General features: G+C 37.9%; 1 protein-coding gene and 1 long non-coding RNA gene across 4 annotated transcripts in view; one reads left to right on the top strand and one right to left on the bottom strand.

Annotated features, from left to right (window-relative positions):
* LOC115611591 overlaps positions 1-4,194 on the bottom strand; it is an 8,633-nt gene extending 4,439 nt beyond the window's left edge. The window contains exons 1-2 of the long non-coding RNA XR_003992638.2: positions 4,004-4,194; positions 3,237-3,300 (exon numbers count right to left, since the gene is read on the bottom strand). This is a non-coding gene — a long non-coding RNA (uncharacterized LOC115611591). The remainder of the gene's footprint in view (positions 1-3,236; positions 3,301-4,003) is intronic.
* Positions 4,195-52,983: 48,789 nt separating this feature from the next.
* Positions 52,984-253,114, top strand: BRINP3 (BMP/retinoic acid inducible neural specific 3). Of its 3 annotated transcripts, none has more exons than XM_030494740.1 (8): positions 52,984-53,687; positions 70,583-70,868; positions 160,518-160,708; positions 168,349-168,539; positions 193,395-193,500; positions 196,042-196,278; positions 215,613-215,835; positions 251,648-253,114. In XM_030494740.1, exons 2-8 carry the CDS (start codon positions 70,633-70,635, stop codon positions 252,762-252,764), a joined length of 2,301 nt encoding a protein of 766 aa, XP_030350600.1. In that variant the 5' UTR covers positions 52,984-53,687; positions 70,583-70,632; the 3' UTR covers positions 252,765-253,114. The 3 variants fall into 3 exon arrangements, with proteins under 3 accessions (XP_030350600.1, XP_030350602.1, XP_030350601.1); XM_030494741.1 differs by lacking the exon at positions 52,984-53,687 and adding an exon at positions 55,338-55,427; XM_030494742.1 differs by lacking the exon at positions 70,583-70,868 and having other exon boundaries at positions 53,041-53,687.
* The last annotated feature ends 35,244 nt before the right edge of the window (positions 253,115-288,358 follow it).

The raw sequence follows: 288,358 nt of genomic DNA, 5'->3' as shown, positions 1-288,358 counted from the left end.
AAGGCAAAAGCACTGTAGCAGTAGGTCTGGGAATGCTATCAACTTATATGCACATATACAAGGAGTAAGGACAGTTAAAAGTAAGAGACCATAGGTCTTCATATACACTTCAAAAATCTCATTTTTGGTGTCTAATAATTTTTCAACATTTTGCCTGGAAATTGTGATTTACATACCCCCAACCTCTCTGTAGGTTTTCTGTGCCCATGTCTCCATAATCCTGCTCTCCTGCAGCTGAAATGCAGTAGTCAGGGTCTTTTCAAAACCTTTCATTAAATGCATAAATGTTGTAATATTTTCAAAGGGAAAAGCAGTTTAAAGATGTACATTTTTGAACTATAGGGATGTTCTCTGCAGCATAGAAAAGGTAGATAAAGGTGAAGTTTAAGCAAAACAGAAATGGAGGAATACATCTTTGATGTCTTTAATCCTATCCTCCTGCAAATTGTTTATGATAGTCCAGTACCAGAAACAAAATAAAGTACTAGAGAAATCTCAAGACATGAAATACTAGGTGTAAACAAGACTAGTCTGACTTTTTTGTAAATCACAAGGAATAAGACACTAGATGCCTAAATTAGCTACAGCTACTCAAAGCATCTGCTAATTCCAGTCAGCTATGGGCAATTTTTAATTTACAGCATATCTAAATCTAACTGACAAATTCTTGGAAAGCCCTAATACTTCAGTTATTCTTCAATTTTCTTTTTGGAAAACCAAACTCTAAAGTTCGTATAGAAGATGCCAGCTTACAAAAATCCAAAGTTTAAAATGAAGCATTTTTTAATTTTTAGTTCTTCATAATTAATTGGTGTTTTCAAGTTCTGTATAATTTATAATAACAGCAATCAGAAGCAGCTGAAATGCAGTTTTGTGATTAGGAAAACAATGATATATTGACAGATCTGCATGTTTATTTATGGCTTTGTTTGTAACAGTCAGACGCACCCAAAAATATCTACCAAAATTAAACACTGGGGTTTTTTTCAAGAGAAAAATAAGTAATGAAGTGTCATACTCTAGGTAAACATTAAAAATGGCAGCCTATTTCCATTAAAGACTAAGTTCATACAAATTATAGATATCATTTGATTTTTCTGAGTACAGAAAAATATACTTCTTTTCCATTTGAGTAAGGATTTTTAGTAAAATACAAGACAACACAGTGAGAAATGAGTACTTCCTTTAGACACTTTTAAAATGCTTCTGTCTGCTTCTTTCACAATCTATATATTTTCATCTGAGTGCAGAAAAAATAAAAACCATGCTAATTAAATCCTTTTATGTAAAGAAAACAGAAGTCAAAATTAATAAAAGGTTTCTCACAGAAACAGAAATGTTATCATATTTTAGAATTAGTTCGAACACAGCTGAAGGTCACAGCTAACTACTGATCAGTATTGTTTAATGAATATAGTCTATATAGGCTTTGATGCAGAAAGATGAAGCCAAGAAGCATGATAATCTGTGAGTTCTGATCTCACCTAGAACAAATAGTCCATATCCTGAGGTGTGATCTCTGGCTCTGGCCAAATCTCTTTTGGTGTGCTTTGGATATAGAAACCACAGATCTCCACCATTTGTTGTGGCCTTGGACACAGCTCAACTCACATCACCAAATTACCCTCAGAGCTAGTGTTCTCTTTTCCTTTCCTGTTGTTACTATGTCAGGCTCTGTTTTAATTTTGAGTAGCAAAAAGAAGTGACCTCAAGTAAACAGCAGACCCTAGATATTGGCGAGCAGGAGATTGATGAAAAATATGTATTACTATTAGATAGAAATTCTTAATGTTTTAGTACTTGGCTACTTTTCCAAAAGATTTCTGTGAGGCGTGAAAGGCTGAACAGGCCTAGAAATCCAGCAGACCCATTATACTTGAAGAAGTAGAGTCTTTGGTTTAAATCTGAATTGCAGTGTCATGTGTTGCCAGGCTTACTTTGAGGATTCACTGAATTGCCTTGGGGTCTTTTCTCCTTTTAAGAATATATAGAGAGAAATTCTATAATCAGTTTCTGCTGCATTTGAACCACTTAACAGATGCACAGACTGTGCTGGCTCCAGATTTTATCATTAATTCCCCCTCTCCCTGAAAGAGAGGACAAGCACCTTATTTCAGATTGCATTAGTGACCAAGCCACTGTCATTACTTGTCCCAGTTTGTCAGCAATCCAGATTCCCTTCTGACTTGCTACTCTTCCCATTTAGTTTTTGGATGAGTTTCCTTCACTTTTCTAATTCATAATGAATTATGCTGACAGTAGTATATATATGTTAACAAAATAATGCATACGGGAATTAGAGGCAATCTATATGCCAAATTATGGCTATAATTCTTCAGTGCTGCATGCTAGATGATATTCAGTCTCTTCTCCAGCCATTTAATGTACTGTTTGATTTAGTTTTATTCACTGTTTTGGGTACAGGAAAAAGCATCTTAAATGGAAGGAGGATAGAAAAGGCAATTACAAATGTTCTATAATTTAAATAATGTACGATTCAGCCTCTAACACATCTGTTGTGATAAAGAATTAATTTCTATTTTTTTTCTAAAGGTAATTTTAGCTCCTGCAGGTTTATTTTCATGTGGTTATATACTGTGTTTTATAAGATGGCATTCATTTAGGGAACTCAGGACATGTAAGCTAGAGATGACTGCAATAAGGATTCTACAAGTGATAAAAATACAAGATTTATCAAAATCACAAATATGCACTCTCTAGCAACAACAAACGTGTCAATGATGAGCATCACTGCCATATACTGATCTGCAAAAAATATTTGCACCTTAGTTCTCTATGGGAGCTAACAACTGATAAAGTCCGTCCATGGCAAGATGAAAAGAAGCCATCATACATACATGTTGTACTCAGCATGCAACACTCATATCCCTTTAATTAGATCAAATTATTTTCAGAAAAATCATTTTTCTGCACAGAATTTACATAAACTCATTAGAGTGGTAGTGCTAATACTCTAGCTCTGAATCTTTTTGTGGTCACACTTCAAAAGCTAAAAAAACTCTGTCAGAGAGAAAAGCTCGATAAGGAGAGGCAAATGAAACCCTAAAGGGCCATGGTTCAATCTCAATTGTTTCCAGCCACAAATACTTAAACTTAATACCTAATGGGTGACTAAAGGTCTGATTCAGCTCTTGCACTGGGAGAGAACAGAATTAGCAATAAGGGATAAAAAGTCATTTGACCATTTATTCCCTCTTGCATGGACACATACATACCATTAGAGATTTTCAGGCAATCAGGCAGCAATTCCTTGAATACTTTTAATCTCTGTCTCTAATCCTGAAATGGAACACCAGATCAATTTTAAAAAGTCAAATATGGATCTAAACTTTGTATTTCAAGTATATTATTAGGTTAACATTCTCATATTTTAAAAATTCCTTAAAAAACCCATCAGACTGATCTATCTAAAGTAAAGTAATCCAAACAGATCTAAAAGAACTGTTATATTGCACCACAGGTTGACATATTCTTATTAAAAGCAGCTACAATTTTCTCAAAGGGAAATTTATATTTTAAGCAATGGAATAGGGAAATACCATAAAGTTTTAAATAGAATTACTGTATGTCTTGTGACTTGGAGTTTTTTAAAGCTACAATGAAAACGACAAATATTGATTTATCTAAAAATAAATCAATATTCCAATCTCTCTGTCATTTTCCATAATCTTTAATATAGTTAACTGAAATCATAACTTATGTAAAAATTTAGAAATAGGATAGATAATGAAATATATCTTCCAACTGAATAAAGGCCTAAACTATAAACACAGCATCTACATTGGGATCTTCGTGCAGCTGTTGAAAACTATGCTAGTTTTTATTTTATTTTTGAAGTCAAAGACAGCTACAAAGTCCTCAGCTTTATATATCATATAAGCACATCTAACCTGCCAAATGTGAAAAATCTTGTAATTTTAATTAGACCACTGGTAAGATAGCTGTTAAACAACAAGTAATTATTTACTAGATCAAAGTCTACCTTCAGTTTAAAAGCATAATCCCAGGCTTGGAAAACATTAGGATCCATACATCTGGTCTTGAGCCATTCTTTTTTTAACAGAGTTCGAAACTTGATCCAACAACATCCAGTTGCTGGTTTTAGCGGATTCCACCTAAAGTACAACAATAAACAAAGGTTAAAAAAAAAGTTCAAAAGTGCATGTCCACAACACAAATGATCACAAAATTGCTTGTGACAATAATTACTTGTGATAATTAGCAGGCACAGCGGTAATCCTGAGCAAAGTAATCTGATTTGCCTTACAATCTCACAATCCTTCCAGTTTAATCTTATTACAGGTTTGGGTTTTTTCAATATTAATATCTGTTATTTTATGATCATATATTGTTAAGCTACATTTGAGGATTCAGTAAATTATTTCTGTTTAGAACAAGACTAACTTCTCTGCTGTAACTTGTTTTATTAATGTGTTTTTTGGTATTGCGTCAGTCTCATGATCACTGCATATTTTTGTCTCAGAACTTTTCTTATCAAAGGAAATGATAGCAAAGATATTGAACCGACTTAGTAATTAATCCTCTTCATCATTATATTGTGGAAATGATCTCTAGTGCTCTGTTTCTTAAATTCAACTTAGATAGAAATTGTAGACCTTTGTAGCACATCTGAGTGTGAGAAAAATGGGAAATAATTTTAAAAGCATAAATATATATTTAAATACACCTCAGGCTGAGGAAGTTCTGGCCTATACATTTCAAAGAATTCTTCATGAGCTAACAAGTCAATGAAATTTTCCAAAGGAGTGCCTTCATGTGTCTCATATAAAGGCTTTGGAAGTCACGATATCTTGTGCATTGTAAAAAGTGTTCTATGTTCAATCTAAACTCTCTTTCAGTTTAAAACCACTGCCCCATATCCTGTCACTACAGACCTTGGTAAAAAGTTTCTCACTATCTTTCTTGTAAGGATGCTTTATGTGTAGAAAGACCACATTAACGGCTCCCTGGAGCTTTCTGTTCTCCAGGCTGAACAACCCAAATTTTTCAGCCTTTCTTCCTAAGAACCCCCTGGACCATATTCATGGCCTTTCTCTGGACCAGTTCCAACAGGTCCATGTCTTTCTTGTACTGGAGACCCCAGAGCTGGATGCAATTCTACAGGTGGGGTCTCAGGAGAGTGGAATAGAGGGGAAGAATCACCTCCCTCAACCTGCTGGCCATGTTTCTTCTGATGCAGGACAGGATGTGATTTGCTTTTTGGGCTGGAAGTGCAGATTGCTGGCTCATTTTCAGTTTTTCATCCACCATTATCCCCAAGTCCTTCTCCTTAAGGCAATGGATTGATTAATTTACTAAAGAACAAAATCACAAAAAAAATTGGAGTCTTTCAGGATCAGATGATTTATTTCCCAGGTGTTGAAGTGTTGGAGAAGTTGGTAGAAGTTATTTCCCAGCAGGTTTGTCAAGTTAACAATAAGTTAGTACAAAGCAACTGCAGTTACCTTTTCTTATACTTTTGGTATATCAGTTACATAGCCATTGATTATGATAGTATCAAACTGGCCTTCCTTAGTACATCATTTGGAAAAATCTGCAGTTCATCTGTACTTTAAGAATTAGTGTTAGCTTTAACAAGAGACCAAATCAAACATGGACAGCTTCCAGGAATGCTATTTCCTGTTTCCATATAGTGGACATTATCACAGAATCATAGAATGGTTTGGGCTGGAAGGGGCCTTAAAGACCATCTATTTCCAACCTCCCTAACATGGGTAGGAACACCTTCCACTAGATAGGTTACTCAAAGCCCCATCCAGCCTGCATTGCATCCCTTCACTCCAGCATGTTGTCTACATTACACAGCTTGGTGTCATCAGCAAACTTGCCGAGAGTACACTCAATCCCACTGTGCATGTCACCAACAAAGATGTTAAACAGCACTGGTCCCAGTACTGGACCCTGAGGAATGCCACTCGTCCTGACCCCTGAGGATCTTCACTTGGACATCAAGCTCTTGACCACAACTCTTTGAGCATGACCATCCAGCCAATTCCTTATCCACTAAGTGGCTTGCCTATCAATTCCATGTCTTTCCAGTTTAGAGATAAGGATGTCATGTGGGACGGTGTCAAATGCCTTGTGTGTCATCGTTAAAAAAAAAAAAAGTTGTCTGAAGATTAAGTGTAATAAAGTTGATTTTCCACAAAATAACACACAATACATTCATTATATATCTTTTGTGACAGAAGAAGCTGTTATCCTTTTTGTTCCAAACACTTCTGACTGTTCTTGCTTAATTTTAACTTTAATAATCAGGTATCCCATAATGACTTTTTTTACAGTTTAGAGTTACAATTCCTTCAAACAGAAGAAAATCTACCTGACAACCTCTAAGGTTTCTTTCTAACAGACCGGGGAAAAAAAAAAAAAAAAAAAAAAAAAAAAAAGGAGAAAAGATTTCTTTTAAAGCAGAAAACATTCCACTTTATGTAATCTTTAAGGAAAGGTTACAAAAATAATTTGGCTGTCCCTAATCAAAGCACAGCTTCAATGCCAAACTGAGTAGTTCTATTTGTTCTTGAGCAGCTGCCCGCTTTCTGCTTGTTCTCCCCCTAGTCACTTTCTACATTTTAGGAATCCTATTTACTAATAACATTCTCTGAGCTAGACCTGTATATCCAAGAATGAGGAAGGATTGGTATGAGTTGTTCTTATCCATACCCTTCCACTGAGGTTTTACACAGGGAGCTATGCATAAAAGTGCTGGATGATGATCCCTCATTTTAGATTAAGTGACTGACTGCTGATGAACCATAATAGTCTACTGTGCCATTATAGAAAAGCAGATGTAGGAAAGCACAAGATGTCCTTGGGATAAATACAGAATTGAAATACATGATGGTATAAATTGGTCTTCATTTTAAATGAAATAAAACCAAACCAGTTCTGATGCAATTGTTTGGATTGCTTTACCTTTTCAGTTTAACTTCAAAAAAAGTAAATCATACTTAAAAGGACATCAACTTCTGTGTTTTGACAGTGAATCTTCACAGATATTTGTTATTTAAAATTTTCACAAGCAACAACTCTCTATAGATTTCAGGAGTTGCAATCAGCATACGTGACCACAAAGCCTACTATTAGCTGTTAACTTCTAGTGTAAAGTTAATGCATTTCTCCAGCACTTTTCCCTTGTAAATTTCTGAAGAAAAATAAAATTCAGCTATGAAATAAACAACAGATAATCAGGGCTAAAGCTATTTATTTCCACAGTTATCCACTACTGAAATGAGTGATTCTTTAAAAATTGTGGCAATTATACGATGCTCCCAAGGAGATTTCAACAAAAGCATCTCGCTACTGGAGATGTGTTGCAGGTAATTTAAGCTGCTATTGTTAGTACAAATATGTCAAGCATATTTATATAGCACAAAGAATCTATTTCAATAACACCCTCCCCAGTTAAAAAAAAAAAATCAAACTGTAAGTCTAATTTTATAGACCTTCAGAAAAACTAATATAACTAAACATGGCTGAAAGAAAATCACATTAGAGGAGTAAGAAATGGACCAGGGAGAGTTCTCATGAAATCACCATGCTGAATGCTTATATTAAAATATGATTTGTATACAAAATAAACAAATATATGTACCAATTTGATGTTAAGACAACGATTCTAACATCAAAAAATTGCTCAAGTAGTAAAAAGTCCTAATCAGTAGACTGTCACCCTGCTGCAGAATGTAATTTTTCATCTATTTAATAATTCAAAGCTATAATATATCAAAAACAAAGTAGCAAAAAAAAAAATCTTAAAACAGTAAGCATAATGACAAAACCACTAATGTATTCAAATTCCCAAAACCATTTTTTTTATTTTTTTTTAATATTTTGAGCACTATTTTATCAAAGGGTGAGTAGAAGACTACTTCCCAAAATCTTGCAGAACTATTGACATAATTTCCCTGACTCATTAGGACTATTTAATTTAAAAGTATGGATCTAAAGCCATGGGGTTACTGAAACTTCAATAAAATATCAGCTTCTGATATTTGTGAATTCTTAGGATGCAAAGTTAAAACCTGGAGAATTTTACAGGTAATAATTGATGCTTTCATTACAAGACTATAAGCTACCTCCGCCTTCTAAACTGTATGCGGTTTCATTCATCTAAAATGTTTAGCTGCAGAGATATCATGTCTTTCATCTTATTTCCATTGTAATGAGATTGTCAATGCACATTAAAAGTGGTTGCTCTCCAAATCTGAACAGACATAAAACTAAAGAAAAATAGTATAAACAATCTCTTTCATGTGTTCCATCATCCATCCCTTACCAGAGCATTGGATTGACTCCTGTATCTCCATCTCACCATATTGATTTAGGTTACTATTAGAGAAGGTGAATCAGTTACTCATGTTCATTCTGCCTGCTACCCTGGTGCTTCCTCAAATCTTATTTAAATACAAGCACTGACCCACAGAATACAATTGGTAGGTTTAATGACCATGGATCTTCAATCATATATAATTGCCAAACTGTAACTGCTGTGGTCTCTCCCTCTGTTTCTTCCCCACTCCTTCCTTTCCTGTAGTCCCACTCTCTCCTTGCTCCTGAAGTGTTATTTTAATGACATAAAAACCAGTTAAATTTTGGGCAAAAAGAGATGTTAGCAAACTTCTGTCACATATCTAGATTGCATCTAGAAAATGCATACAAATGACTAACTTCTAGGGGAAATACATCTTCACAACGTAACATTACACGTGCAACATTTTTAATCTGTTCTGTTTACCTGTCACAGAGCAAGCAAAACCACAAGATTATATTGTAGTAAATTTCCTTTCAATTAAGAGAAAGTGAAGCTCAAGTTTAGCTATAGTATACAAAGCTATCAGTTGGATACTAAACAAAGAGAATAATAGAACTTTGTTTAAGCTTGTGTGTCATTATTCAATCAGTAGAAAGATATTGACTCTGTAGATGGAACTCAGTTCTCCACTGATTTCACTCATCCGGAGTAACAGTTTCTTACACATCCCTAAAGAATTCCTGCCAGCTGTAGAGCAGTGAAGTATGCAAGAACGTGTTCAAAACAAATAAATTGTGAAAGAGCTGTCTAATTCCACATAACTTGCCTACAGCATTGGTTTGTTGCAGCTGAACACAACTGCAATCTGTCCTGAGCAAGCTGCTCTAGGTGGCATCCATGAGACAAGGGGTGGAGGACAACATGATCTGAAGATCATGAAGATCATCAAAAAGTCTCTTCTAACCTCAACCCTCCTATGGATCTGTGAATGTATGTATATCCATATGTCAGGGAATTAGAGATCAGTGGGATAGAAGTGTTTAAAAGACTGATAAATCAGATAAATTTAAAACTTCGGGATTTTACTAGATGTTCATTAACAATCTATGCCAATGGCTGGTTCTTAATAATAGTGTTTAGCACCACATACTTAAGCAATTAGTGATGAAGAGCCTGCATCCTACCTCTGCAAAAAGCAAAGAGGATGATGTTATTGGACCTCTATAAACCCTTTGTTCGTGTCTTATAGATTTTACAGCTGGCAGGTGATTTCCTGAACCCTGTTAAGCGAAATTGTATCTCAGTTCTTTGTTTGACCTCTTGCAGTTGCATATACATTTACATTCGGCTGTGTTGCAGAATGCTTGATGACGATCATGTTGTTAGTAAGGTTACAATGTTACCAAGCGCTGTCACTTTGTAGCATACTGTTTTGGTATACCTTGTTCTGGTTCTAAAGCAAGAAAAGAGTGATCTCATGTTGTTTAGTCTGCTTCCACTTTATGGGTGCTGTAGGCCTCCGCTTTGGCTATAGGCTGTTAATAAGAATTTTAGAACTTCTAAAATGATATGCTAGAGTATATTATTAACCTTTTCATAGTTGGATGCATGTCCTAAGTGGGAAGCTTGCTGTCACTGAATGAACATCATATTTATAGATAATCTATATCTAAGACTCACACATAAAACTTTTGGGACAGAAGCCAGCTACAAGTATAAGGCCTCTTTTTTTTTTTTTTTTCTCTCACATAGTTAGTCCCATTGTAATCTATCTGATTCAAGTAGATACCCTGTGTAAATATCCTTCAAGGATAAATATGCAAACAATGATGGCCCAGACTCTGCTTCCATTAGTATTTCCAAAGGTGTATCATTAACTGGGTATTAAATGTGTTAAAATTTATAGCCTACAGTATTCAAGTACAAGTAGAAATCAATTATTGCTTCCCATTAAAGTAGGAGTTACGGACTATTAAGCAATGTCTCAAATGGACCAAGGTTATTACTGAAAAAAAATAATGGAAAACATTCTAACTCAATATACTCGCAAGCTCTCATAGAAAAAGCCTTAATAGTCAGTATTTCAAAATGATGTAGCATTACTAATCAATACAGAGGTAAGAATGACTATCAGATTATATCAGACCTCTGTGTAATGGAAACTAATGAAGTTTATATTGAAGTGACACATGTTCACACACTTGGAGATAGGCTAAAATAAATGAATTTGCTTCACAATAATATGTAATTAGCTAGAAAATCCCAGACTATGTAGACTTTCACTGCACTGCTCAGCTGCTTCCGTACAATGGACTTCATATTGGCCTCTGGTGCTCTCTAACAATGGATAGAGCGTTCAGAGAAATAGCAGAATTTAGAAATGAAGATGGTCACTTAGCACATTTCCAAACCTCAAGACAGTTCATCTGAAAGCTAATTTAAATTAACTTCAATTAAGATTTGAGATCTGGTAATAAATGCATTGCTAAGATTCAAATATAATAAATATGATACACTTTCTCTATCCACTAATTAGGATTTAAAAAAAAAGAAAAAAAGGTTTGTTCATATAAATCTACTAATGCTATTCTTTTAGATTTAATCCAAATCCTACTTGAGGCAATTGAAAATCTCCCAATACCTTAGATGGAACAGGATCAGGTTCTTACTTGTGTTTTTAAATTTAGATTTACCTGGGAAAAATCATTGATATCTATAGTGGTGGAAAAATATGATTCTATGATTCTATGAATAACTATCACTCAATTTTAATATATAAAGCCTTTATAAATGTAAAATATTGCATAATACAGCTCCAGGTACAGATAATTGCAGAGAGATAGGAAAAGCTAGCATTTTCTTGCAAAATGATTGGTTAAAATGTGTTCAGAGACTTGTCTGTACTAAATAATTTTCAAAATAATTTAGTATACTGTCTAAACACCTCTTTTCATGCCTTCCATTGGTCAATGGAAGATAAAAATTCAGAAAAACACATCACTTTTGAGTTCAAAAGGTAACAAAAAGATCATGTTATTTTGGTGAGCAAATGAGAAAAAGAAATTACAAAAAAGGAATGAAAGTTATTGTAAGAAAAGGATAGTCTGTAACTGCAATATTCTAACACTAGCAAAAGGTAACCTTGGAATGACTTGCCTTAAGTTATCTGAAAATTCTGGGAGTAGCTTATTTTTATCCTAAAGTACAAGTGTTCAATTCAAAGGAGGGACAAAAGAGTATTCAGAAAGCCTATCCCCAACAGCCTATCAAAAAGTACAAGGTGGCTATATGAACTTTTGCTGCACTGATACTCATCCTTTCTGACTCTTCAGTATTCTCTTTCTAATATCATCTATCTCAAGGCACTGTAAAGGACTCTCAAATTGCAGACGTTAAGGCAATGTTAACTTCCTGAATTTTGCCAGGTCTGTAGTATAATAATATTAGATACTCATATAATGACATATTTATATAATTATACACTTTTATAAGTACATAATTATCATGTAATTGTCCACTGTTTTAAGAGTTCTGCTCACTCAGGAGAAAAGAAGATGATCGGAAACTAGATTTTCAGAACAGTTTAAAGAAATTAGGTGTTAACTCCTTCAAATCAAATAAATGGTGCCCCATGGCAGATGTGTGGGATTTTTTAGACATGCGCTCTACATGCATACTTATATGGAACCCCTTCAACACCACTAGCAAGTGTTTAAAAGTTATTTTTCTCTCATAAATGCAATGATTATGTGAGAAGAAGGAGAAACATGCATAGTAATGTTTCATGGTGTGAAATAATTGTAAGCACACTGGCTTTTTGTTCAACAGAGATGAAAAATATTCCATTTCATACATTTAGCAAAAAAAGAAAATTAAATCCACTTTGCAGTGAAATAAGTTTGAACAAAATAATTCAGTCAATCCTATTAAATATTCCAGAACTCGTCTTTACCTTATTCTCCTGAGGTCTCCATAGGCCTAACAGTTCAATGCCAAACATACAGTGCAACACAGCTTTCCTCCCTCACCAGTTTCTACTTCTGAGAAAAGAAATGAGATCTCATGTAGGTCTCTTTCCATCTGCTTTTGCACACTTATGAAACTTCATCCTGCTAACACTGATTATTCCTGTTGCTGGATTGTGGAAGTCACTGACAGATTTACTACCCAGAACAAATAGCCCTGTTTGTAACGGATTCTGAAAGAAACTTCCTTTCTTTTAAGAAAGTGAGCTATCCCTTTCCAAAAAAACAAAAGGCTGATCAAATGAAACATTCAAAGAAAATATGTATGAAACCCCCTTCATCTGTACCTTTAATTTTTTTTAAATGTGGTAACTATCTTTATAATACGGCATAGCCACATCCAAATAACAAGTCAATCCCACTGCAGAAACTCATGAAGGTAAAATGCAAACATTTCTTTCAAAGCTTTTAATTTAGAAATACAAAATGTCAAGAAATTTCAGAAATTGTGGAATCCCCATGTTTTGAGATACTTCTTTTTCAACAGAACAAGGGCCTGAGCAACCTGAGCTAATGTCATAGTCAGCCTTCCTTTGAGCAGAGAATTGGACTAGGAGACCTGATCTCCCTACCAGACTAAACTAATCTGTGATTTTATGATTCTGCATTTAAAGAGTCACAGAGATGACATAGTCCAGAGAAGTCACTCTAGTTTCCATCAGCTGAGTTTATTTCTTAGTAGAAGTGCAAGATCCAAAATACAAGAATATTATTGTGTGTAAGCAGATAAAACAGATTACACAAAAAGACAGAAATTGTATACTGATATAGAAGAATCAATTTATGTCCTGCCCTCATTTAATCTTATTTAATCTCATATTAAGTAATTCAGTGTTACACCATATTTTAAGATTTGTCTACATAGTACTCAAAGCTTTCTTACCTGTTGTTAGGAAGGTTTGGAAATCAAGATTAGAATTCAGAATAGCATTGATATGTGAAAACAATACTCTTAAAAACCCCAAATGAAATGCATTTTAACATGTGCATATGCAAAATGCAAGAATTACATGCACATTATAAGGCAAATATTAGAAGGGGCTGACTGAAAAGTCTAAAAAGAAGAATATGAGGTTTAGCGAGTCTTACAAACATGCATAAATCAATTGTACATTTCTACTGTAAACCAAAGAAAATGTGCAATATGTGCTAAGGAATATCACATTGGTTTATATCAAATACATAAAACAATCCTTCCACACTATCTGGCTCCACTACCCTAAGGATTAAACATTTGCTCTGGGGCAGACAGTAAATACAGCAATACAGCATCAGTGAAGTCCAATCTGTCTTTTAGGCTGTCTAAAGCTTTCACTAAATGCCTTGAGAAGCTGTAAGTTGTATCCTCTGATCTTGATAACCTGCTAATTAGGTGCCATCAGCATCTGCTGTCCATATATCTCATCCTTGCTATTCCTTCTAGTATTTTCACACACCTGAATTCTCATGAAACCTGCATTCATCTCAGTTAATACTTCTACTACAAATCTCAACTGAGGAAAGTTGTGCAGGCCTGTGCAGGATTGTTTTGTATCAGCTTGGTATAGATCTATCATACCAACAATAACGACTTAGGGTACAAAGAAACTTATACAAGCAAACTTGAACAAATAAAGATGGAACATATAACTTCTTACAGGCTATTAAAAGGGTGTATTTACACAGATGAATGAAGACAGTTGCATGTTCATCCTGCCTTAAGATTCTTATCACAAGATAGGAAACTTCCAACCTCTAAGAGGGAATAATTCAAATTTCATTAGCAATTTTCTATTGTAATGCTGAACATTTACCTTGGTTTTAAACTCCTGAGATGAATACCTTTGCTGGGGTCTTATAACAATCAATAGAAGTAATAGATGGGAACGCAAAACACTGGCTCCTTCTTATGAAAAAAAGTAATGCTTTGTTTTTTATGAGACACAAAATTGAAGATGATCTGATCTGAAATAATTTTGATTTGTGCCTGCTGAGGGTCTTAATCGTGATTCATAGGATAATTAATTGGCTAAAAATGTGCAGATTTATCAAGTCTTATATCCTGACTTACACTCCAATTGCAAAAATATAGTTTTAAATCTTAGACACATTAGTCTATAACCAGTGTAGCAATCTTACAGTTTCTACAGTGTAACTGAAAGCAGAAACTGCCCTGTTAACTTTTGTATAAATATTCACATGGCATAAGACAGCTGGCACATATTACCTTGAAACTCCCTCTGCATCAGCAAAAGGTGATCTAGTTTGAATGTTGCTTTTAGAAATTTCTAAATCAGTTGCAAATACTTGGAGATGAAATTCACAATGCAATAGGTTTACTATTCTTGCTTACAAGCTCCTTTTCCAATATATGCCAAAAAGAAAAATAATTGTAGAGTAAGTATTAGATTACTACAAATACAAGACTTAAAGGAAAATTATCTATGACTATAAAATAAATTATCAAACGCAATTTTGTAAGAAGTACACAATACGTCTCTAATGTGACAGCGAATTGTGACAATTAGTATTTTTTTTTTCATTGAACTGGGAAATATATGAGATATTTAGAATGTTTTCTCAGAACAAAACTTAGAGCTCAGATTTCTTGTTTTCAAGAACCGATTGGTACAGGATGTGAATTTGAGATATAGTATTCTTATACTTTAATTTGAAAATGCATTTCACTAATTCTTGGAACTAATCAAAAACAAGGTCAAATTACTTATGTCACCCTATACAAAGCAGACAAACATGTCACATGTGAAGAATTCTGTTTAAGAAACTATGCACTCAGGTTCAAATGCAACAATGCACATGCAGCTTTTGTTTTTCATACATATTTACGATTTCTGTAAAGTGTGTTTAAGGAGCATGAAGATAGATAACAAAGTGTTCTCTTGTTTAAAATCAGGTTCTAGATTTAGTGTCAAGACTTTGGACTCAGGATGAGGAAAGTAGTTTTGACTCAGGATGCAGAGACTATTGTTATTTGTGTTGTTGCATTGTGGCATGTGGTGGAAAGCACATTTTGCTTCTTACTAGAACCTATGTATGTAAATTATAATTTACAGGGGGTTGGTGGGTCAGGTGGAGGTTGCAATTTCGGTAGAACAGCACGGGACATTTTTCAGACTTGTCATGTTAGTGCCGCTTGTCTTTCAAACTTCTTTAAAATGCAAGTGCTAAAAGGTCCAGTACACTGTCCTTTGCACTGAAAACCGAGACATGAACGATTATGAAAAAATTTGAGCTGCATCTAGGCAAGAGAAAGGGAAAGTCATTTTACAGTCAATATGAACTAAACAGCATGCAAATTTAAGTTTAGTTGGTTTATTCTCCTCTAGATGAAGATACATGGAACAAAATCTAGGAAGCATCCATGCATGCCATTACTTATGTAGGAAACTTTTCAGCTTCCAGAAGTATTTGGGAACAGTGTAGTTCGTGTCTTCAGACACATGGTGATTCAGTAGAATAATCTATTTCAGACAATTAAGTTCTTCTTCTTCTTACTGATGTTCTGATGAACTGAAGTTCTTCTTCTTCTTCTTCCCCCTGTTCCTGAACTGCAGGACCTGTCATGGTCACAAGCTCAGTCACTTGTGTTAAGCAACTGAGCCAGAGGCACGAAGGTTCCTAACATCTTGTATGACAAGAACTAGGGAATTCATGTTATAAATGTGTTAACAGGATGAAATTCAGGTTTGTGTAATAGCTGCAATCATGGTGTAGCTGGACATGAGGATTGTGCTTGTGTCCACATTGATGGCACTTAGTCATTAACTCCCTTGTTGATTGAGGAACTCCCCACCAAGTGATCCAGGCTGAAGCTGGAGATTCTGGTGCTATGGCATGACAGGACTGGTTTTGCTGCTACAACTGTTTGAAGTAATAAAACCAGTACAAGTCAAACACAGTTATTAAATAACTAAGTTGAAGTATACATCCTAACAGAAAGAATGGGGCTGCTTCTAGCCTGTGGAAGAGTCTTATCAAGCTTACTTCCTGTACCTGAAGAAAGGAAATGACTTTTGAGCAGTGTTCCCAAAACAGCCCAGGTCTTTCCCGTCTGTGTCATCACCCAGAAAACCACTCAGATCTGCACCAAGCAGAGTGTAGGTGAGTGGTGGAGAACGGTTGCCAACAGTTGTTTTTACAAGACAGGGGGTCATAAACCCTTTTCAAAAACTTTTTATTCTGGCTGGCCTAAAAAGAGAACACTCCTTCAGTCTGCCTCCAAATATTATTGCATCCCTCCTTATTCACTTCTAGTGCTCTGAACACCAGAAATGTCCCCTCTTTAAACAATATATGGATTTTTTAAAATATTTTTCTCCAGCAGGCAGTAGTTCAGTAGTAATTTCTGCAAACTAATTGAAGGAAACTTGGGAATCTGCTTGTCATCATTGCTTCACACTGAAGAAATTAAGTCAGAGACAGAAGTTATGGTCATATTATATAAACAGAAGTGCCAAGAAATAAATTAAATGATCCCTCACTGAACTTTCTGTAATGCTACCAGAATATAATTGGTACCTATACCAGCCACGTAGACACTCATGATATGGAAGTTATAGAACGGCATGAAAAAAACCTGCTCTGCTTATGTAGTGTAAGTCAAATCAGGATCAAAATTGCAGAATTTTTTTGAAGAACGCATAATTACATGGCAATCACAGAGCTATACATTCAGAATCAGTATCAGCAATATGACATATAAATAACATTACATTCAATAAAGTAATAAAATAAACCCTACAAATTTCTAAAGACCCTTTTATAAGTATTTCCAAAAGATTCTAAGAACACAGACAAAGAGTCATTCGTGTGCTCACACAGATCCACTCCCCCTGCTGTATGTGCTACCAACAAACATTCCCTCTCCTGGCACTGCAGGTTCCCCTCCTTGCACACCCTCTGTGGGAGGTGCGGGTGCCCCAGCTTCGTGTGCACCCCAGCCATCCCACACAACCCATTGACCCACATGCTGGTGACAAATACCTACAAGAGTCACAGCCGCGCACCCAAAGTAGGTCCCTGTGTGCTTCTCCCGTGTTGTCAATCCACAAGCAGGGTACTGTTATCTCACAGTGTCTGGTGGGGAGTGTTGTTTGTCAGGCACAAACATAAGCCTGGGAGGGTTGCTGAAAGGGTGACTTCTTGTGGTGTCAGACCCAGGCTTACTGCTGTCTATTACCCTCTTCTGAATCCTAGGTATAACCCTATATGGTATATATTTCATTCTTAACTTTATGCCTTTTCAAGCTGACTCCTTCTTTCATCTAAAGTCTCTTGGTCATGCTCTGGATACTACTTTATTTGGCTGATCATCATCTTAAGCAAACTTTGTTACTGTTAATTAGCTCTTGATCATCATCAGGGTTTGAGCAAGCATTCTCTCAAAGAAGTTTTAGGTATTCTGATCCTCACACTGTTGGTACTCACATTCCTCCTTGAGTTACCCAGGTCATGTTACCAAGAAGAGGTGTATTGGTTTACGTGGCAAAATTTTGGTAATGGTGGGGGATGCAGGGGTGGCTTCTGTAAGAAGGTGCCAGAAGCTTCCCCAATGTTCAACAGAGCCAGTTCCAGTCAGCTCCAAGATGGACCTGTCCCTGGACAAGGCTGAGTGAAAGCTGTTGCTGGCCCTCACCTTCCCTTGGCAGCCCCGTCAGAGCTGCCTTGTGGAGACAAGCCCATGCTACAGCAAGCTTTCTGGCAGTGACCCACGCTGGAGCAGTCTATTCCTGAAGTACTTCACCCTGTGGAAAGGACCCTTTCTGGATCAGTTCATGAAGAACTGCAGCCTGTGGGAAGGAACCACTTGAAGGAGTTTGTGGATAACAGCAGGGGAAGAACATGAGGAGGAAAAAGCAGCAGATAATGAGTGATGAAATGATCACAACCCCCATTCCCAATGCCCTTGCACTGCTCAGGGGTAGGAGGTATAAAAGTTCAGAGTGAAGCTGAGCTTAGGAATAAGCTGGGGGGAAGGTGGGGGAAAGGTGGAGGGAAGGTGTTTTCAGATTTGATGTTTTTTCTCAATATCCCTCTCCTCTGTTAATAGGTAATAAGTTAATTCCCCTGAGTCGTCTCTTTTGCTTGTGACAATAATTGGTGAGTGCTTTCTCTGTCCCAATCTCAATCCACGAGCCTTTCATCATATTTTCTCTCCCCTGTCCATTTCAGAATGGAGAATGATAAATGAGCTTGGTGGGCAACTGACATCCAGCCAAGATCAGCTCAACACAGAATAATAGAATAGTTTGGGTTGGAAAAGACCTTAAGACCATCTAGTTCCAACCCCCCTGCCATGGGCAGGGACATCACACATTAAACCATGTCACTCAAGACTCTGTCCAACCTGGCCTTGAGCACTGCCAGGGATGGAGTATTCGCAACTTCCTTGGGCAACCAGTTCCAGTGCCTCACCACCCTCACTGTAAAGAACTTCTTCCTTATATCTAACCTAAACTTCCCCTGTTTAAGTTTGAACATGTTACCCCTTGTCCTATCTTTACAGTCCCTAATGAAGAGTCCCTCTCCAGCATCCTTGTAGTCTCCCTTCAGATACCGGTGGGCTGCTATGAGGTCTCCACGCAGCCTTCTCTCTTCCAGGCTGAACAGCCCCAACTTTCTCAGCCTGTCTTCATATGGGAGATGCTCTAGCCCCCTTATCAGCAGAATGTGTGCAGATTTCCCAAAACTAGAAGATAGAGACATATGGAAACAGTAGAGATTTTACTAATGACGTTTTCAACTTTTCACAACTAGGTAACAAAATATTTTCAAAATGTTCTTCATCTGAATGAAGAGAGTTTGGAGTTCTTGATCTGTCAGAGCTTTATCAACTTCACTTTACCCATGTGGTGCATTTTGTTAATTCTGACACCTTCTTACATCCTTAAAATCAAATAAGATGTTCCAGGTGGGTTGCAAAACAGTGGTGTAATCTGGCATTATTTCTGCCTTCCATTGTGATACATTTGAACATATGCAACATAAAAATCATCCTGGCACTTTTTATTTCATCTGGCATACTGTCTTACTGATGTAGATTTAATTTGTTGCCTTTTATGAGTTCTACTTTTCTTTCATGTCTCCCACATCAACACTGAATCTCTGAAGTTTTGAAATAATCCTTCCTTAGGTGTATTAGCTTGACATTTTCAAAGTTCAGTCTCACTGTATTACTCTTTCCTGGCTTCCAATATTGCTAAGTCTGTTTGTATTTCTTTGCCCTTAGTTTTGCTTTGCACGTGAGTGAGTGACTAAGGACCACAGTGTTCACTTAATGGAGGGATGCAACAGTTAACAGGTGCAAGTAACATCTTCATCTTCACTGAGCTGAAAACTGCCTTCTCAAAATACACTCTGAACTTATTCCTGCAAGTAATACTGTTGCATCTTAAAAACAGCTCACTCATTTGTACTAAATGTAGTCCTTTATCCACAAATTTGTTTTTTCTTACAGTATACAGTTGATATATATGAAATTATCAGAAGTTCAGAAAAAAAACCCCAAACCAAGTTTTGCTTTTTAATTATAAAATCAATTCATTTGCTAGTAAAAAACCAATTTATTATAGGTAGACGCTCTTATACCTATGCTGAACCCTTAAACTCAATCCTATCTTCTGACTGAGGCTAAGTAAAATTGATGTAAATTTTCGCAGTTTATGGTACTGAAAAGCTTATTTATCAGAAGGGAATTTTTCACTGAGGAAAAGGCAATACAACTATTATAATTGAGTTCAGCCAACAATACTATGTATTCTGTCTATTGAAAATGAAAAGATACCAAAAGCAAGTCACTTAACTGGATTATTACTGTAGAGCATGTAGGTAAACATTTCAACTGCCAGTAAGGCTAGGATTTTGTGGCTGTGCTCTTAGAAGAGATTCCAGCAAGATCATAGATGTTTTGGCAGCAGGTGGAGGAATTACCAGGCATAAAACAGAACCAGCAGCAATAGAGAGAAGCTGAGCAGATGTGCTTACGTGCTCAATACTGTTATTCCACCACAAGATTAATTCCGTGGACATCTCATTGAAATTCTTTTAGCTGGCTGGCTGGCTGGTTGTTCTCCTAGACTTGTTTGATAAGTGATTTTCCTTCCTAGGTATTTTGAGTTTATCATTGTAAATTTAGGATAATGGCTTAGTACAGACTTAAAAATCAGTAACTGTTGTTCAAGAGAAAAAGAAAAAATAGTTATATTCCTCTCCCTTTGGAGGTGCTGCAACTAGTGTAGTATAATCCAATCTTTCCAAGTTTTCTGTGTGTCTGTATAGTGCATTTTTCTTTTTCTTATACATTCCATTCCCTCTTGTTTTGAGATGCCTTCACAGAAGACTACAAAGAATCTTTTTTATTTCTGTTTCTCAGACTGTCTGATCTACTGATATATAAAAATAACCTCTCTGAAGGGTAGTCTGGTGGTTACATGGTATATCTTTTGGTTTCTGTTAATATGCACATTGTAAAACACTTGTCAGCAAAATGGATGCTAATAGAACAAAGGAAATTCCAAATGTGTGTGTCTAAATTCCTAACAAAGGCAAAGCCAGCCAGTGGACTACAGTTAACTTTGGTATGAGCTGAAGACTGAGTTTACTGTTTTTGCTAGGAACACAGATGCTAGTGGTTCATCATGAGTCCCTTTTACCCAGCGGTGAGACAGAGAGTGGGATTCTTGTAAGTAGCAGCAGATGGCATTTCTGACTATTTTAAAGCACTTGTATTAACAGATGCAATTGAGAAAAACTGTGTGCACTTTTTTAAAAAAAAAAAAGTTATGTGTGATTTTGGAGAGTTTTGTCAACTGATTTTGTCAGACTGTAAGAAACAGTAATTATGACTGTTAGTTATTTCCAGCTATAAGGTGATCCCTTCGCTCAATTCTGATGCTATGAAAACAACTACAAACAAAGGACAAAGAATTCTGGACTTCTGTAAGAAATGTTTTACTTCGCTTTGCTGTGTCAAGGAGCCCAGAACAAGGCAGGTTAAAATTTCTTACTTTGCTCCTCCCTCTGACAGCCCAAATGTATTATTTCTTAAGGTTTTCACCAGTAAATATTGTGTCAAAATGTATTAATCCAACATTTCTTTCCATCTCATGCTGAACTGTGACCACAAGTGTTTCAGAAGATGTCTTTTGTAGAGAGGAATTTAGGAAGATGGTCCACAGTTCATGAAAATGTTAACGAAAAATGGTAAAGGGTCTTACAGGAGAAGAGGCCCATAAAAGGCTGAAAAAAAGAAAGTGTTAAGGAAACGTCATGAATTCTCTGCTGTGGAGGACAGGGGGAAGAAATCGAGCCCAAATTTTCATTTCAGATTAGATAAAGCATTTTCAATCCAAAGTTCAGGTCACATTAGTATTATTTCTGTATTATTTTAATCACTCACCTGCAATATATGTTGTCGCAGGTGCAAAGCTGTACTGCCCTAAAATTAGTCTAGGGAATCTGGTGGGGCTTTAAGATGTAGTTGTTCTTGCTTCCTGTCTTGCTTAATTAAGTGTGCGAAGAAGAATTGATAACTTGTTAATACATAACTAAGAGCATGTGCTTTTCTTCTAGCTTACTCACTTCTACAGGATAACAAATGCTGTGCCCCAGAAAGCACAGGTCAGATCTTGTAATGTATGTCTATATATACTTGAGGGAGGGAAAACAATATGGAGAGCTCTCTCAGGAGTATACGCAAGCATTTAATGTTCCATGAGTCTCCTTGATTTTATTCTCACTTTTTCCAAGAGAAACAAACTTTGATACTACACCTGTACTGACTTATAGCCCATTATACAAAGAAACCTGAGAAATAAATTTGCAGGCATTCGCACATCCCTCAAACCATTCAGCTCTGAGATGCTTTACTCAGCGTAAATTCTTCTCTGCAGAATCCATTTAATTGACAAGTCTACTGAAGGCAACACCACATGAGAAATTTAAGGTGCACAGTCTGAAAGTAAGAGGGAGTGATGAAGATCTTTGGCGTCATAGTGCAGGCACACAGTCCTTCAAGCTGTGTGCCAGAGCTCTTTATCATGGGCTGCCCAGAAACAGTAGCACCGTGCAACACAATAGATGCATATACCCTAGAGCTGGCAATTTGGAAGCCCTGAGAGAACATGAAGCACCATGTGATATTTTATCTTACTGTTAACCACCTCATCATTGACATGAGCCTGATATGCTCACTTTTTCATACTATTAAGTGAGGCAGATTTTTTTTTTTTTTCCCAACAGCAGTAAAAAAATAATAATGTGTGTTTGTATTGGCAGTGGTTACATTAAGACTTCTAACTCTTCAGAAAAAGAAAATCAGGAAATGAATTGAGTGCCGCAGAAGACTGAAGATTTTTCACCTGAAATGTTTGCATGAAAAAAGGCCTTTGCTCCACACAGAAATCTGAAGTATAAAAACCTGAGAATTCGTATAAACCCTCGGCAGAAAGGCTGGGAGGAATAAGAACCTAATAAAGGAAATAAAGAATCCATGTAAAAGTTCTCACAAATGGAAAGAGTAAAAGCTTTAAAAATACATTAAAAAAACCCTATCTATTTCCTCACAGCCTCTTTTATCTATAACAGAAACAAATCAGAGCCCACATTATTTGGCAAACAAATTTAAATATGAACTATTTAAATATTTCCTCTTAAAAAAGAAAAAATAATTCTGTACCGATTCTTTATTCAGTAGTAACATTTTATTATAACATTTTATTATTATTACAGTGTGTGTAAATGTTCACCTTGAATATCTGTGTTTTTGGAAAGTTACCTCTTTTCTTTGCTATATGCGAGTGTATGGAAACATCAGCACCTTTTTACCTACACTGTAAATTGTCAAAAAATGCCTCTGTATTCTCAATACACATGTGCAAGAAAACATTAGTTCATGGCTATGGTACCACAAGCTCAGTTAAAAATCCCACAGTTTCTAGTAATTACTGTTTTTGGGTTACTCCACACAGAAGTATGGGTAGAATTGAATTAAATACTACTTTTCAAAAACTATTTCATCCTCTACTTCAGTAATCTGCCATATTCTGTTGCTCTACAAAAATGATGATATAGTGATATATTTGAAAGAACAAAGAAAGCAGTAGCTCCATTTTTATCTGGATGCTTCATATACTGAAATACTATATACTATCTGAAATACTGAGAGTAACTGAAAATTTAAAATTTCTAAATTAAACATAGCTATCTCCTGGTCTTCTGCAGAAGCTATATCTTCTGCTAAAATTTTAAGCTGTCTTGTATACAAGTGCTTGTTGTGTGCTGTTTTTCTTTAGCTCATAATATCAGTATCCAGTGAGAAGAATCAATCTAAGTGACGTCTTACAGAACATTTTGCCTGACCAAATTGCAGCTTGTACATGCAGATCAATACTCATGTTTTTTTTCCTTCATAACTTTGTTAAGATGGTAAATTTTAAAATACAACAACAGCAGTATTTTCCCATTGTTGAATCCAAACAATTATTTGCCTAAAAACTACATCCTGAAGAGACTGCACTGTCTTAAAATTCTTTTGTGTATCAATTTGCAAAGTGTAAGTAAATATTCTACCACAGTCCCTTTCTCCATCAGCAAAGAGAATCTTCTCATTAGCAAAGAGAATCTTCACATCAAAATAAGCATAAGTCTCTCAATATAGAGACTCGATTAGATGTGCCAACCAGGAAAGAGGCAATGCTGGACTAGCTATTCACAAACAAAGAAAACTTGCTTTGTAATATCTCAGTTAATGATAGCCTTGGCTACACTGATCATAATATTGTGAAGTTTGGGAGACAGCTGGGTGTGCTGAAGGTTAGTACCAAGGCAAAGGTTTTCAGGAGATTCCCGTTTATTTCATTCATAAAGGCATGCCCAAGACAAAGATGAGGAGTGCCATAACCCTGAAAACATATTGTTTAATTGGACAACTACATCAGTCTAAATTCTGTTACTGAATAAGGTCAAGCGCCAGTACATGAATAACTCTGAATAACACACACAATGTTTTTCCCAAACATAACTTTTTTCACCTTAAAGAAATGTTTTCTTCTTCCCTATTCCAGTCTTCCCACTGCCAAACTTTACATCTCAGTGGGATATGTTGCCAGTGAAAGCATTATTTTGTCTCCTAGTTCTGTGTATGTTGCAATCTTCAGGGTGACAAAAGCAGGAGACGTTTGCAGTAAGCGTTTCTAGTGACAGCCTTTCCAAACCTCTGCAGCCTTCCAGTTCAACACATGCAAACTATAACCCTACTTCTGACTGCTGAGTGGGAATACAGATGATACAGTTAGTGGAAGACTTCTCCAGTAACAACTGAGTATTTATTTAGCAGTGGAAACTACAGCTTTGGCAGGGAAACATTATTTGCCATTGATTTATGTAGAAACATAATTTCGTCTTTAAAGTGAAAAGAAAATTTGCATGCATAGTTTAATAACTGAGGGTCCTAATTTTGACCAGTGAGTAGTGCAAATCTTGAGACTTTAGTCTTCATAGTCTGTGTCTCTCCCCTACCCTGTTGGCATACATTAACATCTATTGATACATAAATAGATCTCACTTATTAAAAGACTGCTTTATGATCTTATGGCATACATTCCATTTTTGTAGCAGATGGTACTTCTTGTTACTGATGCTGATCACATATGTTTTCTAGTAGAAAGTGCAACGCTATCGACATAACAACAAATTTAATATGTGAAAATAAAATGAGTTCCTGCATTCTGCATAGGGATGTTAGAGTCCCAGGAGACCTGGCTTTGTCTGACAATGTGCAACCTCAGATACGTATTTTTCACAGTTATATTGCCAAAAATATTTTATCATGGCTTTCACCTTAAAATCTCCACTTTTTTTCTGCCACGCCTTTGCAAAGGCAAGCTGTCAGAGATCAGATATAATCACTTCGGGAGTTCAACCTTTTCTTTCTAATCTTCCCCACCACCCCCAAATGACATGTTTATTCTATAAATCTAACAAAAGACAAAGCTTTTCTTTTTCCATTTACATGGGCAGTATTTCAAGTGGACCTGAGGCTTTTCCTACCTTAACCATAAATCTGTCTTTTGTGATCTGTACCTACATTTAGGTATTTCAAACTTACATAGAAGAAAAAGGTATAAATTATAACTTCAGAAAAGCCAGAAGAAAACAGTATCTGTTTTCATGCAAGGTGGCAAGACAGATCCAGAGAGTATCAATTTAGCTGTAAAAAGTTAAGATAGATGACAGCACTCCCAGATGCCAGGGGTCAGCTGTTGCAGCTTAAACATCTCCTAACTACTACTTCCTCTGCTGGTAGATGGAGAGTGTGTTTTGGAGGGGTAGTGTTTCAAGGGGCAGTCCTACCCTGTGACTTAAGGCAAGCTCAAGAAGTGGGCAGGCACACGTGAATCTCAGGAGGTTCAACATGGCCAAGGCCCCTGTACCAGGTTGGGGCAACCCCCCCTATCAATACTGGCTGGAGGATGAAGACATTGAGATCAGACCTGTGGAGAAGGACTTGGGGAGCACTGGTAGAAGAAAAGCTACACATGAGTCAGCAATGTGTGCTCACAGTCCAGAAAGCTAGCTATATCCTTGGCTGCATCAAAGGAAGCATGGCCAGCAGTTCCAGGGAGATGATTCTGCCCCTCTACTCTGCTTTTGTGAGACCATAGCTGGTGTGCTGTGTCTAGCTCTAGACCCACAGTACAGGAAAGACATGGGCCTGTTGGAGCAGGTCTAGAGGTGGGCCACAAAAATGACCAGAGGGATGGAACATCTATGAGTACAGACTGAGAGAGTTCGGGTGGTTCAGCCTGGAGAAGGCAAAACTCTAGGGAGACTTTATTGTGGCCTTTCAATACTTCAAGGGAGCTTATAGGAAAGATGGTTCTGTTTAGTAGGGCTTGTTCCAATAGGACAAGGGATAATGGTTTTAATCTAAAAGAGAGTAGATTCAGACTAGATATGAGGAGGAGAATTTTATGATGAGGGTGGTGAATGCCAGAGAGGGACGCTTCATCAGGGACTGCAGTGATAGGACAAGGAGTAATGGGTTTAAACTTAAAAAAGAGAAGTTCAGGTTAGATATAAGGAAAAAATTCTTTACTGTGAGGGTGGTGAGGCACCGGAACAGGTTGCCCAAAGAAGTGGCAGTGTTCAAGGCCGGGTTGGACAGAGCCTTGGGAGACATGGTCTAGTGTGAGGCGTCCCTGCCCATGGCAGGGGGGTGGGAATTAGGTGATTTTAAGGTCCTTTCCAACTCTAACCATTCTATGATTCTATGGGGAAACACTGGAACAAGTTGCCTGGAGAGGCGGTAGATGCCCTACCCCTGGAAACATTCAAGGTCAGTTGGATGGGGCTCTGAGCAACCTGATCTAGTTGAGGATGTACCTGCTCATTTCAGGGAGGTTCGAATAAGTGACCTTTAGAGTTCCATTCCAAACCATTCTATGAGTCAAAGGGGCAGTTGATGTGTAAAGAATAGGGAAAGTGCTGCACTTCTACTTCTTTCATCCTTTCCAGAACTCTCTCTACTATGTCTGCAAAATCTGCCAACAGAGCTGTGAGCCAGCTTTGCCCAGATAAACTCCACCAGAGGAAGACGGCAATCTAGCATTACGCTTCCTCAAAGTGCTCTTTAATACTAAAAATAGGAAGCTTTTTTCCATCCTTTTCCTTTAATTCCTATTGCTTTATAGGAATTATCCTATTCCTATCCTAATTAGAAATATCCTAATCCAAGATCTAATCCATGATCTTGGATTAGAAATTGTAAAACCTGAGAATAAAACTAAGAAAGTACTTTATTTGAGAATTAATTCTTCTTAAAAGAGATGGCAGATATTTACCTGTTTCCCTTTCAAAATCTCTAATGGATCTGAGCTCTTCAAAAAAAAAAAAAAGGTAATTTTTTTTTTCATCAAGATAGTCTTGTTATGTGCAGCAGCAGCTAGAGAAAAGTAGTCTATATAATTAAGATGCTTTCCTTTGGGACCATCTCTGTGCCATAAATCTTTGCAGAAATTTCTTTTTGTACCCCATCCTACCAAGTTCAACTATTCTTCCCCCATCACTATCCCCTTCATTAAGTTTTACTGCAAGGGTATCTTTTTAAAATGGGTCCTAAAATTTTTGTTAAGGATGGGTTTTACCACTGAACTGCAGATTATGTCACATGCATGGTTCACATCACTAAAGCTAAATCAAATCCATTCCAAAGAAGACAAATCACTTTTTGAACCTGTCAGCATGGGTAGGTTATTTGCAAGATGAGAAGATAAATTTGTTCACCTTCCTAAAGATCTTTCATTGGCATAGATTGGCTATGATTAGTTTGCTAAGTACTCTTTTGAGATGATGCACAATCTTTTTTACTTTGCAGCATGTGACACCTATTTGTTCATGTCCTAATTCTGTCCAAATTACTTCAGGCTACCAACCTCTACCTTCATTTAAACTCTTCCATTTCCTTTGTTTCAATGGTAGTCTAAGTATCTTCTGTCCCTTTTTTTTTTTTTTTAACTTTTCCAGCTTCATATACTCTTCATATAATATCCTAAAAAGAAAAACTCAGAATATTTCAAATGAGGCTTTACTATTGCTCTGTGAGTATTTAACTTCTGATTAATACATATCACTTCTAGAGACATAATGCATGCCAAGACATGCCAAGACTTTGTTTACCTTCTTGCTGCTACCAGACATTGTGCAGATGGCTAATGCATTATCCTTAATCACTCTTGGGTCTTTCTACCGCTCTGTTTTGTAGCTGAGTATTCTTATTTGTGCTGTAAAATTTGCATCAGGTGGTTCTGGTCTCCATCTCTACTTTTCCTTACACAAGGGATAACCATATCCTATTGAATCAGACTGGAATTTAAGACCATGGCATAGAGATGCTTTGCAGGTTGGTTGCATCCTTAGAACTGCAAGAAAAAATTGCAAATGTTGTTTCTGTATTTTATATTCTCTCCCTCTTCCCCCCAGCTTTTTTTTTTTTCCATTCAGGGAAATACAGCAAGTCATTCCAGCTGAAGACTCAGAAATCAAGTGCCTAGAGATGTTTGGGAATGTATTCTATATAGATATCTTATAGCTAATAATGGGCCTTATTAGACCAAGTAGTGCCAGAGGCCAGAAGTCTGTAGCATGTTTACAAGTAGAAAAACTAGCTGACAGGATATGCTGAATAAAAAAGCCCCGCTGGAGTGCCTGTGTTTGTGCCCAATATAGCATTCTGTGTCCTATATCGTTTAATATTACATTTCTATACACAGAAGCTATCATAACATCTTTGTTCCCCTTGTCACAAAATATTTTCTTACATAGAAGGGTATCAACTATGGATTTAAGTAATACTCTGTACAAACTGAACTCTGAACTCAAGCTCCCTGAATACTGTGAGCATACTCCCTGAATATGTGAGCAACCCAGTAGCCACTGCGGCCATGACAGAATTGAGTGACTGTTTGCTATTTGTGTGACTAAAATAATTCTAAAATTCCCGTTCCCAAACTCCTTTGCTTGTCAGCATTGTTTTAGTCCCTCTGACTGAATGGGTAGACAGGAAGCAAGAGCAGCTAAAGCACAAAAAGAGAGAATAAGTGAATCTTCCTGTTTAAATTGCAGCCTGCTAATTTGTACTTCCCTTTCTGAAGCACCAACATCACCACAAGAAATCTCCATTTCCACTTGAGTTCAGAAGGAAGAAAACAAACCATTTAGGAACAGCATGTGAATTGGCTGAGCTGTTAGGTCACAAAAAGTGCTCTGTTTGCAAAACATCCATTCAGAACCTCATTACTCCAAATGAGCTCCACCTGCACTCCATTATCACAGCTTTTTTGCCTTTTTTCTTTTTTCTTTTTAAGTGTAGGAAAATTTCACCTTATCTAGAATCAAGTGTGTGAAACCGTAGGCAACAGTGTTAGATGGGCAAGTTTAAATTAAGCTTTAGCTTGGTGGATAAAACATGTAATTGAGAGTAAAAAAGCTGTACATAAAATGCTGTTTCATTATAAGTAATAGGGTTAGAGGAACATTTGTGGTCTAAGTGTGTCCTGACCTTGCTCAGGTCTCAGGCTATATGGACTCTTGTAAGTGGAATGTATTGTTCAAGTTTATGCCAGGAAACAAAAATATTTTCTCTATTTTATGAGAAACTGATTCCTTTCCTTTGATTCCTTAACTAAAGCAAAGGACAGTGAACAGGGACATTAAAGACAAACTCAGGAACCCCAAGAAGCAAATATGATTTCTCCTTTGAGCAAGTCATTTTTATCCTAGAAATTTTGAAATATAGAAGGTTGATATTTTGAACTTCAACAAATAGTTAATTAACAAAAATCGTCAGCTATCCTCTCATCCCACCTAATTTTCCAAACACTTGTCAAGATGCTTTAAACACTGTTGCGAAAGGCTGAAAGCATTTTCATTATGCCCTGTCCTCTGCTTCTGTGTTTTCCAGCCAGCTCTTCTTCCAACCAGCTACTCAAATCTAAAGAACTGTTTTAACATACTATGTGGAGAATATTCTTGTCTTTCAACTTTCCACTTATTTCTTGCCCCTAAGAACTTTGTCCTTTCATTAGGCTTTGCCTATTGCAGTGGTTTAGTCCCACTTATTCATGCCTGTTTACAAATAAGTCATGCTGTTTTCATGAGAAAGTCTAACGGTTCAGAGCAACATCTATGCACTGCAAGACTGAAGTATTGCTTCTTCTGGAGAGTTTTTTTATGCATCATAATGTTTTCTATAAGATTTTCAAGAAATGAGTTGTAGTATTTTGGTATTCCACTTAAACCATCAGAACCAATTTCTGTTTCACATCCCATGTCAGGGTCATTTATTTCCTTTGAACAATTATCCCATATATCCCTTCTAGTTAGGCATGAAGCACTGTAGCTTGAAAAAAAAAAAATAAAAATAAAAATCCTAATTTTGTTCAACACTTAGATGAAACCAAATCTCGTGGTGGTTAAAGTGAAAATAGTTAACAGGCTAGTAATCTGGTCACACAAAACGAGACCCATGTCACTGTTCTACAGGCATTGGCTAGTCAGTATACTGACTGCTTTTGATTATTAACAAAACTATTTGACTTGTTTTCCTTAAACCTGGAGTCATACCCAATTTTTAGAACCTATCAGTTCAAAAGAAATTAAATTTTTGTTCATCCAAATACAGCTTTCCCTGTACTTTATTAATAAGATTTATACCTTATTCTGTCTGAACCACTTATATTACATATGCAGAAATTCATTAATACAGGTTAGCATTCGCCCTGCTATTCAATGCAAATTATATCGAATTATATATGGTGGTTTATATATTTGGATTATTGTCACCATCTTGTGAAAAAATTTTCTACTTCAAAGCCGAGGAGACCCATGGCATATAGTAATAGAAAAAGAGCCAGAGGTTTTGTTAAATTTGACACCTAATCTTTCCATCAAGCTTATAAAAATGCAGTAGTGGCCTAGAGCATTAAAAGAAGTACCACTGCAAGATGCAGTGTTCTGAGCCACTGCTGTAAAAATATTGTTTTAATATAAATGGTGAGGAGCTAAATAGTTCTTATTTATTTTTCTATACAATCATCTCGCACTTAAGCATATGAAGCATTGTCCTAAGTCTGGGAAGATGGCTAAAGCAGGTACTTCACCAAAAAGCAAGAGGTGTGTGGTATTAAACATTGTTTTACGGATTTAAAACACTGTAACAATAAAAGATACAACCTTCCTAAGCAACAAGCTCACTAGCCTCCTAATAGTGGCTCAATTGTTTAATTGCTATACAAAGTACAAAACAAGAGTACCATGTACTCGACTCACCCACTCAAAGGTTTTAGAAATACTCTTAACATTAAGAAGACTCCATGGTTATGGATTCCTCTCTGAAATAATGTAATTGCGGAGAATAAAAATCTAACCTAGACCCTGTTACTCTTGAACCAGGTTGTCTATTATCCCTTCCAGCATGGTATTACTCTTGCATGATGAGCATAATCACAGCAGTTCCTGTTGCTTAGCTTGGATGAATTACCTCTCAGGAAAGGAAAAATGCAGGTTGGCTGGGCTGTGGTCTGTACTGCTTTTCAAAGACCTCTATTGCCCTATGGTTCCACCCCAAGAGCAGTCCTAGGGAGCATGTTCCCATCTTGGATCTCAGACTGCTGCTGAAACCTTAACAATCAAAATGTTGTTTTATGCATAAAGAAAAACTGCATAGATGACACTAAGTTCTAGGTTTAGTCACATTAATCTTTTAACTGCCTAATAGCCCAATTTTTCTACTTGCTACAGAAAACCTCATTAATAATGCAATGAAAATATTATACAGAAAATGATATTCCTAGTAACTACTGTTTTACTTTAGCGCTATGCGTAGCCTCCCAATATTCCCCTGTATCCCAAGGCTGACAGTTCCAGTCTTCCTAAAGGCTTCAGGAAAGGGAGGTTTAGCATGTGAAATTATTATGCTGAAACATTTTTTGGGAAGATTATGATGTGGTGAATATTTCATTCTCAGTCTTGGGGGTCTGCTTGAGGCTTTTACTAGTAATGGTCTTTTTTTTTTTTTTTTACTAGTAATGGTAAAAATCATAACTATTGGATTACAAACTGGTAAATAACTATCTAGTTTCAATTCATAACTTCTATGAAAAGCTGAGCTTTTGCCATACTGTTCAGCACACTTATCCCATGCTAACCTAAATGTTTTGGTCAATTTAAATCCATGTGCTTTTCAAGGTTTTTATTGTAGTACCTCAAGTGAGCCAGGTGCTTAGTTGGTTTAATCCATGTACTTCTGTCAATGTCAATTAATCTCACATAATGACAGTGCAGGATTGTATCCACTAGACTTATATCAACCTGTGATCAGGAAAAGACCTCAGCTATTTTTGCTGAGAATGGAGATAAGTAATTAAATTCAAAGATTTTTTTATTTAAACTGTGGCTCTCTTATTTTCTTCCCTCTTCATGGCTGAATTTTATGAGATGCTAGATCTGTCAGCTGAAATGACAAATTTCTAACTCAATCTCTGTTAATTCCTTGAGATAGCTGAATGTATAAAGCACTGCATGTAACTGCACAAATTACAGATTTAGTGAGTTTGATTGCTATGCTTTACCCATTTTATTTTCTTTCCTAACATTCTTGTAGCATGTATGTCCTATATATTAATTTTCATAACCTTTAACAATTATTGCATGACCTTAAATTGACATCTGTTAATCTGTTTACCTAGATTACTTACAAAATGCTTCACTTTAATTGAAAATTTGCACTCTTTATCAGTTTACAAATAAATTGGATTTTTAAAACAAACAATCAGCTGCTTTTTACATGGAACTGTGGATATCAGAGATAAAAACTTAGGTGACTTTGTCCATTGTACTCAGTGAAAGTGTCTTCCTAGTAGCAGCTGAAGTAGAAGGTTGCAACACAAAGACATGTTTTAGCCTTGATGTCATTAAGAGGTCCCATTAATTCTAAAGCTACTACTGTGAAAAGAAAGTCCAATGAATACATAGTTGTGTGAGTCAAAGATATAATTGCAGTGCCTGGAACGAAGGATTTGTTTAACTTGTGCTTCTAATACTTCCTTTGAGAAACTATAACTAATTAAATTATTGCTTTGTTATTCTCTTAATACCGATATTAATAGGTTTATACAAATATATACAGATCTACCTGGTTTAGAAAAGCAGCACAAATATTTCAGATCAGAAGGGAAATCTGAGTACACTTTTGTTGAAGATGGAGACAAAACACTTATTGCAAAAGAACTATTATTGCTTGTGACACTTTTACTTATTTTCCTTTATAGTATTTCCTGTCCAGCTGGCTCCCCATAAGAAATCTCAGTTTCTACTCTGCTGTCCCATTTCCCCCAAATCAACTAATCCTAATGAACAACCTACTTATGGCAGAAATGTTTGGACAAGAAACATGGGAAAAATTATCATAAGCTCATTCAAGATGGGCAGATGGTCCTTATAGTGTAGCACAGGGAATACTACAAGATTACTGCAGGGTATTATTTGTCAAGTTATGCCAATAAAGAGGAGAAAAAATAATTGTAATGTTGAAATATATCCAAACAGCTACTTTGAAAAATATATCCATGTTACAAACAGCACTGTGGTTTTAACCTTATTGAAGTTCTGTGTAATGTAATATACAAACTCTATTAAATGTTCTAAACTCTGGGCTCTGAAACTCTCCAAAGCAAACCCAGAAAGCTGAAGAAAATGGAAAACAGTATGCTTATATGCTTTTACTTAAGGATCACATCCTTTCTGGATGGAGATGAGAGTTGGAGTAGTTAAAACATTTCCATAACTTCCAGAAAATTTCTCTGTAACTAGAGAGATGTTATTGCTGTTAAAAAAAAAAAAAAAAAAAAAAAAAAGAAGACAAAAAAGGCTTTGGAGAACATATTTATTCAAAAAGTACAGGGAGTGAAATAAAAATGATGACTGTCATAGTAACTCCTGTCATTTTGGTTTGTTTCTTGGGGTTTTTTTCCCAAAGTCTCAGTCTCCTTACTGTCAGTGCTGCTTGCCTGCTGTTCACTGCCTGCTGTTCATTGTCTGCTGCCTTGCAGAGAGAATTCTTTTGCTAAATCCTACCAGAAGAAATCTGGATATAATTGACTCAGGTCTGAGCCAGGTGAGTTCAAACTGTACTAACCTTGTTTCCCACAATCCAGGAAGCCACCACAACAGTCACAATGAGTACACACATGTCTTTGTGCCATATTGCATTAGCTCACATACCTGCTGAGTGTCATGTTATTCAATGTCATTCTCAGTAACCGTGACATTGGACTCTTACAGTACCAGATACTTTGAAATGGGAATCCTCAAAATAATAGAACATTATAACCAAAGCTGGGACTTCAAGGAAACTCTACATAAAAGGTATGGACCATGCACTCATGAGAGGAGAAATTTTTGGCAGTGTAAATGAGACACTTAATGAATCCACAAAGACCGGTAAACAAGATACACTATTAATCTCTAGTCATATCACTATGTGGAATATCACTGAAACAGATTCTAAAAGACCAACACTTGTTCCAGAGAGGAGCTGCATTCTGGATTGTGGTTGATCCAATCCAGTGACAAAAACCCAAAACCAAACCAAAACCACAACAAAACTACAAAAAGCAGAGCAAAGAACAAAAATGACAACCATCTGATTCACAGGTTTTTCTCTCTAAAGATTTTCATATATGTTGCATATTGTATATACTCAGTAAAACATTGGAAAGCACAAAGTAGACAAACATGTAGGAACCTTTTCTGTGAACTGCAGTGTTCTTTCAGAGCATCAGGTTTTTTCTAGCCATTACATGCCCATTAGTATTAATAGACCTTTTAATGAAACAGTGTTAGTTTTAAGTTTCTTTTGTAGAAACCAGCTTAGTACATCTCTGAACAGCCCCTATAAAGTCCCTAAGGCTCTGCACCTAAGACTCTGCATTACAATTTCTGTGCAGTATACTGCTAGTCCTAAAGTAAGTCCTTCACATAATCCAAACCCAGAAGTTAGGAAGACTGCATGCCAGCTGTTATACAACGCAGAAACACAATAAAGACATTATGATTGATTGCAAAAAAGCCAGAGGTAAATCAAGCACAGACAAAACTGGCAGCGAACTGGGATTTGTCTGTCAATATAGGATTCTTACATATACAGTGCATTGAGAAAACATTTTGTAAAGAATAATACACATAAAGCTATTCTGATGAACATGCATTATTTTCCCTAGAGGAAAAAAAAAAAAAAAAAAAGGTAGCAGATGTATAGAAAACCAAAGATCTGGGAGATTTGTTATTAGTTGGTAGCACTTGTCAGAGTTCCAAAAATTAGGTTTTTCTAATCAGTCTGTGCTTACTGTGCCTCCCAGGGCTGAAATTTTAGATGGGCAGGTACTCTCAATTCATACAATTTGTGCTGACATCTAAATTCAATGAATAGGTGTTCCAGCTGCTTTTTATGCTCTAATGAAATAAAATAAGGGATTAGCTTTTGTTTAAAGTGAACCTGGTCGTCATTATCACTTACTGCACTTTTGTTTTCACCGTGGAACAATCTGGTCCTCTCAAACTGGAATCCTTATTAATAAAATTTAACCTAGAGACTCAGTGTGTTAGCTGCTGTCAGTCCACAGCTCTAACTTGTCTAAAGTAAGCTTACCCTTCTTCCTGAAACATGCATGGTGAGGCTTTTGGGTACTTCACAGTAAATAATTCTACAGATCCTCTCTGGTTGCACTACACATTTTGGCAATACAGATGGATGTAGGACCCTCCAACCCTAAATGGAGCATTAGTTTGGGATTTGGATATCTCCAATCCATAAATCCAACAATGACTACTCGAAGGATGTTGGAAGAGAGATTTAATGCCTTTGCTGGCCACTATCTGTCCGTCACCAGCATGATTTTACTTTATATAACTGAAAGCAGTATGTACTGCATCTCTAAATCTTGAGCCTCCACTTGAAGCTCAGATGTATTTGCCATTTTACTGTTCTGTTTGGATCCAAATTGCCACAGAGAATTATGGCCAAGGCCCCGCAAATGGAGCGAAGCAGCACCACATGCCATTTGAGAACTGTTGTACTGAGCAAAGCTTGTGCTCTTCTGAGTCTAAACTGTGTGTCAAGACAGTGACCATCTGGTCTTTCCCTTGGACCAACAGTTCCCAAACTAGAAGTCATGCTTCTGGAAGTGTGACTGCAAATGCTGCTATGAATCCAGCTACAAAGATAATTTGAGAACCGCTGTCTTAAATATTGTTCGATATCTTGTTTACACAAAATATGAAAGACGTGAATTAATATAGGCACTATTGCAATGGTGCTAAACTCCTCAAGGGTAGTCTTCTTACTGTAGAGGTAACTTGCTAAGGTCAAAACATATTTTTCCAATTTGTATTGCCAGTGTATACCAAAGTAAACAAGGCCACTGTGTGGGTACAAGGCTCTGTATTTTTCTCCTCTCTTTTGAAACCTTTATTTATTGCTAGTGGGGTTTTTTGTTTGTTTGCTTGTTTGTTTGTTTTGGTTGCTTGGTTTTTTGTTTGTTTGTCTGGTTTTTTTAGGTTTTTTTTTTTTTTATTTATTTTTTTTTTTTTTAAACAGAGTGGAAATTATTCTCCAGTCTGAAATTAAAAGTCTCAATTACCACCTCCCTTAAACCTCCAAACTACCCAAAGTGCTCTGATTTTCATGTCATGTACTCTGATGCACATCCCTCCCCCAAAAGAAGACTGTGAAACCAACCTGAGGCTGCCTTGTATCCTTTTCAGGATACCATGCTGCAATATGTACAGTTTGCCTTCTGAGTATTTGGTCCTTTATCCTTATATTAAATGCCTGGTTATTTCCTTGTAGTTTCACTGTACTTTGGCACTGGACAGAAATTATCTTGTACTTCTACGCTGACCTTTCTTTCATAAGGATTTCAGAATAGAGGCAAATTAACAAAGCTGATAAAGTGCTGGGGAAAATTCTGTTATGCCTCCTATAGTGATAGCTAGAAAAGCTGGCATACAAAGAAGAGGACCTCTTCTTTCTTGACTTCGTATTTAGTTCATTGTCTACCTTGAGAACTTATGGAATGTGTTTGCCAATTTTTCTTTTCCCCCAATATCATCTTTAAAATTAACTTCAGTGACTCTCATTTATGTACAGATTTTGGCCATGGCTCAGGAAAGCACTCAGGCATATTTTTATTTCTTTTCAAGACAGCATATAAGCACCTGAGCAAAGATAAACACACAGGTAAGCGTTACAAGAAGCATTAGGTAAACTCAAAATCTGAACTGAACGATGGTGCCTTCATCTAGCCCTAAGTTCATCTGGAAAGTCAATTCCCCTTCTGTTTTTAACTTTCCCCAAAGAAAAGATACAGACAAAGCTGCCTGTCAGCAATGCTGGTGATGCCTCTGTGAAAATATATTTAAAAAATTCTGGACAGGCAGAGAAGTGAGGGGAAAAGAGTGTGAGAGACAGCCTGGGAGACACCAAGGTCAGTTAAGAGGAGGGCAAGGAGATGCTCCAGGAGACAGAGCAGAGATTCCCTTGCTGTCTGTGGAGACCATTGTGGAGCAGGGAAAATGTATGAGGAGTAAGGAGCAGCAGAGAGGAACTGTTATGGACTGACCACAACTCTCATTGTCCATCCTCCTGTGCTGCTCAGGGGTGGGGAAGGAGACAAAGGAGTTGTTGGGAACGAAGGAGTGAAGTTGGGTCTGTGGAAAAGCAGGGGAAAAAAGGTGCTGTTTTAATTTTGTCTTTGTTTCCAACTTACCAAATCTATTTTAACTGGCAATAAATTAAATTAATTTCCCTCAAGTATGTTTGGTCCATGACAGTAACTGTTGTATTCCTGTCCTTATATCAACCCATGAGCTTTTTCATCTTGTCTGCCTGTCCTGTTGAGCTGGGGAGAGAGACGGTGTGTGGGTGGGCATCTGGCAGTCAGCCAAGGTCAACCTAACACAGGTATAAGTTATTTCTATCACAGGAGATAAACGGAGCACTTTGTCCATGGTTCCTGTACAACGAATACCAGCCTCGATGGTTAAAAATTACGTTACTGTGAACATACTTAGAAATCTTACCTTTGTGAGGATACATTACCAAAATAAGTTTTAAAGAAACCTTCTCAAGCTACTAATTGTCAAGAGGCAAATTTAAATATTTGTGATTACTGAGGAGAGGGAGAGCTTATGCACTTACCTCCAGGAAAGGTTTTCTGTGACCAAAATAAGAGCGTATTTAAGACTGGCCAGAGACACCAGTCATTGTAGTGACATGTTTTGGGAGAGAATTCTTTAAATAAGACTGGTGAGTGTTTGAGTAAAGTAAGAGTAACTTTGGGTGTAGAAGTAGATATTTCATGAAGAAGTTAGTAGAAGCTGCATGTCCTTTAGCTACCTTGAACGAAAACTCCTGGAGAAACTTGTTACAATAATGGTTTTAATTTTCCAGCACTGCAAGATGTTGCAGATGATGATACAGTAATTACTGTGCAACGAGCACATTAAGAAACTGCATAACTTAAAATGACTTTATTGTTCCAATTGCTGATTCGAGAAGGGAAAATACTCCCAGTACTATTATAAACAGTGGATACATTGGCAAACTTTGCAGAAGATTTCATCTTTGCTGCTTGCCAACTTTACAGCCCTACAGGAAGAGAAATTGTTTAACTAAGCCACTGTAAAGAGCACCACAATTACCTGTGACAAGCATAAAATATTGCTGTATTTATTAGGCATCTTTCTATCAAGTGTTGCATATGGTACCTTGCAAAATAAGATCATCTCATACAAACATATGAGAGCAACAAAATGCAGTGCTGAAAGAATGGGATGCTAAAAAAATATTTGAAAGATGTTTATCTTGCATTTCTAGGGAAACATTTAACATTTGGAAAAAACCCCTACGATCTGGTGGCCATCAATGCATGTTGCTAAGTTCATTTCTTCACAAGCTTCAGAAAATGAAAGGTGCTTGTTATTGTAAGAAGAATTTCACATTTTGAAAGAACTGGAAGACTTGAGTCTATGTAATTTTTTTAGTTTAATGGTAGGTTTATATTATATTCATAGTTAAAATGCAGTTCTTAAATGTATTTATGATTGAAGCTGATTGCAAGTTTTCAGTGAAATGCTAATAAATTTTGTCAGAAGTTGGCCTATAGAAAGTAGAGACAGGAAAGAGCAAATTTTCTCAGATCCAGAGTAAAACTTTTAGTTAGCAGGCTTACTTCAGTTAGCCAGCACTCTGCAAGGCAGGAATCGTTACAGAGCATCTGATCCAGCAACATGTGTCTGCTGTGATTCAGAAAAAGAATTATCCAGTAACCCAAATATCCATTGACAAAAGAAATTATCTAGTGTCTAATCTATTAGCTACTTTTGTCACAGAAATTGTTCTTATTAAAATCTTGTATGTTTTGGATTACTTCTAATTCGCAAGCACATCATGAACAATTTTGCAATCTTATTTTGTTGACATTCTAAAAAATAAGTTTCCATACCTGTTAGGCTTTTTATGTTATAATAATTTTTCAAATATAAACCAAAATAATTTCCAAGTCATAAATAATTGACCTTATAGGTACACTTGACGTCTAAGTGACAGTATTCCACAGATTAGCTGCATTTCCTCTCCTTCTTCCATGTTGTCATGATACTACAAGGCAGTATTGGAGCCCTGCAGGGGCCATGTGTGCAAAATTACAATAAGGCAGAATTCTTTAACCAAAAGAGTTCCAACCTCACTAGGATCAAAGCCTAACAAGTAAACGTAAGAGATAATTTCAGGCAATGTAGATGGAGGATTAAAGCAGTGATAAGATCCTTCATTTATACTTACCAGTTGTGTGCCTAAGTAAATGGATGGTGAAGCCATAGTCTGTCTACTATCAAAGGAAGCTGGATAGTCATATTCACTTCACACGGCATATGCATGGAGTCACACAGGCAAGAGGTACCAAAGCCTCTTAGGTTCCCAAATAAATCTCCACCTGCACTACATAAGAGTTCAGCTTCACTGTCAAACAGCAGTAAATATTATTATACCTTCATCAGTGACTCTACCTAACCCCTACTGAGTTCACTGATCCCATACATAATTTACAGCAAAACCATAGAGCAAAATGAGGCCATCATAGCCTTCATGTTTCTGTGAATAGTTTATTTTTGTATGTGTTCAGCCACGAGTAGCAGGAAAAGTATAAACCATGTTCAGATCTCAAGGAAATGAATGACCAAACAAAAGGACAAACACAAACAAAACTCAGCTAGTAGGGAAACATGATGGTGACTGACAGCTACTTTGAGAATGGAACATTGCAGCAAAAGCCAGCTTAATAATATTAGCACTATTGTTATGAGAATGTACTCCTACATTCCTAAGTTTTTGTTATTATTTTCTGTACTTTCCTACATTTTTTAGGATCACAGATAAGTATTTAGTAACAGAATTTGAGACTAGCGAAAAAGGAAACCTGCATGAAGCTATAGTGTTTATCAGACAAAACCATTCTCTGTTTCAAAAACTCCACAACTGCTAAGGCAGAACGACTTCTCCATTTCCAAAACTGGCATTGGAAGCTGTAATGGGATGAGTAATTGGGTAAGCAGCTAAGCCTCTACCCACTGCTCCCTCCGCTACAGCAGGATGGGCAAGAGAATAGGAAGGGCAAAAGTGAGAAAAACTCATGGGTTGAGACAAAGTCAGTATAATAAGCTTAGCTTGCCCCAACCAACAACAACAAATATAAAACCAAAAAACCCAACTGATGACAAGGCAATCACTCGCCACCTCCCACAAGCAGATTGATGCCTAGCTAGTCTCTGAGCAATGGTGACTTTGGAAAAGATCAGCACCCAGTTTTATTGCTAAGCATGACATTATATAGCATTGTTTATTGTGGTTTAACCCCAGCCAGCAACTAAGCACCACACAGACACTCACTCCTGACTACAGGATGAAGGAAAGAATTAGAAGAGTAAAAGTAAGAAAACTCATGGGTTGAGATAAAGACATTTTAATAGGTGAAGTAAAAACTGTGTACACAAGTAAAGAAAATGAGGAATTTATTCACTACTTGCCATCAGCAGGCAGGTGTTCAGCCATCTCCAGAAAACAGGGCTCCACCACATGTAACAGCTATTTGGGAAAAGAAATACCATTACTCCAAACATCCCCCCACTTCCTTCTTCTTCCCCACAGTTTTACATGCTGAGCACGACATCGTATGGTTGGAATACCCCATTGGTCAGTTGGGATTAGCTGTCCTGACTGTGTCCCCACCCCCCACCCCCTCAAAGCCTTATGCACTTCCAGCCTACTCACTGGTAGGGTGGTGTAGGAAGCAGAAAAGGCCTTAACTCTGCATAGGCACTGCTCAGCAATAGCTAAAACATCCCTGTATTATCAACAGTTTCCAGCACAAATCCAACCATCATCACATACTACTAGTTGCTATGAAGAAAATTAACTCTATCCCAGCCAAAACCAGCACAGGTATGGAATATCCCTTAGGTCAGTTCAGGTCAGCTGGCCTGGGTGTGTCGCTTCCCAAGCTCTTGCCCGCTCCTACCCTACTGGCCTTTCGGCTGGGAGGTTGCATGGAGAGACAGACTTGATGCTCTGTGAGCACTGCTCAGCAACGGCTAAAACATGGGTGTGTTAGCAATGCTGTTTTAGTCATGAATCTAAAACACAGCCTCATGCTCTACCACAGCCAGAGCTAGTACAGAGGCCTACAGAAAACTAAATATTCTTAAGCAACAGGTTTGACTGTTCTGTAGCAAACTAAACTACATACAGATTCAGTATATTTTTCCAATCACAATATTCAGTGGTGAGGCCACTTCTGTAGTGAGTAATTTGTTTTGAAGGTGTGGCAGAAGAGCTTTTTTTTTGTTAGACTTTACTGATCTTTTCTTCTTCTGTTGTGAAAGGAAAATTCATGTTTGAGAAGTTCTTTTATTTTTGTGAGCAAAACAAAGTAAATATCTTTGTCCTTGTTTTCTCATTTTCTTAAATTTTACAGAGAAAATTGTTTTACTCATTCAGAAATCAAGCTGTAAATGTTTTCTTCATGTACTCATAACTAGGTGGCTTGGGTTTTGTTTTTTTTTTTTATTTATGCAGTTCTTCGCACTGACAAGACGATAGTGCTGACTACTGAATTTGAAAAAAATAAAATCATGCTATGCTTATTTCTTAAAAGTAGACAATAACTGGAGCATTAACTGTAAGGTACAATTAGAAGGCAGAGATTAGTTAACTCCATACAACCATATTTGGATTAATATACACATTAAGTTTTAGCTACAAAATTATTCAGACTCTAAGAGCACATAATTGTCTCAAGAAAGTAACTGCCAGTTACTTTATATACTGACAATGAACTGTCCAATAAATTCCAGTAGTTGGTTGAAAAGACCTTTTATTGCCTTTAGACAGTCCAAAGAGTGCTCAATGAGAATAGTTACTTTAGGATTGTTTTGTTTGGGTTTGTTTTTTTTTTTTTTGGTTGGTTTTTTTGGGTTTTTTTTGTTTGGTTTTTTTGTTTTGTTTTGTTTGTTTTGTTCTTTTTTGTTGGTTTTTTGTTTTGTTTGTTGTTTGGTTTTTGTTCGGGTTTTTTTTTGCCTAACCACGTAAAGTGCGCAACTAATGGGGACACTGAGGTTGTCCTACGTTAATGTGTTTTGTCAGTGTTGCTTTTCATGTCTTTTATCTGTAAAAAAACCCCCCCAAAACCCCAAAACAAACAAGGAAACAGGTGTCTGATCTCCTAATGTTCAAAACAGGAACACAACTTAGTGTTCTGCTGTGTCAGAGATTTCTGCCGAAAAGTGAATGCTTTTTCTAAGGTTGAGCAAAATCAAGACAGTTAACTCAAAACTGGATGGACATGTTTTTTCGATCAGGTCCTAAGATTTTATTTACTTTCCCTTCAATGTCATTTAAAGAAATGCAACTGAAAATATAGCTTTCTGGTAAAGACATTTGCACCACCTGAAATGTATACATTACTGCTGCCATGTGACTCAGCAAAACACTTACTAGAGGATAATCAAAGATACAGTGCAAAAACCAAGCAGATTCCAGAGTGCTTCACAAAATACATTTGGGCTTTATGCTCTATTGTTTTGACAAATGGAGAACGTAATCAAATCGATTATGTAAGAGGCATCTATTTTGCTGCCTCCTTTCCTTTGTGACTGAGGAGAGAAGAACCTGATATCTTCCTAGTATTAGCTCCCAACCAGTTGGGAAGAAGTAAAAATGTTACAAGAGTGACAGCTGCTGCTGACAAGAATGCATACCTGTTGTGTGCCATAATGACCAAACCCAAGCTGTTGCAAAACAAGAACTGTAAAAAAAAAAAGACTTTATACATATATTACTTATTTTTCATATCATTGTGTTTGAATTGGAAATTAGGTAAATGGAGTTCATCCATCCAAATTCCTCATGCTTTTTCTATCTCATTAGCTCCATAGCCCAGGCAAATGATAAATGCTTGTAATATCACTGTATTTTAAGTACATGCTAGACACTAGAAATGCATTGAACAGACTGTTGAAGAAACTGTATTGTTCTTGTTCATTGTCATTAGTAGCCCATGTATTTTGATTCTTATGAGGTAATGACATATAATAACAAAGGTTATTTTCAAATCTTACTACAGATCTTTTGCTCAGCTCATTTCTATAGGAGATAACCACATCTACTGAGATAATGCACCAGATGTAATTCAGGGAATGATTGTCAATTTGAACCAGTATCTGTAAAATAATCTATTTTCCAAAACCAAATTGCTTTCTCTACATGACCTTTTCTTCCCAGCATAACCACCCTGTAAAACTCTGCCTTTCTAGTGTGTAATTCCTTGACACTGCAAAGCGTCAACTGAGAATTTCTCTTGTACCTGTCTCTTCTGTTTTCAGTCCATGACAATTTTCTTGTATAACTTCTTGCAAGTATATATTTTCCTTCTGCAAACATTCATAAAGTGAAAGTACATATATTCTATTCAGGATCTCTTACTCCTTGAATACAAAATCGCTTTTGTTAAAACTTATAATAAGTCTGCCTTTTGTACCAGGCATCAGATATAACAGAACTTCATTTGACTCCATCAACCTTTCAAAAACTCCTCCTGTCTCAAAGTGGGTCGTGCTCTTTTACATGCACCACAGAAAATACATTGAGGAGTCTTCTATTTCAACACTTATTCTGTCCTCCATCATTAATTCAAATGCATTGCAGACTCCGACCTCTCTGGGACAGTTTTTCTGTGTTAATACCTTGAGTTTGGAAGGGACTCAATTCTGAAGTAACACAACACTATCAATCAGCTAGATTTTATTTAAATCTGTGTGACGACACTAAGATCAAGCGGAGAATAGAAGTTTGATAGAAAAAGCATGGATTCTGTATTTAAACACAAACACACCAAAAATACACCTTCATTCCTCTACAACTCTGCTGAAGTGTTAGGCCAGTATGTCTCACACTGCTTGAAAAGTCAGTGCTTTGTTCCATTTCCATCATATCAACTACTGGAAGTATATATTGCACTTTTAGGCATTAGATGGAAAGGACTCTCCACCACAAGGCTTCTTCCTTTATCTTTTTACCTTTTTCTCTATAATTATCTTCATTTTTTCATTTTCTTGAAAGTAACAGAGAAGTTCAGCTAGCAAGAAAAAGGGAATACCTGAATATATCAGAGGTATTTTAAAAATGCTAAGCCCATATTTTTCCCTGCATGGCCATTGGTCATGGAAATATGGCCAGAATACGCCTCAACTTAAAAAAAAAAAAAAAGAAAAAAAAAGTCAGTAACAGTATTGTAGCACATTATTATTGTCATTGTCCCATGGATTTGAAGACAATTACTTCATTTTCTGTTCTAGTGTCAGGGTTGGGAACCCTTTAAAGAAGTAATCTGATTATACCTATCAAGCTTTGTAACAACAGCTGTCATTTGCTTCATATGCTAAGGAGAGTTTACAATTATAAACAATACCTACCACAGTACGGCCATTAGACCCCTCTGTTCATTCAGAGACATAGTTTCTGATTCAGGCTGCTGTGTGTATTTGTAGTGCAAGGAGAGTACCTTGTAGCACCCTACTAGCACAGTTAATAACAGCTGTGAAAATTCTGTAGAATAGACTTATATATTCCATGAAAAGGGGGCAGTAGTTTGCCAACCCCTAGAGAAGTTCATGACTCCACATCTCAAATGCTATTGTATCCCTTCTAGACATGTGTGTCTAGCTATGTCTACTGAGTTCATGTGAGCTTACAGGTCTTGAAATTAATATGTTCTGAAAGCAGTAGAGAAATACCATCTCTTCAAAGAGGTTAGCCTATCTCAGAAGACTGTTTTTTTAGTGATAGCAAGACCTTGAAAAACAAACCCTTTAAGCTTGTCCTTTGCTGCCAAAGGACAAGCAAGTATGCAATCATTGTTAATGCTCTATTTCTTTGATCTAATTTTTTTGAGAAATTAAAGAAATTCTACAGTACTAGTTCATTCCCTGAAAGTGAAATGTGGGAAAATTCTAAAAATAGTCTCCTCTGCAAGAAAATAAAAAGTCGGTGGATGTAATTTTATTCAAATGAATCATATCTCCGTTAAAGCAAAAATGCATAGGTCAAAATATGTTGCTGGTGGACAATAAGCTGAACATGAGTCAGCAGTGCCGCTGCAGCAACAGAGGCAAATTGGATCCTGGGCTGCATCTACAGGGCTGTTACTAAGAGAGATAGTGAGATAGAGATGTGATCATTCCATTCTACTCATTGTGTGCCCAGTGGAGGTCCAGTTCAGGTCCCCACAATTTGAGAAAATGGCCACACTGGAGAGGGTCCAAAGAAATGCCACAAAATGATCAAAGGCCGGAGAACCTGTCCTGAGAGAAAATACTGAAGGAGTTAGGTCTTTTCTCTGTGGAGAAGAGAAGGCTTGAGAGAACCTCGTCATAGCATCCAGTACCTACTGAGTGGCTACAAAAAATATAGAAATTCTCTTGTTGCAAGGAACTACATGGAGAAGATGTGAGAAACTATGGACTAGGATATTGTTTATTAAGATTTATGTTAAGCTCAATGTAAAGGTTAGGCAACAAAGATGTGAAATCGCTTATGCAAACAGAAACCCAGACACTGCTTGAGTAAGATAAGATAACCACAATCGCGAGATAACCGCCAGACTTCCAGGAACCGACAGAAACAGGACAAACAACCCCAGATAAGGACATGTGAATGAGGGGTCAACTATGGGATAAAGGAGAAAGACTTCTTATTTCGGCCTCAACGACCACCAGGAGGTAGAAAACGATCCCCTAACAACAACTGAAGCATGCGCAGAGTACCTCCACTACTTCATGAACACGGAAGTAAAGATGTATAAAAAGGGACTGTTTGAACTGCTCAGCACGGCAGTGGCGGAGCGCAGACTCCCCTGTCGTCCAGCGCTGTTTTTGCTCATATTCTACTTGCTATAATTAATAAAATTTTAATTGGATTATGATCCGTTGTGGTCACAATTTATGACAATTTCTGGTGCCGTGACTCGGATAAGGAACGGTGGGCTTTGGTCCTCCGGGGAGGCGCCCCGCGACATTTCGCGGCCCCGCGACCAACAGCTCACTCCAACCTTACCGACGAACCTAAATTCTAGGATATTGAGCAAAAAAGGACCGGTAAAATCCCATAAAATTCTGTGCACGGAAGTCCGGACGAAGACGCAGGACGCGTAAGTATACTGCGAAGTTGTTCGCGGGTTCGCCGTTCGGGCGGGATTGGGTATCCTGGATTATAACGAACGAGAGGTTCGATATACTGAACCAAGCGAGTGTGGACCCTTTAGTACTGCGTTTCCCACCTCCCGCGAGGGACTGGGCCAGGAATAAGGGGAGCGAGTGAGTGTGTGTTTGTGGATAATCCAGAAGATGGGGGCGAAGGGCAGCAAGCCTTCGACTCCCATGGGGAGGGTACACACTGTACCTAAGAATACCCCTCTGGCATATATCTTAGACAATTGGAGATATTCCCCTGGAACCCTAGGGAAAGATAAGCAAAAAATGATAGAATATTGTACTAAGATATGGGGAGGGAAGAAGATTTCTAAAAATGTCTTTTGGCCAGTCTATGGGTCAGAAGAAGATTGGGTAAGACAGCAATTAAACCTCTGGGTTAATAATAAAAAACCCCTTAACCCGGAGGAGAGTCAATATGCGGAAGTGTGGCTAGAAAGACCGAGAGCTAGACTTTATCCGCTGAATGAAATAAAAACTAAACAAAAGAAAAAGAAGGAAGAGTTAGACGAAACCCTTCTAACCCCCCCTCCTTACATTCCTCCTCCTGCTCCCGCAGAAGTCCCCAGAGCGCCCACTCCCCCACCAGAGTCGGAACAAGGGTCTCCCCCTCTTCCTAGACGCGTAACTAGAAGTCAAAAAGGGGCAGCTCAGATGTACCCCCTAAGGGAAATACCCATGGGGGGACCTCAACCTGTGATCGGATATATTTCCGTACCCCTAAACTCGGCTGACCTACGAGATTTTAAAAGAACCGAAATGGGAAACTTAATTGAGACCCCACTGGAAAGTAATCAGTACTCCAGGTGACACCAAGATAACCCTGAAAAGATAACGTAATGATAAAGACTTTATTTGATTATTTTGCCGCATTACCTTTCGGTATAAAGTGTGTATTGCTGTTTATATTTGCTATAATTATTTCTCTTTTTTTCTATTATATATGGAAGCGTACAAAGTGTGTTGAAGGAAATTGCTAAACTTATGCAACCTCACAATATTAAATATAGAAGATATGTTGATGTAAATAATATATGCACTCTAGATATACGAATTAGGTGGGTGTAATGATTTGAACTGCAATTGTTATCCATTTGCTTGTTTTAGGTGTAAGGTATGCCAGGATAAATGGTAGACACATTGTGAATGTGGATACCCTCCAATAGGAGTTTGCACACAGTGTTGGAAAATCCAAAGAACTCTCACTGAGTGGAAATTAAAACAATTAGAGTCTAAACAAGAAATTATTCGGGAATCCCATGAGTGGTGGGAAATTTTTGCCAAAGGAATAAACCCTCAATATTATTGCTACCACTCCAACGAACCAGTCCCCTTTGTAGCTGAAATTTTGGTTATAAAATGCAGAAGGGAAGTACTGACCGTGTCTTACTTTGCCCCATTAGTTAAAGCTGCAAAGTGGGAAGCCTATATAAACAGGCAGAAAGCCCGAAACAACTGTTCTCCTGAAGAATTCCCTTGCTGCCGAGAAGATGGTACACCCCGTGGCTCGAAGCAACCGAGTCGACGGGCGAGGCAGAGGAGGAACAAACTGTGGAGAAAAGAACCAGAACGATGGGACACAAAAGCAGCAATGGCCGAACTTCCCCAGGACTGGTAAAAATATACTTAAATTGGCAAAATTAACAGACACCCTTTTTTCTGGTATACCGTTAGTTTTGTTATTGATAATAACCCAAGCAAATGGAAACCCTCATAAACCTATGAACTAGACAATAACAAACATAAAATACACTTTATTAAAGAACGGTTTGACATAGCTAAACTGCTTATTTTAACTACGAGGTCTGGGGCAAAATGTAAGAGTGTATCTATTAATGAAGATGAAGATTGCTGTGAATACATTATGCCATGTGAGAACTATGCCTTTTGTAATTGTGAGGTATTACCTTGTGAGTGTTATGATAAATATTGGGATTGTGGAAAAAGGTTTGTTCGCAGTGCCGAAAATGAAAGTAACGTCTAATAAACAACAATAGGATAAAAAGAAAAAGGGGGGATTGTGAGAAACTATGGACTAGGATATTGTTTATTAAGATTTATGTTAAGCTCAATGTAAAGGTTAGGCAACAAAGATGTGAAATCGCTTATGCAAACAGAAACCCAGACACTGCTTGAGTAAGATAAGATAACCACAATCGCGAGATAACCGCCAGACTTCCAGGAACCGACAGAAACAGGACAAACAACCCCAGATAAGGACATGTGAATGAGGGGTCAACTATGGGATAAAGGAGAAAGACTTCTTATTTCGGCCTCAACGACCACCAGGAGGTAGAAAACGATCCCCTAACAACAACTGAAGCATGCGCAGAGTACCTCCACTACTTCATGAACACGGAAGTAAAGATGTATAAAAAGGGACTGTTTGAACTGCTCAGCACGGCAGTGGCGGAGCGCAGACTCCCCTGTCGTCCAGCGCTGTTTTTGCTCATATTCTACTTGCTATAATTAATAAAATTTTAATTGGATTATGATCCGTTGTGGTCACAATTTATGACAGAAGACAAGGGGCAATAGGTAAAAGCTGCACTAGGAGATGTTTCATCTCAGCATAAGAAATAATTTTTTTACAGTAAGAACAAACATTCACTGGACAACCTCTGCAGGGTTGTGGTAGAGTCCGCTTTGCTGGAGGTTTTCAAGATGAGATTGGACAGGGTGATAGATAATCTTATCTAGGTTCCCTTTCCCATGAAAGGTTGGACCTGATGATCTTTTGAGGCTCTTTCAATCTGGACTGTTCTGCAATTAAATGTTTCTCTGATATGTGTATAAAGCAAAATTCTAAATACAGCATATTTGTTTCTGTAATGAACAAATACAAGACTTGGTTAGATACGCAGTTCAATTTCTGGATGCGAATAGTAACTAGAAATGAAACCCAGGAATATATGACATATTGTTTTCAAACCAAAATATGAACACTGGACATAAGCAATTAAGCATTCACTGTGTTTTCTAGCAGAATATGCAAATCTGACATTCAAATCAGACTTCTAAAAAAAAACCTCACCCAAGCAAAAACACTAAGAACATAAGCAGTCCAAAGTTTAAGTCTTTTGCTCTAACTTTAATTACTTCACCACAATTACATTTAAGGGCAAGGCACTTTAGTAGGTTATCATTTTGCTCCTCCCAACTGTTTCAAAAGTCAAGTACAATTTCCCCTGACAAAACGAGTAGTGGATGGAATTTTTAGACCAAGAATTTACAGCAGAGTAGCATGCAGGGAATTCATTATAGCTGTGAGAAGGAAGGCACTTGAAGAAGGTGACAGTATTGTTTGCATGATAGGTTTGCCTGTTGCAAACTAAGGGTAACTGCTGAACTGGCCTAACAAATTACATACATTTTTCAGTAGCTGAAGAGGAGCCCGCAGCAGGTTCTGGAAGAGGGTCAAAAGGCTGATTATATGAAGTAAAAACCAAAATGTTATGGGATATGCCGTTAAAAGGCGCATGTAGCAACACAGTTATACACTGCTATTTAACTCAGATTTACAGGACAAAGGAATCTAATGACCCGTAATTCAGAGCCACAGGGCTTTTAGGATGGGAGGACTTGATGTGCCTCTTCTCTGTCACATGAGGCTGTGCAGCTCCTCCGTTAAGACTGGGTCCTAAGTTTGAATTTAGCATTTTCAGTGGGTAGTATACGTTTATACCACATTCAAATACAGTTTGTTCCATTGTTTGCATTTCAGTATTCTGCCCTATGATGAGATTTTGTAGTATTATATTCTAAGGTCGTAGATTGTTAACACCATTTAACAAAAGGCATCATCATCCCCTACAACACTTTAAGTCTGCTTCAGGACTATTTTAAGGGCTAAAATAGTGGTGACAACTAGGTCTTGGAATTGACCACGGTGGAAGATCTCCAAGGTAACTTTTTTTAATGTTTAGCGATTAGTCGAATATACACAAGCAAATAATATCAGAATACGCTTATTAGATTTAAAATGGGACAGGACCAAAACAGGTGATACTAGTCCAGGAAACAAAGTTGCACTGCTCTCTAGATTAAAGAAGTTGCCAGGGAAGGAAAGGGACCACAGTGAAATAAAGATAAAACTACGTCCACAGCACCTCTGGGTGCTATGAAATGAAAACTGAAGGTCTGAGCCAAAGTCTAGTGAAGTTGATCTCTTCTCTTTTTTTGGGAGGGTGGAGTTGGTCAGACTCAAACTTCTCCTTGGCTGATTTAAGCTACCTTTAGTGTGACGTAGCTGCAGAACAGATTCAGCCTAGGACATCATTAGAGCTAGCAAGAAACCTAAAGAAAAGAGCAGAAAAGCATTAACATATCGGAAAATTTCTTTTTATATATTCACGCACACACATATATATAAAAGTCCATTGGAGCTTGCTAGCATTTGCAGTAACAAATACTGCTATGAAGATATTGCTGCCCATGTGCACGCTAGCACTGTTGATCTATCCTATTCACACACTATGTCTCTTTGTCTTTTGTTTTTCTGGGATTCTATCAGTTCTAGAAAATGGACAGTACTCTTATTGAGTGTCTTGAATCCAAAAACTCTATTTGATAGTCATTGCAAGCTTCATGTGCAGCAGTCTTTGTCAAGAAACACAGTGATCTTTACATAAACAGGCTGACCTTTGTAACTGGCATTTTGTCAGGATCGGCTGAAGGCGGGAGGGGGAGAAAAGAGGGGAAGAGGAGCCTGTGCTACTTGTTGCTGTAAGAGAAATTGTATTTTAAGGCAAAGAGGCAAGATGGTAAGCCTTGCATGTTTATAACTGCATAATGAATCATACATATGCAACAGCTACTACACTTGAACACTGCATTTTTTTCTTTACTAACCATAATATCTTTCCATTGGTCTTTTTCTCCCCCCTGCTGCAAAGAAAAAAGACAACAAAAACCAAAACATGCCAAATCATAGGTAATATCAGATCACTCCACAATTCTTTAGTAAAAAATATATATATATGTATGTGTGCGTATACATATAAAAAAAACATGCTGACAGGCACAAACCAATGTGATGTCAGGGTAATCTCGCGTTTCTGCAGTTGCTGAACCTCTCGCAACAGATTCTGGAAACATAAAACTGACAGAATAGCAAATGTGCCTGAATGCCCCACACCAGTGCTTAGACAGATAATTGAGAGAAGACAAAAACCTTCTTGGTCAAAAAGCTCAACAGCAATTACAGTCTCTTTTAAAGACCACACGTAGCACAACGGACAAGTGCTGGTGTAATACCGATGGTCACTCCATATTGTCCAACGTATATACTTCACATAGTCTATATGGTCACTGTGATCACAGGAAGCATGGTGTGCCTTACTCACAGGCAGGGATGCCAAAGCTTCTTGTTCTGCTGGCCGTTCCCTGACACGGACTGGCTTTCAGTTTACTAGTACCAAGCTCTCAGCCAAACTGTACATAGGGAAATACGTTTTTATTAGCCATAAACGCGAGTGTCTGCTTACAGCACGTATGTAGGTGAGGGGGCACCAAGCTCCATAAATGTTGGAGCTGCCTTCCCCTCCCACACACACCTTGAGATTCAGCACACACTCTGGAGCCGCTATGCGAGGAAAAGAGAGATTTTTCCACCGAGCCATCTCGTGATTTCCATACAGAGAGCCAAGAAGCGCCGGGAAGGAGGGGATGAAGGGAGGGTGCCTCGCTTACCCAGGGCAGGGAGGGGGGCATGAGTGATTAGCAGGAACATTTCCGCCCATCCCTCTCCCCTCACTCCGCAAATGTTTATCGCCGTGATGTCCGTCTTCCCGAATAGCTCCGAGAAGCCGGTTCCCGACCCAAGGGGCCCAGCTGCCGCCTTTCCCTGTCGGGGAGGGAGAGCGGGCTCAGTCCGGGACGGGGAAGATAGAGCAGCCACAGCCGGGCGAGCGAGCACGCGCAGAGGGCGAGCAGGGAGAGCCGGGTAGGGCGAGTTTGGCTGCGGAAAAATTAATAATAATAAAAAATCTGAAACAAAGGCTTGGCCGCGGGGAAAGGGAGAGGCTGGAAGGTGGGGTCCTCTTACCCGGTCGATACCGCCGCTGTGGCTCGCTGGATTGCGGGTGGAGAAGGAGGAGGAGGAGCGGGTGCTGCGCCACACAGCAGCCGGCTCGCTACCCTGGCCCCGTGCAGTGCCCCCAAGGGCTTTGCCCCGGCCCCGTGGGCTGCCCTTGGCCGTGCCGTGCTCTTCTCAAACACCCCTCCCACCACCCCGCGGCCGTGTCGCTCCCCCCCCGGTGAAGCGGCGGAACCGGCGCCGTCCGGCCCCGCTCAGCGGCTCCCCGAGCTCCACCGCGCAGACGGCTCCCTCCCCCTCTCCCTCCTTCCTCGAGGAAGATTGGCGAAGTCCTGCAAATCCTGACCGCGGCGCGGGGAGCTCTGCGGGGCGGGCAGCCTCGGGGCTCACCCGGTGTCCCCTCCCCAGCGCCCCAGCCCTCCCCTCTGCCGCAGCTGGCGGGATGAGAGCCGCTTTCGCTCCTCTCCGGACCGCCTCGGCTCGCTACAGCCTCCCACTTCTCGGTGCTGGCTTGTCATTGCTCTACCTGGCTCGGTAAAACCCATCTCTTCCTGCCCGCTGTTGAGATCCCACAATTTGCTATCCTTTCCTTGAGGATCACTACCATCGCCACCAAAAAGCCCACCCCAACCCCAGTAAATCCTATCCCTTCCCTCAACTCTTCTTGCTATTCGGATTTCCTTCCCTTTCTCCTCCCCGCCCCCCCATTCCTCCCCCCGCCCTTGGGTCTTGAGCCTCTCTCCCCAATACACACATACACACACACATAGAGGCACACACGGTGTGAATGGTTTTGTTATACTTGCTGCTGTGCCACGCAGAACTGCTGATGGTTTCCAAAGTCCCACCACCATGCAAAGCTCTCCTTTAGCTTGAAGCCGATGATCATGGACTATATGCTTGGAGTCGGGATGCATTTTGCTCACAGCCGCTTCTCTTCCTGCAATTTCACCAGGTAAGTAGGCTTTATTTCACGTTCAGATTGCTTGTTTTCAACAAAAGGGACACTAAAAGGAAAAAAAAAAAAAAAAAAACAACCACAAACCTGAAGAGCAAAGCAAAGCAAAGCAACGTCTCAATGGCCTCGCCTTGCTTCTGAACCTTTCAGTAGCCTGGCGGGCTCCACTTTCGGAACTCGAAGAAATTACGAAGCACCAATCGTGCTTGCCTGCATCCATTCCGTACGTTACCGCTCTCGGCATTGAGTTGCAATCCGCACCGCAGCCTCACTCGCAGAGTCTTTACCATCAGCCTGCTTATTCATCACGTTTTATTAATGTTTTCATCAGGCACTGTACCTGCTACAATCTCTAGTTTAACCCTTGCAGATACAGCTGCTCTTATGGATGCTGGAGGGGCTCAGTATTTCTCCTCGTGTTGGAGGGTGGACAGAAATCGCTGGAGGTTAAGGGAGTGTCTAAAGGAGTGCCTGGAAGTCTGCGTAGGGAGATAAGGTGGAAAAGTTCATTACCCTTTCTGACTCCCTGAAGAAGCTTGGATTAGGAGTGGAGAATTATTCTCCAGAAGGGATAGGAAAGGATTTCCAGACTTAATTGAATCTGTCTTATCCCTTGTGCTCGAAGGTGACAGCGTTCCGGGCTGCGCGGGCTGCGGCTGGCAGAGGGATCAGCGGCTGCTCCTGCCCTGCCGCTCCTGCTCTCTCTTCACGCCCTTCCCGCATTCCTGAATGCCATTACACCTCCTGGTTTTATGTATCACTATTTTCTGGAATATCTGCATTTTTTCCTGGCCTGAGGAGCGCAGGAACGAACGCCTAACATATATATGTACCTGCCGCGTTTTGAAGCATAGACTATCTTTTGAATCAAGTAAGGGCTTCTGTACTTTGAAAGAAAAATAGAGAAGAACACCAAGGGAAATAAACACTTTTTTTAATTAAAAAAAAGACAAGTGCCTTCAGGGTGCTATTTGTGTTTAATACTTCCAGTATTTCTGTGTCTCTAATTAGCAGCAAAGATCCACCCACGTTCAATAGTAAAAGGTAGGCAGAGAACATGTTACTTTTGGCCGGGAGGTATTCACTGGTCTCTATTTAATTCTATCATGTAGTGTTCAGGATGGGGGGGGGTGTGTGCGTGTATACAGTCGTGTCTCCAAAGCAGTGCGTGCAGAGACCACAAGGAAGGTGCTAGAGGCTTGCGAGCAGGTAGAGATGCCAGTGAGAAATACACGAGATACGAATTTATTGCCTGTTAGCAAGCAGAGAACGGGAAAGATCAATGCCCTCTTCAATAATGTGCTCCTGAGAATGCTTCCCCGTCGCCTCGTCCCCCCTCCGCCTCCAAATTGCGGGAGTGAAGAAGCCCTTCAAGCGTGCGATCCAAAATTCATCCTTCCTCTAGCTCCTCTCTCCTCCCGGCAGCTCGAACCCCCCCTGTCCACTCCTCTTCACAGCTGAGCGTCCTTCTGCCAGTGTCTCTCCTCCAGGAGGTTTTCCCATCGCCGTCACTGCCGACCTTCTTCCCTTGCCCCCGCCTGCCCCTCTGCCGCACACACCTCCTCCTGCCCCGGGCCCCTTCGCACGGGACTCGGGTAACGAAACAAATCCCAGCCATTTCTCCTGATTTACCCGACTCTGACGCTGCTGTGGCTGGGATCCTCCTGCACCAGGCTGCTCAGGAAAGTTTACTTGCAGTCATACCCCTTCCCTTCCTAGGTATAGAGGATTACATAGGTAAGTGCGTTTCAAAAGTTCTACCTGATTTTCAATACGTTTTTGTTTTTTTTTTTTTTTTAGCCTTGGGGAAAAAACCCTAACCAAACTGTGAGTCCTGAGGAATTTACTCTCTGTGGGACTAGCTCACCCAGTGAGCATCACCTCGCCATACTAGTTAAACGGTAGCACTCTACAGAAGAGATTTATGTGCCTATCAGTAGAGTATTTCCCAGGTTTAAGAGCGCTCTATTTTCCCTCTGTGCCGACAGGCGTGAGAGATGGTAGGACACAGGATGGGGGCAGCTGAATTGCTTAGATCACAGTCACTGTAATGGATGGCAATAAAACGGTGCCTGGGCAATAAAACTGACACAGGTTGGACCGGGTGGTGTTTCTGTACGAAGCAGAAGCCAAGAGGGGGACACTCCAAATGCTTTGCATACAAACATCAAATAAATCAATACAATTAATGTGGGCTTAATGGGCGATTGCAACAAACAAGCGTGAGGTATGCTTAATAGAGAAGATTCTCATTAGCCTTGATGGGTCATTTCCAGCTTTCAGCCCTCCCAGACTAGAGGATACCCTCTACTCACGTTGGGCTGGATGACTCAGAAAAAACCCGGAATGCAGAAAAAACCCGGGCAGGAGACTGGCTGTTCTGCTTTGCTTTGGCTGGTTCTTTCTCTTTTTGTACAAAACACTGGTAGTGTGGTACCTCCCAAGCCCCATGGCCCGTTCCCGAAGGAATGGTCCCAAACAGCCCTCTTTCCTTCATTTAGGTGTCCAGACCACCTGCTTGTCTGTCTGATTTCACTGCCAAGGGTTACCTCTGCTTCCTCTGCTACCTTCGTCTCCCCTGAAGCTGTGTGGCTTTGGGTCTTCTTTTTGGCCAGGAGTTAATTTCCTAATTTCAAAAATTGCCAATGGAAGGCGGGCACCCAAGGAGGGGGCTTTGGAGAAGGAAACACCTATAAAGATGCATGTCAAAGTCCAGCCTGACTGGTCATCTGCTGGGACTTAACCCTACACTGTTCCTTCAAGTTGTGCTTGTCCCAGGGGCAAGGTACCATGGAGGGCGTGGGGGAGAGGGCTCGCTGCCTCTACTGCCACTGTGTTGGAGAAGGAGAAATCAAACCTCCAAGAAAGCGGCTGCCTGCTCCACTACAACCCAGAAAAAAACCCATCTGTGCAGGCTTGCCAAGGTTGCCGGCAGAGGGGAGGGAGTGAGACTTGACTGTAACGAGTTAACCAAGGGTTGCAGGGTGTTCCAATTGTGATCCCTGTGTCACCTCATAGATGCATTAGCCAAGTATAGGCAACAGAAGCATGAACTACATGTAGCATGGTGTAAAAAGCAAGGTAAAGAAAACAGGGCATATGCTGTATGTTGGAAGACAGGAGTTCTGCTTTTTTGGGCTACAATTTCTGTGCTATTTAGAGACCATCCTGCATTTTAAAAGGTAAGGGCTTTGTTAACAGTAATCTGTAGTGTAGTTCACATCTGAATTCAAGTGCATTTTCTGTGTACCTTTCAGTAAGTGTTAAAATTATGTAGTGCACAGAGTGGGAAGAAAGTGGAATATGGTATGATTCACTGTTTGGGAATTTTGTTGAAAGACTACATCAGTTTCAAGTCGTAATGATTTCTTTTAGAGATTAAGCAAGAGTATGCATGTGAAGTAAATACATGACTGGCAGAAAAATGTATATGATAAGTGAAGGATATTCTATTGTAGCATCAAAATCAGTCATGGATCCATATCAAATGAAGGCCAATGTGAGATAGATCTGATTTTGAAAAAAATATGTAGAGTGGTTCAGAGACATGTATCTGACAAGAAAGTCTGACAGAAGAAACAAAAATAACTTCTTTCCTAGAAAAGCCCACATCTAACTATTTAAAAATGCCATCACAAAAGAATGCTATAAAAAGAAGTGAAGTCAAAACCTTATAGTCTATTTTCAAAGATGAGTGACTCTGACACATGAAGTATGCAGAAAAAAAGATAAGATGGCCCTACCTTCATTTACAAGATAAAAGAAATAAATTCGTAGGAGTAATCCATCTAGATATCAGACTTTACAGACTACTGTCAATGCTCAACTCCAACAGTACTAGTAGTTACTCCTTTTAAATAGGTGCTCTATCAGCTTTACTGTATTCTCAGAGACCTAGCTTTGAGAATAGAAGCATTTGACTTCTATTTCTTCCTCCCTATATTTAAGTGTAGCAACAGAACTGTAGTCTTAGACGCTATGGTAGTGCTGTCTAATTATCAGAAGTCCATAAAGATGCTATCTACAAATTTTTGCCTTCAGCCGTTTTTCTCTCTAAAACATGTACATAATTTAAGGGGTAGGGAATGGCTTGGAGGCACAAAATATGTTATATTTTCAATAAACTGATCCACCTCCAGTGAGAGCTAACCTCCCCAACAGACACTGAGTTAGCCAGAGTTGTGTTTGGGGTGCTTGTTCATGAAATGCTGAAACACTGTGAGTGAAAACGTTAACTAGGAAACAAGGAAACAAGCAGCTGAATGTTCTATAGATCTTGCTGCAGAAGGCAGCATTTGTACAACAAGCCAACAAAACAACTTGGATCTTCAAGTGATATAATCACCCCCTCTCATCCTCTCCCATTTTTTCTACTATGGTTTGAATGCTATTGTGAAGAACCAGTTACAAAAGTCTACTCATTGTTTACACCAATGTGTGTCTGAAAATTTATTTTCTTAGTCACATACATTGCAGTGACTTTTCACTTCTCTCAGTCCCAGATAGAGACAATGATTTATGGGACTAAAATATTTTTACTCCATTTGGATTAATTTGAAATTGAGTAATCATATCTGATTATGATCAGTCTAAGAAATTTCTTGCTTGAGATGCAACACCTACTGAAAACAAATGAGAGCTCTTTTCATCAGCAAGCTTGGTTTTTCAGCAATTGTTGAAAATCTAAATGGAAAATTGGAAGATCAATCAATTTACATAAATTTTTGCTTAGAAGAAAAAGGGAGTGGTAGGAAGTATTAGGTGATACTTTCTGGAAACATTAAGTGTTTTCTAGCCATATTCCTAACGAAGCCCTTTCTTATTCATTCATATGAGAGCAAAATCATCGGAAATACATTTTGACAAATTGAGCTAAAATACTCTTTCGAGTAAAGAAAACTCATTAAAGAAAACTGTCATGTTAGACTGCTGCAGGTAGTCTAACTTACAGCTAGTTATCTTACTTTTCTTCTTGATCTCACCCTATACCATCTTAAGAGAGAGCGCTTTTTAAAAACAAAATTGCAGCCACATTCTCTTCATAGCATTGTTTTACTGTTGTTCAATATGACTGCTGTTCAGTGAGGGCCTGATCTTGTACAATTAAAGGAGATCTGAGCATTGCTATTAACTTTACTGAAAGCAAGATCAATTTCCAAGATAATAATTTGGAACCAAAATGAACTTCAGATTTAGAGGTAAAAAAAGCAAGCATCAGGAAGTTACATGCTGCATACTGAAGAGTGTAAGGCTTTGGATATCTTCTGTCAAATAGCATTAAAATACTAGAGAGCTGCAGGATTTTTAACCTGGTCTTATGTCAATTTAGATCTCAGTTCTCTATCATCATTGATAAATCAACGTTTTTCTATACGAAGTTGAGGAACATTGAGCTCCATTTTCTGAAGTCACCTGCCACACTGACCTGCAGGTGTTCAGTACCTTGTGACTCAAGCCATCATACTGCTGAAAACTGTAATGTGAATAATTTGGTCTCCTAGCTCTGAAATTAATCCTTTATACGTACCACAGTAAGTGTGCATACATAAACATAGTTTGCATATACATATGCACACATAGATATAAATATGTATGATTCACACTACACATATCCACCCATTCATCCCTCCACACACATGACGTGGTATAATTATTTTTTTGCCCTGACTCATACCATGTGACCAATTATTTAGCTCAGTCTTTTTCCCATCTCCTGTTGAAAGTCTCCACTTGCTCTACATGCCACAAAATAATGCACTGGCAAGAGGAAAGAAGGAGACTCTCTGCAATGTCAAAGTTTTACATGTTTAACTAATAAGCCTCTCACAAAGGCCATGGATTTTGTTCCACCTTCAAATGATTGACCAGGTATATATACTGTTAGCTAAATTAAGACTATTAAACTGCAGTGGTTTCTCTTATAAAGAGGTGAGCTCCTAAGGCTTGTCAGTCAGATGCCTTTACTGTAGCAGTGACATTAATGGTGATTAGAAAATTCTGCTAATTTGTAGTAACACCTTCACTGCCACACCTATGAGCACTTGATTAATGAGAAAAGTGGTTTCTAAGGTATTTATTATACATTGCCACTTAAAGGACTTAAATCTGGGGAATCTGAGCACTAATCTATACCTTTAGTCCCATAATATTCATGTCTACTGAGAACTCTGTAGAGCTAATTTAGCTCTTTCAGCACTCATAAATCTACTGGAAATAACAAAAACAGCTGGTTAACTGAACATGGATGACCACTCCAAAGTCAAAAGGGATTAATAAAATACATTCTAAATACATTCTTTATATATTCCCTCTCTCCCTCCCTTTTCTCTATTTGAAATCTCTATTTCCAAGAAGGCTTAACATCACTGGTGAAAAATACTGCTGCATGCTGGAAAATGGTATTGTGGATTAAGGTGGCGACCCAGGAGATTATTTTTAATTAGCTATTTTTCACTTAAAACATTACTGAACCCTGTTCATTAGCAGTTTGGAGGACAAATGGAACAAATATTTATTACAACAAATTTTATCTTACATAATTTTGTTTGTCTTGTATTTTGAACACAAAATCTTACATACATGCAGTTTATAGACAGACACATACTTTAGATTCTTGACAGTGATCATATCAGCACCTGTATTTACTTATAGTAAAGATTTAAAAACAGTGCAAGTGAAATATCAGGGTTCAACCTTTTGTTCTTCCATCCTGAACTGCTGGATGATCTACAGGGCAGGGCTTATACTCACCACTTTTCCTCTAGAATGTGTAGATGCTCAGCATTTCTTGGATTAATTCCTTAGTTTTGTACCAACATTTCTAATGAATATGGTTGTTTATGTAAAGCAGCAATATTTATGCAAGTGGAGACTCAGCCTGCTGCCAGCCTCTGGAGATTATGAATTTATTTCACATAGAGCCATTAGCTGGTGATGGCCATTAGTCAGTGATGTTCTCTTTTTTAATCACTGCTCCTGTGGGATATGAATCTGACTCATTGGTTTAAGAAGTAAAAGCTTTAGTAACTTACTAAGTACCCTTTAAGCTATCTGTTAGCACAAGTTTATTAGATTGATTCACATTAGTTGAAGAGACAATAGTGGCTTTTTTTTGAAACGTGCTCTTATTTGTAAAACAGCTTAATTTCTTCATACTGGTTTGTCTTGGACAGGCAAAGTCTAGAATGTTTTTCCCCCCCCAGTCTTCCTGGAGGAAAAAAAAAAGAGGCTATAATAAAGAAAGCCTACACTCATCATACTTAGACTGCATTGATCTGTAATCTCTAATAAACAGACTGAGTGTCTCTTACTCTGAGCTATAAAGATACTAGCTGAAGCTGAAAGTTCAAAGCTTTTCAGCACTAACACCTTTTTACAAAATCAGTATGTGTTTTACTATAGGCTACAGCAAGAAATAGTGATAATTTTGTTAGTGTACTAACGTGGTTTTAGACTATCAATCACGTAGATAATTTAAGACAGTAGGGAGGTTGTAATTTGTGATGAAACTTTAAAGCCCAGACTTTCTTTCTGTGTAACATGATCTTCACAAGAAAGACATCTTTCAGTGGACAGACTTTTTTTTTACTCTCTAATTTTGTAATTTTTTTAAATTTGTCAAAAATCAGGGCTTACAAGGAAGCTTTGGTATGATATTTATATGAGACAGCAGGCTGCCCAGTACACATTACATAATTATTATTTGTGCAATCAAGTTCTGTGTGTTACCCATCTTGAGGAACAACTAGGTTCAGACTGGCTTGCTGAAGCTTGAATCTTAGGTCAGTCAGCCAGAAAGTCCCTACTCTGACTATAAAAAATTAATAGCTACAACACGAACATTTAAGAGGATCTGGCTACTGCCCATATAGCTACAGGCTTAGAATGTTGCAGCAAAGGGACTTACGAAAAGTCACACAGCAGTTTATGGTAGGATCCGATGCAGAACTATGGTCTCTTGAATTCTCTGTAAGTCGTGTCTAAGGAGCTTGCATAACAGGAAATAAGTTGTTTCTGACAGGAGAACAGGCATGATGTAAGTTTTTTTTTTTTCCTGCTAACATAAATAACTTGAAGCTTAGGAACCTGAAAACAGTTTTAAACAGTTTTAAACCAGCTGAAAACAAGATACATTATCTATGAAATCAGATGTAAAATATGCTATGAGCTCTGGAGCACTTTTTATCTGAAAGACATAATGGAAGAGCAAGCCAAAACCATTACAATTTTACTAGATATCAATGTTAACAAATAAAATATATAAAATCATGCGTTCTTATTGCAATGTATCCAGAAAAGTGCACTGAAAGAAAAATGTCATCCCATTAGGTCTTTATGGAGATTATTTCTAACTATTGGTCTAAGCTGTAACCACTTATTTTCATGTGGAAAATAAAATCAAGAAAGGTATAAATTCTTGATCAGATATCACTTAACTAAAATTGCAGGACTATATCTCATGCCTGAGTGAGAATTCCTAAACCAAGAAGTTAATTCTTAGAAATAACCCCACGCCCAACATTATTTTTGCACTAACATTTCAAAATATAAACAGGATTATGTTTTAGGTTAAGTAATATCTGAGGGGATGGAAGGACATGAATCTAGGCTGTAAACTGGATTCTGTAAAAACGTCCATATTACAGTCAATAGAGTTCAATACTTCTTTGGCCCTCTTCTTAAGACCAGAGAACAGCTACTCAGCATTATTTTTTTCTCTTCATTATTGTACAAACAATATTAGCACTTCAACAGCTTCAAAAACCTATTTTTGTCTGAGACTGACAATTCCTTTCCTCTTCATCCGTTTCTGAACATTTGTTGCAGAATCTCCAGAAACAGAAATTTTAAGTAGCAATAAAAAGTCAGCCATTCTGTTAGTAGAATGAACAACTTCTTTTTTATTTTATGACATTTTTGTCACCCAATGTTTTGAAATTACTCTATAGACATTAATTGTTCAGGATTCACAATACTCTCCTGATTTCATGAAGAGAAACTATAATTAAAGAAGCTTAAGGGACTTATTAATGGTTTTAGAGTAAAATGACAGCTATACTTCAAGGTAACTCTGTTCCAAATACTCTTCTTCGTCTTTAAACTGAATCTTCTTCAGCTCAACAATCTGTTGGTGAGCAAAATTTCCTTTCACCCCATCTCATTTTAGTTTAATATGAGTTCTTCTGCATTAGAGAAAAACCAGTTATATTTGGATTGGTCCTCAGACTTGAAAACCTAAAAGCCTTAGTGTACAACCTGTAACTAGCTGCTGCTTCTCATTCTAGATGATAACAACTGAAACAGCCCAAGGTTTTAAAACTAGTAGTAGGAGGAAATTAAACAGGTAAAAGCTGTTTGTTACTCTAATGTGGTTCACTGGATATAGCTAACTTAGACGTGTGTTAATACGCACACTCTTTTCATAGGTAACTGATACTTAGCTAATAAATCGGGCCAGAAAACTGTCTGGGGACTAACAGTTATGAGTGAAAAGGAGATACACTACTAGAACTAGTACTTCATGACTTTCCAGTGCTAGTTTTAATTTTAGCGTGTACTTTACAAATCTTAAGGACCTACTTAATTGCTGTTGAAACACACCCAACATGATAGCAGTGAATATTGAAAATTTTAGGTTAAGCATTGAGTTTTAAAAAATTCCAGTAAGCTGGAATGTGAGCTTCTAAATATGTATCCTGTTAGGATTTTTTCCAAACTCGAATGTTCCAGTATGCAAAATTTTATGTCACAGTGACATGTGACAGCTTGCGCCTGAGGAAATACTGGACCAGGAACCCTTCCTACGCTGTTCTTTTATTTTTCTGTAGCACAAATCCCAAATGTATTCAAAGAGAGCTTGTTCTGTTTCCATTCTAACTCTTTTCATACCATGAGATGTTTTAGCTGAAAATTTTTTAATTACTTGGGAGAATGCTTAGCTTAACTCTTGCAATGAAAGAGTGATTAGAGCTGAAATGTCAAGTACATTTCTACATGTAAAGTTTTTTGCTCATGGGACAGTCCATGTGCACTCGTGTTTGGAAAGTTAAAGACTTTATCCTGTATGTACTTTTATCATTGCTAAACTACAGTGATCCAGCCTAGCGCAGGTCTCACAGGAGCATTTGTTTTTTTCCTGTGGCTTTGTGGTGTCCTGGATGTCAGTCAGCTGAAACCCAGGGCTTGGTCAGGGTTCTGCCTTAGCAGTTCCAGAAATTAATTTTATTTTGGCTCCTTATGTGCTGATGCATTTTTATCTTCCAAGGACTTAGGTACCAGCCCCTATTTAAAGATAAGGAATTGAGACACCATGAAGACTAGAGGGATTTCTTTCTCTCTGTTATGCACCTTCACAATTTACGTTTGAGGCTTTCACGTGCTTTCATAAACCATGCATTCCGTCTTTACGTGGTAGAGAAGCATGGCTCCTCATGGCTCATGGCAATGAGGGATAAAGCAGCCAGGGTCTGCAACCAAGCCGACAGCCAAGCTGTGCCACAGTGACCTCCAAGCAAAGATATGTGCAGCCAGGTCTGAGGTCCAGCCAGGGAGCCCAAGTGCTGATGAGGGGTCTGTGGCAGTCACAGCAGCACCACTCAGGCAGAGACAGAAGGGCCAGGAGACCCCAGTCAGCCCCCAGGGTGGATAGAGGTCCCAGATGAAGCTGGTCAGGATCATTGAGGCCTGTTTGTGCACTCAAAGCCCTGACAGCTAATTTCTTCCCCTCAGTGTGTTTGTTGAAGGAACAAATTGACTTGTTAAGGCAGAAAGACTGAAATTGCAATTTGGGGACACTGTCCTACGTCATCAGCTAAAGCACATAAGGATCCATTTGCACAGGAGGATAAACTTAGATTAACAGATTGAAAAAGTGCCTGAGGGAATTTATACATCATGATCTGGGCAGCAAAAGAAAAAATTAGGTCTTTTACAAATATCAGGCATTAAAACAATTACCTCGGTACACCTGACAGCCAGTATGTACTTTGAGGGCTAAAGAGATCAGCGCTAGCTGTACCGGGATGCAATAGAAATCATGCGGGTGCATCCAATTAAAGACTCACAGGCACTTGCAGGACTGAAATTCTTCAGGGACAGTGCAAACAGCTGGGCATGTTTTGTGGGCAATAGCTGTAACCTGCAGCAATCAACTCTCGTGTTCTAGACAGACCTGATGATGGCTGCAGAGGTCGATCTGACATATGCTCTCTTTTTCTGTATGTGCATTTTATTTTTCTCTTCTTCTCTGATGGCTGACATGAGGAAAAAAATTGCAGGATTGTTAAAAAAAAAAAAAATCAGACATTCTTTTTGTTCTCTGTTTCAGCTTTTGAGAACATAGTAACAGGGGTCTTGTCCTTGTTTCACATAGCAAAGAGAGAAGAAAGCTGAAATCCAGCAGTGGATGAAGCTCTATTTGAACAAAGAAAAGATGTTGCTTTAGGTAGCACATAGTCAAAGCAGATACCAGGACCTGATACAAGGACCCCACTTATTTTTAAGCGTGGAACATAAAACTTACTTAAGGATGTTAGGCATAGAATTATTTTCTCATTTCATCTTTGCCAATGTACCTGCTTTTGAGTCTCTGCTAAGGACAGTTCCTAGGTCAGGACTTATTGTTGCTCACAATAAATTACAGAGAACAAGCTGATTCAACCCCCTCACTGAGAATCATCTGTTCACAAATATATTTTGTCTATCCAGATGCCTTCTACTTCTTGCATAATGGCACAAGCTGTACCCTGCAGCTAATGCGTATCAGATCTGGTGGCAGGGAGAGCTGTCCATTGTTTAACTTCCCAAGCCCCTCTTCTGATTCTTTGCTCTACCAAGCACATGTGTTGGCAATCTTGTTACTGCACCAAGCTTCTGATGGTTCTCAAAATGTGTCAAACACACTGTCAAACAGCTGCCTATGAGCACAGGAAGGAATAGTCCACCTTGGTTCATGAGTCCTTTTGCTATCCTTTAGGAAGTTCAGTTTGGGAGAGTTTATTCTGTGGATTTGGATATCTTCCTTGGAAGAACAGAATCCAGAACCAGTGGCATCTGAGAGCAGGGCACAAGCGAGATGCTCATTTGCTCTCTGCTATACCGTTCTCCTCTGCAGCTGATACCGATTATAGCACTTTCTCCTCTTCCACAGCACATCATCAACTTCATGGCCACTTAATTTACACTGGACTATGTGAGAATTTCAAGGACAGGTCCTCCCTAGGTTTCATTCATCTAAAGATGTTGATTTGTGAAAAATAGCTTTTTGAAAAACAACAAAAAAATTCACTTGTTATAACACAGTGCTCTTATGAATAGGTCCTGTAGTGCTTTACAAAGGTAGACAACTTGATTGTCACACATCATGCGTCAGATGAGGAAGTGAAAGCAAAGAGGTGGAAAGTGATAAACTCAGGGTCTTATAGCAGATAAGAGTAATCTCTGATACTCAGACTATTGCTTTATTCTTTATACAACATTTCTTTCAATTTTTCAGTGTCGAAATACCTTCGGAAAAAATGGTTCTGATGTATCTTGTCTTTTATGAGCTTCACTGTTTTCCATTCAGCTGCAGTGAGTAAAATGTTGCTTCTTGCCATTGACTCAAAGTTGATGTCACTGGTAGCATTCCTTAGAATTTTATATAATAGTTAGAATTAACTTCATTCCTTTTTTCCATGATGTGCAATCTAAAATATCAAATGCACCCTGTTACAGCTCTTATCATTCTTCACCAAAAGTAGTAACTTTGAAAGCCCTAAGGCTTATAAGTGAGTGGAGAGATGGAATACCAAAAACCTCAGAAATGGTAAAATTATGATCTTACTGAAATCTAATTACCTACAGACAGAATTGGTTCTATTACACTATCTGTTCTCAGATCTTTTCTTTGTTTTTAAAGGGATATATGCTTATTAATTACTATATGGATTAGTTCAAAGAAAACTAGGCTTTGTGTTTTGCATAAAAGTGCACCACTTTAGAGACATTAAGGTTTCTAAATCTTGTGGAGACATGAACATGGTGTTTCCTGATAAGTTACTTATTAATTTCCTTTGAAAGGATGTATCTGAGAATAACAATCTTAAATTTTTATTTCATCATTATGAGAAGTTACAGCCAGGAGAATCCCATGTCAGCATAGAGGATTCTCAACTTGTCATGGAGAGCTTGGAAGTTTCAGCATTTTCATGGAATTCTAGTGAGCATAAAAACCAAAGTCTTCAGAGAGACCCTCATCTTCTTTATTTCCGCTGTCAGGAGGAGATCTCTGTGAGATGCAGAGGGAAAGAGGGAATGACAGATGCAAGGCTGTGATGATGAGAGACTGCAAAGGCAGTGTTTCATGTGTAACAGAGGAGAGAGCATCTCAGACCAAGGCCACCGTACCTTCCAGACTTGCATAACAGAGAGAAACATTATGTTTGTTTTGCACTTGCCAGTGCTCTATTCTTAGATGATGTAAATGCATGGATTTTACCAGCCTTCAGCACCCTTTACATGTTCATGAAAGCTAGGCCTTATGTAGCTCTGGTATTTCCAGAAGTTGCTGGGTCAAATTAATTTGCATTAATGCTTGTGAGGAAACAATAGATTTTTAACAAAGAATTTAGCCCATTATGCTTCTTGAACTCACTTGAACCTCAGAATTTACAAGAGGAAGGACTGAAAACTTATTAGAATTTAGCAGTGGTAACTGGGTGAAACCCTGGAGATAACAGAAAGTAATTGTGCTGAGCATCTATAATTGATAATTGTCCTCTAACCTAGCTCATCAAACAGGTAACATACTGACATGACAGTTTTATTTGATGATGTCTTCTCTACAGTGTCTTCTCCACTTTAAAATCTTCCAGCTCTATTACTTAACTGGTGTTCACTTATTTTTCAGTTCTCACATCCCACCCTAAAACCAGCAGGTACTCTACCACAAATTTGATTCAGATTGTTCCTCCCTGGAGTTCTGTGACGGCTGTTGTAACTACAACATTTGCATGTTCCACACGCCTAAAACAATATTTTAAAAATATTTTCAGGACATTTGCATTCATTAGAGAATTTGAATATTTAAAATTCTGAGATATTTTTCACACTGTAACCTTAGGAAAATTCTTTAGGCTGGAATTTTCTAAATGATTTTTAGTAGGAAATACACATTAAAATCTCTCTAACAGCTAAAAAAAATAATCTTAGCCTTGGTCTTTTTGTGCTTCAGTTCCTTGTTTTTTAAATTGAGGTAGAAGTTTACCTCTTGAGGGCGTTGTAAGAATTAATGCCATGCAGGCTGATTCTACAATGGCAGCACAATATAGACAAGTGGATAAATATCAGCTACAAATGCACACGTTATTTTGCTCTCCCTAAGGACTAGCTGTAAACTCGTATTCTTTTAGAAAATACCTTCATATATCTTTAAAACAAGGAGACTTTTTTCTTCTGTAACTACACAGGTTCTCTAAAAGTGTTTTGCCTTTATGAAATGACATAGGTATAGCATTAAGGCAAGCATAGGGCATGATTCTTCCCTATTCCTTTTTAAGTGCTCTTTTGATCTAGTTTAGGAGGATGGTACATATACAAAGTAATTAATTTTCCAATCCTAATATTATAATTTTGAATTCAAAAGGAACTCAACTAGTCATCATTACAGTTTAATGGCCCGAAACACTTTAGTGTTAATAAATACCCAGAGAAGTAAACTCCTACCTATTGTAATTTAAACCATTACACGATTTTTTCAATTGAAAAGATTTAGGAAAAAATAATGTTATGTCTTAGATAGTGATTTTATAACAGCAGTAGGTATGGAAATTAAAATTCTCATTATGCTCTTTGTAGCTTCATTTAATGACAAGAAAGTACGCCCAGGGTCTTCCTCATCTGTGAAAAGGATGATCGAGGGGAATGAGTATGCTGTCCAATATATTTTTCCCTGGTTGCTAAGAAAAGATACACAAGTATCTGTGGATTTTCACTCTGTTTTGATGCAAAGCAAAGGAGAAGGACTTGGGGGTGTTCATTGATGAGAAGCTAAACATGACCTGGCAGTGTGCACTTGCAGCCCAGGAAGCCAACTGTGTCCTGGGCTGCATCAAAAGGAGCATGGCCAGCAGACTAGGGGAGGTGATTCTCCTTCTCTACTCTGCTCTTGCGTCCTGGAGTCCTGCACCCAGCTTTGAGGTCCCCAACACAAGAGGGATGCAGAGATGAAGGAAGTCTAGAGGATGGGAGGCCACAAAGATGCTCTGAAGGCTGGAGCACCTCTGCTATGGAGACAGGCTGAGGGAGCTGGGCTTATTCAGCCTGGAGAAGTGAAGGCTCAGGGAAGACCTTATTACAATCTTCCAATCCTAAAGTGGGCCTACAGGAAATTTGTAGAGGGACTTTTTACAAGGGCCTGTGGTAATAGGACAAGGGAGAATGGATTTAAGCTGACAGAGGGTAGATTAAGATCCAGGTCCAGATCATGTTACAAACAAACAATTACACTTGTACCTAAAAAGACAATAAACCTTGACTATTTCTTTGGTTATATAGACAGATTATTATATTATCAGACTGTAAATTCCTGTTGGTTCATATGCTCTTCTTGAGGTAGCTAACTTCCTGCAGCTGATATGTTCATAATCTATACAAAAGACTCCTCAGAATATTCATGTCTCAAATGTGTGCACAGAGCATATTTATTCAGCTACATCATTTCCATTATGATGGACAGGTGGTACTGAGTGTGCAGAACTGTGCTATTGGAAGCATCCTTTAAATTACTGATGATAAAGAAAAATTTTTCGCCAAATAAAGAAAATCATAGCAAGGGGCACTGTAAAAATGTCATGAGTGCTGGTTTGAGTGAATGTGAATTAAAAAATGTTTTTCCCTGTACATTCATCAGCTAGAAAAACGAATGCTCTTACATTAATATATTTTAATTAATTCTGTGCTGTTTTCCCTTACATTGAAAACTAGAAGTGTTATTTTCTATATATTTAGGAATCTACATGACCTTTGTCATTTCAGTATATCTGAGAATTTCATGCTCTCACATAAATGTTTTCACAAAATCTGAGCAGGATATAGAATCGTTATTCCATTTCACAAGTATGGGACTGAGAGATAGAGAGAAACTTTGGCTTGTCTTCACAGAGTTCTTACATGAGGGCATGGTTAATACTTGGTTTTTGATTGAGCACCCAAACAATTGTTTAGGCTCCATTTAAATAGTGTTTCTGATTCATTGTTTTGGAATGAATTGGACTGAAAGTCAAGTGCTGTTGTAAGGGATACTCAAAATTGCAGTGTCTGGAGCTTGAATAACTCATTAAACTCATCATTGTGGGTAGCTCCAGTGCTACTGATCAATGCAGTCACTCTTTGTCCGGCTACAGTAGTTTGAACAGACTAATGTGTCTGTTAACTACGTTTGTAGTGAAGACAAGCCATTAAGTGACATTTCCATGGACATTAAAAAAAAAAATCAACATGGGTCTTCTGAATCTTGTCTGTTTTCTGTCCAGTATCTGAACTGCAACCTTATGCATAGATATTGATGAATGATTTTGTAGTGATGCTAACAGGCGATACTTCTTGCATTGCATATTTTTTATTAATGACTAGCACTATTGGAAAAATACCCAACAATCCCTCCCCTGACAGTATGTAAAGGTTTCCCTTCAACAGTAAATATTATCACTGATGATACTAATGAAGACATTAGTTTCACAGTATTTGAAGCACTGAAACACTCCACTGTTAACTAGCCTAGTGGGGTTTATGCTAATGTAAAATGTAATAAAGTAGAGGCCACTATCTCTTTAAGAAGAAAGAAAGGAAACTTGTTTCTACTTCCAAGGGATGCCTAGTGTGTGCTTATCTAATTGACTGTGTATTTTGTCTAGGTGTTGAGGGAAAGCTAAGAGAATGAAGGCTGTAAGTCCCCAGTGGAAGCATGATATGGCGATGCAGTGCTGGTGCTGAATTGTTCTCTCTGATGGCTCTATGGGAGTGGATAGCACTGAGTCTTCATTGCTGGGTTTTAGCTGTTGCTGCCGTTTCGGATCAGCATGCCACAAGCCCCTTCGACTGGCTCCTGTCTGATAAGGGACCCTTCCATCGCTCACAGGAATACACAGATTTTGTGGACAGAAGTCGACAGGGATTTAGCACAAGATACAAGATTTACAGGTATGAAGCAAAGGGAAAGCAATTACAGAGATATCATCAGTAGAAGTTGTAAATTATCAACAAGGGTTTCTTTAAAGGAAAGTTTCAGATGTGGGAACAAATCCATAGACACAAAATTCATTGTTGAAATATATACAAGGCTATATATGCACTGTGTACTATGGAAATGCCTGCTTGTGTTTTTTCTATTTTTTTAAAGAACTATTGGTAATTTATTACATTGCTTTGGAAAATATTGTTTACTACCTACCTCTACTCTGCCCTAGTGACATAAAAATGTTCTAAGGTATCCAAACACCATGTCTGATTGCAGAGGGCTAACATGAAACACCTTTGATCATGCAGCAAAATCCAGTTAATTGCTTTCAGTGTGCTCATCAAGACATAAGCTGAGACTTTAAGAATGAAATTGTGGCTCCACTGGTACTGCTGGCAAATCGTGGACTTCATTGCACAAATTGGGGCATTTCAAAAGTGTCTCGGAAAGTTTAATGTTAGTTTATATCAGCATTTTCAGAATCAGTTTTCTAATGCCCGAGGGACTGAGCAGTAAGGGTGACTGTGAATTTTAACAGAAGTTGCAGGTGTTTGGTCCGTCAGAAACCTCAGCATTAGGCTGGCCCAATTCAGACTGAGAAAAGAAAAAGCAAAGGAAGACTTCAAAAGTACAGGTCTGCATGAGAAAGTGTGCCTTGCTGTAGAATTGCTTTCATAACACGTAACCTCTCAGTTTCTAATCTTTTGTGACAGCAGTGGTGAAACACCTTAATAATTTGCAAGAGGTATAACTCAGTAACATTGAACAGGTTTTTCAAGGACATGGGAATGAAAAGGATAGTCCAGTCTAACAGTAGTGACCTAATGGCACATAGAAAGAAGGGGAGAAATGAGGTAGCATGGGAGGCTAAGGACCGAGAAAACAAAACTATAAACAGAGAGACCTTTTCACTTCATATTGTTACAGATCCCTCCTGTCAGCAAAGAGAAAGGGGTGGCAGCAGGCCAGTATAGGAAGATTTTTAACTTCCCTAATAACTCTTCAACCTATAAACTCAGACCATTTTGGTATGAAAACACATACTGATTTTATTTAAAACCATGAAACGTTTTGAGCAACTTTCATACTGATTTTAAAGTTCTCCAGTGGTATCCATCTATTTAGAAGAAGGTAAGAGTGATATATGTCTATATGTATATCATATTTAGTTCAATGTCCAGTGGCCTGTAACAAAACTGCTGGTCTCAGTCTGTAAAGATTTTATTTTTAAGGAACTTGTTTTATTTTTCTTTTATAAATACATGCAGTAGAGGGCACTCTGTTGCAGGTCAATTTTGCAGTGGGCTTCTTTGCCAAATATAGAGAAATTAAACGCATTTTGAAAATAAAGTGTGATTTGGAAATATGCTTGATGAAGAGGCTTGTCTTAACAGAACAGCATTTCTCAGTATTTACTGCACTTTAAAAGCCAGTTGTCAGGACCAATAATGTAAAGCCAATAATACAGAGACTGAGGCAGCATATTTTATTCTTATTATTGGTATATTAGTCAACACTGAACCAAAATTATCTTACTAAAAACATGAAAGATGGAATTGTATTTCATTTCAGCTCTTTTAATCAGGTCTTTGAGAATTTTTTCTCCTCTCAGCCATCGTTACAGAAACATTGTTAAATTTTATAGATCTCTAATCATATAACTAATATTTATTTGGGTATGTACGTAGGTTTTAATTTACTTTAATTTACAAAATCCTATGGAAAGTGTTTCTTGTGTTTATTTCTATCCTCTGCCTATTCTCTCCAAGAAATGAGCCAGGAAGTCAAAAGAGGCACAAGCTACCTGAATCAAAAGAAAAGCTGCATTTTTTTTATTTAGTCCTCCAAACGTAAACCTTACTGCTAAGTTTCCTTGTAAAATATAGTCCTATTAGCAAGTAGTGCAGAACATGGTGACCTTGTTGCGAACCTCACACTGTAAATTTAAACCCTGTTGCTTCACTATGAGCTTTCCCAGGCTAAAGATCTGGAGTCTAATCGGTCTGTTCATTCCTTCACCGATCTTTTACCTAATGAAAATGATCCCTCAGGGACACAGTTCTGATTTGAATGGGGAGGTAAGGAAGGGGAAAACACAAGCCTACATTGGCTCAGCTGAATCATATTAGCAAGAAAGAAAGGTGACACTCCAAATAGTGCTGACAGAAGGGACTTCTTTGCTCTTCACTTCAGCCCCTAACGCTCACACCTGAGACCTGACATTTTGAGTGTAAAGGAGAAGGAAAGATACCTCTATTAATTTTAATATCCATGCCAGGTCAAAATCCATGGGGCTGAAGAAGGGTGAAATGTATAGTGTAAGAGGCTCCAGCAGATTATGTCCCATTTTGAATCCTTTCTGATAGAATGTTGATGACACAGTGAGATCAGACAGAAAATGACTGAAGACATTTTTTTCCCTCTCTTTTGGGGAAGGATTTGTCTCCAAAAGAACCGATGGCACTGCTACAAGCAGCAGCTCTCTTTCCATGTATTCAGGCCAATAGCATCCAAGCCATACACAGATGACCCATTGTATCTCTCTGCCAAAACTTAACAAGCACTGCTGCCCGTGGGAACTAACTCAGGATGACCAACCTAACACTGGGACTAGGCGTTTACAATTAACAAGAATTAAATGGTCTCAATAAATATAACATAAAACCAGCAGTGAGCTGCACATACTGGATGTAGCATTTTAAAAATGCATTGGAGGATATTTCAGAGGGAGACTGTAATGATGTAGAAAAAAATAAAATCTCAATTAAATCATTAGTTTCCCTTTTTTTTTTTTTAGTTTGAAAATGGCATTCACTCTCATAATCAAGATCCTACTAAAAAGTAGAGAACATTTTATTCTGCTTTTGATTAAATCAGGTAATGCATGTTTCTGTAAATACCAAAGTGCCAGACGTGAAGACCTTTATCCTGCACCATTGTCTGACACTAATTTGAATGGGGTCAAGGTCAAGTAGTGTAGGTCTATGAAAGATATAGAACGATTAAAATCAAGATAACAGGACAAACAACTGGAAAAGCACATATTAAAGAGAACAACAACGAATATCAAAATGAAGATTACTTCAAACTTGATGGAAACATTGTAATTATTTCTTAGTTATTGAGTAAAACAATGTTGTGCTACTTGTTTTTATTCCTGTCAGTTGCATGGTAGGAGACAGACTGATTTTAAAGTTTAGTTTTACTTAGATATATATGGCAATTGTTTTCCATAATGTCCAGTAGCCTCATCTTTTTCAGCTCTTATATTACATAATCTGTTTGCATTTAAAATAGACGGAGTCCAACTTTTAGCTTAAGCCAAGAAAACATTATCACTATGTGGACTCTTGTGCTCACATTTTTATTTTTTCCCTTACTGTTTTATGTCAATGAGGCAAAAAGCAACTGCTTTGTATCCACACCCATTCGTCACTATAAACAAGTGTTCATCTGACTATGAATCTATTATAAACTGTAGAGATGAAGCCAAAGATTGGCACTGAGGAGCACACTTATTAACTGAGACCAATTTTTTATGACAGGTCTTAAGCATAATATGTTTTTTAAAGGTGAAAGTTACACTTTCCCTTACCTCCCTATCTAGACTTCAGAGCATAAAACAAGCGCGTGATAAAAACAACTGATGGATAAATTATGGGAAGGAGCAGTCGAAAAATCTACTGTCACCAATATTTTAATCTATACCTATAAGATCAGCTAAGTCCATGGACAAACAAATTGATTCTGTAGTGTGCTTAGCTCCCCAAGGAGAGGAGCTTTCAGCATCACAGCATAGAGCCAAAAGAGACAAATACATATGTAATACTGTTTTAATCATGTATTGCAGAACACTAAATGATTGCAACTGATGTTACCAACATTGTTGTAAGTTGGGAATGGTGGGCTGGTTATGTTGATTATGTGGCAATGTTGTAGTCCCTATAATTCTTTGAAGGAAATATCCTCTTACAGGAAATTTAATAATTGTCACAGTTTTTGGTTGCATTCATTGCCACCTACCTATGAAGAGAGATGCCAGGAAAGCACCTCTAAATTAGTGTGAATGCTGTGTCAATATTTTATGGAAGGTGGCTCCTGTAGTTAATATTATTAAATATTTTGGCAAGGAAAACTGAGTTTATAATTTGTTATTTTAATACATAATGGGAGTGCTGTGCCTCTTATGTAAATCAGCTACCCAGACAAAAGAATTTAAATCCAAACAGAATGAGTAGAGAGGTTACCAGGATGGAAAGAGTGATTGTGAAATTATGCAAAGAACCTACTCTGTATCAGAAGAGGTAATTTCTACTGTGATAGGGAAGTATTCATGCTATCAAATAAGGTCCCAAGGAAATCTCCTCAGGGATATTGTGTAGTTTTGTTCAAGGAAAATGATTTAAAATCTGAAAAAGATGTGAAAAATCAGGGGAAAGGAGAGCCTAATCCTTGTTTTTTCTTCTAAGGTGGAAATATTTGTCATGTTTAGGAAAAAAAAAAAGAGCTGAAAGAGGATACAGCTTCTGTCAATATACATATAATTAAGTGAGATGAACTATTTAAATCGAAAACCATCACTGTCATAAAACCAAATTGGTATAAACTGGCTATGGCAAATTTAGGCTGGCTATTTTAAAAGGGTTTCTAGTCATTGAGATAAAACAGTTCTGGGACTTATTATGTTACAAACCCTTACCAATCCTAAGAATAGGGGAGAAGGGTTATAAGATGTGGTGCTTATGACAGTGGACTAGGTTTTAATAATCGTTGAAAACCCTCTGAGGTAATTATAAAAGTATTAGAAAATAACACTATCAAAATAAAGGTTATTTTGTATTAGAACACACTGGGTTCTTCTCATATGTTCTGAATCCTCTTGTGACTGAACCTATAGGGTAAAGTGAGCAAGACTGAAGACTGTAGTAGAACACTCACTAATATGTTTTAACACTTGTGTAAAGTTAAATAGAGCCAACATTAAAGCTGGTTGTGTTTTTGTACTGTATCACAATATTTTATCCCACACTTATCACTAGACCTCTTGACGTGTACTGCTGACAAGCAGTGTTAATAAAAAAAACCTAGGGGGTTCAGCTGTAGAGGTACACATCAACATGCCTTGATTTGCAGTTTTCACCCTGATGTACATTCTGGAATGACATTTTCTTGTGCTCTTCCTGAGGTTCCTTTGAATTGATAATTTAGGGATTTCAAGGCATCGAGAAGAACTAATAAAATGTCTTCAACAATTTCTTCCAATGCGAATGTTTTTGTAGGGCTGAAAAGGGATGTCTGCCACCATACCTTTCAAAAGTCTAAGGAAAATGATGGTATGGCATTTCTTTGTGCTGTTACTTCCTGCACATTTGATCACACTCTAGAAACCATCATCATTGACAATTTTTTGGAAGGGGTCATTTGGTACTTGAAGCATCAGAGCTCTTGTATTTTTGAAATAAGACTGCTTCTTTGGAAACTAAGACAGGAGCTCATTTCTCAGACATGGACCTCAGTTTCCTTAACACGAAACTTCACATACAAAACCCAGAGAAGGTGAGTAAGGTAGTGACGGAGGAGTGGAACAGGATATATTAAAGAAAGGAATGAGGCAAATTCGTACTGTAGAAACTGAGGAAAGAAATCGACTGTAGCTAGCTAACTGTAATGGGTGAAGTAGCTTTCAACAGGTAGCCTAGCAAACTGGTCAACCATTGTCTTCAACTCTTCAGAGCATTTACTTCTTTGAGCATGCACAGTATCACTGCTGGGCAACTGAGAATTGGAATTATAAATGCATCAAAGAGCAAACATGTTTGTCTTCCACAATTGCTGTATGAATAGCAGGAACAGTTCTGTCTGACTTTTCCAGAAATTCACTGATCAGTAAATTGCTTCTGGCCTGCATTGTAATTGATCAGCTTGCTTTAGGGAATTTTCCATTCAACCTGGTCAATAAAAGATACAGTAATCAGATGGATCATCATTCTCCGAATGTTTACAAAAGGCTAAACTACTGAATACACAAATCTAGTGGCTCACAGGCTGGCAACAGAGAAAAGCAGCTCAAAGAGAGTTTCTTGAGTTGGGAGTTGATAGATTTCCTCTGAAAAAAATAATATTTGTAGTCCAGTACAATGGCCTCATTGTTACAGGCAAAAAGATGGTGACTTTGGTCCTGAGGAATCAAACAGCAGTAGTTTCCTACAGTGGAAACATTGTTCAACTAAAGAAAAAAAAAAAAAAAAAACCAAAAAAAAAAAAAACCTGGACATTTTTAAAGAATGTCTGGATCTGAAAAATATCAATGAGTTTAATTTCTGTACTTTTACACTCTCTATTAGTCTAGTTAGTTGGGTATAACAAAGACATGATGCAAGTTAAAAAACTGGCTTTGGTGAAACTGCTTGCAGAAGTATATACCTGAGCAAAAAGCCCCACTTTAAATGTCCACATTTCCAGGTCTAACTTGGACAATGTCTTATTTTCAAGACCTAAACATATACCAGGTAGTGATCAAGTAGGGGATTCTCTGGAAGGTACATGCTTGTGAAATGGTGGAAATAAAGGAGAAATTTAAACTGAGAAGCTATGTATACATAACAGAAGACTTTGAAAAATGTTTTCAAATTAATTATAACTGGAGCCTAGTTTAATTTACTAGTAATCTCAAGGGGCTGACAAGTACAGAGAATGGGTGTTCACAAAGTCAAAGGAGTCTTTCACTGGTGTTCCTATGACTATCTCCTATGTCACTGGCTGCCTAAGGAGCTCCTCTGATGGATACCAGAGATACCAGAGGTGCAGGAGAGAAGGATTGGACACCTATTTAGGTCTGACCCCTCAATCCCAGTTATGCAAGAACTCTGCCCAGGTAGGAATATATCCACAGGAAATGATAAAAGATACCGCCAAGGGCAATGATAAAAGAGTGAGCTCTTGCGGATACTTGTGGCCCAGGAAGAAGGGCAGACAGATAAGAGCGGCTCAGAGGTGGACTGGAAGGGCCAAAAGAGAGGTAGGGAATTCTGAATTCCAAAATGTCCCTCTCTTTCTAGCTCTGTTACGTATATGAGGCAGCACAGCAGAGAAGCCATCTGCTCTAGATCAAGCTCACTTGTGACATTGATCCAGAACATCAGTCCTCAATCCATTTTGAAGGTGTCGGGAAAAGCATGACCAGATCCTGATGAAACAGTATATTTTTAAGAGATACTGGATTCCTACAGAATTTTGCAGAAATCTCAGTGAACAGCAAGAAATTTGTCAGTCAGCTTAATCCTACAGCATTCCAAAGCCTCTAAGTTGTTTTGACACTGACCAGGGAATAAGTTTTGACACTTATTCCCTCACTCCATTTGGTTGTCTCAGTATTAAACTATTGGGTTTTAAAACAAGGGTAGAGTTTCTCTCAGTAAGCAAAGTGCTAATGCTGGGAAGGATACTAGGGAACAGTCCTGGCTAGGACATCAGGGTTAGTAGTGTTCTCAGGAGTCAGTTTGATGAGAACACAAGTGTGTTTCAGCTTGGCAAAAAAAGACAATATTGATGCCAAGATTGCCTTCTGTATTTTTTATTTTTCAGGAGTCTTTTTTATTTTGACAATCTCTATTTGTATTTTGTCTTACTTGCTTGGTGTATTTAATCAAAAATCCCAAAGAAACTCAAATGGAAAAGAGGAGAGTGAATCTTGCTTTTAGTAAACCTTATTATAATCTGTTTCCAGGATTTACGCACTTCTGAAATCTAATATTTTAGGGATAATTATTAGATCAAACCTCTTACTGATATTTTTCCCTAGAACAAAGAACATTTATTTAGAGAATATAGTGTGTCATCATTTCAGTTTGCAAGTTCATAAATCATTTAAGTTGCCCTAAAAAAAATTAGGATAATAGAGGCTGTAACTTAATGGTTTCATACAATCACTGAAGTAGTATAAAAACTGTTTAGCACTAATAATAGATTCATTCTTCAGTCAGCAGGATAGTCTGCCAGGATCTTGGGCATGAAATCAGATAATTTTCATTAATACTTTGAAGATTTTTGGTTAGTTGTGTCTTTGTCCTTTTTTTTGCCTTTCCTTTTCATTTTTGTTTAAATATCCCTGCTGGTACTGTCACTGATATTCAAGATGTAGAAGATTTCAAATGCTGATAACTTTCATAAAGGGTGAAAACAACTACCAAGATTTCTTTTGGTTACAAAAAGAAAGAAAAACAACCCCACTTCTCTGTGCTTTTAACCCCTATATTGTTATTTTTCCTTGCTGCTGCTAGGTCAGTAGCCAATTCCAAACCTGAAAGAATGGCTTTCAGGTTTTTCTTTTTGTTCATATGTTAAATCTGTATGAGTGGCATGTTATACCTTACATAAAGAACTGAATAGCACAGAAGCCTTTTCTGTATGAAAAGACAGTAGTATTGATTGGAATGTATGATTCTTTATATAGAAGGTTATTTGTGCCTTTTCTACAGAAAAAAGAACAACTGGCACCAAATGTGCTCACTCAAGAATTTTTGTCATTTTCTTATCATTGACTTAAGGTAATAGTCAATATCTCAGAATTCAATTCTTATTGTCTTCTAGCTCTGATTGATTGATTCTACAGGTTTTACTAGTCATTATGCTGGTTGTGAATTTTTATTGTGTAGCAACAGGCTCATTCAACAGAGACCCTTGTGAAGAAAAGCAATACTTCAAAATAATGTTTTGGTGCTTGATTCTCCCTAGAATCCCAATGTAATTGTTACGGATAATAGTGTTCTTAAGGTCATTAATGGCTCCATATCTCAGTTCATCTTCTGATGCTCTCAATTCCTGGTTTTTTTATGCAGCTTGAGAAGAAAATTTTACTGATCAGACAATTTGATATTGAGATATATATATGTATGAAAACAACACACACAAAGCCCACTAGCAATTTAGAAGGTGTATATGCAGGTCTCACATTTATAGAAGAGTTAGCATCTGGCTTTAAGTAAAGAATGTTTAATTTCTCAAGTGCAAAACACATACACAGGTTTTGACTTCTATGAGTAACCTCTTAAAATCAAAAGCATAAGGCGTATTCTACCAAATATTCTGAAAGATCAGCAGAGTCTGAGACTTGAGGAAATATAATTAATTTAAAATAAATATTTGTATTTTAGTGAATTCTGAACTATATTCATACAGTTCTTGAAATTTTAAAATAGGGATTTTTAACTTATACCCCGACTGCTAATAGTAAAATTGGAAGTTTTACTAGGAGTTTAAATGTAATATCAGCTTTGCTTATGGATAAATATGCTCTATTAATAGAAAGTAAACAGAGGCAACCCATTTTTTATCCAGTTACATATAATTGTATTTTATTTAAACCACAACTTTAGCCATTTATGTAAAATACTGGCTAGAGGTTATAATAATGAAAATAAATTGTAAAAGTTACACAGGATAACCAATGTGTTAACATGCATTAATAAACAGAATAAAGTTTTTTGTCAACATTTCAAATATTTAACCATGCAAAATAAATGAAAAAATAATAATTTTGACTGATTAAAAATGAAGGACCTGTGGTAAGGTCTCTTGTTACAAAAAGCTGTTCATTGACATTTTTATTCTATAAAATATCTAATGATGCTTCTGGTAGCAAACCACAAAATTCAAGATATTAGAATAAGTGGAAAACATGTAGTCTGTGATGCTTGTTCAGTTATGGGTTTCTAGAACCCAAATATTTGTGATTACTGTGAGGGTGAATCTGTGTGCATATGAATCCATGTGTGTTTATATATGTTTATGTATATATATATGTACACATGTATATGCATGTGTGTGCGCGTGTGTGTATATGTATATATGTACGTGTATCAAATATAGATATGGATGAGTGAAAAATCAGTTTATTAACATTTTTTCAGTAAGAAGAATATTGTTTATTAGAAAAAGAAACATATCTTCTACAGTCAGGTGTCTGAATAAGAGCCTTTGACCAATACATTAATGAAGTTTATTATGGACACTTCCTGATGAATCAGAGACCCAGAAATTCTCCATAATGCTGGCAATGTCAAAAGACCTTTCCTCATTAGCTCCTTGTATTAAAATGCCCTTGTCAGAAGCATTCTGTCAGCTCTTGCTGCATTTTCCCATGCTTTTGGTCAACTCTAGATTATACCACTTATGTTAAACTTTAGCTGTAGCTACAATAAAAGAAATATGAGAATCTGTACTGAAACATGTTATCATGAACCTCCTCTTTCATACATGGGCTGACTGATCCATTTTTTCATCTACCTTTCCATGTGATTTCGAATATAGTTAATGAAATTAGCCTTGTGTTGTGGTTTAAACCCAGTTTAAGAAGGAGAAAAATAACTTACGGCTGAACCCAGGACACCTTGACAAGATATAGTTTTTCTATGTGTGTACAGAAAAAAAAATATGCATGCATATGGCAACAGAAGCTCTATATTTAACTCCCAGTTTTCCACAGATTCCTTTCGTGATAATGCCATAGATTTTCCACCTGTATTTTCACTTGTGGATCCGATATGTGCTCATGTTTGGACAGTGAACTCTCTGGTAGGACCTGTCAATATATCTGAAAAATATAACAAGTTGTGCATAACCCCTAACTTTCAAGGAATCTGAAAGAAGTTCATGCTGAGTTCAGTGTCCAGGCTGTGTGCCCAAGTTATGACTAATAACAACACAAAACCTGCATCCTGATGAGTTCTTTCATATGCCTTTTAAAAGGCTCACTAGTCTGTGTTTTATTGGTGCTTTCATGTGTAGACACCTTTGTCTTTTCACTTTTTTTGGTGTCAGGGATTGAATAGTATCTGAAAGTTAATTTTATTTGAATTGCTTATGAAATTTGCTTTTCCTTTCAGTAAAACTATTTCTCATATGGTTGACTTTGAAGGTCCATCTGTTTATTTAAAATTTTGCCCGAAGAAGTAACAGTTATGTCTATTTTTACTGCTGTCTCTTTGGCCTGAATAAGCTCAAACAAATGTGTGCTTGTTTCTCGGTTCTGACATTGAAGTTCTGTGTGACTTGGGTATGCGTGCCCTTCTTACCAAAACCTTCAAGGAATGTTAGTTATGAGTACAATAGATTAAGTACCCTGACATTCACCCTTTCTGTTATGAGAGACAAAAACCCAAACAAAATAAACACTTCAAAAAATTAAAAAACATTAAAAAACCACATTTAAATATTTAAAAATGTCTCCATGTACCTATTCTATATTTATTGGGAAACAAAATTTTATATATGACAGTCACATTTATTTCACTCTATTTATCTTGTCTTCACAGTTGAAACATGAGAATTCCATACCACGAGTGGGTTTGCAAGAATTTATATCGTTGTTGACAACATAAACAGTCTTCATTTGGTTTTTATGTTAATACAAAATGAGATTTGCCAAGTTTCTAGACAGTAAAACTTGAGGTGACAGGACTCCAGTTTTTAATTCAGCTGAATCTTACGAAATTCCCGTGTATGGTTGACATGTATGAATCAATATTAATCTCTCCCTGGAAAGGACTGGTTCTGGTACAGTAATTGGAATAAAACAGTAGCGAAAAGTCAATTTTAGTTAAGCAGACTTGGTATCTATATCTCAGAATTTAGCCAGGGAACAGAACTTTTGAGAGAGAGGGTGGGCTGGAACAGAGAGACGTTCAGTTACATGAGATCAAATAGATTTGTGGCTGATAGCTGTGTCTGATGACAGTGTGTACCTTCTATGTGGTGGTTTTGTGAAATCTGCATTTCTAATCTGCTGAAAAAAAGGTTGTGTGTTTTTTTCTCTGTTTTGCTGTGTGATCATCCTGAAATATGTTAACAAAACAGTAATTTCAGAAGGTGCTAGTCTGACAAATAACATACCTTAAAGCAAGAAAACAAAGGAAAATGATGATAACAATCCCAGGTGTGAAAAGGCCACTGGAGTGGTTGCCTGCTAAGAATATCTGCAGAGTGCAGGGTGAGAGGAAGTAGATGCAGCTTAATACCCACAGGGTAATTACAGGGAACCAGCTGTTCTTTGAGTGCCATAGTGAATATAGATTGTTTTCCTACAGGTTTGTGTCTACTGGTTGATGGCTGGATCTGACCAAAGCTTATCTTGCAGTCAAGGCATTTAGAAGAGGGTCTCTCTTTTGCACTCGCATTCAGCTCTTTGGGGTCATTTTCAGGTGTGCCTTTCTGATCACATTATTTTGCTATTATGACTTATGGTCATAAATTGTGAAAATAATTTTAAAATTATTTATGGTTGAACATGTCTAGAAATCAGTGAAATTTGCTTGCAGTTGGACAGTGAATTCAAAAATTATTTGAAAGAAAGAGAGCCATATGGCTGTAACACCCACCTGTATCTACTACAACAACATGGTTGCATAGTCTCCAGTTTTTAAGAAACCAGTCTAAATCAAACCTAGAATCAACATAAATGAGAAAGGTTGCATTCTTGACTGATAAGGATCACTAATGCCACTGACTTGAAAAAGCACCAGCTTACTGAGGTGAGATTTTGAGCTAGTAGGGCAGGACCTTAGGCCTCAGCTGACAGCTACAAGGTTATGCAGGGTGGCTCTTCATGGCCAGATTTGTAACAGGAAACTCAGGACAAAGTCCCATCTCCAGAGTCTCATTGTGCTCCCTGCTCTTGCAAAGGATCACTGAGGGATAAGAATAGCAGCGCACACTGCAAAGTGTATTTGCTCTATGGGTTATACCTGACCTTGTTTTATAGTAGGGAATGATTAACTTCATGACAGGTGGTAAGCGTTTAATTTTTCAGGAGCTGGGACATTTATATTCTTGACAAATAGTGTCTTAGCAACATAGTCTGAACTTAATTTCTTAAAAACATAGTTCTCAATTCCTCTCCTGCCACCAGCTCTTTTGTTTCTAATTGGAGAAATGGAACATGGATTTAGTGCTTGCTCATCATTTTTGCTCTAGGGATTGTCTAATGACTTATGGTGCATAGAGATTTCTAATAGCACTATAAACACTTCATAGAAGTAGACCACAAGTACACAGGGTGTAGATGACTAAGACAATATAGAAAGAACATCTTTGTATTGGGTAAAAGTTTTCTTTTTTTTTTTTTTAATTTTTGGGTATTGGACATTACATCCAAAATCTGTATTATATTTTGCTACTTTTTTAATTGAAGGATGTCACTATTATACTCAGTCTTGCTGCTGGGACATACTACATTCATTGAATTATTGTTCTTACCAGATCAAAGCAACAGGGTGATTCTCCCCCTCTGTTCTGCTCTCATGAGAACCCACCTGCAGTACTGCACCTAGCTCTGGAGCCCTCAGCACAAGAAAGACACAGACCTGATAGAGAAGGTCCATCAGACGGTCATAAAAATGATCAGAGGGCTGGAACACCTCTCATGCAGAAAGACTCTTGAGCCTGGAGAAGAGAAGGCTCCAGGGAGACTTTATTGTGGCCTTTCAGAATATAAAGGGGCTTAAAAGAAAGATAGCAAGAGACGTTTTAACAAGGCCTCTAGGGACAGGACAAGGAACAATGGTTTTAAAGTAAAAGAGGGCAGATTTATGCTAGATATAAGGAAGAATTTTTGTTACAATGAGGGTGATGAGGGACTGTAACAGATTTCCCAGAGAAGCTGTGGCTGCCCTATCCTTGGCAGTGTTCAAGGCCAGGTGGGATGGGGCTTTGAACAACCTGGTCTAGTGGAAGGTGTCCTTGCCCATGGCAGTGGGTTTGGAACTAAATGATCTTTAAGGTCCCTTCCAACCCAAAACATTCAATGATTCTATGATTCTAAGAAAGAATGCAAGAAATTGTGTGGCTTTCATCATTCAAGCAATTAGACTACGTGAAAGGTTTTCCTCTGCACCTTAACCCTATTAATCAATATAGTTCGTGTAAGTTTATAATTTCATGAGATATGTCGCTGAATGTCTCACCTGTTGGGCCCTAGCAAAATGTTCAGTAGAAGGTGGCTCACAGCATATAACTCAGAATCACACACAGTCACTCTTTTTAATGCTTCACTGAAAAAAAAACCATTAAATTTTTCTTCTGCCACAAGGCTAAGTAATACCTTTTAATCAATGCTGAAATGCAATACTAGAGCAAAATGGAAGACTTTACATTACACATGCACTGGGCAAAGCCCCTCTATAGTTATTTACCCTTTGGTTGTTACTAGGTCCTGAAAATCAGGGACCACACTATCTCTGTAACAACAATATTACGCAAAAATGACATGGAATTACCTTTAGATTAGTCTTCTGGGATAGTAAATTTACTATCACAGATGAAGTAAATCATCTGTAGTTAAAACAGAGGGTCTGAACTAACTGACTATGGACATTCATGGGTTTAGACTAACATGAGATTGTATGTTAATCTTCACTGTAATTAGACAGGCATACACAGAGGGGAAAAAAAAAAAGGTGTCTGCTGTGGACTTGATGCTGAGACTAATCCAGAAAAAGGATTAGGATTTTGGATTTCTTTAACTCCTTTCTGGCAGAAAGAGAGATGTTTTTATCACTGATAACAAATGATGGAATTTGGAATGGTAGTATGAAGATTTAATTCTCATGCTGTGAAACAAGGAATGGTCACACTTCTCACAGGCAGAAGCAGAAGTTGGCCTTCACAACTAATGTGTTCAAGGACTACACATTTAATTTTTATGAGTTCCTCATCTACTAATAAATGCAGTACATAAACGTGATAGCTACCCTGCTAGTTACTGTCCTGTCAATAATTTTCCATCAAAATGATCTTAATGGAAAGTCAGTGGCCAATGAAATGAAAGTTTTATATTTTTAAGGATTCTTTGAAAACCTATATTCAAGACTGTCAAAAATTTGCTTGTCATTCCAAACACCACCCAAATGCCTCTGTCATCTGATTTTCTTAGATTTTTTTTCTCTAGGAACAGTTCTAAATACCAGTAACTGAGTCCTAAGTTACTCCCAAATAAACATGAATATAAAGGAAAAAAATGCTCAATGCTTTTTAATTTGATTGCTGTTCTTACCCTGGTGTTCTATGGACTATAGTTCCATAGTGTGCTGGAAACCAAGATACTGCATAGCAAACTGAAACATTGGAAAGCAATTTGTGTATAAGAAGGAAAGTTTAGTCCCAATTATGTTGGTCCAAACATAGTGTGAAATGGTAACGATGTAGCATGGAGCAGCATAATGAAGCATTCTACTGTCTACCACTAAACAGTTAAATTCTTCTGGTTTATTACATTTCTCAAAGGTCTTCCAGGTTGTTTGAACACCTTTTTCATACCAAATAATATTCTAAACCACCAGTTTCACTGAAGTAAATAATATAATTAACTTTTAACTCAAAAGAAATAAAACTTTGAGAATATGTGTGACTATGTATGTGTGTGTTTTGAAACCCATTTTGAGGCAGATAGATAGGGTGTTAGACACACACACCATATGAAGTAGTTTGTAGTAATTTCTGTTTTAAACAATTTTTTTTTTTTTTTTTTAATGCTGATAAACTTAAATTAGCAATTTCAGGAAAGAACACAACCATCTATTTTAAACACCCAAAGAAGTGATAAATGCTCCATCCCTGGCAGTGTTCAAGGTTAGGTTGGACACAGCCTAGGGTGATATGGTCCAGGGTGAGGCATCCCTGCCCATGGCAGGGGGGTTGGAACTAGATGATCTTAAGGTCCTTTACAACCCTAACTATTCTGTGATTTTCTGATTCTCTGTTTCTATGAAACACCTCCTATTTCCCGGTCTTCTCTATTGTGCTCATGTCATTTCTGCTGTGTAAATCTTGTCACATTGGTATTTGTGAAAGGATTAGCTTTATCCTGTATCTCTCTCCACTCTATTGCCAGGGGTACTTGATGGTACAAGATGAATTTTTTATTCAAAATCTGGCAAAGCATAGAGTAACACACTCCTCCTTGCTATCCAATAATACCCTGAAAAGTAAATGGAATTCACCATTACCATTTTACTACAGTGCTTGTTCCTACCTTTCTTAATTTTTCTTTCATCTCCCCCCGCCCTGAGCTGCAGACATCCCATAGCTGCAGCATGCAGCAGACTGCAGAAATAAGCTCTCTCCACCAGCTATAATTGACATTGCCTTTTCTGTTTAAAGATTCACAGTCTTGACACTATGCTAATTATAGCTGCAACGCTTTCAGTTGGTGAGGGGGCTTTTATTCATGTGTTGGTTCACTGGGAAAAGCAGCTGAAAAAGTTAGCCAGATATGTCAGATGTATAGCACATAAAATTCTAAGTGTAAATTCTATTTTTCCAGTTATATATGTAACTGATTTTGTAGGATGGGTGCTACTCAATTGTGGAATACTCTTGCATCTCACTCTTAAAGCATAAGGCATTATACATTTTCACATCTTTTGCTTTGCTTTAATTTCATGACAAAATACCAATAGAGGTAGGGGAACAAAGCTGACTGACTTTCGTATTAATCATCACTAATAAAAAGTGGCCCATGTAAGTCTTCTAAATACTAAGCCTTCTCTTGCTGTCAATATAGACACAATTCACTGATCAACAGCAATAAAGGCTCTTTAATTGCATACTTTTGTTACACATATTTCTAAGTAAGCATCTCCAAATTACAAAAAACATAATTAAAATCTATAATTCAACTGTCTAGGTCCACTGATAGAAATATAGCCATATTTTAAATGAGCTTTAACAGTTTAACAGCTCTGTGCTTCAAGAAAAGCAGATTAATACAAATAGCCTGCAGGGAAAGATAAAGGTTTAGATCTCAAAAATCTGACAAACTTGCATTTCTTTGGAATCCAATTTCAGGCTACACAAATAAAGTTAAGAGGATGAGTAAACGTGCTGCATAGAATATTTGTTATGCCATCTGTTTTTGCTCATTGAATTAAATTTGATCATTCTGCTGAAGTTCCAATTTTGCTTCATTTCTCATGATATAGTGTGGCATGTGCACCTACCCTGACAAAGCCCTGACCAAAGCCCACAAAATCTTCCCACCACAGAGCCTGGGAAAACTCCCTGCATGTGCAGCTCTTGTCCCACACACATGCTGTTGGTTGGTGGGTGCAGGGGCAGGAAGTTGGGTCCTGAGCCCATGGGGGGCTACGTGGCCATGTCTGACCACAGCTCACGTACAATCAGGGTATAAAACGAGCCATTTTGGGCAGCCATTTGGAGTTGGTCCTCCTCAGAGCAACAGGTCTGCAGCTGGGGACTCTCACTTTGGGTTGGGACGCTGTCCAAGGTAACCTTCAAGGTCGAGAGCCCTCCTTTTTGGGTGAGTGATTGTGCATTATGGACCACTGGTCAGAAAGTTTAGGGTTCAGCAGTGTGATGTCTCATAGCTGAATCCATGTGATGTCCCATAGCTGAAGTTGATGTTGGTGGAGCTTTAATAGAGTTTGAACAATAAATTTCATTTAGCCTCAATTATAAATTGGTTCTGACATAAAGGTATGTTCTGTCTTTGTTATTCTTTAAATATCATTGAAGCTAACACCATATCAATTAAATATGCTGTTCAGGTACGTTTTTTTTCTCACTAGTCAATTGTTGAAATTTTATATAGAGCTTAGCATTCAGAACCAGATTCTCAAAAGAGTCTCGTGTTTTCACAATACTTTAGTCTTTGGTGTGACATTTGTTTATTTAGGTACCTAAGAAGGGTAAGAGCTGTACTGAGGAAAAGCTTACCAGTTTTCAGATTAATAACTAGGATGATTCTACTGTCCATAGTGGTCTAATGCTTATGTCAATTTTATGTAAACAGTTAATATGTTTAACAAGATCATGCCTACTAATTTAGATTAGTAGATTCAGATCCTGATTGATTGCAAAAACTTTGGGACAGAGAATAACAGAGGAGCAAAATAAATAATGATGCAAGGCCACAAAAGTAAAAGGTACAATAGTTTGTGAGGTAGAGGAATTTTATGCATGCATATGAATTATTTACAGGAGGTGGCCTAGTAGTATGGATTTGAAGATTAGAAAGCATAAAAGAAGTTTTCAGAACAACAGCATTTGTATAGAATAATCAAATCAGAGGTCTTCAGACAGAACTGGGGAAAAATTTACAGGTGACAAGCTCAGATAAAAAAGTTGTCATTGAACTGAAAATTATTTTTAATCTCTAGTTTAATAATATGAAGTGCATTGGTGAATCATCATGTTATGGTTTATGTCATCTTGCCTTAAGTAATTTTTTGCACCTGTTGTGCCAGTGAATTGCATTAGTTCACTCAGCTAAACCAAAAAAAAACTGTTAAAAATATCTAACGTTACTTTTCAGTATTGCCATTAAATGCCTTTTGTTAATGGAATTAGGAGATAACATTTCTCTCCACCTTTCCTAGGCCCTTGAACCATTGTTTGCTTTTGACAATGGTGTTGACAGTGACCTATTTGGTTTACTTGCGAAGAGATGTCTTTACCCAATGTCAGATGTGGAAGGAAGTAGGAGGATTCCTATTAATTCTGGTTCCTAATGGCATACCCGACATTTGAACAGCTAAAACTATACATTAGTTGCTCTTGAAATATGTGAACTATAGTTTATGATGGTCTACCTGAGTAATTAGGAAAAGTAATAAAGAAATAACTTTTGATAACATTACAAGAGAAAACACAAAGCAGTTGTGACACTGTAAAGTATCTATACATGCAGCTGATAGCACTGCATTAGGCAAGACAACATTGTGTGGCGTTGTGAATGATATGTTCATTGCCTGTTTACTTTTTGTCTTGGCCTTTTCCGAAAAAGTTAACTATTGCGAAGCTGTGAGTGAGCAGGTCTCTGTCAGTAGAACATAGAGCAATCTGTTGAAATCTTCAGGATAAAGTAAACATTACTGAATGTTTGTGAACATTCAGTCAACTTATCTGCTTTGATTATTATGGTTTGTCCTTAGTTTATTAAAAAAATCCCCAAGAGAACAAACAGAAAAATCTACAACAAAACAACACTTAACAAGCTGTGTGATGGTGTGCTTGGTTGCTTGTTTTCTTTTGGGGACTAGTTTATTGGTCACATTTTCGGAACAGTTCAAGAAGTATTCCTGAGAGGAGAGAAACATTTTGGCTGAAATTTTACTGTTATCTACTCACCAAATCTGTGCATCCTTTATTTCCTGGTTTAATATGTCACGGGCACTGGTCTCATAATGCACCCTGTATCAAGGTGATAGGGGGCACTCTGCATTAGCAGTGCAGGAGCACAAAGGAAGGAGCAAGTCATACCCATCTTGCTCTGTTCTCTAGAAGGAATTGTCACATGAGAAGGAGGGATTAAAAACCCAAGAATGATGACAGCTAAAAGACAGTGTAACAGTTTTTTATCTATATGTTGGTGAATATACATTCAGATGGGGATTCTTCAAGCTTTTAGTTTCTGGAAAATTGTGACTAAGCTGGATTCAGATGAGTTAATAATAGACGGGACTGTGAATGGTAATGTCTTTCTCCCCTGTAGCCTGTTTGGAGATCCCACAGTAAAATTTCTCCATATAGTACCTTTTTCCTCTGCTGAAACCACCGATTGGGTGTAATTGTCATTAAAAAGTAGATCTTTGTTCCTATACTGAGTGAAAGTGAATTGGACTATTCCTTGTGTGGATACTCATTTGTAAATTAGGTTAGAACTGAATCCGTAGCATAGATAAATAACTGGATACATTAATGGCAAATTTGTGAATTGCCTGATACTAGAGTGTAAGCAGCTACAAGGAAACTTGTACTCCTCTGCACAGGATTTATCTCATAAGTCCAATGTGGGTAATAAAAAAGTGCTCTGCCAACCTGCTATGCCTCATTAACTGAGACAAATCAATGGAGAAGCCTTAGTTGGCAGGGAGTGAGTGACACTGTGCTTATTTGTACACTCCAACCCACTCTTCTTCTGCTCTGTCCATGAATGTAACAGTGGTGTAGATCAGGAAAATAGCCTGAGACAAGAGATATGTGGATGCAGTTAGCCTCAGCCCTGCAGTAAGGCAGGAACCCAGGCATCAACACAAGTCACTTGAAACACCAAGCTTACATGCTTACCTGGATTCAGGGTGGAAATCCTTGAGCCTGAATGCATAAGTCTGCTCATGAAATCTTATAAGATTTATCTTGACCTTTCTTAAACTGAATTTTGCAGAGAGAGCAGAACTGAGGTCTGACAGACTTTTGATTAAAAAATGTGAGGAAAACCAGTAGCTTTGTCGTTTGATTGGTGTAAGGTTGGTGCTGTGCTAGGGAGTAGCCAGATCAAACAGAAATTTTGGTCAATTCAATCAAGCTTTAGAATTTAACTTCATTTTTTTCAAGATAGTGTTATTTCACTGTTCACTGACAGCCTTTCATGATTTTCCCTGTGAGAAGCATACTGACAGCTTCCCAATCAGAATATTTTATAATGTACTTGTTCTGAAATTTGTTTGCTGCTTTAATTTGCGTGCATAAATCTGTGTGTACCTGCATAATGCAATTTTCCTTTATCCTGCTTTTGTAGGGTGCTTTATGTGGGCTTTGAGGACTTCCTGCCTTCATATTAACTGTTACAGTGTTGTGTAAATGTAAAAAAGCTCTAGACTTCTCTGAAATTAGCTGATATGCATGAAATGCCTTTGGTAGTAAGCATGCAAGCATATGTTCACATCACATATTTGTGTTCCCAGATGTGTACAAAGAGATGCAATTTTTCAGGATACTTTACATGAACCTAGACCAATAGCTTCATGCAATCATTCTGATAACACCAACAGCATTGTTAAACAAAAACAACAGAAATGTGAGCTTACTTTGGGAAGTTACTGCTCTGGAAATATTTCAGAAAACAGTGTTATTTAACATCTGTTTCATTTGTTTCTTTAAAACACACTTGTAGAAGGACAATACCTAATATAGTATCAGTAGCATAAGGCTGGAGTTCAGATGTCTCCTTTTTCTACACAGTGAACTGTCAAACTACAGATTTTCCTCATGGTGAGCTGTTCTCAATCTCTGAAACTGTTTTGAAAGGCATAGTCAGTCATTAGCCTGACTAAGGAACTCTTCAATACTAATTCGTAAATACTCTCAGCTGCTTTAAAACATTTCCTCCAAAAATTGAAAACATCTAATGTGTGCTAATGTCACAACTTTGTTGAACTTCTTTAGGTGCTGTCAGGACTGACATTTGCTTTGGAAATCTGAAAAACATAATCAGCTCCCTGACTGCTATTTCTCCCTTTTATGGAACAGAATTTAATGCAGAATGTCAAATATTAAATGCAGGTAATTCTAAGTTAAAGATCTTTCCCCCAGTGTGTTTCTGCCATTTAAAATCAAAGTTATACTGACAAAATGCTGAAATAAATGTATTAACATTTCTCTTTAGTTCACTAGGTTAATTTCAAGTAAGGAGTTGAGACTGATAATATGCAGGCAGAAATAGTTACAGAACATCCCAAAGAAACCAAGTTTATTAAAAATTTATTTCTGCCAAAATAGTCAAGATGATGTATGCCAAACATTGCATTATGCAATGTTTTAATTCTACCTGAAAGGAAAGGGAAGGGAATAGCCACTAAATAACCCCAGATTCAGAAGTGATACTGCTGTAACCTGTTATCCTCCCCCAGATCCCTAGATATAGATTCTTCTCTGTAGCCATCTGGGTACAGCTTCCTAGAGTTTTTAAAAAACACACTTTCACCTAACAGTTGAATTTAAACATAGCATCTCTGTTGCAGACTTGTGGGATAAGTGGCATTTCACTGTAACAGTTAGCATATGGTACTTGGTGCTGGGAAAAAGAAAACTGAAATTGAAGCCAAGTTGTCAGGAAGCTACTAGCATGTCTATAAGATAAACTGCAGAACTTCTTCAGTGCTTTGGGGCTCCTTTCTCACCTACTAGTGTTCTGGTATTTATAACTATATTTGACAATTTGGGAGTGGTCTCAGGGTATGCTTGGTGGGAAATTAAAAAATTATTCAAAAATTCTAGTGCGTTGGATTATGTAATTAAAAAGCTGTTGAGACTATTCTTCCAGTTAGTGAGCATCTCTGTCATAATGCAAACCTTGGGTGAAAATAAAGTATGTTGAGCAGAGGGATCCCTTTTTGCACGGATCATAGACTTGCTTGCCCATTTGGTCTTTCTCAGTTACAGACGCTACAGATCTTATGAAACCTCTTAACAAGAGGTAAAAGGCCAGGTTAGACCTTAGACAGCCTTCATTTTTCCATCTATCTTCTCTACTAGAACAATCTTTCTTCCTGTCTGCTTCTTATCACTTCAATTTTCTTACAAAAATTGGCTTTTAGCAGAGAGCACTAATCCAACTGTCTTTTTCAGAATGGAAGCTGCTCTTGTAAGGAACTTGTGTAGCATTACCAAACCATTACATTACTCAGCATCTGTTTTACTGGGTGAAAAAAGCCCCTGCATTCAGATGCAGCCACTCACCTTCTTGTCATGCATGATGAAGTTCACCGAAAGCCTCTTGCAGCCTTAAACCTGTTTTGAATGGGGAAAACTGCACTAGTAGATGAGATTTAAACATCTCCTACAATGTGCTTTGTAGGGCCTTACTGGACAAAACCTGCCACTTAACAACACAACTTGTCTTATCCACAGCTACATAGTATTTACTTATGTTTTTAATTTCAATATGCTTGCCTCTCCTGAAAGTTAGATTACTGCTTATGGAATGTATTAGATGAGCAGTCTGTAGAAATGCTGTTTTTTGAAATTTTTTGTATCTTCTCGGAAGCAGGCATACCTCTGGCAATTGCAATGCAATTTTTGCTGGTCTCATGCCATGTCAAAAAGCAGCAGTTCTGATTCAGCAGTAACCACAAAGAAAGATGGCACACCACAGTTTTTAAGCACTTTTTAAATGATCTAGATTGTGCAGCTAAATAATACTTCACCATCTGAAACACAGAAGCTCAGTTCATTTAATGTTTAGAAGATTAAATTTTGAAATCACTTAAAAATTATCTCAAAATTATTTTTGGCATTTGAATTTCATTTAGGCACACATTTAAATCAGTGAGTTGCGAGGACTGCATACTTCTACATGATTTAAACATAAATCTCTCTTAATTATTTTTTCCATAGCTCATCATGGTAGTTTCTGGAACTATCTACCTCATTATAGAAACACCAAAATGTGTAAACTTAATATGGTGTAATGTCTTGCCAAAATGAACATGGATATAAAAGATGTTTTCTGATTCCGTAGAGATTTAGATTGTGGAAAGTAGTCACAATTCTGATCAAAAAGTAATTAAAATCTTAATTTCAGCTACCTTTCAGAGAGAACAATCATCCACCTGTTTGTTTTGTTCAGATTTTAATTTTGTAAAACTCCCACAGTTTGCTTTGAGAATAAAAAAATCCTGCTAACCAAATAACCCCTTATATTAATATCTAGATAGAAAAGGAAAAATAACATTCAAGTCCTTCCCTTTTGTTTCTAAAGTTTTAGTATCAATGAAATATGAGTGATTCGAAGTGTTAAATGTTGAAAGTTTCCTTCATTTTAAGAAAACATTTTTCAACTAATTCTTTGTAATGTTGAAATATTAATACATTTTTTCTGACTGTAATTGCACAAACCAGTATTAGCACTACTCAGTGTTATAATATTTGCTGTTGTTACTGGGAATGAGGTAATTATTATAGAATAACAGAATGGTTTGTGTTGGAAGGGACCTTAAAGATCATCTAGTTCCAATCCCCCTGCCATGGGCAGGGATACCTTCCACTAGACCATATTGGCCTTGAACACTTCCAGGGGCAACCACAACTTCTCTGGGCAGCCTGTGTCAGTGTCTCAACCACTCATAGTGAAGAATTTTTTCCTAATACCTAATCTAAACCTCCCGTCTTTCAGCTTAAAGCCATTCCCCCTTGTCCTGCCAATACATGCCCCTGTAAGAAGTCCCTCTCTTAGATTTCTTGTCAGCCCTTTTAGGTATTGGAAGACTGTTTAAGGTCTCCCCCAGGCCTTCTTTTCTCCAGGCTGAACAACCCCAATTGTCTCAACCTGTCTTCACAGGAGAGGTGCTGCACCCGTTGGAACCTTGAATCTTGCCTGCCTGCTTGCCTTCCTGCCTTCCTTCCTGTCTGCCTGCCTGCCTGCCTCTTTCTCTCCCTCATGAAAAAATGCATTTAAATATGTGTTGTTTCTATTTCAAAGTAGAATGTCCCTGCCCATGGCAAGCATGATCCTTAAAGGTTCCTTCAACCCAAACCATTCTATAAAAGGGGGCTACCATGGGATCTGCCCTGTTTAACATCTGTAAAAATGATAGGGAGGATGAGACAGAGTGCAGTCTTGTCAGATTTTCAGATGACACCGGACTAGGAGGAAGTGGAACCATTTAACAGCATGAAGGCAGGGCTGCCATCCAGAAGGACTGGAAAAGCAGGCGCAGAGGAACCTAGTGAAGTTCAACAGGAACAAATGCATGAAAAGAATGCAAGAGACAACAGACATAAATTGAAACAAGAGTGGTGCATATTTGACCTAAGGAGAAACTTTTTCTCCATGAGGACAGTTAAGAATTGAAGAGGTTACCCAGAGAAATTGTGCAGTCTCCATCCTTATCTGACTTCAGGGTTGACCCTGCTTTAAGCAAGAGGTTGGACTAGAGACCTCCTGAGGGCCCTTGCAGCCCTTGAGCCTATGATTCTATGATCCTTATAATGTTGGTAAGTTACTGAGAAAGTACTGACTACCATTAGAAATGTTCAGAGAATGTTTTTGTGTGAAATGTCTACTTTTCAGTAAGAATGAAAACAAAAGCAACAAGAGGACAAAATGGTGTTTTGGGATGACAATAAGGTATGGTGTTTTTTCCCTCCATTTTCCTCTTTGGATAGATATTGCTTATCACCTGTGCCACCCGTAAGATGTTTCAGAGATATGTTTCATGATTAGTTTCATACAGTCCTATGACTGCAGCTGCATCGTGGGAGAAGTAATGTATTCATCACCAGAGAAAATAGAGTATGAGGTGGGTGGACCAAATCCTTCATGAAGTTCCGTGATACTGTTTTCAAGTGAGAGCACTTTGAAGTTTTAGCTGAATATGGTGGAACTTCTCCCCACTCCCACCTCCATCCAAAACCCAATGAACATCACTCCTCTCTTTTTGAAGACACAGCTTTTAATGAAAAAAACGAGTCCTGGGTTCAGCTGTAACAGTTATTTGTCTCCTTCTTAGTAGCTGGTGCAGTGCTGTATTTCAGCTTTAGTATGAGAACAGTGCTGATAACACACTGATGTTTTTAGTTGTTGCTCAGTAGCACTTACCCTGACCAAGGACTTTTCACTCTCTCATGCTCTGCCAGTGAGGAGGGACACAAGAAGCCAGGAGAAAGCAGAAACAGAACACCTGACCCACACTAGCCAAAGGGATATTCCATACCACAAGATGTCATGCTCAGTATATAAACTGGGGGGAGTTACCCGGAAGGGCTAGATCACAGCTTGGGTCGGGCTGGGTATCAATCGGCAGGTGGTGAGCAATTGTATTGTGCACCACTTGGGTTTATTGTTTCTTTTTTTCCCTTCCCTTTTTAGTTTCCTATTCTATCTCCTTGTTATTTCCCTTGACATTATCATTATTATCAATAGTAGTAGTTTTATATTATACTCTTGTGGGGTTTTACTTTCTTTTGATTCTCCTCCCCATCCTGCCCGGAGTGGGGGAGAATCAGGAAGTGGGTGAATGGTTGCGTTGTTCTGAGTTAGCGTCTGGGCTTAAACCATGACAAAAGAAAAAATTAAAAGACTATGAGGAAGACGCATAGTCTGTCTATACTTCTAACTAACCAAAAGCATTTTCCCATTGGCAAGTGTTTAAATGAAGAAAACCTGTTGTCTATCTTCATTGTTCATTTCTTGCCGAGAAAGGATGTTCTCTTCTATTTTCCTTACATACGGCTCAAATATATCCGCTTTATAAGCTGAGAAAAATTGGCAGTAATATATATATGTATTCTGGGACATTTAGCCCTGTGGGTTTAAATGTCTGGTATTTCCTCTTTACTTTCTAGAAAAGTGCTGATTTATACATCTCATTAAAGAACTCAGAACTGACCCTACCTGCGAAAATATGGATGACTAATCTTATAGGCTTTTGTTTGAAATAAATTAAGAGTTTAGAGCTTAGGGTGCTTTTTGCAACTTAGAAAACTTTTGCCAAAACCGCTTTTCTTTATAGATTTACTGTGTAACCATGCACAAACCCTTTAGTCTGCTTTTTCAACAGATAAAACCAATTTCCTGCCTCACAGAAATCTGTCAGAATGAATACATTCAAATGTGTCCAGGTACTAGGGCAAGGTTAGGGGGCATGGAGGTTAACTGAATACCACTTTTGCTGAATCTGAACTTGCTTGACCTTTTCTGTTTAGACCACAACATGTCTTTCTAAGCTGAACTCACTGGGTAATAATATATAACTATAACCAAAAGAATTCTTCTTACCATTCTTATTATTAATTATCTGTCCAATGATAATGCCCATAATATTTTCTCTAATATTGAGCACATGATCAATAAGCTAACAAGGGGTATGCCTTCTTATTTAATCTTTATATAGGTGTAAGGGGATTGTTTCCTGTATATGTTTATGTGTATCTCCTTAGCTGGATCCTCTAGAAATTAAAAACATAGTAAAAGGCAGTAATAGTGATTACAAGCAGGGTTTATGATTTAACAAGTTTCACTTCTGTTGGCACAGAGGGAGGATTTTAACTTTTTCAATCGTAACAACATGTTGCATGGTTTAGTTAGTATTACAGCACTGTTCCAATATTCAGTGTACTGTAGGTATGTTATAATATGTATTGTAGGTCTGATTTCTATTTTGAGGTGTTGTTTGCTTTTTGTAGAAGGAAAAACAAAGTGATGGATGGAGAATTTCAGGACTAATTTTCCAATCCTTTCACTCATGAAGAAGTCGGATCTGGCTTCCATGTGATGGCTTTGTGAAGCAGTGATGATAAGACGTGAGCTGCAGATGACTTGTAGTTAAATACAGCTCCACATAGATCTTGATAAATTTCTTGCAGCTGAAGATGATAAAGTATAGGGTCACAGAGGAACTACAAATATCAGAAAAGTCTGATTAGAGTTTTCCCTGGACTAACAGGGGAAAGAAGGAAGGTTTATCCCAGAAGCTGGAAGCTGAAAGGAACAAAGGATTACTGTGGATTATCCAATAAGCATAAATTGCCAATGCAACCCGGTCACAAAATACAGTTAAAAATCTGTAGGCATTTATAGGACTCTGTCACTGCCTTCCATAGCTGTTAGCACTGCAAGTAAGAATTAGATCTGGAGTTCTTAATTCAAGATTGGAGGTACTTAAGAGAAAGACCGCTGTTCAGCTACAGTTCCTGGGGTAATATCATTCACTTATACAGGAAGGAGGAAACTTTTGATCTAATCACAGAATCAGAGAGTCAACTAGGTTGATAATGGTCAGATTACAAGGCACATTTCACTGCCCTACACTGTAGTAGGTCAGATCAGATGAACTCAACAGTTGTTTCTGGCCTTAAAACACATGAATATATGAAATAAGGATGCATCTTGCCCATAGCTCATCACCATGTAGCTAGAAATGAGAGGACAGTCCACACAATGAGAGCATTGTCTGCACTTTCCATCTCTTTATGCAGTACATTGTACTTACACTCCCTCCAGTATTCACACTGCATTCATCACTAGAAGTACTTGAGCACATATACAGATTTTCTGATGCTCACTTGTTTTCCTCTGAATCATTGGAGACAGCTTGAGACAACTGGGAGCTGCTGTCGTGTATTTATTTTGGTGTGTTAAAATATAGGAATAAAAAAATATGTATAAAGTACTATAGTCAAGACAAATTTTAACAATTCACATCCAGTCATTTCGCTACGTTCACCTTTTAACCATTTGTTATACACAGCCAATGTGATGACAACAATAATAGTCATTCTGTGATTCAGATACCTTTCTTTGCAAATGCTGGAGTTGCAAGCTGAAATTTGTAGTGTGTTCAGAGGTTAAAAAGTGTTCTCATATGAACAAAAAGTGTTCTCATATGAATGAGAGGTGCAAAAGCAACATTGATTTCATTCATTATTCACTGGACAGAAGAACGACAGACACAGCTTTGGAGTATTACCAAAGTTTCTCTCATTGATTTTCCTGGACAACAAGGATCAGGATTTTGCAGCATGGGGACTTAGCAACTTTCGAGACAGGCAGTGAAAGGGGAAAAAAAATCCTTTGTTTATCTGTTTCCTGGCATTTATAAGTATCAAATAACTTGCTACATAGATGTGAGAAAAGGTGTTGCTTTTTTGAAAAATGATTTGCAAGCATGAAGAGTTACTATGCCTCTGACTTAGAATGTGCATGAGATGTAAGTAAAGTGGAACCTTTAAGGAAGGTGGTAAGGAAGGTGGAAAGGACTGACAAGTGAGTGTTGTAATTGCCATCATAATTGAACTTCAGCAAACCTAGCTGATGAGCAGAAATGGAGATGAATAAAAAAATATTCTTCCATGTTAAAAATAGGTTTCAAATACTGGACTAAAGAGTTCAAATATAAATAAATGTTTGTGAGCCAACAATCCAAAGAATTATTATTTGGTTCAGCTTTATTACATTTACTATTCTGTTCAGCATTATTAAATCTTTGTTATATTTTTTAAAATATTGAATTCTGACTGTTTCACCTCATTATTCACCCCATTTTTCCAGATGGCTTAGGAATATGCTGAACAAGAGAGGTACATTTGGGACACAACAATAAATTTCTCCCTTGTGCACAAAATTTTTTTTTTCCCTATTTCTGTTTCCTGTCTTTTGACAGTTTATTAATCTGCTAGCGGATCTTCTCTCTTGCCCCATTGCAACATGGCTTCTTTATGATATTTTGGCTAGGAAGCTCCTCTAATACCTTTGGAAAGCTGAATGGTCTAAGATTAAAGTGAAGCTGTTTCTATCTGGATGGGAGAAAGAACACTCTCCCTCTGGTAATCCCCTCCAGAAGACCTGTAATGGGACCATCCACAGCTAGTGTCATTACTACTGCAAAATCATCAAAACCTGACCTTATTTCTTTCCATACTGCAGTATATACCCTGGGACTAATCCTGTCACAGGCATAGCAAATATTTGTGCCTTACCAGAGACATTCTGCCTTGTATCCACATAATACTCCCTGCTGCTGTTGATCAGACCCTGTTCTTGTTTTCCTAGGACCTTTCATCATGGTTCACATCCTAATCAGTAGCAAACTTTCATCAGCCGAACCAGCCCAATTCAAATTCCTGGGTTTAGACCCTGAACCAAACTGAGGAGTCAGTGCTAGGTAAACCCGTGTCTTTGCAGCACCCTGTGATCACATCCATCTCATGCAATTTGTATCTGTACAAGATTCATGTTGTAAATGAAAAGTGAAAATTGAATTTCTAGTTTTACTCCATAGGCAAGCCAGATATTGCCTATAGGCTTAGTAGCAGATGTATAGTAAATCAGGTCTCAGTACCTCTCCAGTCTCATTTATGGTGCAGAGAAATCCACTTGACCCTTGCAATACCATGAGACAACAGTGGTACCAACAGTGAATTTAGAAAGAAATCAAAAAACTTACATAGAAAGCATATCTTTCTTTTCCAGGAAATTTGCTGGAAATAGTCTTGTATAATATAAAGAAACTACACTGAGCATCTACAAGAAAGTATAATATAAAACACTAGTACATTTTCATGTGCCCTTTTATTCTGGCTAAAAACTAGTATATGGGATTTACACAGCATTGTGAAAAACCTGCATTATGACAATTTATACAGATTGTTTATAAAGACTGAATTATTCCCATATTTTGATGCCATAGATTTTGAAATCATCTTTTAAAAATGAGTCAAATAAATCTCAATTTTGATGCCAAATTTATCTTTGGGAAATCATGTGTTTTCTCCAAAGCAATGCATTATTTATGTTGTTATCAAGATGTCAGTTGGTTACTATTTTGCATGCCATCATTCAGATTATTATTCATATGGCACACAATGATCTCACTGAATATAAACATTTTCCATCTCCTGGATTTATAAATGAAAGCTGTAGTTTTGCACAAGGTGTGCAAAAAACTCATGGTTTTGCTGTCTCATGCCTTTTGAGGCCTCCAAGGGGAATATTGTAGCATGAAGTTAGTCACGTGTGTAAGATTTCATAGTCAGGAGACAAGGCAAGGGAAAGGTAAAGAAAATATGACCCAGCAATTTCTTGGGAAATAATATTTCATCTGAAAACCAGCAGTGGTCCCCCAAATTGAAGAATGTAATGTCTCCACCTGGGAGTGGCCTTGTGACATGCTCCATTCTCTGTTTTCTCTGTTCATCGAAACTAATGAAACCATTCTGTACAATAATCTATCTGCATAGCTCTGAGGCATAGAATAGAAGACGAGAATCAGAAGGAAGACAGGAATAGCACCAGCTGGTTTGCTGAGCATGGCAAATGCTTCACGTAAAGATGCAGCCATTCTGCCCTTCTTGCTTCAGTGGGGGTATGTTGCTAAATTCACTGGGCTACTCCACAGGTTTATTCAATTAATGCATAAGTCCTGCAGTGAAACAAAGAAGACAGGGTATTTTAAAACTGCAAGTGATAGCATACAACTAAATCTGAGGAATATGCTGTCATAGGAGAAATATTTTATCTAGATTGCAAAAAAGATTGCAAAAAATTTCTATGACTAGCATTGACAGCTCCAGATTTTCTAACATGAAATTGACAAGGCTGCAAGTGTTCGTATTTTGTTTTTTAAACTGGTAACCAACTGGGCAATGAAGAAATTTGCTTCCATGGTAAAGTATCGCACAATTAAGGCTTGTTGGTTGAGTGCTGAATGCCTTCCACTTCCAGTGAAGCTGAATACCTTATAGGCTTGCATTCACTGCCAGATGCTTTGTGGATGTTAATCCACCCATCTGTGAACCATCCACTCTAGCACAGCTGGAGGTGAGATGCAGAAAACACTGAACAATAGCCTGCTAGATCATGGTCATTTCCATATACTTGCACTGAAGTGTGTGGCAGGAGACAAAGAGGATACCAGGAGGAAAGTGTAAAAAAAGTGGGAGGAGGTTTACAAGTTCATCATAGAAGCAAACTCTGAACCATATATGTTATGATCCCATTTCTCCAAAGGAAAATTCTGGACAGAGATAGATATTTAAGAGATTTCTAACACCTGAATTTTTTTTTTTTCCTGACATTAATGTGATAAATTTACTGCCCATTTATTTTATTTAGCTCATTTGAACTGTTGAAACTGACAGACTCTACTTGCAAAATCCCTCTTTACAAAAAAAAAAAAAAAAAGCTTGGGCATGCATGTAGACTTCCTCGCTCTGGGTGCTGTTGCTTTGTTTCAATGGTGCTGATGAGAGGGGCACTTTGGGGGACAAGAGAAGAGAGTGCAAGGGAAGAGTATAAAGTCATCGTCAATTCAGAAAAGGCTTCGTGTCCCTGAAAGATCCCAGCCTGAGATAATTCAAGGCACTTACTGAAAAACTGTAATTGAAGAGTCAGAAAGTAGAAATTATTTTATTTCTTAGTCAACTAGTGTTCATTTTAAAATTGTGGTCTATGTGAGGTGAGGTTCACCTTACAGTTTTAGCTCTGCCACAAAAAAAAAAAAAAGGTAAATAAAGTGACTGTCAGCCACTAATTTTCAGGAGAATATTTCACAGATAAAATATTTTGATTTTGAATCATCATCAGCTGCCAACCTTTTAAGAATATCGGATTTCATTCAGACTGCCTTATGACACAGCAGCAGGTATGTTAAAAGAGCCACTTGACCTTGAAAAAATTAATATAAAAGTAAAGCATACGACTTCCACTATTCAACTGGTAACTTTTTAATACTTTCTGCAGAAACCAGCTTTTAAGTTTTGTTTTTTTTTCATGGATTAATCTCTCCTTTCACCCTCTGCTTTCCTCAGATTCTTTATAATTCTATGTCTGTCCTTCTCTAGCCAAGTTTAACATTTTATTTGGATGGGAAGAGGAAAATGTACAGATTTTAAATGAGAAGAAAAGCTGTTTACAGGCTTTAGACTTTGGTTTCCAAGCTGTGCTGCATAAAGCAATGAAGCTTACTGAAAATATAAAACGCCATTTGTCTTGGACATCTTACCTCCAATTAAAGTATTTTTGCACCTGGCAATGAGGTCATGATTAAAAGCATATTTAAATTGGCTTTTACAGAGTACTGTCACAGTTCAGTAATATTTCTTCCTAGTCAAGCAAAGAAATTCATATGATGCTTCCCTTTTATTTCAGAGGAAATTGAGAAACGGTTACATTCTTTAATCTCTCTAAGACTCGCAGTTCATCACCACCCTCAATAACTTAATTGTTTTCCCATTATTATTCCATTCCATTTATTGCACCTTCTGAGAGTTGTGCAACAAATACATCCCTCTAAGAGTCTGTTGAATGCTTATCAGGTATCAAATAAAGTTGCTGCACTACCTTTTCTGTCTGAGAGGCCTGATCCAGGATTTTGGAAGATAGTAGGAGGAAAACATATCTAGAAATTTTACAGGTGGGACATGGTTGACAAAGGTGAAAAGAGGACCCTTAGCACTCTGACAAGACACTTTCAGCATAGCCATACCTAAACAGTCTCATTCATTTGGTGTACTTCAAATTATTGATAGACTAGAGCAAAGATCTCTCATCTTTCAGAACCGACCCCACAGTGTGAAAGGAAGAAAAGTGGTGTATCACCTCCTTCCACAAAAAAAATTGGTCTCGTAAATGAAAACAAGCATCTCTGTCTTTTTGACAGGTGAGTGCCTTTGGGTAATTACCAGTATCATCCCATAAAAAATGGAAATAAGCTGATGAATAAGGACATTTGCAGTAGAGGAATTTGAACAGGCTTTCTATTTCTGATCTTCATATCAGATAATTCCTTTTCTTTACCACAAACATGCATACACAATTTTTATCTGACCAGCACATTTTCCTTTTTTTAGCCTTCGGTAAACGTAATTGGGAGCCTATAAAATTCCTTTTTGTTCATCTTTTATGGGAATGCAGCAGTAGTTTGCAGCAGCTCCACATATTTTCAATTCAGTAAAAACAGCACTTGTTTTAATGTAATAATCTTAGAAGCTGCAGTTATTTAAGCAGTTAATGACTCTTGCTACAGTAAGTTTTCATTAGCTTGTTTTTTATTTTCACTTTATTTTCAAGTGCCCTCTGTTGTTCAAGGAATAATGAAGCTTGGTATCATGGCAGAAGTTTTTGCTTCACTTGCAAGCAGCAGCAGTTCTCTGAATCTCCATTTCTGTGAATCTTCTGCACCATACTGCCTTTTCCATAATACTGTGAATACCTCTGAGGTCAGGTAGGCACATCCAACATAAAAGAACCCTGTGGAATCACACAAAGTCACTCTCTTTGCAGTTCTCTGGGAGATGATCCCAGTCTACTACATTCATTAACTTCGCCCATTGAAGCATGCCCCTTCCGTTCATCCCAAGTTATTACACTGAAAATAAAATTTATTATTGCTCTTTGTTACACAAATTGCTTTAGCAAGAACACTTACAGATTTCAAGTGTCTTATGCAAAGGCTGTTTTCGTGACCCTCCTTTTCAGTCGTCTTCTTACACTTGACAGTGGTGCAGGCTTTAAATCAGTCATATGACAGTTGCTATATCACCTTTGTTACTAACAGTTTCAGATGACCTTGGTGTCGCTGGTTTGAAGGCATCGGTTTATCACCAGTAGGTAATGAAATACAGCAAATATATAACTAGGTAGATGTGCAACCATGGTAACAACTCTTTTGTAAGAGATTTAAAATTCAGCTGACCATGACTTTTCTGCATCTAGATTACTCTCCCATTCCTTAGGGTTATATAATGTTACTTTGCACTTTCTAGGCAGGTGTAGCTTCAGTTGCTGTTTTTTCTATATAAAACCTCATATACTTCAAGACAATCTGTCAGTACAAAGCAGGGTGTTCTTCATTAAATACTTTCTGCTTTGGAAGTATCTTCCAAGCCACTTGGATTTTGTGTCTTTCAGAAATGTTTATGCATTTCTCTGTGCCTTTGTGAAGCTAGAAAGCCTGGCTGGGGTAGGCTGCAGGATGTAAATATGTAACATTAGACTTTTAAAAACATTTATTTCGTTTCCAGATGTAAAAATTTATGAAATAGGTAATGAACAATGGACATAATAAGAACTCAAAGCCTGTTTTCTGCAACTATAGCCAGGAACCATATAAATATATCTATTGTTGGAAATAGAATGTGAGATGCAGTACAAGGTCTCGCTTTCAGTTTAAGCCATCCTGTGTTTTCTCATCAAAACAAGGAACAAGAAGTAGGTTGTGAATCAGAGACACTGTTTCCTGAATTGACCTTGCCTTCGTTGCCAGTAATAGAACTGGGTCTTTATTAAAGCACTGTGTGTCATGCGTGTTAACATGTCCAGCTGGGCCATGTCTTTTTAGGCACTTATTCTATTTGCATCACAGTGGCAGGACATAGGAATAAAGTCCTGGGGCCATGCAGCTGCCATTTCTATAAACTACTGCCACTCAAGCACACTTAAGAAATGAAACAAAATGTGTTTTAATAAGTTCCCTCTGTGTTCAGACCAAAAAAATACAAGCTGACACTCTGGATTCAAGTGCAAAAGGCCTCTCTCTATCTGCTGAGATGGAAGCATCAGGAATGGAAGGGATAAAGGAAGCATCTGACCACCCGGGCAAAACGCAGCCACAGCTGCCACTCCTGGGAAGGCCAGCAGGGAGGACCAACTCCCTGAAAGACAGAGGAAAGTTACTCTTTTTCTCGGTGAGAAAATGTAGTTTAATGGGTTAGATACTCTGAAGAGAACTGGTATCTGAGACACCAGAAATTTATAACAAAGCAGTACAATTCATCACCTCATTCAAGGTGGGCTGGTAAAAAAAGTTAACAATAAGCTAAATTACAGAGCATGTTTGATATAAATAAATAGCATTGAACTATTGCTCTAATAGTTGTCAATATTTCAGTTATTTCTTATTCTATAAAGTGTTTATATAGTTGGAAAAAATCCATCTACAGAAATAATCACACATGACTGGGAGACATACAACCCGTAATCTGTCTGTCTTGGCCAAAAGGTCAAGAAGTGTTAAATGAAAAGGATGTGAGCCCCACAGCCTAGATAATTTTCCATTCCTGAAGTTTGTTTTCCCTTCAGCTTTAGATGGAGAAGCTATTCTTCAGTTCCTTTCCTGTGCCTGACTATGCTACCACGAGCCATTAAATGCCTCTCATATTTCACTTCAGCAGTAGCTCTACTCCAGTAGTGGATGAAGTGATTCATCTATGGCGCCTGTATATACATTAAAGTTTGTCTAAGAGCATTAAAATTTAAAAGAGTTAAAAAAGGACTACATAAATGAAAATTGTTATTTTTTATTAATCAAAGTCAACATGTTTACTTTAGTTGGTTTATTCTCAGTAAAGGAAAACACAGGGTCAAACAGTGAAACTTTTTAGTAGTGTCCTTTCTGAGACAAAAAAAAAATGTGACTGTGTCAAGGTGTTCTCTTTTATTTATCTGTTTTCTTCACATTTCAATGTTCCATCCCATAATAGCATCATCACTACCTGTATCATTAAATCAGCTTGAGTCAAAACCAGGCAACCAAGTAAAGGATGGTTTGCCCTGCTTTCTAGTAACTAAAATACTAGGAAAAAAAACCCCACCAAAAAACCAAAAAAACCCAAACAAAAAAAAAAAAAAAAAACCACCCCAACAAAACCACCCCAAAAACCACCAAAAAATTTGATATTTGTTTAAAAAACAAAAATGAAAATAATTTTGGTTTATAGTATAGATTAAATAAAATAGTAACATATAAGAGGGTTATAAATTTATATTGTCCATAGTAAAGAAGGGGAAAAAAGAATCTCTTGATATTTCACATCAACAAAGCAGAGAAAGATGTGTTTTTCCTTTTACTTTTTAAGGCACTGGACTGGAGACTTTTTCTTCATTTTCATTTCCTTTCCCTTTTCCTTTTAATGTTGACACAGGAGAAAATGCAGTCTTTTGGGTGTTATTTTAGTTTTTGCAGTGTATCTTGTAGTATGCATAGAATATATCGTTATTTTATGATTCTATGATTCTATGATTCTATTCATGTTAAAGAACATCATATAAAACAAGAAATGAATGCATGACAATCAGCAATCTGCTCTGAAAGATGAACTGCATCAGTTAATATCAAATGAGAATGACAGAAGATAGAGGATGAGAGCTGTGTCTAACTCCATCTCAGTATCTCATCAGTGATGAAATGAGGGTTCTGTGGACCACCTCACGCCCCATGCTAAGCCCACCTTAGAGATCAAAGCACTAATTAACAGCAAAGAATAAAACTCTTTTAATTGTTATTATTCAAACATACATTATTCCATCAGAAAAGAGATCTGATTTATCATGTAGCCAAGCTAATGGAAGAAAATCAGTCCCAGAGGAAGAACAGCAAAAGAAGGGAAATAGGTGAGTACTCTGACACTTGGTGCCCCAGTATACGACATTCTGAGCTGCAAACGTGAGACACTGGTCTCCACTCTGGCTGTGCCAAAAGCGTTGATGAAGGATGCTGCTTAACCTGCTGAAAGAAATGTTTTTGCTCTACCTTTCTGTTCTGCAGTTGCATTTCTGCTGCTTGCTGTGTATGATCTGAGCAGTTCTGCCATGTCACACACAGTCATACTGACCAGGCAAGAGAAGACAAGGTATCCCTTCTTCCCTTTCTAGTAGCAACCCAAGCTTAACTAGCCTAAGCTACTGCAACACATCACTCAGTCTTAGTGAAGATTTCTAGATGTTCCTGCAATGAGAACAAATAAAATGTTGACATTTATCAGGGAGGAAAGAGAGTCTGTGAATGTTTGGTCTGGCTTCCTGGGTAATATAATCATTCAATAACTTCTGAACTGAGTCCTTAGCTACTTCAGGTATTTTCAGTGATGTCACACGACAGCATATGTTCAGCCAGCTGTGGAAACCAGTTTCAATGCCTGGGATCGAGGAATTTACAATAATATTTTGGAATATCTGGTTTTCAATCATCCACCTGAGGATATTCTCAGGAGTATTTTGTGTGATCCTACAGTATTTCAGATAATTTGGGATTAATCTTTAGGCAAATGAATACTTTTGGCTTATTGGTTATACTTTCAAACAGTTGGTTATTTTACCTTTTCTAAAATGAGATTCAATCTGGCACTTCTGAAATTCTTTAGGACACCATATGTTACTGTCAAGACACCAATATTTTCAATGCTTGTTAATATTTTTTTGTTCCTCCCAGTATCATCTTTCTATAACAACCACTACCAACACAGTGCAATCATAGGTAAGAGAAATGTTCATTATTTGCTTGAAATACAACATTATAAGACTGAACTTACAAAAACTGTACATGGTATTAAACCTAATGTTATTGACCAGCAGATGTATTTTCCTTCCTGGTTTTTATTTAGAAACTGGTTTTGATTTAGATGCATTTAACAAAGTAGAAAACACATCCTTCCCTCTTTACAGTTCCAGTAAAATCACAATACATTGTATATGACATTTTATTCTTCTGTAGGACAAGGTATAGCTGTGACAAAACCATATAATTGCAGAGACAGCTCTTCCTAAGAATGGAAATATTTTTTATATAAAAGAAGGTTAAAGAAAAGGTATAATATACAGCTATAATATACCATGCAAAATGTATTCCTGGTAATATAAAACAAGAGTAGAAATTTAATGGTGGACAATAGCGATGTAAAATAAAAAACCCTGGAAGGACTGTTTCACCTTTCTTCATTCAGTTGCATTATAATTTTAATTTCTTCATCCTTTGTAGACTTCAGTTATTTTCATGGTTTAATTTCTCTCCTTATAGTAACTAACGGGGGTTATTATAGAACTGGAGTATTTAACAAAAAACCCGTTAGGTTTATTAGTTAAAATGTACTGAAAATAGAAAACAATTTGTTTTGTGATGATGCAAATTCAGAGGCTTCTGGTTTTGGTGTTTATGGGTATACAGACATTCTCACTTGGAAGGAGAATTAGTAGTTAGAAAAAACACACAAAAAACCCATTATCAGCTAAAGCCAATGTTATTGAAAATAATTATTTTAATTGTATTCTCCTTAAGGAAGTAATTTTAATTTTCAGAAAATAAATGGTGTTATTTGAAGAATAATCTTTAATACCCAATATTGGTAGTAGTACAAAACAAGATTCTGACATGTTGTGATAGTTTTTGGGGCTACATTTTTGGATACAAACATCTTTCCACAGTTTCTGTGACCTTAATAATAAACTCACCGTGCTTAAAGAAATTCTGAAATCATAGTGGACACATTTCTATACGCCATGTAGTGTAACCCGTCATTTGCACAGGGTGAAAGATAACTTCTTGGTTTGGTACTTAAGACTTTTGAAAATTACCTGGATTACACCTTTGGATGTGAAGAGCCTGGGCTGGCATTTTTGGACTAATTACAGCAACACATTTCTATTCATAGGTGTCAAGGTATGTAGTAAAAATGGAAACAGATTTGTGGCTTCAGGGAAAGCAAGGCTGGAAGTGTTGACACATCAAGTCCTCTGGTCCCAGAAGCCTGAATCCTACTTTGCTAATAAATAGTTGAATCATGTTTGGTTCTCTGTGGTAGAAAGTTATGAAAAACACATGGTAGTTCTCTGTAGCAGCAAATGTCTCCTGTCACATGCTATTAGGTAGTGTTTAGCACTATGCATTAAAGTGGTACTTGATTCAGTTAGGACTGAATCCAGCTTCTAGAACCCGTACTGTAGAAGCAGCTGAATGCTCAGAGTATGAGCATTTTGCTTGAGTGAATTATACAGAATTTTGCAGGGAATAGAATAAAGTCAGAAATGCTTTCATCAGTAAAATCTATGGTAACAAATGTTCTCTTCTTCTGAAATACTAGGCTTTGGTTAGGGAGAACTAATTGACTAATTTTGAAAGGTTTTCTTTCCTTCTGTTCATCAGCACTGGTTCAATTTTTTGTGCTCTCAGGTGACAATACAAATTTTAGTGGGGTTCTCATTAATACAGAAGTCTTTCTTGAATGCATATTAAATTTCCCACGAGCCAAACATAGTACTAGTACTTATCATCCCATCTAAATTGTCAAGACTTTATTTCTATACTTTAATGTTGGACCAATTAAGCTCCATTGTTTCTTGATTTGGAAACAGAGGACTTCTTTATATACTCCTCTGCTTGTGGTTGATTACAAATTTATTTGGTGTGCCTTTATATTTCCAATATACATTGGAAATATATGTTGGAAATATATATATCCAATATACCCAGTATATCCAATATATATATTGGATATGTTCAATACATTTTGGAGGATTTATTATGAAGATTAATTCTAAAGATATTTTTTATTACTATTTTTGAGATAGATTTCAATGTTTACTTTTACTAGAGTCTACCATGTTTTATTTTTAAAGTCCAGAGTCTTTAAAGTCATATCAGTAATTACGGTCAAGAAAAATTAATATTGGTGCTATTATTTCTAGAAAGAATATTATTAGGTAAGTTTCCTACTTTTTTTTTCTTTTTTAATTAGGAATTTTTTCAATATATGACTACCATGTTTCATCCTACTGCACCTGTAAGTAGAATGACATTTGGTCTCTATAAAAGATAGCTGAGACCCAGCTCTGCTTTAATGGATCTTGAAGATGATGATGAATTTTCTTTTGTTTTATTATCCACCCCTCAGTGTCCCTCTTTTTATGCTTTTATAAAAGAAAAGTACGAGCTGAACCCTTAGAGGTGAGGAAGAGATTGAGAAAGCTAGGGCAGAGTTGCATTCAGAGGGAGCAAACAAGTGAGTAATAGTGGGAAACTAGAAGCATGAAGGAGACAGGTTGTGGAGGTGAAGGAAATCCCTTAAGGGTCCTGGGAAATCTGTTGAATTGGCAAAACTGAAGTCAGGAGCAGACAGAAAACAATGTGTATTTTTTTTTTATTTTTTATTTCTATCTTGCCTCTTCCAGTTGCTTTGAGTTTTGCATATTTTAAAAGTTGGAGGGGTTAATTTCATTTATTAATTTCTTAAATATTTTTCTGGAGCAGGACTTTTGGTCTTTTGAGGTAGTTCTTATGAAGGAGAGGTCAACACAGATCAACCTCAAAGCTCTGTTCAGCTTGGGGTCTCATGACACTCAGCTAATGCGCCCTTCAGGGCTGGGTTACCTCTGAAGGCAGGTTTGGGCTCCAGCAACTGCTTATTCTCCTGCTGGAAAGATATTATGTTTATGGACGAATTTGAATATTGCAGGGATTCCATTTTGCTGGCAAGTGTAGCTAACATCTCTTGCTGAATTTGAAAAATATCACAGTGTGTACTTGTGTAGGCTGGACCGACATGGTATTCTTCATGTTAAAATAATAAGCAGTGCAAAGCTGTCCTGTAGTAAATGCAATCAGAAGATAGATAAGCAGAATTTAACTACTTCCGAGGTTTTAAAGTAGCACCCAATCTACTTGTGTCATAATGCAATAAAAAGGAGGATTTTCAATGAGCTAACATTAGTCTCATTTAAATTAATCACCTTTTTCTGCATATATTTCTCCTGAGCTTCAGACAACAAACTAATTTTTCACAAGTAGCATTGATGGCAATAAGCTTTTATTTTGATATCAGTCCCTATAATAGCTCCTTATCACTTTTTATGCTAATTTCTGTTTTGTTAAATTAATAAGTACTAGCCCCCCACTGGCTAATTTTCCTCTAATTGAGGGAGGTATTGCAGACAACTGCAGCTTCTAAGCAGGCAGGTTCATGGACTTTCTCCCCTTTTCTGTGTCTGTAACTGCACAGCAGTACTTCCCAGTGCTTATCTTGAAAAGTTTTAATTATTTCTAGTAATGCAAGATCTGTGGACATCTATTGCCATTAAATATTTTTTAGAGAACATTCTTATCCTTTTGCCTTCTGCCTGAATGAATTGCAAATATCCTTAGTAAAGTTGAAGGTCTCTAGATCTCATTTCCCCTAAGTGTTAATTTTTTTACAGCAGCTGGTCTGCTTTTCCAACATACTTTCTACTTTTATAACTTCAGCTTATAGCTATCTAGTTCCACAAACACTTCCAAAGATTTTGCTGACCTTTGCTACTCTTGATTACAAATATTTATTTATTACAAATATTTATTTTTCACGGACTATTTTTGAAATAATTTCTTACTTTCTATCTATTTTTCACTGGATATAATTTCAGTTATTAAGATAGTATCTCTGGCTCCCCTTGAAAGCCAGATTTGATATTCTGATACAGAGTGAGTAGGACCCTGCTTCAGGCATACTCCACTGAATTCTTTCGATTCATCCTGTGACTGAAGATTTGCCTGGAAAAAATTCTTTTCTTCATAGCCTCACAGCAATTCAGGAGATTAAGGCAGATAAAACTGTTATCTCCATCCTTAATGCTGTTCACCACGCAGCTGGAAAAATCTCTGAGCTGCCCCTGCTTTGCACAGGACTTTGGACTAGCGATGTCCTGAGGTCTCTTGCAGCCTGTGATCCTATGACCCTAATGACACAATCAGTATCTGTTCATAAGATTTTTTTTTTAATATACTATTGTATCAGAAAAAATGAAATAATGAAATGCTTAGCAAGAGCTTAACTTTATGTTAGTTTTCAACAGTGAAGTGTCTGAATATTTTCACATTTATTTTCTGTTACTAAATTTTTATATTTTTTGATAGAAATGTACCTATTTTTTCCAATGCTAGTCACACCTGTGTAGAAGGAGGGAAGCCTCTCTGACTCACGTATCTGTAATGAATTTTGCATTAAGCTTTTGTGACAAACATGTTAGCAGGTGCATAGGTTGTTGCTGACCTCCCTTTAAGTCTTCATACTCAAAATCATGGCCAAGTTTTGCAAAATCCTCCCACTGAAAAAATTTACATTACATGGAGAAATGAAAACTGACTTGATTGCAAAAATAAAAAAATTATTGCAAATATCACTGTAAAGACAGTGTTGCCGTGTACTGAGCTTGTATTAATTTAGAGGTTTTGTCATCAAAAGATGCCTTGAAGTGTCCCATTCTCTTGATCAGAGTAGTCTCAGGTAGTCTGAAGTTTAGGTTAGCTAGTTGGGATTTCTTCTTTCATAGCCTGTCCACCTAAAACTGATCATTTGGAGGTAAGGTTCAGAATTAAAGTATAAATTAGCTTTTGCTTTACAAAATTTAGAAGTTTTGTACTGTGATTATCAATTACTTTTTTTTCCATTAATAGAATTGTTTTTAAAATTTACTTCTTGTATTTTATGCTTAATATTTTAGACATACGCTTTTTCATCCCGGGTTCTGGGTGTCTGGTGTCTCAGGCTGTCTTGATTCTCACCTCATGAACGGATGCTAAGGGTCCGAGCACCTGACAGCCATGTGGTGCCCTTCGTTTAGAATTGCTTTTGTATCCTGTTTTGAAATGTGTATTTTTGAGTATCATCAAGCATACAGGACATTTATCTGCATGAAATTTTAAATTTTGAAATTTTTCGCATCTTTTGAAAAACACATTCTCATCTCCACTTGCAACTGTGACACTGCCATGTCAGGATTTCCATCAGGAGACACATCTCTAGGAAAAACTGCTTTTTCTCAACTGCCTTTACCATCTTCAATGCTCAAAGCATGGCCAGTGTGTAATTTAGAGTCACAAAGTAAGTTCTATCAGATGATGGTTTGTTTCCCAGCACCTAGTTTAGTTAGACTGCTTTGGTTTTGTCTGAAGATGCCTACTTTTCACAACTGGTATAGGGAGGAAAACTACAACTTATTCAGACCTGCCTAAAAGAACTCAGATATAAGATGTGAAGTTGGGAAAAGTCACATATTGAGTTCATCGGTTTGGGATGTGACACAAACAGAATTACACCTGTGTTCTCTAGCTTCCACTGCTTGTCTTTTGTTATGGAAAAAAGACATCAGCAAATACACAAACCTTACAATAGCACCAAGCTTACACGGAAGAATGTATATTCTGATTACATTTCCTAGATAATATTGAAACCCCTTATAACTAAGTGCAATAGTGTAAAAAGTACAAAGATCACTTCCTAATGGATGAACCTGCAATAATCATGTCCTAAATATCCTAAAAAATACACTATGGTCTAGAGTGTAGTTATACACACTTTGGACACATCTTGCTGCTTCGCTTCCAAAGGGACAGATATACCATCCAACACTTTGTTCAAAATCAGGCATCTAGAGAGAACTAGAAAAATTCCAAGTCCTAAGTCATCTCTCAAAATTGTTTAAAAACTCCTGTGAACATTTTTAAAGTGTTTCATTGTTTCATTAAAGTGTTTCATACATTTTGCATTTGAATGGTTTCAAGAGTTTGTTAATTACAATATTTTTATTTGTTAAACAAAATTAATAAAGTATTAAAAATATTTTTAAGCTCTAATGTAATTAACCAATGTTATAACAATCAGCTTTTAAAAAATGCAAACTTTATAATGCAACACATAATTTAAGCTATGAAATAGATTAAATAAAAGACAGGAAGAGACGAATAGACGACAGGTAAATGCAAATCAATGGTGCAGCAGAGTCTGGATCACTGCCTTCAGTGTAGCTGTGTGAAGAAGTTCATGCAATCATGAAAGACCAAAAACTAGTCAGTCCACTTTTCTGAAACAGCTGACAAGGCAGTTAGTGAGAAACTATTTTCCCTGTTTCCCACATGTCAAAGTGGAAACAATTCTGTCAGTTAATAGTTTTTTACACTTGAATGTCCATAAAATTACTATTGCTCTCTTTTTGCTTTTGACGATGAGCTGAGAAATCAATCTTGTCTATCAATCACATGCTTTGGTAACATTGGTCACTAAAGTGACTGTATGGTTTAAGTAATCAATGCTACCTACGGACTTGCAAGCTAGACTTGTAACAACCTTTTCAAAACATGAAACACAACATTATATGTAATATATATCAATTGCTGTTAGATAGTAAAGCTGACTGGGTTTCCACATAACAAAATATGCCAAATAGAACTAATGTGTTTAAGTTAATGAAAGCTGAGGGAGCAACCAGGTGTAGTGGAAGGTGTCCCTGCCTGTGGCAGGGGAGTTGGAACTAGATGACCTTTAAGGTCACTTCCAACCCAAACCATTCTATGATTCTATGATTCTATAATATTATTAAGAGGCTGTGCTTGTAGTTTTTAGCTGATCCCTGCTTCTTAATATACTTCTAGCTGTCATGACAGATGTTTTGATGCAGGTCTGATGCAGCAGGTAAATACTGTTTTATTTCCTCTGAAATTTAAAAATTGTAACTTTAGATCCATATTTTATGAAAGCAGCAGATTGAAAATTCAGGATTTTTTTTCAACTTCAATTTTAAATACTTTCTAGTATCTGAGGTTTTGATATAGTGAGTTTGAGAATCTGTTATTATAAACACAACAAATTATCTGCAGGATAATGGATAGAAAGTGATGAATTACCAGAACATAAATTTATAACATTCACTCCTGGTTAGTAATAACAAAAGAATGGCAAGGCTGATTTATTATTTGCTAGTGTATTTATTCCTGTTCATGATTTTTAAAATTATAGTACATAGAAAAAAATTAATTCAAGTTATTGAAATGAGAAAACTATATTTGATTCTTTAACTACAAAAGATTTTCATTTTCTCATAAATTTAGGAATAAGCATAACATTTATCAAATTGTAAAGAACATTGCTGGACATACAACTCATTTTAAATCTAATATTTCAAGAATAGAAAGGATACTAAGTGTCAGAAAGTGCAAGAAGTCTTCTTGTGACAAATTCTAGAACCTCTGTCTCTACTGCGCTCTAACCTCTTCCAAAAAAAGCACTAAAAACAGCAGGTCACAGTCACATAAGTAACCACACCTGAGAGGGAACAAGATAGTAAAAGAAAAAAAATAGTCAACTTTTATTCTTACTGTCCTGCTGTTGACAGCTTTTTCTGGTTATGGAAACATATTGTTTGCTAGCCAGAAGCTAGAGACCAGTGATCTGCAACATAGAAGGGCAAACATTATTAGAATCTTGATAAGAAAATTTATATTCCCTCCTGAGTGGTTAGAAATTACTGGGAGACTATTGCTTCTTTTCCTGGATAGAGCTGGATGCTGACTCACCCTTCTGTTACTGGCTTTCACGAGTTATATGTACAAATGCAGTATCAGGTGTATATATAGCACCTGAGCTAATGGGATCTGCTTTCAGCAGGGGATTGGACTAAAAGACCCAGAGGTTCACCTCGATCAAAATTACTCTGTAAGTCTATGACAAAATAATAGGTATTTGAGAATCTTCTTTCAGAAAAACACATATGGTATTCTAAAGATTCTCTCTTTGATGCTGAAACATGATCCAGATCTTAAGAAGGAAAGACACATGCAACAAAATATTTGTAAACCCATTACAATCAATTTTCTATCAGACTATACGAAAAGATTTGGGGGGAGGAGGGGAAAAGGTTTGAAAGAGTTTGCAAATGGGTTTCTCCTTCCTTAATGGGTTTTTATTCTCTGACATTCTATTTTATTGATTTCTAGCCTTCCAGTAATTTGAATGATTTTTGCAATGGACCAATATGAAATACCACTCCAAACAGCAATTTTATTTTACTCAGGGAAGAGAAATCCAATTAGCAGTTAGATCAATTTTCAAAGCCTGAAGTAAAAGACAGGCCAGGTAAGGTTTAGGTTCTCAGACAACGCTCAGCTGTTATTTATTATCCACAGTTAAACTTCAACCCAGACTTAGGTAATATTTTGCCACTTCAAGAATTTTCAGCTCTACTTAGGTGTTGGAGCTTTTGATCTTACAGAGGGGATCTTTCTGCTGAGCCAAGGACATAAATCAGACTTTAAATTCAGAGCATTCTCAGTGCTGCCTGTCCTCCTGAAAAGATTTATTAGCTTTTAGTACTACTAGGTAGTTAGCCAAACTGCACTGGCAGAGTTACTTGAGGAAATGCAACTCTGATGGACAGCCTGCCTAGAAGAAAAATAATTAAAAGTTTCATAAATCCCGGTACGATAAGTGAGCTTAACAGAAGCAGCAAGATCCTAACAAGTAATCAAAGGGGTGTGTTAGCTCATACCTAAAGGAATGCACTTCAACAATTTGCTACATTTCCTGGAAATGAGTGTTCCCATGGTGTCCGTCTCCTAATGGGAGATCAGGGTGGCTTCCTTAAAGACACCATTTTAGCACAGCAGAAGATGAGAATTTGAATTTAGCAGGTAATTTCTCAGAGGGCACAACTCTGAGAACTGCACAAAAACTTCACATATTTTGAGAAGGAACATTTACTCAGATATGTAAAAATATGGTGTTTTTTAATGTATTTATACATATGAACATCTATATATTTCAGTAATTACTGCAGTGTGCTAGTATGCACAAAAGGTAGATACTAAAGACTGCCCATGCTTTTACGAAAACACCAGCATCTTCTGTAACACACTTATATGAAAGCTTAGTATCAGCCTCTATTCAAGACCATTCCAAAGGCTTTATAAGCATTTAAAGACACACTGAAAAGTTATCTCTGGAGTTGGAAGTCTGTGGAACTTAAAGAGCATGCTGAGTACTGTGACTACCAGTAAGCAGTAAACATCTGAAAATTGCTTTGTCGTAAAGGATTCTTAAAATGCAAATTTCAGACAGATTATTGAAGGATCCTTTTCTGAACTTGGGAGTCTTTAGCTAATCTTGAACCTGGTATTTCCTCAGTTTTTGGTTTTATATTGTGTGCACTTCATTGGATATGAACTTCATTGGACATTTCATACATTATTGGTATCTAGCAGTGAGAATAACAATCACTTTCTTTAAAAAAAATGTCTTCTCGAATGTGCCAAACAGGTTAGCCAGCATGAAAACTGTAGTTTTCTGTGCAAAAAAAAAAAGATAGCAAATTTTTACCAGTCAAAACTGTCGCCATTTTTAAATTGTGAAATTCCTCATTTCTTAAGACAAAGGTTCTGCATCTTAGTGAGAAGCAATTTTTTTTTGTCCTGAAGTGAGACATTAATAATAAAACTGGAATCATATTCATGGTTTTGAAGCTGTGTTGCATTGCTTGAGTTATATTTTTTTTCTGTTGCAGTTTTTGTATGATGTAGCTAACAGCATTTGCATTACTGCAGAACCTAATACCCCCTCTCTGTGCATGCCCAATGCTTTCTACAACAGTCTGAATGCTTAGTACCTGACTGGCTAACAGCAAAAAGGGAGTAGGAAAAAGACACATTAATCACCCCTGTTTCTTAGATGGCTGCAATAAACCACAGAGGTCTTTATCAAAGCTCCCTGGGGGACTAAAACTGTGAACTCCTGTAGGCCATATGATGAATTTAATGCTTTACCAACACAACACCTTTTCCTCAATTCAGTAAGGAAAATTATAAGCTTTAAACCAGTGACATGAATATACACTGGACAGGGAAGCATACAAACATCTCCAAGCATGACGTATATTTCTGTTAGAAATGGTGCACTGTGCCTTGCACGCAATCATCTGTTTAAATATGTTAATTGGAAGAGTACGTAAAAGTTTATATTTACAAAATGCTCTATAGTTTTGCAAGCCACAAAAGCAGTTATATTTGAAGAAAAGGTTTGCATCATTGCTTGCTAGGAATAATTCCCACTTGAATATTTGGGCACTCTTTTGTGTCATCAGATGTTTGGGGAAAATGGCTAATTTGGAGCAGTAAGATAACAGCAAATGGATATACATTTGAATCTGTAGGAATGCTGACCAAGTTTTAGCTCAGTAAGAATAGCTAAATAAAATTCAGATATTGCAACTTACACACAACTGGTTCACTAGCAACACAGAGATTAAGAAAATATATTTTTGCCACAATAAGAATTAAAAAAATCTGAGCTAAAATAACAACAAAATCAGCCATTCAAGCCTTCAGGTAACTTACTGGAAAGTGGCATGATTTCACACAAATCTGTAATTGAAGTAAAGATAAAAGGGAGAAATAATTCTTTTTTGTGTCATTTCTATTACATCAGAGTTGTCATTTTCCAAGGATTATGAGGGATAGACATGCTCTCCTAATAGGCCTGGATGGTATACCTGAAAAGGCAAGCAGAAAATGAGTCACAAGGCTTTATCAGCCAGCAGGAGCTTAAACCATGACTCCACAAGGTCATAAAATAATCTGGGAAAAATATTTATAAACTACCCTTCAGGACACAACTTACCTTTAAAACAAACTCATTAATGCAACCAAATTTCCAAAACACTAATGATACCCTAAAAGTCATCATAAAAAGGGTGTTATTTTGTGTAAGACTTCAGCAGAAGTGAGGAAGGTCAATATATACATTTGTGGGAAATCTATCCTGATTTGGAGTAAAAACAATCTGAAGTTATTGACAGCATATGAAAAGTAAATAGGTCATAGACTGGACACCATTTTATTCCCAAGAGTAAGCTTAATACAATCTATATGGATTCCAATCTTACTCTAATTGTTTTCTCTGTGGATAAGATACATTTGCTTTAGGACACATTCTTCAGTATTTTAGGATAGGCTTTTAAAAGTTCTGGCATCCTAAGTAGACCACTGCCCTCTAATAAGGTTTGTTCAGCCTCTGATTACATGGCTTTAGTGTACTGGGTCCTTGAGGATGGCCAGCTATAGTTATGACCTTACACTGCTTAAGATTGGGGGGTTGGCTGATGAAGTAATATCGTAAGTTTTGATTGCCATTTTCATCTCCTTGACTGGGAAGGAAACAGTGCTGAAATACTGCACTGAAATATTTGGAGTCTGCTTGGCTTTCAGAAGTTGTTCACACTGATGTGTTTATAATCTATTCATAAATTTTACTTGTGGGAGGAAAGTAGCTGAGAGCAGCTCTTCAGTCAGAGGATGCATGTAAATGGCTCCCTAGATAGGTTTGTCCCATTGTCTGACTTTGCTTTCTAGTTGTGCACCTGATTCCAGCAGAACTATGCTCCATCTTAAGACTGAGAGTAGTAATGCTTGGTTATGTTATACTTTTTGGTGGCTTTTTGGTATAATCAATCAAGCATGTTCTATTGCCGCAGGGGCTAATGGATTTTGCTGATACATCTGAAGCATCTAGTCCTGCTTTGGAAAATCATTGGGAATGAGTTCCTGATTAATGACTGACCAGACTGTAACTCAGGCAATGAGAATTTTATGGATAAAATTTGAGATATCTTCAAAGCTGCTGAGGATGTCATAAGGTTGGGTACATCACTATGTTGAGTACCATCAGCAGTTATATAGTTTGTGCCAGCTGGACCTTTCCAGATTGAAAAATGTCCAAATGATAATGAATTGGAGGCAGCAGATTTCATCCAGTCCAAGAGACAAAAACATAACGGATTTTCTTGAAATAATTCTTTCTTGCCTTCTCTGCTAGAGAGAACTTGCCTAAAAGCTTGGGAAGCAGATTAAGTAAAAGTTAAAAGTTCTCCTCCGTTTCTGATTGTGCCTAATTGTTGAATGTCTTTTTTGTAGGTTTTGGAACTCTGTTCAGACATACAGTTATCTGCTGACAATCCAGTAAAGACTTATACAGCTGCAATATCAGAACTCAATTATTATAGCCATTTAATGATCAATTATTGGTGAGGTTGGTCTAGTGAGTTAGAATTAGTTCCAAAGGCAACAATATGATCATATACTGCAGTTTTATTGCAGTTAAATTCAGCCTGGTTCTTGTACTTCACATTTGCACCTATTCAGTTTAAATTGCAGTGTTTGACTGTAAGAACTATGGAATGCTTGGATTAGGACCTTTTTGTGTCTCCACCTGATGCTCCTGTATCAACAGCTGAACATCCATGATATAAAGTCCATGCTTTGTGAACTCGTTTCAAAAATAGATGTCTCTTGAAATACTTGCCATACTTCTAAATAATATCCAATATGATTTTTACGATTTACTGCCTCATTAATTTTATAGTCCTTTTTTTTTTTTTCTAATTTCTTTACAATTTTTATGATCTTAGAGAGTGATATTTAATGAATAATTTTCTGTTTGGCTTTTGTTATCTGTATTTTCAAATACAATTACCCTATTAAGAGGGAGAAATATTAGTTCAGGTCTGTATATAGATGTGACTATTTTTTATTATTTATTACTGTTCAAACTCTGAAGTTGAGACTTTAACAACAAGGTCTTAAAAAAAAAAAACTCCTCCAAAAACAACAGTGTTTTCAGGAGTAGCATATCTTTCTCCATTAAACCATGTCAAGTTTTATCTCAAGTATATTTCCGAGTTTGCCACTTTCCATTCTTATTCTAGTGTGACTGAATTAACATTCTATACACATAATGATCTCAAAAATCAAACAGTTAAGATCCAGAAAGTAAAATTCTAATGTCTTCAGAGAATTATTTGTCTGAATGAAGTTGCCGTCCTTTTTTTCTTTTAAAGAAAGAGAAAAGTACATTGTAAAAATACCAAGCTTCAGCATAGTTGGGAACCCTATCATTGTTACAATGCAGAAATCAAGTGCTCAGCTGTCACGGAAAACATTGTTCTTTCATTAGTAGAAGTGTCATGTTTAGAAATGAGTTCATGTGCACTAATACTTTGAGTTAGCTTAAAGCTATGAGTCTCATTTTTACATCTTTGCCTTGTGATGGGGTATGAAAAAGAAGAGTTAGTCCCTGAAGTTCCTACACCTGGGTCGGGGCAATCTCAGGCACAGCTACAGGTTGGGTGGAGAAGAGATTCAGAGCAGCCCTACAGAAAAGGACTTGGGGGTGTTGGTTGATGAGAAACTTAACATGAGCCGACAGCATGCGCTCGCAGCCTGGAAACCAACTGTAGCCTGGGCTGCATCAAAAGAAGCGTGACCAGCAGGTCAAAGGAGGTGATCCTGCCCCTCTACTCTGCTCTTGTGAGACCTCACTTGGAGTACTGTGTGCAGTTCTGGTGTCCTCAACATAAGAAGGAGATGGAGCTGTTGGAGCAAGTCCAGAAGAGGGCCACGAGGTTGATAAGGGGGCTGGAGCACCTCCCGTATGAAGACAGGCTGAGAGAGTTGGGGCTGTTCGATCTGGAGAAGAGACAGCTGCGTGGAGACCTTATAGCAGCCTTCCAGTGTCTGAAGGGGGCCTATGAGGATGCTGGAGAGGGACTCTTCATCAGGGACTGTAGTGATAGGACAAGGGGCAATGGGTTTACATTAAACAGGAGAAACTCAGGTTAGATATAAAGAAGAAGTTCTTTATTGTGAGGGTGGTGAGGCACTGGAACAAGTTGCTCAAAGATGTGGTGAATGCTCCATCCCTGGCAGTGTTCAAGGCCAGCTTGGACAGAGCCTTGGGTGACATGGTCTAGTGTGAGGCGTCCCTGCCCATGGCATGGGAGTTGGAACTGGATGAACTTAGGATCCTTTCCAACCCTAGCTATTCTGTGATAAGTTCTGTCTGTGCCCTGCAGCATTCCCTCTGCAGCTACTAGGTTCTATACCAACTGACTTTAGGAATGACCACCTAAATCTCTTAATAATTTAAAACTAAATGTTTTATTTAGAAGTTAAAAATGTGCCCATTACTGCCTTATCTCTGTCCTTAATGCAGTCCTCATATCACTTTGGCAAATAGGGTACGACTAGGAAGTTCTTACAAAGGGATAGGCAATGGTATATATATATATATGGTATATATATATATATAGTACTGGCAGTACTATAATTGATATAAATGAAATTTTGTATTGCTCAAATTAGCTAAAAAAATACCAACAAGGAAAAAAGAACTCCATCTCACAGGGTAACTTATGGAGCATAGAGGGCTTAGCTTTCAAGACATTTTTAGGAGATGCAGATCAGTCACTTCTTTTGATTTTATTTCTATTTGAAGTATGGATCACCAGGAACTCTTTGTCAGAACTACCAGCTTTGGACTTGCATCAGTTTTATTTCTATCACTTTTTCATTCCTATTTCCCTTCCACCTTGTAACAGGAACTTTAACATTCATGGGGAAATTTAGCATGGGGTAACCACAAGACAGAACCTCATCACTCAGTGTCACAAAATCTAAAATTTTTCTACTTAGCAGGATTGGAATAGCATGTGGATAGAGATTTCTGCTCTCAGATTTCTTGGACACTCACACATTTCACACTCATGCCTGCCACAGCTACAGATTCTCCAGTCCAGTTCAAATGGTCACCTTGGGCCCAAGGGGACAGAACACTCACTCCTGCTACTTGACATGCCTGAGTCCTGGCTGGTGGTCCTGCGCCTGGCTGTAGTGGTACCACTTTGGGTTTTGACTTCAACTCAGTGCTGGATGTTCCTGCACAGAGCTCCCTACGGGTAGACTATTGTTTTCACTATTTATTGCTTTCTAAATTAGATTGACAGCATAAGCCACCAATGGCCTTGCTAATTCCATAGTCCTGGGACAATTTCTTTGTTTTCCTCCTTATCTCAAAAACAGATAGTGACATGTAACTGTTAAAACACAAAGGTTTTGTGCAGAAAGAAAGAAGCCTGCAATAACAAATTAATTAAACTTTGCTAAACTGAAGCATTCTTTATAGCACAGGTATTCTGCCACCATAGTACGCTGTAAACACAGAAGTTGCTGCCTACAACAGTATAATTTTTCAGTAACATGCATATGTTATGAATCTTGTGCTACTAATGCTACCAGTGGTATTAATCTTAATGTCTTGTTCAATAAGGTAGCGTTATGGTGCACCTTATGAAATCAAGAGGCTATTTGACTATGCAGTTATGTGTACAAGCATGTTAAGCTTTAGTGTTATGTTAGTATTTGGGAGCACTAGCTAGCATACAAACAGGTGATATTGCTGACATGCCTCTCTGAGATCAGTCCACACTGGTTTAGCAGCTCATTGACAGTACTTCCATCTTTTATTACCTCTTAGATTTTTATTTCTTAGACAGAGGTAAGAGGCTATATGATCTAACCTGTTAGTGTATTTTCTAGTGTCACCTGTGTTTGTAATGACATGAACAGTGCCTTGAAGTTTGCATATGATTTTTTCATCCTGCATGCAGGTACTGTGTTTTATGTCTCAAGAATCTAATTTCAAAGCCATGCCCTGAAAAACGTCTGCAGTTGCCCAAAATGGGGGATAACTTTTCTGTGAGTTCAAGACTGCTATAACTGCCTGGGAAACAGAAAATGAACAAACTCCAAGCATTTTTCATCTTGGCATTTCCAGATAAATGTGATTGTCATTTTGGGTCACTAAATCCAGAAAACTGGGCTGAACAAATGTTATTCTAAAGCTGTATTATTAGTCTGTTTCAAATACAGCGCTATATGCTATCATGCGCTTACTCAGAGGAGAGGAAAAACAGGAGAGGAACTCCGGCAGGAGAGACGAGATTCATGGCAGGAACCATGTGTATGAAAGGCTGTATGTAGGCAAATAATTTTTAAATTCTGCCATTTCTTTTACTATTTGCTTCATAGCTTTTTCTGGAACATCGTAAATTTTGAATGCTGATGCACAGCCAGTGAAATAAAGAAAATTTTCTGTAATACATTTGTGTAAATTCCCAGCTAATAAAAATTTCTGCCTACATAAAAAGGGAACATACAAGTAATGACAAATAATGACCATTAATATAAGTACCATCACTCACGGAAGACATACTCCAGGGTAGTGAAGGCACAAGTTTAGAACAAGTTCTCTTTAAAAGGGCATTTCAATGTGCAACTTTGCTGTTGATGTTATACTATGATTGAATGTTCGCAGCGTAGTATTAAAAGATTATCAAAAGGTCTCAGAAGTGCTATCAAATCTCCTGGTGAATACATGTCTTTCAATTTTGGACCTCTTTCAAACAGATGTCCAGCAAACCAATCACAATGTTGACTGCTATGGCTAAGGCAACTGCAGAACTTTGAATTGGAATGGAAGGATTATGGGTTTTCATGCCCTGTGATATGCACAGGGGATGACATAAAGTGCAACAACAGCCTTTTTTTCCCTGCATTTTGCCATCCTTGAATTCCTACAGTGAGCCATCAGCATTTGTCATATCTTATTCTAGACCTTGGCACCTCCATTCCAGTGTTCGGTCCATCTCCAAAAGCACACAACTCACCTCTTGAAGCTGAAGGTTACTTTTGTAAAAAAATCAATTTATATATTGAGATCTTGAATCCATGGTATAGGCTGGTCACAAGAAAAGGAAAAATCCAGTTTTAATACTCAAGTTGGCTGAAGTATGATCCACGTTCCTGAGGTATCATATCATTAAGTATTGCCCTGCAGGCTAAAGAAAAATCTGTAACACTGTAATAGGGAAAGGTCTATACTCACCTTTGTGCATACCATAGAAATATGGAATGAGAGCTCAAGCTGCAGCTGATCCTGAGGTTGCTTTACAGCAGGGTCAGACTACGTATCTTCCGTAGCTTCTTTTTCAATATCCGTAGTCCCAGGCGCTGCAGTCAACTGAAGGGCTACAAGCAGTGGCTTCTTGCCAGGTTATGCTGTTTAATGAAACACTTCTGCAGCTGACTTACTTCTGGTTGCAGCTGAAATGGTGGAAGAAAATTGAAACAGAATGTAAAAGAAGCTGATCTGAAATATTCTGCTGTATTTCAATATCATGGTTCATTGAAAGAGACAGAAAACTTGTTTATTCTAATCCTCCCTACCATGCATTTCTGTCAACACCAGCCCCCCCCAGTATCCATGATGTCTTTTCATTATTTATAAGTGTGATGGAATGCACATTGTAATTATCAATTTGTTACAGAGTTGATCTAGTTGAGTTGAAAAGCTGTTTTCACTTACACAGACAGTATCAGAATTCGCCTGTAATGTTTACGAAACAATCTGATGGATAGAAATGTTACCACTGTAAACATTTTGCTACAAGAAACACACATGAATCATAACTGTCGGCTTCCAAAACATAAAAAAGACCCTTAACTGTTTGAAGGTAGTTGTTGTAAATCTATGTGGTCACTTTTTAGTCATACAGGACTAAAAATCATGTTTGAAATTAAATATGATAATGAAGCATAGTTTCTCAGAATCAAAAAGTAAAAGCATATTTTTACTGTTGCCATAAAATATTTCTTCTCATCTGCACAGTGCAGCATTACTGAGTATGCACTTTCAAAATGTGAATGTCATGGATGCAGACTGAGCTGATGCTTTTGACAGCCAAAAGTGGTTTAGCCCATTTATAGAATCATAGGATCATAGAATAGTCAGGTTGGAAAGGACCTTAAGATCATCTAGTTCCAACCCCCCTGCCACTAATATTTGAAATATTATTGTGTGTATATGAGTGCAGAGATACAAATCTATAGTTTAGGATAGAAGCAGAAAGTATTTCTCCAAAGGAAGGATTTCTTAAATGCAAAGAATTGTCCAGCTGACTTAACCAAGAACAGCTTTCTTTTCCTCATCAGTGTGTACAATGTTTTATTCAAGTCACACTTGCACTGAACTTTTACAGTATTCCCGTGTTGTCTGAGATAATTTACTTTCAGCTTTATCTTGAATAACTGGCCAGAGCTGGTTTTGTTCATCTGTGAATCACAAGATATTACATGAAAGTAGTTATGGAATGCAAAAACTGTGGAACTACCATCAAAAAGTATACGTGCATGAGAGCGCTTTCATTTTGAGCTACTGAAGCAACACACATGAGTTTTTGAGTTTTTTTGGCAAAGGGTAAGTTCTGTTTACTTCCTAGAAAACTCCTAGATGCATGCAAATAAGACAGGTTTAAACTATATTGCAGAATATATCATAGAATCATAGAAGGGCTTGGGTTGGACAGCACCTTAAAGATCTTCTGGTTCCAACTCTGTTGCCATGGGAAGGGACACCTTCCACAAGACCAGGTTGCTCAAAGCCCCATCCCTTCCACCCTGATAGTGAAGAATTTTTTCCTAATATATCAAGATACTGTGCAAAGGAAACAGTCTCAGCAACCATCCCAAATGATTTATAGTATGTTTGAATCCCACATGTATCTCATTCACTTTATGCCTTATGCTTTGATGCAGATTTGTCTAACCAGAGTACGTGCAAGCAAATTTTCACGCATGCACACACACACTGCAATAAGGCTTCGTCCCCTTCCAGGAGGTTTAAAATATGCAGGCCACTTATCCCATTTTTATTCATTGATCCATCCATCCTTGAAGCAAAAGACATATATTTCATAGCATCAGCCACAAGGACCTCCAGCCTCACTGAGGAATTTTCTGAACCAGTGACTCTAATTTCCATATTCTGTGGAGAACAGCAGAATGCATTAGATTAATACCTGAACTTAGTAAAGCATCTGATATCATAGCTCACAAGAATTATTCATGAAAATAATGTGTCTTGACTTGGCTATGACCCTTTGGTGAAATTTATACTTAAAAATGCTTAAATGTAAATGTCTATGAGGATGTAGTTGATCTAGGGAGCAATCATGTCAACCCCAGACCTCAGAACAAAAATAAAATTAATGTCACTTATGTAGTCCCTTATCCTACTCAAGGGATAAAGCACATAAGTTTAGAGTCAGTATAATGTCTGAGAAGTGCTTTGCTATAAGTGACCAAGATATTCTGGCTGACATTCTGGTTTTCAATAGCAACAGTTTTAGGCTTACTTGCATATAAATATAAGCTTGCTTATTTTTCCTTGGAGGTTTCTGGGTGCATTTCATCAATTAAAAGAACATTTTATAAACCATTAACTATACTCTGCCAAAAACTGGGAACACTCACTCAATCCCAGAATAAAATTAAAGCTGCCAGGCTGCCACTAGTTAAAAGCAAATGAAGTGCTTAGGTGAAATACAAATGCCATGGAACTGTAAAAGGGAGAAGATTTGTTATAACCAGTTCTGGGAAAGAAGCTTCTGTCATCTCCTGAGGTGACGTGGAAGAAGAGTGGCAGGTTACTCGATCCAGGGAGGTCGTCTGGGAATTACTGTTGTATGTCACACAGTAAGAGCAGTCTTAGAGGATGCCTGCTGCCGATGTGTTGTGGTATTTAGGTTATGGCTGGCAATCAGTAGCACTGTCAGAACCAGTCACCCACTGATCAAGGGAATTGTTGCTAACCATGAAATCATACCAGAAATTAGATGGCTCATTTTTGTCACTAGTGCAGAAAGAAAAAAGAATAAACTTAGATAGTAGATTTGCTCCAAGTCTCAAGTAAAAAGGTGAAATGACCATTAAGAACTGTTGCATTTAATTTATATCTTGTTGCTTGCTTTTAATTTACATGCAACCACAGAGATGGATAGAATGGCATTTAATCTCTTATTCCCCAAATCCCCTATAGTAGATCTACTGCTAACAAAAGCTGGGGAATTCTGAACTTGAAGCTTTTTTAAAAGAAAGATGAGCATGAATTTACTTTTTCTTGGGGTGGGAAAGTTTGATACTTTCTAGCCTCTGTATATGTTTTAGTGATTGAGATAATTTTTTTTTGCAGCTATACTTTGAAAATGATAGGAGCTATCAATTTAACAAGAAATTTAACTTGCTGTAGCTGAAGTACTCTGCTAAATTTTGTGTGCCATGGTCAAGTACTGCACGAGGTTCACTATACTTACATCTTTATACTTTAATTACACGTCCACATATGTGATTGACTAAAAAATCGCTAATTTTGACCTCATAGAAAACAAATAGGTACAAAAAATCGTACAAACTAGATTTTCTGTTAGTTGCCCTATTTCCCCTGCAGCAACATTATATGCAAACCTGACAGAAAAGATACAAGGTTAATGGAGATGCTGACATTTAATGCTAGTAGTAAACACTTCAGCATACAGAAAGCTAATTATTTACAGCTTAAGCAGTGAGAAATTACAAAGCTTGTCTTTAGACATGCGGCTTCTTGGATGGTATTTGTACAGGTGATGTATACATAAAAAGATTTATTTACTGCTGTATTTTATTTACTGTACTCTGTGTAGATATTACTGTGCTGAACTTTCAAAGGCTAGTATTTCACAGAACACAAAAAAGTGATTATTCAGAAGCACTTCCACAGCTATGCTTTCTTTTTGTACCCTGTAATGCACCTTTTAAATAACGTTCAGATGAAAATACTGCCCTTATTTTCTCAGAGTTCCTCGTGTTTACTAAATCACCTGTACGTATTGCCCTTTTTACAACCCTCCCCACAAAACCAGCTTGTAGAGTTGTAAGTAAAAGATTATTATTTCAAGTAGCAATTAATGGGAACAGAACAGTCCATTTCACTTATCTGAAGTAGTATAATGCAAGCTTCTTATTCTTTTAAATAATAAGTCTTTTTAGAAGCTTCTGTAGGCTTTTCTGTGAATGGTGTATGATATAATAATATTTTATAAGGATTGCTGTATTACGTCATTTCACAATTAGGAAATCATACATTTAGAAATTACATTGAACTTAAGTAATATATTCTTTATAAAAATTTGAATTTAAATAACTTTTTATACCATAAGTAATTTATTATGATGGATTATTATCAATTATTATTAATGGTTATTATTGATTATTTTAATCCGTAATGTCATGGTAAGTACCAAAGACGAGTAAACTATGAATTTAGAAAATTAAATGTTAGGTGTTTTCTTAGAAATTATGAGAAACACATCAGAGATTTCTGATGTTAAAATTTTGTTTACTTTATTGTTAGAACTAAAGGAAGCATGTAATCTCCCACTGTGCTTCCATGCTTCCATGTCCCAGGCCTATGTAACTGAGGTAATGAATTAGGAAAAAACTATGATGTCCTTCTTGTGCCTCTTTAGCTTGACTTTCAGAGTCTTTTTCATTTGGCACTGCAGACAAATCTACATGAATTTTTGCATGGCAATGGGTGCTGGAAGTAAAAAAAAGGTGGTTTGAAAATAAAATGTTTATCAAGTCAAAGGTGAGAAAACATACTTAAAATATTTTCATTATCTGTTGTAGATTTTGGTGGGGAAAAATATTTGTCATATCAGTGTGGAACCCTTGCTTTGAAGCTGAGCTTTCTTCACTCTGTATTGCACTGATGGAAATTGCCAACACTCAGAATTTTTTGAGCTTGTCTTTTTTTATTTTGTTTTTTTATTCCCTCCATCTCTATAGCAGTCTGTACAAGAAAAAGGACACAAAGGACAAATGAAAGCAGAAAGTGCCAATAAAAAAGTTGGATGAGCGAAGCAAGGATGTTGTGTGGTTACAATGTCTGAGAAGTAGGCAACTCAATAAAGGTCACTGAAATACAGCATGAGAAAACATGAACTAGGAGCAAACAAACTCATTCTAGATAAGAAAGGGGTGTATAAAAAAACCAGGAAGGATTAGGAAAGCCAGGAAATCTTAAACACTCAATATTGAGCTCTTACTATAAAATTTGGGGTTTTTTTGTGTTGTGGTGGATTGAACTTAGCCAGCTTCCAGCTGCCGACCCCGACACTCTCGCACTCGCCCTCCTCAATAGGACAGGGGTGAGAATAAGAAGAAAAAGTTTGTGGGTTGAGATAAAGACAGGAAGACCACTTTTGTGAACAATTTTTGGTCCATGTGCCTGTCTTTGTGATAATCTTGTAGCTTGTAATAGGTTCTCCTACTCTCCTACTCCTCCTCTTCCTATTTATTTGCATGTAGAGTTATAAATTTCTGATTTTATTTCTTTCTTGTAGGATAAATTTTCTTCCTGTGCATTTTTATTTCATGCAGGCTCCCATTTGATCCTGTTATAAGATTTTCTCCTCCTTTTCATGTATTCAAAAATTGTAGCTACAGCAATTTCCACAGGCCTGCAATTATGCAGCTGCTTAAAGCTCCTGTCTTCTTGTGCTTATTCTCCTTCCTGGTATAATCTCAATGACAGGAGTTATGATACTGGAATCTCTTAAATCATCAGTCTTCATGTAAACCACAAAGCCCTCTTCCATTTTGAAACCTTTAGCCACAGTTCACACTACCTGCCATCTGAGCTACATGCAAAGTGTGCTTTCCCACAGCTGTGGGAAGAAGACAATTTTGTCTTCTCTTTGGACTACTTGGTGTGTCTGTAGCTATGTATCTTATGGAAAGCAGCCATGTTTCATGATGCATTTTGGTCACCCCTGTGACCATAGTGTTTTCAACTGCTACTTAAAAAATGCACCTAACAAATTGAAAAAACTATTTGCACTGCCTCTGAGGTATGCCATATACATCCCTGGAAAGTCATCTTAAAATGCACCCAGTATGACCTACAGATTGCTTTTAATTTTCTTGCTGTCACAGACATTTCATTCTGCCATCCTCCATTCAGTTGGCTGAAAAAATTCAAATATGCTTTCAGAAAATTAAAGATGCAATATCACACATCAGCCCTTTCCTCCTCCCCTTGTTTTTTTTTTCCTTTTCAGAAGCTGATGATTGATCTGCCAAGGTCACATGCTGGAATGTATGTAATGCAGGTGCTGGAAATTGTAATGCAGTCTGGAAACATTTATTTGTATCACAAACAAATTGTTCATTTAGTTCTCAGACTGTTCAGAACTCTGGCTCCTGACATTTTCAAATGACAGTAGTAAAAATGACCGTAGTAAAAGTGGAGTTGTGGCTGCTGTTTTATGTACTGCTTGAAGAAAGAAGCTAATGAATCCCTTTTCTATGGTATGTGGTTATGAAGTAAAGCACAGAAAACACTTGTGGGGATACAAAAACACTGAATAAAATGAAAATTAAAAATCAGTTCCTGAAATATGATGGGTTTGAAGTGTTTTAGGAAGAGGTCCTATCTTCTGAGATAATTTTCTGAGCTAAATTTGATAGTACAGTACACTTTCTCCAGTGTTAAGAGGTTGATGCATATGCAAAAGGGACAAAATATTTTAAAGGACACAAAGAAAAGCCAGAAGTTGAGGAGGACTGGCTTCAACTCTGCTGTAGAAAATCTGAAAGAAAACCTTTGGCAAAGGTCCATGTCTATTTCACCACAAGAAGTACAAGCCTTCCAATAGAAAACAAGAGATCTACAGTCTTATGAATTAAAAAATTACTTGGATGAGGAAAGGAATTAAAAAATATTGGCAGAAAGATTCTCCACTAGCTGTAATACTGATATTTATTTTAAATAAATAGTTTATTACAAAAGACACCTAACCCACATCCAGTTTTACCCCATCTAACTAATCCCATGGGTTTCAGAGCACCTGCTTCTGAGCACCAGTGACACAGATACCTGTTGCAAAGTAAAAGTAGTTTCATGATATTTAAATCAATTCAGAACTAAAAGAGTTTGCTGATGCTAAACAATTGTCAAGATACATTCAGGATTAATATTTGTAATACAATGAATCAACCGCAGTGTTAGATTTACTGCTTGTTAGTCTACAAGCAGTAAATCTGCATCTTTAATTTCCAAATATACTTCTTCAGCTAATCCCAAAACCTCTAATCTGATGCAAACAAACACAAACATGCCCCTGCCCACCAAGCTCTCCAAGAGCCACAGCTGCACATCCAAGAGTGTCCCTGGGTGCTGTCGTTGTAGTGTCACCCCACAAGCTGGGTGCTGGCTGAGAGCCAGCTGAGGCGGTGGTTATGATGCTGGTGGTGTAGCGCCTGGTAACTGCTTAACTTGACTGACAGCTGTCTTGCTCTTGAACATTATTGGTTTTGGGCTAACATCATCTGAGATGGTCCCCTTACACTCTTTATGCATATATGCCTATATATATTTCTCTCTGTCCATTTTGCTTGGAATAGTTTTATCTCACCTGGGAATGGGAAAGTTCATGCCAGTGGGGAAACAGGAAAGAAGAAAGGGAGCAAAATGTGAAACAGCATACATAGAAAAGAACAAATGCTTGGGAGGAAAGTGCAGCCAAAGTAATAAATAATAACATCGCTATTGCTGGATCAGGAGAATAAGACTAAGCCTGTAATATAAAAAAATATAATCAAGAGAGCAAAACAGAAAACAGAGATATCTTCGCATAGTTTCCTAAATTTTTGTATAAAACTAATCTTACAATAGAAAATATCCAAAACTTGAGAAAATTGAGCAAATGAAGGTGGGAACCTTGTGTCAGAGAAATAACATAATTTAAATAATCATTTAATACCAAATTTAATCAGGCGGGTGGGGTTGTTTCTCTTTAAGTCAAAGTTATTTGTATCAAAACTTGTTATTGTTGCTATAGTAAACACAGATTAATCAAAGCTTACATATCCTGTTCTTTACATATGTGAAAAAAAACCTGAAACCAAAATGCCCCTGCTACTCAAACTGCCAAAAAAGAGCTCAAAATAAAAATCTCTTTTAATTTATTTCTGTTTGATGCTTGCTTTTAATATCCTTAGATTTTTTTCAGTTTGTAAAGCCTGAAAAAAAAAAAAAAACCCCTGAAAAAAAAGCACAATTCATGCATGTGACTGCGTAATTATTTGTACAACTAAAGCTTGTAAAAGGACTGAAGAGTAATTATTAGTGTACCTAGGGAAACAGCATAGTAATGTGCGAAAAAATTGACCTTAAATGCAATCTGCTCAGGTTATAAAGGGATTTCAGTGTTTTACTTTAAAAAGTAGAGAGATCATAAGTTATGATATTTTCTAAATATGATAAAACATTCATTTTAAATTTAGTTTCTTTATGAAAAGTCAGCAGTAAAGTATCAGAAGATACCATTTTCCTAACATTGTTGTCAATGTAAGTGATGCAAGTGGTTCCTTAAGGAAAATGTCAAAACTTTTTCAATAAAATGTCAGCCTATTGAAATTCTGTAGGAATTCTGTGTAGTCAAAACTGGTGGGCTTCAGGAAGCAGGGGAGATCCGTGTTTTCTTGCTGGCCCAACTGCTAGTTGAGCACCTATTCCAGGGGTGCAGATGCACTTGCACAGCATGGACACAGCATGCAGAACCCCAGGCCCCACACAGGTTTCCTTTTTAGCCCCTTCCCACCAGTTCTCCAGGTTGGTTCTTCCCCCAATTACTAATCTCTCCATCTCTGCCGTGGGCTCCTCCTAAATAAATCACTTGCCCCTAGTTATTTTTTCCTCATGGAAGTTATTTTTTTCTATATCAGTACAGAAATTTGGTATTTCTGATAGCATTTGCAATCTTGGTGTTAGTGATACAGTTCCCTACATGCTGCTGGCCTCTCAGATTGTATCCTCAAAAGGTCCCCAGTGACAAATTGATTTAAAAGTGGAAATAAAACCTCTAATTGTCCTATATATCCTGATTTACATGAAAACAATATTAGACCATGCAGCTAAATGTGATAGCCCAGTGATTCTACAAAAAACACATACTTTGGTAACAGCAGAACCTTACCCTGAACCTTACCCTGCCATATCAATGCCGAGGAATTAATGACCTCAAAATGCCCAAACATCTGCTCAGAAAGACTCAGATGTGCAATTGGTAACTCCACAGAGATTGTACAATCAAAACTTTGAAAGCCAGAAATCTAACCTTCAAGATCAGCCCAGAAAGACAAAGGCTTTATGCTTCTTGACACACAATTCCTACAAGGACAGCCTTGGCTTAATGAGCTTACTAGGATTTGTGGTTTGTTACCTTTCAGCTGCAGTGGAGCCTTTGCTTTTGCTTTATTAAACTGCCTTTATCTTGACCCACAAGGTTTTTTTCTATCTTATTTTCTCCCCTGCATCCTGCTGAAGAGGGGAGTGATAGAGCAGTTTGGTGAGCAACTGGTGCCCAGCCAAGGCCAAGCCACCACACTCACAAAGGCTGATTTTGGCAATATTTCAACATGTAAAAGGTGTTGAACTTGAGGTAGTATAAAAGAGGTCCAGATCTTTGAAAAACTCCAAACGTTTGTTCTGTTCAGCTGTCTTATGCCTGGCTATAAACTCAGAAAAAATTAAATGTCAAATCCCTAACCAGAGGAACATGCAGTTAACACATGAAAGCTGTCCAGATGGTTACCATCTTCCTACCTGTGCTTTGGCCAATTTGTATCTTTGTATACAGCTTTGACAGCTATTAAATTCTCTTAGTTTTAACACTGGTTTTGGAATGCATTTAATTTTCATACTAAGAGATCCAAATTGCTGACGGATGGAATCCAAAGCTCTCTGGACTCAGCATGAAAAAAAAAATAAAATCGCAGCCTGACTATATCTTGGAACTACTAATTAGTGCCTGAAATTATCCTATGACTGACATCATACTTTAATAAATATCCTATAGTCCTGAAAGGAAAGACATGCATACAACCACATTGCTATGTGTATGATTTTTCTCCATTTATTGTCTTGTCTTACAGTGACTAAACATGATTGAATGTGAGGTGGAACGTATTCTGGTAGGACTGCCTGGTTCAGTCAGCTCATCATACCATGCAGTTTGATACCAATATACTGTGTAAATAAACACCTTTGTAAATGGAGGGCAACCACATTTCTAGTCTTTTAGGACTCCAGAGCCTCAGCTGACATATAGTCAGGCAGCACTTTGACTTACTCAGTATGGAGTAATTCATGTTGTGCAGCTATACTACTCATAACCATGACAGGTTTTTTAAAAGGTGCCCAGTACTGCAAAACCTTTGTTTTCACAGACCCAAGAGCTGATAAACACTGCTGATAGTAATTGACAGCATTTTCTATATTATCATGTTGAAATCTATTATTTTATTTTTAATGCTTGTGCATAGCGTTTGCTTGTTCAAAGTATTTCCACATCATGTTGCAGGCTAACAGGCAAAGCTCCCATGCTACCTTGGCCAAGTGGTGTGAATCAGCCCCCCAAGGCACTGGGTGAGATGGAGCTTAGAGGACTCTGGGTATCTCAGGCCAGGTCAGGCTTTGTTTAGTTTTCTGTTTAGAACCCATTTTGATCAAAAGCCTTGCTGACAGTAGCACCATTATTCAAGCTGGGAAGAGTCATTCTGTGCTGATAAAATTTGATTTCTTTCAGTCTTTCAGACTGTATCCCCACAATGTGTTGTAATTTTGCACACAAAAAAAAAAAAAAGGGGTGATTTAATCCACTGTGGTTATTGCAATTACAAATAGTGTTCGCAAAACTGAACAGAATTGAGAATTGGGCAGACACATTTTCCAAAGTGTTACACTGTCATTCAGCCACAGCACAGCTGGGAAAAAGAGTGCTGAAGAAGCTAAGTGAAATAACTGATTTGGGTGATTATGATAAAAATGCTTTATTATTGCCACACAACAGAAATTACTCACTTCCTCCCCCTTGGTTTTTGCTGGGAAGTCACAACACAAAACATTCAATTCTTACTAAGGAGGTATACTAGTTTGAAGCTGAGACACTCTATAGGGAGATATCTCTGCCGGTATGCGCTCTGTAGTGTGGAAGTCTAAAAACAGCAGCAAGGCCTGTGCTGAAGGTTGAAGGAGTAGAGATGGAAGATGGATGGATTTGGCCCTTTGACTAAATCTTGTAGATGCTTATGACCATTCCTAAGAATATTAATCTCATTACTGTAACTAAATGTTTTGGAAGAACATTTCACAGTCATTGATGCCCTTGCTAGTCAGGTTATTTTTATGCATGTACACAAAGCATTCTTTTTTCCTTCAAGGAATTAAAAATTAAAATATGCCTTGAATTACAAAGTGAGCACTCATTTCGATTTCTCTTAACTAGTTGGTGCTTAGGACAGTGAAGGGGTGCTAAACAGGCTCTGCTGATGCTTTACCCAGCAATGGACCTTACCACTCCAACTGGCTGAGGTTGCAAGAGTCTCCTGCCATAGTGTTGAGTGCTGTGGGACGAGTTACCTTGTAACTGAACTCTGTTCTCACTTCGTTACATGAAGCAGTAAGCAGAGGCAGTGAGGAAATACATATAACATCTGAGAAGTAACAATTATATGCTGCTTTCTAGAGCAAGTAATTCAAATACCATGAATATCGTGCCTGAGTAAACAATGGTCACATTTTACCATTTACCTGCTCTTAGATATCGCATAGGCATTTAAGCAGTTAAAGCCAGCAGAAAATGTTACAGCTCTTTTTCTCATCGCTGGTTTTGCTTCCCTGTCATTCATTATAGATAGATCAGTAACTGGACTAGCTTGCATTATCCCTTCTTTTAATTAACTGATTATAGGGCCAGTCAGGGTGTTTTGCTAGCCAACTGGCTGATTTTGAACATTTTAACTGTGGGTGGCACCTTTAAAACGGGGATGGCACTTCTCAACTCCTTTGTAAACTGCTCTAAGATGAACTGACAAGGAAGAATCAGGAGGTAGACACACTTCATCTCCAAATATAATTTCTGTAATATGTTTTTTTGAAGATTTTTATTACTTGGAGTATTTTTAAACTAATTGTGGATGTTGGTAGAAATACTATTGAATTTTATGAGGCTAGAAACCACCTCCTATCTCTCATAGACACATATGGGATTGGGATCTGATGGATTTGGCTGTCTAGTTTGATCAGAGTTTCCACAGTGAAGCCATGTTGCTTATGTTCAATGTCACAAAAACACCAATCCAATTTTTCCCTAGTAGACATTGTGGAAACCTTCACAGTCAAAAGCAAAATAACCCCACAACAGCTCTCCAAACATGCAGTGCATATTTGTGTTCTCTAACATTAGAGCACATTTTACATATATTCTGTTTCTGTTTTTAGTTGTTGAATAAGCATTAGCATTGGTGGAATTATTAGGTGCTTTTCTGTGATATAGTGCTTTAAAGAAGAAGGAAAGAAAGGAGGAAAGTCCCTTTTAGAAAAGTGTTATTTACTTGACTTTGTCCTCCAAGAATATCTATGAATATATATATAACATGCCACAAATATGTGTATGTACACATACATGTACATATACCAGCAGTGAAAGTCAAGTTAAAGTCTATTGATATTAGCACTTTCATCATATTAACTTTTATAAATTAAAAGTAAAACTAAGTCCTAGCTAGGAGGGTATTACAAACAGGTACAGGTACAGGAGAGCTGGGTCCATTTCTGTGTCTGCCAATTGTGTCCTGAAGGGCTTTGGTCACTTCACTTACTTGTATCTCCCCTTTATAAAGGCAATCCTTTCTTGAAATTCATTTCAGTCTACTCCTGAAAAGCATGAGATATTGCTGTTATAAATATTAAATTGATTTACCAATTAAAAGAAAGAAAAAAAAGTAGTTGAAGATGTGAGAGGAAGGTCAGCATTGAAACTCCCAGTTATGCCGAAGAACAGGATGGTTGTCTAATTTATTACTCCCTGATTTGCTAAGTAACTGAACTTGGAATCACACTTCCTGGTATCCGTTATAACATTTCCAAAAAGCAGAAACTAAAACAGTCAGCATCTCATCACTGCAAAAGGAAAGTGTCATAATTATAAGAACACAATTTGTGTGAAAGAATATATCCCATCTGAATATTTTGATTTTTTTCAGTTCTTGCTTACTTTTCTTGTTATTAAATCCTGCATAATTTCAACAGCACTAGCTTTTCTGCTGCACTATGTCAGCATTTCCATTGAAAGCCTCATTTTAATCGCAATGCTGTTCATCTGCAGAAAGCGTGTTCTAAGCAGAAAACTGGAACATCCAGGATCAAATTCAAGCACACCATCAGTTAAAGGAGTTTTAGTAATTTTAAATAGAGTCACTTTTTGAAAAAAACAAGCATCAAGAATTTTGGTTTAATTTTTGAAGATTTTTTAAGTCTTGGCTACAAATCCAAATGGTCCAGAAACCACTTTGTAGAGAAATATATGCGACCAGGGGAAGGGAGGGGCATGGGAAAAAGATCTATTAGGGCTGTTCCATGTTCTTTACACAAAACAGGAAACGAGTGACAATCTGAAAAAGCAGGATAACAAGGAAGGTGTGGGGGGGAATCTAGTAAAAAGAGTGTGTACAATTGGCTCTGATCTTAAGATGCTGCTGGGAATTTCCAAATGGGACACAGGGGATGTATGAAAAGTGATCTTCAAAGGAAGTGCACATGCAACTCTTAGAAATCATGTAAGGTCTGATAGGGCAAGTTACAAGGTCTGATAATGCAATTATCTAGCAAAAATGCCATCCTTAAATCTAAAGCAGCGTTGGCAGTGTATTTTGGCCCATCTCCGTCTACTCCTGAGGAGGATGGGAGGAGGAGAGGGGGCCTAGCTCTGATTCTGGTATAGAGGATTGTCATAAGCATTACGGCTTAATTGATTGTACTGTCATCTAATGATTTCCAGTGCTATGACTTCCCTAGAAGAGTGAATACTGCAGTTTAAATGATGGGCGTAACCCTAAACTTTCAGAGATTTCAGTGTTGGAGATGCCGTGACAGTATGGAAAGCAAACAGAGTTCAAAGCTGAGGCAGCATCGTCAGCTGCACTTTGGTGTCACTGGGTTTGTGTGATACTGACCTGTGTGGCTCCATCTCTGATCATGAAGCCAAGAAATACCTCATGCACAGAATGCAAATACTTCAGATCACATCGTATCTTGCTTCTCAACACAAGGCTCTTCATACGTTAGTTACAACACTTCCAAAATATTTTTCCCCTACAGCTATAAAAGCACAGCCACCCAAAGAACAAATGCTATGATTGCAAATTCTGTGGTTTCTTCCGCATGAACTTTTCTCTACAATGTACCCGTTAAGCACCTTTCCTGTGATTTGTAGCAGCTGTTGTGTCACCATGCCAACAGGTTGGTAAAATTGGGGAAGGGCACACGCAAAGTCATTTCTGAGCTGTGCAGTATCTTACAAAGAAAAGCTACTGATTATAATGAGAAACATAATTCCTTTCCATGAAAGATGACTGAGAGCAAATGGAGAAAAGTAAGACTTTCAGCTAAAGAAAACCTGGGTAGGATTATCACCCTACATGAAAAAGGTTGAATTGCTTTGGAGATGAGACCTTCCTCCTGCCCCCTGGGAGAAGCTCATGGGAAGGACTGAGAATTCGCTATTGTGAATACTCTTTGTGCTCTTACTTATGTGGTGATAAAACGTATGAGGATTTAAAGTGAAATTCCTCGCTTAATAAATCCAAGCCTTTTACATGAGGAGAATGATTTTGTCAGAGGTGTTTGTGTGTAATTGCCTCCATGCAGATGGCAAGTGGGGACTAAGAAAAAAACATACGAGCCCTAATGGCAAGAAAGAGTAGGAATCTCTTCAATTTGTACCTTCATCAAGGTACAAATATTTCAGAAATGCAGTAATTCAAAGAGAAGTTCTTTGCCAAACTAGAGCTATGGTGACAAGCTACATGAAGAGAGCAAAACAAACTCAGTGGAGGACAAGCTAACATTGAAGCAGTGACACAGTTGCTGCATATGCAGCAATCTCATCACATTCTAAGTTGTACAGTTGTTGTTATCCCAGACAATACATTTAAGTATTTGCTGCAATGTTATTTAGCAGACGATAATGAAATAGAAGAAAATATACATGAAAGAAGATGGAAATATCTTGTGCTTCCTCACAGGGAAGCTATCAAACATAGAAACAGGGAAATGAGCACTTAGAGGAAGGCAATTGCTATTAGCTTCTTCTCCACTGCAAATTGGGCACTGGGGAAAAAAGACAGAAGTTCCACTGAAGTGTAACAGAGGGTAATATTTGCTACCATGTGTCAACTATGCATTCAGGGAATGCAGAAGAATGAACTGCAAGAGGCACAAGTTTTAGAAATTCATTTGTAATCACTTTCTAATGCAGAGGAAAAATCTTTCAAATAGAAAATAGTGATGAAGGTAACAGATGATGCCCCTCTTAATTTCAGCTTCAAACAACCCTACTTTCTTGTACGTATTGCCTCTTCACCCTTTTCTGTAGTCTCTGTGCTGCATCTGAAATATTGTGTTAATTTAAAACATATTTTATGGACACATCTACTGACATACCACATCTCATTTACAGTCCTGACCTGGGTATCACTTCAGCATCAGCATTTAGATTGCAGTGTTATCTCCTATGATACATGTAGTGTATGCTTTGAATTTCTAATTTAAAGAATAGACGCAAAGGTAATTGGTCATATCAGATTGTAATATCTGTGGAAAGAATTGCCTTCACAAATGGATTTTTGCTACATTAAGCTTACCCTGAATTTTGTATTCACTTTTTAGGTTGAATTTACAGAATAATAAAATAGATGTATACACAGAACATGCAGGTAATATAAACATGTTATAAGGTGGACACAATTGAGTGGACTTAATTATTGCTTAGAAGTTACATCAACTTTGCAATTTAAGCCTAATGTATATAGCTGTGACTAATGCATTTAGTCAGTCTACACCTTTAATGACAACTTGAAAGATTTTCTTTTTCCCCTTTTTAATTAAAAATAAAACCTGTAGCATTTCCTTTACCGTTCAGAAGTTGCTGAACAACTTTAACTCAGAAATTACAAGTCAACAACTTTGTAAGTAAGTCCTGTCAAAACAAAACTGTTGTGAATGTTAGAGTATATGAAAATTCATTGTTCCATACAAAATGAAATTAGGCAAAGACAACACATTCTTGTTTTTTCTTGCTGGCAGGCCTGCTCATTGTCAGGAAGCTTCCAGAGGCTATTCTGACAAAACTTGTCTCGTGTATATACTTATTATACTGCTTAGGAAGAGGTGTGAGTAGTATTGAGGAATACTTCTAACAAAACACAATTCTGATTGCAATGTAGAAACATACAGATTAACTGAAGATGACCTTTCTGAGTCAACATATTCACAAATAATAGAAATAAAAATATTTAATAAGAGATGATATATCATCTATAATATAGAATTAATATTAAAGCAATAATAATAGAAAACTGCATGAATTTTAGTTGAACTTGCTGTGGCATATAATGTACATAACAAACCTCATTGAGGTACTTAAGTTTAAAGTACTGGGACACTGCTAAAATATAAATAACAAAGGAGAATTAACCACATCTGAAACCTTCAAGGATGATACATTCAGAGGGGAATTAAAAGGTCATTAGTTATTTTATTAAACTCATTCTATTCTATTAGTTATTCTATTAAAGTCATCTGAGATTTTGACTAATAAAGTAAAAAATAAGTATGTTTATGCCAAAAATTGATTAACAAGCAGATATACTATTTTCATCACACAAAATCAAACTGCTGGCTAAAATAAAATTTCTAACAGATTTTGGGTAAAAAGATTTTCTACTGTAGTATCCTTTAACTAGAGAAAATTGAGTCACATCTGTAATGAATGGAGTAAGACTTTGGCTGTTGTCCAGTTCTCCAGAAATTCACATAGATCAGCAGGAAAAGATAAGTGAGCCAAAACCAATGAAGCTAATTTTAGTTGGCTGAAATAAACACCATCCAGATTTCTGGCCTTGGTAACTTTAAATTGATCCATTTCTTTTAGAAGAATTTGATACCAAATACATAAGCTAGTTTTTCAGATTCCTAATTTGTAATGGGATGGCCTGTTCAGATATCCTCTCCTTTGAGTTTTTCAGATGCTGCAACTTTCTTTTTTTGATTGCAATGAATAATCTTATTTTTGTGTGTATACCAGTTAAACATTAGTATCTATTTCTTTGCACAGTCTTGGAAAAGAAATATTTCAATTTAAGTTGTTCTCTCCCCAAAGCCACAGAAACAATATCAAATGGACAGATCAGCACGTTCTCATGTGATTCAATTCAGCTATACATGTGCTTGCTTGTCAGTTACATTATCAAAGAAGATTCATGTAACTATCACAGTTAACTGGCAGTCTGGGTATGGTGTCAAGTAGACACAACGAATTATCCCCAGTAGAGAATACAAGGAAAATATTCTTACTACATTCAAATATTGAATAAGCTACAAAAAATAATCTGCTAATGGACATGCTGTGATCCAAATTGATCAGACATTGGTTCTGAATAATTTATTCATATATAGTTTTAATTCAGTTTTAAGACCAGAAGAATAGAAATAGTACTTAAAAATCTTTATGGCTTGTGGGTCTATTTTCTGACCATTTCTTCATTTACCTTAGTGGGCTTTGTATTGAACTTTCATAGACCAGATTTACAGTAGGTATCATTAAACTTAGGGTCCATTTTACCATTTGCTTCTATTGTTTTAGGACTTGATATGAAAAATAATTTGCATCTACTAACTTCTTTTCTCTGTTATGATCTCTAACTAAAGTAAATCAGATGCTCTAACCTCATTGGATTGTCCGCTTTTCTGACAGATTTTAGTTTTCAATTTACTTACAGAGATAGTAGGATTATCCACAGAGCTCACTAATGCATTATTTGTGCTTGATGTAAGTATTTTAGTGTATGATTATTGTACATCTCTCATATATCCTATACAAAACCTAAATATAAATATACACTTATTTATATACTTACTGCAAATTAATAAATAGGCACTTATAGATTCACTGTTCTTTAGTGACCAATGTCCATTCAGTATCAAAACCTTTCAGCTGTTCACATTTCACCAATGTTGGGTAACTTTGCCTTTACATATTATTATATAGTGTCACAACCACATGTTAACAGTATCAGAGTGTCTTGAATCCTAAGGCTCAAATTATCTTGCAAAATATTCAAAGTCCTGAAGTGCATTTATTAGACACTGGATAAGCCCAGAAATGTCATCTACCTAGACTTGCGCAAAGCATTTGACACAGTCCTGCAAGATGTCCCTGTCTCCAAACTGGAGAGGCATGGATTTGACAGATGAACCACTTGGTGGATAAAGAATTGGATGGTTGATCACAGTCAAAGACTTGTGGTCAACAGCTTGATGTCCAAGTGGAAATCAGTGACAAATGGTGTTCCTCAGGGGTCAGTATTGGGACCGGTGCTGTTTAATATCCTTGCCGGTGACATGGACAGTGGGATTGAGTGCACCCTCGGCAAGTTTGCCAAAGACACCAAGCTGCGTGGTGCAGTCAACACGCTGAAGAGAAGGGATGACATCCACTCAATGCACCCCAGGATACTATTGGCCCTCCTGGCAGCAAGGGCACATTGCTAGCTCATTGTCAACCTACCATTTACCAATACTCCCAGGTCTTCTCTGCAGAGCTACTTTCCAGCAGGTCAGCCCCCAACCTGTACTGGTACTTGGAGTTCTTCCTCCCCAGGTGCAGTACCCTACACTTGCCCTTGTTGAATCTCATTAGGTCTCTCTCTGCCCAATTCTCCAGCCTATCAAGGTCCTGATGAATGGTGGCACAGCCTTGAGGTGTATCAGCCACTCACCCAGCTTTGTATCACCAGCAGACTTGCTGAGGGTACACTCTACCCCTTCATCTAGGTCATTGATAAACAACTTGAATAAGACTGGACCCAGTATTGATCCCTGGGGAACACCACTGGCCACAGGCCTCCAACTGGCTTCAGCAGGTACAGAACAAATTATGTCACTTCTCATTTCATAGTCATTTTGGAGCTACTTCACACTAATCTTTCTTTACTTCATTAGTTTTCTTCCAGACTTTTATTTAGAATATTACAGGCTTATTTAAGCTATTGAAAGTATTTTGATGGCTCATCTTTGTAAAGATGACTCAGGGAGAACTTCGTTATTCAACTATCTAGGTATAGATAAAAAGGAAGATGAGCATTTTCAATTTTTTTAATACCTATTTTTGATCATCTTTAATCACTTAAGTCAAGGCCAGGTGGGAGACGGAAAGGAGAAACTTAGCATATTTACTCCTTATTGAAGCCAACGCTAATTTAGAAGACCATATTCTACCTTAAATTAAAATTATTCTGTCTATAAAGTTAATAATCAAATTTATGTCCTTTCACATTAGTAAAGTTATAGATTTTTGCAAAATCCACTGTTTCCATCTTTTCTTTTTGTATTTTTTGGCAAATTTTAAATGTTTAGGATTTCCAAAGGGCGTTACTTCCATAGAATGTCTCTATTCTTTGATTTATCTTGATTGAGGTAAGATATGTACAGATTTATACCCTTCAGGTAGAATATCATCACTTGTGTTTGTGTGCGTATTATATAGAAAGAAAGCTAAAATTACCACACAAGCCCCTAAAATATCCAACAATTTTTTTCCTATGCTGTCAATAAACTTGTCACAGAAGCGTTCTAGGCTTGGGTAGAAGTGTTTGGCAAACCAGCACAAAGTGCCAGGCAGTGACATTTGCTTGACATGTATTGAGGTAAAAAACCTGATGCAGTAAAGGGTAGGTAGAAACCAAAAGGCAAAGGTTTATATGCTGTCTTGCATTCATTTTTGTCCAGGATGATTTAGCTATGACAGAGGTGCAGTTTAAAATTATGGAGTATACAGTCATAAAAATGTAACAAAATCAAGCATGCCCTCTAATCTCAACTCTGATGCTGTCAGTAATTTGACTGACAGCTTGCTGCAAATATGTTAAAACCAACTGATGCATCCACCCATACCCATTTTCACCTTCCCAATAATGATCAAAGTTTGTAGAAATGATATAGCCTATTTGGCTATGAAACTAAATGGACTTGATTCTTGTCAATTTTCTGTTCGCACATTTTTGAATAGTTATAAATGTACAACTTAAATCACCTTACGATGATTATGCTAGCAGGTCTATATTCCTGTCTCATTATCTGAGTGCAGCTTATACATCTGTGTACCTCTGAACAGAAATGCAGATAATTGCAACTTGAGCATCTCAAGGAGAATAAACAAGCTACGGCTAGTTAGGGGCAGCAGTGACTGCCTAGAGCTAGCAAAGCTCCACTGCTGCATGGAAGTGCAATGAGGCCCCTTAAAAATACAAGAGAAAACAGAGAAAGCTTCAATTAACTATTCTACAAAATTCAATCCTCATTTTTTTTTCTTTTTTTGGCAGAAAGAATATGATGTTGGAAGAGGCATTCAAAAATACGTCCTAAGCATCCCTTTTCTTCTTCACCCTGTATGTCATTCCCTCACCCAAATCACATTGTCATTTAAAACAAGCCTTTCCCCAGGCATAACCCTCTTTTAAGGGCCCTGAGGAAATTCCTAATTCCTTCCACATGGTTCTAGCCACGCTTCCCTCAACAGATTAGCTCTATATGCAGCTGTGGCTGTCTTCTAATCAGAGCAAAACTATTAGCTCTGTTCTCACTGGTGCCTAGACAGAGGTTTTGGGTCACTGTACTTTGTGGTCCCCATAACATGAAAATGTATTTTGTGGGGTGAAGAGTATGGAATTTCAACCTGTGCACTATCTGTCAAGCTAATAAAGAATGATCATGACTGGCTGAAAAGAGAAGAAAAATATTCATAGTATCATAGAATCATATAATGTTTTGTGTTGGAAGGGACCTTAAAGTTCCAACATCTTACAAAATCCTACTTTTCTCATATTGAATAAAAGCTTTAATTATATTTCCAGTGTAGATATTTCTGATTACAGAGTGGCACAGAATTGGGCTTTGAACAATATTTTACAAATAGAACTATTATGACTTCCACGTGTAATGAATAAATATCTCAATACCTATAATTTTTCCAAATGGGAAAACTGAGGCTCAAAGGAGTTATTCTCTATGTTTAAATAAGGGCCATTTGCAATGGCTATATGACTGAGTTAAAACACATTTTGTTCTTAAAATCCCTAAAGCCCCTTCCCAAACATCATAAGGTCACATATATACTGATTAGTCACGTATTTCGTATCCCAGAATACTCGCTAGGAAAATATTTATTCTGCTACTGTGTAAAGGTGTAAGGCTATAAAAAACCTATAAAGAATATGCTTAGTCACCCATGAAAATGGCATAAGATCTGTTACAGATCTGGTCTTCAATGCCAGGTCTTGTCCCCTACACAAACCCATTTGCATCCCAGTTACTGGCTGAACAAACACAGTAGAAAAATACTCTGATAAAAATATCTTAAGATTATTTAAGATAAATAGAATCTTAAAATAATACTTCAGTTACACTTTCTCAAGATATTGTTATAAAAGATCTAAGGAAGGATGTTCCTGTAAACTTCAGCACATCTATGGTGTTTTCACATTTCATCTTCTACGGCTAGCTTGTAAGCTTTGTAAATGTTTAATGAAAGATCAATCCACTCTGTTTCCAGTGTTATGGCAATCCCGTTAAGGAATCACAATTATCACAGCTAACCTGAACAAGTATAAAACTGCTGTGCTAGTAAAAGCAGAGCAGTGCATAGTCTGTACCCTTCATGTGGGTTTTGCTGCTGATTATCCATGCTGTCTCTTTTGTTCTCCCCTCACAGCGCATTTCAATTATGTCAACGTCTCAACTGGAAGAGGTATTTGTCACACTATCTCCAGCTGTCAGGGTAGCTATCATGTCTGAGTTACAGGCTCATTTGAATTACTGACTGTGGGCCTGAAAGGGCAGGATATCGCTACAACTGTAGTTTATTAAAGACCCACAGCTGTTCTGCAGAAAGTCTGGAAATACAATTTCCTAATAAATAATTCTTCTCCCATTTGAAAGAGACATTTCTGTTTTCTTTCCCTCTGAGGACAGCTTCTAAAGTATCACCTGTTCTCAGAGCATTCACCTGAAATAATCCTTATAGTTTTTTATAATAATTTAAATTTTTGTAGGACTTTATGACTTGTATTATCACTTAGTTGTGACGACAGCACTGTAATTTGTAGCAGTGATGTAAACAAAATTTACATGGTCATGCTTCAAGCAATTACTGAAAAACGTACTAATGTAACAACGTAACCCAAGTAAGAGCCAAAGGGGAAGAACACTTCATGCAAATTAAGTCTTCTATTGAGGAAAAAAATTTTTACAATGAGGGTGGTAAAATACTGGCACAGGTTGCCCAGAGAGGTGGGAGATGCACCATCCCTGGAGACACCAAAGCCAGGCTGGATGTGGTTCTGGGCAACCTGATCTAGTTGAAGATGTCCCTGCTCATTGCAAGGGGGTTGGACTAGATGACCTTTGAAGGTCCCTTCCAACCCAAACTATTCTATGATTCTATGCTTCTGTGATTCCCCTAAATCACACAGGAATAACTCACTACTTTGCAAGAGCAAGGCTACGTGTGAAGGACAACATGTATACCTGCTGTCACAGGACCAACTTTTTCTGTGACTTCAAAGAAGAAACAATTTCATGGTTTCAGAGATGAGTGGCAATTTTTCTTGTTCTTGGGTGTGAGATGAAATGATAATCCTAATAATAAAAAAAATACATACATATATGCTTTTTCTTATCTTTAACATTATATTACTTTTAATCACACAACTTCTATGTAATTAAAATGACATCTTATTGGAACCTCTGATTCAAAATGTAGCAGGTTTGGAAAATTATCAGTCTCAAAAAATGTTAGTCAACTGAAAATAATGTTTAAATATTTTTAATATCACTAAACCAAACCATTTTAACTAAGTATAGTAAATCTACTGAAATACTGAAACAGCTCATAAATACTGCATATTTGACATTTTCAGTGAAAACAACATTCTTGACTGCATAGCTCTAGACTATAGCTCCACTCTGGCGCTATAGTGATGTTCTCTGCATACTGCAACATCCATTACATGATCAATTCTTTATGGAATATAACAATTATTATTATAACTTTAAATTTTCTTTTATTTAATAGTCTCTTATAGACATGTAGTAAATCCCTGCCCTGCATAAAATGTAATTAAACCAAATTATTTTGCTGACAGTTCATTATTTTTCTTCAGTGATAATGTTTCTCAACTCTTTCCAGGAACTATTGTTTAGGGACAGCACAATAGGTGCTACTATTATTAATTTGTGTACTGGGAATTGCCAACAGATGAAGACTCCCGTGTACTAGAGTGTGTACAGGCACTGACGATGCCCACAAAATGCTTGCAATGCTGGCAAATGCTTGCAGTCTAAGCAGGAAATATAAGATAGTAGATGAATGTCAACAGAAAGGGAATACAGCAAGTTGTATGACAGCATTAGTCAGCACGATAGTTTTGCTCAGATTTCCAGTGCTGGATTTGCAGAAACATAGGGCTGAGACAGATCTCTTGTTCAGCCTTCGTTGCTCCAAATAAAGCTTGTTTTCCCTAGCTGAGCAATTGTTCACCTCCTGTTTCTGAATAACATTTCATACTGGAAGCCTGTTGTCATGTCCTCCAGAAGCTTGTATTTTCTTGAAAAAAATCAAAATGTCCAATTTAGTTTCCTAATAAGTTTAGTATCCTAACTAATTGGTTTCCTAAACCAATTAGTTTCCCAATAAGAAGTGTCTTTTATTTTTTTTTTTTCTAGTCGTTTTCAAAAGGATTTAAACAGATTATATATTATATATACCTCTCTTTGGGGGCACTATTCTTGTTGAGATCTTATCAGAAGTCTGGAAATTGACACAGCTATTTTGTTGTCGTACATAAAATGTTCTTTTATGTAAGAATTTGCCATGTTGCCATGTTTGCAGTGAAATCCCAAGGAGATTTTTTTTTTTTTAAATCTATTTTATCATATTTCTACTTGCTTAATTATTTATTTGGTATGTATTGTCTCTTTTTTTAAGCATGGTACCTTGCTTTTTATCACATTCCATCTTTTTGGTTTTCAACCATTTCTTTGGTTTCTATAAATCTTCAGAAACACTTGCCAGAGCCTTCAGCTTACTATCATCTGAATATTTTAAGAATAATAAAGTTTTTTGAAAGAACCAGGTTCAAGATAATTTCTGTAGGATCCCACATATATAAGCCTTCTAACTTGATAATGTACCACTAACAACATACTCTTTGAAAGGGATCTAAGAGGTCCTAGTCCTACTCCTGCATTCAAATGACTGTAATAAATCTTCCTGTGGAATGATACACAAAACCTTCGTAATTTATTTGGGCTGTAGATGGATACTAATAGATCAAATTGAAGCATGAAAGACTCATGGCTGAAGTGCACATAGTTTTCACACTTCATGATGATTCCTAGGGCTACAGAGTTGCTGGGGCAAAGGAGAAGATTGTGGAATCAAATTATTTTATTCTATGCAAAAATCTTTTCTCTTTATTCATGCTTTAAAAGTGTCATTTATATATACAGAATGCTACAAATACTCCACTACAAACCCCAAACTTACTTTTCCTAAGTTTTATGACATATATTTTTCCACAGAAGCTAAAGCATACTAAACTATCAACCAGAGAGAAAACACATTAAAAAGTACTATATATGTGGAAAGTGTTTGATTTATAACCACTTTAAGTACTTTCATCCTTTATACTTTTAACTTTTCATTGGTTCAGTAAATTAACTTCAGTATGACATGGGTGTAAAGATATGGAGAATATTTTTTCCTGTCATTTCCTTCAGTTTCATAAATTGCACTAATTTTCACATGATGCAGCATTACCCCATAGGAACAACAGTTACAACAAAATCAAGCATTCTATTTATTTTTTAAAAAAAGGCTTGGATTGCTGCAACTCTTTTTATTTCTGTTTCAAGAAAAATTCAGAAACGAAATAAAATCACCTGCTGTCCCAATTAGCATTTAAAGTTGCCAGTTTGCAGTGAATTTTGTGATCTTATTTAGGCTAACGAGGTGAAGAAAGCGTTTGCTACTATCTGTGCAGCTGCTGCTGGGTCAAGTTTCTCCTGAAAGTATGCAAGGATTCATGACTATGCCAAGGTCGTCAAGAGTGTTTCCTAATTCTCCGTATCAAGGACATTTTTTTGGTCTCATCCATATTCAGGCCAGGATATCCATGCATTCTCACTGTGACTTAATTCCCTTGGAAAGAAAGACCCATGAATGCAGGCTGGAATTCTCACCAGATCTCTGTGTCAGTGTGTACTTCCCTGCAGCTCATTCATAACAATGGATGACACCTCAGTGAGGAGCATTCATAAAGACAATATTGTCCCCAAAGAGGCAACAGTATACGGGCTCCAGGTAACACATTTCTTCTATCTTCCAGGAGTATATCTGAGGAAACCCAGTGCTCTTGTAGCTACGTGTTTCTTTTCGGAACCTGCTTTTTCTACCTTGGTTTCAGTGGGGTGAAGTCACTTTTGCTAAAGACTACCCCTGAATGTAAATATCTGTGACCCCTGCAGGAAAGTAAGTTATTTACCACTGTAAGGTGACCCTGTGGTGAGGGGAATTAAACCTCAACCACACAAAACTGTCAGGTTTAAGATCAGCAAAAAGCAGGGGTAATCAAGAAGATAGTTCTACTCTATCCATCTAAGCGTTTGTTTAAATTTCATGACACAGTGCTTGAACACCTGCCAGAAAATCAAACGAGAAATGTTTACCTCTGTCTCTTCCCACCTGATAGAGATGTAACTGACTGTAGGGGAGGTAAGGAGGGTTTTTTTGTAGCTTTGTTTGTGTGCGAACAACTTCTTATACAAAAAGCTAGGCAAGTAGTCTCATGGAAGGGAGATTTCTGTTTCTATGCTGTTTAGAGATTTACTAATTTTCTACTCCTAATTTATTGTCATCTTTGACACGCCTTCAGCTCGTCCCAGGTTCAAAGGTGAAGTGAGTTGTTCCACATATATGGTACTTGTTCTGACCTAGTCCAGGATAGGTCAAGAATCACCATTGTCTGCACCACAGTCGGTCTAACTCAGAGAAGATTAAGATATCTACAGATGTCGATGGTTGTGTGAGTTTCATGTTAATGCAACAATTAATGTTACAGCCTTGTAGCCAACTCAATGCATAAGAAACATAAAGGTAGCATTCAGCTTGGTGAAAGAAGACTTTTGACTATCCTGTCTTTTTTTCCACTGCTTACATTTTCTGAGACAGGAAGAGGAAACCCTGGTATTATCTATTTGATGTATTGTTTTCAGTGAGAGTATTTATGAATATGCTGACTTCCTCCTGTAATGTGTTTCTGAGATACATACATTTACCCTAGGAACAGGAGTTGGAGTTCGCTTTACCCTGGCCACTAGGCAACCATCAGATGGGAAAAATGCTTGCTTTGTTAACCACCCTGAATTGCAGTCAAGCGGGCAAACCAGAGGCGCAAGATTTTGTAATTTATCACAGGGCCCTACTTGAACAGGTTTGTAGTAGGGCACTGCCATTGTTCGTAACTACAATATAGATTACTTCATTTATTCTCACACCTTTTTCATTTTGTGTAACATATATATGTAATACTGAAGTATATTTAACACTCAATTTATGATAAACAGTACACACTGTGGAGGTGCACTGGTATTTTTTCATGGCAGCATTACAAAGCTGGTGTGTTCTACAATAGTGTGGAAATAATTCTAGCCAAGACATTAATAGATAAGGTTAAGTTTCACGTGGCCAAAACAGAATCCCCAGTAATTGCCTAGCATTACTCCTTACACAAACAAGCTGGAGAAAAATACCATTACATCTGCTGGGCATATGGTTTGGAAAGCCAGTTAATCATGGCTCTGTTTCTAGATTTTTACAGCCATGTTGCATTGTTTCTTCCTAAAGCAACATTTCCAGGAAAATATCGTAATATTCATGTAGGCCCTCATTATCTTAAGCTTGTTGCAGAATGGCAGCCAGAACAACAGGGTTCTAAGCACAGTTGCTATACTGTGGCTGATGATCTGAAATTACTGGCTAATCAATCTCAAGTCGAAACACACCTAGAAGATAAATAATAATTTTTGCTAATTTTAATTCAATAATTACATATTTTCTTTATTACAACTGGCCTACATAGCTTTCATTGCCTCCCAAATACGTTAAAACTTCTGTTTCATGAATAAAATGGAAGAAAAAGGTTTCTGACCCTGTCAAACTGACCAGACATTAACCAGCAGTACAGCTGCACTCACATGGCACTGCACTTATACTAACAAGTCACCATTTCTGATGATGCTGCTTTTAGCTCAAGCACGGTGATGACACTGTTAATATAGATACCAGTGATACACAACAGGCTTTCGCTCAACCGTGCTAGTATAAAGACAGAGTAACTCTGAGCATGACTAAACGTTTGCGAGCATATACCACGTACCGCTCCTCTTAGCTGTTTGTAAAATATCTCCCTCTTCTGCAGTTCTTGTTCCAACCTCTGTAGGGTGCACAATGTTTCACTCATTCCCAAGCCGCGTGTTGTGGTTTAAGCCCAGCCGGCAACTCAGTACCACGGCGCCGTTCACTCACTTCCTGCTTCCCCCCGCCTTGCGCGGGGTGGGGCGGAGAATAGGAAGAGTGTAAAACTCGCGCGTTGCGATAAGAACAGTTTAACAATTAAAGTACAATGTAATACTAGTAATAGGGAAAGAAAAGGAAAGAGACATAAAACTAAAAGGTGAAAGGAAAAAAACCCAACAAACCAATAAATAGCGGTGACGCCCAGTACAATTGCTCACCACCAGCTGACCCATACCCAGCCCGACCCGAGCAGCGATCGCTCTCTTCTGGGTAACTCCCCCCAGTTTCTATACTGGTCATGACGTGCTGTGGTATGGAATACCTCTTTGGCTAGTTTGGGCTAGGTGTCCTGTCCCTGCTCCCTCTCGGCTTCTTGTGCCCCTCTTCACAGGCAGAGCATGAGAGATTGAAAAGTCCGTGATGGGGGTGAATATTACCGAGTAACAGCTAAAGCATCGGTGTGTTATCAGCATTGTTCCCAGACTAAAGCCAAAACACAGCCCTGCACCAGGTACTGGGAAAAAAAGTAATTCTACCCCAGCGAAAACCAGGACACCGCATCAGTATTAATGGTATTATAAATGAAATTTATGGTGTATATGATAATTATATGACATTATAAATAATATTTTAACTCCCAGTAGTGCTTATATACCATCTGAAATTTTCCACAATCACTCTTATTTTTGTCTCTCAGACCTATTCTACAAAGGTGCTGTGAGGGATGATGAAATGGATACAGACACAAATTTTGTAGTAATGCGTTCGTAATACATATATTTTACAGTAGTAAAATTCAATATACAGCTTCATCCTATCTGAAGCTTCTTTAAAATACTCATATTTGGATTCTGCAGAAGGATTAATAATCTCATTCAGCATTTTTACTGTAGTTTGAGCTTCAGATTGGATTTAGCTGCATACAAAGTTTCCAACATATGTATTATAAGCTATATTACAAGCTGACCTACCAGTTTTACGTAAGTCCTAAAGTCCTGAAAATTTTGCTTCCAAGGTTTTTTCGTCACCTTACATAATTTCTATACCCATGTCATTCAAGAAGGATTGAAAGTAAAATGAAATGTAACAAGTATATGATATATAAATCTATTTTTTTCAGATACTACATTTAACCCTTAACTTTCTGTTGCAGGAATTAGCAACTCAACTCCCATTCAACACTTTTATTTACTTAAGAACATTAGAAAGACCTGTGTTTGTAATCTGGATCTATATTGACAAGTTTATTGCCCTGATTCTCTGTTCTGCTCACTGTTGTAATTCCAGTGGTTCTTTAGAGAGATTTGCAATTTACATCACTGGAAAAAAGAATAACACCAGTACCATTTTTAATAAACTAAAGCTCCAAATTTATTTTGAATAAATACAGATCGTTGTGCTAAAACAGAAGCATCCTGTTTGTTGTAGAAAATAAAATCTAAACATTTTTATATACTGAATAAGAATCCCTGGGTTTATTTTTTGTGGTTTTGTTTTATTTTTTGCAATTAGAGATCTGAGCATTTTCTGCTACCAGTGAAACAACGTTTAGATAGAAGGATAACATTTAGATGCAAAGGAGATCAGCAGCACATTCCCCCAAGAGCTAAGCAATAAGCAAATAAAACACTGAAGTATTTTCAGAAAATATTTTGGCTTACTTTCTACTGCTTTCAACAATTTGAATTGCTACAAACTGCAATAGTGTTATTATATTTCACGGTATCAAAACAGCATTTAGGCATATGTCTGTGGCATTTACACTTGAATTCGGCCAGACTCATACCAGAGAAACAACTGCCTTTATAAATTCAAGTGCAGGTGAAGTAATTGTTATCTATCAGTGCTGTAAGTAGTACTTCTGGCATGCACTCTGTAAGACGTAGAAGTAAATGGGAGACAAGAAGTTTCTTATTTGGAAGGATATATGTATAAGTTGTACAGAAAACGAGCTAAATAATCTGCACAACAGAAGATTATTTAGGTTTATCACACACTGAAAAAAAGAACAATTCAAGACATTATGTAGAGCTTCACGGATAAGGCTTTGGATCAGTATTTGTTTGAGAATATATCTGGAAATCTATTCAGAATATATATATATTTTTTTTAGGTCAATCATTTAAGGACCCTTTTCCCAGTTCCAGGCAGGCAGGGGCAACATCAGCCTTTGATTTGGGTAGACGGGAATCTGGCGTCTCCATGACACCCAGCCTAAGCCAATACCGATCATCGGTAACATCGAGGAACAAACAAGCAGTTTTCAAAGGGTTTAAGAGCTCACATTCTCTTCCACACTAGCCAGTTCATAGAGCTTTTTGGTCTGCTCTAAGTATGGGACAGAAGGAGGTGATACTTGCTCACAGTACTTTGTATTCGTAGCCTTACTATGCTTCAGTTTTCCAAATGAGAAATAGGGTGAATAAGAAACACTACCTTTAAATTTTCAATTATTTATTATAGTTTGGGTTTGTCTGTATGCCTCTCTATTGCTGAGTACAACAGATTAATTTGTAGTTCTGAAACAGAAATTATAAAAATAGTAATGAGTGACACTGTTGTGGTTAAGAAGAATCCGTCAGTCTCACTGTAAATCTCTTTGAAGGCTCTGATTTAATCATCTGCAACAGCAGGGATTATATTCCCACTTCAGATCTTCTACACATTACAATTTTAGAGTACAATGACATTTTTTTCATTTTCTTCAACTAGATGTTTTATATAGACCTTTCCCTGTATCTCCCCATACCATATGATTTAAAATGTATTGCAATGAGTGCAGTGGCAGAAGAAAATGTATAATTTATATACACTTTTGAAAAAAGAGGTATGGCTTGAAATTCAAAAGAGAAATTGACAGCCCTTGTTGGCCTGCTGCCCTAAAATTACTTTCAGATCCACTCGCACTGTGTCTTTCAAGATGAAAACATGTCCACATCTTGCGCAATACTCTACTAAGGGGTGTTTCATGTCAGAACATTAATTGTTTCCTTAGAGTAAACATCACTCCAAATGTCATAGCATACCAACACAAAAAAGATACAGTAGGAAATAATAAAAGAAATAGTGTTGAAATAAAAGATATATTTGAAATTACGCTTTTTTTTTTTTTACCCCGCACTGACTCATGGCTGATCATTCTTCGAATCTAACTTTCTCTAAGTAGAACAAATGACAGGAGATCCCGTTCAGCAGACAGAGGCTGTGGCATGCATATGGTACAGCTGGTCAGAGTTGGCACTACAGAGCTTCAGGGCTCTTGCATATGTCTCAGCCAACCAGCCCCAAAACAGATTTTTGGTATGACATACAAATCCACTGTTCTGATATGTAGGAAGATAGAGAGAATGCTGCCCATGGCTTCTGGCAGTACTTATGATAATAATGTGGTTCTGTTATAGGCTTTATCCTAGAAGCCAGAGTGACTTACGTCCTCTCTCTTGTACAAGCCTAGGAATTCAAAGCCATCGTCCTTCTCAACAGTCTTTGCCCTGAGCATTGAAGAACCAATGGTTAACATATTATTTGGGCTGGGATAGGCATCACAGGTGGTACTACCTGCTATTAAATCTCAGTTTCTTGATAACACCAGGACAGCTGCTAGTCTTGGCTTTTACACAGTAGAAAAAGAGGAAGAGGAAGAAAGAATAATCTTCTAATACTGCTAGTGTTTGTATTCAGTGCATAATTTGTTTTCTTGACCAGCAGCCAGCGCTGATACTATGCTGTTATGTGGGAGGTGTTATTCTGATGAATGGTACTCCAGTGGCTTTGGAAGGCAGTATTTTCTCTGCTAAGAAGATCATTAACCCTGTCAAGCCTGGTAATCTGCCTTTGGCAGCAGACAGGAACACAATTTCTAAAGAAGTATAATGCATATTTGGTACAAAAATCTTTTGAGGGCTAGAGAATTTGTGTTAGAGAGAATGACTGCAAGACAAACAGGTAGATAAGGTTGAGCTTCAATGTGTGAATAAGAGAGGGGAGAAGGAAATAGAGTATACTGCTGCTTGAAAGGTGAAATCAAGAGAAGAAAGGGAACTTATATGTATAGGTATATAAATATAAATACTTACAAAAGTCATATAAAAGGAAGATAAGGATATAATTTTACTTATAGTGAAATTTATGAAAAGAGAAATTAGTTTTAATTTTAGTATAGCAGTTACAAGTGATTGTCCCATACCCTAGAAGTGTTTGTGAAAGCCTCCTCACTCAACATACTGGAAATAAGGTAGCACTCATCTCCCAGCCTGAAATCCAGCCCAGGTTTTCCTGCTCCAACACTTTGCTCTCATAAACCCAGTTACTTCTGAAGTCTGAAATGTTTCCTCAGGTTTCCTGTTGGAGAATCTTCTAGTCACTTCTTGCTTGTCCACATCTAAGTATCACTGCTCCTGCAGTCAGGCAGCTCACTTTTGGTGTCCCATGGCTCTATTTTATCTTCAGAAATGAAGTTTCTTCCTCTTATCTCTTTCAGAGGTTTAGGTCTTCATCTCTCCACATTTCAAAACACTTCATTTAAGAAAGACTTCAGGAAAATATGAAAATTAGTTTGTAAGTTCTTTAAAAGTTTCAGCTTTTAAAGCTGTGGAAGAGTTCTAAAACCACAATCTTAAAAATAAATAAATAAATAAATACATACATACATACATGTATAAAATCCAGCTTCCATACTCTACTCCCTCAGTTTCGTCAAGAGTAAATTTCAAATGATGATTACTTGCTGTACTAATAATTGTTTCTGCTTACATGCTCTGGATCAAAAAAAAGCATGCAAAAAATTTTACAAAAGCATTACCCTACTTCCTCTCTCTAAAACAGCATAAGATACAGCAAACCAATTTTTCCTTAGAAAGAAATGTGGAAGGAAGTAAAGTTTGCTTAACTAAGCCAAAAAAAATTTCTCCTACTGCCAGCATAACTCAGTCTCTGGATTCAGCAAATAAAGGAATTGTGGTAGAACAGGAGGATCCCAACTTGGAAATACTTCTGAATTTGGTGTGGATGAGGCAATTGTTTCTAGCTGTACTCTTCCAAGAAACTGTTTGCCTCTTTCAGAGAAGAGCTCTAAGACATATGGTCTAAAACCACAGTTCGCAAAGAAGCATTAAAGAAGGCAATCAACTTAGCCCAAATAGGAAATTCAGACAAAAGCTGTAGTTATACAGAATGTACCTAATATTTAGAAAAAATAATCTACCTGACATACATTAGAAGCTCCAAAAATTGGAAACTAAAATTGGCAATGTTCTAACTGAAAGTAAAATGCACTCTCTTTAGTTAAATACTATAACAATTATTGAGAAGTTCTGAGCAATCTTCAGCATCAGCTTTAAAGTCAGGAGGAGATGCTTTTCTGTGAGACAGTTTCTTCTTCAGTCACAAACTTGCTGACATAGGCAGCAAAATCTATTTTGTGGTGTTCCTTTGACAGCATTAAAAAGGGTGCAGGTGAGGGGATTATGGTGGCTTTCTCTGTCCTTAAAAACTCTGACAATGAAAACAGAGTGAAGGGTACCAGCAAACTAGCTATTACAAGAAATGCAACTTTCCTTATTTTTGTGCTTGAACCTCAGCTTTAATATAGACAGTCAGATAGCAAGTTTAGAAGAAAAGGTTTCATCAGGGTGTAAAATGAATAACGTAAAATGAATTTTACGTTACAAAGCTTGTATTCTTTTCTTGCTATCAAAGCAATTCTGTCTTGTTGGTCTGTTCGGGAACTACAACTGATCGTCATTTTCTTACGTATTCAAGTGAAAAAGACCCAAACCACTCAAGTATGCCCAGAATTCACAGAAATAAAACTTTTTTTTTTTCGCTTGAAAAGTACATTTACAGCACAAGCTACACTGTTTTTATTGCCTGCATTAATGTGGTCAATATACCAACAAATATTCTTTTATTTTAGAGACAAAAAATATTTGTGTATAATTTTTCTCATCTCTATACTAATAGGCAGTAGTTCCAAAAAAAACTGAAAAAAAATGGTTATTGGTTCTATAGCTTCTTAAAAGGAAAGTAAATTTGTGAGAGAAAACTTTAAAACCTGACAACTAACTTGAAAAAACCCTACAACTATCAAATAGTGATTTCCAAATACTAAATTAAGCACACTGGTGATGTGCAATCTTTAAGGAACTGTGGGGATCTGTTTAGTCTCATGCTCTTGACTGGTAAATTGCATTAAATTTCAGGTAAGTTATGTAAAGCTCTTTCTACTATAACTCTTCTGATTTATTTTTGATAAAAAAATGGCATCTGCAAGAAAGTGTCTGAGAGGAAAGGTAGTTTATAGGAGCTGCAGCAAATTGTCATCTACTATGCATGTAAATTTAAGCTAGACTGTGGATAAGAGTTTGGATCTGCAAGAGAAACAAGAGGATGCTAAGTAGAAGGGCTATACAAGAATGTATTAATCTCGGTTCTACTAATAGTTGTGGACTTGAAAGTGCTAAAAAATATTGGTGTTGATTATGTATTACTTAGCCTATCCTAGTTATTCAGCCGTGGGCAATGCTTTGTCTCAGGTATCCCTCAAATGTTATTTGCTAGCTGCATTCTTGATTTTTGCCTTGTGTGTTAATTTTGTAAATGAATCTTACACCATATTTAGCTTGGACTTTTCTACAATCTTATCTAAGGGAAATCTTAATTGACATAGCTATATGAATGACTTAACAAAGTGGTAGCTAACCCACAGTCCACAGGTTGCCTTGGACTTAATTTTCACAGTACCGAAACAGCTATTGGTGTGCCTTGCAAAAGCAAAGTTACTGCAAATGCTGTGTATCTTGGCTAGATTTTGCAGACAATGAGTCCTTCCACTGATAACTCTGTTGTCTGCATATTTCCTCAAAATGGACACCAGAAGTACAGAAACTGCAAATATCATAGCAAGGACAAATGTGGTGTGATAGTGTATTTCTAAACTGTTCAAATTAGCCAGCTCTGTGACTAAAGCAAAGGGCATGGCCTGTTTGTTGAAATGTTTCTAAAATTTGCCTTGTGCTAGTGAAAACACTTGTTTCCTTTGGTCCAAATTTGAGGAAATTATTAATTTAGTTTCAGTTTCTAGCTGATCTGGTTGTTCTACGGTTGTATTCACACCAGAGGCTAAATATAAACAATAGGAACAGCAGCATCCTAAGTGGGTTATTTTTTTAATTTTCTCTGTACAATGATTTTGTTATAGAGTACTGCCTCTACTTTTAATATATAACACTCTGGTTGTGCTATGCCTATAATGCATGATAGAGTATCACTGTCAAGGGCTATCGTAATACCCAGCTAGTCGCCCCCAGCTAGTCAACAGAGCAGAGTAGTTTGCAAATGAAGAACATTTATCTGAATGACATATTTGTATATTTGAATGGCATATATGAATGAGAATTGCTTTGTTTTGCAGAGAGTTTGGCCGCTGGAAAGTAAACAATCTTGCTGTTGAAAGAAGAAATTTCCTTGGCTCCCCACTGCCACTTGCCCCGGAATTCTTCCGTAACATAAGGCTACTCGGACGCCGCCCAACCCTTCAACAGATCACAGAAAATCTTATCAAAAAATATGGAACACATTTCCTACTATCAGCTACCTTGGGAGGTAGGTTCAGTGCTTGGAACACTGTGCATGAATTTGGTGTGACTGAACTAAAAGTGGTGGTCACAACTCATTTGTCTGTAAAACTGTTGTTCCTTCTCAGAGCAACTGGGCTAAGCAACTCTCCCTGGGCTGGAATTTAAAGCATGGGAGGAGGTTCTGTCTTCAAGTCTCATGGCTCCTTCTTCTGCTGATGTTAAACTTTGCTTTATTGATGCTATGTAAACAATTTTATGGACAAAAAGAGAAGAAATCCTCTTGCTAAGATTGAGGTACTTTACATGAGTTCCTGGTGTGAATGCTCCTGGTCTTCTGGGGATGTTTCTCTGCACTAAGAAGTTATTAAGGAGAGTGATGTTTTTTCTGTAAGAAGCCCTTATAACAATTTACATAATAACACATTACAAAAGCATCTGGGCCCATTACAGTACTGCAGAGATGAAGCAAGAAAGCCAATAAGAATTATTTCCAACAAATCTTTTCAGTTAGGAGACTTTAAAACTACTTTGGCTGCCGGGAAGTCCTTATATTGTCACTCTACCCTTTTTAAAACTAGTCTTCACTTAACCAAAGGGACTACATTTTCAAAATGGGATGATGAGGCTTGACATGTGATTCCTATTAACATAATGGAATCTGCAGCTGTAAATCCCTACAGACTAATTTGGAAAGGGTAGCCTGATATATAACTGGGATCCAGTCACCAAATGGATTGAAGAAATCCAGTGAAGAGGCCTAATGTTCAAGAGAGAGTATAAATTGTTCTGAATGAAAGATAATTAGTACCTGTGATTACCCATCTAGGCATTACAAAATGAACTGACATTTTAGAAATGCAGTTTTATCCCTTTGTGAGTGATTATATTAAAGATAATTCTGGTGATTGAGTATCATTCCAGCAGGACAGTCTTGTCAAAATCCTTTATTCACCTGAGGAATGGTTCTCTTTAATACATTTCATAACTGAATTCTAACCATATATTAATGAAATGACAGCCTTCCTATTCTCTTTTGGCCGATATCTGAGATCTATAACAACTGAAATGGTTCACACTAGCTCCTTTTTGAAAAGACCATTCTAGAAACAAAGTGAATTTCTGTCTTGCTGTAGTTGTTAAAAATAATAAAGAACTAATTCCTGACATTATTTTGGGAACTAGTGCTTCTACAGCAAGTCCTTTACCTTTAGAACTTTAAGAACAAATTACGTATGTTGACCAGCAATTTGCAAAAAAATTCCCAGAATTTCTTTTAATTAGTAAATTTCTTCTATGCAAAAAGTACACTTTATATAAATGACTATATATTTTCTTGTTTATACAGCACATAGCACATCTGAACAGAAAAACTAACTGCAGAAGAGAAAGAAAATGGTTCTTAAAATATGAAGCATAATAATTAAGGATTTGGCTGAAACATGTATCGTAATGCAGTGACTACCCAATGTAAAAAATATTTTTTTAGTATTATTAGGTATTTGCTAATTATGAATCAACATAACTTTCACTACTAACAGCCATATAATGAGATTCATTTTTAAGATGAAATTGGACCTGACAACAGCCTAACACAAGAACAGCTGCTCATTAAAAGTACAAAACATCAGTATCACACTGGTCACAAAAGCACTACAGACTTGACACCTTTTAGGAAGTGTGGCCCTAACTAGAAAATAAAACTTAAGGTAGTTCTTTTGAAGACATTTGAAAACGGTAGCTTAAACATTCAGTGTTCTCCCCAAAGCCTCAGGATTTGCTGCAGAGAAACTGTAGTAGGGTACCCTTTTCTCATCCTTCTTCAGAGTACCTCACAAGGGCTCTAAAATGCAGTAGCTGCCACATGCTTGCAAAAATTTTCCACTCATAGGGAGACAGTGTTGACTTCTGGGCTCTGTCAATGCTTAGTGAAGTCAAGGGAGTTTTTAACTTTAACATCATTAACTTTGGTGGATCTTGGTTTAGGTCTCTCGCTTCAATTTTTGGGCATGATTTCAGGCACACCTGCTGCATTCCATTACGGATGGGTGCTGAATACTTTGAAAAATTGGTTCAGTTAAAGTAATTGCAGGGAATTAGTAATTTCTAAGAATGCTTCCATAAGGTAGCTCATAACCCTATACTTTCTTGTATGTGTTAGTTCTCATTTTTGAGCTAGATTGAATGGGGATTCCCAGAGATGCCTCTGCACACTTTATTAATATGTAATTAGATTTTTTCATTAATGTAGTTGTACTTTCCCTTTAATTACAAGCTGTTTTATTCTGAAAGCTTTGTCATTTATGTAGCTCCTTAAAAGCAGAAGACCAAACTGAGTGTGCATAGCATAGCACTTTTATTTAATGAATCCCCAGTCATCTGTATTCATGGACATAAAGGAAAGCTTGGCAAATGTATAATCCTGTGGTAAGATTTGTGTGCCCCTGTGACCGTTTGGCTTTCATGAATATCCCTTTCTGACTATAAAGGGAACTCTTGCACATGGTTGTTTGTGATATGTTCCCAAGTCTTTATCCACAAACAGAGAAATATACTCCTCAAGGGCATTCTGAAGTGAGAACTTAGGGAAGTTCTATTTTTCATGCTGCCACAAGATAATGTGGAAAATGACAGTTCTCACTGTTTCTATTTCTTATGGAAATTTTATCTTCTTGTGACATAAGCCAAATATCTATAATGAGCAGCTTCAAGCTGCATTATAGAAGGACCCTATGTAATCCAGTGTTTGCACAGCAAACACGGGATTGAGCAGAGGATTCATAGGTGAGCTCACATGCCTGTCCACAGGAATAACAACTTCTGGTTCTTCATTGACTGTGCTGTCAAATCTTTGAGAATTAAAAGAAAAAAAAGGTAGTTTTGTCTTTTCAACAATCTTGATGGGTGTCAGCAGATCAGCTTAACTCCAACCTCTTGTCATTCTCCTCTCCACCGATTACAGTCCTGTGAGTGATTTTGATAGTTATACCTTTACTATTCTGTGCACTGAATACAGAGGGTCAGATTTTCTGCCCCTGATTAATATTCCTCTTGAGCAGTATATTACTCACTCTGTGTACAGAGATGGGAGAAATTGTCAGGTGGTGTAAAACAGTGAATCTCAATGAATTCTGAAGGATTTATGGTCACTTACACTAACTGCTGATACGACCTTTATTTTTTATAACACTTTTTTCAAGGTAAGATACAAACTATGGCATACAAGGGAGTGAAAGCCCAGTCTCAAATGACTGATGTGAGAAAGAAACTTTAAAATTTAGTATCAGACATGCAAACACCCCCTGCACATCAGGTATGTAAACTTGGTTATGGTTGCAAATGGGAAGAAAAAAATGCAAAAAATATATTCTTTTTCTTTTCTCTTCCCATCTACTCAGGGAAGAAAAATTTTAAATCCAAACCAGATGGTATCTATAGAATTAACATTGACTGTTATTTACTTGAACCATGGAAATGATACCACATCTGGCATTAATTTATATATTTTTCGAACCTGTGCGCTTCCATCAGCCCCTGCTTAAGTTTGGATAAATGACCTGATAAAACCCTAATGGTACATTCTGTGATCTGTACACGAATAGATCTTCCACTAGCACTAAGCTATTTTTTATAACAAAGGCATAACTCCTGGTGAATATCTGTCAGCGGCAGCAGCTACACAGTAATAAAGCATCAGCGTAATGACTCTGCTAATTTCTTGAACCAATGATTGAATTATGTGGCATTGTTTGTGAGCATGACTAAATGTTTTTATGCTATTTCTTTTAAACCTGAGAAAGTGAGGTTAACTGACTCCTGAATATTGTGAAATAGAGTGAACACTGCTTTCAGAGCTTGTGGATAGCACAGCTGTGTGGATCAGATGCTGAATAATCATATTTTCTTTCTCACTATCATTAATCCTTTTCAGTTCTTAAAATTCATAACCTTGAATAGTTTTCTAAATCACACTTGTTTTTTAGCAAATGTCTGGATGCCTTCTTAACGTATTTCATGGTGACAGACTAAACAGTAAAAGCCAAGATTCATCCATGTTTCGAATATGACAGAAGATTCTCTTTTGGCATAGGTTTAATTTTCTCTGCATTAACTTAAAACTCAAATTGGCTTCCACAAATTGAATATGAGTTGGTGATGTTACTTTACAAACCCCTGAGTTCTGTGTGTGAAAGGGAGTCCTGCTACAATTATGCAGCGACATGGATGCCTGAGTACCAACATGTGGAGGAGTTCTCTGTTTTTTAATCCACTTTTTCTAGCAAGTGCTAAATCAGCTCTGACAGATTAAAAATTTTCAGAATCTGTGAGGTGTCTTTTGAACAGCAAATATTTTTGAAACGTACCTGATTGTACCTGGTATTAGCACAGTGCTTGAGAATACCAGCGATGAACTAGGATGCACTTGTTTGAAATGCCATACAAATACAAAGCAGAGATTTTTGAGGAGAAGGAGCTTCCTTCACGTTTACACCCAAGGCCCCATCACTCAGCTGTGCCTTCACTGAACCTTGGGAGATGTAATCTGATGTGATCTGAGTCAAAGTAAACATTCAAAATCATTTCAACCTGGTTACAGAGCATGAAAACCAAAACATATCTGTCAGGCAGCGGGGATGGAGACTGCAGGGCTGGGGGTGCTAGGGGATCCTGCCTGCCAAAACGCACCCAGTTACTTTTCAGTAACTGCCCCAGCAAGCATGGGATCAAGCAGGGTAATAGGTTGATGTGATAACTGTGAGGGCGTTCAAAGATTATTTTCCTGACATTTTCTAAGCAAAACCAAACAATGCAACACACTGTCCTTTTTCAAGCTGTTTTTCCTGAAATGGGAGTTTTAATTGCAGTTCTGCTCTTCCATCCCTGACGAACATTTTTGATGAGAGAAAAATAAAAACAACTCTGTTTTAGTAATAAAACTTAACATTGAGTTCTGTTGAAATAGAAGCAGTCCCACCATCTCTGCTAATAACTAATACAGATCAAAAGAGTTTACACCAGAGCAAGACGGGGTAGCATGTAGGCTAATGAAACACAAAAAGAACCCCAATCTTTTTTTTTTTCTCTCTAATTTCCAAAGATTTTCTGCAACATTAAGGGCTTGTTTTCTTTTACCTTACAATTCATTATAAGGTATTATAATAATATCTCTACTGGAAAGCCAGTCAAGCTTGCAAAAGTTGCTTTAATCTGAATAAACTAGCTAAGACCTCCAGGAAAAGGGAAAAAAATTGAGGGAGATCTCCTAGTGAAATTTTGCATGTCATTTGCGCAACCTGAAATGGTCACTGATACAGTACTTACCCCTGTGAGTTCTGATGTTGTCTGCTCCGATACAGCTATGTCCTTATAGCTCCACAAACAGCTGCACAAAGCCCATGGCCCCTGGCTCAAATCTCAGCCCACTTCATTGTTTTTCATTTCAGAAATATCTTTCATACTGGCTCAAGTCACAAGGCAGCTTTTGAAAAGGCAGGTTTTAATGCATGTGCATAATTGAAAGCCAGCAGTGCTGGAACCTAAACTAGGTTTTGACGGCAAATTTTTCTCAAGTACAAGTCATTAGACTTTGCTGTGCTTTTCCAGTTCTCTGCTCACAGCAGTTGGCATGATGCAGCACGGTGTGAATAATGGCCCACCTGGCCACAAGACTAGCAATGCCTTGTGTCGGCATAGCATACCAAAATGAGGTGCAAAAGACTGAGCTGATACAGCATGCTTGTGCATGACCTACGGAGCAACCTTAGTCTGCTTTGCTGGAGGTCTTGTCAGTAGTTAAATAACATGTGAACCTATCTCTACTTAAGTTTAGGTAACTGGACAGGGAAATCCTGTTATTTACAGAGGCTGCTGTAATTCTTGATTCTTTGGAGTTCAGGCAGTAAATCCCTGCATTGATGACTGCATGCACAAAAAAAAAAATAAAAAATGACCCATTACAGAACTGTAGGAGAACTATAAATATAGTGGTGAAAACTGACCTTACATAGGCAAACCTGCCATTATCCAGATAATCCTATGTAAAATCTGAAGGACCTCACTGTCCTCTGAATTTGAGAGAGATTGGGAACACCGTAAGGTATATTGATTAACATCATCACACTCCTCTTTCTTCAAACAAATGATTTGCAAGCTGAGGTAACTATGTGTCAAATTTGTCAACAGATGTAATCTCCTGCATGGAGGCATGCATTCTTCATTTATCATTGTTCACCACCAAGATTATCTCCCTTTAAAGATGAAGTCATGTTTTCACCCCACATATTATCCCTCTATAGCTATTACTTTTTGGCATGTAAACCCATCCAAACCTGGCATCCCATCCTCTGAATGGGCAAAATGCCACTGCAGCAGATGGGTAAGCAATGAAACTAGCACAAGTTGCAAGTCAAACCCTATCAGGGTAGCTTTCTTTCCAGGAACAAGGAAATGGCATTCAGTGGAGTTGTTCAGCACCTAAAATACAGGTATAATGATATTATTAATTAATTCTATGAATGCAAGTTACCAAACACAGGCTCAGAAAGTGAGAAAAGTGTTTTTGTAGTTACTTTGGACATAAATTGCACAGAAGAAAATACTGAGTCAATAAATTACTTTTCTAATTCATTTTCTGAAGTGAAGAGTTTTGCCTAAACACGTTACTAAATGACTGGATCCTTGCTTAGCTTGAAATGCAGAAAAAAAATATAAAAATCATGAAATAAACATTAAAAATTTGTTCCAAATTTAACAGTATCAGTAGATCTGATCTGGAATGGTTCTTAAGAACTTGCTGAGTCAAATAAGTGAGATATTGCTTTAGTTTTATTTTCAATAATCCTCCAGGAATTAAAATTTCTAAATTCAAAGTATTTCTTCATTTCTCTTTAGAGAGAAAGGAAGTGAGAAATCTACAACATAAGATGCTGGATCTTTTCTTTTGGAAAAGCATCTCTGCTTTGGGAGTTAGAGAAGTGTTATTTACATTTCTCTTTTTCAAAAGAAACTGATTAACATTCTTATTACATATTTTTATACTTTTCAGTTATATAAATTTGGCTTAAGACAACTGTTACATCAGGTTTCAGGCATTTTAGCATTGATGAATTGATTAGAAAGCACAGGATTCCTTATAACAAGATTGCTTATAACAAGTGGGAACAAGGTATCTTTCTTCTGAAATCAGATATAACATGGTTTAAAAGAAGGAAACAACAAAAAAGAAGACTCTGAAGTGTTCCACTGGTTTCATTTTCTTTTAAGCTAAGGTTAAATAAAAAAAAAAAAAGGTATTAAGCAACCTTGAAAGTAAACACATTTTATACACAATTTAAATTTAATGTCTACAGAATATCTCTGTATTGTTGGTAAATAGGAACAGACATCCCCTGTCTCATTGCATTTTAGGCATAAATGTGTCCTACTGTATAGTTGTTATTCATATGAGGCAACCTCACCTTGCACCTCCCCTTGCCCCCTCCAGACCAACCTAGAATAGTATCTGTTGTCCATGTGCTTAGGGCACTGAAGTATCTGCATCTGCCACCAGGAGATCTGAGCATTAGACAACAGCTGGGGAAAACTTTGGCTTGTCACCTTATTTCTGGCAAAATGAGACTTGCAGAAGATGTCACTGATGAATGCCATGGTTTCTGTTTCCCTGATCAGGAGAGGAGTCACTCACAATTTTTGTGGACAAACGGAAGCTGAGCAGGAGGTCAGAAGGAAGTGATCTCAGCACAAACAGCTCTGCGGTGACTCTGGAGACTCTGCACCAGCTTGCAGCCTCCTACTTCATTGACAGGGACAGCACACTGCGCAGACTCCACCACATCCAGATTGCCTCCACTGCCATAAAGGTAGGGGAAGTCCTTTAGGACCAACCTGCATATGTGTTTCCAGACTCAGCAGCTGTTTCTCAAGAGAAATGCTTTGATTAGTAAAAAAAGATTTGTGAGCAAGACAGTAACTTTTGTTCTAAACTTTTTTACCTGAATCAAAGCATTCAATTGACAATGAAGATTCTAGTTTAGAAGAGGTTCTAATGCTCATAATTTGAATGATACAGATGGCATATTTGATCATTGTGACAGTCTGCTTTACATGTGTGCTCAGCAACTGCATTTATAGACAGACCTGTATTTGTGTACGGGCGTATACAGTTCCCTTATACCTTTTGCCTTCTTGCCTTCTTTCTTTTTCCTCTTCTTTTTTTTTTTTTTTTTTTCCCCCCTTCTTTGGAACAATTTGGAACTCTTGGTTCTGCAGTTTTGTGGAGGCACATCTTATTTTCTGTTTGGAACTTCTCGTACAGTTTGTCAGTCAAATAATCTTGCTTATTGACTACTGTAGGTCACTCATAGACCATTCTCTGGCTCTCTCAGGCCATTTCCAGTATTGAAGAGCAAATAAAATTTTTAACTTGCAATTGAATATGCATTAATTATGAAGTTTTTCATATAAGACATGATTTAGAATCCATTCTGTGCATTGAATCTTTCCACTGGTAACTAAGGTCTTCATTAAAGATCATCTGAAGCCAACTGCAGTTTCCAGTTACCTTAGCTGTTACTCAAGTAAATATAAATTTATCTCCTTGGGAGTGCCAGGGCCTCTCCAGTGAGAAGGATACAACCATAATTTGTGGCTTAGCAGCACCTGTTCAGTTTGGCTGCTGGTATATGGAGGATATTCCTCCCGTCCCATCCATCATGGGCTGGTGGCATGATAGCTAACCCCAGATCAGAGCTGGTCATCTGCAGGTGCAGGATGGAATTTGGCTGTTTGGGCAGCACAGCTGAAAATGCAGCAGAATCAGCAGAGTCCAATCTCATCTGAGGGCTGCCCACTGGATTGCACAGTCTTGCTGCAAACCATCATATTACTCATCCCTCTGATCTGGCTTATCTTCATAATCTCTTTTTTTTTTTTTTAACACAGATGTACAGCAACCTTTAAAACTGGGCTTCCTCCTTCAAACCACATGTAAAACTTTCCTTCTACATTAAGATAATTATGTCTGAAACCAGTGGTAACTGAAGTGATAGAACATAGAAATCTAGAGACAAAACAGTGTCTGAAAGAAATTTCTCCTTTCTATTCACTGATTTTTTTTGCAAATTTGTGTCATAATGCAGAATTCGACCCTGCTTGCTAACAATTTATGTAATTAATATTTTGCATGTCCAAAGTTTTTTACAACCGCTACAAAATGTCTAAATATTCTCTCCACCCCCTCACTGAGATAGATACAAATGCAAGCTGTAGTCCACCAGCAAATCAGATTTGCTTAATTGACTGCAGGAGTTTCTAGAAAATGGTTGTCGCGTCAGCTGCAACAGTGCCAATACATGAAACCCTCGCTTTTGTTGAGAGACTGGGAGCATTTGCATCACAAATTTCTATTGTCAGAACACTTAATTGAACAAAAAACCTGTTTCTGTTGAAAACTAGGATCACAAAAGCAGCCAGGAAAGGCATTTTTTTGTTGTCTCCCCACACAGATTTTTGAAACCCTGGTTTTGAAATTGGAAAGCCAAATAAAGTTCTAGATCCAAGGCCTAAATAGCATATTTCAAGGGTATTTATTAAAACATATATGCTGACACCTGATTTCAACCACAGGCTTTCCATAGAGCTGCAGAGCCAGGTCTTTGTGTTCAAGCAGATCAGCTCGAGCACTGATTAGGGAGAAGTGACACCCTGGGGGACCTGAGGATCAGGGTGCCCACCAGCCAGCTCTGTGCCTTCCCCTCTTGGGCTGCTCCAGGGAGGACAGTGAACCCAGTGCTTTTTACACCATAAAATACTGGACAGCTTTTTAAGTCACAGCACCTTCTCTATCTGTCTTTCTCACTATGGCCCTGCTCAAAGCCTTCCTTCTCATAGGAGGTTGAACTGGGGATTTGCAGAAAGAGTCCAAGAAAAGCTCTCTTGGCTTACCATAACTCTCTTCTGATGAGCATGAAAGAAATCTAATATAAAGGTATTGTAACAGGTTTAGAAATCCCTGAAATTCTGAATTTATATTAGAAGCTTTCCAAGTGGTAGGCAATCATTTTTTGATTGCTGACTAGTTAAAAACAACAAAAAATCATGTTCAGTATCTATCTAGTATTTCATACTATCATTTCTGATTAATTTTGGATGGCTTTTTAATATGCAGCATACTAGACTCTACCATACTCATACCATCCTTGTCTCTAAATTGGAGAGACATCAATTTGATAGATGGACCACTCGATGGATAAAAAACTGGCTCGATGGCCGCACGCAGAGTTGTGGTAAATGGCTTGATGTCCAGTTGGAAACTTGTAACGAGTGGCGTCCCTCAGGGATCGGTGTTGGGACCGGTCCTGTTCAACATCTTTGTTGGCAACATGGACAGTGGGATTGAGTGCGCCCTCAGCAAGTTTGCCAACGACACCAAGTTGTGTGGTTCAGTTGATAAGTTGGAGGGAAGAGATGCCATCCAGAGGGACCTGGACACGCTTGTGAGGTGGGACAATGCCAATCTTATGAAGTTTAACCAAGCCAAGTGTAAGGTCCTACACCTGGGTCGGGGCAATCCCAGGCAGGTTGGGCGGAGAAGAGATTCAGAGCAGCCCTGCAGAGAAGGACTTGGGGGTGTTGGTTGACGAGAAGCTTAACATGAGCCAGCAGTGTGCACTTGCAGCCCAGAAAGCCAACCGTATCCTGGGCTGCATCAAAAGAAGCGTGACCAGCAGGTCGCAGAAGGTGATCCTGCCCCTCTACTCTGCTCTTGTGAGACCTCACTTGGAGTACTGCGTACAGTTCTGGTGTCCTCAACATAAAAAGGACATGGAGCTGTTGGAGCGAGTCCAGGGGAAGGCCACGAGGATGATAAGAGGGCTAGACCACCTCCCTTGTGAAGACAGGCTGAGAGAGTTGGGGCTGTTCAGCCTGGAGAAGAGAAGGCTGCGTGGAGACCTCATAGCAGCCTTCCAGTATCCGAAGGGTGTCTACAAGGATGCTGGGGAGGGACTCTTCATCAGGGACTATAGTGATAGGACAAGAGGTAACGAGTTCAAACTTAAACAGGGGAAGTTCAGGTTAGATATAAGGAGGTTTTTACTGTGAGGGTGGTGAGGCACTGGAACAGGTTGCCCAAAGAAGTGGTAAATGCTCCATCCCTGGCAGTGTTCAAGGCCAGGTTGGACAGAGCCTTGGGCGACATGGTCTAGGGTGAGGTGACCCTGCCCATTCAGGGGGGGTTGGAACTAGATGATCTTAAGGTCCTTTCCTAACTATTCTATGATTCTATGAGTCTATGATTTTTTTTCCCTTATGTAATTACAACAAATAATACTTGAGCACTTCTTATATTTTTAGTTCAAATTCAATGAGATATGTGACAGCTGAATTTTTTTCTTACAAGTCTTCATATTTTGTTTTGTGGGACTGATGCAGGAAGAAAGTATTTTGATAAGTTTTATAATTAAGCTTTTCTATCAAAAAACTGTGTCACAGGGAAAGGAAAGCATTAAGAAGAGGGAAGTGAAAATTAACATTAAAGTCTTCATGTTTAATTCTTATTTATCTAGTGAAAAGCAATACCATTCAGAGCAAAGTCTGTTAATGTGCAGCATGAAGAAAAGAGTGTGAGAGGTGTATTTGATGAATCAAGTTTGTTAATCAGATTTGTTTGTAATCAAGTTTGTTAGCTGTTAGCTGTGACATGAGTAAAACTGATTGATCTTCGCATCCATCACAGAGACAATATATTTATACCACATTAAAAAAGGTAAAATCATCATGTTACAACATTTTCCAACTGGAAATGAAATGTCCATGGGAGGTACTCAGAGCCAATATCAATATTTAACTTATTTAAAAATCCCTGATACATACATTATTTCAGTATTACTGTATTGCATGCATTTTAGTGTAAGTGGTTAGGCTCATGCTAAATCAACAGTTTGCAGCCCCAAGGGCCTCATTGGAAACTCACCAAGCGCCTGAGGGCTGCATCTAATTTGCATATACATTTACATGACTGTACATCCTGTTGTGTTTGAAATATTACAGATCCAACGTTACTTCTTTTATATGTTCATTTCAGAAGCTTTTTTCGTGTGAAAATTTATCTTCAGATGCACTGATGGCTGTTAGCTCTCCCTGTTAACATCCCTATTAGGATGATGGGGTGCGCCCTCCTCATGTTTAATAAAATCCTGTATAGTAGTGAAAGCAGAATACAAATGAAGTCAGCAATTTTTTTTCTTTCCCTATGTGGTATCTTTAATGAGCAATGTTCTCAGCTCTTCCAACTTGTTCTCGCTACTGTACAGCCATGCTAATTTGTTCCTATTGAAGATCTGACCATAGCTGAGGGCCCAGGGAAAGGTGAAATGACCTGAGACCTAGGACTATGCAATGATGCTAATCCACATGATTGATCTCTTTCCTTTGCTCATTAATGGATGTGCGGGCAAGACATGAAGGTCATGAGTTACTGTAGCATTTATGGTGTATTTGGCAACGTATCCTGCCATTGCCCACTGGCAGAATGACTGTGGTATACTACCCTGAGATCATGCATCCATACTCCTAGCAACTAATTACGAAACTTTTTCAGTGGTGGGTAAATGGGAGAGAGCTGTGCATAATAGGTCTGGATTTCACTGTTTTCTGAGTCCAGTGCAGCTAGGAGACAGCAGTATAATCCTGCTCAAATGACCTCTATTCCTGTTCGCTAGAAACTGCAATTCCACCACTGCCACTAATGAACTTTAGCACGAATTCCAAACAGTTTTGCAGAACACATAAGATACATATTTGTCGCACAGTAAATTAAATGTTATTGAATGCTCTCACTGCATTCTGCAGAAGGATAAACACTGTTATGGTAGCAAGTGTAACACTGCTGTTAGTAAAGTAAGGCTGTTAACAGTAGTTTTCCTTTAGAGGATATACTCTTCCAAACCAGAATACATTTTTGTTTCCAGCGAGTTGGGTCAGGTGAATACAGTGTAGGTGTTAGCTTAGGGTCAGCCATAGCGCGACAAAAGAACAGGAAGCAACAGAAGAACAGATGCATAAATTGAATTTTCCACCAGCTATTTACAACCAGATTACAGCCCGTTTATTCCAAGTGAGAAAGAATAAACATGCTTGAGAATGTGCCCTCTAATTTCAATTAAATTTTATTGTGCAATTTGCTTTTTACTTCCCCCAAAACACTTTTTTTTTTTTTTTGCTATGAGAGATTTAAGCACTTTTGTTGTTTCTGAAAACTTCAGAATACAAGTAGTTTATAAGAACAGGGCTCTATTGTGATGGTAACTATATCTGATTATCTGTAATTAACCCATGAATGACTCACGGTGGGCTGTTAGGAAACTTAAGTGCAATGAATTTAGTTTCTCGCTCCAAACTCAGACTAAAATGCAGACCTTTTTTTTGTTTCTTTGTTTTGCCTGAAAAAGCTTGCTTGCTTCATTTTTTTTTCTTCCATACCTCATAGCTGAACGTGTTTTTCTGTGGATTCAAGTAATTGCTGTAATCAAAAGTAGAAATTCTGAAATACTATACAGCCTTGCGCTTAGATTTCTGGCAAATTCTAAATGTAGATATTTTTCACAGTTTTGTATAAATAGCCAAATTTTTGAAGCTTTTGAAATCCAAATCTTGAAACCTTCTTGTCCTCACTTTCCCCAATCAGTTTGTGGACAGGATTTAAGACTGCATAGCTGAGAAACCTTGTGAATGACCGAAACTTAAAAAGCTCCTAGCTAGAGCTTTGTGTTGTAAAACCACAGTTATAAATGTTGGGCTGGAATGACCTGTAATATCAAGAATTTGTTGACTCCATTGAAGAGATAAAGTAGTAAATGTATATTTAATTAAAAAAAACGTAGGGAACTAAAAGCCAGAAATGATTGTCTCTTTTAAAAAAATTGTGGCTTCCCCATTTTGTAGGTATGGTGACATTTTTTAAGCATGTCAAGCAAAAGCTACAGTACAGATTTTCAAGGACAAGTATTGTTCAGGTCCATAACAAAATCCCAAGTTCTCCACTACTTTGGGAGATCAGATTGTCTTCATACAAGACCAAAAGCTTGAAATTTTTCAAAGGGAAATTTAAAATTTTGGATTGTCAGGAAATACATAGAAATTTTACTCCCAAATATTTTTCTTGATGTGGTAAACTCCCATTTTTTTTGTGAGAATTGGATAATTTTTCAGGTTACTTCGAAAATCTCAATCATTATTAAAAGCTTCACAAAATCAGGTTGCTATTTATATGGATATGTATGGTATTTAAATTTAAATTTGGGTCATTACCTAATCTTAGAGGAACTGGGACCTGCAGTTAGACATCTAGCTTCTGTTGCATTTGGGTCACTACCTAGCCTCTAAGGGTCTTTCAGTAATCTGAATTTAACTGTAGATTTGGATAGGCAAGTTTAGACAGCTGGAATCAAAATGCTGACATTGTGGTCTTTGAGCCTGGCTAAACCATACCACAAAGCACAGCAGAGAGGCCATGTGCTAGTACATGGTGTTAACATCAATAAAACGTGAAATGTGGGACATGACCTGAAAGCTGCACCTCAGGGCTGTGCCAAGACAAATACGCTGTGTTTCTCAACAGGGTTTATTCGCTCAGGAGCAGCTATGGACTTCCACAGCTATATCCCTTCGTTTTCTGAATCTAGACAAGTTTTAGGTAGCTAATATGTCTCTGTACCATGTTCTACTGCACAGCACAGGTTTTGGTTTTGTGTCATGATAAAATTGAAATACACAAGGTTTAATACAGTTATGCCTAGGAGCTGTTGATCGTTGCATCAGATTCATCATAGATATAACAAAGTCTTGTGAGTACAACGTGTGGACTGTTAACTAAATCTAAGAATACGCCAAGTATAAATGTTTGGGATTTATTTCCGTATCTTATTCATGAATTCAAGGTGATCATATTAAAACCAACTTTAATTCATTTGGAAAATTGAGTTTTAATTCGATTTAACATACAGGTCTGTGTTCTCTCAAAGGTAATGTAGAGGTCAGCTCTTCAGTTGGTGTAAACCAGCACAATTCTCAAAGAATCTGGCCCTCACTATTTCAGAGGGTGAGAGAAAAGGGGAAAACAAAAGACCAGCAAGTTAATGCAGTAACATGTTTTACTAAACACTCTTAGAATGCATACTTTGCAACATAATTGACACAATACATCACAGCAGCTGTAAAATGACACTCATAAAAGGATGTGTTTTAGCAGCCTCTAATACAAACTACACTGTCTCATTATATTTTCCACAATGTACATAGAGAGTAATGAGTGCAAGAAGTTATAACATCACCAGATAGTTGGTAAGACAGCATGAAATGCTTTTAAAGCAACAAAATAGCACATAATAGAAATGTTAGGATATCCATTTTGGAAAGACTTTAGACAACTATTCTTCATTTAAAAATCCCAAACAACACAAAACAACAAAAAGGGATAGACCATATGACATGATAGACCATAACAAATTGAAGGACTTTATTATACCAGTTATGTAGTTTAGTCAAGAAAGAAGGGTAAAAAAAATGTCAAGAAAACTGCCAAACCCTAGGTGGGTTATAAATATACATATGTAAACAAGAGACCTTAACAACACTCACAACACTTGCCATCACAGTTGTTAAAAACCCATAAACAATTCATACTACAGTTCCTTAAATGTTTCATATTATTTTTCTTCCGCCCCCCCCCCCCCCTTAAAAAGTCAAACTAATGTAAATAAACCCAGAAAACAGGGAGGGATTTTAATATTGAGAGATCCACAGCGAACATATTGAGCAATGTCTCTAAACTTGGAGAGACATAGATTTGTCTCTAACCTTGTCTCTAAACTGGGTTTTATGGATGGACCACATGGTGGATAAGGAATTGGCAGGATGGCTGCACACAGGGAGTTGCAGTCTATGGCTTAATGTCCAACTGGAGATGGGTAATGACTGGTGTCCCTCAGGGGTCAGTGTTGGGACTGGTGGTGTTCAACATCTTTGTCAGCGGCACAGACAGTGGGATTGGTGCACCCTCAGCAAGTTTGCTGACAACACCAAGCTGTGTGGTTTGGCTGATTTCCTGGAGGGAAGGAATGCCATCCAGAGGGACCTTGACCTGCTTAAGAAGTGAGTGGGCCAATGCCAGCCTCATGAAGTTCAGCAATGTGAAGTGCAAGGTCCTACACCTGGGTATGGGCAACCCCAGGCACAGCTACAAGTTGGGCAGAGAAGTGATTCAGAGCAGCCCTGCGGAGAAAGATTTGGGGGTGTTGGTCAATGAGAAGCTGAACATTAGCCCGTATGGAGACAGGCTGAGAAAGTTGGGGCTGTTCAGCCTGGAAAAGAGAAGGCTGCGTGGAGACCTCATAGCAGCCTTCCAGTATCTGAAGGGCACCTACAAGGATGTTGGAGAGGGACTCTTCATCAGGGACTGTAGCAACAGGACAAGGGGTATTGGGTTTAAACTTAAACAGAGGAAGTTCAGGTTAGATATAAGAAAGTTCTTTTCTGTGAGGGTGGTGAGGCACTGGTTGCCCAAGGAAGCGGTAAATGTTCCGACACTGACAGTGTTCAAGGCCAGGTTGGACAGAGCCTTGGGCAACATGGTGAGCATCGCCGAGGTGAGTATCTCCAGAGAGGACACCTTTAACACCGGAGCGGGGGGAAGCACAGTGTCCAGGAGCCTCAGTTCGGAGCGGCAAGAGCGACCAAGGAGGCCTCAGGTCCTCGACAGGACTTGACCAGGAGCCGGCAGCTCAACTAACGCGAGCAGCTGACTCACAGGGGGCGGCGCCAGGAGTGACGGCACCAGCCCTCAGTGGGTAAAAACCCAGCCCAGGGAGCGCGGGCGACCTGGAGTGTGGCGAACAGGGCGTGGCGTGGCAGTTTGCGCAGCAGTTGGTGCAGGCAGGGCGAGCGAGCAGCGAGCGGGATGGTGAGCACTCGCCTCAGGAGCAGGGCCCGCTCTGGGAGCTCTGCCCCGGCGGTGGCCAGCGTAGGCACCCAGACAGAGCCGATGAGAGAGGAGGCTGCGGCGCAGACCTTGGAGTGTAGAAAGTGTCTCGACTGGTCTCTTGAGGCGAGGGTGCACAATGGACAGGGCTGCACTCGGTGCGCCCTGGTGGAGGTCCTCCTGCAGCAGGTGGCTGAGCTGCGGGAGGCTGTTGGAGAGCTAAAAGATGCCAAGGAAGCTGAGAGGAAGCTGGGCTGCTTGCTCCACGCCCAAACTGTGCAGGGGCTGCAAACGTCCAGCATTGCTCATATAGGAAAGAAGGAGGGCAGCAACCCAGGAAGCTGGGAATTGGTCACGAGAAAAACTAACAAAAAAAGGAGGAAGAGGACAATTAACAACAAGGGGCTTCTTCCTAAATCTGATGTCCCCACCCAGAACCGCTTCGCGGTTCTGCAGGGGGCTAACGAGAAAGCACCCACCACCCCTAATGAGCATCCTGCTGATGCACCAGTAAAGAGGATCACTACTGGTGCCTCCAGGAAAAAGCAGAGGGTCATAGTAGTAGGGGACTCTACTTTGAAAGGCACAGAGGCACCCGTCTGCCGGCCTGATCCAGTCTCGAGGGAGGTGTGTTGCCTGCCAGGGGCTCGGATCAGGGATGTTGCTGAGAGGCTGCCTGCTCTAGTAAGTCCTGCTGACTATTACCCCCTTCTAGTGGTCCATGTGGGTGCTAGAGATATAGATAGCAGTAGCCTGGAGAACATTAAGAAGGACTACAGAGCCTTGGGAGAGGTGGTTAGGGGCTCTGGAGCTCAGATAGTTTTTTCATCGATTCTCCAGGACAAAGAGGAGGACCTTAAAAAAGCTAGGCGCATTTGGCAGGTTAATAAATGGTTAGAACGGTGGTGCCATAGTCAGGGGTTTGGCTATTTAGAACATGGGGCTCCATTTGGGAGGCCAGATCTACTGGAGGCTGGTGGAGCTGGTCTGACAAAGCAGGGGAAGAGCTATTTTGGTAGGAGGCTTGCCAGGCTGGTGAAGAAAGCTTTCAACTAGATGTGTTGGGGGAGGGGAGCATTGATCCATCCCAACACTCCTGGTCAGTTGCCAGCACCTGTAATAAGTGCTTGGAGCGATGCAGAGATGTTTCAGCTGCCCCAGCCATTGAGTCGGCTGCATTTGGAGCTCGGCTAAGGTGCCTCTATACAAACGCCCGTAGTATGGGGAACAAGCAAGAGGAATTAGAGATGTGTGCAAGGCTACAGGAATATGATGTCATTGGTATCACAGAAACATGGTGGGATGGCTCCTATGGCTGGAGTGTTGGAATGGAAGGTTACAGGCTGTTTAGAAAAGACAGGCCAGGCAGACTGGGAGGGGGTGTTGCTATCTATGTCAGTGATAGGCTAGAGAGTATGGAACTCTGTCTGGGGACGGGTGATGAGGTAACAGAGTGTTTGTGGGTCAGGATCAAAGGGAAAACAGCAATGGGGGACATTACGGTGGGGATCTGCTACAGGCCGCATGATCAAGAGGACTCTGTGGATGAAGCGCTCTACAGACAGATAGGAGCAGCCTCACGCTCGCAGGCCCTTGCCCTCATGGGGGACTTCAACCATCCTGACATCTGTTGGAGGGACGGTACGGCCCGGCACAAGCAATCCAGGAGGTTCCTTGATTGTGTGGAAGACAACTTCCTCTTTGAAGCAATAGAGGAGCCGACAAGGAGAGGTGCCATGCTAGACCTCGTGCTCACCAACAGGGAGGGACTGGTTGGAAATGTGACGCTCCAGGGCAGCCTTGGCTGTAGTGATCACGAGATGGTTGAGTTTGAGATCCTCAGGACAGTGAGAAGAGCATGCAGCAAGCTCACTGCCCTGGACTTCAAGAAAGCAGACTTTGGCCTCTTCAGGAACCTCCTTAGTAAGGTTTCATGGGATACAGTCCTAGAGGGCAGGGGGGCCCAAGACTGCTGGTCGATATTCAAGGATCACCTGCTACGTGCTCAAGAGTGTTGCATCCCGACTAGAAGAAAGTGCAGCAGGAGGGCCAGGAGACCTCCATGGATGGACAAGGAGCTGCTGAGGAAACTTAGAGGGAAAAAAGACGCTTGTGGAAGGTGGAAGCGAGGACAGGTGGCCTGGGAAGAATATAGGAGCATTGCCCAAGAAGCTAGGGACCAGGTTAGGAAAGCTAAGGACCAGCTAGAATTAAGTTTGGTGAGGGATGTAAAAGATAACAGGAAAGGATTCTATAGATACGTAGCAAATAAAAGACAGACTAGGGACAATGTGGGCCCTCTCTGGAAGCTATCGGGAGAACTGGCTACCATGGATTTGGAGAAGGCTGAGGTTCTTAATGACTTCTTTGCCTCAGTCTTCACCAGCAAATGCTCTGACCACACCATGAAAGTCTTGGAAAGCAAATGCAGGGACTGTGAGAATGAAGACCTTAGGCCCACTGTAGGGGAGGATCAGGTTCGAGACCATCTTAAGAACCTGAACGTGCACAAGTGCATGGGACCTGATGAAATCCATCCACGGGTCCTGAAGTAGCTGGCGAATGAAGTTGCTAAACCACTGCCCATCATATTCCAAAAATCCTGTCAGTCAGGTGAAGTTCCCGATGATTGGAAGAAGGGTAGTATAACCCCCATTTTCAAGAAGGGGAAAATGGAAGACCCAGGGAACTACAGACCAGTCAGTCTCACCTCTGTGCCTGGCAAAATCTTGGAACAGTTTCTCCTGGAAAGCATGCTACGGGATATGAAAAACAATGAGGTGGTTGGTGACAGCCAGCATGGTTTCACTAAGGGGAAATCCTGCCTGACCAATTTGGTGGCCTTCTATGATGGAGCCACGAAACCGATGGACGGGCAGAGCAGTTGACGTCATCTACCTGGACTTGTGCAAAGCGTTTGACACTGTCCCACACGACATCCTTGTCTCTAAATTGGAGAGACATCAATTTGATAGATGGACCACTCAGTGGATAAAAAACTGGCTCGATGGCCGCATGCAAAGAGTCGTGGTAAATGGCTCGATGTCCAGTTGGAAACCTGTAACGAGTGGTGTCCTTCAGGGATCGGTGTTGGGACCGGTCCTGTTCAACATCTTTGTTGGCAACATGGACAGTGGGATTGAGTGCGCCCTCAGCAAGTTTGCTGAAAACACCAAGCTGTGTGATTTGGTAGATACGCTGGAGGGAAGGGATGCCATCCAGAGGGACTTGGACATGCTTGTGAGGTGGGACAATGCCAACCTTATGAAGTTTAACCAAGCCAAGTGTAAGGTCCTACACCTGGGTCGGGGCAATCCCAGGCACAGCTACAGGTTGGGCAGAGAAGACATTCAGAGCAGCCCTGCAGAGAAGGACTTGGGGGTGTTGGTTGATGAAAAGCTTAACATGAGCCGGCAGTGTGCACTTGCAGCCCAGAAAGCCAACCGTATCCTGGGTTGCATCAAAAGAAGCATGACCAGCAGGTCGCAGAAGGTGATCCTGCCCCTCTACTCTGCTCTTGTAGTACTCACTTGGAGTACTGCGTACAGTTCTGGTGTCCTCAACACAAAAAGGACATGGAGCTGTTGGAGCAAGTCCAGAGGAAGGCCACGAGGATGATAAGAGGGCTGGAGCACCTCCCTTGTGAAGACAGGCTGAGAGAGTTGGGGCTGTTCAGCCTGGAGAAAAGAAGGCTGCGTGGAGACCTCATAGCAGCCTTCCAGTATCTGAAGGGGGTCTATTAGGATGCTGGGGAAGGACTCTTCCTTAGGGACTGTAGTGGGAGGACAAGGGGTAATGGGTTCAAACTTAAACAGGGGAAGTTTAGATTAGATATAAGGAAGAAGTTCTTTACAGTGAGGGTGGTGAAGCACTGGAATGGATTGCCCAAGGAGGTTGTGGATGCTCCATCCCTGGTGGTGTTCAAGGCCAGGTTGGACAGAGCCTTGGACCACGTGATTTAGGGCAAGGTGTCCCTGCCCATGGCAGGGGGGTTGGAACTAGATGATCTTAAGGTCCTTTCCAACCCTTACTATTCTATGAATCTATGATTGTATGGTCTAGTGTGAGGCAACCTTACGCATGGAAGGAGGGTTGGAACTAGGTGATTTTAAGGTCCTTTCCAACCCTAACTATTCTATGATTCTATAATGCAGTTAGAGCAGAGCATTCCAGTGCTAATTTGGAGGCAGTCAGGTTTGTATGGATTTTAATATGGTATTTATTCTGTATGCGTAATGGTTTGCGTATGGGCAGAGAAACCTACTTCAGTACTCTCCATGTCCTCTACTTTCTAATTGACAGTTACTCCCTGTCAGCAGGTCAGAAAATGTCAAGCAAGGACGAGAAAATCCATATAACATTTTCCTACCTCTGGACCCTAAGAAATACAAGATAGCATGTATCAACAATATGTATGAGTGCAAAGTTCATATTACAAAGAATATCTCAGGCTAATAGAAACTCAGAGTCAGAAAAAATTAAGATTAGGGAATAATAAAAAGCTTTGAAAGATTTCAGTGTCCATATTCTTTTGCTTATAAAAATTTTACCTGTAATACATTTTCACATGTTTTGCTGTTCTGGATTATGATTCAAACTGCAATCATCCTCTGCAATCTATCAGTTTAATGTTAAAAAACACCCCTGAAAATATCCTTCATGTGAGAATCCTTTATAGGTAACTGATTCTGAGAGTTACATCACTGCTGTCTTCTGCAGCTCACAAGTACTTCGGCAGGATCTACATTTCTGTCAGCAAACTATGATGAAATATCTAACAAGATAATGTTTATAATGTATATATATGCTGTGGCAGGAGCTGGGTTTAAGAAAGGTTTCATTATTAATGCAGAAGACTTTCTGTAGTATTGAGTGATGAGTGTTTTCAGATCTTTAATGCCTGAAAGATTGGTGATCTACAGACTTTATTGCTGGATCAAGCATGCAAAATAAAAAGTGTCTAATTTTGCATGGTTTGATTCTGACCTTCTGCAATGAATAAACTCCACTGAAGGAGAAGTTTCTTCAGATGCATATTGATATGAGATCAGGGTTTTCTCCATTCAACCTCAATCGTCATCTTCCTAATTTATCAAAATATTATTCATTAGCTCTCTCTAGATTACCCAAATTAACCTTCTCATTCCCAGGGAATATTTAATACGTTTAATGGTCTTTGGGTATTGGGTATTCTTACTTTGATTTTTGTTAGAAGTAGTGTAAAAATAAAATAAAACAACAAAACCAAAAAAACAGCTCTAGTGTCACAGTTATACTAGTTCATAATGTTCCAACATTTGTAATAATTCCACTAAATAAAAGATATCTGTATAAAATCTCCTTCCTATTATATAGATTTATAAGCAAATATAATTTTATCTTCTCCAGGATTAACTAGAACCTTGAAAATGAAAAACCATTCCATGTTTTTACTTCAACTTTTCATGAAATCCGATGTGTAAAAATAAGTGATGAGAAAATGTTGCAGATAATAGAGAAAATGGTTTGAAGAGGACCGTTACAATATTTTTTCTGTCATATTTAAGTCTATTTAAAAAGACTTTATTCTTACTCCTGTTCCCCATTTGAAATATGACATTCACAGCAATACTGAGCCATGCACATCATTGTAAGAAATAAATACCCTATGTTCCTTCAAGCATAGCAATTTATATACTGGGTTAAAATATAATGATTAAATGTATGGGTTGGCTTTTATTTTTTGTAGGATATGCAAGAGGATAAAAGCATTATGATTTTAATCTATGCTTGAAAATAGTGATAAAGACCAATCTGGCAAAAAAAAAAAGCCTATGTAGAAAGGAGTTGGTATATTGCACAAACAGAAGGGTTAAAGTATCATACTGTTTTTTCTTGAGGTAAAAACAAAGGCATTTCAACTGTTAAACTTCACAGCATCAGGAGATTAATATTATAATAGACAATAAGGAAAGTTAATTAAGATAATTGAATTGAGTTTATCAACAACTTTGGTGTTGGTTTACAGTTGACAGGATCTGTCCTTCCTTGATGAAAATATAGAAAGCTGCAAGTCTGTAGTGTATGATATAAAGAGTTAAAGTTATATACTACTATCACAGTGTAATAGCTTAGAAAGAATTGTGTACTACATACAAGCTAAACATTCTAATAAGTAAAAAGGCATGAAAAAAATATATGGTGACATATATGACTTTAATCCAGACATTTAGATGTGTAAGACCTGTAAATCAAGCGGCAATTTGTGTCAAAGAATTTTTCACCTACCATATCAAGAAAGGAGCTGGATACTTACCTATCTCTAGAGATTTTCTAACTTACATGGTAGACTACCTAGAAACAAATCAAAACCTGCAGGTAATAGAGTTCCTCTCAATTCTGAGAAGAACAAAGTCCTTCAACTTCCATGGAACTACACAGTACCAATAATAAGCATTAGTCTTTTCATTTGTTTCTTCCTTTTTCTTCTGAACTTCCCTCTTTCTTTAGATGCTCATAGAAACTCTGGCTCTTGCTTTTTAAATTTTTTGGTTGAAGAAATGTACTTGCCTTTATGATACATAATTTTGTGCCCTAAGTGTTGTCTCGTTTATGTCAAGTCCATAAAAAAATGAATAAAACAAGCCCTTGGACAATATTCTATATTCTAAAAATTTTTTGCAAAAATTATGTCAATGCAATATCCATAGTAGGACACATTCATGTATGGTTTAATGAATTAGCCTTGGTATTTCATAGGCATCCCTGCCTATGGCAGGGGGGTTGGAACTAGATGATCTTAAGGTCATTTCCAACCCTAACCATTCTATGATTCTATGATTTGAACAATTTTTCAGCTAGGCACAGCAATCTGTCTGGATAACATTGCCCCTGGAGCCTAATTCTAACAGCAGTCTTCTGTATATTAAAAATTCTCTTTTTATTTAGTTCATGAAATAAAAATATAAAGAATCACTCAGTCATTAGCCAAAACTTTCCAAAGAGCAGTCAGTTCGTTTATTCATCAGTATTTATTGATGGTGAATGAGTTAAGGTCTAAGAGCAGAGTTTGATGAAACATGCTCAATGACATGCCAGAGATGTTTTCACCTGATAAAAACATGTAAACCCCCATGGTGCAAATTCAAAGTGTTCTTCTAAATGCAGTATTGATTTACACTGGGGAGGGTCTGTTTCTTCTTGATGAAAATATAGGATCTTGGTATGTCCATAGGAATTTTTCATCTTGCTGTAATTTCTACCCCTTAAGATGGCTTTTTTGTTTGAATTGTGTGTCAATTTCATAATGTTCTTTATTACTGTAAATGTACTTATGTACCATTTGCTATGTTTGCAGGTATGAGTATTTTGATTATTTAATCAAACTCAGCAAACTTATGAATCCAGTTTTACTTTTATTCTTCTGAGTAAAACCTTGAACACTGATCTGAAGTTTCTGCCTCCTGATGTGATGCACAGTTTTGGACAGAGAAATACTCTTTCATTTCTTCTCTATCACTTTTTGTGTGCTCACTAAAACTTTAAGGGATATAATGAAAATATAGTTTGGTACCTACACCTTCCCAGTTCTCATTCACTAGAGGCAGTTTCTACAACCTTAAGACTTTTCAGTTTCTATATTTAAGGGTGGGTATAACAAAAACCACCTCAGTCCTTATGCAACAGGGCTCTCCACTTGACTGGTGCATATTTGACAGGATTTAGGTGTAAAAGAAATGATCTTTTTTCCATGTACTTTGACACACCATATCTGAAAGATCAAACAGTATACAGAACACAACTACCAACTCTTATTTCCAATAAATTTTGAATGACCTGAGAAACCTGGATTCAGTCCTTCTTTCTGATCTATAGCAGACAGGCAATAGAATTATCTGGAATATGACTGATCTCAGAGAGAATAAAGAGGGGAATTTATTCTATTTGGTAAGTATATTAGGAGCTTATGATTTATGTTTAACCAAACATTTTTCTTTCATATGATTCTTCACTTGCCTCCTGCCTTGCCTTTTCCAATCATTTTTCTTTTAATCTACAATAGTGCTCATTATCACAGAGCCGAGTTTTCTATAAAAAACGTTACCTGAAAAGTAATTTTTATTTATATACATATAATTGATTACTAAAATAATTGCTTGGTTCATAGTAGGAAGTTCCAGGTAAAACTGTGTGAATATTTGTATCTTAATGAAATATACCCTCAGGTTTGGTGTATTTATCCTCACCTAAGACTTGCAGCATGCTGACCTAAGACAGAAAGCTAATATCCCAAATAAACTGCCTCCTTTCCCAGTCATTCTTACCTGGTGCTTTCTCAACTCCTTTTGCCTGAAACCAGCTAGTAAATATTGATGGTTCTGCATTCCAGACTGGCATCTGGAATAGAAATAGGGAGACTTGGGAAGCGTTTTTGTGCTATGAGTAATTTCCATGTGATGATTAAGCATGGTAAATAAGGACCAGTTTTATTCTTTTCTGAACACTCAGGTTTAACCTGTTGCAGACAAGTGCTGAAACATTTCCCTAACTTTCAGCACTACAGTGGATTCAGAAGTAGTCTGGGTGACAGTGAGCCAGAATATCTTGCAAGAATTTCACAAGTCAAGTCCTCAGAACTGCTTGGATGATATAAAAGCCATGGCTCATTTATCAAAGTAAGCACCCAGCACTCTTGAGTCTTGCAATGAGTTCCTGAGTGCTTACATTAGCTTTGATTATGAGCATTGCTCCTTTAACTCACTTAAATGATTTAGAAAGCATCAGCTAAAATATATGGTTTAGAATAGACTCAACACTAAGTAAGTCCTTTGTGGTTTACTGTTCTTTAGCTAATTTGGTATTGGTCCTTGCTTGAAGTTTCGATTGCAATTGCAGGTAAATATTTGAAGGTGCTTTTTCCTGTCAAAAAATAAACAAGCAACATATGCATTTAGTTTAAAAAGTAAGTGACAGAGATTTGATCTCTGAATCCTATGTCCATTATAATTTATACAATGAACAAGTTTGCCATTCCTATTGGCCTGCTTTGAGTAAGAATCATATAACTAAAGCCATACACTATGCATGATAGACACATTTACTACAGCAATATTTGGAATCCAGTCTCAGGAGTTCTTTCCATGACTTTTCATAAATTTTTGGGATTTAAAGGTGAAGATTTGCTTTCACTCCAGATTTAACTACACAATAGTAATGGAACAGCATAATCAATCGAAATTATAAAGCAATATACCTAAAATTAGTCATCTAATACTGAGAAAGTGTCCATATGAAATGAAATTTAGAGCTTCAGTATAAAGTTGCTTTCTTTTCTAAAATAAATTTTTCCAAGCTTTCCCCTTTAGTTTGAACATCTAACAGTGATTTAATGATTAAATTATAGATCAGTTATAATTGTTAACTTACTAGGTAGGCTTTCAAATATGCAAGAAAATATGTAAAAAAAGCAGTAGCATAAAAATAAGGGTTTTGAAAAACTACGCATTGAGAGTCAGTAGTACCAATGAGACAGAAAGGGCAAATGTGTTATCAGAGGGAATAAATGGGGGGAAGTGATGAGGGTACAACCTAAAAATAAATCCCTAAAAACATATATGTGACCCCGGCAGAAAGCAAGCCAGCAGATATGCGCATTATGGACAGTAATGTGATTTCTTTTGAGAGGTTAGAATGACAACCCTGTAAGGCGTAGATTGACTGGAATATAGTAAAATAAAATGGACATGCAAAATGTTCTGCTGCAGATGTCGCAGTAAGCAAGGTGCAGAGTGTTAGGAATTGTAGTACTATGGTCTGCAAAAATAAATTATAATTTTTATATGCACTCCAGGGGAGGAAATAAAAGATCTTGAAGTACCTTAAATGAGTAATATTTAGAGATATTTCTGATGACAATCTTGCAACTAAGTTTTAGAATTGCATAGAAATATATAATCATAGGTAGGATCTCCATGGAAGTTCTGGTTGTTACTTAACCTGCCCTTATCACTATGATTTTTGAGCTTAAAGACTTTAAATTCTTTTATGTTATTTTTGGGTCCCAATGTTATCCTTTAACACTTACTTTTTTTCTTTGGCACAACCTATTCTTATTTTTTCTCTCAAAATGTAATATATATGTAAGTTCTAAAACTGACCACATTAAAGGTAAAGTGTTTCCAAATTATCCAAAGATGATTTTTGTATTCACCTAGACTTTCTGTTTCTTGTCACTTCACAAAGAAAAAGAACATTTTAACTTTTTATTGTGAATCAGGATGGACTATATTTTTTCATTCTTACTTTCCCAAGCTACGAAAAATGATTTTCCATTCAACTGCTGTATTATTATGATTACTAATATCTGTAAGTCTTATAAAAAGCCAAATCATGCTGTCCTCTTGAAACTAATAGGGATACAGTGAAAAATCCCAGTAGCCTCAGCATCGCATATTGGAACTGAGCAATGAAAATATAAATCCTATTCCTAATACGCTTGGAAAGTCCTTGCATGGGATTTTGCAGCTGGGCTAAATGTAGGTTGATGGTCTCTCTTTACAATATGTGCCCAAAGATTTCTTTGGAGCTTTTTATCATTTATATAGTAATGGAGTTATGTTTGGAAAAGGATGGAGAGTTGGGAATTGGGCTTTACTTCAGTAGGCTTCTGTGCTTTTACTTTCTGCAGATACTTTGAGATTTTTATGCACATGAAATACTATTTTAATTTGTATCTGTGCTGTTCTCTTTGTTTCTAATTTTATCTTTTTAACAAAATATATAGATTTAATTTATTGTTAGTTGCTCAACTGCCTCTTTAGGTAATAAAAATTGTGAAAAAATAAATATTCATTTAAGTAAGATGCAGACAAGCAGAGGTATCTAAATGTAAACTGAAACAAACTACTCAGCTTTTATTATGTTTTTGCTAAATCTATTACTTCTCCATAAAAGAACTTTGCTCTCATCTGTTTTTCAAGATTAATTAAAAGAAAAACCTTGTTCTTTCTGAGATAATGCCTGTCCTTATTCTCTGTATGAGGCTGATGCAACCTTCATTTCTGAAAGGGCAGGAAGTAAAGGCTCTGGTACCACTGCCCTAACTAGTTTTCCAGCAGTCTCATTTCCTGCAGACTTCCCTCTTGCTTTACATAAAGATGGCATCTGACATGCAGTGGATTTAAAATGTCCTTGAAAAGGGAAAATTGTAGCTCTGATGTCAGAACCATTAATGTTGACAGTGATTTTAGCTGGGGTAAATTCTGACTTTTAATTTCCATAGCCTCAGGAGTGTTGCACAGTCTGCAGAGTTGGCATTGCAGAACAACATAAGGAGTAATAATTTTCTCCTTCCTACCTGACACCTACTTCAAGTAACCTTAGAAGTTATTTCAACCTATATGTTTCCTGCTAGCTCAGAACTGAGACATTCCTGACAGTCTTGGTTTCTTGTCTAATTTTTCTGTGGCACAGCATATATTCAAAGACTTATTTCAATGTTCCTGTGGATTCTCCTGCTATTAACAGATAATAAATTACTCTCTGAGATACTGGGGAATAGACTTGAACAGACAGGTGATTGCTCCTTATCAGATGAACCTAAACAGCCTTAAAAAGTCATAATATTTTTAACAAATGTAACAACGGAGCAGAATTCATATTCTGAATTCATTTCCGATTCCTAGAATATTCTGATTTCTGAGGTATTTAATGGTTTATGTGGTGACAGTGCATTTCAAATTCATTGTTGTTGTACCTCACAGTAAATTCTTGAGAGTGTAGAAACAATGGAGAGGGAATTACACTGATCTCTTGGAAAGATTTATTGTTACATTCAGTGAAATTGAAAGTCATCTCCTTCCCCAAAAACTTGAAAGAAGTTGTTATTCCACTTCTAATGGAGATTTTGCAATATATTTCATTTGGAGAAACATCACGTTTATTGTTCCTATTCCATCTTACAACAGCAGATGACAGAAAAATATGATGGGAGTGATCCCAGGTCTCCTGAAGTGGACTCTTCAAATTAAAAAGTCAGTCCTATTCTATCAATACTGCTGCTAGAAAACATATTGAAAATGTTACATACTTATGAGGTATTTTTTAGAATGCTAGCAATAAAAAAAAAATAAAAAAGATTGAAAACATTAATCCAACCCCTGACATTGTCAGTGCTGTTGGGTTTGTCTATACCTCCTTCAGAAATGTTCATCTACCCAGTAGCATGATAAATATCACTGCTTCGAACATTCGAAGATTTGATTTATTTCAATTACATACTATTAGTAGGAGTCTTTTAATATGCTCAATGACACAAGTAGCAGAGCAGCAACTATCGTGTGGTAAAGGAAAGTGCTGAAAAAAGGTGCTTTTGTGAAAAACTGTTGAGCCTGGGAAAAAAAAAGTTGGCAGGAGATCCCCTTCTAAATAGAAAGAACATTTAGTTCTTATTCATTTGGTCAACTTTTTTTTATAGGTGAAATGAGCACTGACTGCAGAATGCGCAGGGAGGACAATGTGTAGGAATATGGGCTGGAAGGCAAGTCCTGAAGGTGAAGTTGATAAGGGATTCATACATGAGAATCCTAAAGACTTCAGGTTTCTCCCCACTCCATACTTTTGCCCTTTCTTCTCCATACTTTTGCCCTTCTGTCTGCACCAATTGTTCAGAAGAGACCTTCTTCCATGAGTAGTCATGTATATATGATGAATTTGCTCTAAATCATTATTTTAATGTTTAAAATATTAAAGAAGTTTATGTGAATATGAATGCAGTGCCTTATTTTGAAGTGACTAGCATTTTATCATTCTCCTTTATGTTGGCTTAGTTATCTTCCTTAGAAGCCAAATACATTTTTAAAGAGTCTTGTTGAAGAGGATAGTCCTTTATGCAAGACAGCAGACCACCTCTGCATGGGCATGTAGTTAGGACTGTTAGCTATGTGTGTTTAAAAGAATGCACTAGGAACAAAATCTCTGCAGAAATATACTTCCCTTTTATTAGGAAACCCTTCTATAGCCTTAATTATCATGGACAAAAAAAGCGTACTGTTTCCCAGGGAAATACTACCCACTGATATCACAAGAATTCAGCCCTACTTAAGTGCTAGGAGGTATGTTCTCAATGCACTCATAATCAGGTCGTTATCACCATGGTTATGAGATTTAACTGACTGAAAACTGTAGGCATTTGTCTCATTAATGCCAAATGTTATAGTTTATTTCTGGGAACTGAAAAACCTGCTGCCCAGGGAAACCTGTTCTGTGATAATCTTTGAAAACAAGACACTTGAGAATAGCCTGCCTGGTTTGTGTCAGATGATTTCACACATATTTTGTTATTGGTTCTTGGGGTGTTTTGGTTATTAAAAGACCTTGTTCTGTCGTATTTCGCATTATGAGTTAGCATTCTTTCTGAACTGGAGGTCCAGCACTTACAACACCAGTATGCGGTTAAAATACTTTTTGTTCATATGCAATCACTTCTGGACTATACTAGCACCTCAGCATACTCTGTATTTACATTTTACCTTTCCCTGTCTTCTTTTTTGATTTACCTTTGATTGTACATCCCTGATCCGAGCCCCTGGCAGGCAACACACCTCCCTCGAGACTGGATCAGGCCGGCAGACGGCAGAAAGGGTGCCTCTGTGCCTTTCAAAGTAGAGTCCCCTACTACTATGACCCTCTGCTTTCTCCTGGAGGCACCAGTAGTGATCCTTTTTACGGGTGCATCAGCAGGATGCTCATTAGGGGTGGTGGGTGCTTTCTCGTTAGCCCCCTGCAGAACCGCGAAGCGGTTCTGGGTGGGGACATCAGATTTAGGAAGAAGCCCCTTGTCGTTAATTGTCCTCTTCGTCCTTTTTTTGTTAGTTTTTCTCGTGACCAATTCCCAGCTTCCTGGGTTGCTGCCCTCCTTCTTTTCTATATGAGCAATGCTGGACAGTTGCAGCCCCTGCACAGTTTGGGCCTGGAGCAAGCAGCCCAGCTTCCTCTCAGCTTCCTTGGCATCTTTTAGCTCTCCAACAGCCTCCCGCAGCTCAGCCACCTGCTGCAGGAGGACCTCCACCAGGGCGCACCGAGTGCAGCCCTGTCCATTGTGCACCCTCGCCTCAAGAGACCAGTCGAGGCACTTTCTACACTCCGAGGTCTGCGCCGCAGCCTCCCCTCTCATCGGCTCTGTCTGAGTGTCTACGCTGGCCGCCGCCGGGGCAGAGCTCCTAGAGCGGGCCCTGCTCCTGAGGCGAGTGCTCACCATCCCGCTCGCTGCTCGCTCGCCCTGCCTGCGCCAACTGCTGCGCAAACTGCCACGCCACGCCCTGTTTGCCCGCCCTGTTCGCCACGCTCCAGGTAGCCCGCGCTCCCTGGGGAGGGTTTTTACCCACTGAGGGCTGGTGCCGTCACTCCTGGCGCCGCCCCCTGTGAGTCAGCTGCTCGCGTCAGCTGAGCTGCCGGCTCCTGGGCAAGTCCTGTCGAGGACTTGAGGCTCCCTCGGTCGCTCTTGCCGCTCCGAACTGAGGCTCCTGGACACTGTGCTTCCCCCCGCTCCGGTGTTAAAGGCGTCCTCTCTGGAGATACTCACCTCGGCAAATTCAATGAGCTCCTTGACCCCACAATTTAGGCTTATTCTCCAGGAGATCCAGACCTGAATACAATACCTGAAGTAACAGAAAAATAGAAGTGGTTGTATTCAAAATTGAGGCAGATCACCAAATAAGGGTAAATCTGGCCACAACCTCTGAGATGGTAAAAAAGAGAGAGCTAAGAAGTTCCAGGATAGTGGCTGGGAGCAGTCTGGGAGTGGGTATGATAGAGGAATTGGTTGTACTTTGGCAATAAAGAAGGCTGAGAGGATATGCCACGGCCAGCGTTTCCTGCTATGGCTCTGTTTGTATTACTTTTGTTTCACTTTCATTTTCTTCTTTCTACCTGGCCTTGATATAAATGCAAAGGAATTACAAACCCATGAATTTTCTACAGATTCTATAATCCTGTTTAAAAAATGTGAGATCATGGTATACCCATCTGTCCTAAGGGTTTGGGTTTTTTAACTTGACTTCCTATACAGGCAAAGAAAAAAATGCTGAGGTGCTGCCTGATCTGCTGTCTAGCTGCCCACCTGCCCTATTTAAATTCACTCCTTTAAATAACTGCTCATTGCCAGAGCTCTACTTGTCTATTTGTGGTGATTCTGTTTTGATAAACATAGTTTTGTTTTGATTTTGTGGTCATGGATTCAGTGATTACAATAGGCAGGATGTCTAGAGTTTTATGGCTAAACTTATCTTAGATCTTTCCCTGATGAAAAATATCCTACCGCTATCACCATAATAAATACAGCTCATAAAATGTTTTTACTACTACCCAGGAAAAGTCAAAGTTTTTTTCCAAGATTTCAACAAGGAGTTGCTATATGCACAAGTTTCATCAGTGAAAATCAGAGTCCTTGTTTTTATGAACCACATTTATTAAACTCATTCTAATTCCCATAGCTATGAAGAAATAACTTGTCTTTAAACTGTTGGTCAGCTGAAGTCTTTGTAAGGATTCTCTGCATTAGAAATAGCACTCCCCAACGTCTGTGGTAGTGGTAAAACCTTTGCAGTCATGCTTTTCATAATTAAATTGAGCTGTTTCACCTTAATTAAGTCTGAAATGTGCCGCCAGCTGAATTAAAGGGAAACTTTATGAAATGAGCTTCTGAACTCCTCAGTCAGTTTTGTCTAATACAGTAAATGCTCTTCCATTCCCTTGCCATTAGGTAACAGAAACGCGGACTGGTCCTCTTGGCTGCAGTAACTATGACAACCTAGATTCTGTCAGCTCTGTTCTGGTTCAGAGTCCTGAAAATAAGATTCAGTTGCAAGGTATGTAGGCGCAATTTCATTAATTTGTTTTGAAACAGGATGACATTTATCGCACTATTTGTTTTTCTTTCTTCCACCTCATAAAAGGTCATTTTCTCTTTTTTTTGTGTATGTGTGTGTGCAATAAGTACGTTCTAGACAGTATGAAGGAAATGTCAGTAACTCGTGTTGCCTTTGAAATGGAAACAATTTCTCCACATATCAGAAAATAATTTTAATAATGCTGTTAACATTTTACAGCCCTATTTAGCAGCCACTCTCACACCTTTTAAACAGCCTGAATTCCCATAGATTCCGGCAAGCAGGAAGTGACATTCAGTGTGCTCAGCCTGCTTTGCACATACTGAGTAGTAGCTTATGCCTCATGCAGTTGTTCCACTGAAATGATTGGAGTCATTGGAGGACCAGGATATAGATTTTTCAAAGACTCTAAATAATGAAGAGTCCAAAGGCTCCTCTTGGGACTTTTATGAAAATGTGGAAGGTTAGGCATCTCACTCATTGGAAAAATAATATTAATTATAAATTAAAAAAAAAAAAAAAAAAAAGAGGCAAAACAGAAAAAAAAAAGAGAAAAAAGGGAGAAAGGGAAAGGAAAAAAGGAAAAGGAAATGGAAAAGGAAAAGGAAGAAAAGAGGCAGAATTTCTAATTAATTTTTTATTAATTCCAGTAGATGCATTTCCCAACCTGCATATTAGGTACATAAACATCTTTGAAAATTCATTGTCTAGGACATTAGGGCATTTAATAATTGCTTTTTGCAGTTACACAAATGTAGCATGAACAAATTATTACTATGAAAACAGACTAAATTATCTTTAATTTATGTTCTTGTGCCTACCTCTGTGTATATGCAAGAACGCAATTCTTAATTCACAGTTATAGGTAGCTATACAATTATTTCCAGTTTTAAAAATTTTTCATATTGGTTCATAAATCAGTTGGACATATAGTGTAAAGTTGTTGCTGACTATTGAATGGCTGTCAGAGAAAGAAATAATTTGTGATTTTTAATGGTCTTCAGCATATACATGATGTTTTTCAGTTAAAATTTGGAAAATAATCTTTGCATCCCTCAGACAATGGTTTGATGCATCGGATTCTCATTATGAGAAATATATTATCAGAATTGCATAAACTATTTCATAGTTTTCATGGAAGAATTGAACAAGACTCAAGTTTGCTTATCTGGGCTTTCTTTTCCTTTCACAATTTCAAGGCTTTTCACAAGTATAGAAGTACATTGAAAAGTTTACGTAGGTAACAATGGAGTTTTACATATTTTGACATGAGGTAGAAGAAAGCACAGAGAGACTTGGTTTTAGCAATTGTGATATGACTTTTTACTTGGAAGGGTTATGAAATTACTGTTACAGCTATCATTTTCATGTACCAAAAAATACTTGATAAATCTCTATGAAATTGTCCAAGTGCCAAAACCTCACAAATAAACAGTACATATGCTGAGAAATTACTTAGCCCCAAAATAAGCTCCACTGGTTTTGGAAAGATTATTTTTTCTACCGAAAATAACCACAAATAATAAATAAAAATTTATAATGTATGTTGGCTTTTTGATTAGTTGATTACTATCGTAACTAGAGTGACTGATACCTAGTTAGTTAAAATGCTTTTTTATAAAATACTCATTCCCATCACTGGGATCATGTAAACGATGGTTAGAATTTTCAGATAAGAAAGTCTAAATTTCTGGTCACGAATATTCTGAATTTTTGATTCACCTGCTCTGTGGTTCTGATGTATCAATGTGACATGCTTTTGCAAGGCCTCTGCATGTCATGGCAGGGTAAAGTGTGAAAACACTTTGCAAAGGGACTTGTGACATAGCAGGAGTATTTTGAAATATCATGGGAGCTAGACTTTGCACCCTTTTGCCATGCTAAACCTTTAGTAGATTTAAGTAGGAATTTTCTTTCTCAAGGTTTTATAGCTGTACCTATCACATCCAATCGACTGTCCCTTAGCACTTAAAAATCAATGCTATAATCTGAATTTTATTTTTGTAAAATGTCTTCCAACCCAATTTTCCCCATTCTTCTTAATTTGTCTCTACAGAATCATGAAGGGATAACTAGTGTTATCTAGACAAGCTATATCTTGTTGTGTCAAGGGCAATATGAAAACAAGTCCAATACAGAATGGAAATGTTTACCTTCACACCTCTTTTTCTGATTACACCGTCTCTTTACTCTGTCTAAGTTGATGTAATCCTTTCTTTCTGTTTCGACAATCCCCCTAGGAAGAAATTATACCAGTAAATGCTCTATTTGAGTAACACAGGTTACTAGTTAGCAGAATGGGTGTTCCATACTGAGAGGAAAATGAGGAATATATCTGAAAATAATTCTTAAGAAATATATAAAATAGTGCAAATGCTAGACAGATGTGTAAATTGTCCTAAAAAACCCCATATAGTTTCCATTTTCATAATCGCTTGCTTGTTTGTTATGCAGGTTGAGGAAGCTGTTTGGCTCGAGCATTCCTTTGCATTTAATAACATAATACACTAATTCCTTCAGGTCTTCAGGTCATCTTGCCTGAGTATCTGCAAGAACATTTTGTCCAAGCAGCTCTGAGCTATATTGCTTGCAATTCAGAGGGGGAGTTCATCTGCAAGGACAATGACTGCTGGTGTCATTGTGGTCCAAAATTCCCAGAATGCAACTGTCCCTATATGGACATTCAAGCCATGGAAGAAAATCTGCTCCGCATAAGTGAGACTTGGAATGCATACAACAGTGAATTTGAAGAATCTGGTGAGATGCTTTATACAATTTTTGTCTGTTTGGCTGTATGTTACAAAAGGTATTTTTACAACTGACTCCATCAGAAATTTCCAGAATAGTTCGTACATCTAAATATATACATTCTTAAATGCATCCTGGATCTGAGTCTTAGTATATCTTTCTGATAGGAAGTGTTGATCATGATGATGAGCAGTCTGTGTAACTACATAAGGATTTAGGCAGGTTATTAATCTGTTATACTTTGTGGACTCTGGGGCTGTGAGGACTTGGTCCCTGTTGGAGCAAGAAGTGTGTTAGAGGCAGAAAGCAGAAAAAATTAGGAACCAAGTCAGGTTATACACCTAGGTATTCTGCATTTTTTGTTCTGTAATGCAGCTGGAACAGCTGCTTCATTCCACATCAATATTTCAGTGTTGGGTCAAAGTTTCTCCTGTAATTCCCCTTTATCCTGTCCCTCCAGCAATACTGGGAAGTTGAAATGGAGATCATAGCTGACCCTTGATTTACCAAGTAGTTAATAGTTCATCCTGTTGTAGTTGGCAGCTTCTTATGATTTCTATTTAAACTGGACCTATCCATGTTATCTCTACAACATGTTTGTGCCACATATTAGTTTTCTTTAAAGCATCGAGGTTTGTTTCATACATCATTTCACCTGTCCTGATCATCAGAACTTCTGGTCCCATAGAGAATAGGAACTGCAGGTAAAATCAGCTTCTGAACACCTGTTTTCACAATTCACTCACTCTGTGATATCAGTAACATCTGTCTAGCAAGATGGTTGGAAAAGTAAAGCGATCTCAGCAGATCTGGAAAAAATCACCAAGAAAAAAAAGAAAGGAATGAGGTAAGGAAGAAGCAGAAAAAAATATAAATCACAGTTTTTAATGTGTTGGAGAAAGAGTAGAAGAGAGAGGGAAGAAGATGATTCAGTGGTCATGGGAAGAGTGCGGGAGAGAAGAAAGATCAGTAAAATACTTAACTGTGAACAATATACTTTATACATTTCTTTTTTATTCGTTGTTTTATGGTTAAAGACTGCTTTCTCAGTTCAAGGTTGAGAATTTCAAAAGACCTTGTATCAGTTAAAATTACAGTTGTAACTTTTAGTAAAACCCAGTTGGTCTGTTTGGATGATATTAAGCCCTTTTCCCAGCCCTGGTCTCACACTTAGCATGACCCTAGATCTTCTTGGAGGATCTCAGACTTCTTTGATTATAAAAACATGAATTTATGTTTCGGTTTTGTGTACATTTCATGTGCTTTTTTCGCGATTACTATTTTGACACCTTTAAGATTTATGGAGTCATGCTTTCATTTACTACTTTGCAAACTAGGACAAGCATATTGACTCAACAGAAGGGAATGGTTTTGTTTACCATATTTTGTCTTTGAATGGAATGTAACACTGTTCAGTGCCTGAAGAATATCATTTGATGCCACCTACTTTAAAGGAGTTTTAGTTAAGCTGAAAGAGCACACATAGCTGAATCTATGGAAGATTCTCACAGCAACTTATACAAGGGCATCAAATTACTTATGTGTTTGAATAGTTGTCAGCTACATGTATAGTCCTGTGTTCAGGACTGAGACTTGAATGTCAGGGTTAAAATGGGTAAGGGTTAAACTGTGCTTTTAAAAAAGGCTTTTTATCTATGCTGTATGAATCACTAAAATGGCAACTTCAGTGCATCTGTCAATCAGGTAATTGCTAGTAGGCATGGTTACTAAAAAATGTGAAATATAGATTATTAACATCATTGAGACATATGCCAGAAACACTCTTTAGCCCTTGAATTATTAAATGATTTTTAATCTAATAAATATACAAAGCATGACTTCCACATCTCATAGGTAGCATAGAAAATCTCTGATTTTAACTTATAAACTGTTTTGCATAAACATGTTCAAAGAAAGATGAGACAAGTAACCTTGTATGTATGTGGGTTTGTACTTTCTTAAAAAAAAGTCAGCATGTGAACTTTAGATAGATAGCTTAGTCATTGCCCATTCAACCTTGCTACATAAATCATGCATTACCATCTGAACAGCTCTTTCAGTACTGCCACAGATGGTCTGTAAAGATTTCTAGCCACAGTTGATTACGGAGACATATTCTGAAAAATTTAGAGCTTGTGCAACATTTAAACTATGAAAAACACCATTAACAAATATCAGCATGGTCTGATTCATGTTAGTGCATGTTTTGAGAAAAAAAGTGCCCTTTATTAAAGTCAACTAATGTTTTAAAAGGTATTTCATAACTTTGATGTGGGATATTTAGCATTTTTGGAATGCTAAATATTTGGTTTGGGTTGGAAAGGACCTTACAGATCATTTAGTTCCAACCCCCTGCCACGGACAGGGACACCTTCCACTAGACCAGGTTGCTCAAAGCCCAATCCAACCTGGCCTTGAGCACTGCCAGGGATGGGGCAGCCACAGCTTCTCTGGGCAGCCTGTGCCGGTGTCTCACCACCCTCACAGGGAAGAATATTTTCCTCAATTCTATATATAATTTATATTTTATATGTATAATTTGTAATAAAACAGCTAGAAAAAAGTAGAGTTGAAGAAGGCCAGATTATATAGTAATTTAGACTCTGAGTAGACAAGGAACAGGATAATCCAGACCACTAGCTAGTGGTCCATGCAGTCTATTACTAACTGCAGAGGAATGAATGAATGAATTCCATTCTGTGAAACATGAATTCCAGATTCAAGTAAGGTTAAATACAAATGTATTAATTTTCTAACTTTTCTGCCTTCCAAACCCTTCCTTATCTTACATAACAAAATAGTCTTCTGAATCCAGTAGCAAATTTTATCCCTTAATACAGACCTGTAAAACTGGGTTTACTTGAGGTCATGTACATTATCTGTGGACAGAATTTAACCTGAAGAGGAAGAAGTAAATATTAAATTTAAGATGGTTTGTTTACTGTTGGTGTTATCACTCCTTCTGTCTGTTTAAGAAAAAACAACTGAGAAATAGATCCTTCTAAAGGAGGGAAAAAAAAAAAAAAAAAAGAAAAGGCAGTTCTCCGATGCCTAAATCCCATTTGAAATCAATGGGTAGCTAAATTCAGTTTGTGTCTGTCTTTGGAACTCTCCAACTGACTTTGCAGACATAAAGGGAAAAAAAAAAAAGCAATATGACTCTTTTCTCTACAACCTCGTGCTCTCTTCCAAATTAGGCAGTTTACATTATGGTTTACCTTTCAAATCATGAGATGTGAAAGAGAAATGTGTGTACCTAGTTAAAAGTTAAAGGTCCCGAACATGACAATTACAACTACAAAAAGGTGATAGTTTAGTATGGCCACTCTATGCATACATGTCCAAGTGCAACAAGTAATCGTGTTAGATGAATGTAATGTTCCACACCAGGAACCTCATGAAGTTCAGCAAGGAGAATTCCTTGTCCTGCATCTGGGTACTCCTGCATGATGCACCAGGATATGTTGCGGGCCACCTAGCTGGAAAGCAGCTTGACAGAAAAAGACCTGGTCCTGGTGAAAACCAGGTTGTCTGTGAGCCAGTAACGTGCCCTTGCAGCAAAGGCGGCTGATGGTATCCTGGGCTACATTAAGAGGAGTATTGCCAGAAGTTTGAGAGGATCTGTCTCATCTCCTCAGGTCTGGACTCCTCAGTACAAGAGACACGTGGATATATTGGAGAGAGTTCTCAAAGATGATGAAGGGTCTGGAGCATCTCTTTTAAGGAAAGGTCAAGAGAGGTGGGACTGTTCAGCCTGGAGAAGAGAAAGCTCTCTTCCCTTCTTCTACCTGAAGGGAGGCTGTGAAGAAGATGGAGCCAGGCTTTTTTCAGTGGGGCCCAGTGACAGGATCAAAGGCAGTGGGCACAAAATGAAACACAGGAGATTCCCTCTGAACATCAGGAAACACTTTTTCAGTGTGATGGTGACTGAGCATTGAGGTATATTATGAGGTATAATTTCAAAGTAACCTTGAAATTGAAAACTTATTCTTTCAAAAATTTATTTAAAATACAAAATACTGTGGAAAGAAATAGCACACCCACAACAAAATTGAGCAGGAATTTTAATGTCACAGTTGGCTTTAAATGTGATTCAGTGAAGCACTGAAGTATGTGTTTATTTTAATTATTTATAGTCCATTAACTTCATAGATTTGAATTGTGTGCTTAAATGTTCAGCATCATCTTAAATAGATCAGAGCTAGAGCCATATAGGACCTTGAAGAACTGGGCCTACCGAACACAAAGACTGCTACCAAATGTGTAGCTTCACAGGCATAATAATTAAAAGTCATCCTGTAAATACTTTGAAATGTATGCTTCTATAGCTTTAAAAGACAAACTTCTGAAAATGTGAAGTTTGATCTTTTTTCAATCACTTCTGTATCTGCTTTATAGAGATATTTCAAATGATAAATTTCGGTATCACAGAAAGTCCAAGTGGCGTAAGTACAGCCAAAATAAATTGATATTAACTTTCACAATATTTGCTGAAACTATTTTTCATTATGCATCCACCCTCCATCATTGCTTTGATTGCCAAGTACTAGCTGAAGTGAATTGCTGTTGCAAGCTATTTCTTCTTTAATACTTGGATTCACTGGATTTCATGTTTAATGCATTTCATAATTCCCTAAAACTCCAGGATGTCTTGTTATTGGGCATTGGTTACCCTGTGGAAGTACTGACTTAAAATAATCTGAAAAAATCTACAGTTTTGAAAGTTTCATCTCAAAATTACATCTGAATCCTCAGATAATGTATAACATTACACAGAAAGTTACTAAAGTTTTCTTGTTTACATCAGCATAGATTGCTTTTGGACTTTAGAGTCCTGCTTCCTCAGTTCAATTAATTCCTCAATTCAATTTTTCCATTCCTTTATAATGATTGAATTAATAATGTTCCCAAAATCCCTTGCATGAAAAAATTGGTTTCAAAGGGTTGAAGAAAGCAGGTTCTGACAAAGGAGATAGATGATAAGCTTATTACTGAATTAAATATCTGTAAAGCTGAAGATGAAGAAGTTCAGGCATCCCATTCTTTTTTTTTGGGGGGGTAGCATTTCCATCTATCTATCTTATACAATTGCTTCAATGTAAAATCTACAGAAAGTGACAGGAGAAATCACCTCTTCAGTGAGATTTAGAGAATTATGCGTTTAATAGTGTCATGAATTTATACCTCTGTCTTCAAAACTGCAAAATGTGGAAACCCACCATATTTTGATGATACACTTTCAGAACTATTTCCCTTCTCCTTCAGTTCATATTTTCCCATATGAAATATGACCATACTATAAAATGCCAACTTTGAAACAAAAAAGTTTCTTTCCACTAAGCACATCTACTTTCCAGATCTGCAAATCTGTTTTATTAAAACCAAGCACAACAGAAGCCCAAAGATGGTCTTGGAAAAAGTGAAGAATTGGTGTTGTCTCACTCTTGAAGTTATTCTAGACCTTAATCAATTGAAACTCATATGCCAATTTGACCAATATTGTTACTATTGAATGCTACTTACCTACAGAATATGTTTCAGTTCACACTTCGCATTTTGAAATTGGGGGTTGTCTTGATGTATAGACATCTGAGTAGTCCGAGTCATGACTTCTGAAAAGATTGGCCAATCATTTGTTGTCACACTACATGTCTTTATAAAACAGCACTGTGTGCTGCCTCTAGGCTTCAAAACTTTCTACTGTTTCTTGTGAAGGATGAAGATCCCTATTCTCACAGTGAAGGTGGTTTCCAATACCCAGGCTGTAAACCGTGGTAAAATACAGAAAAATTAAGACTGGAAATTACAGCTGGCATCGATATGAAAGTGCAGATGCTCAGGGAGAAATTCTTTACACCCTCTGCTAAGCTTATAAATTTGCTGCAGATGGGCGGCAGTGTCTTTATGATTATTGGGGCTATGAAGAAGATGTAAAGGAGGAATTCTAAGATTCTTCCAAAATCAGAGACTGGATGTGACAGTCACACAGTCAGTCAATACATACAACCATAGCAAGTGATCATATTTGATCTTAAAATCTACATAAATCTCTTAGTACATCTTTTGTGGTTTAACCCTAGCCAGCAACTAATCACTGCACAGCCACTCTCACAATCCCCCTGCAATGGGATGGACGACAGAACTGGAAGAGTAAAAGTAAGAAAACTCGTGGGTTGATGTAAAAACAGTTTGCTAGGTAAAGCAAAAGCAGCACACAAGCAAAGCAAAACAAAGAATTCATTCACCATTTCCCATGGGCAGGTGTTCAGCCACCTCCTGGGAAACAGGGCTCCATCACACATAATGGTTACTTGGGAAGATAAACACTATAACTTCGAACGCGTCCCCTCTTTCCTTTCTCTTCCCCCAGCTTTATATGCTAAGCATGACATCATAAGGTGTGGCATATCCCTTGGGTCAGTTAGGATCAGCTGTCCTAGCTGTGTCCCCTCCCAACATCTTGTGCACCCCCAGCCTACTTGCTGGTGGGGTGCTGTAGCAAGCAGAAAAGGCCTTCACTCTGTGTAAGCACTGCTCAACAGTAACAAAACTATCACTATGTTATCAACACTGCTTTCAGCACAAATCCAGAACATAGCCTCATACTAGATGCTATGAAGATTAACTCTATCCCAGTCAAAACCAGCACAATTTCTAAGGAAAGAGAATATAACAGCCATTATTCCTGCAGGTAGAGACTCTTAAGTGCTGAGCACATAGTAATACATCTGTTGATTTTTTTTCTTTCAGTCAGTTTGAGTAACAAAATATAGCAACCATAGCCAGAGTAAAAAGATTTATTTAATTTACTAAAAGAAATTTATGCTTAAATAAAGTCAACACAAAACCAGACAGTTAAATAAAATGTAAAGTTAAATCTTTAACTGAAATAGATTAAATTTAATGTTAAAAAAAATAAATAGATAATGTAAATAAATTTAAATAGTATGAAGGTAGAAATCTTGGATGTCTGGTTGATGGAATGCGTTATGATGAAAGCCAATGACAAATCCAAATCTTCAAGATCAAATATGAATCACAGCATAAAGACACAGGAAACCTGGGGGAAAGAAGTTTGCATCATCATATAAGTACTAGCTTTTTCATCACGTCATACACTGTTGTCAACAGAAGTTCTGGAATCATCTTAATTAGGAATTACATTAATAGCTCCTAGCAATGCAAGGAGGTTGCATTAAGGAATGCAACCAGTATCCCTCATGTGATTCATTCTTCCTCCTCCTCTCCGTCAGACAAGCATTTTAAAATATTACTGTGATTATAGTGTGTCAGCTTCTTTCTGATGGATGACTCCAGCAAAACTGCAAGTCTGCATTTAGTCTGTGATGTTTAACCTTCACAATCCTTCTATCTAGTCAGAAAAATCTAATATAACATTGTTTACTATCCCAATAAGTCACAGATTTTGGCTATTTTTCTGGTGAGAATTCTTTGTTTCTAAAAACTGCTTTAGCAAAAGTCGGCACCATAGGATTCCTTTTTATTGCATTTCACAATCTTCAAATCAAAGTCATCTAGCTGACAAGTAAAAAGGTAATTCTTCCCAGCTGCCAAGCTTACAGATTGACTATATCGTGTAGACATCAACCTAGGTTCTAGCCTTCTCCCTTATTACCAGCAGTGATGACAACCCTAAGGTCTAATCAGTGCCCTCAATTATTCTCATGTAAGCTACAGTGATGTCATTGTAAAATTTTTCAAACTGCCTTTTAATGACAAGATGAAAATCATCTTGGTGATTGTAGGGTTCCCTATGTTCCTTCTAGTACAGGAGAAAAGAGAAAAAACCCGACCAACCAACCAAAAAACCTTCTGCATTCTAAGATAGACACTTTAAAATATAATTAATGTACCAAATGCCTCATTTACACCTGTTCCAAGTTATTAAAAGGAAGTAAAAAGGCAGAGTATAACTGCAGGTTTGATTTGTAAATGTCAGTTTAAACATAGATGTTGCGATATGTATATGCTGATTGGAAGAATATTCTTGTAATTATAATGGAAGAAAAGCTCCCAGACTGACTTTCAGACTCTATGTTGGGATCCCAAATCTTAAATAACATTGCAAGATTACTAGGTTTGATTTGGCATAAGACACAGACTGTAAATTTAGAGTCCCACACTGTCATTTGCAGTGAAGACAATTTCCAGTAGAAGTTCTGTCTTACCACAGTCCAGTGACATATTACTGCTTTTCCAGTTACTGTATTTCCATTAAAATGCATGTAACATAAGCTTAAACACAAAATCTGAAACTAAAACTGAATACAGGAGCATTTCTTCAATTTATAAAATTAACCTTGTTCTCTAACAAACTTTGTTTTCACTGATTCAGAAGGATGAGAGAACATACCCATGAAGAGGCCCTTGCAAAGCCCGTTGTACACAGTACACACAAGGTGTGATTGCACAGGTCATCCAGGTAACATAGTCTGTCCCTCTGTTGTCCAGAATAGACCGATTGCCATGCAAAGTGAGTCTAATTTGAAATCTTAATTGAAAGATTCCTTTTGAAAAGTCTGAAAAGACTCACTGGCAGTTGAAGGTGCTTTTTAATCATTGAGAATAAAGACTTCAATAAATATGGTTCAAACTATTTGCCCCTGAGAAGTACAGCGGTGGCTTTCTTTAAAACGTTGCTTACAGCTTCAGGCTCAAGGCCAAGAAAACTTAGCCCCCTGAGTCCTTAATATAATTATTGTTTTCTATATTATCTTGCAAGAGTGTTGATTTGCCTCCCAGTAATTAACTTTCCTATGTAGTTGTCAGGAAGTTTAATCAATAGCAAGAACAGATACACCAAGCTGTCATTTCTTCTGTGACCGGTGCTCCCTACCCTACCTCCTACCTCTCCCACCCCTGTGGCGTTGTCACTGTTATAATAGCATGAACAGGTGGGATGTGCATAATTTCTTCAGAGAGTCAGTGTCTAAATTGTTAATGTCCTACTCCGAAAATGAAGGTACAGCCAATTATATCCCATCAATATAATTGCCCCTCTTCTAAAACTAAAAGTGTGATATGACTCCTGCTAAATCAGCACCTGGCAAATCAAGTTTTACATGTCATTGCATTCTCAGAGACTTTAAACATTGGGATGACATTGTAATAAGAGGAGGAGCAGAAGGCATGATCTAATATAATTCTACTTATGTCCACCATGTATGGGACATAATGTAATTCGATTCAAAACTAGTGACAAAAAAAACTCATTCTTGGTGGAATTCCAATCTTCCTTGGCAGCTTTGGACTTTCTTTATTAAGAGGGATATCGCGCTGTGGCCTCTCTTTTCTGCTAGGGCAGTATTGTCTGTTCTGATTCACAGCTGCTTAAATCTCTTGTAATAGCTTAACACTGGTTATTTACTTCATTGTGTTTCCCAAGAACACTTTTCAGTTTCACTCATTCTCTTCTCTGAACTATCCTTCTTTGATACCTTACATGTTTATTTACCCACTTTTCAAACTGCAGGAGTTACCAGCATGACCAAGAACAAATAAGGTAACTTGAGGTTGTGTCTAAATCTACACATAAGTATTATGTACTATGCTTTATGTGCATTTATAGTGCTGTAGAAAGATAATAACAGCTAGCACTAAATAGAAATTGGAATATCCATGCTGGAGTAATACTTGTAAACCATGTTGAAATGATGAAAATATTTACAAAAAAATCCAAGATAGCCATAGATACATTTCTAAGAAACTTTTCTTGAAAGCGTACAATGAATTCCATGGAACATCCATTTTGAAGGGCAGTGATATGAACATTTTTAAAAGAATAATAAACCAAAATCACACCTGAAAGAGAAACTGGCAGGATGAAAGGAATGTGCTTCAAATGTTTGGATTTACAGAGACAGCTGTTAGTGTCTGACTTTTTGGTTTCTGAAAAGTGAGCTTGCTGTCAATGTCATATTTAGATTGAGAATAAGAAACTAGTCGCTTCTTGATTACAGGAAATCTGAGTCTGTTCAGCTCACAGCAGACTCTAAGAAAGATTATTATCTCCTGCCTAGTGAAACTTAAGAATTAATCCATGATTTGCAGGGTGATATTCTATCTTTACTACTAATTTTAACAGTTCAAGTTTTTCCTCTTTATCTGGCCACCAAGAAAGTCCCAAGGCTTGTAAGGGGAGTATCTGTTATGTCCTGTTCCTATCAGAGGTTACCATTACTATATACATATATATGTGTATATATATACACATACATATATATAAAACAAATATATACATGCCTATATATAACATATTGTAAAATCAGTTGTACTGTAACATTTACTTAAGGTTGCTCGGAAATTATATAGTAATGAAATGTCAGAGGATCTTTGTTCCTTACCAATTCCCTCACCTGAGCTGATGCTTAGCCTTGTACTTAACTCCTTGCAAAGCCTAAGTTTTAGAGGAGCTATCCCTGCAGCATTCCTCACTTAAAAAAACAAAAACCAAACCACAAAAAACAAAAAACCAGAAAAAACCACCACAAACCTACCCCACTACAAGAATAATAAAAATTTTCTACCCCTGAGGCTTACAAAGCAGCTAGATTGTACCAGTTCAAAAAGCTTGTCCAATATTGTGATCAGCTTCTCTACACCTTCATATGCAGTCCATATCTTCCATTGCACATACATTTCCTTCCTTCTCTTTGTCCTTCAGAAAATTTAAAACAGAGATCATTTGATTTAGAGAAGCAAATGTTTTAATTATAGGGAGAGCTGAAAGATTTAGACTAGATAGGGGGAAAAGGGAGGTGGAAAATTCAGCTTTACTATCTTTTATGTAAAGAAATAAGGTTGTTTCAAGCTGCAGTCTTATGTTTCCTTGAATAGGATTATTTTCACACATATTTCTTGGAACACAGCTGCTACTTCTTTGACAACTTAAGTAATGCATCATGAACAACTAAAATTCATTGCAACATAAAAACACATATATGTTCATTTTAGTACTTTGTTTTCTCCAGGCTTTTGAATCATAGTGGAATATTTTAAAAAACATGTATCTTTTATAAATCTCTTTAATAATATCTACAAAATATTGAGGCAGCACTTTATTGAACAGCAACCTTATCCAACCATTTAAAATGTAGGTCTTCTTGCTTTTTATTCTCTTAGACTACCAGCTTTGTGGTTTCAGGTTTCAGTTTACAGCTGACACTAGTATTTGACTTGCTGTCATATTTATTGCCCTGAGTACAATTAAAAGCATTGTTTTGGGAAAGGAATTATAATACCATGGTCACCTTGTTAGAGTAAAAGATTTCTCACATACAGTACAGTTATGTAAAAAGTGTGATAAACTGTTGGGGATTATGAGATCTTTCCCACCAGAACTCCTGCTCCTCACACTAATTGCAGCTATGACAGAGGACTCCAAGGAGGATGCAGTTGCCTGGAGCCATAAGCAAATATATTATTACTATCATTATTTGCAATACATGGCAACAATTAAATTTGGGGTCTATTGTGCTAACTGCCCTATAAAGACATAACGAGAGAGGCTTTTCTCTAAAGAGCTTGCAGTCTAAACAGAAAAGACAGTTGAAATGTAGCAGAGATAAAGACTTATCTACAGATTATTGCAAAATATCGAAGCAGATGTTTTGAAAAAAAAAGCCAAACCAGGAATACTCTTTCAATAATTGCAAAATGATGGTTTTTGTCAGAATACAGTAAAGCACTTTGACTTTCATTTTTAAATGTTTATTCATTTTGTAATTTCTGACTTTATAACTTTCATATTAAAATAAGAAATTAAATGTTGACATAAAAATGTAAAATTTATGTTATATCAAGGTGAAGTATTTTGACTGAGTCAACACAAACTAAAGCAAGAAAACCTTGCAATGTTCCTTTTAGACAATTTCAGAGAAAATAGAAGCATCTGGAGAATTTTAGAGAATATCAAAATATTTAGTTTGTATTCTAATTTTGGAATGCTAAAAATCCTTTCACATGATGGATTTTCTATTCTCTGCACAGTTCTACTTAAGAGCCTTCTTTGTTGTGAGATGAAGCTTTCCTTAGCTTTCGTGTAAAATTAATTCGTAGTCTTCTTTCCAGCTTCTAACCTATAAAAAAATAAACCAGTATTTATATTAAATAGTAAGCTTATTTTCAGCGTTAGCAGATAAGGTCAGCACTGAAATGGGCACAGAGGTTAAGCAAATTGGCACAGCAGGGTTGGATGGCTTGCTTTGTTACAGTGTGTCATCTTTTCTGTATGTAAATAGATTGCTGGAGTTACTAGAGATATTTCCGTAGTGTTTTTCAATGAAAGCTTTTGGACTGAATATTTCTTGATGTCTCTGACTCTTGCTTATTTTCCTTTTGCAATACTATCTGTTTATTTCGGCTTGTTATTAGAACGAATTGGCTCTCATGGGTCAGGGCCAGAGGAGAGATCAGCAAGGGTGACACTGAGGTGGGAGTGTGTTACAGGCCATTCAGTCAATGTCAGGAAATAGATGAAGCCTTCCTTAAGCCAGTCAAGGATATGTCTGGATTGTAGACCTTGCTTCTTGTGGGGAACTTTAACCTCCCTAACATCTGCTGAAAAGCCAACCCTGGGGGACATAAGCAGTCAAGGAGGTTTTTGGAGGATGCCAGGAATAACATCTTGATACAGATACTGGGTGGATCAACAGGAGTGACAACAGAACAGGACTGGCCATTCCCTAACAAGGAAATGCTATTTGGGGATGGGATAATCAATGACAACCTTGGCTGTAGAAGACACGAAATAATGGTGTTCAGGATCTGGAAAGGAGGGAGTGAGGAAAGCAGCAGAATGCAGACCAGGGCAGACCAGAAAAGAAGTCTTCACCTGATTCTGGAAACTGATAGGTGGCATTGCCTCTGAGGCAGCTCTGAAGACAAAGGAGCTCTGGAAAACTGGCCAGCTTTTAATGACAGCATCCTCCAGGCATAAGAACTGTCTATCCTGACACTCAGGAAAATACATAAATATACTTGAGAACCAGCTTTGCTAAATAGGGAATTCATGACAGAGATCCAAAGCAAAAAGGCAGCATATAGGAATCGAAGGAGAGCAACACTGTCTTCTCCTTTCTTGGACTGAAACTTACTTTGGCATCAAAGGAGTTGGAATCCTAGAAAGCCTATCTATCTGAAGCATCAGCAAGCACATCTCCTGCACAAATGACCCTGTTCTCCAGCTCACAGCAGCTTCCCTAATGGATCACTGTGACAGAGCAAACATGCATCATTAGTTAGTAGTCTGCTTGCCATGAGAAGGTGCTCTCCAAGAATGTGGAGTTAATAACATATATGAAACAGGATTAAAGCCAGGCTACTCTATCTTCCTTTTTAAAAATAAATACATATTGTTGATGTTTCACTTTTGTCTTTGGATTGTAGACAGGCTGCAACAGGGACAGGCTAACAAGGAAAATTTTACAAACATTGCACAGACATTTGGAAATGGTGATAGGAAAATCTAGAACCAGTGCTTGCAAGGAATGCCAAGAGCAACAAGAAAAGCTTCTATAGTTGCCTTAGTGGTAAAAGATTGAACAAGGAAATGTGGGCCTGTTGCTGAATAGGTTGAGTGATTTAGTGATTTATTTGTTTCAGCATAAACATATAAGGCAGAAGTACTCAGTGCCTTCTTTGCTTTCAGTCTTCACCAGCAAATATCCCAGGTCCTTGAGCTTAGTAAGGGGATTCAGGGGGGAGAGGAGCTAACAGCAGTGAGTAATGATGGAATAAAGGGTTAATTGAGGGAATTTGATCCATGATAGTCCATGGTATTCAACAGACTGTATCTGTGGGTATCGAGAAGACACCAGGCACTGCCCCTGTTGGACAAAGCCAGTGCCAGCCGGCTCCAAAAGAGACTGCCCAAAACTGAGCCTATCAGTGGCACTGGTGACATGTCTGTGGTAGCATATGTAAGAAATGGTAGAAAGCACTGCACAAGATATGGCTTAAAGGAACTATTGTTTTATCCTCCTGCTCATGTTATCCTGACTACAGAAGGTGAGATTGTTCTCTCCCTTTATACAGAGTGTGTCTTGGGCTGTGAGAAAATTCCTCTGATTATAACACCAATAGACTAGAAATAATCTCTGTTACATTGAAGGAACAGTTGCTGTATAATTTAAAAGAAAATTTTAGGTATGACAGTTTGAAAGCTCAGACATGGACTTGCTCTGTTTAATCTAGAGAAAACAAGAGAAGAAAGTGCAGTGATAATAAGTGGCATGTTAATATTGCCAGCATTATGTTACACAGTCAGATGTTAGCCCATGGTACGGTTATTAGCCTGGTATTCTGAATTCCCAAGCTAGTATAAAACTGTTGACTTCCAGGACGCCTCCAAAGATCCGCTGAAAGGGATCTTAGAAAACAGGCTAATAAGAGATATTTTGATGGCCTGAAAAATTCAAAAAAACCCACTCAGCCTCAGCTGTAACACAACCAGGACTGAGCCATGGTCTTGTAGGTGTGATAGTCTTCTATAGACCTTGTAATCCAAAATATCAAGGATATGCAAAATATTTGTGGCAGGTAGATCAGGGGTCCCGTTCTTTTTCAACACAGAGCAGGTAATATAGCCTCCATTTTCAAGAAGAGGAAAATGGAAGACCCAGGGAACTACAGACCAGTCAGTCTCACCTCTGTGCCTGGCAAAATCTTGGAGCAGTTTCTCCTGGAAAATACGCTAAGACACATGAAAAACAATGAGGTGGTTGGTGACAGCCAGCATGGCTTCACTAAGGGGAAATCCTGTCTGACCAGTTTGGTGGCCTTCTATGATGGGGCTACGGAACTGATGGAAAGGGGCAAAGCAGTTGACATCATCTACCTGGACTTGTGCAAAGCGTTCGACACTGTCCCGCATGACATCTTTGTCTCTAAGTTGGAGAGACATCAATTTGATGGATGGACCACTCACTGGATAAAGAATTGGCTGGATGGCTGCATGCACAGAGTTGTGGTCAATGGCTTAATATCCAGTTGGAGACCAGTAACGAGTGGTTTCCCTCAGGGATCGGTATTGGAACTGATCTTGTTCAACATCTTTGTCAGCAACATGGACAGTGGGATTGAGCGCGCCCTCAGCAAGTTTGCTGGCAACACCAAGCTGTGTGATTCGGTTGATGCACTGGAGGGAAGAGATGCCATCCAGAGGGACCTTGACACACTTGTGAGGTGGGACAATGCCAGCCTCATGAAGTTCAACCAAGCCAAGTGCAAGGTCCTACACCTGGGTCAGGACAATCCCAGTCACAGCTACAGGATGGGAGGAGAAGAGATTCAGAGCAGCCCTACAGAGAAGGACTTGGGGGTGTTGGTTGATGAGAAACTTAACATGAGCCAGCAGTGTGCGCTCACAGCCCAGAAAGCCAACCATATCCTGGGCCACATCAGAAGAAATGTGACCAGGAGGTCGAAGGAAGTGATCCTGCCCCTCTACTCTGCTCTTGTGAGACCTCACTTGGAGTACTGCATACAGTTCTGGTGTCCTCAACATAAAAAGGACATGGAGTTGTTGGAGCAAGTCCAGAAGAGGGCCACAAGAATGATCAGGGGGCTGGACCATCTGCCGTATGAAGAGAGGCTGAGAAAGTTGGGGCTGTTCAGCCTGGAGAAGAGAAGTCTTCTCATAGGAGCCTTCTAGTATCTGAAGGGGGCCTAGAAGGATATTGGAGAGGGACTTTTCGTCAGGGGCCGTAGTGGTAGAACAAGGGATAATGGGTTCAAACTTAAACAGGGGAAGTTCAGGTTAGATAGAAAAAAGAAGTTCTTTTCTGTGAGGTTCGTGAGGCACTGGAACAGGTTGCCCAAAGAAGATGTGAATGCTACATCCCTGACAGTGTTCAAGGCCAGGTTGGATGGAGTCTCAAGTGACTTGGTTTAGTGTGTGCTGTCCCTGCCCATGGCAGGGGGGTTGGAAGTAAATGATCTGAAGGTCCTTTCCAACCCTGACTATTCTATGGTTCTATGATTCTACCTCTTTTTCTTGTAGCAGAGCATTGTCACATCCTTTGATGAGGCTTACTGAATTTTTCTGGTCTTTGCTAGCTCTATATGAAGAATGTTAATCATTGCACCCAGCATTAAGCCCTGCTCTGTTACGAAATAGCAGTGAAAATCCAAGTTACAAGCTAAGTAGCTCTAGGTATTTGTTACAGCATAAATATGTCTGATATTAACCCGATTTCAGTAATAATCTTTGCTCCAATTGTAATATTTTTCATTTATTCTTTGCCACTGAAAATGATATAACATTTCAATCTCTAGACACCATTAATACAAGGAAGATTTACCTTGCAGAACGAGGGAAGTGAAAAACAGACGTGACCAGCCACAAAACGAAAATTAAACTTCTTTGATCAACCATTGCATATAATGTTTTACATTTTTCCCCGGTATTTGAAGTTAGTTAAAAATATGAAAAAAAAGAAAAAAAGGTATTGCATGTGCTATCCGTGTGCAAATAAATGAGGAAGTGCTGAAAGTGTATCATATGTGGTATCAAGTATCATGTTTTAAAAGCATCAATTTCTATGGCCCCCAGCACTGTAATACTGGCTGTTAATCCTCAGAAATGCCTGGTTACATGTTGATGAGAGTGTAACAGTTTAATCATCTTTCAGTGTTAGGAGTTCATGTTGTAGTTTCACAGATCATGAAATGTGTCTGTTTAAGATACGAGCACATTATCTTTTCTTCTGTTTTGCAGAAGGAGTTATGTAACCATGTTCATTTTATCTCTGTCTCTGTTTTACCTGTATTATGGTGCTCATTAGCATGATCATACAGGGCACAGGGATAGTCAAAGATGATGTTTGTTACAGGGAGAAAAAAAAGAATTTTCTTATTCAAAATGATTTTGCATTGCATGTTAAGGAGTATAAACCCTCCTTATCACTTCTAAACACTGCATCTGATTAGTTGTTAGCTATAGAGCTTATTGCCATTGTGCAAAGGACAGCAAATTGACAATGATTCTTAAAAAAGTTATTACAGCAATATGAAAACTGAAAAGGCATCTTCTGAGTATATTCTCTCCTCAGGGATTTAGGTTTATTTTTGACTTCATGAAACTGAGTTTAAGTAGATATACCAGTGTCTCAGAAGAACAGAAGGGAAATGAGAAGTTAACAATTAAAACAGGTAGTCAGGAATGCGGCTTATGGATCTGACGCTTCCTGGGTGTATAAGTGTACTCCTCTGCAGTCACTAAAGCTTGGCTGACTTGTACAAACTGCAGATCTCTGCTTTGCCAAATGACATACTTTGTAACAATTCCGTTAACCTTATTTACTTTTTTTTCCTTACTACCAGTTTGCCAGTTGTTAAATTTGTAAATGCACTCTTTAGGCTTGGCAGACTTTAACAAGCTAATGGGACTGCGCCTCCTTTAGACAAGCCAGACATAACCCTCTCTCATAGCATCTGTGCAAGCCTTGAAGGAAGCGAGGACTCATAAGTGTAGTGTAAGAAGACAAAGGCATAATTGTCACTTGGGAAGGGGAAGACAAGGACTGGTTTTCCCCAAACTGCAATGAGACTCATGGAGATACTTATTAATTTATTAAATACTTAAATTAAATTAAATTAAATTATTTCCAATTATTAAGCTACAAGCCCAGAAACAGATACTTCAGATACTTACTCTTTTTGGACAGACGATAAAAACCAACTTCTTAGACAAAACTAGGGAAGGGAAAAACTGAAAGATAAGATGCTCTGATTACTTGATAAAATAGACAGTTCCTTTTCCCAAACCCTTAATTTGTACCAGGGGCAGCAGAGGGCAGCAGTGCAGTCCTCAAGGGGAGAATAGTGTAGTGGACAACTTCCTCTTCCCAAAGAGGAATGCATGAGGAGAAAATAATAACACACTTCCAAGGAGCTCATACATGAATTTTTAAAACCACTTTATTAGATATAAGAATCATCATCTTTGCCCCTTGCCTTTCAGTTTACACATTCCAAAAGACCTTTCAATGCCTTTTGTCTTCTGATGAATATTCATCAGGAAATACTGTGCCAAGATAGGGCTGTCCTATTTCATGGTGGCTTCTTGTCTCTCAGGATATGGACAAGGGTCATTCTAGCTCATTTAGAAAAGATCTTTCTTCTCCACCTATAAAACATTTTCTCCAATCAACCCTCTCCCATGAGCAAACCCAAATTATAACAGTGTTAAATACTATGATTAACTCTAGTTTTAAGAGGGAGGCTACTTCAGTCAGTTGAATCATTGCATTCACATAGCCCGCTGAAGTGTAAACCACCAAAAAGGAGCATCTGGCAGGGTGAAAGCCAAACTGTGGGATAAGTGACTTCACTGCAGGAGCAAGCTGAAAATAAAAATGGATTGTGAAGGGTAGGAGGATAGCAGCAGGCAGGAGGACAGACTGGAAAATGTACTGATATATGGAAACAAGAAAGAAAAGGGATAAATATGTGCATTCAAGTGTGCTACTCATTTTCTCATTTTCCCTCAGTAATTAGAACCCTTTTAAATGGAAGTTCATTTAGGTTCAAAACGTACAAATAAACTTGTAAATTATCCTACTTATGCAAATAGACTCACTGATTAAGAAGATTCTGTTAATAGGATTCAGTCTATGCATCTTATGCGGACTGAGCTAGCAGAACAAATCACAAAGCATAGCATGTTTACAATAAAGTGATCTTGTGATTTAAGAACTCCTTTTTATCACTAGAGACAGGGACATGAGTCAAAAAGAAGTTATGGCAGACATTTTTGAAGTGTCAAAGTACCTTAAAATGCTTTGGAAGGCTCCATTTCAATTCTAAATACTTTTGAAAGTCTGATGGTTAAGGGCTGTCTCAGGTGAAATAACATTCCTTAAAGGGAGCTGGCCTGTAAAATCACATTTACTTGCTTTTTCTAAGTATTAGAATATACTCCTTTTAAGACAATTTCTTATCTCCTCCAAATGAGTCAATATATGTTGATCTTTAAATGCGTATTTATTTTTAGATTCTAGGTTTGAAGGTAAGAAACTGATTATTATTCAATCTTCATATTACTCAGGTAAAGAAATATTGACAGTGCTTGTATTTGTTTTGACATCAATTTAAAAATTATCTAAATATTTTCTTTTGCTGGGTTTATTCTAATATTACCACTAAAAATGTAGTTACCTTTCTACTTTGAAAGAGTTAAAACATTAAATTCTAAAATTGCAAAAGTTCACAGTTAAAAAAATTCGTTCAAGAAAAGACAAATTAGAAGTTAATTTTTGCTGCAATTATATAGCCTATGTAATTAAAGTTTTTTTTGTTTTTTGGGGTTTTTTTTTGTTTAGATGAATTCAAATTATTTATGAAAAGGCTGCCCATGAATTATTTCCTGAACACATCTACTGTAATGCATTTGTGGACAATGGATTCTAATTTTCAACGTCGCTATGAGCAACTAGAAAACAGCATGAAACAACTCTTCCTCAAGGCACAGAAAACTGTTCACAAGCTCTTTGGCCTTAGTAAGAGATGCCATAAACAGCCACTCATCCGCATACCAAGGCAGAGGTAAGAACGCCTATGAAAACCCTAGAAAATCAAACTGCTGTTTTGACAGTGAAATCTCCTTAAGGATATAGATGTGGGAATGTGTGCAGCATATGGAACATGCACAGTGTACAATCTTTATATTTGTAGGAGTTGAACCATCCCAGCTTTCAATATTGCTCCATTCAAGTTTTCCTAAATATGATGGGAAAGGTCAAAATAAAACCTGATTTGTATATGACTGTGTTATGTGAGGCAACTTTAAATTAACACCAGCATACAGATTCATCCCGTTTGGTCTGCCTCTGTTTTACAGAACCATGTTTTCAGTGGAAGTTGGCCAAGTGTAACAGTGCCAAATAATTGTATACTGAATACTGAATACTTATTCTGAAGCAAGCACAGCTATTTTGGGAACTTTACAGGTCATATACGGTATATACTACATATTATTGATTTCTTGTCTCATTTGTCAGATATGAATGCAATTTGAAAGGACACATAAGGAAAGAAAATAGAAGTGGTTTAGTCCTTCCTAGAAACAAAAAGATCCTGAAAGCTAGCTAGTCCAATCTATATTAACATAAAATGATTATAGTTGATTGCTGGTCAAAAATTGCTTTATTGAAATTAGTGGAATGACACTAGAATAAATCTGAAATGAATGAGCTTTAAAGAACATTATTCTTCTGACCACAAGCACTGTGGGCCTAGTCAATGAATCCTGCATTTAGCATGTGTCTCTGTCAATTTATCTAGTTTAGATTCAGTGTTCTGGAACTGCAAAGGGTACTTTACTCTCCCCTGCTTTCAGCTCTCCTTTTGCAAGCTAAGGCTCCATCAATTCTTCTTTGCCTCTTGGCGGCACTTAGCGAACCCTTCCCTTTTTCTTTCAGAAGGAGAAAGCTGTTATGGCTCTCATGCCCCCTTTTTTCTACGTATCGTGCTTTGCTTTGTGATCTGCTAGTTGAAACAAAAAATGTATTTTTCACTGTGGGGGTCATTTCCTAATTAGAAAACATTCCCCTAAGAAAAGTTATATAGTCACTGCAGTACTTCAAAATTTTGTCCTGTGTTTCTTAGGCATGACTTAAATGAGCATTCTACTAGAGATGATTCAAGATGAAAGACTTCAGCAGGAACAGAGTTTTTTTAAACACAAGAAACACAATCCAAATTAACTTTATTTTTCCCCTACCAAAATTTAATATAATCAGCTCTTCCAAAATAACCACTATAGGGTTTTGGGGCAATCTTTGTTTGCTATCTGAAGTGGCAATGATAGAATACAAATGAACAGATATAAAAAGCAAAGATGACTTGAAATGGTTGACCAAAGCACACCTTTCTTGTTATCTGAAGGATACACTTTTAACAAATAAACTTGTGAGATTATTTGTTAATAAAATGATGTGGTGCTGTACGAAAAAGATGTGGACAGGCTGGAGAGGGTCCAGAAAAGGGCCGCAAAGATGACCAAAGGCTTTCAGTGAAACCTGGCTTATGAGGAAAGGCTGAGAGAACAGGGTTTGTTCAGCCTAGAGAAAAGAAAGTTTAGGGAAGACCTTATCACCATGTTCCTTTTTATGAGGAGTCACATGGAAAAGACAAGGGATAATGGGTACAGGTTACTCTCTGGAAGATTCTGGTTGGACATGAGTTAAAATTTTCACAATGAGAACAAGCAGCCATTGGAATAATCTCTACAGGGAAGTGGTGGATTCCCCAGCACTTGGGGAACTTTGGACAATTTTAAGATCAGTTGGACAGAATACTGTCTAGACTGTGCTTTTGCCAAGAAAGGTTGGACCAGATGACCCTTCCAACCTGGTATTCTATGATGCTATCATTTTATGATAAATTTTACTAGCAATGAGTTTGCCTGTTTTACAGCGAGTTGTACTAAACTTTCATAACAGCTTGATTTTGCAATGCATCTCTAACTTAGGAATCTCATGACTTACTTTTAAGGTAAATATGTCCCATTTTAGTGACTACCCTAAATTTTTTTCTAGTCAGTACAGAGAGAGATTGGACATATGATGACATAATGATGATCAATGGATGGCTTAAAGATCAGTGCTAAAGGCAGGTTTGGGAATACTTAGCCGATGGAATGCATTTGCTGAAAGAGAACATTTTCAAGGGCTGGATTATGTCTGATTATGGATAAATTTCCTTCTGACATCAAGATTTTTACAGCTAGTAAGAAGAGCTGTAAACTGAGAAGTGAGGGGAAAGTTCAACAGACACTGGTTTAATTTCTAAACCTTCTTAAAAAAAAAAAAAATCTGATAGATACAGGAATGGATACAGGAAAGGAATCTCAGTGGTGATGAGACATACTGAGGAGAAAGAAAGTGCAAGTATTGATAGAACAATATTCGGGTACTTCTCATGATAACTGTATATCTAATCCAAACAAGGTACTGAATTTTTTGGTACAGAACTGCTAACAGGTAAGCATGAAATGAATAGTGGGTAATGCAGTGGAGGATGAATACCTTGCATTGAATAATGCAATGGAAAAACATGAATTATTGCTCAGGCTGTAAAAACAGACATTTCAGCAGAAAGTGAATAGAATAAGAAAACCAAAATCAAGCCCTAAAATTTATTATATTTAAGGGAAGATAAAAATAAAAGCAAAAATCACAGATTCATGTGCTAATGATATTCTAGGATCCAAAGAAACAAGAAGGGGGAATTGGAACAAAATGTAATCCTTTCCAAAGGCTTTCCAAACAACTCCTTCAGATCAGTGTTTGAGCTCTGCTATTGATAGTTAAGGGCAAATTTATTATGGAAAGAGAAATTAGACTGAGTTAATGGAGATATAAATACTATTTTAAATTGTATTTTATGGGCACTTGTCTTTTCAGATACAGATTAAAGAGCCAATGCTTCAGTTTTTACTAAAGGTCATGATGCTGGCAGTTAGTAAAAATAAAGTAACTGTGCTAATGTTTAATTTTACATTGTATTTCACAAGGCAGTAGAAGATATATACAAAGGATTTGTAAAGGAGTATGTTGAAAGTGAGAGCTGGTTTTCTCTTTCATGAAGTTGTGAGGTTTGTCCTGCAAGTTTAATGTAATTCATTAAAACTTTCTATAAGACTGAGTTTTATAGGGATTTAACTATGCAGTATGCCAGAAATAATTTTCATACTTGAGGGAGCTCCTACATATGGTCAAGGTTATAATTAATTAATGAAAATACCTGTCTCTTTTCTCTGGACTCAAAATTTTGTTACTGGACATGAAACCAATTGTCGCTTGATTGTTTTTAAATGAGATTCAATTAATCAGACAGAATTGCTTGCAATTTCTTCTATATTTCTCGAAGAACCAAGCCACTTAATAATCATAAAGCAAAATTACATTTATATTTCAATTTTCTAATCCTTGAACCAAAATACTATTGAATCCTCTCCTAAAATAATTGTTCATGGTAAAAAAGAGTCAATTAACATGCAAGTTAAAGAAACTACATTCCCGTGTCGCGTTTTAAACACAGTTTATATTCTTCAGCTAGAATAATGTATAAATAGTTTGCTTTCAGTCTGCACTAGCGGTCAGAACAATGTCTTATTTACTGCAGCACTTTTCCATACACTGTGGATGGGAATAGTATTACTATTTTTGTTTTATTCTGTTCATTGCAAATCTTTTCAAGTTCCAGATGTTCTTTCCAGATTTTAAAGTTTCTTTTATTAACATAAAACAAACCGTTGTTCCTTTTCCTGAAAGCCAAATCATGCCAAGAAACATCAAGTCTGTAAATTTCCATTATAAACTGTTATAGTACTGCTGAGTGTAACTTTTAAAATTAATCTGAATTTTAAAATTAAATCTGAATTAATCAATACATTTTCTGTAATCAGTGAAGTTTTTACTGGTTGTCTGAGTTCAAATTAAAATACTGACTGAAAATTCAAAACCAACAAGGAGCACAGAAATTGCTATGTAGATAATCTGTTCCCATGTTGTATATAGGGGTCGAATGATAAAACATTCAATTTCAAGAGATAAAGAGAAAAACAAGATTAAAAAAAAAAATGCACTCTGAAAAAGAAACTTGGTGTTCTGTGGAGTAAGCTACCAAGTGAGCTACTGCCTCCATGAATTAATTTGAGGCTCTGCTGCTTCAAAAGGCTCAAGTGATTGTTACTAATATGTTCTCATTGCATTGGCACATCAGCCTTAAAAACTTGCAGTATCGTATGCTCATTCGTTGTGTTTGCTTGGCCAGAACCCACCACATGCAGCAATTGTTACTCCACTAGATGGCCAGCTCTTGCTGCAGTTTTTATATAGGAAGGTTATTGAAAAACTGCTGGTGCCACAATACATTTTGCTCTGCAGGAATGAGTAGGTGTCAAAAAATTTATATAGGAGGGTTGTTGAAATGGTCCCAGAAGCATGAGATGTTTTCCTTTGTAGGAATTGGGGTGTAAAGCCATATATCTGCTCTACCTCATCATGCATATTTCTGTAGTAGGACCATGAGGTGTAAGGAACAATTGTTAATCTTTGGAAGCAGTTTGCATATGGTATCTGTGGTCTAGTATATCTACTTTGAGTAAATGATTGACATAGTAATTAAGTTAGTCCAAGTTCTCAATTCCAGCAGCCTCTTTCTCAAATGAGGTGAAAAAGTGATCTATTACAGGCAGCAAAGGTCAGTCTTTCTCACAGTTTAGACTGAGCATTGTGACTTTCACCTGCTCTGAAAGGTGATAGCTGTGCGTGCATAGTCTGATGTTAATATCACCTTCGGATTGCATCTTCTAAATTTTCAAAGACAAAATAAGTGGAGGGAATAAAGAAATACTGATTTTACTGAATACAGATGTCCATATAGGACACTGGAGCTTACACATGGCAATGGGAAGAGGTAAAGCAGCAAGTAAAGTTGTGGTTACAAATTTGACACTGTGTTATGGGAAATGAAATTTGTTCTTGTTTCTGTTTTGGCTAACACAATGGTAAGATTTCTTTTCAAACATAATGATTATATGCTTAGAAGCTGAAGATCACAGAAACAGAAGATCTGATCCTACCCATGAATTGCTGTCAGTGAAACACCTGACATGAACCTGAGCTGAGGATAAACAGGCACTTACATCCACCCAAATTATGGAACCAAAATGAGAAAACTGGAATATCTATGTTTAAGAGCATAAAAGAAATATAAATTGGGTTGCCAGAGGAGAATTTTCACTTTCCCAAATATTTTTCAGTAAGAATGATAATGATTTCCTGTGATCGGATTTAATATCCAAACACTACTGAAAAACATTGAAGACAGGGAAAAGCTTTCATTTCTTCATTTGGAAGTGCCAGGTTAGCACCTGATTTCATTCTTTTCTGTGTCATTCAAATGAGTTCCTTGGCTAATGTTATCCAGTTAAGTGAATGAGCTCAGTACGGTGTGTTGCTGCATGTATGAATCTTATTTGTATGCAGTTTAAATCACTTTGTAATGAAAAAGCATCATGTGAGGTCAAATTTAACCAGCATAATTTGTGACTTAATAAAGACATAAATAAAAATATTAAAAGGAGAGAAGTAATGTAAAGGCAACAATAAGTTGCCTTTGGAAAAAGGAAAATGGAAAAAATTGCTATCTTCCTTGACATAATTACAAAACAAAAGTCTGGTGCAACAAACTGCAAAAGAAGATTATGAGCAACGCAGGTAAATAAAAATTTCAATTTTAAAAGACCAAAGTGCAACACTTGTACACAAAATCATGTAATCTTAAATAAAACGTCAGTGTTTGAATTTTTGAAAAGTCTGGATACTTAATATTGCCATATAATTTACAGTGAAGATGTTGGTTATACCAATAGTCTAGCCAGTTTTTTAAAGGATCTTATTCTGGTAATGCAAGATGAAGGCAAATATAAACAAAACTACTTAATAACTCTTAAAACATATTTTAATTAACATATAGAAATCCTTATTTCTGAAAGGAAACCAATTCTCAGCAGCCTTATGTTTGAAGAATGTCCTTATCTTCATAAAAGATTTTCTTTAAAGAAACATACTCTGGAGATAATGTAGACTTAGAACGAGTTCATTACCAGAGGCAGTGAATGGCTGCATCAATCAGAAGAGGTGCAAAAAGAATTCTGGTTTATTCTGGTTACCACAGAATGCAGCACAGTCAGCTATAAAAGGAGGAAGATCCATGAATTTGCATTTTCTTGTTTTTCTCTTCTTTCTGAATTTCACAGAGAAAAAGAATTCACATGCCCTAGGAGCACAACAGGGCCTGAATACTGTAAAAACATTTCAGAGAAGGGACTTGTATCTTAGTCTTCAGTCCATATGCAGGAAAAAGATTTAAGATATCTCACTTTTTTATAGTATCTGTAACACAGTGCATTGGAATACTGAGGCCTTGAAACCTGTTTTCTTCAGAATGCTTCAGAATGAAATACTCCAAAAAAGACAGTTTAGATAAATCCCATGCCCTCAGGATGTTACACAGGATTAGTTCCTTACATCCCAAAGTTGGTTATCAGCTGATTTAGATTGCTTTGCTATAATTGAATAATGAGCACAAAATTAGTAAGCCATAAAATCTTCCACCAAGGAAGCCACTAAGCTCAATATATGAAATTTTCACAGTACATCGCAAAGATTTTTTTTTTTATCAAAGCTCATCTGTGGCATCGGATGCAAGGGCAAAAAATCTATACATCTCTTAGCAGACTGCTAGAATGGAGGTGAATAGTGAGTTTAAATTAAGATTGTGTTATGGAAAGACAGCATAAAACAGCAAAAGCTCAGATAAATAGACTGTGTCTAATGTGTATGATGCTTCCAAACAAGCAATATTCTGTCTGGTTTTAGAACATCTTCTCCTTTTAATAGAGTACAAGGTATCATAGAGATGTTTCTAAAAAAAAAAAAATCATTCCAAGAAAGATCAAAGAAAAATGTACTTGGATTGCACATTATTTTGTGTTATAAAAAATACCGGAAAATGTCTTGATCTGCTTCAATTAAGATATTGCATGTGTGAGTTAAAAATGAATTTGCAAGTTTTGGTGTAAAGGAATGCCTCTCTAGCATAAACTTTGATTTGATCTAACACACCAGGTGCACATCTGAAAGTTGCATGTCATAGAAAAAGAAGGGGATAAGATGAAAATAAGTGAGATAAAATGAAGGTCAGTTTGGTAGTGGTTGTTCTACTAAACTGAATGATAAGTCTGCATCTTTTCTCCAAGGAAATAAAATGATCCACTTTGAGGTGATACCTTTAATTGAATTGGGGATTAGAGTTATTTAAAACTAGCATGACAGACATAAAAATATGATATACAGCCCTGCAAATAATAGGTCTGGTAACAATGACAAGATAAGATAAACTCTTGTGTATATCTGTGTTTTCACACATATTTTTAATAGCTGTATATACATAGGGCAGAATGCTCTTAGCATCTGTCCTTGTAATATGTTTTCTCTCAAGGAGATTTGGTTTTCTAATGTTGCAGCAATTTATTATATACTCCTAAGGGGCTGTTGTTGATTACATGCTATACATGAAAATCTTTCCAGCCTCTCCACAATTCCACATTTGTTTTTTTTGAACAGCAACACTGGAATGAGGTAATTTCACCATATCATGATGTGCTGTGAAACTAGCAGACAGGTTATTTTGATTTCACAGGGCAGGAGTATGCCTGCTTCCATGTTCTGGAAATACCATATGTGCAATATATGGAATGAAGTCACGTATTTCATGACAACGTTTTGTCACTTTAAAGTATTGACTACTTATCAGTGCAACTGTACCCTAATAGTGGTGCTTTAGCAATCATATTTCACATTTTGAAACATGATGCAAACTGTTAAAAAAAAAAAAAAGATCGTCTTAGCAGGAATCATCTGACATGAAAGGAGTTATACCAATATAGTATTATATAATATTAACTTAATATTGCAGAATGTTGTATTACACCTTGTTCTGACACTTGCAATACTAAAATCTGATTACTCAATCACTAACTATTATTAGAGTACTGTTACACTGGCAAACCGTGTATACGTTAAAAGGACAAAACATTGTCATGAGATGTGACTTTATTGCACGTATTGCCCATATATGTTATATAACACTGCTGCATATTCAGACAACACCTCAAAGGGGACAGTATTGAGAAGTGCAAAAGCAGAAGATAACTCAAGGAAATAATTTCACTCAAGAAGAATGACCACTTTAGAGTCCATCTTTTTCTTGTGGGCTTTCTTATAAGACTAACAAGGTGATAAAAACAGAAAAAACATATTCTTTTGGAAAACCAATTTCCTCTACACAATCTAGTTCTGAAAAGTGGAAAGTTGGGCTCAGTTTCCTTTTCTCCTGCATGAAATAGTATGAGGATCCTTTTTTTTTCAAATCTGCTAACCTTCATTTCTCTACAAATTGCCTCTGTCCCTTCCGCCTTTCAAAACCCCTCGTTGTTTCCAACACAGATGTCCAAACTCCTTTTTGTTTTGCCAGGCAAATTTTGTAATGAATTTGGTGTTATGGGTACTGGAGCCTGAAAATTTGAAGACAATAAAACACAAGCAGCTTAAAATAGCATTTTATTTTAAATAGCCATGTGGTATCAAAATAGAAAAGCACACATTAAGAAAAAGCTGCAGTAGGATTTCAGCTATCAACATACAGTATTCAGCACATTCAGTCCCCAGTGTAGATCTACAATACTGAGGGGCTTGCTTTTGGCCTTTTGTTTTTCACTGTGACCAAACTTCCGTAAAGGACCTTCCCTCAGGCCAAATTTGTAGATATCTTAATCATCTATCCACATGAATCACTTGTAGAAACAACATCAGAGCCAACACTGCGGTGAATCACAAGGCTTGCAAGCCTACACTTTAAAATAATTACTTGACATGTGGATAGATCCTGGCACACATTTCTGAGCTTGGCATCTTCTGTTTGCTCCTAGCCTGATCTGTCTTTGTTGTCATGACATGTGACATGATTGCTGTCATGTGACAAGATGCCTTCAAGCATCATGATAATGTACACCACAAATGCAACCGAAGGTCAGACAAGGACACTACAATCAGATATTGCATCTTGGAGCACCCAGGGCTTCAGGCTATTCCCAAATCCAGAAAGTTACAGAATCTTCCAGATTTCAGCTATATCATAAAAGCATATTAGAACATTGATTTTTCTGATCCAGAGGAGTCTAAAATGTACCATAAGGACATATCTTTTACCATCTATGAGTTATAAGTAAGACAGAAGAAAACTAAGAATGAATGATCCTTGAAAGTCAGTCTCCATCATCAGACTTCCTCTGTACAGTCACCAGAGCCCCTGTGTCTGTGCCCACCATAGTACAACAGGGCTGACAATAGGCTGACAATATCACACCTCCCTTGCTGTCTTTCTTCTATTGTGTTTCTTTGGAGCAATATACAGACTGTCTCTCACTATGTGTTTGTACTGCACATGTCAGAGTGGGGCCTCATTCTCAGCTCAGGCTGGGATGAATTGCTGTAACATAAATGTTTTTCTGGTCTGTTCTATTTAAAATAAAAACATGTCTCCTTTGTGGAAAGGTGGCATTAATGCAAAGTGCAAGGAAGCTTTGATATGAGTGCAAAATAAAAAGGAAGATAAAGGTTGGACTTATGGGGGGGTAGGAGGATATTGCTGCGCATATCCGTATTTCAGGCAAAACATTTCATCGCTCTGATGCCCCACTTTGACAAAGAGGTCTCTGCTTGTCAGGTGATGTCTGACAGCACTCTGAAAAAAGTGTCTCAGGCTCTGAATCAGCAAAAATTCTCAATTAAACAAGTCAAAGAACTAAGAGATATTTGATGTACAAATGGACACATACAAGCGTCTTATATTTCTCACCTGTGTTAAGTCATATGCAGTTTATCCTATCAGCTCACTCAGAAGGTGAGATAGTAGCTTTCCAAGGGGACATTAAATGCCAGACTTTAGCTGTGATGACGTGAGACATGACCCTGAAGGTTAAAGACATATAATAGCTTTGTCTTCAGATAAATTTGAAGATTGGATAGTTTCAGTCTTGCAAGTGGAAGGTTTTCAAGCTTTTTTTTTTAAAAATACTTTGAAAAGTACTGCATCTAAATTGTTTGTATTGTCTTATATTTACTTCTTGTTACTTTAAAAGAAATCATAGAATAATAAAATCATAGAATGGTTTGGGTTGGAAGGGACCTTAAAGATCATTTAGTTCCAACCCCCTTCCATGGGCAGGGACACCTTCCACTAGACCAAGTTGCTCCAAGCCCCATCCAACCTGGCCTTGAACACTGCCAGGGATGGGGCAGCCACAGCTTCTCTGGGCAACCTGTGCCAGTGTCTCACCACCCTTGTGTGGCGAATAGTGAAGAACTTTTTCCTAATGTCTAATCTAAATCTCCCCTCTGTCAGCTTAAAACTATTCTTTCTTGTCCTGTTACTACATGCCCTTGTAAAAAGTCCCTCTCCAGCTTTCTTGTAGGCCCTGTAAAGTATTGGAAAACTGTTGTAAGGAAAACTCTGTTTCCAGCAATAAATCCTTTGCTTCCAACATGCAGAACGCACTAATCTCACTGTGCCTTGAGTGCTTCCAAATGACAGTTCTGGAAACAAATTTCCTGTTTGACCAAAATGGGCAGATACAATGATCAAAAGAGTTATTCAGAGTTGGATATGCCTGTTTCATACTATGCCATTCTTCCATTTGCAACACAAAGAAATAACTCTAATATATCAGCTTCCAGGTTATTCAAAATTAGTCATTCTCTCTTATTTATAGTCTGTTATGCCTTTTATAAACCAGAAATACATTAATATTTGGTGCAATGTGTTCTTTCTATTTTCTTGTGTGCTCTTGATAAGAGCAAAATAAATGACTGAAAAAGTAAGGTGTATATTGAAAGGTAAAGGGTAGGGAGACATTTAATTTTTCTGATATTGAACTGCTAGATAAGACTTCAGTTTGTGCATAATTGCTATGGATGCTTTCAAAGGTAATTTATGTATGGAAACAGTAGGAAAAAATCATATACAACTGTATTTAATTTTTGAAAACATAAAAACTCTCTGAAAAATTAAAATTTTCAAATTATGAATTCAATACTGGTATTTTACACATTTAACTACGTACAGATTGGTGAAGACAATGTACAGTTCATTTACCCCAAGGGATACCAAGTAGCAAACTCAACATCTCTACCGACAGCCCCTGTCTTTCTCCCTTCCTGCCTTCCCCAGTTTCTAAATAAATTGAGCACTTCAGAGAGGTGCCAGGCATACAGCTCGGAAGCATCCAGCCCTCTGATGTGCTCCCAGACAGACAGGATATTTAGCAGGCCCAGGCTTGCCCTGTCTTGCCAACATGTCTTAGCTTTCACTGGAAGGGATCATAGCAAGTCCATGATAAATAATAAAATCCATAGTGTTTTATTCCTTGTCTTCTTGGCTGAAAGCGTCAACAAGGTCGCCAGTTGTGGTGGTGACGTGTGCTGTGTGGACAGATGTCACCCAGGGAAAAGCTTTATTGTTGAGGCATTCACCTCATATTTTCTGTTGTCAGAACATTTACATTCCTGACAGATTTTTTTATGAACTTAATGTAGCTCAAGGGCTGCACTCAGAGACCCCAGCTAACACTAACTTCGGAGTTTTCAGTTCAGCTTATGTCTGGTATGTGGCAATATCTAGTGAGGTATAACCTTGTTTCCAATATAACTATATACAACTTGGATACTTTTTCTATCACAAAAGATATTCCAAGTATTTAATAAGTGGCAGATTATTAGGTAATCCTAGAGTTAGAAAACTTTCACAACTGGGTTCTGCTACCCTTATTCAGGTTGACCAAGTTGCTTGTACCTGGAATCGGATCATTTGTTTTCAGACTACTTACCAAACAAGAGAGCAGAAAATTTAAGAGTGACAGAAGTTGCCCATTAGAAATAATAATTTTCAATGCAATCATTAACTGCCATGGATGTTTATAGCCTGTGAAGAACTCATTATCTTATTGATGTGTAAACTTACGTCGTATATTTTACATGGTTCTTGAAAGAAAAAGATATAATTATTTATTATTGAGACTTTCTGTCAGATTTATTGTACAAAAGGCATCGACCTACATCTGTGCGATTTTTTCCCACCAATTTCCAGGTATTTTTATTCTTTTGGAAAAGTGTCATACATATACCACAGAGAACATGTACAAAGCACTTGTATTATCAGTAACATTACTTAAAAAAATAAAATTTAAAGTCTTTTTTTTTCAGGCAGGAAACAGAAAAGCACCAGGCTGAGAGAATGTAAATGAAGTTTATTTCATCAACAAGGGAAGGAGACTAGGGCCTTAAAGCAACATACGAAATGAAAAAACATTGCCTTTCTATCAAGTTTCCTTCTTCCGCATTCACAGTTTGACCAGTATTTTGGAGTTAAATGCTCATCTCCATATCCTACAACTGCATAACAACCAATGACAAACAGAAAGTCAAATGGGTTAGACATCTATGTCCTATGGCTTCAACCCACACCTCACTGAAGGAAATGACAGGAAGGGTTCTTTTATTCACAGGAAGGTGTGGAAATATAAATCATGTCCTGGGATCCCACATGAGCTATCTCAAATGGCTTGAGGGCAAATGCTGATTTAGAACATACAAAATTTACCCATCTACTGCATGTTTTTTTGAACTCTAAGGCATATTAAAGAGATACAGTCAGTAGTATAGTATAGATCATTAAAAAAATTCCCCAAGTAGCAGATGATACAGCACAGCTGCAGAAGGCATTAATTCCAGTTAATTTGTCAGGAAACTATCCCAGTCATAGTTTTATCAGTTTTCTAGACACCCATATATGGAACCACAGATGATAAGTATAAAGTAAAGGACTTAAGTATTGCAAGGAGCAGAAATAATAAAAATTGTTGGCACTCCAGACAGAAGATGACACTTGCTAATTTTCTAACATAGTTTTATCTTTGATGACTCTCTCAATTGTCAAGATATTAAGGTAAGAAGATGAACCAAACCAAACTAAACCCTTCTCTGAATTCTGCCCAGAATCACCTTTTCTTTATTTACTTTTCAATAATAAATGAATTTATTAAAAATTCAAGAAATTATAAAAATAAATGCAATCTCCACAGAAAGTCGAGTTTTTTCCCCCCATTGTGAAGCTGTTGTCATATCTACCATGAAATTTGTATTCTCCTGGTTTTATGAAAAAGAAAACCAGATGTTTTTATTTTTTATTTTTCCTTTCTTTATTTGACTTTTTGGTCATTCAGATTCTTAGATGAATAGTGCCCATTCTACCCATATAACAGGAATGCTATGGTTTAAGCCCAGCCAGTAACTCAGAACCACGCAGTTGCTCACTCACTCCCTCCCTTCTCCCCCCTGCTCCTGGAGAGATGGGGAGGACAATCGAAATAGTGTAAATCCCATGGGTTGAGATAAGAACAGTCCAGTAACTAAGGTATAATACAAAACCACTACTGCTACCACCAATAATAATAATAATGATAAGGGAAATAACAAGGGGAGAGAATACAATTGCTCACCACCCGCCGACCAATATCCAGCCCACCGATACCCAGCCTGACCCGAGCAGTGATCTAGGCCTTCCGGGTAATTCCCCATTTTATATACTGGGCATGACGTGCTGTGATATGGAATACCCCTTTGGCTAGTTTGGGTCAGGTGTCCTGTCTCTGCTTCCTCCCAGCTTCTTGTGCCCCTCCTCACTGGCAGAGCATGAGTCTAAAAGTCCTTGATCAGAGTAAGCATTACTTGGCAACAACTAGAAACATTGGTGTGTTTTCAGCGTTGTTCTCAGGCTAAAGTCAAAAACACAGCACTGCACCAGCTCCTAAGAAGGAGACTGCTACAGCTGAACCCAGGAATTACTTCAATATGCACTCAAACCTCTCCTCATTACATAAAACTGCAGCAAATATCAGGATTTGTTGCATCAATTAAAATTAACGCATAAGTCTTTGTGTTAAAAAAACAAGAAATTAACTGTTCAAAATGCATATCCTTCTGAAAAACAGCAATTAGAAATCTCTTTCAATATTGCTTGGACTGTGTTCATTATATTTTCTAAGACTCTCTTTCTTTATTTTAAACAGTGATATTTCCAATAGAATCTGAAATCAGGATCATTATCTTAAGTTTTTATTACTTTTTATTTTTCTTTAACGTTCCAAATTTAATGTTCAAATTTTGGTTGATAGCTGAGAGGAAATCCTAGAATTGACCTTAAAAGAACCCAAAGACATCATGCCCTTGAAACTGTGAATATATTATTCTACACATTTTTGGACAAAGTTGCCTTAATTTTGGAAAAACAATGGAACAATAACTGATGATTTTTTTAATGCAAGTTGAAAGCTTACCATCTGCGTAGATTGTTTCATTAGTGTATTACCTGCAGATAGCACTATTGGTTTAGGTAATACCTGGAGTGATGGGTAAGATACAGTCTAAATATAAATGAGATAGTTGGCAAATATGTCCAAGGTGTGAGCAAGGTACTATGGAATGCATAGCTAAGCTGCTGACTGTGTTGTCCCTAATGTTTCTCTACAAAACTTCAGTTAAGTAAGCTCTGAGTAGAGACCAATGTAGCAAATCCCAAGACAGCATGCAGACTTTCTGTTTCATCAATTTAGCCCTCAATACATTGCAAAACACTTGAGTAGCATTTTCCTTCTTGCTGAGTCCAGTCTACACTTTAATGAACCTTGCTACTGGTATGAAGTTGTTCAACATTAAGCGTTTTTATTTCTTCTGCTGACCATCTGCTGTATATATAGACTACCTATCCATGTATATCCACATTTTGATATAATGTCAATTGCAGTGGAGAGGAAACATTTTACTTGTAGATTAAGAGATGGGCAAAAGTTTTAAAAGCCACAATCCTCAGCTTTGAATGACGGAAGTGGAGAAATAGGTTTCCATCGGTGAATATTTAAAAGGAAGTCTATAAAGAATATCTGCATCTGTCTTCTAAGTGTTGGTGCAACTTGGGGTTGGATGAACTTCAAAGATAAAAATAGACCCTCTGTTTATGAAAGGCAAAATTTATCTGTACTGAATAGATTAGTGTCCTAACGTAGAGGAGTGAAGCTTTATAAAGAAGTTTTCTACAGGAGGCACCTGTGAATCTTGGCAAATAATGATTCCAGAGCCTGTTTCTTGTTTTTGCTGAATAGTAGACAGTCATTTGGTTATAGACTTCTATAGACAAATTCAGATGAATGGTGCCATGCAGTTGTGAAATTGAGGACATTACAATTGAGGACATAATGTCCTCAAACTTTGGTGAGATGTGTGATCTCAAGTATATGGGATTACACATCTCACCCAAACTTGCAAATATATTTTACAAAAATCCTCTTTTAATCTATTTAATCTTTAAAGTTTGCAACAGCATTCACTATATCTTCTCCACCCTTTGTGTAAAGAAAATAGTGAAATGGAACCAATATTCTGTATGTTTGAAATTCACATAATTTTAATGTAATTCCTAATTTAAATGTCTAGCCTTGGTAGTAAACATAAATAGGAATACTTTGCAAGGTTTGAAGATCATAATCCCTAATCATAATCATGATATAAAATATATAACTCTGCACACACAAAATCATATTAACACATTGCAGAAATTTAATTAATAAAATTCAAGAGAACATTTGCAGAACTTCCTCTTCAACAAAACTGTATAACTGTCCTGCAAAAGAAATTTCTTGTGCACACAAGTTAAATGCACAAAACTTTTCCTCTTAACAAGAACAAAAAAGTTTCTTAAATTCATCCCCAGGAATTTTATAAAACTGTCCTGACTTCTGGATTCTGCTTTTTCACTGTGAGAAGCTTTGTTTTGGAAAAGTACATCACAAATTAATTCCTCTGAGTCATAGCACTTTCCTTGCTTTGGAAGAAAAGGCTCTACTTCACAATATTCCCTTGGTTCTCATCTGAGGTATTGCCTTGATGATTAAGTTTCCAACTATCAGATAAAGTGTAGTAACTAGTTACAGTAGTTTCCTCTCTTCCTGACCTTATGACATATTCCTTTTTATATTTGAACTCAGTTGCTTGATCACAGTTTAAATCCAACATCACATCAATGCTATCAGATCCAGGAAAGAAGTGAGCAGTTCTGAGTATTTACTTGTTTGCACTCTAATGTCTCCAAGCTACCCCAGATCTTAATAAAATTTTAATTTCTTTATGGAACATCAGTCTAGCATGGATTCATTCTTTTGAACCCAGAATAATCTCATTCCCTCTCCCCACAATGATGTAGGTTAACCAGTCATTGTTATTTGTGTCCAGTATCCTCATGGAAAAATACAGGTGTTAAATCAGCTCAGATAATCTGTTAAGAAACAGAATAATTGATCTTAATTTTTTTTTTTCTTACTGTGGTTAACACTTTATATTCAGGTATGGAAGCTGGTATCCTGAGGTTTCATTTGCTTACTTAGATTTTTAGGCTCTTCTGCGTATATTGTTGACATCAGAAGCTGCTGAATTAACATTTCCACTGGAGGAAAGGAAAAGATTGAGTGTTTAATTTCTCGAGAAGATAGCTTTTAAAATGCAGTTAAGGTGTGCAACTGCCAGTTTTAAGGCACCTGAATGGCAGTAACACTTTGCATACTTTTAAGCCATGAAGTAAAACTGAGTATGATTAATGAGATGGCTTTACACATAACAGCACAGCTGGGGATTATGTTATTTTATATTCATCTTCCGAACTCCCATAAAAGTAGATTATTGTAGCACAGCAGTTCTGAATAGGTACATGAGGATTGGAGTCTTGACAGCTCCCATGTTCTTACAAAAGGAAACACACTACACAGAAACTCTATCATCCTCTATGGAATTCACCCTTCAAGGAGGATGATGAATATAAAACACTGGAAGGCTATTCAGGGGGCATTGGGGCCATTATACAAATATTGGAAGAGATGTAAATATTTGCTTGAGCATCGGAATACATGAAGAGAATATTTGTTTAACTTTTGTGGCCGAGGTGGACTGGGGAGAGGTAAGTGCATGCCTGGGCCTGGGGGCAGTGGATGACTGGGCTCTGGTGCTCTGAGTACTAACATCGTAGCTGTTACTGTACTTCATGGTGAAGGGATTAATTAGCCACAAAGCCATGATGATAGTCTGAACAAAGTGCCTATGTACTTTTAAGGATCAATCACTTCAGTGTTCTGTCTGCACCTGAAGAGATGCCCCAGAGTGTCAGTGGTACTGGTGGCAACATCCATGGGACCTGTACACACCTGAATAATGCGAACAGCAATAGAGAAGGGATAGTGTATTAACGACTCTGAATAAAATGGGTATTTGACTTCTGGTTTTTATCACCCTCTAATTACAAGACAAAAAATTGCAGTCATCTAAGTTCTGCTGAAAATCTGAGGAAATTAGAATTGTTGTTGTGTGTCATGTGAAATCTCACTCATAAAGGAAGTTAATTTAATGGGCTGCTGGAATTAGCTGGAAGATACCCACTGATCTCACGACACGAGAATGAGTTTTCCTTTATAATGACTATCCAAATTAAGATACTTTTTATACCAAATGAAATTTTCCTTCATTAACAGACTTTTTAAAAAGGTTTTATGATTTATGACTAGTTGAGTCACAGGAAGATCAATTTCTCATTTGCTTATGTTCTCTCCCATTCCTTTTTTCTGTTATTTGTAAGACAGTGTATGCTTACCGTTAATGAAATATTAATACTTTAGTTTCATTCATTTTAACTTTATCTATAGTGAAAAAGATTCAGTTTGTCTTCTGCAGCAGCAGTTATATAGATCTACATAAAAACTTGCTCTCAGTCTGGCATGTACCAAACAGATACAAATACAAAGAAAATTGACAATAAAAAAAGGAAAATTTTCTGAAGTTCCTTTAGATAAATAAAATTTCCTGAGTAGGATTTTAGATCTTTTTTCCTTTTCAAAAGTGGCACTTTTGCGTTCCTCAAGTTTGTACAGGGATAGGTCCTGCTAAGAGAAACTTAAGTTTAATAAGAAATACTTTAGCAGGTCAGAAGATAGTGAGTAATAATAGGTGATGTATTGCTTTACCTGACAAGAGGTAGGAATAATGCAAATATACTAACCATCTTGATGATTAATAATGTAAACACATATTAATAAATGGTGTTCTATGGTTTAAAAATACTTCAGTTTCTTACACTTTAAAAAAATCATTCTAAATAATAAGTTTCATTCCAGTTTCTCAAACCCTGATAGACTGCTTTAGAGAACCATCCTCATGAAAAGAAGGATATTCTTAAGGAGTATCCCTCCTTAAAATTGTTCAGCTTTGCATATTGACTGTAGTTGTTTGATTATAACTCTTCTTTGTCATCCTGTGACAAACAGATGTGCACACTACAAGTGAGTTTCTGAATATACCAAATGTTGCATAGGCTATATCAAAGAACAAGTAAGTTATAGACAAGAGCAATGAGTAGTGTTTTCCTGTGGTCATTTTTCATTTGTCATAAACACATTAACTGGGAGACAGGTGATACATCTCAATGACTTCAGAGAGATTGGGTTTTGGCTTGTGGCTGATTTCAGTATTCATAGAAGATCTGTTAAAGATGTGACTTTTACAAAACACAGTCTGGCATCTACCATACTGTTTCCTTTTTCCCTTTCCCCTCCTCCCCCCCACCTCAGAATCTCTGTATTTTTAAAGCAGTTTTTGCCTAAAACCCTCCATGTTGGACCATCTCTCCTGCATGGTCACACTGCTGCCCACCTTGGACTTGACAGTGCTGGGGTAAAGGTTGGACTTGATGATCTTAAAGGTCTTTTCCAACCTGGTTGATTCTATGATTCTATGATTAAAAAAGAAAACAGTTCTGCAAAGTGCTGAAACTATTAAGTACCATTTCCCTATAAACTAGCTTCTCATTGTTGAATTCCCATATGAGTTTATGGAGTATTGGGGCTCAAACTGCAACTTAATAGAATCTCCATCCTATAGACTATCATCTTCTTGTTTTCATAAAACATGGATGAACTCAACATTTTTGGTATTTCTGACCCTTTGCCAATATTTGTAGATATTAGCTGGACACTTCCAAAACTTGTTGAGAGAAATAGTAAAGGAATGGTAGGCAGTCTGATAGACAATACTGCTAAATAAGTTTTGTTTTCTTCAAAATCCAACTGGGAAAACATGCAACATGTAAACAAAACAAGTAAGAGTTGTTCCTTTAGAGTTCCAAACAGCAAACTTAAAGGGCAATGAGGTTATCGGAAGTCCCAGCACCAGAAATGAAATTATGAGGATCTATCCTTAATGAGTGTCTCATTTCCAAATTAGATTTGTGCACAAATATATGAGAACTTCTCTATGTTCATATATGACCATGATTTTTTTCCTAAAACTCTCAATTTTAAATTATTTATAAAGCAGAACATCTATTCACTGTTGCTTCCTTTTCCTTTGAGATCTTTGTTAATTTTCAGTACCATCCTCAAGGACAGATTTTCATATGATCTTTTTCAACATCCAGAGGGCATCAGGGAACTTTAAGTTTGACAAGCATTTCTGTGGGTATTTAGGAATAAACGAACACAGAAACAGCGAACATACCTCCACATGGGTATATAGTAACTATAACAATGCTGAAGCAATAGTTTTATCTTTACAGATTCTTGGATGTTTAAATAAATCCTTCATCAAAAACAGATACATAAGCCCTTTATAGGGAACACAATAGACTATTTTTAAGTTAAATAAAAAACCAAGTTTTAGAAATTGTAGAATCATAGATTTGTAGAGTGGATTGGGTTGGAAGGGACCTTAAAGATCATCTAGTTCCAACCTCCTGCCATGGCAGGGACACCTTCCACGAGACCAGGTTTCTCCAAGCCCCATCCAACCTGGCGATGAACACTAAATGATAACACCTGAAAAGAAATAGACTGTGAATTTGAAGAGACAGATGAAATTGGTAAACCAAGAAATTCCCCCACAATTTGGACAACGTAGGAGCAGAATCTTAGGTTGGTTTGTTTTGGTTTTTGGTTTTGGGCTTTTTTTTGTTTGTTTGTTTTTTGTTTGTGATTTTGTTTCGTTTGTTTAATCAAACCACCAGAATAGGGTTTGCTGAGTCAAAAATGGAACAATCATTTTGCCTATCTATATGAAGTTCTCTAAAGCAACAAACTGAAAAAAACTTTATATATATATATAGTGATCTTGTGGAAAATTGCAAATTTAGCCACAGATGGCAGGAACTGGAATTCACTGTCTTAGGACAACAAAGCAGAAAACAGTTGGGATAAACCTGTTATAAACAAACAAACAAAAAAAAAAACTTGCAAAAGAAAATACAGCAGATACTCTAGTTCACATTTATAGATTCTATTAAGGACAATCTGGTTTTAATTGCAGAAGGGGTTCCTGAGCCTGTGAGTGTAGTATATGTGCACACTTAAAAAAGCATTTAGAAGTTATTGTCATGCTGAACACAACAAATGCTGCTCATACACTAAATTAGATTCACTTTTCAGAGCCTACACGACTCTACTAGCAAAACAGGAGAATCATGAGTAGTGTCTGAAACATCTGCACAAATCACTTACATTGTAGTGGATCCTGAGTAGAGAAGTTCAATATTGGTACATCTGAGTGTGATCACTGCCGTATCAAAGGTTCTGGAAACTTGCTATACAGGTGACTAATATATTCAACATGGCTCAACACAGACTAGGATGGTCTGAAATTCTCCTTAAAACAAAGTGAGACATGAGAAATTCATGAGCCATTTTCAATGCAAATGAATGAAGAACTGGTTGCAGGAAAAGGCAAATAAAAGATTACTCCCCGTGGATACATACAGTACAGGGAAATCCTAGGTTTAGGGGCCAACCCAAATGTTTGCACTCTAAACTTTGGATGATTTAAATTCTTGTTCATTTTTGTTGTTGTTGTTGTTGCTGCTGTTTTGTTTTAAGGTTGGTTTTGATAAAGAAAGGAAAGAAATGAAGGATGTAATTCTGTAACTCAGAACTGTAATACAGTTACAGTTCTGAGTTCACTGTGTACGTGACCTCATCTTGATATGATATGTTTCTCGCTATGTTGTGCACCTGAAATTGACACCCATAGTTACATAGTTACTGCATCTTGGGCCTGGGTCAAAGTGACCCTCTTAAAACAATAAGGAACTCATGGGCACAACCAGATCTTGGCTGTGTTTGAGGGATCAAAGGAAAACATCCAGGACTGGTGGCACCAAAAGGATGGGTTATTTGAGAGCTTGGTGAAGTGACCATTCTATTAACTAATTTGGCAAGAGAACTAATACTTTGAGTTGTCTGGGATTGAACTGTCTTTATTATAATATTAAAAATCATGCCCACAGGATAAAAAGACTGCAGCCCAGGTGAAGACTCTTCCTCTGATCACGTGTAGTAGCTAAGAAGAATACAGCAAGTATTACAATTACATGTAAATTAAAGCCAATAATTGTAACTGGGAATGTACTACCTTGTAACATTTGTGTGTAAACGTAATGAAGACAGTCGGCACTGGTGTGTTTGATTTGTGGAACAGTCCACCGGGCACCCACACCTGAATAAACATCTCTCCGAAGCATGTGGAATTGTTTTAATGCGTGCTGGGCATGAATCTGCTGTTTGGAGAACAATCTGAATCCACTGCTTGGACAACAGTCTGACCCTTAAAAGTAGATTTTTGTCTCTTTTGTAGTGTATTTGTGTAGTAGATTTGTGTCCCTTTGGTAGACTATACTTTGGGGGCATAAAGTCATATAATTTCTGAGAAATCTCTCTGCTATGCCCAATGTCTGAACTAATCATTAGCAAAATCCACCCCCTTCTATCTGAAGGACAACATGTGGCTTCCACCCTCCCTCAAATAAACAAGCTATTCCATAATTGTTCTGGGTCTAGAAGTATAATAAGGTATTTCTCAGCACAATATAAGTGATCTCTTTTCCTCTACATTTGCCAAGTTTCCCTAGAAAAAGGTTTGTAGAAAAGGTTTGTTTATTAGTAATAAATGTCCCAGCGATATTTAGAGAAAAACCTGGTCATTCTTATGTGCAAGGTGTTCGTAATTAGCACTGTATTTATATAAGATATTGTAACTCCGTACTTCAAAGGAATCATACATAAATGAAGAACAAACAGAAATTAAAAAGTAGTCAAGCATAAAATAAAATAATGCTTTCCAAGATTAAAAAGATGGTAATTTCCTGCAGAACAGTATAAGTTGAGAAAAGATTCTTTTTCTTTTTGATGGAACATTGCTAAATCTAGGATTCTGTAGATGGCTTTTACTTTTTTGATCATCTGTTCTTCACCTTGATTCTGTTTTGTCTGAAGTCCTGTGGCTCTAATGCTAAACTAAAGTTCCCTGACTCTGTCATGAATTGTGCTTTAGCAAAGGGCATGGGAATTAGCTACCTGAGTCATCCTGTTAGAATTCAGTCAGTCTTACTGCTTTCTGCCTTCTGTTCATGTAGTTAAGAACTGTACTTGACTTACCTGAAGAATAAGTACTTTGGGGTACTTTTACTCCACTTATGCTGGGGGTGGGAGATTGTGTCTTGGCATTACAAACTTTGCCTTTAAACTCTTTATGAAGGGTTTATGTTTTGCATGCTTGATAGCTGAAAACAAGTTGTCTAAAAGCATAGTAATTTTTCATGGTACATATTGTAAAAGACCAAAATATAAACTAAACTAAACAGTTCAAAATTGAAAACGTCTATAAAACAACCTCCTTGACAACCACGCTCAACTTCAGTAGGAAATTTTAGGTAATGCCAGGGGAAGGAATCACTCAAATTGCAGATCAGTATGTACCAAAAGCAGTAATCCCCTTGGCAAGCAAACAAGGTTTTCTCTCACAGAAACCCTTTCCTCCTCTATTTATAATGTCTACTTTTACCCTAACATCTTCTTCATCTAGAAGTTGGGAAATTGTTGTGATTATCAGCCTGCAGGATATAGTAGGATGCATCAGAGATTATGCCAGGGCACTTCAAGTTTCTCACCCATCTCAATTATTTGATCTTAGGAAATTAAATGGTCTTAAAGTACCCAAGAAATCCTAAAGGGTATAAATGTTTCATTCAAGAGTTCAAATATCCATATGTAGACAGATAGTCTATGCAGCAATTCAGTTTATGTAAAATAATAATTGACATGGTTTCCACAGGAAAACAGCCAGTGAAAACTGCCAGATAATATTAAAAGAATTTAGTCAAGTTATATTGGAGTAAGTAAGAATCATTTGCAACATGCTATTGTTTGCAAGGACAGGTGGTATTCTTAAATATTTAAAAAATTACGCCATTGAGCTGCAGCTTCTAATTCAACATGTGGTTTCTCCCAGGGCTACAAATTGGTATTAAAAATATTAGGATATGTAAGTGGATGATCATGAATGCTCTGAAGTTAAAGGGGTTCCTTTTACCAATGCCATAATTTTTTGGAGCAAGTCCATAATGAGGTAAATTAAATAGATTAAAGGAGTAATAAGTATTCAGATAATAGTAATGTTTGACATGACTATATTGTAATAAGCAGCACTGATTGTAAAACTCCTGCCAGATATTAAGCTAACATTAATTTGCACTCCTTATATCACATACAGTTTGGCTTTCTGAATGTATATTTGGCTCTTAAGAGTTAACTTCAAAATCAAACAAACAAGCAACATTTGAGCAGGGTCAATTTTTCTTTAACTTTCTGGTAATGCCAATTCTAGCTGTAAGCAGCCTTGTGAAAAACACTGGATTATGTGTGGATTTGGGCTTCTCTGTCTGTCTGCCAGCAGACTGATTGTGTTGCAGAGGCAATGTAATTGCTCATCAAGGTGAGAGTGTTTGTGTTGGAGCCCTGCTTACTTTCCTAGTGACAAGCCTGCTTACCTTTGCTGTCAATCAAAAGCACCACAAAATGGTAGTAGCTAGAGACAAGGGAAAAGGCAGTAATGCATTGAAGGAAAGTGCCATACTAAGCAGGCTAAAAAAGATTCCACCAAAATCTCTATGCCCCTATAAATGCTCCTTTCATATAAATGCTGTCACCCTATCCACCAAAGTCCATGTAAAAGATACCTCCAAAACCCATGCATATGGACTGACTATTGGATAAACAGGAGAAATAATGGATGTTTGCCTGAGGACATCAGGACGTAAGGACCTCCAGTCCTCATCGTCCCCTCACTACATCCCTAAAACCTTTCTGAGCACACCTTACATCTTTGTTCTATTCATTTTGTCTGTTTTGCACTTAGATTGGAAACTCTTCAAGGAAAAGACTCACAAAGCAAATTGCATTTTGCTTATGGACGATGTCTTAAAACTTTCTCTGTTGTCACTTTTATTATAAATTCAATAGGAAGTACAATACAATTTGTAGAGCGTTCAGAAGAATGGTGGAAACCTTTCTGGGACATCTTGGTAGTGCTGTTTCCCTAGCAACTATTTAAAAACTATCACTATAAAATTCTTCGTGTTTCATTACCTCATTCACAATTTTAAAGTTTAACCATCCTTTCTGAGCTTAATTAGTTAAAAGTGCAAAGATAATGAACTACAGGAGTTGTACAATTTTGTATGAGGTAAAAAAATGAGCTATTTACTCTGTATATAGGTTCCAAGATGAATACGTATGACATCCAAATACATCAAGCAAAAGACAGCAAGTTGCTGTACATGGCATTTCATTCTGTAATAACTGAGGACAGCATTGCACATTTCTGCAGCTTATGCATCAATCTCCTTTCAGGTAACTCTCCAGAAATAAGCAAGCTGCTTGCATTTCAACACAAATTTAATATCAGAAACCTCATTTAACAGCTTGCCATAACCATACAGTACACGTTTTCTCTGAGTTTTTGGGTTGTGATCAGAAAGTTATACTACAATGATTCAGCATAGCTCTTTTGGGGGTTCTGTTTGTTTGTTTGTTTACTTCTTTGTTTTTAAAGTCAGTCTTGTGCTGAGTCTTGTATCTGGGAAACCTGTTATCATTTCTTTGTCGCCAGTAAAAAATTCAAATTTAACTCACTTTATCATTTGTTTCCATTAATTAGAATCACTACCATTCCTATAACGTCATCGTGACCCCTGTTCCCTTGGTTCAGTTGCAGCCTCTGGGATGGATTTTGGGAGGACTTTTTCAGGATTCCCCACCCTTGTCCCTCCCCACCATACCCATGTGAGAGCATCTGGCCTTTCTAGAAGGCACAGAGAAATCTTTCAGAGAGTGCCTAGGGTATTAAGGAGGAATGTGTGCTTATAAATACACATAGATATACAGAAAGCATACTAGAGACCTTGTTAATGATAGAGTTCCTCTAGAGTAATTTACAATAACTATGTTAAGAATACTAAATATATCTTAAAACATATGCTGTTGTAGGCTTTGAAATGTTATATGTCACTTGTCAGAAGAATATATTCTTTAACAGATTTCTTTTTTTACAAGAAAATCTTGTCTGCTCCAATCTACTTTTGGTTATTAATGTTAACTTTTGGAAATTCTTTGTGAAAAACAAACTCCTTAAATTAATTCTGTCCAATAGCTGCATGTTAGTTACATTAAGGAGGAATTGAAGGGACTAAAATGTTTGTGGGTTTATATTTGTTTACTTTGTTTTTGTTGGTTTTTTTTTAAACTATAATGCTTAAATAAAAATTGCAAGGTATTAAGGAAGCTGTTCTGCATAGGAACATTTTCTTTCTAGTCTTTAGCATATCAGAAAACATGTAAAAATGAGGAGGGGATCAACTCAACAGAATGAGATTGAATATCTAGATAAATAGCATATCAGAATTAATATGTTCTTTCTTTGGAACAGGAGTTGTCAGTTCTTCAGGATATGATTTATAGTTGATTACCCTTCATACACTCTTCTGAAGGGGAGGGGATTTGCACACATTCCCACTGCTACACTCCAGCATCTGTGATTTACTGTAACAGCTAACATGTTAATAAAGAAAACAAAACTATGGACAAAACAGGTTGCCCCAACCAACTCCAAAACAACTTCAGTGGTGGTATATATCACAATTACATATTTTCATGTGGTTCTGCCAGAAGAAATTTGGAAGGGTTACCAAGAGGTGACATATCCTGGCTTCTGCCACTGACATCACAGTTGCTTGTGGCTCTGGTGGTGAGCTAGCTAACCAGAGTGAGCTAGTTATATTGACAAAGGGGAAGTACAAAGGTTTCAGCAATCTGCAAGGGTTATTATTCTGAATTGCATATGCAGATATTTTTTTCTCAACAATCATTTAACAGTTGCTGGGGGAATGAGAATAGTTCTATAAGGTAAATCACTTTATCTTTATATACTTGTATATATTCCAAAAGAAATTTGCACAGCTTCGTAAAGTGGGACTTGGTTTCTCATTGTCAGTTATCTATACTGATTTTCCTTTGTTTCAGATCAATGTACAGACAGTTGTTCTTTTGTTGACCAATGTCAGCCTTTTTATCAAATTATACGTTGCATTTCAGGCTGTGGGTTAGTTTGTTTGTTTGTTTTAGAAGACAAAAGTGCCAGAAGAGAGGGAATTACTTGATATTTGCTTATAAGCATTATTACTATACTGTCTCCTAATTTATATTATATACATGAAACATCTGGTCATTTATAGTAATACTTTCCCTATTTATGACTGTTAAGCAATTGATATCTTATTACAAGAATTATACATTATTAAGTGTTTAAAAACATTCTTTTAAACAAAAGATGTATTTAAAAATACATGCTGTTTTCAAAAACGGCATGATCTAATTTTCTAAACAGCCCTTAATTTTCCTTCAGAAATTTAAGGGTGTCCTTACAATTTGTTCAAGCATATCTCTCTTTTATAACATATTTTGTGCCTGTACTCAAACTTTATGGGTTTGCTCAAAAATATAGTTATTCTAAGTTATTTTCAGTTATTATAACATGAGAGAAAAAAAACATACCGATCTCAGAATCTTTTTCATTATATGTATCATGGTAAGTTAGGTATCATGAATACAGAACTGAGTTTTTGTAGTCTTTTTGTATTCTTTAATTACTCTTTACTGGGAGATTCTTGTTTTGCTATAATACTTCCAAATCTACAAAATGGAAACAAATGACAGATTGTTGCTGTTTATATTGCAGTAACATCTAAAAGTAACTAAATTTATAATCCAAATAGACAAACAGTGGTAAAAATCATTATCAAAGGAAAAGAGTGAGTGACTTTTCCATAGTCATGGTCATACAGAAAGATTGTGAAAGAACCAGGAATAGAATCAGATTTTCTTTGCCTCCATAAGTATAGCTGTAACAGAAACAGTTTGGGTGGTTTGGGTTTTTTTTTGGGGGGGGAGGGGGTGCTTTTGGGGTTTTTTGGTTTTTATTTTTTATTATTTCAATTATTTGTATCTGTGAATAAGGCTGTGAATAGACATCTTCTCTCAAAACCAGTAGGAAAATAAGAATCTACAATGGTCTTGTATCAGTTTCATGAATGTAATTGTAGACTTCCCTTTCTGCTATAGGCTGTTAATGGGGCTATGATTTTACCTGTAGTAGTGAGATTTAATTCCAGAAAATAATACAATTGATGGCTGATTTTTCTGGCATTAAATCTCTTTCTGTATCCAAATTTACCCTTCACCACAATTAAAACTTCGGATCCTTTTGTCAGCACAGTTTGGGGTTTTTTGTACGGTTTAGAGACAGTTTATGAACTACCCTTTCACACGATTTTCAATTATCACACAAAATATTTGAAAGCTTCCATCTCAGAAATTAACTCCAGTCTGAACTTTCTATATTGCTCCTGTTTGGAATAAAATGCTCCAAGAACACTGAAGCTGCTTACTCCTATCCTAACTACAACAGTAAATCATACAGAATTCTGTAGGCATTTTTTTCAGTAGTTTTTGTGATCTGCTGCATTACGTATGAAGACCTTTCAGTCAAGGCTATTTTTTAATTAATTCTAGAATTTCCACTGCAAGCTAGAGCTGCTGGTACATTTTGTCATTTTTGCAAATGCAGTTTATAGCTACATCTTAGACTATCTTTGAACTTGTGCATTTAGCCTTAGAATGTATGTTGATAAGGGAATCAAGCTGATTTTCGTAGTCCCTACTGGGTCCCTTCTTCCTACAGATTAAGTATTCAAATTAGGTTTATGCCAGCATATATAAGGAATCTGATGAAGCCGTGTCCCCATAATTACACTACAATTGCTTCATAACTGTACTTTAAGACCCAAAGACATCCCCTAAATTACCTTCTTTTACACTTTCATCTTACATTATTCAGTAAAGATATTTTCATTTCAAAATCCCATTCAATTTTTCTCCTTTCTCTAAGCTGTAGTGTTCCTTACCTTCAGTTCATTCATCTTTACCTCTACCTTATGGGCAGATGAACACAGAGCAAAGAGCTTCAGGTGGCCATTGCTCAAGCTATATTAATGTGCACTTCTTTCAAAGCTAGAAAATTGACCTGGGTGGAAAAGGCTAGCAATTGTGCAGGGAAACAATATCAGTGTAGACTGACAGATGAATGGATTGAGAAGAGCCCTGCAGAGAAGGACTTGGAGGTACTGATGGATGAAAAACTGGACATGAGCCAGCAATGTGCAGCTGCAGCTCAGAAAGCCAATTGTATCCTGGGCTGCATCAAAAGAAAGCAGTCAGCAGGTTGAGGGAAGTGACTCTCCCCCTCTACTCTGCTGTTGTAAGACCCCACCTGCAGTGCTGGATCCAGGTCTGTGTCCCCCAGCCTAAGGCAGGCATGAACCTGTTAGAGTAGGTTCAGAGGAGGCCCACGAAAATGATCAGACAGCTGGAGCACCTCTCCTACGAAGAAAGGCTGAGTTGTGCTTGTTCAGCCTGGAGAAGAGAAGACCCTGGGGACCTTATTGCAGCCTTTCAATATATAAATAGGACTTATAAGAATTATTATTATTAGAAATAGTAGTAGTAGTATTATACTGTACTGTAGTTATACAACTGTTCTTACCTCAACCCACGAGTTTTACATTCTTTTGATTCTCCTCCCAATCCCACCTGGGGAGGAGGAAGACGGGAGGGGGGAGTGAAAGACTACATGGTACTTAGTTATCGGCTGGGTCTAAACCATGACAGGCAGATAGGACAGGGCTAGGAGCACCTGATATAGTGGAATATATCTCTGTCCATGGCAGACTGTTGGGCTGGATGGTCTTTAAAGGTCACTTCCAACCCAAATGATTCTATGATTGATTCTGTGATTGTGTACACTTGTGTATGTCGCATTATCATGCCCTCATTTTACCTATCTCTGTAAAAGTAGAGGGAGGAGATCTACTTTCAATTAGTCCAATTTTATATCACTTCCTCTGTTTTCCTTCACACAAAAAAGCTGATAACATTACAGTAAGCTTGGTTGTTATTTTTCTAATGCTTAAAATGGACATATTAGTCTGACTGTCACTGAAGCATCTTGATAAGCTTTCTATAGCTTCTTTTTATATATATATATAATTACACTTGAATTTACATCTGGAAAAGTTCAACTAAAATTCCACGGAATTAATGGATAATCTGTGGTCCAAGCTGAGTTTTGCACTCATCTAACACTACAAACCCAAGTTCACAGTGGCTTCAAAAAGTATACATGGGTTGGTCGGTTTGCTTGTGGGTTTTTGTTTGGGTTTTTTAGTGTGCATGACATCTTTCTTCCTCCTGTACAAGAAAACTCTTATTTTTCCTAACACCCCTGATTCCTTTGCTTCAGCTTTTGACACCATTAATTTGACTGGTATTTCCTTTGTCACTGCTGCACTATGTATCATTATTTAGTTAAAGCTCTCAAAGCTTGTCTCTGTTTTGAACCTCTTTAAATAAATAGCTAGTACTACAAAGCAATTTGATTCCTAATCAGTATATTACAATGATAACTATGAATATAGCTGTTCAAAAAGTTGTGGGCATGTTATCTTAAAATGGTTTTTCTATGACCATTCTTTAGTGTGTTTTGCAGAAATTTTTCACAGTACAAAAACTTTGCTATGAGAGTTACAAGGGTGCAACATTAGCATAGCTCAATCTACAAATCTTTGTAAATAAATTCATAACAATCTGACAAGAAATATCCTCTGAAATATTAAATATTTTAATTTCAAAATATTGTTTAGTCTATGTGTTACAGGTTTATATCATATAATATAAAGGTTTAATTCATCTGCTTCTTGTAATACAAAGGCAATCTTGAATTTAAAAGTGGCATGCATTATTGGTTTTAAAAGATAGAGTATCAACCTAAAGAAGTGGCAGGGAGGACAATAGCTGCAGAATGGTGATATCTGCAAAGATTCTCCTTAAATGTGATTAACAGGGAAGAAGAAGGTATTTTGCCTCCTTAAATCACTATAGATTTAGTTCAGATTGTTATTAATCCCAACAACATAATCCCTGAATCAACCTCCTGGTTCATGCATTCCCTTCTCTGTAGTATAGGCAACATGGAGGAGTTTCACACCAAGCTAGATTTCTTTATTTACCCCATCCATTTCTGTGCTGGAAGCAATTTTAGCAGATGGAAGCAAGATTTCCATAAAAAATTCATAGCTAATTAATATGCTTTCTGTGTATGCTAAAAGGGGATTTTTACCAAACGCATCTCTCTAGGCAGAGGTTTTCATTCCTTTATATACATTTACAAAGGTATCACATTCCTTTTCTACTGCACGGTATGCTTAACTTGTTTTCACCATCGTCCACATAGCTAGCTCAGACCTTTAGATCAGCTTTAAAGTATCTGATTCAGGTGGAGCCAGCTGTGAAATTGTAAGATTGAGCTCAGAACAGCTGCACTGCTCTTGTTTATCATCTTTTTGAGTAGGATTTGCAGCTGTCATTGAGAGTCTCACTGACATACCTGTAACATGAGCCATAGTGAAATAATTTCTGGCATGTTTCTTTGAGTAGTGGTTATAGTACTGCTTTAATTTTGTGAAGCTGAATAAACTAAAACCATTCATTCTGCTAATCATTCAGTGGCCTTCTGGTGACTGTACAGTCAGTATTTTTACCCTGATTCCCAGAAGACAAATGCATTCATATGAAGACCATTATCAAATTTAGTAGCAATTAATGTTCTTGTTATAAATCAAAGCACAGCAAAAAAGTACTTGGAGCCTTATTTGTCCTTCCCAAGAGGTGATCCTACAAGAGTAGGACATTTTAGAGATACCTGTAAGTGCATTTGGTGTTGATGTTGCTGTCTTACAGATTTATACTGGACTCAGCCTCGAAAGGAGGAAAAAGTAGGTAATGGGTATTTTACTGCCTATACACTCTAGTTAAATTGTCTTCATTTTTTTACTTAGCATCTGCCCCACTGAGTGCTCATCATCTGCTACTGAGTCATCTGATGTACAACAGATGTTAAGCACTTAGTGAGGCAGAGAAGGAGTAAGTGTCACATCATGATTAAATACTTGCTATGGCTATTATATAGGCTGACCATACTGCTTTGTTCTTACGTTTAATGTTACAGTGTATTGAATGAGAAGGAAGCACATGTTTTGGATTAAACTTGCAACTGCTATTGTTCTCATAACTTATTGTTTTTAAAGTAAAGTAAGTTCATAGAAGAAAAAAATATTGCAAAATATTTTCAATACACTTTAGAATTAACAATTGGAGAGCATTTTATGAAGAGGTAATGCAGTGCAACTTCATGTAGAATTATATTTCACCTACAAAAAAGATTTATATTTCTCATTAAAATGATTCTCATCAGAAACTTGGCTGATGTTAACTGATACATTAACTTCCACAGGATTATCCTATTTTCATCATGCTTGTGTAAATGTGAGATTATATGGCAGGTTTTCCTTACCCTGTAAGTATTTTAGCTAAAAGCATGGTAGCCAACTCCTTAGTGCTTTCTATGCAACAGAAGGTTCACCCACAAAAGAGTATTATCATCCAGCTACAGTAGCCTGATCTGATAGTACGAAAAGAGTTGAATGTAAGAAGATGGAGCTGGATCTGTTATTAAACCATAATTAGTTAACAATCTGTTTCCCACAAAATTTTAAGAATTGAGAAAATCTGTAGAATATTGTCACACACAACTAAGTATATTCATATTGATGTATATGATCAAACAAATTAAATAAGGTTAGAAGGAAATGTTCATCCATGCAAGAGATGTGGTTCATGTGACTAGAAACTCTTTGCAGTCAAAAGTGAGACTGAAACCTCAGAATAGTGAAGTCCTAATTAAAGGGTAGAAGTATATGATTTGTATGGGTTATCTGTCTCAGTCTTCTACTTTGCATAAGTCAGAGAAGAGGCTTGATGGTCTATTTCCTGTAAGGACAGCAAGTATTCAACTAACAGGACAATCAGTAGTATTTATGTTTTCATAGAAATTCTGGACTTAGCACTTCTGTTATAACTTTGTACTGCTTTTGAAAGGTTGATTTCAGTGACTCGATATTAATAAATAAAAACAGTTTAAAAAAAATTCTAAAGAATTTCCAGGGAGCTCTAATTCGTTATGTAATTCAGTAAGAAGTATGCTGTACTTCTCAAGGGTTTTATTTCATTAAATATTATTTCTAAAGCAAAGCTGTGATTTCAAGTGTATGTTTCACCACAAATAGCTTTTGATTATAGATTGTCACATAATTTTGAATGATGGCAAAGGCACAGATATTCAGGCATGACATTTTGATTTAAAGCTCATTGAAGTAACTAGGAAGATTCTTGCTAGTTTCACTAGGTTTGGAAGTCAGAAGTTCTATATCTCAGTCTCTGGAAAACTAGCATATCAGGCTAGTAAATATAATTTTCCAAATCAGATAATAATGTTTGCACTGTCATTAAAAGCATCTCTTGGCGATCTCTTTCAACCCTCCCTCAGAAGCTAATTGTCTTAATATATTTATTAAATTCTATAAGAAGCAATTGCTCAAGATAACTTGTCTGGAGCCAGCTGTGTCCAGTATGAGGCAGCCCCTTCTCACAGAGGGCATTCCTGCATCTGCCCTCCTGCTGTCAAAATCTTTCCAGTGACACCCAATACACCTCAATAAAGCAATATTAAAAAATTCATTCATTAAAATCTGTCAGAAAGTATCTAAAATTAGGACCTAGAAGTTCATAGCTGGTGTGTAGCTTGAAGCTAAGTGTTCCTGAACTCCAAGCCAGGATAAATGCTTAACCTCCAAGCCATACAGAAATTTCTTGTCCATACTAGCACGATGCCAAATCCAGGCTACTAATCTCTGCTGAAAAACTAAGTGCTGTGGCTCCAGCTTTGGATCTCAGACACCATTAGGTTTCTTCTGACTAGAATATATCAGGCAAACATATCCTTAGATGCTACAAAGTATGTAGAATGGTTGCTGTTTTGTGTGAGTGAGCCAAGCAGATTTAGTCTCTATGGGTCACACATTGTGATACATGGAAAATCTTTACAGTTAGTCTTCAAATATTTATCCTCTACTGAGATGAATTTAAAACCACATCTGTAAGCTCAGAGTTGTCCTAAGCAAAATGATGTTTTCTGGAAATGTACTTCTAATATAATAATATATAATAAACTTTTCAAAAGTGTGAACTTCTGTTCACAAGAGAAATGGAAGAGGTGTTAAAATTCGCATTTACAAACCTGACCAATATCAGCTGTTGAACACACTTAACCTTGATACAGTAATCATGTGGTACCAGCTAGTAATAACAGTACAAGCAGAAAACTTGGAGATTAAAAAGCAAATCACATATTCTTGAAATCTTCCCAATTATCTGTCCAAGGTAACAAATTAAAACAAGGTAAAAACTTCATGGAGGCTATTGTGAAGCAAGTGGCCTAACCCAAAGATCTGAAGGAAAATTAACCCCCCAGACTTTCATATCTTACATCCAGTAGCTTTTGGAGCTCTGTATCAGTTCTTAAATAAGCACAGAGAGCCATAAAGAGTTAGGAAAAAGCTGTAATATGAGACCTTTGAAAGGTTAGTTTCACTCCTTTAGACAAGGATCCTCTCTGTTTTGATTGCTGTGATGCATCACAGGGCTGAGAGCAATAAGACAGACCATGTGAGACATAGCCTGGCTGTAAAGTTCATTCTATAATGGGAAACAGGGCCATAACACATCTGAAGTGTAGTTCCTGTGAGCTGCCAGGGCACGCTAAGTAGGTACAGATTACTGTCAAAACAACCCAGACAAAGTACACAGGAACTTCCCATTCCACCTGGGAGAGCAATAACTTTAATGTTCTACTCAGTTTTGGAGTATCTTTTATATTATGCCATTGACCTTGCCTGTAGAATGGACATTATGAATTTTAACCAGGAAATGAAGGAATAAACTTGCCAAAATATTCTTGCTTAATAATAACTTTCAAATGAACACAGTAAGAATGGTATTAAGGCATTCATGTCATGGATGTTATCACATTTACTTATAGTTCTAGAAAATATTAATATGCTATATGTATATAAAAAACCCAACCTCAAATAATAAGATTCCCCCCAAACCAAAAAAAGAAAAAGAAAAAATAATAAAAAAAAGGATTAAACAAAGTCACCAGAGTATACAAATATGTAATTTTACTCTTCATTTTCATGTTTCTAAAGAATCAGACTTTAAGATGTGATAGATTTTTAGTTTTAGCATATATTTTTTAGTCAGAAAAAAAAAATTAAAATTTCTGAACTGGTAAGACAAATTCAGATGTGACTTAAAAAGTAAGTCAATGAGGCTATTGCGTTTTCTCTTTGAAACAATGCACTGAAAAGGGAACAAGCCATGCAACTATGATCATTCAAGTGGCAACAATGGAGTGGACTCTGCAGCAGCCAAAACAAGTTTTTTAAATTGTGCATTGCTAAGATTAATAAGAACTGAAAAAGAAAGAAGATGATCTTTCTCTTCGCTATTTGCATGTAACTCAGTTGCTCCCATTGTCTTTCTTGTAGCAGACGTGCCTCATCAGCCTTAACTGTTGGTTTCAGTATCTTTTCCCAGGGTGATGTAGGACATTAACTGTTGCTTCTAGTAAAATGAAAATGAGATGACAGGAAGAACATTAAAGTGGTCTTTTAATTTCATCTTCAAAGATGAAAAGTAAACACAGCATGCTCATGCATGGCTTCCTAGAGGGATATCGTGCTGAAAGTCATCTGAAGAATTAAGACTGAATCTATCTTAGTGGGGAGTAGGGTCCTATTTGCTATTCCAGGAAAACACTTTGGCTCACTGTCTATAAATCAAAGCAACTTCAGCCAGTTACAAGAAAGCTTGCAAGCTTACAAAAATCGTCATAATGAAATAGGGAGATGGTACAGTTATACATATTTAGATACATACAAAGCACCTCCCTGATCAAACAGTATGAGGAAAAACAATCTCAGCTGCATGGGATTTTAAGATGTTAATCTGAAGACAATAACAGCAAAATGGCTCTTTGTCAGGCTTACTTGGCAGAGATAGCAAATATATGAACCAAATGTCCCTGTTGTGCCTGTGAGTTTATAAGGAAACTTTTCTTTTGTGATTTTGCATTGTTAAAAGGCAATTTGTACATGTATTTATCTGCCAGCAGACACTGTCATCTTACTTCAGTGCCTTAATCTGCTACTAAAAACAGCTTTATTTTTCTCTTTCTGATAAAAAATAACAAGGTATATTTAGTATGTGCAGGTCTCTGTGTTAAAATAAGTTATTTTAACGTTGCAGATCTTCCAACTACTGGCTCAACCGCATCCAGTCCTTTCTCTACTGCAATGAAAATGGCCTTCTAGGAAGCTTTTCTGAAGAAACTCACACATGCACCTGCCCTAATGACCAGGTTGCTTGCCATGGATTCCTTCCCTGCATAGTTGGAGATGGCTCTGCGTGTTTGAGCTGTGCTCCTGACAATCGCACTCGCTGTGGGAGCTGCAATGCTGGCTACATGCTGAGCCAAGGGCTTTGCAAGCCTGAAGTGGCAGAATCGACAGAGCACTACATTGGGTTTGAGACTGACCTTCAGGACCTGGAAATGAAGTATTTATTACAGAAGACAGACAGGAGAATTGAGGTCCATGCTATTTTTATCAGCAATGACATGCGCCTCAACAGCTGGTTTGATCCTTCTTGGCGCAAGCGGATGCTCCTTACTCTTAAGAGTAACAAGTACAAGTCTAGCCTGGTCCATATGATACTGGGCCTTTCTCTTCAAATTTGCCTAACTAAAAACAGCACCTTAGAGCCCGTTCTTGCTGTTTACGTCAACCCTTTTGGGGGCAGCCACTCTGAGAGCTGGTTTATGCCTGTGAATGAAAATAATTTCCCAGACTGGGAGCGGACTAAACTGGACTTACCCCTTCAGTGTTATAACTGGACGCTGACTCTGGGCAACAAGTGGAAGACTTTTTTTGAAACTGTACACATCTATTTGAGGAGTCGAATAAAGTCAAATGGTCCAAATGGCAATGAGAGCATTTACTATGAACCCCTGGAATTTATTGATCCCTCAAGAAATCTGGGCTACATGAAAATCAATAACATCCAAGTGTTTGGCTACAGCATGCACTTCGACCCAGAAGCAATTCGAGACTTGATTTTGCAGCTGGACTACCCCTATACTCAGGGATCACAGGACTCAGCACTTTTGCAGTTGTTAGAGATACGGGATCGTGTAAATAAACTCTCTCCACCTGGTCAGCGTCGTTTAGACCTCTTCTCTTGCTTGCTCCGTCATAGACTCAAACTGTCTACCAGTGAAGTGGTGAGAATTCAATCTGCTTTGCAGGCCTTTAATGCCAAATTGCCAAACACAGTGGATTATGACACAACCAAATTATGTAGTTAACCATACATGTGAAGCACAACACAAAACCTTGAAAGAGTTTTTACAGTGCTTTTGTGGAGCAGTTTATGTTTGGAAAAGTAAATTTAAATTGTCTTTTCAATATCTGTCTTATATCAGTCAATACTGTTGGATGGCAATTTACACACATGAACTTGCTGACAATGAATATGTTATACCTGCAGTTTTGGTTTATGAATGAAATAAATACTGACACCAGTCTAGAAGACATTCTACTTTTTACAATAAATTTCATTTGTAATTTTATATGTTCCGTGGCAATGCTTTTGTGCATTACATCCTCTAGAGGGAACATAGAAGGATACCAATAAAATTTTGTAGCTGAACAGTTATTAAAAAGACATGCCATGGGATTCTTTTTTCTTACACAAAAGTAGTAACTTTGATACACTTTTGTGTGTTTAACACAGGAGCTGTGGGTAAAGGGAAGACAGATTTTAACAGAAACTGTAGAAAAGTCAGAGCCATAGAATATTTTATTCTTATGATGTGGATGTAAATGTTCATGCTGAGCTGAAGTGATGACTGTAGAGCTTTACTTGCTACACCTCAGACTTTCCTAAGACATGCCCTTTTCAAGGTGCTTCACATGACATACAGACTTCCAGAGTAGTAATATTGAGTGTTTTAGAATAGACAGATTTGTGAGATGCAGTAATGAAAGGTTGCATTAGCTCAAGAGGAGGCAGGTGAGAGACTGCCTTTGCAATGCATATTACTCACATTACAAAAGAATTCACCTTTTCCAGCTCAATCTCTTTTGCTTTGCATATTTATAGGAAGAAGTAAGCACATGTATACATTATCTCCTCCCAAATACACACACTATAATATTTATCTAGAATTATCTGTTTTGAACTATTTACTTAAATAACATCCATGCTGATTAGATTCAAATTAATTTAAAAAAATTCCCTGACAATGCAACTGTTTAGTACGAGAATATTTTTTTTTCATTGGTACAGATAATATCCTTTCAGTGAAAGGTTTTTCAGTTTTTAAAAATATACCCTTTTACAGATACATGACAGATATTGAAATCTGTTTATAAAGCTGAAAGTGCAAATAAATATGTCATTATCAATTAATGAAATTAATTAAATGTGCATGGCTGTGGATCAGAATTAAATTCTTTGGCATTTTACACATTTCAGCAGAAAAAACTCCCAAACATCTGAGATGGCTGAAGTTGGGTCTCTCAAGAAGGTTTTGCTATCTCTTGCAAGAGAATAGAATAAATAGCTGGGCTGTCAGAAACCCTTGTTAGTAAACACAGGATAAATGAGGGAAATTGATGCAAAGACTTTTAGTAGCACCTCCTTATGTTAATTCTGATTCTGTGTCATTGATGTAAAAGCCAACTTGTTTTTTTAAAATGGGAAGGAATTACATTTAAAACTACAATTTTACATGCAAGCACAGAAAGAAAAGACCCCATATGTAATTCATATACAATTCTAATTCAACTAGACTTCAATTACTTTCAATTAAATTCAATGTTATTAATTTCAATTTAGCTATATTAAATTTAATTCTGAATTGTAGCCTAATCTGAATTTAAGGAGCTCTTCGTTTCTGTCTAGACCACAGCAGCACAAAAAATGCAATGAATGCTTCATAAATATATGTAAGCAAGATAAATACAAGGCCAGAAAGACTTCAGGAAGTCTACCGCTAAGGAAAATCTTTTCTTTAGTGATTCCAGTCTCTCCTGATTTCACCAAATATTTATAAATATTACTACTTCTCCACCACACATTTAGATCGTTCCTCAACCTTCTATACTAGGAAGCCCCCTAGAACTAAAATCAGCATTTTTTCCTTGCATTCAACCTCTATATGGATTCCTGTTTCTTTTCTACTTAGAGCTTTCTTTTGCTGATGAATAATGTATCTCAGCCCCTCTTCTATGTGTCCAAGTTTTGGCTTGCTCTTGCATGGGTAAGACCTTCTCAGTCAAGGTTCTTACTATTCCTGTTTTCAGCTCCAAGTCTTTACTTTGGTATGTCTTTGGCAACTATAATAAATTGTAGAATTAGATAGTTTGATTTTACTACTCAGTATCTTGTGTAGTCTTTTTAAATAAACAAAAGACTTTGGTGTTATAAAAGGAACAAAAAGAAAAAAAAAATCATTTTATGTTCACAGAAAGTAAAAAGTTACAGCAGAGGTGTGGGGCAATGATAAATAAAGCATTTGCTTATGTTAACTCTTCACTTGGGAAAAATACTAATATGACATGGTAAATGAGCTGAGTTTCCCCCTCCCTTTTCATGCCCCTTCCTAAAACAGTTCCTCAATGACTATTTTTAATTTCTGGCTTGTTTCCCCCCTCCGCCCTTATTACTTTCTTTATTTATTTATAGATTCATATATTTACTTTTTAATATCTTTCTCTGCCAAGATGGAAATTTCTTCACTATGCCCAAATATGTAGACAACAGAACACACAACTAAGAAGAAGCCAAAAGAGGTTTCAGTGAGACATTGTTTGCTTACAAGTACATTAAGTGTACTTGGCTGAATTAGTGGAAAAACCCTGTCATTACGGTATCTTTCTGCCAAGTTAAAAGTATGATACAACTTTCTTAGTCTACTAGTTATGGACTAGTTCAGATTTTGGAACCTGTGGGATCTTGGAATAGAGTGTATTTCTATTTTACCAGAACTGAATTCAACAAAGATAAACATAAAAGGTAAAAAAAAAAAAAAAAAACCAAACCAGAAAAAACCCAAAAAGTGAGTAGTGAAAAAAAGTCCCAGTATTTATCTTGTTCACAAGTTACAAATAAGAGCCAACAATATTTCCCTTTTGATACTTCTCCAATTGAAATCTATGTTCTCAAAAAGAACTTCAGGGTGTGTAAAGAAAAGAAAAATCTGGATGTCAGAACAGTCAAGCATTTAATCCATAAGAAAATTTTGTAGTAAGATATGAACACAATTGTTGGTAAAAAAGAACTGTGGTTACAACCATGTACACTCATTTCCATCCATCGCAGATAATATTTAGTGTATGCAGTACATCAGATTCTGACTGGTTTGTTTCCCTTTGCATTCACTAATACTGTTATTACCTGTCATTATAAAGTGAAAAAATCCCAAGGAAATTATAGTAAGACACAGAATTGTACCATGATAACCTAAAACAGTATTCAGAACAAACTTTAGTGACTATAGTTATAATAGCCAGGTAGATATTAAGTATAACAGGGTAATCTTCCTGCTTAAGTGAAGGCAGCTGTTATCTACTACAAAACTCTCATGACACTATTTTTCAAATAAATACAATTCAGATCATATCTAAAGGCTGGCAGCCAAACTAGTGTCTAGAAGTTCTATTGCAAGAACAAACTGTAATAATGGCGGGCTAGTTTATCAATGCCTAGAAGCCAGAATTAGGTTTGCCAGAGTGATCTAAACCTCTGTGTGACAAAATTCAGAATACAGAGGCTGAATCAAATCATATTAAAAATATCATGGAGATGAATAAACTTTCATTTCTCTCATTTCCTCCTGAAATGGTAGAGGTAGAAAGAAAGTGTGTTGAAATTCTAGTGGCTGAAGGTGGGGAGAGGTGTAGTTCCATTTCTGGGTGTTTCTTCCTTTGGCACAGAACACTTATACCTGTACAAATATTAGAGGAAGAGCCTTTGTTTCCAAAAGTGTGCATATGATGACTGCATTTATTGTGAAAGTGCTTATTCAGCAGACACTGAGTCAGTAAAGAGGCAAAAGTCAAGAGAAGTCAGTTTTTCCCAGGCTGAGTAAGCAGCCCAGCAGCTTGAGCTGGAGGGAAGACAGAGACATGAAGGAGGGTACTACAACTATCAAAAGGTGTCGTGGTTTGAGCCCAGCCGGTAACTCAGAACCACACAGCCGCTCGCTCACTCCCCCCCCCCCCCCTTCTTCCTCCCCCACTCCCGGAGGGATGGGGAGGAGAATGGGAAGAATGTAACTCCCACGGGTTGAGATAAGAGCAGTCCCGCAACTAAGGTATAACACAAAACCACTACTGCTACCACCAATGATAATAACGATTAGTGAAATAACAAGGGGAGAGGACACAATTGCTCACCACCCGCCGACCGATACCCAGCGCGACCCGAGCAGTGATCTGGGCCTTCCGGGTAACTCCCCCCGGTTTATATACTGGGCATGACGTGCTGTGGTATGGAATACCCCTTTGGCTAGTTTGGGTCAGGTGTCCTGTCTCTGCTTCCTCCCGGCTTCCCCTCCTCCCTGGCAAAGCATGAGACTGAGAAAGTCCTTGGCTGGAATAAACATTACTTAGCAACAACTAAAAACATCGGTGTTATCAGCGTTGTTCCCAGGCTGAAAGTTAAAAAACACAGCACTGCACCAGCTACTAAGCAGGAGAAAAATGACTGCTATAGCTGAACCCAGGACAGTATCCACCCCTTATTCCATACCATTCACGTCATGCTCAGATCCCACATCTCTCAGCACACCATCACCCCTGTCCCATATATACACATATATATACACCCACACCCACACACAGAGAAAGATATCGTTCCCTAGTCCATGGACCAATCCCTGTAAAATTGCTGAACTCATCCAGTCCATGATGTCAGGCTCCATCTCTTGTAATAGTCTTTCAGGGCAGGAGGGACGGTACATAGTGTTGGGTTGTTGCCTGCTGATGATACCGCCAAACTCATCTGGTCACTGCTGAGCTCGTCTGGTTTCCTCAAAATTCATTCTTTGTTGAGGTGATGATCGGAGGGAAGTCAGGGTCAATGGCTGGTGACCTGAAGATATCTAGCTGGTGGGCTATAAAAGTGTTATAGAGCAGGCAACAGCGTACAATTGAGTTCATTGGCTGTTTTCCCCCAAAATCAAATCCCCTTGAGGTACACATCGGACTTCCCCATCTTCCCGCATTACCCACCAAGTATATCCAGGTCCCTGAGCAAAAGCAACCCCACGAGTGGGTTTGCCTTTACCTGAAGCAGGAATAACCCAGACTGTCTTCCCCAACAAATTCTTTATGTGCACCACAGGAACTTTATCCCCCTCTACAGTACGTAAAAGTTCTGATTGGGCTGGGCCAGCCCTGTTGGCAGATCCCCTACTGTTGACCAACCAGGTGGCTTTTGGTAAATGTGTATCCCAGTGTTTGAAAGTCCCACCACCCATTGCTCTCAGTGTAGTTTTTAACAGCCCATTGTACCGTTCGATTTTCCCAGAGGCTGGTGCATGGTAGGGGATGTGGTATACCCACTCAATGCCATGCTCTTTGGCCCAAGTGTCTATGAGGTTGTTCCGGAAATGAGTCCCATTGTCTGACTCAATTCTCTCTGGGGTGCCGTGTCGCCACAAGACTTGTTTCTCAAGGCCCAGGATAGCGTTCCGGGCAGTGGCATGGGACACAGCGTATGTTTCCAGCCAGCCGGTGGTTGCTTCCACCATGGTAAGCACATAGCGCTTGCCCTGGCGGGTTGGTGGGAGTGTGATATAGTCAATCTGCCAGGCCTCCCCATATTTGTACTTCAGCCATCGTCCTCCATACCAGAGAGGCTTTAACCGCTTGGCTTGCTTAATTGCAGCACATGTTTCACATTCGTGAATAACCTGGGCAATAGTGTCCATCGTTAAGTCCACCCCTCGATCTCGAGCCCATCTATATGTTGCATCTCTGCCTTGATGGCCTGAGGTGTCATGGGCCCACCGGGCTAAAAATAATTCACCCTTATGTTGCCAATCCAAGTCCATCTGAGCCACTTTAATCTTAGCAGCTTTATCCACTTGCTGGTTATTCTGGTGTTCCTCAGTGGCCCGACTCTTGGGTACATGAGCATCTACGTGGCGTACCTTCACCACCAGGTTCTGCACCCGAGCAGCGATATCTTGCCACAATGCAGCAGCCCAGATGGGTTTACTTCTGCGTTGCCAGTTGCTCTGCTTCCATTGCTGCAACCACCCCCACAGGGCGTTTGCCACCATCCATGAGTCAGTATAGAGATAAAGTACTGGCCATTTTTCTCGTTCAGCAATGTCCAAGGCCAGCTGGATGGCTTTCACCTCTGCAAATTGACTCGATTCACCCTCTCCCTCAGCAGTTTCTGCAACTTGTCGCAGGGGACTCCACACAGCTGCCTTCCATCTCCGATGCTTTCCCACAATACGGCAGGACCCATCAGTAAACAAGGCATATTGCTTTTCACTCTCTGACAGTTCATTATATGGTGGGGCCTCTTCAGCACGCGTCACCTCCTCTTCTGGTGACATCCCAAAATCTTTGCCCTCTGGCCAGTCCATGATGACTTCTAGAATTCCTGGACGACTGGGATTTCCTATTCGAGCTCGTTGTGTAATTAGTGCGGCCCACTTACTCCATGTAGCATCCGTTGCATGATGTGTAGAGGAGACCCTGCCTTTGAACATCCAGCCCAGCACAGGCAACCGGGGTGCCAGGAGGAGCTGCGCTTCAGTTCCAATCACTTCTGAGGCAGCTCGAACCCCTTCATAGGCTGCCAGTATCTCTTTTTCAGTGGGAGTGTAGCTGGCCTCGGATCCTTTATATCCCCGACTCCAAAAGCCAAGGGGTCGACCTCGAGTCTCCCCTGGAGCTTTCTGCCAGAGGCTCCAGGTAGGACCATTCTCCCCAGCTGCGGTATAGAGCACATTTTTCACATCTGGCCCGGCCCGGACTGGTCCAAGGGCTACTGCATGAACTATTTCTCGTTTAATTTGTTCAAAGGCTTGTTGTTGCTCAGGGCCCCATTTGAAATCATTCTTCTTCCGGGTCACGTGGTAGAGAGGGCTTACAATCAGACTGTAATTTGGGATGTGCATTCTCCAGAACCCCACAACACCTAAGAAAGCTTGTGTTTCTTTCTTGTTAGTTGGTGGAGACATTGCTGTTATCTTGTTGATCACGTCTGTGGGGATCTGGCGGCGTCCATCTTGCCATTTTATTCCCAAAAATTGAATCTCCTGTGCAGGTCCCTTGACCTTATTCCGTTTTATGGCAAAACCGGCCTTCAGCAGGATTTGGATTATTTTCCTCCCTTTCTCAAAAACTTCTTCCGCTGTATCACCCCACACGATGATGTCATCAATGTATTGCAGGTGTTCTGGAGCTTGCCCCTGTTCCAGTGCAGTCTGGATCAATCCATGGCAGATGGTAGGGCTGTGTTTCCACCCCTGGGGCAGTCGGTTCCAAGTGTACTGGACGCCCCTCCAAGTGAAAGCAAACTGTGGCCTGCATTCTGCTGCCAAAGGGATTGAGAAAAATGCATTGGCAATGTCAATTGTGGCATACCACTTGGCTGCCTTTGACTCCAGTTCATACTGAAGTTCTAACATGTCCGGTACGGCAGCACTCAGTGGTGGTGTGACTTCGTTCAGGCCACGATAGTCTACTGTTAATCTCCACTCTCCATTAGACTTTTGCACTGGCCATATGGGGCTATTAAAGGGTGAGCGGGTCCTGCTGATCACTCCTTGGCTCTCCAGTCTGCGGATCAGCTTATGGATGGGAATCAAGGAGTCTCGGTTGGTGCGATATTGCCGCCGGTGCACTGTTGTGGTCGCAATTGGCACTTGTTGTTCTTCGACCTTCAGCAACCCCACAACAGAAGGATCCTCTGAGAGACCGGGTAAGGTGGACAGCTGCTTAATTTCCTCTGTCTCCAAGGCAGCGATACCAAAAGCCCATCTATACCCTTTTGGGTCTTTGAAATACCCTCTCCTGAGATAGTCTATGCCAAGGATGCATGGAGCCCCTGGACCAGTTACAATGGGGTGCTTTTGCCACTTCCTCCCAGTCAGGCTGATTTCAGCTTCCAGCATAGTTAACGCTTGGGATCCTCCTGTCACTCCAGAAATAGAAATGGGTTTCACCCCTTGATACCTTGATGGCATCAGAGTACACTGTGCACCGGTATCTACTAGAGCCTTATACTTCTGTGGGACTGATGTGCCAGGCCATCTGATCCACACAGTCCAGTAAACCCGATTATCCCTCTCCTCCACCTGGCTGGAGGCAGGGCCCCTCTAATAGTGATCACAAAATTCTCCACTTCTGTCTTGTAGAAAGGGATTAGTATTCCTTATCACAGGAGCTGGAGTAAAATCAGCTCTTTCGCTCCATCTGGGAAACTGCTCGCCAGAGACTGGAGCAGCAGCTTTCCTGGGAGGATCATCCTTGACCATTGTTCTCCTCTTCAGTTCACGCACCCGTTGCTCCAGAGCTGAAGTAGGTTTTCCATCCCACTTTCTCATGTCTTCTCCATGATCCCGCAGGTAAAACCATAGGGTGGCCCGTGGCGTTTACCTCCTATATTTTCTTTCTCGAGCAGTAGGGCGCCTTCTGTGAATAGCTGAGACATGGGTTGGTATGCGTGGAGAGCTGGATAGATCGGATAAATCGTCCCTCAATTGTTTGAACTCCTGGGACAGTTTTTCCACAGCTGAAATGATGGAAGGGGTGAGATTGTCTTCGAACTCTTGGAGTTGACGAATCAGGCAATCCACTGTTGGTGATATTCCGTCATTCCAGGTCATTGATGCCAATGTGTGGGCATATGATGATGGCGCACTCCGTGTAAGTTTCCGCCACATGGGTCGTGTACATTCGACTTCATCTGGGTCTACGGATGTGTTCCTGGAATCCGGCCTACAATAGATCATCTCTATAATGGCTGATTCCCTCAGGGACTGGATGCCTTTCTCTATCGTGCCCCACGTTGGGCGCCAAAAAGAACTGTCGTGGTTTGAGCCCAGCCGGTAACTCAGAACCACGCAGCCGCTCGCTCACTCCCCCCCTTCCTCCCCCCGCTCCCGGAGGGATGGGGAGGAGAATGGGAAGAATGTAACTCCCACGGGTTGAGATAAGAGCAGTCCCACAACTAAGGTATAACACAAAACCACTACTGCTACCACCAATGATAATAACGATTAGTGAAATAACAAGGGGAGAGGATACAATTGCTCACCACCCGCCGACCGATACCCAGCGCGACCCGAGCAGTGATCTGGGCCTTCCGGGTAACTCCCCCCGGTTTATATACTGGGCATGACGTGCTGTGGTATGGAATACCCCTTTGGCTAGTTTGGGTCAGGTGTCCTGTCTCTGCTTCCTCCCGGCTTCCCCTCCTCCCTGGCAAAGCATGAGACTGAGAAAGTCCTTGGTTGGAATAAACATTACTTAGCAACAACTAAAAACATCGGTGTTATCAGCGTTGTTCCCAGGCTGAAAGTTAAAAAACACAGCACTGCACCAGCTACTAAGCAGGAGAAAAATGACTGCTATAGCTGAACCCAGGACAAAAGGTCATTTGCCTGAAAATACAGCACATATTCCAGGTACAAAGCAAAATATAGCATAACAGCAAAGAAGAAAAGTGGTCAACACTGACATCACTATTCTACTGAGCTATATCTAAGCTTTGAGTCCTGCCTGGCAGTAGAGCTGTGAAATCAAATAGGTAAATGTGATATGGTGAAGGATTAGTCTCTTACAATCCAGCAGCTATTGTTTCTTTGACAGAGAGATGACAGATTCTTTACTATAGCTTGTGCTAGCACAGTCAACATCATGAATGGGAGCGTGCTCTAGATGGTGCAACAGAGCCTCCTGCCAATATAGTTAGAGCACAAGCAGGAAGCCAGGAAAAAATGGAGAAGGAAGGAAGGAGGATTCATTTTACTAGGCTTTTAACAAGCGGAAGAGAGCCCCTATACTCCATTGTAGTTCAAACAAGAGACCAAGATCACCTTGGGTGTGGTAGGAATTTGGTAACAAGAAATGCTAGGCCTCCTTTTTTATGATCATCGGTGACCTGAGAGAGCTTGACACCACAGCTAGTATAGTTCTTACCACAATACACAGCTGCTTGAGACTTACAGAACAGACAGTTTATAGAGCTGCATGACTGACTTTGGTTCTATTAACTCAGCTTCATACTCTAAGCAAGAAATCTATTCTAGATGTAGCATAGTAATCTAATGTTCTTCTGCACACAGATATCGCTTATGAAGCAACCTGTAAACCTGGGGCATGGTATATGTAATGTTAATTTACCCACATGACAGAGTCGTCTATGGTTTTCTGACATTCTAGGTTCACAAGTTTGGCAGAGTGGCCACACTGCAGATTACGCTGCTTTGGGAGTGAGCGCATGTGGAGGAGCAAGAGTCGTAATTTCTTTCTTTCCTTGCCAAACCAACATGACTAAGGCATGCATTATGATAAAGGGAACAGTTTTACCTCCCAGAAATGGTGCAAGGTCTTCCTTCCCTACAGATTATTTCTTGGATGGCAATGTGGAACTAAAGCTATCAGTGTCACTTGGCAACACACTTAGGTATTCCTCTCTATTTTATGGTACACTTTAGTCCAACATATGCATGTATGAAAGAGGAATACAGCTAAATGACAGTGCTAGTAACAATAGCTGATGCAGGGTTTTCTGCTCTCTGGACACAGTTGCACGCATTATCGTACGTCTACTTACAATCTCCTCTTCAACATACAGCAGAGAGTGCAGAACTACCTAGCAGGCAGAGATGGTTTTGCTCTGAAAACCATACTCCCCTGAGAGGGCCTAAGCCAGAGCGTGACTGCCCTTCAAAAACATTACAAGAGCTTTCTCTTTTTTAAAAAAGGCTTTTTGTCATTTCTCAGCTGACATAAGAGGGGAAAGAGAAGAGGAAGATTAAAACAAAGCTAGGTGTGTGTGTATCAAACTATGATTCTTCTGTGGGGAAAGGAGAACAGAGAATCTTTGAAGTCCCTTTGGGATCTCATCACAGCTGCATACCTCACTCTAAGAGCACTTATATACAATAGGGATAAATGCAAAAGAAGACCAGAAATACAAAGATTAGGTACAATTGCTTAGCATGAATATGACACAAGAAAATTGCCCATAATTAGTTTTGAACACAGAAAATGTCATCTTACATATTTCACTCTCCCTCAGCAGGGAAGAAACTTTGAACATTAAATATGCATAAAAGAACAACCAAAGATAATTAATATTATAAATGTGTAGATCTTCTTTTATGTGTTCTTTTTATTGAGCTCCCCCAAATTCACTTGAGTTATTCAGTTGTCCTGGGTTCAGCTGAACCCAGGATATCAGTATACCACTTACATATTAGGACATAACTCCTTTGCCTATGAAATTAATTCATTGTAACTTTGCAATGAATTGCATTGAATTGAATAATTGCAAGAAAATTATTGTTATGTGAGTCAGATTTCCAAATTATTTTCAATAATGATATATCTTGCATATAATTATAAATTTTACAAGTAAGTCCTTCCTGACCATTAAATAACCACCCCCCCAAACCTAATAAAATGTAGTTAAGACAATTTCCAAAAGGAAATGACAGGTAAAATATGATGTATACGTCTTGCTCAATGAATAAAATTAATTCAACCAGTTCTATTGCAGAAGCTGAAAGCAGTTCATATTCTATTCTAACAGTGTAACAAATTTAACACATCATTCAGTAAAAATGCAAGTTGGTCTGGTGCATATAAGTGTGTTTTTAAAGACCATGCCATAGATTAGACAGTAATTCTATAACGTATCAGTGATCTGAGAATGTTTTTTGTTTTAAACTGGTTTTGTTTCACCGGCATTCTATGATTTGCTCTATTGCTGTCCAATGCTTAAGATTTCATTACCAAAATCAGTATTTCTTGAGGGGACTAGCTGGATAGCGTTATGTATGAAAGTTCTTCTCTAACAACATTTCCTGGGTTTGTGGCGGGGAGGAACGGAGGGAGGGAGGGAAAGAGGGAGGGAGGGAGGGAGAGAGCAGCTGCGTGGTTCTGAGTTACTGGCTAGGCTTAAACCACAACACAGCAGGACATCAGATAGCATCACAGCTATGTTTTGAAAATTTTGATCTATAAAGTTAAGAAGAGCACTGAGCTGCTAAGCATTTTAAAATGCTGACTTGTAAACACAAAATAGGAAATGGGAATTCTTAGTTAAAAGTTTTATCTAGACCACTGAAAACATTAAAGTCTCCAGCTAACCAGAATTTAGTTACGAACATGGAAAACTACCAAGCATTTATTTTCACGTTACTTCTGAGCTTCAGCAGTTTAAGAGAGCAAAACGCACATGGGCACCTGACTTAAATTGAAAATACCAGTGTTATTTATAAGTCATCTTAGGTTAAATGGAATATATTGATGACAATTCTTTTCCTTATCAGAAAAATCAACGTAATCCCTGTTCTATTCTCTTTTTAGAATAAATTGTAATAATCCTATCACTTCAGTTCAGATATATGATTTTTTTAAGGTAATTATTTATTAAAGTAGCTGGATGATACACACACACAGACACTCATATATTTATTCACCGAACTTTCATAGTTACTTTTTTCTTCAAGAAGCAACTTTTAGTGTCTTTAGTAAAGTCAGGAAAAATATTACATAAAAAGCCCAGATACAGTGAGTAGTAATCCCCCTGCAAGTCCAGATATTTAACTTTAAGGTTAATAGATGTCATTTCTGCTTAAGCACTCCAGGAACAAGCAATTCATGAGAAGCTGGAGTTGCTTTGTAAGCACAGTAATATAAGGTAACACGTTTCAGATCACTGAAGCCATCCATACTTACATGGAAGCATTCATCTAGTAAAACTTAAGGCATCTAAAATTAGGGGTTTTAAGATAGAAGCATAGGTTTCTATTTGCAATAAAGCTCTGAAGGGAAATTCAGACATCTCAATAGCCTGCAACTGTGCATCAGCTCTCCAAAGATCCCAGGCTCCTTACCTAGATTAGATGTATAATGTTTAACAGTGTGAATAATCTGGCCATGCGCAAAAATGGGTGAAAGTCCTAAGGCTGTTATTGCCAATACTGTTGAGCCAAGGGCTGTGCCCTGGGAAAATCTGCAATATGAGTAAGACACTAGGGGGAAAAATAAATCAAAAAAATAAAATAAAATAAAAAGACAGTTATATTTAAAAAAAAAAAAAAAAGGCAGTAAGAAGTCACATTTACCACTGCATAATCATGCAGGAATCTTCCTTAGTCAATGCACTGAAATTCAGCAAGGTGTAATGTAGCTTAGTGTGCAGACTACTGCAGAATCAGGCCTTAAAGAAATATTTATAAAACATCAGGAGAAAAAAGCAAAATCTTCTTATGAAATATGAAATTTGGATTTATAACTTAGTTTCCCCTGGTAAATTCCCTAAATCAATTTAAAGTCAGGGTTTTGCCTCATAAATCACTAGTCTGAACTAGGCATGTTTCAAGTGATGCATGGCCAAAACTGGAAGCATGACGACAAAACTGACGACATGAAATGAGCCTGTTAGACCTGGATAAAATTGTGAATAAGCACTTTTTATACCTTGCATAGACAAATACAAATGAGGCTTGTATTTTGTAAAATGTGGCATGGAGTGTCCACATGTGCAAGCTATATTGCGGCAGCCCCACTTGATCTTACTCAGGAGCATGCTGCACATTCACTGTAATGAAAAATGTTTCTTCTCAAACAATTTTAGAGGTTACTCCAAAATTTGAACCTGAAAATGATCAAAAAAGTATTAGGTGTTGGATATCTGCTTCTCCAACACCTGTGCTGGCAAGCAGAAGACAACTAAACAGGCAGAACACTATGAATGAAGCCTCTTCAGCTTAAGAAATTTATTGCTGGTGTAAGAATGAGATCTTTCTCCTTAAAAAAATAATCACTAATTCACGATGTAAAGCCACATTATATGACATTATATGACTGTGCAAGGCTTCATACACAACCAATTAGATACAGTGGAAGGCATCTGTGGCCAGCTTCTGCTTGCTAGGAAAACAGCAATCACACTCACCAGGTAATTGAACTTCATGTGGGAGGTGTTAGGGGCATTCCCAGTCTTGCAAGAAAGGATCCTCTTTAAGTGGGGCAAAGCACCTGTGGCTGGCTGCTAATTCGTATTTAACTGGCACAGTGAGTTAGAGTGCTACACACAAGGGCTGCTAACAGAGGTGTAGCAGTTTGTATGCCAGCCTGGGGTGTGGGATAGAATGTCCAGGGGTGCTGCTTGAGCTACTTTGAGATAGTGAGGTCTATGCTGGTGTTCTGGTAGGAAAACTGGTGATCATTTCAGACAGTAGCGACATAACACAGGATGCTGCTCCTGATATAGTAAGAACTGGGCTGTTCTTATTATACCAGAGGCATCAACCCAGACATAGCTAGGGAGATGTAGTTAGTCATTCCAGTTATGGGCTGAAGCAAGTTCCCAGTGCTTCCCCAGTAACTGAGATGGGTTGGACCTTGTCTGTAGGAGGTGTGTCTTAAATCACTCAGCTGTCAGATGAAGGGATGCAGGAAGAGATCAGTGGATTTTGTTCCATATAGAAAGTTGAGCAGGAAATTGACAGAGTGCTAGCAGTGACGCTGGAAGGAGAAGAGCTGAGGCCTCAGGGTGCAGAATAGAATGGCCAAAAGCAAGGCTTAGGCAGGGAGAGGGCAGTGATTCTTAGGGCATTTTCAAAGCTTGGCATCCACGGCACCAAGATAGCAACTCTCCCCTCACATGGAAAAAAAAAACAAAAAAAAAACGACCCCAGACAAAAAGAAAAAAAACCATAAAAAAAAAAAATGGAGAAGAGATGTGCACGTCCCAGCAAAGGAAGGTGGAGAGAAATTAATTAGTTCCTTTTCTGCTGGAAGAGACAATGGGGCCAACAGTTCCTGCTCAACAGGTCAATGCTAGTAGGGGGACTCCGAACATGTTAGGACTGGAATACCGTGTCCAATTCTTCTCAGATAAAAATAGTCATGGAATAACTGAAGATGGTCCAGTGCAGGACCATCAGGATTATTAGAGGCTTGCAGAACTGGACAAGGTTGAAAGAATTGTGAATGTAAAGTGTTGGTTTCCATCCTGGACTGCAGAAAAGTCAACAGAAGTGTGTACAACCGTGATCAACACAGCTACAAATTCGTTTGCCAGTATCTGATATTTTAAGCTTGGATGAAGATATGGAACTAAAATCCCTATGATACTGACGGGTGATCTCCCTTCCACCCATCCCTAGAAAGAGGGCAAATATTCAGAAGGAACTTTTGAACTTTTTCTGCTTTTGCAGACACCCTATTGCATTAACTTTCAAAACCTTATGATACAAATCCTGTAACTCCATAAAAACTTCCTTTAGCTCAATGAAATACGTAAGAGAACTTTTATATAGACTGATCTGGGCCAGTGAAGCCTTCCCAAGGAATCCAAGATGGTAGAAAACCTTGCTACTTTATGCTCTAAATGACATCATTTGAATCTGTCTTCTGAAGAATAAGTACTCCATTTTTATGCATATATTTAGAAGACTTTGATGTTAAAACACACACACAAACACATACACAAAACCAGAAATTTATCTTCTTCCTCTTTCCACCAGGAAAGTATCTTGCAAAAAAAAAATTACTTCTTCGGACAAAGTAGTACCCCATTGCTCAAACATCTCCATAGGAAAGGGCAAGGGAAAAGCAGCCCGTAACAATTGTGAGTTGCTTCTGTTAACATGTAAAACCTTGTTATAGACAACAACAGAGCACACATTAAATGTAAAACTAAGGATTTATGGCCATTTTTAAAACCTTAACAGAATAATTGAAGAATTAATATTAGTTCAGATTAAATTATTAGAATAAAACCAAAGAGTAGAATACTACTACACAGAAGACAATTATAACAGCAACATATCATAATAATCACTAAACTTACTATTTGGCTTCAGGCAGATGTATGTGGAGGGAGGTACAGCAAGTTATCAGCATCTCAATTCCTTTGATGGGAGGAATAGGATATTTTCCACCCCCAGCCCCCAGGGACATGCTTGGTATTTTCACATTTTCTAGCAAGCTTATACACCTTGCTCACTGGTGTAAAAGTTCCTACAATATGTGATTTCACTGCATGTGATGCATTTTGTATAGGTTAGATATCTGGGGTTTGTTCTCTCTGTTACCTCTAAACTAATTCTGTACAATTCCAGGCCTTTGTTTTTTTAATTGACTAGAAGTGAATTGTCCGGTGTCAAGCCTGTGACCTATCTCTCCTCCTGTGCTGGTCTCCTCTACACTGCAGCCTGTGCCACATGCCTCAACACTTCTGCTGTCGTACTGAGTCTGTAGTCCTCCATGCTACATCATTAAGTTCAAGTTGTGTTCTGCTACACAAAATAACTACATCATAATACGATTTATATAAAAACTCTGGTTGTACCACAGGAAGATAAGAAAGAGAAAAAATAAATTAGCCATAGCCATCTAGTTGCTATGGAAAAAAAAAAAAATAAAAATTGTAACAGCTAAACTGAGTAAAATCAAAGCTACTGCCAGGAAGTCAAGAAAAGTTCAGATAGAGAAAGCCTGATAAAGCTTAGTGCTAAGGCTTTGCAATCTCAATACAAAGTCTGTGATCCATTACTACCATTGGTAATACCTTACTGCAGTTACACTTCCTACTTGTCTAGAAAATCACTAAGTATACAGAGTGCAATGTAAATACCCATATCTGACTGAAGCTTTCAGAGATGCAAATTAAAAAAAAAAAAGTATTTACTGTAACAGGATTTTCAATGATACTCTGGTCTACCCTATTAACCCCAAATGACACATTAAAAGCTTAGCACAATTTCAGATATTCCAGTGGTACTAGTATGATGGCCCAGTTTCCATTTAGAAGGACATTGGCTTGCCTTTGTTTTCATTTCCAGAGTGCTTCATTAAGTTTACAAATGTTTCCTTAAGTTTTATTAAATACATTAATCTGAGAGTAAAGAGCTGCACTTTGCACAGTGGGTGAAATGGACTCTACAGAAAAAGCCTATTATCAAGAGTGATCAAGAGTGATCTATGAATGCTTTGGCTAATTTGTGGCTTGAGGAGGGTGATTTTTGCTTGCTGTTTATTTAAGAGAGTGAATTAACATTTTGCCAAATCTTGTACAAATAAAATAAATCACCATTTTGATTAGCTATTTTTTCTCTCTTTCTTCCTTCCCCCCCCCATTTCCCTATATCAAATGTATATTCTCCCTGCTGAGAATTCTCCCTTCAGTTCAGCAGGCAGGCTGAACTGACTCATTTAGGAAGTACTGATGTTTTGCCAACTCAGGGATTTTACTGTAATTCTGATGATACCTAATTTATGTTTTAAAGACCAGGTCTTGGAAAGGTGTCATTAAGTGAGTCTTCACTATGTACACACAAACCCCATTACCATTATTAATTGGTAATATAACGGCAATATAGTTGGGAATAGCCTTCCAGATGGCATGTTCCATACCAGGCTCAAGCCAAAAGAAAAATCTGAAGTTTTCCAAAGCCATCAAAGTTTCTGATACGTAATGTCTCCTGTTTCTGTGGCAGATTAAAATCTTCTCACTGTCCTTGCTCTGAGTACCACTCATATATCTGTGGCTGGTGTAGAATATCAAAATCAATACACTAAACAAGTCCAAGAACTCAGATTTACAATGCAGTCTCATGCTTTTTAAGCCTGATTCTGAGCACCAAATGCTTGTTGGTTTTGTTATTATGCTAAGCATATGTAATTTATACTGATACTGCTTTTCAGGCGAGAGTATTTTTTTCAATTTGGAAGCTCACAACTAGTAAATTTTTATATTCAAAAATTTTTACATGTTACAATGTTCTTGTCTCCTTAAGAAGATGCTTCTCTTTTTTTGAGCAATAGTAAACTCTTCATTCAAGATAGCCAGCATTTTTGTGTCCCTGGCTGAACAAGCCCAGCTCTCTCAACCTGTCTCCATAGGAGAGGTGTTCTCCTCTGATCATTTTCATAGCCCTCCTCTGGACTTGCTCGAGCAGATCCACATCCTTCCTAAATAATGATGCAGAGTATCAGAGTTATAGGCCAATCATACTGTCAGAAGCAATCCGGAGAAAGAAGGATACTTGTATGAGACTTCTCATTTAATTACCTTCTTATATCAGTGCATCAATTTTATAATATAGATTGCACCCAAAAAGAAAAGAAAACCACCAGTTAAAATGTATTTCAACTGTAAGTGAAAAGATCCTCAACAACATAAAATGGAATGAGCCTGTTGAAGGTTAATGTTTTTTAAGCTGAAAATAAAACTTGTATTATGTATTAAAAAAAGGCTTTATAGCATAAATAATTAAGATGGAAAAATAAGTTAATCATTGCTAGCTTTTTTTAATACTCAATACTGGCTGTTAGTCAACAGGACTTCCAAGTCCCGAAATTACTAAGTAGCTGATGGATAGCAACTAGTACTTTTTATTCTAATGGATATGAAAAGAATATTTTCTATGTGGTATTATGGCTGTTATAAGACTTTAAAAGGCATTTCTTTCAGAGGCTGTAGACAGCAACTTCTATTAAGCTGTTGAAGTGAGCAGGGAACAGTTTGGGCACAGACCACTCTCAGACTGCAGGGAGATCTGGATCCTTGTAAACATGATATATGAAATCTTTTTGGTGGTAGTAGTTTAGCCACAATTAACTTCTTATTGAAAGGGGGGAGAAAGAAAGAAATATTGAGTTTATACACCTGTGTGGCTGCCGCCCACTCACTTAAATAACTTAAATAATTCTCATATCAATGTTAATGTATAGCACAAACTCAGTGGCTGTATAAGCACAACTGTTTCAGCTGAGATTTTTCACAGCAGCAACGAATACGGCACTAAGCAAACTGCATCAATCACCCCTGTCTGTGGTACGTTTGTCCTTACTTTGTCCTTCACAAAATGAAAGTATGAGATATCTACACAGTAAGAGGTTATTATATGGAATGCAATTATGTAATAACTTTTAATGAGTGATTTGTTATAAATAATTATGCAAATAATCTAATTAATCATTGTATGGGTTTTTTTCCTCAAGTTTTCTCAAGTATGTTTTGTACTTGTAACATTTATTTTTATATTTCACATCTGGTTCTCTAGAAGGTACAAGACAGGCTTATTGTTCTGTCTTCTGATTTGTTTTAGTTGGTAATATTGCCTTGAGACACTACTTTACTTTACTAAGGAATGTGTGATGAAATACCTGAGAGAGAACAGTAAACTTGCTATATTTTAGGATATCTTAAGAGATTGGTGCTATAAATATATTGTTGTTACTCAAATCAGTTGAAGTGCAATAAGGCTTTGTTTTAATCCATTTTAGAAATTTTCCATGTGTAATTCTTGCATGAAGGGAGAAAGAACTGTCTGAAGGCCTCTCATCTCATGCGGACACCACAGATCCTATCCTTAAGGTATTTTCTGATCTGGATTTTGTGGGGTAAATTATAAAATTAGCTGCTTTCACAAATGAGTAATCATGAATCTTTGGGTTTTCTAACTACCCTAAGTGAAACTCTAAATTAGATGGGTCAAAAGAAAGAAAACATTTCTGCACAAAATTACAGCAATTAAACGGACTACATAAAAATAATAATCTTGAAAGTTGAAGAGAATGTTGCAAAAAGCAGGAGCTTGAGAAAATGTGGATTGCTTGGGTTTTTTGGTGGTATGGTTTTGTTTTCTTTTTTTTTTTTCTTCTACCCATGATTTCAGGGAGTTATAACAAATAATTTGACACATTTTTCTATAATCAGGTTTCCTCACTGTTTGCATCAAAGTTTCTACAGTTACTTTATATTTTCAGTCACTCAGAATTCTGTCATTTGTTCTAAGAAAAGTTTCAGTTAGCAATATGAGCTGGAAAAAACCCAACATCTTGTCATTCCTTGGCACTGAAAAAAAAAAGAAAAAACACTCAGGAATAGTAATGCACCAAGCAGCATCAGTTTAGTGCTTTAGATTTAATGTGGTTTTGCAATGAGAACTGAGAATTTAATTTGGGCTTTACTACAATGTTGCACCATTAACTTCCAAACACCTCTAGAGCTTTTCCATTTCCCTGTCTTCACTGTTAGATCTTAAATTAGACAGCATTAGCCTTTAGTTCAGGTGCAGTATCTACCTCAGTCTTACTCAGCTGTTCACTTCCTTTAGATAAATGTCTTATTTCTCCTCCCTCTTCTTCCTGAGTTTTTTTTTTTTCTTTCTGAATAATTGATATCATATCATCTGTACTAATCCTTACTTTCACATTTAAAAACTAACAGTTAATAAGGACTGCAGGAAGATTGTATTCAACAGCTATGTGAGTAACAGAGATGGTTAATGGAGACCAGAAATGCAACTTTGCAAAGTTTTAAATTATTTTTTCATTCTACTTTGGAGAAAATGTTAAACCTTAAAAGGCTTTCAACAAACCTTAATTTTGCAAATATCTAGTTTCTGCTCAGAGAGGTTTGTTTTTCATTTTATCTTCTCCTCAGCCAGTGGATTAGACCACTGGATGCCCCATCCCTGGAAATGTTCAAGGCCGGGTTGGATAGAGCCTCATAAAACTTTCAGTGAGAAAGCCTGTCAAAATAGACACAACTCCATGCCATAAGATATTTAGTTTCAATGAAATGGAATTTTCTACTGACAAACTTTCTGACCATCCTCATTGAATAATAACAACTCTGACAGATCTCGTTTATGTGGGAAGATTTAAGAGAGTGTATGTGTCATATGTACATTCACCTCAGTAACTTCCTTTTCTTGTAGTAACAATATCTTATTCTCTCACCGGGCTCTACATCAGCATCTGCAAGGAAAACTAGGTGTCAATGCCAAACTCAAATCAATAAAGAGCTGAAGTACCTGTAATGGTGCCAGAGGTAATGTTTCAATTAGTCTTTCTGAATTAATGTCTGCTTCATTTCCAGGAAGACCAGAGGGATATGTAATGGACGTGTTTTGCACTATTAAAATACAATGAGAAAAATATTGCTTCTTTAATTTGGATTACAGATCTGTAGGAGGAATTAGGCAGGAGGAACACCATGAACCAGTTTGATTCTGGGAAAAAGCAGAGAAAAGTGCAGTCCCTTTTTATTCACTTTTGCAACCAAGTAGAAAAGCAAAGAGGAATATTGTGCCTGCACTGGACTGTCACCACAAGCACACAAATTAGCTGCTGATTCAGCCTAAAAGTAATCACTGGCCCTTGCAACATGTGGATTTGTGATCTTGCAGGGATACTTCTCCAGTCGAGCTCCTGTTGAGGTCTGGAATATTTGCAGTGGCTATCTAGTGACAAAGAGGGAGAGAGTGAATATTGTCAAATCTGCTGGACACATCCAAGCTCATGACAGTGACTGCAAGAGCCTGGTCACCAGGAGCTTTATAATCGCCTCCGGGAAAATGAGAGACTTGTGCTTCCTTCTCCAAACACAGGGCACAGGCACCCGCTGCCTTTCTTTCCTAAGATCTCTTTTATAATAGTCAAGCTATTATAATCTGTCTGTATATAATGGCGATGAAGCTTTCTAACAGCACTGCTGATAATGCTGCCATTACTTGATGATTTCTTCCATTGTGAACAAGGGAATGCAATGATTGTTTGCCTGATGCTTGATTTTGATTTTGTCAATATGGAGCTCTCCCTTGCCAATAACCAAGAAAGCATCTGATTAACTCTTTTTTTCTGTACTCTTAAACATATTTGAGTCTCTCTGCTCTCCTGCTAGGTCAACAGGAAGGGGGGCTTCTCATTATTTCATTTATTGTTTAGTAACAAAACAGGTGTAGGAGTTCAAATGAATGACTAAGTAGCAGAAATACTGCCATGCTGCCCCAGAACAGCACCTTTTGCAACTTGTCATAGCAAAATATACATGTACGCTGCCTGTAAGCCACATACGAAAATTACCACTGTGTAATTTAGTCCTATTGGCTGTTGGAGCTCAGTATTTCAATACAACTCATTGCAAAGTTGGTACAAAGAGACAAAAATGGATCTGAAATTTAAGAACTGCTCCGTAATTTCTTACTGATTCATAATGAATATTGTCCCTTAACGTTAGAAAAATGTGCATTTCTTAAAATATTCAGAACTTCATTCTTTGAGGTCCTCTGTACTTCTAAAGAAGTCACAAAGAATTTAAGGCATCCCTTAGAGTCTGTCAGCATCTCATTGCTTGGGGCCTAAAACCAGTATAAACAGTGCAAAATTATTCTCGTCAGCTATTTATATTGGAAAAAAAAAAAAAAGAAAAAAAGCAGGGAAATTATTTGATATAATATGAAAAATGCATTCAAATAGCACCATTTGAGGTTGTAAGAATACTTAGGCAGAATATTCGTACTTAAAATTAGTTTCTCTGATAAAGCTGTATGGAAAAGATGTCAAAGTCCAGCATGCTAATGACTGATTGAAGGAGCTTGCAGAATACAGACAGACATTTGTTGAGAGGATTATTTTGTGTAAAGCATTTTCATGGACAATAAATCTTTATTAAGGATGAAATCTATACCAAGGTTTCCTTTCAAGACTGTGTACTTCTAAAGGAACAACTCTGGGCTATCATATTTTCTACCTGACAATCTCAGGGACTTTTTCAGAAGTAAGTAACTGTATTTTAAGTGTTGACATGCTTCTAGAGTAGAGAGTGACTTGTAGAAATAACAGTTCATGAAAGCTGTGAGGTTTTTTTTCAGGGGGTGGTGGGGTTTTTTTAAAGATCTGAGGAACTTCTGGGGATATTTTTCTAAGGCTCTCTTCAATTATTAACAATTTCTGTTCAAGACATTGACATTTGTGAACACTCTATACATTAAGTGCTCTAGCTCAGTCTCACTCGTAACAGGAGTCTGAGCAGGGTTAGGAAAAGGATCAGATATTTGCTTATTGATAATGAATAGCATTTAAAATAAAGAAAAAAGCACTCATTACTTATGGCCCAGATTGAGTATTATGTGTAATTCTAAGACTGTGCTATATATTTTTCTTAATTTATCATAACAGGATTTGGCAAATAATATATAAATAACAAAAATAATTTTGGGAGTGGTAAATCACTACATCTAGAAGATAGTTTTCTAAGACTACAAATGATCAGTAGAAAAAAATACAACAGAAGGCAGACATCAGCTTTACTACTGATGAATATTTAGAACTTACTAGCATGTTAAATAGTCACTCAGCACCTATCCATCTGTATCTTCACAGGACACAGATTTTTGATCTCTTTTTGTATATACAACTGATAGAAGTATCTAATGAATAATTCGTTAAAAGCACCTGCAGAACATGGAAGATTTGGAAATGAAAGCAGTCAATTGGCGCCTGAAACTCATTAAGTTTCGTCGTCCAATGATGAAAAAGAAAATCTGTGTTCCTCACTCAAAAAATGACAACTCTATGTACAACATGTTTGAATTCAACTCAGTCCTAAAAGAGCTTCATACTCAGAATCAGCATAAGGCCAGTAGCATTTCTTCACATTTGTGAAATGAATCTGGCCATAAGCACTCATAGAGAACTCAGCTGTGATATAGCTCCACTGTAGTTATTAGGCAATATAGGTGTCCTCCAGAAGAGCGTGTAAACTCTAACTCTTAGAAATAACGTTATCACCATTCAGTGAGGGAAGGCTAATAGATTTTAACAATAACCAAAGAAGAAAATAATCATGGAATCATAGAATGGTTTGGGTTGGAAGGGACCTTAAAGTACATCAAATTCCAACCCTATTGCAGGGACATCTTCCACTAGACCAGGTTGCTTAAAACCCCATCCAACCTGGTCTTCAACATTCCCAGGGATGGGGCAGCCACAGCTTCCTGGGCAACCTGTGCCAGTGTCTCACCACCCTCACAGTGAAGAATTTTTTCCTAATATCTAATCTAAACCTCCCCTCTTTCAGTTTAAAGACATTCCCCCTTGTCCTGTCACTACTTTCTCTTATAAAAGAATGCTCTCCAGCATTCTTTAGTCATTGGAAAGGTGCTCCGAGGTCTCCATGGAACCTTCTCTTCTCCCGGTTGAACAACCCCAGCTCTCTCAGACGGTCTTCATAGGAAAGGTCTATGAAGACCTTAAACCCAAGTGAATGAACTGTTTCAACAGACCTAGTTAAAAACCAAGAAAACATTAAGAAGCATGAATACAGTACAGTGCAGTACTTAAAAATTTGCATTATTTCAATCCTCCAAAAACCAATAAGCTTCCAAGATGTTTGCTTTTTATGCAAACAGAAACTCCCATCAGATCTCACCATACACATGCAAATGGATGACAGAACAAAAATATTGACATTTAAGTACCAAGGATACAAAATCATATTGACAGAAGAATTTGGTGGTTTGAAAGCTTTAAATACAATTTGGTCTTCCAAAAGCTCTAAATACACACAGTTCCTCATATTACATTAAACCAAAACCAGTGTAACATGCTCCTCCCATACCCCCGAAAATATTGAGACATCTCTTGTGAGTGGTATCCAAAATCAGCAAGAGAACATGCATTACTTTTTCCATTGGGTCTACAATTGCAAACAGGGCTTATCATTATTCTAATGAAATGCATCAAGGGATAAACAAAATTTTTCTTTTTTTTTTTTGGCTCCATGTATCTTGTCTATAAAGATTTATCTCCATGCTTGTACATTTTTGTGCACTGTACAATATAATGACTAGAACATCCAGAATCACAGAAAATGGGGCTGGCTGGAACAAAATTCAGTCCATTTTCTTACAGAAAGCAGCACTAACTATCCAAATGCAGTTGCTGGCAGATGGTAGTCTACTCTGCTCTCACACAACTTCAGCAACTGAACCTCCACAACCCTCCCATATGATTTATTCCAGGGGTCTCTGGAATCACGACTCTCACACAGCTAAAAGAATGTGCTTTTAATACCAAAACATAGCAAGAAAAGATTATGGTTTAAGCCATATATTTCTACGTTCTTCACAATGAACGGGGAAAGAAGATAATTTCCTTTCCCTTTGAAGTCTGTTGTTTCCCTTCCAGAGTAAATATGCAGAAGAAAGTTACAGAAAATTAATGATCTCATGGTCCCTCTAAGGACTTTGAAACAACCTAGGTAGCTCTGACTAAATTAATTACTGAACTTTCTCTAATTAAAAATTGTTCATAAGAAATGCTTCCTAACAACACAAGAGAAGCTTCACGTGCCTGATGAAAAACTGTGCTTGCACCTCCAGTGTTTGATTACCAAAGTAAAGTTAGATGAACATTTCAAAGACCTCACAAAAGCTAAACCAAAAGTTTCTCTGCAGATTTAATACAGTGCTTTCTTATATTTATTGATCCCAGTGATACAAGACAGATTTCCTTTTGTCATGGTTAAAAAGGTTCTCTTTTTCCCCAGTGGTATTCCTGTAAATGATTTGCACCTACTGTAGGATAACTCCCCTGCTTTCTTTCAGACCCACTTCCTATTTCACTGTTCCTAGCACAATTTTTCTAGGAATTACTGATTATGCCTGTGGTCAGCATTGCTGTGCCTGTTAGCAGGGAAGGGTAGGGGGCAGAGTGGGAAGGCTAAATCTTATCTTTAGTTTAAGTCGTGGAAGAAGTGGTGTGGTGCAAGTCTCTGGATTTTTAACTACTTCAAACACTGACGAATACTTCAAATAAAAGGAAGCATAAAGGCTCAGCTCCCACCAAAAATAGGAATTCACTCTCAAAATCATTGCTCAGCCTTAAATAAGGCTAGATTACTATGACACTGGAAATTGAGTCAATACTTTCCTTAGGTATTACCATGGTGCAAGCAATGAAATCTTATTTTTTATTATTCCTGGTACAAGTATAGCCAGAACCATACTAGTTGCACAGATTTGGAGAAGGAAGAAACGTCTGAGTTGTAATTTTTGAGAACTGATTTTACTGTTAAGCAACATACAGAATAATGTTATGAGGAGTTCCTATCCTCAGCAACAGAGGAATTCATAGGGAAGACTGAGTTTTAGTCTTTTTTTTTTTTTTTTACTAGACTAATGGTATAATACATTGACACACTGAAAAATCAAGAGAAGGCGGCTCCAGCTAAAAAACAATGATTGGGTATAAATGTCATGTCAGTGCTTAGAAATGTTGCACAAAATGCAACTACCTGTATATTTAAAAAGTAGAAAGGTGGTTGTTAATTCTTATTTACAGAGGACTGATGTGTATATTTTAGTGTTTTAACTTATTGGATAAGTAAAATCCCTAAAAATGAAGATAAAGATCAAACTGAATGGAGGCTGCTGGTTTCTTTGTACTAGCCATAACAGACATATTTATTAAGGTTGAAAGGCACACTGTCTTTTATAGAACATCCCTAACATGTAAAAAACTTTATTTGTGAATAATTTACATGACGATCCATTTCAGTTTTCCTGTGTTCACAGTCAGTTAGGCTAAGTGCTGTATAAATGACGACTGAGAAAAGCTGATTTTATTTCTTTAGCTATGCAGTTATTCATCTAATACACTACAAAAGCTATCTAATGGGAGAGGGAAAAAAGAACCGGAGAGGGAAAAAAGAACTATCACATTTATAAATTGCGTTTCTTCTTTAATTTCAGGAGGATTACAATTTTTCTGGAGTGGTGTCCCTCAGGGATCGGTGTTAGGACTGGTCCTGTTCAACATCTTTGTCAGCGACATGGACAGTGGGATTGAGTGCGCCCTCAGCAAGTTTGCTGACAACACCAAGCTGTGTGGTTCGGTTGATAAACTGGAGGGAAGGGATGCCATCCAGAGGGACCTTGACATGCTTGTGAGGTGGGACAATGCCAACCTTATGAAGTTTAACCAAGCCAAGTGTAAGGTCCTACACCTGGGTCGGGGCAATCCCAGTCACAGCTACAGGTTGGGTGGAGAAGAGATTCAGAGCAGCCCTGCAGAGAAGGACTTGGGGGTGTTGGTTGACGAGAAGCTTACCATGAGCCGGCAGTGTGCGCTTGCAGCCCAAAGAGCCAACCGTATCCTGGGCTGCATCAAAAGAAGCGTGACCAGCAGGTTGAAGGAGGTGATCCTGCCCCTCTACTCTGCTCTTGTGAGACCTCACTTGGAGCATTATGTACAGTTCTGGTGTCCTCAACATAAAAAGGACATGGAGCTGTTGGAGCGAGTCCAGAGGAAGGCCACGAGGATGATAAGAGGGCTGGAGCACCTCCCATATGAAGACAGGCTGAGAGAGTTGGGGCTGTTCAGCCTGGAGAAGAGAAGGCTGCGTGGAGACCTCATAGCAGCCTTCCAGTATCTGAAGGGGGTCTACAAGGATGCTGGGGACGGACTCTTCCTTAGGGACTGTAGTGGTAGGACAACGGGTAATGGCTTCAAACTTAAACAGGGGAAGTTTAGATTAGGTATAAGGAAGAACTTCTTTACAGTGAGGGTGGTGAAGCACTGGAATGGGTTGCCCAGGGAGGTTGTGGATGCTCCATCCCTGGTGGTGTTCAAGGCCAGGTTGGACAGAGCCTTGGACCACGTGGTTTAAGGTAAGGTGTCCCTGCCCATGGCAGGGGGGTTGGAACTAGATGATCTTAAGGTCCTTTCCAACCCTTACGATTCTATGATTCTATGATTCTACAGATGTCGAAGACTGACATCTTTTAGGCTTATAATAGTGATGTAATATGTATCATTGGATGTAAGAAGGCAAAAAAAATAGGAAAAAAAAATAGCAAGTACCAGAATATTCTTGTCTGCTAAGTTGAATTTCTCTAATACTATTTTACAATGCATTTTCTCCTGAAGGAGAGCTCTAATTGTGGTGATTTTATTCCTGAGCAGCATAGCACTGTCCCAGCAGCAATCCTTTCATTGTGGTTCTCTATATCTACAGTGAATGGGAACCTCAGGCAGCAATGACTTCAGTGTATTGCATAAATCATTCTTTTGGTTTATTATCCATATCTTCAAGAGAAAAAGATTGAAATTATTCACATCAGAAATCCCATCTTTCATACTATAAACCCTCTAGTTTCCTTTGGGAAGAAGTTGTAGCTTGTGAGTCTGTTTGTCAAGTCTTTTAAAGACATGAGGTACAGTTATAATTTAGATACTCACACACATTGTTATGACTGAATAAATCACAATTTAGGTTTATTACTCATATCAACTAGAGAATACTTTTGCGAATCAGTACAGGTTTGCAAGAGCATTATAAGCACAAAGGTGAGTGCTTCCTGCTATCCCATTTACCTGATTCCTCTCTCAGGAAAGAGGGAGGAATTTTTTGCCAGGAATTTTTTTCATACAAATTATTTGATCAAACAGTATCATCAGGATCTAACAAAATAGCATCAGTAATCATGTCTTTTTCCTGCAAATTCTCTCTATAAATATGCATACTAAACGTTTATATTAACAGTTCAGATGAAAAAATAGAGTACAAGTTCTCAGTCTCCAATATTACACTACCAAAAATAATTCAGCTGTTGGAGTAGGGTTAGTAAAAGAACTACAAGTATGTAAACCTCTGTTTGATGGTCCAAATTCTTCCTGAATTATTTCCGTCTAAAACACACTGTCAGTTTTGGGCAAAGTAAATGTTAAATTAAAATAGGTTGCGACTTTCCTGAAACTTACTGATTACCAGTTCTGTTCAGGAGCTTCCCTCGTTACTAGTGAACAGAGATTCCCAGTTTACTACAGAAACTAGAAATTAATATTAAAAGAATCTTACCCTTGAAAGAGAATGTATATTTTCTAAAAATCTTTCTCCTCTTCTAAGAAGAATTATGATGAAAATATGAGAGCTATTAAAGGACTTTTCTACAGAACTGGAAGATGTAGTTTTTTGTGCACCATCAAATTTCCAAAAGTTGTCATTGCAGGAAAATATTCTAACAATCGATATTTCTTTTTTAACCAGTTTAAGCAATAAGTTTAGAAAAATGTTTTGGAATATATTGCGAACTTGTATATACATTTTATATTTTTTCATGATTGTTCAGCAAGTAACAAGATACTAAAAATGGCATATCAGAGTAATTTAATAAGTGTTGGAATGAATGAGTTACACTATGATATACTGAATGCATTATGAATTTCAGATAAACCTTGATACAAAAAGATGTTCCTGTCAGCGCAGCAGCAGCTTTTCATTATTTAAAAAATACATATTTTGACTCAGTATATCTTATTATGCCATTAAGTCATAGTATGCACCATTATTATTTAATTACATAATGAATCATTAAGTTACAGAATACTAAAAAATACCCTATTTTAAACCACAACTTATTCATAGCTATCTAACCACGGTAGTTTCATTTTGCAAAAAGCTATTTTAGCAAGATCTTTCATCTGATCCAAAATAATTTAGTTACCAGCAAGAATTTGAGGGGAATGCCATTCTGAGAAGTGTCTGTCATTCCTATGCATAAGTGATCTACAGTACCTGTGGAGTTTTGTATGATAGATTTCAACATACCTTAGGGCATTGTCTTACAGAGCTGCTGCTATATGTTTTGGCTTAGATGTATCGTAAAGTATATAAAAAGGCATTCATAACTTTTAGGTTTCTTGATAAAGAGAGAACCTTTCAACTTTATTAAATCATACACTTCTATATTAACAAGATTGTCGTGGTTTGAGCCCAGCCGGTAACTCAGAACCACACAGCCGCTCGCTCACTCCTCCCCCCCCCCCCTTCTTCCTCCCCCCGCTCCCGGAGGGATGGGGAGGAGAATGGGAAGAATGCAACTCCCACGGGTTGAGATAAGAGCAGTCCCGCAACTAAGGTATAACACAAAACCACTACTGCTACCACCAATGATAATAACGATTAGTGAAATAACAAGGGGAGAGGATACAATTGCTCACCACCCGCCGACCGATACCCAGCGCGACCCGAGCAGTGATCAGGGCCTTCCGGGTAACTCCCCCCGGTTTATATACTGGGCATGACGTGCTGTGGTATGGAATACCCCTTTGGCTAGTTTGGGTCAGGTGTCCTGTCTCTGCTTCCTCCCGGCTTCCCCTCCTCCCTGGCAAAGCATGAGACTGAGAAAGTCCTTGGCTGGAATAAACATTACTTAGCAACAACTAAAAACATCGGTGTTATCAGCGTTGTTCCCAGGCTGAAAGTTAAAAAACACAGCACTGCACCAGCTACTAAGCAGGAGAAAAATGACTGCTATAGCTGAACCCAGGACAGTATCCACCCCTTATTCCATACCATTCACGTCATGCTCAGATCCCACATCTCTCAGCACACCATCACCCCTGTCCCATATATACACATATATATACACCCACACCCACACACAGAGAAAGATATCATTCCCTAGTCCATGGACCAATCCCTGTAAAATTGCTGAACTCATCCAGTCCATGATGTCAGGCTCCATCTCTTGTAATAGTCTTTCAGGGCAGGAGGGACGGTACATAGTGTTGGGTTGTTGCCTGCTGATGATACCGCCAAACTCATCTGGTCACTGCTGAGCTCGTCTGGTTTCCTCAAAATTCATTCTTTGTTGAGGTGAGGATCGGAGGGAAGTCAGGGTCAATGGCTGGTGACCTGAAGATATCTAGCTGGTGGGCTATAAAAGTGTTATAGAGCAGGCAACAGCGTACAATTGAGTTCATTGGCTGTTTTCCCCCAAAATCAAATCCCCTTGAGGTACACATCGGACTTCCCCATCTTCCCGCATTACCCACCAAGTATATCCAGGTCCCTGAGCAAAAGCAACCCCACGAGTGGGTTTGCCTTTACCTGAAGCAGGAATAACCCAGACTGTCTTCCCCAACAAATTCTTTATGTGCACCACAGGAACTTTATCCCCCTCTACAGTACGTAAAAGTTCTGATTGGGCTGGGCCAGCCCTGTTGGCAGATCCCCTACTGTTGACCAACCAGGTGGCTTTTGGTAAATGTGTATCCCAGTGTTTGAAAGTCCCACCACCCATTGCTCTCAGTGTAGTTTTTAACAGCCCATTGTACCGTTCGATTTTCCCAGAGGCTGGTGCATGGTAGGGGATGTGGTATACCCACTCAATGCCATGCTCTTTGGCCCAAGTGTCTATGAGGTTGTTCCGGAAATGAGTCCCATTGTCTGACTCAATTCTCTCTGGGGTGCCGTGTCGCCACAAGACTTGTTTCTCAAGGCCCAGGATAGCGTTCCGGGCAGTGGCATGGGACACAGCGTATGTTTCCAGCCAGCCGGTGGTTGCTTCCACCATGGTAAGCACATAGCGCTTGCCCTGGCGGGTTGGTGGGAGTGTGATATAGTCAGTCTGCCAGGCCTCCCCATACTTGTACTTCAGCCATCGTCCTCCATACCAGAGAGGCTTTAACTGCTTGGCTTGCTTAATTGCAGCACATGTTTCACATTTGTGAATAACCTGGGCAATAGTGTCCATCGTTAAGTCCACCCCTCGATCACGAGCCCATCTATATGTTGCATCTCTGCCTTGATGGCCTGAGGTGTCATGGGCCCACCGGGCTAAAAATAATTCACCCTTATGTTGCCAATCCAAGTCCATCTGAGCCACTTTAATCTTAGCAGCTTTATCCACTTGCTGGTTATTCTGGTGTTCCTCAGTGGCCCGACTCTTGGGTACATGAGCATCTACGTGGCGTACCTTCACCACCAGGTTCTGCACCCGAGCAGCGATATCTTGCCACAATGCAGCAGCCCAGATGGGTTTACTTCTGCGTTGCCAGTTGCTCTGCTTCCATTGCTGCAACCACCCCCACAGGGCGTTTGCCACCATCCATGAGTCAGTATAGAGATAAAGTACTGGCCATTTTTCTCGTTCAGCAATGTCCAAGGCCAGCTGGATGGCTTTCACCTCTGCAAATTGACTCGATTCACCCTCTCCCTCAGCAGTTTCTGCAACTTGTCGCAGGGGACTCCACACAGCTGCCTTCCATCTCCGATGCTTTCCCACAATACGGCAGGACCCATCAGTAAACAAGGCATATTGCTTTTCACTCTCTGACAGTTCATTATATGGTGGGGCCTCTTCAGCACGCGTCACCTCCTCTTCTGGTGACATCCCAAAATCTTTGCCCTCTGGCCAGTCCATGATGACTTCTAGAATTCCTGGACGACTGGGATTTCCTATTCGAGCTCGTTGTGTAATTAGTGCAGCCCACTTACTCCATGTAGCATCCGTTGCATGATGTGTAGAGGAGACCCTGCCTTTGAACATCCAGCCCAGCACAGGCAACCGGGGTGCCAGGAGGAGCTGCGCTTCAGTTCCAATCACTTCTGAGGCAGCTCGAACCCCTTCATAGGCTGCCAGTATCTCTTTTTCAGTGGGAGTGTAGCTGGCCTCGGATCCTTTATATCCCCGACTCCAAAAGCCAAGGGGTCGAACTCGAGTCTCCCCTGGAGCTTTCTGCCAGAGGCTCCAGGTAGGACCATTCTCCCCAGCTGCGGTATAGAGCACATTTTTCACATCTGGCCCGGCCCGGACTGGTCCAAGGGCTACTGCATGAACTATTTCTCGTTTAATTTGTTCAAAGGCTTGTTGTTGCTCAGGGCCCCATTTGAAATCATTCTTCTTCCGGGTCACGTGGTAGAGAGGGCTTACAATCAGACTGTAATTTGGGATGTGCATTCTCCAGAACCCCACAACACCTAAGAAAGCTTGTGTTTCTTTCTTGTTAGTTGGTGGAGACATTGCTGTTATCTTGTTGATCACGTCTGTGGGGATCTGGCGGCGTCCATCTTGCCATTTTATTCCCAAAAATTGAATCTCCTGTGCAGGTCCCTTGACCTTATTCCGTTTTATGGCAAAACCGGCCTTCAGCAGGATTTGGATTATTTTCCTCCCTTTCTCAAAAACTTCTTCCGCTGTATCACCCCACACGATGATGTCATCAATGTATTGCAGGTGTTCTGGAGCTTGCCCCTGTTCCAGTGCAGTCTGGATCAATCCATGGCAGATGGTAGGGCTGTGTTTCCACCCCTGGGGCAGTCGGTTCCAAGTGTACTGGACGCCCCTCCAAGTGAAAGCAAACTGTGGCCTGCATTCTGCTGCCAAAGGGATTGAGAAAAATGCATTGGCAATGTCAATTGTGGCATACCACTTGGCTGCCTTTGACTCCAGTTCATATTGAAGTTCTAACATGTCCGGTACGGCAGCACTCAATGGTGGTGTGACTTCGTTCAGGCCACGATAGTCTACTGTTAATCTCCACTCTCCATTAGACTTTTGCACTGGCCATATGGGGCTATTAAAGGGTGAGCGGGTCCTGCTGATCACTCCTTGGCTCTCCAGTCTGCGGATCAGCTTATGGATGGGAATCAAGGAGTCTCGGTTGGTGCGATATTGCCGCCGGTGCACTGTTGTGGTCGCAATTGGCACTTGTTGTTCTTCGACCTTCAGCAACCCCACAACCGAAGGATCCTCTGAGAGACCGGGTAAGGTGGACAGCTGCTTAATTTCCTCTGTCTCCAAGGCAGCGATACCAAAAGCCCATCTATACCCTTTTGGGTCTTTGAAATACCCTCTCCTGAGATAGTCTATGCCAAGGATGCATGGAGCCCCTGGACCAGTTACAATGGGGTGCTTTTGCCACTTCCTTCCAGTCAGGCTGATTTCAGCTTCCAGCATAGTTAACGCTTGGGATCCTCCTGTCACTCCAGAAATAGAAATGGGTTTCACCCCTTGATACCTTGATGGCATCAGAGTACACTGTGCACTGGTATCTACTAGAGCCTTATACTTCTGTGGGACTGATGTGCCAGGCCATCTGATCCACACAGTCCAGTAAACCCGATTATCCCTCTCCTCCACCTGGCTGGAGGCAGGGCCCCTCTAATAGTGATCACAAAATTCTCCACTTCTGTCTTGTAGAAAGGGATTAGTATTCCTTATCACAGGAGCTGGAGTAAAATCAGCTCTTTCGCTCCATCTGGGAAACTGCTCGCCAGAGACTGGAGCAGCAGCTTTCCTGGGAGGATCATCCTTGACCATTGTTCTCCTCTTCAGTTCACGCACCCGTTGCTCCAGAGCTGAAGTAGGTTTTCCATCCCACTTTCTCATGTCTTCTCCATGATCCCGCAGGTAAAACCATAGGCTGGCCCGTGGCGTGTACCTCCTATATTTTCTTTCTCGAGCAGTAGGGCGCCTTCTGTGAATAGCTGAGACATGGGTTCGTACGCGTGGAGAGCTGGATAGATCGGATAAATCGTCTCTCAATTGTTTGAACTCCTGGGACAGTTTTTCCACAGCTGAAATGATGGAAGGGGTGAGATTGTCTTCGAACTCTTGGAGTTGACGAATCAGGAAATCCACTGTTGGTGATACTCCGTCATTCCAGGTCATTGATGCCAATGTGTGGGCATATGATGATGGCGCACTCCGTGTAAGTTTCCGCCACATGGGTCGTGTACATTCGACTTCATCTGGGTCTACGGATGTGTTCCTGGAATCCGGCCTACGATAGATCATCTCTATAATGGCTGATTCCCTCAGGGACTGGATGCCTTTCTCTATCGTGGTCCAGTTGGCCTAGCGACTCGTAATATCGTCTTTGTAGGGAAACCTTTCCTTCACAGCTGCCAGGAGCCGCCTCCAAAGACTGAGGGCTCGCTTCTCTCTTGCAATCGCTTTGTCAATTCCTCCTTCCTTAGCAAGTGATCCCAGCTGCTTGGCTTCCCTACCTTCTAGTTCATGACCGTCGGCCCCATTGTCCCAGCACCGGAGCAACCAGGTGACAATGTGCTCCCCTGGAAGACGGGTGAAATCTTTTCGCATATTCCGTAGTTCGGTTGAGGTCCGGGGTCGAGAAGTGACCTCTTCTTCCTCTTCCTCTGACCCACGTAGTAGTAATTCTTGTTCAGGTGCTGTTGCATATAGTAATGGCACTGGGTCTTCATCTTTCTTCGCTTCGCGGGTTGCTCTTTGTGCCTTTCGTTTGCTTTTGCTTACAGGGGCAACAGACATTGTCACAAACTGGCCATTTGGTTTAGCTGCAGTGTTTGTCACTGTGGTTGGAGTGGCTGCAGTGTCTGCCACTAGGATTGGAGTGGTTGCAATGTCTATTGCTGGGGTTGGTGCAGCTGTTGTGCTTGGGAGTTGAGTAACACCAACAGCTGCATTATCTGTTGCTGTCGGGGTTTGAGTAGCTACTGTGCTTGTCACTGGGGTTGGTGTAGCTGCTGTATTTGAAGTTGGAGTAGTTGCGTTGTCTGTTGTGGTCAGGGTTTGAGTAGCTGTTGTGCTTGTCACTGGGGTTGATGTAGCTGCTGTACTTGCAGTAGCTGTGTTGACTGTTGTGGTCAGGGTCTGAGTAGCTGCTGTGCTTGTAGTTGGCATAGCTGTGTTGTCTGTTGCTTTGCCATCAGATCCAGAGACATTTTTTTCCCTTTGAAGGTGCTGGATAGTGTTGAGCAGGGCTTTGTAGGCATAGGCCAAGCCCCAGCACGTTGCCAAAATTTGTCCCTCTCTGGTATAACCAGGACGACAGCACACCTCGTTTAAGTGTTTTACTAGTTTTTCCGGATGTTGCACTTGTTCAGTGGTGAAGTTCCAAAGCACTGGAGGGGCCCACTGGCCTAGGTACTTGCCCATACTATCCCACACACCCTGCCACTCATAACTGTCCAGCCTCAGGGAAAATCTCCTGGTGGTCCTCCTATATCGTTGTCTAACCCTAGACCAGATTCGAACCTGATACTGCTGAATTTTTGACATTAAACGAAATAGGATGTTCCTACGACGGGATGGCCGTGGGTAAAACACACTCCGTATGT

The sequence above is a fragment of the Strigops habroptila genome, chromosome 8 (genome assembly GCF_004027225.2).
Source record: "Strigops habroptila isolate Jane chromosome 8, bStrHab1.2.pri, whole genome shotgun sequence".
NCBI lineage: Eukaryota > Metazoa > Chordata > Aves > Psittaciformes > Psittacidae > Strigops > Strigops habroptila.
This window is presented reverse-complemented; position numbering and strand designations above follow the sequence as displayed.

What these genes read in the sequence shown, in the direction of transcription:
- BRINP3 (XM_030494740.1), top strand. Translation starts at nt 70,633, where the DNA reads ATGATATGGCGATGCAGTGCTGGTGCTGAATTGTTCTCTCTGATGGCT. An exon ending in ACAAGATACAAGATTTACAG is followed by an intron (nt 70,869 to 160,517) that starts GTATGAAGCAAA and finishes TTTGTTTTGCAG; the next exon opens with AGAGTTTGGCCGCTGGAAAG. An exon ending in TTGCCTCCACTGCCATAAAG is followed by an intron (nt 168,540 to 193,394) that starts GTAGGGGAAGTC and finishes CCTTGCCATTAG; the next exon opens with GTAACAGAAACGCGGACTGG.